General features: G+C 43.4%; 2 protein-coding genes across 3 annotated transcripts; one reads left to right on the top strand and one right to left on the bottom strand.

The window, feature by feature from the left end:
• Nucleotides 1-12106: 12106 nt before the first annotated feature.
• ABCE1 (ATP binding cassette subfamily E member 1) lies at nucleotides 12107-58111 on the bottom strand. Its single transcript, XM_040331579.1, has 18 exons — nucleotides 57936-58111; nucleotides 53126-53279; nucleotides 51397-51482; nucleotides 49398-49495; nucleotides 46873-46990; nucleotides 38766-38903; nucleotides 38577-38646; nucleotides 37958-38054; nucleotides 37788-37877; nucleotides 35856-35977; nucleotides 35321-35542; nucleotides 31075-31134; nucleotides 30151-30209; nucleotides 29398-29508; nucleotides 27613-27755; nucleotides 27408-27530; nucleotides 21829-21940; nucleotides 12107-12533 (listed from the first exon to the last, which is right to left on the bottom strand). The coding sequence occupies exons 2-18, from the start codon at nucleotides 53226-53228 to the stop codon at nucleotides 12486-12488; spliced, it is 1800 nt and encodes a 599-aa protein (XP_040187513.1). The 5' UTR covers nucleotides 53229-53279; nucleotides 57936-58111; the 3' UTR covers nucleotides 12107-12485.
• Nucleotides 58112-58187: 76 nt separating this feature from the next.
• Nucleotides 58188-194223, top strand: ANAPC10 (anaphase promoting complex subunit 10). 2 transcript variants are annotated; one of them, XM_040331597.1, is made up of 7 exons: nucleotides 58188-58328; nucleotides 73287-73336; nucleotides 78198-78309; nucleotides 83022-83145; nucleotides 88909-88999; nucleotides 93357-93477; nucleotides 193382-194223. In XM_040331597.1, the coding sequence occupies exons 4-7, from the start codon at nucleotides 83031-83033 to the stop codon at nucleotides 193610-193612; spliced, it is 558 nt and encodes a 185-aa protein (XP_040187531.1). In that variant the 5' UTR covers nucleotides 58188-58328; nucleotides 73287-73336; nucleotides 78198-78309; nucleotides 83022-83030; the 3' UTR covers nucleotides 193613-194223. The 2 variants fall into 2 exon arrangements, with proteins under 2 accessions (XP_040187531.1, XP_040187524.1); XM_040331590.1 differs by lacking the exon at nucleotides 78198-78309 and having other exon boundaries at nucleotides 58189-58328.
• Nucleotides 194224-218801: the final 24578 nt, after the last annotated feature.

The raw sequence follows: 218801 nt of genomic DNA, 5'->3' as shown, positions 1-218801 counted from the left end.
GTGCATATGGAAAGTATTCACAATGCTTCACTTTTTCCACATTTTGTTATGTTACAGCCTTATTCCAAAATTGATTAAATGTATTACTTTCCTCAAATCAGGTTGGATGGGGAGCCTCGGTGCAAATTTGATTTCTCTCCAGAGATGTTCAAATGGGTTAAAATCTGGGCTCTGACTGGACCACTCAAGGACATTCACAAAGTTGTCCCAAAGCCACTATTTATTATCTTGGCTGTGTGCTTTGGGTCATTTGTAAGTTGGAAGATGAACCTTCACCCCAGTCTGAGATCCAGAGTGTTCTGAAGCAGGATTTCATCAAGTATGTACAATGCTGCATTCATCTATCGCTCGATCTGGACTAGTTTTCCAGTTCCTGCCACTGAAAAACAGCCCCACAACATGATGCTGCCACCACCACGCTTCACTGTAGGGATGGTTTTGGCCAGGTGATGAGCAGTGCCTGGTTTCCTCCAGACATTACACTTGCCATTCATGCTAAAGAGTTAAATCTTTCTTTCATCAGACCAGAGAATTGTTTTCTCATGGTCCAAGAGCCCTTTGGCAAACTCCAGGTAGGCTGTCATGCATCCTTCTTTTTTTTTTTTTCATTCCAATTTAAGTTTATTTTTAATAAAAGTACATACATTTGTACCATAACAGCAGTATACAAGTCAATAATATACAGAAAATAATAAATCAAGTGCATTACTGTTCATATTAGACATTCCTGTCGTAGTAACTGTCCATCTTATCTAGCCATTCCATATGCTCATCACCATAAGGTGAGAGTAAAGCAGTTTGCATAAGCAAAGAAGATAAATTAGGTTTAACTAATTTATAATTAAATAAAAGGATATTTCAATACACTATAGAATTCCTAGGTCTATTGTTGCCACACAATAAATTATATATAAGAAAAAACCCCATGTGTGTGTACTAGACCATATTTCATGGAACGAATAAAGGATAAGATTTCTGGAGAATAACAACCTCTCCGACACCCCTAACGGGAACTGTCTGTGTCCAAGAGGTCGAGCAAACCCTTCAATCCTCCCTCCAATAATTATCACTAAAACCCACCGGTATCTGTAAATATATTCTCAAAACCCTTATCAAACCTAATATCCCCAAATGTTTGGTGGAATCCTTTAATAACCTAAACATAGGCAAATACAAATTTTTTTTTTTTCTTTTCAAAACAAAACACTGAAAATGAGAAATAGTAAGGATTCTATCCTCATAGATAAAACAACGAGATATAATCAAAGAAAAATCAAAGAAAGGAAGAAAAAAAAGGACAGAAGACATAAGGAGGAGTAAAAAAGAAAGTACGAAAAAGATCAGGAAAGGGAAAGAAAAAAGAAGAGATAAAGAGATATGGCAGCCTGCCTGCCAACGAACATCATCGTCCTTAAGATACAGATGTCATCAAAGCCTTCACGGGGTAAAAGATATTCCCATAAATTTCATCCAAGGTTCCCATATTTCATGGAAAAGAGTACATATCCAACATGGAACAGACCCTCTTTTCTTGTTCCATAATCCATGTAACCTTTTGTTTCATATACCGGATGGAAACATTAGTCTTTTTCCATGCAGCTGCGAGTGTGATCCTGGCACCTGTCAATGTATAGGATGAGTTTTCTAGTAACCTTGGAGGTCTGGGGTAACATCCCGTTAAGTAAAGCAATAGTGGGGGATTGATGCAAGTTACAGCCTGTGACTCGTCTTATTATGTTAAACACCTTATTCCAGTATCCCCGTATTTTGGGACATTCCCACCATATATGTATCATAGACACCAATCCCTGGCAACCCCTGAAGCATAGGGGCGAAGTTGACGGATACATGGAAGCCAGTTTAACGGGAACTAAATACCACCTAGTATAAATTTTTACGTTAGCCTCTACAAGGGATATATTCGCATATCCTTTAATGGATCTAGTATAGTTACTACACCAGTCAGATAAATCCCATTTGTTATTAAGTTCCCTTTCCCAGGCCAGCATATGAGGTAGTTTGGTGCAATTATTAGCAAGCGATTGATATATGATTGAAATATTCCCCTTCCTGATCAAACCCTGATCACATTTACTTTCATAAGGTGTCAATAGTCCAGAGATCGAGTCACTATCCCATAGGCTTCGTGCATAGACATATAGTTGAGAAAATCTTAGTTTCTCTGAGACAGAAAGACCTAGTTTGTCAATGAAGTGTTGCTCAGTAAGGGGACCCGAGCGTGAAAAGAAGCGTCCTATACGATACAACCCTTTATCATGCCACCATTTGAATGAATCTATATCAATTTTAGCAACAAAGAGTGGGTCTAGAAAAACACTCGATAAAGGCCTGCCTTTAGAAATTAGAGAGGGATTGTTTTTAAGTGAATCCCATAAAACTAAAGTTTGAGATGGAGTCGGAGATAATATAGAAGGCCTATTCTTGGTAGGACTCCACATTACCTCCTCTATCGTTAGATTCGGGGTCGCCTGCTCTTCTATATCTATCCAGTCAGGGCGTTCATGTTTAAGAAAAATTTCCGATAACTGTGCCAATCTCGCTGATTGATAGTACCACAATAAGTTGGGTACCCCCAGACCACCCTGTTCAGGCAAGTTATAGAGAGTACGAGATGGAAGGCGTGGACCCTTATTGTTCCAAATAAACTTGGTAATTTTGCCTTGAAAAGATTTTAGATGACTTTTTATTATCGGTATGGGTAATGATCTAAAAAGATACAAAAGCCTAGGGAGAAGAGTCATCTTAACCGAGTTAATTCTACCAATCCAACCTATATTCTGAGTACCCCAGTCTTTCAAATCTTTCTCAAGTTTTCTATACATAGGGGGATAATTGGCCAAATATAAATTCTGGATGTTGGGGGTCAAATAGATACCCAGGTATTTGATATAAGAGGTGTCCCATTTGAATCCATAATTTTTCTTCAGTAGAGAAACCGTGGATTCAGATAGAGAAACATTGAGGGCCCTAGACTTGGCCATATTCACAGTTAGACCTGAAACCATAGAGAATTTGTCTAAGAGAGAATATATTTCCGGTAGGGATGTATCTGGAGCGGTCAAAAACAGTAAAAGGTCATCTGCAAATAAGGCACATTTATGCTCCATTTTGGCACATCTTACTCCCCTGATATTTGAGTTTTCACGAATAGCTATAGCCAGGGATTCCATTACTATTGCAAATATCAGGGGAGATAAAGGGCATCCCTGCCTAGTACCCCTATGGATCTCAATAGATTCCGAAAAAATACCCTGAAAGCGTATATTAGCTTTAGGGCAAGAGTAAAGTGCAGACAAGACTCCCAGAAATTTTGTGCCAAACCCCCAACGTTTCATCACTCCGAACATAAATGGCCATGATACTGAGTCAAATGCTTTCTGAAGATCTATAGAAAGAAGCATACCCCTTTGATTAATATCACCAGTCCATCCCGAGTTCAAAATAGAAATCAGATCTACAGCCCTCCTAACCTGATCTGGACCTTGCCTTCCAGCGATGAAGCCTACTTGATCTTTACTAACATACTGGCCAATGAAAGAAGACAACCTATTGGCCATTATCTTAGTGAGTATCTTAAGATCGTTATTAATAAGAGATATTGGTCTATAGTTTTCTACCAGGCTATGATCCTTTTCTGGCTTAGGGATAACCAATATACAAGCCAAGTTGAGTTGCCTGTCTATGGGAACTCCACCGGTCATGTGGTTGAAAAATCTAACCATGTAGGGTGTCAAAATGCTCGAATATGTTTTGTAATACGAACTCAAAAACCCATCAGGGCCCGGGGCTTTATCTAATTTTAGGTTTTTAATCACTAACGATACTTCCTCAGCTGATATGGGAGACTCCATCACCTCTCTATGTATTTCAGTCAATTGAGGCAGATTCAAATTGTCCAGAAAATCATCCATTCCCTCTGAAGAAAAATCATCAGTGGATGCATAAAGCTTAGAATAAAAGTCATGAAAGGCCTCCATTATCTTCCTTGGATTCAGGGTGAAAGAACCATCAATCATCCTTATTTTAGGGAGAGTCCGTGATTGAAATCTAGGTGACAATTTATGAGCTAGCATTGGGCCTATTTTATCTTTAAATTTATAGAATTTAGCACCAGTCCATTTCATGTCTTCCCCTGCTTTAGTTGTAAGTACCAAGTTCAGGGCAGATCTAGCTGCATCAAGTGCCTGAGTAGGAAAGTTAAGAGGATCAGATTTATGTTTTTTACAGAGGTCTAAATAGTTGTTTTCCAGTCTCCTTATGTCCAGGTTCCTTTGTTTCTTGAGGCTAGCGGCCACTTGTATAATTTTGCCCCTGATAGAAGCCTTGTGGGCAGCCCACAAAGTTTCAGGGGATACATCTTCTGTATCATTATGCTCAAAGTATTCTAGAAGAGATCGCTCAATATCCTTCATTAGGACAGGATCCTTCAAAATAGACCTATTTAGTGTCCAATGAGACACTTTAGGAGAAGTGTCCTCTCTCCTCAGTGACAAAAGAACCATCGAGTGATCTGACCAAGGAACATCAACTATATGAGACTTAATGGCTGCCGGGACATGATGGTTAGAGATCAATATATGATCTATACGAGAATAAGAATGGTGAGGGTTAGAATAGTGAGTATAGTCTTTAGTTTTGGGGTTCAACTCCCTCCAGATGTCAGTTAATCTAGACTGATGTAGAATGCGTGCTACTTGCAAACTAATTTTAGTTGGTCTGATGATTCCATTGACAGGTTTGGACTTATCCAATCCTGTGTCAAAAGCTAGGTTAGAGTCCCCACCCATAAGAATGATCCCCTCCATAAATGGTCGGAGGGTATCAAGCATCTGTGAGAAAAACTTTTTCTGACCTCTGTTAGGTGCATAATAAGAAATAAATGTGTACAGTCTTCCATCAAGGGTACCTTTTAACAAAAGAAACCTACCTTCCGGGTCTCCAAATTCTTTAATCAGGTTAAAATTACAATACCTAGAAAACAAAATGGCCACACCCTTAGTTTTGTTTTCTGCTTTAGCTAGGTAAAATAATGGAAAGTGGGCATGCAAAAAGGAGGGGTTGTATCGTTTAGGAAAGTGGGTTTCTTGAAGGAAAACCACATCTACACGGAGAGACTTGTATACTTGAAAGGCTTTGCGCCTCTTAATAGGAGAATTCAACCCCTGAGTGTTGTGAGTAACAACACTAAGGGGTTTAGAAACATCATTCGATCCAGCCATAAGTCTCGTCAATATCTATGGACAGGCAGGACCGTATTGATATCATCAGTAGTCCCGTAAATACGAACAATGGCAGGCAGGCTGAAGAGATGAAGAGAATATGAAGAAGAAAGAAAAAGAAATGGAAAGAAGAGATAAAAAGAGAAAAATAAAAAAACATATTGCACAACAAACTATTAGATCGTGCAAGGTCAATTCGTGACCCAGAATGGGGGAAGAGAATGATTCTCCTTCCCTCATTCAAACAAGAAATTTTAGCATAGTCCCAGAAAAGGACTATATTCTTACCCATTGGGTCGACAAAGTGTCGACACAAGAGGTAAGTTGAGGTTCAATACCTCACCGTTGTCAGTTGTCGACAGATCAAAAATGACATCTTAAAACAATTTCAAGAAAAAAGGCATTTGAATCAGAGGATGACCAAAAAAAAAGGAGAAAAATCTAAAGAAAAATGGCATTCAACTAGGTATGCAATCCCGGATTCTTTTTTTTTTTTTTAAAAAGCATCCGGGATAAAATTCATCTGATTCAAAGAATAAGAGATACGTCCTGGGTAAGTCTATTCAATATTCAGGGGACTTGGTCACCTCCAATTTTCCTGTATTTGACCTTGTTCCATGGATTCTGAGTCGGACTAGTAGGTGTGGTCCTCTTGGCAGATGGAAGTTGAGGTAGAGTAGTGTCCATGGCAGGTTCAAGAGATATAATTTTCAGATCAAACAGAAGTCGTTCACCCTCTTGGAAACTATGTATTACATGGTTTCTACCATTATAATTGAATTTTAAGGCGAAGGGGAAAGCCCATTTATACTTGATGTCCTTGTTGATGAGGGCAGACAATAACGGTTTCATCACCCTTCTTCTCTGAATGGTATATGGTGAAATGTCAGAAAATATTTGTATTTTAGTACCTTGGTATTGAAGATTCTCCTGTTGTCTGGACCGTTTCATAATGTCCTCCTTGGTGGAGAAATAATGAGGCTTGACCACCACATCCCTGGGCAAACCATCTCTTCTTAGTGGACCTAATGATCTATGAGCCCTATCAATTTCCAATTTTATATCAGGCATAGATGGAAGGAGGATTCTCATAATGTCTCGTATTGCTGAATGAACGTCCATAATGGACTCAGGAAGACCCCTAACCCTGAAGTTCTCTCTTCTTGACCGGTTTTCCAAATCATCAATCTTAGCCTGAGCAGCCTCCAGTTGTTCTTGCAGGAAATGGATATGGTCATCATGTTGTTCAGTTTTTGAAACGTTAGTGTCCAATTTATGTTCCACAGAATCAATCCTGTTGCCAAGACATTGGAAGTCTGCCCTAATATCTTTAGTAATTTTCTCGGCCGTATGAGCTAAACCCCTTTCCAGCATTTCAGAGATCCTATTATAGAGATCAGCAACATTGAAAGAAACTTCCGGGGCATTTTCAGCGTTAGCAGTCACTTGTATAGGGTCATGTGAGGGAGGCACCATAAGAATCTCGTGATCAGCCATTGCAGGTATTATTTCCTCCCTTACTACGGATGAAAATAAAGCTGTAGTTGTAGTAGAACCTAAGGGAGGAGGTGATGAGGGCATCACATGAGACGAGAATTGTTCAGTAAACTTAGGATCCACCACAGACACCTGAGGGCATGTATGAGGAGGGGTGCCCATATCAAAAAGACACTCTTTGATAATTGAGTTCTTATTTTTTTTTTTGCACCGTTTCCCCTTCATATATAAGAAGTGCTATAATGAATACGTATCAGCAGGAGTTAAGTCGCACTATATTTTAGAATCTACAGTTCACTCCTATATCAGCTCCTATAGGTGTAACAGTCCTATAACCTTCATCATTCAGTGGGTGTTAATTATGTGATCAGTCCAAACCCAGTTTTGAGCCTTTACAGTAAGTATTGTAAAAAGACCAGCATCATAAAAATGCCTCAAATTACGTATCATGCAGGTGTCATATTAGCGGATAGGTTTGAAGCTTTCGTCGACTAACATCGGACGGTGTGTAGGAACACCTCAGTAAGTTTCCATTGCAAGGATAATCATAGGATAATCCTACAATGTATAACACAGACCCTGGGCACCGTATGCAGTTGGTAACCAACCTCTGACTACTGTGATTAGACTATTATTGCAGTCAGGTAGCCAGTGTACAAAGAATTACCTCAGTTCAGAGAAGAAATAAATATAATAAGAACTCCAAATAGTGTGAATTAATTAGAAAAAAGCCAAATCCGAATCCATGCAGTCTATATCACATTAGAACTATTCCTGTGACAATATATTCTTAGGCCACAAGATGGCGACGTTTCCCCTCACAGTCTGAATATGAGGTACGTCAGAGGGCCTCAGGCTTATCAGCCGTGTGTCTCCACCAGTCTCCTGACAGACATTCGTCCTGGGTCCCCGCCGTCGATCGATGCGGTACAGATGGGAGTGGACTGGCAGATTAACTTGTCTGCTGTCCCCGCTGTACTCGACCGCGTCGTCGTCTGCGGCAATTGAGTCCGTGGATCAAGGAGGGAGCATAGGCCTCAGGAGCGAGGGATCCGGTGCGGGGGTACAATGAATGCCTTGTGTCTACCGGGTAACGTATCCCCCTCACCGCGATTGCTACCTGCGAGGGAGAAGACACAATGAATGTGTCGGTATCCGCTTAGTTTGCCACACTTGAGCGCGCCTGAGGAGAGGGCTTCGTAGGCCCCAAAATGGCGACGAGATCTCTCCAACAGAGCTCCGTCACGGAGCACCGCACACCTCCGGGGGACCTTTTGAAGGTACAATAATGGTACCAGAATGTACAGGGGGATATCCTGAATAGGGATGGATGGTTTAGGAGCGTTAATCTCCGATCCTAGGTACCGGGTGGCTCTTGATAAAAGTCGGCTAGACGGAGCCTTCTCAGAAAGCCTCCATTGTCCTCCGCGTCAGGCCACGCTCCCGGCTGTCATGCATCCTTTACAGCGGAGTGGCTTCCGTCTGGCAACTCTACCATACAGGCCCGATTGTTCTTCTGGCAGGTTCTCCTCTCTCCACAGAGAAATACTGGAGCTTTGTCAGAGCGATGTCCGCGCTGGGATGGTCTGCAGCGTGCGCTTCACCTCACAGGGGTCTGCGTGTTGCCTCTAGAGGCGACACCTATCTGTGGGGTGTCCCAGCTGGTTTCTCAGCCCTGCGAGGTGAAGCGCACGCTGCAGACCATCCCAGCGCGAACATCACTCTCTATTTTTGATCGTTTCCACGATCCCTTTCTGATCAACAAGCCTAAAGCCTCAGTGCCGGGATGTGGGCACTATTCAAGTAAGCCTCCACTCGGCATTGTGTTTGTTTTTAATGTTTTAAATAAACGTTATGCTATGGCGGTATCACTCTGCTTTTATATCCATATGATGCTATAACCAGCTGACCCACAGGAACTTCAGGTGTCCACTCTTTGTCCATGGTGACAACAAGCTTTAATTGACCTTTTTAGCAAAATAGGTCAACTACATGCAGTAAGGAGCCATCCTTTATGCACTATTGGGTGATATAGATCGGTGAAGGTGGAATCCTGCTTATCTTACCTTAACACATGTACAGTGATAAACAAGGAACAAATGGACACATGTTATTTAGTCTATCCAATTAATGGACTTTTTGTGCGTTTTTCTCTGTGTCCAATATATTTTTTGTGCAACCATTGCATGGACGAGATCCTAATGCTTTTGCACTTTTTCTATTGGCATTCACTGCACATGCACTTTATTGCCGTTTAGTTCATTCAGTACATGGACTGTTTCCTTTGTGTGTAATATATATATAATCTTTTTCTGTGTACTCATCTCACGGATGAGATCATAATATTTTAGTATTTTTTACATTTGCACTTATTGCACATGATTGTATACTGTTGTTGTGTTTTTTTGGATTTTTCACTTTTTGTTTATTAGCGCCCCCTATCCACCTTTTCCCACATTTTACATTCATATTTGAATTTTTTGGGGAGCAGCTTTCCTACATTTTTCTTTATAATTTGGCGCGAGATCCTTACCCCATTGCCGGGGTTATGGTTGAAAATATCAGCCATAACCTTGGTATTGTTTTTTACAGCCAGTGGTTGGCTTTCTCATGAAAGCGTTCCGAGTGGCTTCTGCTTTCAGAAGTGGCGGGAGGGGATGTCCCGTCCTGTCCCCCCCCCCCTTCAATGGTCTTGCCCGAGAAACAATCCAATGGAGTGGCCAGCTATTCCCAGAGGCGATGAAAGAGTAGATCCCCTTTGACTGCCTTAAAGGACCGGAGTGACGCCATGACCTCCAGTCCGGAAGTTAACTATTTGTAATCATTTTTTTTTAAAGCAAAAGATCAAATATGTTGCTTTTAAAAGGTAAAGGAGAGATACGAGGTCTTATTGACCCCAGATCTCTCCATAAAGAGGACCTGTCCTAAAGTGATACGCATGCTCAGAATCACGTCGAATTTACTCCCTAAGCTACGACGTGAACGTAACCTACGCCCAGCCCCATTCACGTACGACTTACGTAAAATATGACGGCTGTTCGACATCCATACCTTTGCATGGGATGCGCCTCCTTATATGTGAAACAATTTTACGTCGGACGTACGCCTTATGTAAACGGCGTAAATTCCTGCGACTGGCATAAGTACGTTTGTGAATCGGCGTATTTCGCTCATTTACATATTCAACATGTAAATCAATGGAATCGCCCCTTGCGGCCAGCGTAAATATGCGCCAGCGTAGGAAACTTAAGTCGGTTGGATGGAGCCACATTTCAGGCGTATCTTCTATGAAGAATCAGGCACATAGATAGACTGCGCATCTGTGCACTTACGCTGCGTATCTCTAGATGCGTAAGTGTCTGTGAATCCAGCCCAAGGTGTTTAAAGTGTTGCTTAAGTACCAAAGTTTGTCATCATTCCACGAGTGTGAGCAATTTTAAAAGCATGACATGTTAGGTATCTATTTACCTGCCATAACATCTTTCACACTATACCCAAAAATTGCGGTTGTTATATTGTGTTTTGTTTTAATTCATGGAAGTGAATTTTTTACAAAAATAAAAATGTGTTTGCAAATCCACTGTGCAAATAGCATTTGGTGTAAAAAAACTTTTCTACATTTACATTGTACAGATTTTAAAGGGTGCCTTGGTTGAAAAAAAACTGCTTTAAGGACTGGGTACCCTTTTCATGTTTAGGGTCCACTCCCTTGGACCTATACAGCATCCTGCAGGAAATGCCTTTGTGGCCAGAATTTCCACTCTGCAGGGTCCAGTGCCTGGAGGCCACATTACAGGCAGGATTTTGAATATTCGAGGCTCGGGTACCATTTATCCAAGCATAAAAGCCTGTGTCAAATGGATCCGATTGGTCAATCACGATTCATTTTTTAAACCGTTTGTTGGAATAGAGACCTGGAGCTCAGAGAGCTCAACACACCATGCCATCCACCTTGCAGACATTGGTAAAAAACGGATGTGCTTCCTGTATGGGAGCGGTTATATAAGGGATCACGACCTTATCTACCAGTGTCCATTCACCTAATGAAGTATAACACAGCAGGTAAAGAATATTAGCCCGACTGTGTCCCGTGATGTACGAAAAAGAAAGTGAAGCGCTATGAATACTTTCCGGATGAACTGTATACCAGACTTACCAAGGCAAGACCAGTACCCTTATGACCTAGCAGTTTACACTTGGTGCCATGGAAGTTGAGACGCAGAAACTTTCAACATGAGGTGGTCTCTACACTAATGAGGGCCTTAGAAATCCACCAAAAAAAAAAAATTACCATAAAAAGTCTAGACAAAAATACATATACTTTGTCGAAAAACAATTGAAATCCCATGTCCCTGACTCCAGCTCAGATATTAGTTTCTTCAGACTGGCCTACAGAAAAGGTTCATGTTCAGTACCTTGGAAGATTCAACTGCTGGCAATGTTTGCTGTTAGAAATGGGCAGTGACCCCCTTTCAAAGTGCAATTCATTAAAGCTTGCATCAAAATCAAGCTGCCAAAGAAACCCTCCTTCCCCCAAATGGGACCCTCTTGGTGGAGGTTATGAGGGAGCGTACGTGTATCAGAAACAACCTCACTTTGGTTACCAATACCAAAACCTGGTGGCCAGAACATTAGTGAAAAGAGTATTTAAGATGCAAATGTTCAGCCCCCCCCCCCCCCCATGACCTTATCTAGCCTTTTTCGCCCAGATTCAGTGGTCTTGAAACTGGTGCTATCTTTTAAATCAAGACATTGTACTTCCTTAATTTCCAACCTCCTCTGGAGATGTTGAAAGGCGGCCAAATGCTCATAGAATATCAAAATGGCCAAGACTCCCTTCTGGAAAACTGTTTGTAGATCAACATGGGGCATGAAAGGGTCATCTGCTATCAACACACTGGCTACATTTCCAGACACCCTTTCCTAGCGTGGCATCCCTCCTCCCTAAAGCTCTGTACACACGGGCCAAATGGCAGTTCAATAAATGCCACTTGACCGGCTTGTCCTACGAGCATACCGGAAAACCAGAACCAACGTGCTGCCGATCAACGCTGACCGGAGTGTTCTGGCAGGGACGGCCTCATCCCCTTTTCAGAACAGCTCCACAGGATAGATTGGTGCATCAATGTTGGATCGCAAGTACAGCGACTCCGACCAGAGCCATCTTTTTTTTGCTCAACCCACTGGTTTGAACAGAAAAATACTCGGTGTGTTCCAGGCTTAAAAATCCAAGTGTGTGATAAAGAGTGATTCTAGCATATTTAACCCTGAAAAGCTCAGTTCTTAAAAAACACTACTAGCAGTGTTTTCAAGTTCCTCAAAATTGTGAACTGAATCCATGTGGTTCAGGAGAAAAAAAAGCAAAGAACTTCATTTAGGTGGATGTTTATTTCTGAAAACCTCTGCAGAGGTTTGGGACTCTTTTTTAAAACAAGATTGTATTGTTAACAGCATTTTATAAACCATACTTTAGAAATACAGCTCACAAAGCTCTAAAATTAGGGAAAACAAAATGACTTAAGTTAGATATCACGTTATGAAACCATAACAAACTGTACTGTTTTGCAGAAACAATGGATAAAAAAAAGTTTCATTCCTTTACAGCCAGTTGTCTGGGGTGCTTACTCTTATCCTTACTGTAATAATACAGCATACAATGAAGCATTTCTGGGGATGTTTTGTAAAATTACAACAGCAGTTTGTCCCCTCCTGCTATAATTTGAGGGTAAAGAAGCTTTCCAAACTGGTTTAGTCATCCAAGAAAAAGTAGTTTCCACTCTTCTTCTGATCCACATCCTAAGAGGAGGAAATAAAAATAAACAGTATATAAAAGATGTGCAAAGCACTAATGGAGCAGAGGAGCAAATAAAAAAAAAATAGCAACTGCATTTGTAAAGCAAGAATAGAGGCAAACAGCCAAATACGCAGTTAAATTTTACAGTTTAGTACCATGTTAACATTGATGTCAGCTTGTAAACAAAGTTTTTTTAACTACCTAAAAACCTTTATCCATAAATGCTCCACCAACAAATAATCCTTCAGTCTCAAAGACGAGCAGGAAATTCAAAAGCAATACCCTGTTTCCCCAACTCCCGTCAGAATCCAACTCTTAATCTTTGATGCAGCAGTTTGTGTTTACTTCCTCTTTTGAATGCATAGAAATGCATTGTACCTTCCCCTTGCAGGAGTTTTTACACCGAGGCGGAGAAGCTATCAGAGCGAACTTGGAGTCCCAGGTCCCAATCGTTAGTACGATCGGCTCCCAGCACAAAAAGGGAGATATGAGGCTCCATAGGAAAAAGCCTACTTCCGTGAGGCCGCATCTGTGTGCGGTTGGCAGGAAGGGGTTTTAAATACCTTTGAGAAATACAGATTTCATTGGATTGTAAAAAAATTAAACTATTAGCAACAAGGTTAAAATCATGCATTGGCAAGAGGATAAAAATAGAGACTGTCATTACTGATCTACTAACACTTGTTCTTGGTCACCGACTCAAAGTACTGCAGAAAGAGCCAGCATGGCAGCCACATTTCCTTTATAAGCGCTAAGGCTTTCTTTAGCCTTGTATAAACACACACGGCTCTTGAAGACTGTGCACTATCGTATGATCGCTTTGAAAGTGGAATTTTTTGTCCAATTTTCTGAACGTGTGCAATAGGGCTTTAGCAATGAGACTCCGATGCAGGCAGAAATAGGGAGATTAAGCTGCTTATTTGTTGCAACACCAAAGAACCAGCAGATGATGCAGCATTCCAGACTAACTGCAATTATAAATTTGGGCAAGTCTATTCTATGATTATAACTAAAACCAATTACTGTAAAAAGAAATGACTCATATCTTCTTACAACCTTAAAAAGTGTATCTGTGCTTAGAATGTAAAATCATGGGCAAGCAGCAAACCAAGATGGCTGCATGGTAATCTCGCTCCTCGCCGCCTGGACTTCCCTCACTCCCCCACTATCCAAAGCTCATGGACACCCCATGGGGCGTAGAAATATGACCGATGCGGCCAACAAGGAGACAACATTTCACATCTGGTGGTCATGCCGGGTCATTGGACCGTTTACCCTCTTCAATGTACTGCTTCACAAAACTAGCACTGCTCGATCCTGGGTCTCTTCTACCAACAGAAGACAGACGCTCATTTATTGCCGCTAAACAATAATAGCCAGGGCCTGGGAAAAAAACGGCAGTCTCTTTTGCAAAGGTAAAGAGCATCATAACGACTCTCGATTAATGAAAAGAGGAGTAGTGTCCTCCAGGACTCCCACACCATATTTCTTAAGGCGTGGGCCTCGTGTTAGATCCCTACTCTGCATCGTCCAGCTTGGGCCTGTTTAATTGACCCCACCCATCAGCCTGGGGGAACTTTCTCCTCCTGTTTCTTGAACGTCTCCTTCTATTGCGCTTTCCATCTCTGCCCCCCCCCCCCCTTTTTTATCTCATTGAATGATCAGTCTTCATACATTCGTGTGGATTGTTCCACACCCCAGCCCCTTAGGCTCTGGCACTGTGTTGACCCCCCCCTCCCCCCCCCTGCCCTTAGCCGGAGGGTGCCTGTTGATCGTCAGTCAACTAAAGAAAAACATACCCCATATGTGTAGTTAAACATGTTTTGTCTCAAGCCTACTGCTGTTACCCCCTGCGTGGGAACGTTGCATCTGTATTCCTTTTTATATTCAAATAAAAATATTGTACCAGAAAATATAAAATCATGAATTCATTCCTACACTTTTATTTATAGCCTACTTAGAACGTGAAAGATTTTGAAGTTTGAAAATGTACTTTAACCACTTGCCGACCGCGCACCGCCGAAATACGTCCACAAGGTGGCTCTCCTAGGTGAGAGCACGTAATATGACGTCCTGCCGATTAGCAGCCACTAGGGGCGCACGCGCGCCGCCGGAGGCGCACGCCCCCCGCTCCCGTGCGTGTGCCCGGCGGGCGCGATCGCCGCCGGGCACACGCGATCGCTCGGTACAGAGCGGGGAACGGGAGCTGTGTGTGTAAACACACAGCTCTCGTTCCTGTCAGCAGGGGAAATGCCGATTTTCTGTTCATACAATGTATAAACCGAGGATCAGTGTTTCCCCTAGTGAGGCCACCCCCCCCCCCCCCCCCACAGTAAGAACACACCCAGGCATACTTAACCCCTTCCCCGCCCCCTAGTGTTAACCCCTTCACTGCCAGTGGCATTTTTATAGTAATCCAATGCATTTTTATAGCACTGATCGCTATAAAAATGCCAATGGTCCCAAAAATGTGTCAAAAATGTCCGAAGTGTCCGCCATAATGTCGCAATACCGGAAAAAAAAAAAAAAAAAAAAAAAAAAAAAAAAAATCGCTGATCGCCGCCATTACTAGTAAAAAAAAATATTAATAAAAATGCCATAAAAATACCCCCTATTTTGTAAACGCTATAACTTTTGCGCAAACCAATCAATAAACGCTTATTGCGATTTTTTTTTACGAAAAATATGTAGAAGAATACGTATCGGCCTAAACTGAGGAAAAAAAATGTTTTTTTATATATTTTTGGGGGATATTTATTACAGCAAAAAGTAAAAAAAAAGGATTTTTGTACTCACCGTAAAATCCATTTCTCTGAGTTCATAGACGGACACAGCATCCTTTGACCTTAGGGTTATGCTTCTTCCTACCAGGAGATTTAGGCAGAATTCTACAGCACTTAAGGTGTTAAAAACTTTCCTTCATGCCGCTCCTCCCAGGGGGCGTGGCTCCCCCAGGCATAACCCCCACTCTGCTTCAGCAGCCTCAGTTCGTAACAAGCAGTACAAACAAAGGAGGGGTGGGTGCTGTGTCCGTCTATGAACTCAGAGAAATGGATTTTACGGTGAGTACAAAAATCCTTTTTTCTCTTTCGTTCATAGACGGACACAGCATCCTTTGACCTTAGGGACGTCCCCAAGCAGTGTCAAAAAAATTCGAGGGGTGGGAAAATAACACAGCAAAAACAGGTTACACCCCAAACAAAACCGGAGTTACTCAACGGAGGAACTCCAACCTTAAACTGCCGCCTGTAACACCCTGCGGCCGAAGGAGGCATCAGAAGATGCACTCACATCCACCTTATAAAACTTTGAAAAAGTGTGGAACGACGACCAGGTCGCTGCCTTACACACCTGTAACACAGAGGCTTGGTGTCGGAAGCCCAGGAGGCCCCGATCGCCCTGGTCGAATGCGCCATGACCCGAAAGGGAGGCGCCCGCCCCTTCAGGGCGTAGGCCTGAAGCACAACCTGTCGGATCCACCTGGAAATGGTGGCCGACGAGACTGCCAGGCCCATACTGGGACCGGACACAGACACGAACAGCGAGTCCGACTTCCGGAACGGAGCTGTCGCCGACAAGTAAACTCGAAGGGCCCGAACCACATCCAGAGAATGTAAAGAGGCTTCCTTCGGGTTCTTCGGCTGAGGACATAATGATGGAACAACAATGTCCTCGTTAATGTGAAAAGGCCGAACGACCTTCGGAAGAAAAGAGGGCTGCGGGCGCAGCACCGCCTTATCCTGATGGATGACCAAGTAGGGGGCCTTGCAAGACAAGGCCGCCAGTTCAGACACTCGTCTGATAGAGGTAATAGCTACCAGAAAGATCACCTTCTGCGACAAAGTCAGCAAGGGGATCTCCCGAATGTCCTCAAAGGGGGCACGCTGAAGCGCCGAGAGGACCAAGTTCAAGTCCCAAGAAGGTAGCGGAGGGCGCCCCGGGGGGGCCACATGCCGGACCCCCTGCACAAACGTGCGAACCAAAGAGTGCGCTGCCACGGGACGCTGAAAATAAACAGCCAGAGCAGAGATCTGGCTCTTGATCGTACTCAAGGCAAGAGCCTGGTCCACTCCCCGCTGTAGGAACAGCAGGATCCGGGACACCACGTAAGTACGGGGGTGCCACTTCATCTCCTCACACATAGAGATGTATGCTTTCCATGTACGATGGTAAATTTTTCGAGAAGTGGACTTCCGTGCACGCATCATGGTAGAGATTACCGGGCCCGACAGGCTCCGGTCCTTCAGTACCTGGTTCTCAACAGCCACGCCGTTAAAGCCAGTGACCGTAAAGCAGGATGGAAGATCGGGCCCTGAGACAGGAGATCTTCCCTCAGAGGCAGGCGCCAGGGGGCGTCTGCCACCAGACGTACCAGGTCCGCGTACCAAGAGCGACGCGGCCAATCTGGGGCGATCAGGATCGTTGGAATCCCTTCGGCTTCCACCCTGCGCAGCAGGCGGGGTAGGAGCCTTAGAGGAGGGAAGGCGTAAATCAGGTGATATTGACCCCAGGGAGCCACCAACGCGTCTGACGCGTCTGCCCACGGGTCCCTTGACCTGGCCACAAACCGTGGCACCTTCCGATTGAGACGGGACGCCAGAAGGTCTACGTCTGGAGTGCCCCATTTTTGGCACAGGATCTGAAACACCTCCGGGTGGAGAGACCACTCCCCTTGATCCAGAGTCGTGCGACTCAGGAAGTCGGCTTGCCAATTCAGAACTCCCGGAATGTATACCGCCGACAGGGCCGGAACGGACCTTTCGGCCCACCGAAGTATGTGAGCGACCTCCGTCGCCGCGGCCGAGCTCCTTGTGCCGCCCTGATGATCGACGTACGCCACGGCCGTGGCGTTGTCGGACTGGATCCTGACAGGACGGCCCTGTAGCTCCAGCGACCACCTGACAAGGCACAGCTTGATTGCTCGGAGCTCCAGGATATTGATCGGCAGGCGGGACTCCTCCCGAGTCCAGCGCCCCTGGGCTGACTGGGTGCCCCAGACGCCCCCCCAGCCGAAGAGGCTGGCATCCGTCGTGACCACTGTCCAGCGGCACGGAAGAAAAGACTTCCCGGACCGAAGCACCGGAGACGTCAGCCACCATGCCAGGGAAGATTTGGCCAGATGGCTCAACCGAATCTGGCGATCCAGAGAAGATGGGACCCTGTCCCATCGTGACAGAATCTCCTTCTGTAGTACCCTGGTGTGGAATTGGGCATACAGAACCGCCTCGAATGAGGCCACCATCAGACCCAGAACCCGCATGCAGAAGCGAAGAGATGACCACTTCTGGGTCAACAACTGTCTCACTGCAGATTGCAGGGTCAGCAGGTTTTGCGATGGGAGGAACACTTTTTGTCTCCCCCGAATCCAAAACCAGCCCCAGGTGTTCCAGCCTCTGGGACGGAACCAACACTGATTTTCTGAGATTCAGAAAACCAGCCGAACTCCTGCAGAGTCCGACACGTGATGGACACGTCCTCCTCTAACTCTGAGCCTGAAGAAGCTCTCAGGAGAAGGTCGTCCAGGTATCCCACGATAGCGATCCCTCGCTGCCGTAGCAAGGCCAGGATCGGGGCGAGCACCTTGGTGAACACCCGTGGTGCCGACGCCAGCCCGAACGGGAGGGCCACGAATTGATAGTGGTCCTCCCCGATCGCAAAACGCAGATACCTTTGGTGGCTTGTGCAAACGGGGACATGCAGGTATGCGTCCATGATGTCTAAGGACGCCATGAAGTCCCCCTGGTGGAGGGACGCTATGATAGAACGGACCGACTCCACCCTGAATCGCTGCACCTTGACAAAGGAGTTGAGGGCCTTTAGGTCCAGGATAGGGCGAACCCCTCCCTTCTTGGGGACCACGAACAGATTGGAGTAGAACCCCCGAAACCGTTCCAGCGAGGGGACCGGCACAACCACCCCCCTGTCCAGAAGATCCTGGACAGCCCCGGACAGGGCTAGCCGACGATCCGGAGGAAGCTGGAGGTTGGATGGAAAAAATCTGTTTGGGGGACAAGAAAGGAACTCTATCTTGTACCCCGAGGCGACCACCTCGCAAACCCAACGGTCGGATAGAAGAGAATTCCACCGATCCACGAAGTCGTGAAGCCGTCCCCCCACCCGAGACCCGGGCGGGGGCAGACCTTCATGCGGAAGCAGGCTTGTCCGCAGGCTTGTTCGGTTTTTTGAACCAGGGGCGCTTACGCCCGGCAGCAAGGGCTTTTGCACCTTGCGGACCTTTTCCAGCCGCACGAAAAAACCGCTTAGGGGGTAGTAAAAGTAGGACCTTGCTTGCGGCGAGGTTCCCTACCCTTCCCCGACTGAGGGAGCAAGGTGCTCTTACCTCCAGTGGCATCCTTAATGATGTCATCCAGGGATGCCCCCAAAAGCCGTCCGCCCTTAAAAGGCAAATCTATCAAGGCCTTTTTTGAGGACTGGTCAGCCGACCAGCACTTCAGCCATATAAGGCGGCGCAGAACCACTGCGTAGACAGAAGCCCTGGAAAGCAAAGGAATCTAATCCATATCCGCCTCGCAGAGAAAACTTCTGACCCTGAATCAACTGTTCAGCCAGGTCCCTAGAGGACTCGGAAGCACCCTAGACCTCCAGATCCTGCAGCAGGAGCTTCGCCCTTTCAGTTAGCGTCTGAGCAACCAGGGCGCCGGCCAGAGCCGGCCTTACCGCCGAACCCACCACCGAGAACAGGGAGCGGGCCACGGCCTCCACTCTCCTATCAGCGGGGTCCTTGAAAGCAGGAGCCCCCTCCACAGGCAACATAGTAGCCTTACTCAGTCTGGACACAGGAGGGTCCACCGACGGAGGAGTGACCCACTTTTTTTTTTTTTTTTTTTTTTTTTTTTTTTTAAAAGTCCTCCTCCAGGGGGTAACGGGTAGCAAAGCTTTTAGGAATAGTAAAAGCCTTTTGCGGTGTATCCCATTCCTTATACAACAAATTGTCCAAATAAGGAACACAAGGGAATACCTTAGCGGTACGCGGTGGTTTGCGGAATCCAAAAGGGACTGACACCGCTGGTGTCTCCGCCACATCCTCTAAATGAAGAGTCTCACGTACCGCAGTTATAAGAGCTCCAACAAATTCCTTGTCAGCAGACTCCGCAGCAGAGTCATCCTCGCTGTCCATGTGGGTTAAGCCCGCATCCTCTGACATGACAGAACCAGAAGCATCAGATTCTGCGTCAGAGATATCCCCAGAAACAGCCTCCGGGGGGGGCGCTTTTTTACCCCCCAACCGAGCACTGGCTGCTCCAAACCTGGTGAGAAAAAGACTCCAGGACAGCCGACACCGACTCAACAGATGTGGCAGGGGAAGGGGCGCTTAAGGGTTAATTCCGGCATTGTGAGGAATGAGGGGCCTGATTCAGGCTCCATATTGCAGCTGCCGTGTCACCCCCACTGCCAATGGCAGGAAAAAAGTCCCCCACAGGTCACCTCCCGGCCGCTAGAGCACAGTATGGGGCCCCCTGAGACTCACCACCCTCTGGTACAGCGCGGTCTGTGAAGGCAAGTGTGTGCTGAGGAGAAGCTGCAGCGCTGCGTCTGTCCCCTCAGATGATTCGCGGTCTTTTTTCCCCGCCGAAACGGCCACTAGAGGCCGAACTAGTGCTGAAAACGGCGCCGGCCACAAGAAAATGGCCGCCGAATAATACAAGCGCGGCTCCGGCAAAATGGCCGCCGTTGCGCAGTTTTAAAAAGACAGTGTACCCAAAAATGACAGTACACCAAAACAGCACACAGCACACACAAAAATGCCCAGAATGTCCACCACAGTCCCCTGCAGTGACACAGAACAGCCCCAGCCATACCACGAGTGAAAAAAATGAGCCCCAGAGAAAAAAACCCCCTGCACAGCCGTCACCCAAAGGGGGAAGGAGGGAGAGGAATAAGGGAGAGAGGAAAGCAGGGAAAAACCCTCAGTCGACCTCCCAAGGGAAAACATTCCAGCCAGACCACTTACCTGAGTAAGGGGCCACTACTTACCTGTCCTGCGACTACCCGGCTGGAGGTATCCCAGACAGAACCAACGTCCGCGAACGGCATGGTTGTCAGCCAGACACACTGTGACAAGGCCATAGAGACCGGTCATATGTGTGCCCTAGAACCGAAGTTCCCCGGCCGCCCCTGGAGCTATGGGGCCTGTCGTGGACGTCCCAAAGCGGAGCTGAGGGCCGGCACACGCTCGAAGGCCGAACCTGGGGGGACTACAAGGGTCGAGGACCCAGCCTGTCACCCAGTCGGCTGTTGATAGAAGAATCGCAGGATTCAAAAATAAAATAAAAAAGCGAGGAAAAACTCGCAAAAAGCAAAAAAAAATTTGCAAGAAAAAACTCCAGAGTCCAGGACTCCAGAGAGAGCCTGACTCTCCTGACGGTTAGGCAGAAACAAACTGAGGCTGCTGAAGCAGAGTGGGGGTTATGCCTGGGGGAGCCACGCCCCCTGGGAGGAGCGGCATGAAGGAAAGTTTTTAACACCTTAAGTGCTGTAGAATTCTGCCTAAATCTCCTGGTAGGAAGAAGCATAACCCTAAGGTCAAAGGATGCTGTGTCCGTCTATGAACGAAAGAGAAATATTCATTTTTTTCAAAATTGTCGTTCTATTTTTGTTTATAGCGCAAAAAATTAAAAACGCAGAGGTGATCAAATACCACCAAAAGAAAGCTCTATTTGTGGGAAAAAAAGGACGCCAATTTTGTTTGGGAGCCACGTCGCACGACCGCGCAATTGTCTGTTAAAGCGACGCAGTCCCGAATCGCAAAAAGTACTCTGGTCTTTGGGCAGCAATATGGTCCGGGGGGTAAGTGGTTAAGAGTCCCACACATTTACTTCCTTGAATGCAGCAGCACATTCACTATGCCTTATGAAAATACACTGCTGTGTCGCCCATTTCACAGGGCATGCTGTCTGAACTCAACTACACGTCTGGACATTCTGAAATGGAGTTTCAGAAGGCACAGCGAGTACAGGAAACACAAAAGACTTTGCTACCTGCAAAACAAGCAGCACTCATAACATGAAAGATTTTCCAAGCAAGCTTATATTGGATTGTCAAAAGAACTTATCTTATTACAATTATGATGTTATAGAATCAAAGTGTACAGCCCAGGCCAAATGTTTTGAGAATGATATAAATATAACAACATTTTCACAAAGTCTGCTGCTTCAGTGTTTTTGTCATACGTTACTATGATAAACTGAAGTACAATTACAAGCAGGCTTTTATTGAAAATTCCATTAAGTTTATGCATTCCTAAACACTATTTTGCAGGCTGCTCTGCATACGCACCTTAATTGAATTCATTTTGTTTATTCTTGGTCTGTAGTTGTTGGGGTCTCTCCTAAATGTGATTTCCAGCTGAGACAAAAATTTGTTCATTCCAGCAAGAAGTGTCTGAGGGCTGCAAAAGAAAAGCAACTTATTTAGCAAGTATTTACAGTAAATATCAGGTGAAGGGAAAGAAATCCAGTGCCAGAAAACTATTGTTGCAACATTTCCATACACACAAGGTAACCTGCCCAATGCTACGTTAATGACCGTTATATTGTCTATATTAGGCGCTTCAACAAATGGAATACTTCACAGCAGTCCAAGATTCCCTTTCGCCCTCTGTGATTAGCAGAGACAACAATATGGCTAGCTCCACAAACCTGTAAAGGCCAAGCCTTCCATCATACAGTGCACCCGGAAAGGATTCACAGTGCTTCACTTTTTCCACATTATGTTATATTACAGCCTTATTCCAAAATGGATTAAATGCATAATTTTCCTCAAAATTCAACAAACAATACTCAATGACGTAAAAAAAAACTTGTTTGCAAATTTATAAAAAATAATAAAATAAATTCACATATACATAAGTATTCACAGCTTTTGCAATGACCCTGAAAACGGAGCTCAGGTGCATCCCGTTTTCATTGATCAGCCTTGAGATGTTTCTACAGCTTGATTGGAGTCCACCTTTGGTAAAGTCAGTTGATTGACTTTCCAAATCATGTCCACAAATATCTATATAAGGTCCCACAGTTAACTGTGTATATCAGAGCACAAACCAAGCTGTGAAGGACAAGGAATTGTCTGTAGACCTCCGAGACAGGATTGTATCAAGGCACAGATCTGTGGAAGGGTACAGAAAAATTTCTGCAGCATTGAAGGTCCCAATGCACACAGTGGCCTCCATCTGTAAATGGAAGTTTGGAACCATCAGCACTCTTCCTAGAGCGTGCCGCCTGGCAAAACAGAGATCAGGGGAGAAGGGCCTTAGTCAGGGAGGTGACCAATAACACCATGGTCACTCTGGCAGAGCTCCAGCATTTTTCTGTGGAGAGAGGAGAGCCTCGCAGAACCACCATCTCTGCAGCACTCCACCAATCAGGCCAGTATGGTAGAGTGGCCAGACGGAAGCCACTACTCGGTAAAAGGCACATGACAGCCCATCTGGAGTTTGCCAAAAGGTTCATCTTCCAACAGGACAACGACCCCAAGCACACAACCAAGATAACAAAATAGTGGCTAAGGGACAACTGTAAAATGTCAGAGTAGCCCAGCGAGAGCCTAGACTTGAACCCAATTGAACATCCCTGGATAGAGCTGAAAATGGCTGTGCACTGACACTCCCCATCCAACCTGATGGAGCTCGAGAGGTCCTGCAAAGAATAGGAGAAACTGGCCAAAAATAGATGTGCCAAACCATATTAAAAAAGACTTGAGGCTGCAATTGGTGCCAAACGTGCTTCAACAAAGCACTTATGTACCTGTGAATTTTTTATTTTTTTTTTAAATTTGCAAAGATTTCAAAACAAACTTCTTTCACATTGTCATTATGGGGTATTGTGTGTAGAATTTTGAAAAAAAATAATGAATTTAATTTGGAATAAGGCTGTAACATAACAAAATGGACAAAGTAAAAGCGGAGTTCCAGGCTTTTTTTTGTTTAATAAAAGTCAGCTACAAAAAGTGTAGCTCTTGACTTAGACACTCACCTGTCCCACAGTCCAGCAATGCGGCCTCACTCCTCTCTCCGCAGCGCCTCCTTTGAAACTGTGGGCACTCGGCCATGACAGGAAGTCCCACTAAAAACTAGTCACCCACTCCCCAAAAAAAAAAAAAATTAACTTGCCAAATGTGGCATATAAGGGGGCGAGTAGTACTTAAAGTGAAAGTTCCACCACTTTCAGGATGCACTGTACAATGCAACCATCTTGTCAGTAACCAGCTAGGATTTAGGATAAATCTTCGCTGGATGCATTTTAATGCAAGGTTTTAAAATGTGAAATTGTCTTTACGTACACTTTATTCTCAATACATAACTTATGAAAATTCTCTAAGGGCCAGTTCACGCCAGACGCTGTTACATTCAGTTCCGTGTGCTTTTTTCTGCACTAAATATGTATGCACAGTGTTTTCTATGGCTCTAGTTCACGTTTTCGGTCAGTTTCTGGACCGGAAACTGACTGCATGTGTGAACTACAGTCAACTAGAGCCATTGGAATACATGGAAAACACTGTGCATGCATTTTTAGTGCTGAAAAAAATAGGATTTTATGCTCATCGTAAAATCTCTCTCTTTCGTTCATGGATGGACACAGTCTTAATCTTGACATAGTGGGAAATGGCCTATTCTTTAGGAGTGACTAGGCAGAAAGTGTTAACTTCAAAGCTAAACCGCCCCGCCCAGGGTGCGGTCCCACTGACTATATCCTACAAAGACAAATCTCCTGCGCTCCGGTATTTTTGGAAGATGTTTAAGAGATGGTAAAATTCAATTAAAAAGCATCTTCCAGAGTCTTGCAGCCCTCCTCAGAATCGTGGGAATTCATGAGACTAAAAAAGAAAAAATAGAACGGAGGGCGCACCGACCTAGTGCGATACTGATAAATTAATTTTATTAAAATTGTTAAAACAAAATCATTATACTCACAAATGGAGTTTTAAAAACAGGCCTTGAAAGACAATACAGCAGAAGTCCAACACCATCAGCAGAACACGATACTCGCTTTGATCTATGACCGTGGTTAGGGCTGACGCGTTTCGGGGGCGTACCCCTTTCTTCAGAGCTTGGTGGTCTGCAGTGTTCCCTCACCGTGGGACTTGTGACAATTTATACATACAGACATAAGTGTGTGGGCATGTGCTGAAGGGCCCCCCCCCTTCCCACAACGTAGGAGGTACACATCCGGGACCCCACACACACCCCTCAGCCAAGCCCATACCTCCAGGATTGTTACCCAGCCATCAATACAAATAAAAGCTAATCAAAAAAAAAAATATATATATATATATATATATATATATATATATATATATATATATATATATATATATAAAAAAAAAAAAAAGGTGGCGTCACTGATTAGAAGGTTCATCCTCCCACCACTAGATGGCAATTGTCCAATTTCCAACTCTCCCATATGGGAGCGCGCCATCTAGGAATGGATGTGACATTCCAGCCCTTTGGTTTTGAAGGCTGGAACGCACGGACGTCACGTATGCGCCGCATCGATTACATCATGCGCATTGTGGGACTCTGCGTGCGATTCGGCTGGAGCGCACCTGGCTCCTTCTATGGTGGGCGTGTGTTCCAGCAGCCACTTCAGGCCACCTCGTCAATCGGGAATGTAGGCACACTACTGTGTGTGTTATACACATAAGTATATACATAATTCTCTACTGAAAAACGTGAATGCAAAACACCACTAATGACAGGATGAGACCCCTCACTGTACAGTCTGTTTCCACCCTGCAAATCTGGACACATGTATATACATATGCCTGGAATCAGTGACTTGTGGCATCTTCCTACATATAAGGCCAGCCACTGTATGTTGAAGCCATTCATCCTTACTAAATGGCAATATTTATACATTTATATATATATATATATATATATATATATATATATATATATATATATATATATATATATATATATATATATATATATATATATATATATATATATATATATATATATATATATATAAATTTTTTGATTAGCTTTTATTTGTATTGATGGCTGGGTACAATCCTGGAGGTATGGGCTTGGCTGAGGGGTGTGTGTGGGGGTGGGGTCCCGGATGCGTACCTCCTACATTGTGGGAGGGGTGTCCCTTCAGCACATGCCCACACACTTATGTCTGTATGTTTAAATTGTCACAAGTCCCACGGTGAGGGAACACTGCAGACCACCAAGCTCTGATGGTGTTGGACTTCTGCCGTATTGTCTTTCAAGGCCTGTTTTTAAAACTCCATTTGTGAGTATAATGATTTGTTTTAACAATTTTAATAAAACTCGTTTATCAGTATCACACTAGGTCGGTGCGCCCTCCGTTCTCTTTTTTCTTTTAGTCCCACTGACTATATCCTCTCAGCCTGCACCAAGCAGTTCAGTTCGTAGCAAGCAGTACAAAACTTAAAAAAAAAAAAAAAAAGAGGGGTGGGTGCTGTGTCCATCCATGAACTCAGAAAGATTTTACAGTGAGAATAAAATCCTATTTTCTGTCGTTCTTGGATGGACACAGCCTTAATCTTGACATAGTGGGACGTCCCAATGCATTGTCAAAATAAGGGGTGGGAAGCATAAAATTAAACTTCACCCCAAAACAAAACAGAGCTCCTCAACTGAGGAGTTGTAACTCTAAACAGCCGCCTGCAAAACTTTGCGGCTGAAGATGCACTTACATCAACTTGTAAAAGTTTAGTGAAAGTGTGGCCGGGCGACCAGGTCGCCGCCTTACACACCTGGGAAACAGACACTAGATGCCAGAAAACCCAAGGGGCACCATTGCCCTAGTCGAATGCATCGCGATAGAGAGGCGCCCGACCCTTTAAGGCGCAAGCCTGATCAGGATCTGTCGGGTCCACCACGAAATGGTGGCAGAAGAGACCGCTGGGCCCTTTTTGGGACCAGCCACCGAAACAGTGAGTCTGAACTCCGGAACGGCGCAGTAACAGACAAGTATATGGGCTGGTACGCTCCTTTCTGCCCACCTTAGGCTGTGAGCGACTTCTGACGCTGCAGCCGAGCTTCTTGTTCCGCCTTGATGGTTGACATATGCCACCGCCATGGCGCTGTCCGACTGGATGCCCTTGTACCCGCTGGAGCGGTCCGATACAAGCCCTGGGAGCGTATATAGCTCACCGACCACCCGTAGAGCGATGGGCATGTCGTGGACGACCCAGCACGTAGCTATGGTCGGCACACGTTCGATTACCGAAACAGGGAAGAATACAAGGATCTAGGATCCAGCCTGTCGCCCAGTCGGCAGTTGATTGAAGATCGCAGGAAAAAAAAACTTCAATGAATAAAAAAGATCAAAAAATGAATCCAAGCCTGGGCCTGAAGGGAGCCATGTCTTCTCCTAGACTAGGCAGAAAAAAACTGAACTGCTTGGTGCAGGCTGAGAGGATATAGTCAGTGGGACCGCACCCTGGGCGGGGCGGTTCAGCTTTGAAGTTAACACTTTCTGCCTAGTCACTCCTAAAGATAGGCTATTTCCCACCATGTCAAGATTAAGGCCGTGTCCATCCATGAACGAAAGAGAAAATGTACAGAACTGTTTGGTGTGAACTGGCCCTTAAGGATATGAAACTACAGGAAAAGCAGTAATAACTGAGAAGGCACTTCCAAGATTATAGAAATCAGAACATGGGGTGCTAAAGGGCAAAACGCAAGAGAAAAGAAATGAGGGGAAAAATAAAGAGGTTTGATTTTATAGGGCTTTAAATAAAGTAAATTCGGTCTTTCACTTAGGCTTGAATTGGGCAGTTTGAAACTTCACCAGCATACCATTGGGTACAGGTTCTTTGTAATTTTACCTGGTGTTTGGTTCATTTGTACAATTTTCATAGATGTATAAAAAGGCTACCTGTTTGCAACTGTATCCCGAGATGGGATGCCATCAAAGACGATAACACGGTCAGCAAGATAAGTGGCCATAATAAAATCGTGCTCCACAATAAATGCGGTCTTTTTGGCATGAAGAATGAATCTAAAATGAGACAAGCCATTAGTTTAAAGTTTTAAGAACATATTTCCTCAATACATGAAGATGTAAAAGAAAACAAAAATACCGTTTGATGACTCTGGCGGCCATGAGACGTTGTTCAGAATCCAAATATGCTGAAGGCTCATCAATTAGGTACACATCGGCAGGTTTACCCAAACACAGTGCCAAAGCCACACGTTGCAACTCACCTCCAGACAACGTCTGCACCTGTTAGACAAAAATCACACAAAACTCAAAAGAATGTTCACCATTTGGAGTATAAACTATATCAAACATACATTAATCCCTCCTTGACTGAAGGTTATTTAACCACTTGCCGACCAGCCACCTTCATACTGTGGCAGTTTGGTACGATGCCACTAATCGCCGTAGGTGTACGTCGGCACCTTTAAAGGTGATCGCGGACATAAGAGCCAGAACGGGGATGAGTGTGTATGTAAACACACACATCCCCGTTCTGACAGGAGAGATCTGCTGTTCATACTAATCAGGAACAGCGATCTGTCTCCTCCTCCAGTCAGTCCCACCCCCCCCAAGTTAGAAATACATCAGGGAACACATTTAACCCCTTCCCTACCAGTGACATTTACACAGTAATCAGTGCATTTTAATAGCACTGATCGCTGTATAAATGTCAATGATGCCAAAAGTGTCCAATCTGTCAGCCGCAATCCCGCTAAAAATCGTTTATTTTTTTTCATTAAATGCATGTAGAAGAATATACACCTCGGCCTAAACGGATGAAGAAATTTTTTACTTTTTTGGGGAATATTTATTATAGCAAAAAGCATAAAATATTGTTTGTCATAATTGGCACACTTTTTTGTTTAATAAAAAAAATAAAAAAAACCAAATGATCAAATACCACCAAAAGAAAGCTCTATTGGTGTGAAAAAACGTATGTATTATATTTGGGTACAGCATTGCACGACTGCGCAATTGTCAGTTAAAGCGATGAAGTGCCGTATCGCAAAAAAATGGCCTGGTCATTAAGGGGGAAAATATTCCGGTCTAAGTGGTTAAGCTTAGATACCCAAACCAAATTTTGAGGTTCTATCCACCTCTGGCCGTTAGATAAATAGGAACCTCGCCAATTGCTTTGCAATAGTTGGGGCCCCTTTTACACTGGTAAAAGGCCATATCGCATTTTTGATGCGCTTTCAATGCATTGTTGGCACATTTTCTGGATTTCCAGCATACCCCTTTGAATCTTGGACACGAGACTTAAAACTAGGGATGCACTATCACTTTTTTTTTTTTTTTTTTTAGCAACGAGTATAGATTTTTTATTTTAAGTACTCGCCGATACCAATTACTGATCCCCAATTCCAGCATTTAGAGAGATCAAGGTGAGGGAGGGGGGGGGGGGTCTCCATCCATCAGTGTGCTGTCTAATATTACCATCTGGATAAGACCAAGCGATGAAGAAACACAGCACTCCCAACACTCCATGTTGGCCGCACAACATCCTATGTCCTCCTCCTCTAATCCCATTGACAACTGAGCCAGAAGGTATTTGTTTTAGGTATCTGTGCATTTTCACTAGAACCGATACTTGTATAAATGCCTAGTATTGGTACCGATACCAGTACCGGTGCAACCTTACTAAAAATGCACGACGGGTGAATGATCCGTTTGCCATTAATTTTAATAAAAAGGTGAGTTTTTGGTGCACTTTTTAAACATGCACCAAAATTGAAGCATGCAGAAAACGCACCGCATCCATAGCTCATTGGTGTAAAGCGTTCATTGTTTTTATCCACGTCATAAAAAAAAGAAAAATCTATACATTACAGTTTTACTCTGTGTAAGGCAATTTGTTTTAATTTTAAGGATGAAAGTAGAATACCTCTTGATCGATAATATTTTCAATTTGCATCGGTTTCATCACATCGGTTACAAACTGAGGATGGGTGTAGGCATCTCTAATCTTCTCATGTAGCAGTTGGCGGACACTTCCCTGTTTGTAACAAAAGATTAGTATAAGAACATGCAATGACCAATTTGTTCTTTCTATTCTACTTTTGGTTTTATTTTTTGTAAAGGTTAGTAACCCATACAAACAAACTGGGGTTTACTGTAATCATAATAGGAAAAAGACCAATATTAAAGCATCGCTATATTTTGCACAGTCTATGCCTACGCTTCCACCTTAAAGTGGACCTCAAGCTATTATGTGACCAGCGGCAAATTCAAACCAAATTGGATAAGAGAAGTTTCTCTGCTTCTAAATGGGAGGTATACAGGCCAGTTCAGTAAACTTTGTGCCAATTTCTGATCTAAGCCAGAGGCGTAGACAATTTGTCCCAGAGATACCTAGAATAAAAGAAATGACTGCCTTTTTATCCAGCATGCATTGGTGGAGTACGACAGGCAAAGCTCCAGTGGCTGGATATGAGTGGAGAATGGTTCCGCTTGGAGCTCCCATAAGGCCAGATGAAACAGCATTACTAGGGTAAGGTTACCATTTTGACTTTATTATATACAATTTTACAATCTATCGTACTAGGCTATTGGAAGTTTATGAATGCATCACAACATAATACACTACAGGAAACGTATTGCCCATATACAAAATGCCCCATTTTAGGTTTCAACGTACTGTAGACTTAGGACTGATTTTCTGTGGTTTGTAGCTCACATTAAGGAATGGTACATCACCTGTAATTAAAATACATGAAAGCACATTCAATTCTTCTAATCCTACAAACCATTTTTACATCAATATAAACTACAGCCAGTATTGCGTAGCATTCTCTTGCCCTAATGCTCACAAGTAAACTTAAAGTGTTACTAAACCCACAACAGTAAAAATCAGTCTGTATATGCAGTAAAGCATGCTTGTTATACTCACTGTGAAACCCAAGGGGTTAATCCCCCTCATTGTGTAAAAAGGCTGTTTGATTCTGTCTTTTCTGATCCTCCCCCTTTTACTGTCCCCAACCCATCTGCCGATAGTGCAGAGCTTTAGGGGCACGCTGCACATGCGCAATTTTGTGTGTATTGCTAGAGGGTTTTTTTGTTTTTTGGAAGGGTGCATGCGATCAGCACAGGGCGATCAGATGTAGTGAATGCAAGGTCCTGGGTTCAGTAACAATTTAATTGGTGCTTTTACCTTTATAACCAATAAACCAGTACAAAGCATTATGGGCTCTACAATACAATGTATAAATTAAATATTTCAGACAAAGCTTCTCTTTTGCACTCTTCTCATCCAAGGTAATGAGGGGGGGGCTAAATTACAGATAACATTTGCAATTTTTTATATTTACTTGTAAAAAGAGAAACTTTGACAATCATCTTCTCTTGTGCATATGGAAAAATACCGGCAAAGCATGCAACATGTACGGCCCTGAACTCTAAATAGGGCAGGAGTACTTTATGGCAGCAAGACCAGGAGCTCTCTGCTCGGTTACCAATCTAAGCTGCGAGGCAGGGGATGGAGCATACCTATACATGCCAAGAGTTTTTTCCCCCCCAGAGTACTTTAAATACAGTATTAAAGCAAAGGAAACATTGATATTACCTCCTTCCTCTGGTTTCAGCCTACCAGCAAGCATTCGAATAAATGTAGTTTTGCCAGTTCCTGTTTAGAAAAAAAAAAAAAAAAAAGACACCGTTACTATTCAAGAGTCCGCCAAATGGGGAAAAAATAAAATTGTGTCATATGCGCTTGTGCCAAACTTTGTATGTACTGTTTTGTACGTTTACTAGTACATTTTTAAAGTGTGAGGAGTTAAAAAAACAAAGTCGTACTTGCACCTTAAAAACCATCAGGCTTTCCTACCTTACTTTATTCTCTCCATCCTAAAAGGATCTGTAATATTTTGTCAATAAGACTTACCTTCACTACTATACCAGACACAAAAGGAGAGGACAGGAAATCCTGCTTACGGCTTCACGCCGGGAACTCTACTGCGCATTCGCGAGGCTCCGCTCCTCTCTCCTACTGGCCTGACGGCAGGGGAAGGAGGCGGGAGCCCCAGCGATGACGTCAAAGGCCGTGGCTCAGACTCCCAGTAGTAGCATCAGGATACCTGTGAAAGACAGGTATCCGCTCCCCTCCGCAAAAGGTGGCACATGTGGCACCGGGGTTTGGGAGCAGGCAGATGAGCGTAAGCTCCACTTTTGGGTGGAACTCCGCTTTAAGCCGTAGGAAGGATAGGATTCAAGCCACTGAGTAAAGCTAGCCATCTGTGGATCAAAATTCAGCCAGTTCAGCAGGAACTGGCTGATTTTTAATCCACATATGACAGTTTCCATCAATGAGAAGTTGATTCATCAACTGACTTTTCATGAATGGACATGTTGGTATATTTTTGCTTAATCAACACATGCAGCCAATCCACTGCAGTCCTGTTCAGTGTATTCTAAGAGTCCCGGCGTCAGAATACGCACACCACACCACAGGGAGGATTTTTCTATCCACCTTAAAATGTGTAGGTTGGGGAAATCTGTTCCGTTTTTTTATTTCAGTAGGCTGGCTACATCTGACCGCTCCTCAAAATCATCAGCAAACAGTACCTGCGCTACCACTCATGCTGACGACATGCAGCTTTACTTTCGAATCACCAACAAAAAAGACCAATATCATGAACTAGGAAAATGCCTCACTCTGACAGATAATTGGATGACTGAAAGCTCCCTCAAACTCAACGGATCCAAAATGGAACTACTCATCCTTCACGCAAATCGGAAATCTAATTCTAGGGCCAGTTGGACACCACCCACCATCCTCGGACAAACCATCACGCCAAGCAACAAAGTCAAAAGTCTTGGAGTCATCTTAGACATGACTATGAATGCACAAATAGGATCAGTCGTCAGCAGTTCTCATCATCTTCTCCGCATGCTACGTAGACTCATCCCGGAAGAGGACACAGCAGTAGTGGTTGGAACCATCATCGACTCACGACTCGACTACGCAAACTCCCTCTACTTAGGACTACCGAAATACCAGATTTCACATCTACAAGTCGTCCAGAACACGGCAGCCAGACTGGTAACAGGTAAAAAACCGTGGGAATCTATCTCTCCGGTCTTGAGGTCCCTCCACTGGCTGCCCATACAGGACCGGGTGACTTTCAAGACGCTCTGCCTCACCCACAAATGTACACAAGGAAACACTCCTCAATACCTTAAGCGAGAAAATAAAACCTTACGTCACCAAGCGTGTGCTCCGGTCAACCAACCAAAATCTTCTCCAAATCCCGCTACAAATCTAAGGGAGAACGTAGATTTGCAGTTCAAGGACTCCGGCTTTGGAATGCTCTACCCACGACCATCCGCTTGGAAGAAAACCATCGGGCTTTTAGGAAAAAACTAAAGACCCACCTCTAATGGATCAGGACAACACTGGATGCAAAGCGCCTTGAGGCGATTAAGTTTGCATTTTTTGCGCTATACAAGTTACTCACTCACTCAATAAAACTGAGACATGAGTCCCCAAGACTCACAGCAAGTGAAGCCTTCAGTGTGCAAATATAAACCATGTGGGTAGACTTTCTAGCTTTAAATATGGTGTCACTTTGTCAAATCCAGTGACTGAAAAGCATGACGACAAAAAAGTAATTGGGACAGAAGATCCAGATGATACGGTAAAGCACACAAAGCATCCGCTAGGAGTCATAGTGGCACAGTACCACACATTCATCAAGGTGGAATCCAGAGCATCACCGGAATGCTATTTCATCTGGAACCTGGGCTGATAAGGAAAAAGTTGGTGTATTGATCCCAGAGCCACCATTGCTTCCACCACAGGATCAAAGTATATAACGAAAAACCTGTCTAGCTAGCTGGAGGCCAGGACATCAACATTAGGTGCTCCCCACATGTGTCATAGGTCTTGGAACACTCCTTGGTGTATAAATTACTCCCCTGCATTGGGGGGCACGAACTGAAAAGTGCAGGAGACCCACAGCAAAGTATAGGGAAGCCTATTGCACTGTAAAAAATGACATAAAGGTTGGCCTCCGTGATATACATAGAACCCAGAACGTCTCCCTCCCTGGTAAAGAGAGGCAATGACAAACCTAGTAGATTCCATGAGGAATTTCTAAACCCAAATGAAGACATTGTTTAAGATCCAAGATAGGGCTGATGCCCCCCTTCGCTCTAAGAACTGTATAGGTTGGAGTAAAACCCTGCAACCATTCTGCAACAGGAACTGGGGCAATGGCATATTAATCCTGAAGACCCGAGTGGGCTTAATGGACATCTATATGTGCAGAGACAAAGGACAATTGGGGATAAACCAAACAGGGGGCAATCTCCCGCATCCTAGCAGTCAAAGTGGTGGCACAGCTTTACGTAAAGGAAGGTTTGTCTGAGGGTCTGGCAGACCTTGAGACCCAAGCTTAGGGAATCTGGACATGAATGCTGTGGTAGTGGTGTAATAAAAAAAGGCACATTTTTAATTGCTGTAGACAGATTAACCTTCCCAGTCTCCTATGCTTCTTCTGTGAGGATTGGTTGCTCATGGCACCAGTAGTATCCTTGATAATGGTATTACAGCATTTGTACCTTTTACTGTGGAAACCAGCTCTGGCCCAATTAAGGTAAGAAATGATCGTAAATAATTTTTTTTTTTTTTGACAAAGCAGTGTTGTGATCACTATTGCATCAATCACTAGCTAAAAAAAAATCTAATTCAACAGCTTAGTCACTACAAGTATACAGTACATACGATATTGCACACATCAGCACATACCCCATGAACATATACATTTGTGTTAAAGCCTATCAAATAGGAAGCCCAAATCTACTCGGTGTTGAAATACGCACCATTGCCGTTGGTTGCCAGAAGTATTAAGCAGAACTCCAGGCAAAGATCTTTTATTAAAACGTAAATTAAAAAAAAGTGTAAAAAGGTTACCTCCCGAGAAGGGTATTACCCTTGCAAGATCAATGTCCTATCTTTAGTTTTAACACTTCTATTCATGCTGGGTAGTAGAACTCTCGCTATACTTCTGGCCTGTTGCAGCTTTGAAAGCCGACAAGGAAGTGACAGGAATTGTGCAACTGCTTATCTCCCCTTGGCCATTCACCGAATTCCCTGTTTTCTTTAAGGAATTTGAAAGATAAAAGGTATTTTTGGTGAACAGTCAATGGGAGGGGGTGGCTAATCAACACTATCGCATCTTTATAAAGGAGCCACAGTCAACGTACAGTAAAACACTATCCAGAATGAATGAAAGTGTAAAATAAGGAAAATGCAGCAATCTTGCATGTGGAATACATCTCATGAGATGGGGGGGGGGGGGGGGAATATTTAAACATGGGACCAGGTTGCAAAAAAAAAATAAGAAAATAAAACACACACACACACACACAGTGAGATAACTGCATAATAATGCACTAATATTTGTATATAGGCAGTCCCCAAGTTACAAACATCCCACTCAATGCTGGTCCCGGAAGCCACTGGGCGGCCATGTTGCTGCTCACCGCATGCTGCCACCTGCTGTGGCAGCATGTTACAGTAGGTGGCAGCATGGCACAGTACTTATTTCCAGCGAACCAGTTGTCAGCAATCCCACATCACTGCATGGCTAACCCTTCCCTATGCTATCCAAAACTGCAATATTTTTTTGGTTGCAGCTCCACCAAAAAAAAAAAAAAAAAAAAAAAAAATTAAGTACCTGTTTCAACTTACAAATTCAAAACCTACAGAACTTATCTTGTTCGTAACACGGGGACTGCCTGCACACTTAGCAACCTGGCTTTGTTTGCTAAATCAGGTGTAGAAAGTCAAAATCTGCACAGGTTCCTACCATTCTCTCCCAGCATGACCATGATTTCAGAGTCCGTGAACTCTCCAGACACAATCCTCAGTTGGAAATCCCCCATCTGCTTTCTCATTGACGGGTACTTATACATGCACATCTTTTTTATTTCTTCTTCGTTGGCAGTTTCTGCCACCTTAAAAACCAGTGAGGTGTCCCTAAATCTTAAGTTTTCGGTAGGAACATAACCATCCAGAAAAATGTTGATACCTAAAAAAAAATAAATAAATAAATAAATAAATAAATACATAAACCCATATGGGCATTACAAATGAACAAGAACATTATTTATTGCATACTCCATTACAGTGTTTCTCAATTCCAGTCCTCAAGGCGCCCCAACTGGTCATGTTTTCAGGATTTCCCTCAGATAAAACAGCTGTGGTAATTACCAAGGCATTGAAACTGATCAAATCACCTGTGCAAGATACCGGAAAGCCTGAAAACATGACCCGTCGGGGAGCTTTGAGGACTGGAGTTGAGAAACACTGCTCTATTACAATGTTAGCAAAGTACGACTTACCTTCTCTGACGCTGAAAGGCATAGTGACTACGCCATAAGCACTTGGAACACCGTATAAGCAGCAAATGAAGTCAGAAAGATAGTCCAAAACACTGAGATCGTGCTCTACAACAATGATGTAACTGAGAAAAAAAATAAAAGTTTTAAGCCCGATATACACATTTTAGAAATTAAACAGAAGCTGCTATATTAAGGATGTGAAGCAGATATAATGTAGTTAAGGAATTCTAGGTATGGATATTTTCTATATAGTTAAATTTGCCCAGCTTGGACCAATGTAACTATGTATTATACACTACCTGGCAGAAGCACCTAGTGGCTGGAAATCACTGCAGTAGACACCACTACAGTGATTTCCAACTGCTTCGGGGTCTCATGCACCGAGTGGCTGCACCTGCTGCATTTTAAAAGACTTGCATTTTGTAATTTTCTGATTGAATGCCAAGAAGGACTCCCTGCCTCTCCACCTCATTGAGAGAACGCTTTGCATTCAATGGTGCCAAATGGCAGAAGGCCTGTGATATATATGCAGCAGGGCAGCCGCTCAGCACAGGACCCAAAAGAAAGGAGTTCACTGGAGTAACGGCATCTACTTCATTTCCAGCTTCCAGGAGCATCAGCCAGGTAAAGTATATGCATAGTTACAGTGGCCTGAGCTGGACCAATGCAACCATAAACATATCCATACCTGGAAGTGATAATAAAAGTATTTTTTATTTATTTACACCTACAGGTAAGCCTATAAGAAGGGTTACCTGTAGGTACACTAAATATTTCCTAAACGTGTACTGCACTCTCAGTGGATGGTGTGCCGTGCAGAGAGTCATGTCGTGGAGGTGACTCCCCCACCCATGCACGGGAGTGACGTAATCAGAGCTTGGCCAGTCAAGGGCCGCATCCCGTAAACTTGTAAGGAAGACTGGGTGAAAATGAAAGCCCTTTCAATGGTGACAGCGTGCCGCTGGAGGGCTTTGTTTCAAGGCAAGTCATTTATAATGTACTAGTATGCGATGCACATTATGACATTTGCAGGGAGATTTTTAAGTAGTTTAACACCATAAATAAACTAGCTTCTGATGTCCCATGTGCGACTCTAAAAGGTCCCAACTACTAAGCAGTCAGCAGAGCATATACATGCAGTGAATAAATACAACTGCTCCCAGGTACACAGGTATTCGACATGCAACCTTTTCAACATTTGTGTTTTCCAGTTGTGTCACCTCCAATTAGGCTACTAATGAAAAAACTGCAAAGCCAGTTAAACTTGTACTATGACGGGACCAGACAAATCTAAACCAGAATTAGAAGCCTGCACTACACAACCTGTATATTACTATGTAGTCAAAGAGGTGTGCTGTGCATGTCCATCATTTATAGAGAATGATACTTGCACAGCACAACCCCCAGGAGCCTCCAGGGAGCTGTATCAAGAGAATACAAGTTCTGTATATGCTGAAAGCAGAGCTTAGCCCCGTTGTCATGCTGTACCTTGTAGGTATTCTTAGTACAGCCTCCAGGTCCCAGGACATGTTTGTGCTTATACCCCGAGGGACTCTACCTTCTGAACACACCTGCTATCTGGGTCTACTGCCCTGTCTCCTAACCATGCCTTCTCCAGCCTACCCACCCGAGAACCGTCAAAACATCCGGCAGCTGCAGGCTGAGAAGGGAAGGTGGGGCCAGAGCGGTCAGCAGTAAGTGCCAGGGAAGGGATATGCATGGGTATACGATTGCTAAAAATGCTAATGCTTAACTGTCAGAATAATTCAAAAGGATCCATATCCAAAACAAGTATGAAGAGGTGTTGTGACTTTTTAATCTGCATGCTTGTTCTGAGGGACTCGAAGCAGAAACCTCAGATTGAGAATAACCATGTCACACAGTGGGAGTCCTGAATAGGTTTTAATTTAGTAGACCACTTGTTTTGCTTACCGGTCAGGGTTAATCAGAGATCTGATGGTAATGGCAGCTTTAAGACGTTGCTTTACATCCAAGTAACTGGATGGTTCATCAAACATGAAGCTGCAATGGGACAGAAGCACAAATTCAGTTAAGTATACACAGACTACAACTAATTTACCAATGAAAACAAATGTTCTTACATGTCAGCTTTTTGAATACAGACAACAGCACACGCAAACCGCTGAAGCTCCCCTCCAGAAAGGTCTTCCACATTTCTGTCCCTCAAATGAGTCAGATCTGAAATGTCATTGTCATAATTAATATTTAAAAAGCAAATATGGAAAAAAGCAACAAAGTAAAACACAAAAATGGCATGGTGCATCTTTTGTACCGAAGAACGGTGACAAGCTCATGGAAGACCATGGCTAAGGACACCCAAAGAGCTAAAACATTCTGCTACAACTTAAACACTAAGGGGCTCATTTGTCAAGGGAGGGCAGATTTTTCCATCTTCTCCATTATACTCCACAGGGCTTGGGCACCCTGCATTTTATGGCACATAAAAAAAGCCAGTGTGGAGCCAGCAATGTCACACAACATTCTCTCTGCTTAGCAGAGCTCTAACTGTAGGAGAGCCAGTCATACGACAGGTCACTTGACTGTTCTGGCGGTTTTGTCTCTCCCATTTATTCAACAATGCTATGCGCCAGCTTTAAATTCCTGAGGCGTGTGGGAAAACTAAGCTCACTTTGTGTTTATATTTTTGTAATGTAGCAGTATGGCAGGGAACACTGTTGTGTAGTGATAGAGAGTACTTACCCAGCAGTTCACAAACCCTAGTTTGGGTTTTTGTTTCATCTTTTCGATTTAAAATGGTCCCCACAGGGCCCTGAGATAACAAAAATAGTTTAATACATTGGATCTTATTGTATAGGCAAGTCTACGCCTTCTGAGGCAAAGACATGCAAGCCTATAGATTTCACGACTACCACAAAATACTGCACACACCTTTGCGGCTTTTGGAATTTGGTCCACGTACTGAGGCTTGATGATGGCCTTCAAATCATCCTCCAAAATTTTGGTGAAATAGTTTTGCAATTCTGAACCCCTGAAATAAGTCAGTATTTCTTGCCAATCTGGGGGATCCTTTTTGAGAGAAAAATAAAAATAAAAAAATAGTATAAACATGTATCAGATTATACCAAATATTTACAGAAGCAATAAATATGTCTGACCATTTACTTACTCCAGAGTTTTCCTTCTTTTAACAAACCATAAAGTCAGACAGACTGGAAAACCATTGGGGTAAATGAGAGGCACCCCAACATAGGTAACCAGGTTTAAAAGGTATACCTCAACCCAGGAGTGATAAAAGGGGGACACCAGGAAAAAACCAAAGCGTGCAAATGAGCAAAACCATCCACAACACCCCAAAATGTCACTGGGGTCCTAGAGTAGCACTGCAAGAATCTTCTTACCCATCCCTACCCAGCGAAGTATCCATATTCACAGAGGGCTGAGTTCTCCCTCCCCAACAGGCAGTACCCACTGCTGTATTCCAGTGTGTTCTCCCTGCTTACAATCCACAGCAGGGCAAAGCCTTCTGTCTTCTTGCGAGTATTAATTTGGCTTTTTGGTTTCTTTTAACCCTTTCTCTGCCAAAGCCATTTTTTGCACACGTTTAAAAAATAATTTAAGGCCTGAAGATTGCACAAACCCCACAAATATTATATATTTTCTGAATGCAGACATCCTGAAGAATTAAATAGTGGCAATTGCAATTTTTTGTGCTACAAGATATTACCGGAAAGGTCTAGGAAACGCCAAATTTTTGTAAATAAAACACCAATGTGAATTGTAGGGCAAACAAATGCAATAAATTACCCAAACTTTTTGGTAAAGTACAAAAAAAGACAAGGTTGCGCTGAGTAGATACCCAACATGCCAAACCTTAAAGGGGTTGTAAAGGAATTTTTTTTTTCATAATAAGCATCCTTTACCTGCAGACATTCCTCTTTTCACTTCCTCATTGTTTGTTTTTGCTCAGAAGTTGCTCTATTTCTTCTCTGTTCTGTTCACTTCCTGCTTGTCCGATTGTTACTCACCACCGTGATGGGAGGATTTACTGCGGTGGTGAGTAACGTGCTCACCCCCTCCTGGGAACTACATCTGTGCGGCAGGACGCTCTACATGTTAGAGACTTCAAGGAGGTGTGAATTACTGGGCGTGCCGCAATGCATACTGGGAAATGTAGTTCTTACATGAACAAACGATGCAAACCAGGAAGTGAATAAGAGAACAGAAACTAGAACGCCGGAGGTGATATAGATGAAGGAATTTAATAGGTATTTACTCGTTTTTTAACAGAATTATTACACTATTCTGTGTCTACAGTAGGTGAACCCGATTTTGTGTCAATCTCGCTCTCTTTCTCGGCGAGATTGAGCACCTACGAGCCCCATCGCGGGAGCCAGCGCCGAGCTGGCTTGCCGCGATGGAGACAGAGCCGTCATAGAAGCGACGGGAGATCCGACTTGGATTCCCGCCAATTCTACACGTGTGCGGCGTTTGTTATGAATCCTGAGGGGGAAGTCCCCGCCGGATTTTAAATAAAAATCCGGCATGGGTCCCCCCCTCAGGAGCATACCGGGCCCTTAGGTCTGTTATGGGTTGTAAGGAGAGCCCCCCTACGCCGAAAAAAACGGCGTAGGGGGTCCCCCTACAATCCATACCAGACCCGTATCCAAAGCACGCTACCCGGCCAGCCAGGAAGGGAGTGGGGACGAGCGAGCGCCCCCCCCCCCCCCCCTGAGCCGTACCAGGCTGCATGCCCTCAACATGGGGGGGTTGGGTGCTCTGGGGCAGGGGGGCGCACTGCGGCCCCCCCACCTCAGAGCACCCTGTCCCCATGTTGATGAGGACAGGGCCCCTTCCCGACAACCCTGGCCGTTGGTTGTCGGGGTATGCGGGCGGGAGGCTTATCGGAATCTGGGAGCCCCCTTTAATAAGGGGGCCCCCAGATACCGGCCCCCCACCCTAAGTGAATGAGTATGGGGTACATCGTACCCCTACCCATTCACCTGCAAGAAAAGTGGTAAAAACACAAATAAACCACACAGGGTATTAAAATATTTTATTTTTCTGCTCCGGAGGCCTCCCCTGTCTTCTTTATTAGCTCTTTTACCAGGGGAGGCTTCTTCTTTGACGTCTTCGGGTGGGTGGGGGCCGCCGTCTGGTTCTCTTCCACCGCCGGGGGGGGGTCGCTTTTAAAAAAGCCCCCACCCCCCGGCGGGTTTCCTCCGGCGTCTTCGGCGGGGCTCTTCTTCTTCCGCTATCCCGACGGGTCTTCTCAACTCTCCGGGGGTCTCCTTCTGTCTTCGCCGCTCTCCGCTCTTGACTCGTCGCACCCCGGTTCTTCGTCTCGCTGTCCGGTGTCTTCTTCCGTGCTTTACGTCTTCTCCTTCCGTGCTGTGATGAGTTCTTCTTCCGCGCTGTGACGTCATGTTCTTCACTTCTCTCCTTCTCCCGATGTTGCCACGCCGGTCCTCCTCGCTGAAATGACGGATGCGCGCCTTGCATCGGACCTATATAGGCCTCACAGTCCCATCATGCTCTGTACCTACCCATGTGATACCTACCACGTGGGTAGGTATCACATGGGTAGGTACAGAGCATGATGGGACTGTGAGGCCTATATAGGTCCGATGCAAGGCGCGCATCCGTCATTTCAGCGAGGAGGACCGGCGTGGCAACATCGGGAGAAGGAGAGAAGTGAAGAACATGACGTCACAGCGCGGAAGAAGAACTCATCACAGCACGGAAGGAGAAGACGTAAAGCACGGAAGAAGACACCGGACAGCGAGACGAAGAACCGGGGTGCGACGAGTCAAGAGCGGAGAGCGGCGAAGACAGAAGGAGACCCCCGGAGAGTTGAGAAGACCCGTCGGGATAGCGGAAGAAGAAGAGCCCCGCCGAAGACGCCGGAGGAAACCCGCCGGGGGGTGGGGGCTTTTTTAAAAGCGCCCCCCCCCCGGCGGTGGAAGAGAACCAGACGGCGGCCCCCACCCACCCGAAGACGTCAAAGAAGAAGCCTCCCCTGGTAAAAGAGCTAATAAAGAAGACAGGGGAGGCCTCCGGAGCAGAAAAATAAAATATTTTAATACCCTGTGTGGTTTATTTGTGTTTTTACCACTTTTCTTGCAGGTGAATGGGTAGGGGTACGATGTACCCCATACTCATTCACTTAGGGTGGGGGGCCGGTATCTGGGGGCCCCCTTATTAAAGGGGGCTCCCAGATTCCGATAAGCCTCCCGCCCGCATACCCCGACAACCAACGGCCAGGGTTGTCGGGAAGGGGCCCTGTCCTCATCAACATGGGGACAGGGTGCTCTGAGGTGGGGGGGCCGCAGTGCGCCCCCCTGCCCCAGAGCACCCAACCCCCCCATGTTGAGGGCATGCAGCCTGGTACGGCTCAGGAGGGGGGGGGGCGCTCGCTCGTCCCCACTCCCTTCCTGGCTGGCCGGGTAGCGTGCTTTGGATACGGGTCTGGTATGGATTGTAGGGGGACCCCCTACGCCGTTTTTTTCGGTGTAGGGGGGCTCTCCTTACAACCCATAACAGACCTAAGGGCCCGGTATGCTCCTGAGGGGGGGACCCATGCCGGATTTTTATTTAAAATCCGGCGGGGACTTCCCCCTCAGGATTCATAACAAACGCCGCACACGTGTAGAATTGGCGGGAATCCAAGTCGGATCTCCCGTCGCTTCTATGACGCGCTTGCTGGGATGTGCTGTCACTATTCCAGTGAGTGCGAGGTGTCGGGGAGATCTCGGCACCCTGTCGCCGAGTATCAGCGCGACGCTGTCGTGCTAAAAGCACAATATCACAAACACCTACTGTACCTTGCAGACATTAATTTTAGGCAAATTTTTTTTTTCCTTTAGTGACCCTTTAAATTTTTGTGTGCCAGTGAAATGGCGTCAATCTTCAGTACCCTATATTTTCTATAGGCAACGCTTCAAAGGCCCCCTATAGGTATTAGTTTAGTAACACTAAACTGAGGAGGTCTTGAGTTAGAATTTCTCTCATTCCGACATGTGCAGTATCACAATCACCGTTTTCATGCGTAGGCGCCCCGACGCAAGTGTTTACGTTCCTACGTTCAGAACTCTGAATAAACGACACGGCCACCCTAGATGTTTAACCCCTTCCCAGCCAGTGTCATTAGTACAGTTGCAGTGTATATTTTTAGAATTGATCACTCTTAGTGTCACTGGTAACAACAAAAAGTGTCAAAAGCGCCAGTCTCAGATTGTGCACCGCAATATCGCAGTCCCTCCCTAAGTCACTGATCGCCTCAATTACTAGTAACAATTTAAAAATCAAATCTTTACAGTGAGGGAAACAATATTTGATCCCCTCATGATTTTCTATGTTTGCCCACTAACAAAGAAATGATCAGTCTATGATTTTAAACAGTGAGAGACAGAAAAAAAAAAAAAAAAAAAATCAAGGAAAAAAACGCATTTCAAAAAGTTATAAATTGATTTGCATTTAACAAATGAAATAAGTATTTGATCCCCCCCATCAGCAAGATTTCTGGCTCCCAGGTGTATTTCTATACAAACAACGAGCCGAGATTAGGAGCACAATAATCTCAGCTTATTACCTGTATAAAGACACCTAGGTGTACACAGAAGCAATCGGATTCCAATCTCTTCACCATGGCTAAAACCAAAGAGCTGCCCAAGGATGTTAGGGACAAGATTGTAGACCTTCAAGACCATCGACAAGCAGCTTTGTGAGAGGGTGATAACAGTTGGTGTGATTATTCGCAAATGGAAGAAACACAAAATAGCTGTAGATCTCCCTCGGTCTGGGGCTCCATGCAAGATCTCACCTTGTGGAGTTCCAATGATCAAGAGAACGGTGATTGGCCCAGAACTACACGGGAGAATCTTGTCGATCTCAAGGCAGCTAGGACCATAGTCACCAAGAAAATAATTGGTAAAACACTAGGCAACGCTGAACTGAAATCCTGCACCGCCCATAAGGTCCCCGTGCTCAAGAAAGCACATGCACAGGCCCGTCTGAAGTTTGCTAATGAACATCTGAATGAATCAGAGGATAACTGGGTGAAAGTGTTGTGTTCGGATGAGACCAAAAATCGATCACTTTGGCATCAACTCAACTTGCCGTGTTTGGAGGAGGAGTGCTGCAGATTACCCCAAGAACATTATGGGGGGGGGGGGGGGGTTTCTGCTAAGGGGACAGGACAACTTCACCAAAAAGGACTATGGATGGGGCCGTGTACCATCAAATCTTGGGTGATTGAAAATGGGTCATGGAAGGGTATACCAGCTTGACCATGACTCAAAACAAACGGCCAAGGCAACAAAAGGAGTGGCTCAAGAAGCATATTAAAAAGGTCCTGGAGTGGCCTAGCCAGTCTCCAGACCTTAATCCCATAGAAAATATGAGGAAGCTGAAGGTTCGAGCTATCAAACGTCAGTCTCGAAACCTTAATTATTTGGAGAGGATCTGCAAAGCGGAGTGGGACAAAATACTTCCCGAGATGTGTGCAAACCTGGTGGCCCACTACAAGAAACATCTGACCTCCGATTTCCAACAATGGTTTTGCCACCAAGTCATGTTTTGCGAAGGGGTCAAACACTTATTTCACTCATTAAAATGCAAATCAATTTAAAACTTTTTTAAAATGTGTTTTTTTCTGGATTTTTTGGTTGTTATTCTGTCTCTCACTTTTAAAATAAACCAACCATTTCTTTGTCAGTGGGCAAACGTACAAAACCAGCAGGGGATCAAATACCAGTTTGTTTTGGTAAAATATAAAAAGATGAGGTTGCACCGAGTAAATACCCAACATGTCAAACATTAAGTTTGCGTGCAGCCGTGAAACAGCGACAAACTATAGTATCCTATATTTTCTATAGGCAATGCTTCAAAAGCCAGTCTAGTGTTAGAGGTGGTCTGATGCTTGAATTATTGCTCTCATTCTGGAGTGTGTAGCGATATATAACAAGTGTATCGTAGTCAACATCTTCAGGCACAAGTGTCCCGACGTCTGTACGCACATATGCTTGGGTGTAACGTAAATTTTTTACAATAAAAAAAATAAAAAAACCTGTGATGATCTTCTGCATTGCATTACATTCAGTGGAGCACAGAGATCACACTGCATTACATTACTTTCACTGTCAACCAAAATCAAACTACATGCACGCTTTCAGGTCAGGAACAAGAAGGGGAGGAGAGCGGACACGTTTCTGCTTTCCTCTCTCCGCTCTACCCAGCGTCGCCAATTATGCCGGTCCAAGGCCCACAGATGGGCAAGCAAAGCCCAGCATAATAGCAGTGGCACTTTACGGGGATGTGCGCGCTTCCATCCAAAAAAATAAACCCTTGCCCGCAGACGATAGGAATTGTGCATTCCCGAGTGCACCTTTAATTGTGAACTTGCCACTGAATAACAAATTCCTTTTCTAAAAGGCAAAAGTTCTGACATTTCCAATTGGGGCATAAGACTGTACAGAGGAATGAGGAATGGAATGAGTCGTAGCTGATGTAGCGGAAAGGTCTTTGCAGCTGCAGGATCTCTAAGAGACACAGGGTCTCTGATGGAGATGACCCCTATAACAATATTGATCCCAGATTTCAGGCATCAGGGATACTGAACTCTCATGAAATAACTAGGGGAGTATGAGCGGAGGTCACCGGAAAAGTGTTTTAGTGAAGACATGTTACTTACATGCAGTGGTAATGCAACTAGGCATGGGGCAGGACCTAAGGTCACTTCACCTAGCAGATGACGTCCGCTCAGTGCATAGACCTTAACCATTTTTGCAGTAAAGTCAATGTTGGCGGAAAATTTGAAAACGTGCTCAGTGCAAAACCGTGAGGTAGCACCCGATTCTTCTGCCCAAACCGCATTTACTCACACACTTAAAAAAAAATAAAGTTTTAGGCCTGAAGTTTGACCTCTATAACATCATATATTTTCTGAAAGCCATCCTAGAGCAGGGATATGCAATTAGCGGACCTCCAGTTGTTGCTAAACTACAAGTCACATCATGCCTCTGCCTGTAGGTGTCACGCTTGTGGCTGTCAAAGTCTTTCTATGCCTCTTGTGACCTGTAGTTCTGCAACAGCTGGAGGTCCGCCAACAGCATATCCCTGCCCTAGAGAATAAAATAGCGGTAGTTCCAAGGCCTTTGAGAAAACACACTGGGCGCTACATGTCAGGCGGGCGGTGACATTGCCTAGGGTGGAGGTAGGATGCCATCTAGCCAAGTTTTTTTTGTGTATAGTGGAAAAGACCTTCTACCCTTTCATTAGCAAGGTTGACCTCCTGTTAGTGGGGTCCATCAAACCAGGTGAGAGGAGCTTTGGTGGTGGGCACATTAGTGCTACATTCATTGGGGGTTAAAGTGTGCATTTATTATGCACAGGCAAGAAATTTGTTGCACTATCTGAAGATTTTTGACATTCAGATTGGATGGTGTATGGGACCGCTTTTACAATTTTGGACAATTTGAAAAAAAAATTCTTTGGGATATAGATTCCAAGAACTATATCTGCTCTATTACACCGACTCAAATTGTTTATTTTCTTTCTGAAGTTGTTGTACTGCACATTTTTTCCCACAGTTTACATTTTTAGGATACATATTGCTTTTGTTTCGATAATTTAGGGAGAGGATTTCATTACAGAGCTCTACTTATTCTAGGTGTACTGGTAAAGTAATACTTCAGCGACAGGGTCACACTTGAGCAAGGCCATAGCTTCACGACCTGTAAAACGCAGATTTACACAGGACACTCTGGTCTGGAAAGCACCACAATGCAAAGCCTAGTGCCCAAAGACCTCATTTCAGAGTAGCCCTGTGAATCCAAATCCAGAGGGGTCTGCCAGCAAAAAATGGTCAGACTTTCTTTAGCAGAGCCAACCTCTTAGGACACTAGCAAAACTGAGGCATGCTGGGTAGGCAACAGATGACATGTTACATTTTAAAAATTAAACAGCCAACAAGATTTTAACCATTCACTTTTCTCTCCTAATACACAAAATCAGACAGACAATCCTGAAGAGCACTTACATCAAACCTCCCAAGATTAGGTTTTTGCTTTCCAGCCAAAATTTTCAAAGCTGTGGATTTCCCAATACCATTAGTGCCAACCAATCCAAGCACCTCACCAGGTCGGGGAGTAGGCAACCTATATAAAAAAATTAAATACATTTTTTTTTTTTTTAACCGATCTGTGTAGATGAAATAAGTTAACAGAATACAAATCAATATTGGCACTCCACACACACTCTGAAAAGGCACAATCTATAACAGCCCTCAAAATTTCCACTCGCCTACTAGCATTTGGCGAGTGGATTTAAGCTGGGGGCGAGTGATGACAGGGCTGCATGACCAATCTCCCTCCAATCTGTGCCTACACTTAGAGTCCCGATGAGATTGGCGGCCGAAGAGGAAAGGTGCATGCTCGGGAAAAGTAGTCTGGTGAGCCGCGCACAGGCAGAGCAGTACACAGGTGCTCTCCTTACAATTCTCATTAAGCCATGGGACATAACAGTATGACCTCTCTGAGCCTGCCCCCCTCCCCTGGGCCCCGAACAATGTAGCTGGAGAGCAGAAAGTAATGAGTGAGGTGGAGGATTGCAAAAATTACCACTCCGGTGCAGCGCTCACTGAAAGTTGCCCTGACATGAGAGCGGCAGCCTTCTAGTTTGTGCAGTTTACTTCTCCTTGTGCTCTATGTAAGTTTAGCCTGAGCACTGTCAACAGACTGGTCTCAATGTGTGCTGTGCGGTGTCAATGTGCGCTGTGCTATGGTGTCAATGGCTGTGCAGTTGTGTGGATCTCAGCGCTGGATTGTACTCCCTCCTGCTGTGCTGCAGCTCCTCTCCTCTCTGCCAGCCTGAATAAAAGGGGGAAGTGGGGACATGCAACCGTGGAGCCGCACACACAGGCTCCTGATGATGAGATGAATGGGAGAGAGAGAGAGAGAGAGAGAGAGAGAGAGAGAGAGAGAGAGAGAGAGAGAGAGAGAGAGAGAGAGAGAGAGAGAGAGAGAGAGAGAGAGAGAGAGAGAGGTTGGATGGGAGTTGCAGAGGAGACAGCAAGAGAATGGGGAAGAGACCCGGTTCTAGTGCCTTGTCCCTCTGGTCTGCCCCCAGTGCCCTGTCCCTCTGGTCTGACCCCAGTGCCCTGTCGCTCTGGTCTGACCCCAGTGCCCTGTCGCTCTGGTCTGACCCCAGTGCCCTGTCGCTCTGGTCTGACCCCAGTGCCCTGTCCCATTTTGTTAAAGTTGTTGTTGGTAATATTTAATTTTGTAACTTGATTCTGCATAAAACATTGTCATTCCATGAGATAATCTACGAGGGCGTGTTTACGGGTGCAATTAGGAGCAGGGCAGTGTATGAATTAGGTGGGGCAACTGGTGGCGAGTAACTCTTGAGGCCTGGCTAGTAGCTCAGGACTTGAAATTTTGAGCCCTGATCTATAAGCTTGTAACCAGTACAATCTTTGTATGGGCATTCAAATCATTTAGATGAAACAGCTTTAGCCTATAGAAGTAGAGGCTCAAACATCCTAGCCCAGGTATTAGTATCTTACTCGGTCACTAACCAAGTATTTGGATGACGTTATTAGGAGATGCGAGAATGTATACAATGGAATATAAAAATTCTACCAGGTTTACAAAAATACCTTGCACTAAAAGACCTGCAATGGCAGAGAGCCCTCAGCCAAGTAGGGATGAATACAAAGAAGTAAATACATTTGTGAGTATCTGAGATTTCCTAACACACAACGCATATGTAATCTGCAGGACACTGATTGGCTGTCAGCATTACGATTGCCCTCAAAAGGGCCGGTTGTATCTGTAATATTAGATGTCCAGGGCATCCCCTCCCCTTTACATTGGATGTCAAGAGCCACCCCACCATCAGAAGTTGAGTACCCCACTCTCCCTTACATCAAAATGCACCCCCCTTTCCTTATGCTGCTACTGGGAAGACGCTGGATGCATTGCTTGAAAACAGAAAGTAAGGGTCTAGAGTAGGACCAGAGGAGGGCTGGAGCTTTCCTGCAGCTGCAGGAGAGGTGCGAGGGCCACATGAAATGGCCTGGAGGACCAGATTTGGCCTGCGGGCCTTGTGTTTGCCACCTATGCCTTACATGTTCAAATCGATTTTTGCCACAACAGGCATTCCATATTTATATATCTACAAATCCATTTCTTTCAAATAAAAAGATGTGGAAACAAATGGACATGTTAGACAACCGCATTAAAGCTCTAGAGATCAAATGATCATAAGCAGAAAAATAAGCAGAAAAAAAAGCAATGTTTGTTGCATACAGCTTGTCCTGGGGGCACCTCTGCATGCTCACTCCCCAGCCACTGCTCTATGCGTCCATATAACACAGAGCCGCGGCTCGACCCCTCATTGGCTCAGGGGTGGAAACCTTTTAAATCCTGTGTTGATTGTGCTTTTGACATTCGTTTGAGACACTTCTGAGATCACTCAAAATAAGTTGTGCATTAGAGCTGGTTTTTAATCCCCAATAGAGTCATATAGGAAGAATATAGGAAGAAGCAAACAAAGGCTTACCTGTGAAGCTTAAAGGCATTGGCACAATATCGGTGAGTGGTTTCCTTTTCCAGGTTACTTGGCAGGTTAACAATGGACAAAGCTACAAAGGGACATTTCTGTAAACAAAAACAGAACAATAAACAGAAATTCACATGAAGCAGGAGTCAGCACATGCTTCTTGTTTAACCATCCATGCAGTTCAGTGCCACCTAAAGCGGATACTTAAAAGCTAAAAAAAACACAAAAAATAAATAAAAGGAATATATTGTAGCTTACCAAGCCTTACATGTGGTGGCTGCATTTATTTTCTTTTTAGGGCTGAATGTTTTGTCAATTCTCCTATACGTCTTTGCTCCTGGCAGCAGCTCTTTGGCAGAAAAATGCCTGCCGGTTTTAAATGTGTGCAACATGTTCAGGTGCGTCAAGTCATTACGCTCAAGCACTAAACGCGCCTAACGTCAATAAGCATTTAGACGCAATCAATCTGTTCCTCTGCCAAAACGCCGTTGCTCCTGGGCGCATTGGCTGTGGGCTTTGATGGCTTCTCCAAATGCCTGTGTCTGCATGGGACACATGGGCTAAACTGCAGGGGCATTTATAATTTTTTTATATATATTTATTTATTTATTATATACGCGAGTATAAGCCGACCCGACTATAAGCAGAGGCACCTAATTTTACCCCAAAAAAAAAAAAAGGGGGAAACGTATTGACTCTATTATAAGCCTAGGGTGTCCATCTGCATGCCTCACTGTGCCCATGACTAGACTGACGTTTAACATGAGTCTATGGAAGGGGTGCCTGGCTTTGAAAAAAATCGGTGCTCTTATTATAGGCTTACCTATTGGTACTGTAAATATCTCCTAAATCTGCACAATTTCGGAGATATTTACTGTACAGTTTTTTAAAGCGGGGGTTCACCCAAAAAACATTTTTTAACATTACATTCAGCCGAGTTGTCAGAATGACAATAGGCTGTTTTTTTTTTTAATTTTATCCCCATACATACCGTATTTTCACCGACGCTTCCGGGTATGTCTTCTGCGGGAGTGGCCGTTCCTAATTGATTGACAGGCTTCCGACCCTCGCATACAGCGCGTCACGGGTTGCCGAAAGAAGCCGGACTGCGAGTCGGCTCTATACGGCGCCTGCGCACCGACGTTCGGCTTCTTTCGGCAACTCGTGACGCGCAGTATGAACCACCGCTTTAAAGTCGCCAGCGCATGTACTCTCAAGGAACAGCCACTCGGGCCATTCTTACAGAGTCCTGTGGCATAAGCTCACACATGCATGAGAGGGAGCGACACCATCGCAACTCCGGCCACTTACACAGCTAGAGTCCATGTGAAGATGGAAGCCCTCTCAATGGTCAGGGCGCTGGAGGGCTTTATTTTAAAGTAAGTTTCACATAATGCATACTAGCACATTATGGCTTTACCTTGCAGGGTTAGAAAATAAAAGAATAAAAGGAAAGGGGGGGGGGGGGGGGTGTCAAAAAATAAAATAAAAAAGAAGGGGACACACACACACACAGGTTTACTACCATTTAAAAATGGTCAGTGTGCATGAGGCCTTAAGCTTTTCCTTTATTTCACCTTGTGGTCTGCATTCTGGGTGAAGTAGTAAAATCACACACACCTTTGTACAACAGCGTTGTCATTCTGGAGACAGGCAGATTTAGATGGATATGACTAACAAATTGAAGCAAAAACACTAGCTAACACTTTATAAGTAGGTACAGTTTTTTACTTTTGGAATTTATAACTACACCCCTGTAATGCAGCCACCATATCGAATGATTGGTAAGGTGCAATTATATACATTTTTGTTTTTAGGTTTAATACCGTTTCAATGGTGTCAGCTACCTACTGATGATTGTAGAAGCAAAAGTCACAAACTAAGATTCACTTTAAACTAATTTACTATGAAAATGAACAGATTTTTTTTGATAATATAAAACAAACAAACACACACACACACACACTTAATAATGGGATCCTTGCCACATTAAAGTTACCTTGATACAGATACCACATCCGATGCAGAGGGTTTCTGAAAGCCATACAATCTTGCTCTGTGCAGTGACCTCAATGCACAGTTTTCCTAAGAAAAAGAAACAAACCAATCATTTTTACAAGAACTTTTAAAAGAAAATGTAGGAATAAAAATATTGAAGCAACGACTAACAAAATGAGTGGCAAGAAATATTTTGAAGGCATATCACAAAAGATTGGGAAAACAAATCTAAAAGGTGTACTACATATAGTAAATGAACAATTCAAAGCTTAAATGGGAGCATGGTTCTAGTTCTCAAAAGGAGCTACCATATTAGAATATGGGATGAACTGTAGGATATTGTTATGGGAGGAACTGGATAGGATATTGGGGGATGCACTTTAAGTGGTATCAGAGGTAAACCAGTGGGGGATAGACTGGGGAGAGGGAACAGTGGAGGAAATAAACTGGTGAGAGTGTATAGAGAGGTGGTTTTGGGGGTAGACAAAAAGGGAGAGGTAAGGGTAGTTGGGAGCAAGAAAGGTAAAAGGAGGGGGGAGTGCAGTTAAAGTAAGCCTCGCTTAACACTAAAATCCCTGCATCTATAGACATTCACGATCGAACACTAACCTACCTAGCCCTGTAAAAGAAGAAATCAGTATACATACCTTTCTTGAAGCCGATCTGATCTCCAGCGGCAGAAGCTCTGCAGTCTCTGGAGAGGAGACGGATCTGTGTCTCTTGTACATAGAGACACAGATCGGTCACCCCCCCAGTCACCCCCCCCTCCACCTACAGTTAGAACACTAAGCAGGGATACATTTAACCCCTTCCTCACCCCCTAGTGTTAACCCCTTCAATGCCAGTCACATTTATACTGTAATTAGTGCATATTTATAGCACTGATCGCAGTATAAATGTGAATGGCGCCAAAAATGTGTCCGATGTGTCCGCCATAACGTCGCAGTCCATTAAAAATCGCAGATCGCCGCCATTTCTAGTAAAAAAAATAATAAAAAAAAAATAATTCTGTCCCCTATTTTGTAAGCGCTATAACTTTTGCGCAAACCAGTCGCTTATTGCGATTTTTTTTTTTTTTTTTTACCAAAAATATGTAGAAGAATACGTATCGGCCTAAACTGAGAAAAAAAAATGTTATTTTTTTTTTAAATTGGGATATTTATTATAGCAAGAAGTAAAAAATATTGTATTTTTTTCAAAATTGTCTCACTTTTTTGTTTATAGCGCAAAAAATAAAAACCGCACAGGCGATCAAATACCACCAAAAGAAAGCTCTACTTGTGGGGAAAAAAGGACGTCAATTTTGTTTGGGAGCCACGTCGCACGACCGCGCAATTGTTAGTTAAAGCGATGCAGTGCCGAAAGCTGAAATTTCACCTGGGCAGGAGGGGGGTATATGTGCCCAGTAAGCAAGTGGTTAAAATCGCATCTTTTTTTAAATGGAGAAAAGCTAGCCACAGAATGTGTAAAAATGTCAGCCCATTGCCATTTCTTAAGAGACTTCCAATGAACTGACGCTACACATATCTGGTAAACACTTTCTGTCCCTGCTAGTAGTTAAAAAAAAAAAAAAAAAAGAAAGATCTGAGCAGCAAGTGCTTGAAAAAGTGCCTGCAAAATGTCCCAAGTATCCCCAGATGGTCCGATCCCTACCAAAGTATTAGAAGGGGGACAGGATAAGACCGCTTAGGACCACCGCTATATACGGATTAAAGTTTCTATTCACTTACCCATTCGTACAACAGGACAGCTTTTCTTGCACTCTTGACGACACTTCTTTGGCTTGCATTTGTCATGATTAACAATAGCAATTCTTGTTAACTTGTCAGCCATCTTGAGGGTGTAGTATTGCCAAAGAGATTTCCAACAAGTTTGAAACCAGACCTAAGAAAAAGGGGGAAAAAAATCATTACAGGGCAGCCATTCTCAAACTGAGGTTGCACAGTACCAGAAACTACCGCTAGCAAATTCTGTAACCTTGCTTAAAGAGAAACTCCAGTGTCCCCCCCAAAAAAGAAAAGTTAGCAGCTACAAATATCAGTGATGTCCTCACCCAATCAGCTTTGGGTGCAGGCACCGACATCTCAGGTAAGGGAAACCGGCAGTGAAGCCTTCTGGCTTGACGTCCAGTTTTCTGCCGCTATGCACTTTGTGAATGGCCATTGCCAAAAGTGGCAGTAAGGGGGGGCGAACCGTAGCCTCAGTTTCACCTGCTTCAAGGTTCAATGTTGTGCATCAGAGATGATATTCTGTATACCTTGGTTGCAATGGGGGGAGTATTTCAATTACTGTTGCCTTTCTATCATCTAGAACCAGTCAACCCATTCTCCTCTGACATCAACAAGGCATTTTTGTCCACACAACCACCGCTCACTGGAAATTTTCTCTTTTTCGGACCATTCTCTGTAAACCCTAGAGATGGTTGTGCATGAAAATCCCAGTAGATCAGCAGTTTTTGAAATACTCAGACAAACCTGTCTGGCACCAACAACCAAAGTACATTCAAAGTCACTTATATCCCCTTTCTTCCAAATTCTGATGGTTTAAACCAGGGCTGTGGAGTCGGTAGATAAATGTTCCGACTCCTCAGTTTTATGTACTTCCGACTCCTCTGTATTAATATGCGAATGTATTTTATACATTCCTTGAGGGAAAGAAACGCAACCTACCACAGGACTACTGGCTGGGAAGCCAACAGTCTACTGTATTGCACAGTTTAAGCAAAAGACAAACACAATGAAAACAAAGTTTTATTAATTTTTTTTTACTAAAGCGGGGGTTCACCCGTACATAAAACATTTTCCCCATAGCTGGATGCTCGTTTTGTCTAGGGGAATCGGCTAGTTGTTTTAAAATATGAGCTGTACTTACCGTTTACGAGATGCATCTTCTCTGCCGCTTCCGGGTATGGGCTGCGGGACTGGGCGTTCCTATTTTGATTGACAGTCTTCCGAGAGGCTTCCGACGGTCGCATCCATCGCGTCACGATTTTCCGAAAGAAGCCGAACGTCGGTGCGCAGGATAGAGCCGCACCGACGTTCGGCTTCTTTCGGCTACTAGTGACGCGATGTATGCGACCATCGGAAGCCTCTCGGAAGACTGTCAATCAAGAAGGAACGCCCGCTCCCGAAGACCCATACCCGGAAGCGACGGAAGAAGATGCATCTCGAAAACGGTAAGTACAGCTCATATTTTAAAACTAGCCGATTCCCCTAGACAAAAACGAGCATCCATCGAAGGGGAAAAATTGTTTTATGGGTGAACTCCCGCTTTAATCAATCAAGTGGCTGGATAGTAGCAGCAGGCATAAACATCAGGAACAGGATCTTTACCAGTTCAAAAATACAAACCACATTATTTGGTTGTTTTAGAACAAAAACAAAACATAGGGCAGTGGGAGGATCCAGGAAGGGGCATTTATTCTAAAACATGATTTTCCTAGGAGAATCCCATAGTCATGTTTAAAGTTTAAGCTAACAATCTGAGTTTACAAGTTTTTATAGCCTTAGCTAAATGACAGCAGTTTTTCCAATGGTTTACAGCTTCAGTCTTGAACTACTGGCCCTCCATTCCCTTCACTTATACAAGTGTCTCACTCTCTAGTCCTGCAAAAAACATATTTATTTAATCCCTTATCAGTGAGAGGCTAGGTTACACATGGACGCTGCGTTCCCTGTAAAAGCAGAACACAACACTATGGAAAGTATAAGTATTGCCGCTCCTAATTGTGCGTTGCGTGCCATATAGTGAAGCACATGAAAAGCATGCTTCTTCACGGTCACTTAACGTGTTCGTTTTGCGGTTACGTGAGGCACTGCATGCATTGGTCTTTATTCTTACAGTAGAGAAGTAATTAATTATAACTTTTTGTGAATTGGGACATTTAAACTTGCTTTTTTTTTTTTTATTCCAATCTAAATTTAGTAGGAGTCGGTGCATTGTTTTCCGACTCCAGGTACCCAAAAATTTCCCTCGACTCCGACTCCACAGCCCTGGTTTAAACTTCAGCAAGTCATCTTCACTATGTCTAGATGCCTAAATGCATGGAATTGCTGCCATGTGATTGACTAATTAGCAATTTGTGTTACCAAGCAATTAAACAGGTGTACCTAATAAAGAGGCTGGTGAGTGTATACATCCATGAGGTTACATACAGGTTGCACTAACATGCTAGTACTTCTCAATAATAAAAAAACAAAAATGTCATTATGCCCACCAAACTGGGCAACATTATTTAATATGCTAGGGTTTGCAAACCCAGCACAGAGGCACAAGCAGAGCTCAGCAACTGTTACACAAAGGCTGGAAAGATAAGAATAGGAGAGCAAGTTTTGCAGAGTGCAGCTATCTCACTAGTCAAGGGACAGCTGGACAGTTCCCTCCGCAGATGTGTCCTGCTGACATTAGAACTCGGCATTTCTGCAATGTTATCAGATACTGTATAAAGACGTCATCTAAGACAGTAACAGAAAAAAAAACACCACATACCAAACTAAATAAAACCTACTAGCCATTGGCTCCTGCTGATATCAGTCAAATTCAGTAAGGGGGAGCGGAGGGAGGGGACCCCAGAAAAAGTATCAAGAGATCGCTCTGCAGAGCAAGAAAGAGACTTTTTTCATTTTATGGGGGCGGTGCATGTTACCAAAGTAGCATGCACCGCCTTCACTAGGCAAAAGGAGTTTTTATGAGCCAATTAATGGACAGCTGCACCCCAATACTTCATTACAAAAATGGTAAAAGTTTCCTCCCATATAAACTATTGGTAGCTGGCTATCACGATCCTTATTACTGGTTAGATAGTGGAGTGTTCAGTTGTTGCCTTGTATATTGGCAACATTAGAGATGCAGGCAGATTGTGGGTAGTAAATATACTGTACTTTCCTGACCCTGGCTTCCTTACTGCAGGGGAGACCACCAACTAAGTACCCCAAACCTTGTGAGAAGAGGATCCATCAGTGTTACCCTGGCATATGTAACCCAAAGCCATATATAAAAAAATATATATATATGAACACCTTTTAACAGGATCACAAGCAGTGGTCAGAATTTCTATTGAAGGGAAAGACGGCACATACATGGGGGGAAGAGGTACAAGGAGGAGATTTTAGGCTGCATAGCACAGGGCTCGACAAATCCCGGGCGCCAGGTCGCCATGGCGACTAGAAATGGGGTCCTGGCGACTTGGCTTGGAAGGGGGGGCAAAAAAATTTTTTTTTTTTTTGTGAGCTGGTGCCATCTGGTGGTGAGCCGTTGGTATTACAAGTTATTACCACCAGATGTGGAAGCTGGCGCCATCTGGTGGTGGCCGTTGGTATTACAAGTTAAACAGCAATTCTAATGTCATTTTTCACTATTTTCACTGCCATCTTCTTCCCTCTAATTGGAACCCCCAAACATTATATATATTTTTTATCCTAACACCCTGGAGAATAAAATATTCCAAATAGCAGAAGTTCAATTTTTGGGTGGAACTCCACATTAAGGCATATATACAAAATACTTCTGTTAATCATGTATAAAAATGACATCTTTTTATGTTTTTTGTCAATTAGGCTTCACAACACTGCATAATTCCAGCATGCCAAGGTGTTTTCAGAGAGTGGGCATAGAGGAGGGTTAAAGGGGTTGTAAAGGTTTCTGTTTTTTCACTTTCATGCATCCTATGCATGAAGGTGAAAAACCACCCGGCATTCACTGGCCCCACCGTTTTACTTACCTGAGTCCGCTCGGCTCCTCCCTGGCGTCCTCTTCTCCACGGAGTCTTGGTTTTGGATAGATTGACAGCTGCGGGAGCCAATCGCTGCACTGCTATCAAATACAATGATGCCGAGTGTATGAAACTGCGGGCGAGAGCCCCAGGCACCTGCGGGGAGGGGGACCGGGGGGGGGGTTGAAGAGCCCCAGAACCCACTGTTGAATCACTCTCCCACCTGGAAGACTGGTGAGCAAACAGTCACAGCAAAAACAATGCATATGGTGTTCAGCCTGCTGTGCTGCAGTACTGGACACCCATTGAGCTGAGTAAATTACAGCACATCTGTCTAATTTACAGGGGTCTTCAAACTATGGCCCTCCAGTTGTTCAGGAACTACAATTCCCATCATGCCTAGTCATGTGTACGAATGTCAGAATTTTACAATGCCTCATGGGATATGTAGTCCCGCAACACCTGGAGGGCCGTAGTTTGAAGCTCCCTGGACCCTAATAAGACCACCATATACATTCAGCCCTAGCAGTCTGTCATGTAGGAGGAGTACAGACGGTCCAGTACTCCCACCCATGTACATTCAGCCCTAGCAGTCTGTCATGGAGGAGAACAGACGGTCCAGTACTCCCACCCATGCACCTTGCTATGAAGCACTAAAGACAGCTCAGTACTATCGGTTCCCTAATCATTGCCAGTAAAACGACTTTCAGGGCCCACTGCTCGCAGCCTATAGGGGGAAACTAGACGGGTCAGAACAGCCGGTGACTCACTCCCCAGCCTTGGCCTCCCACACTCAGGCCAGATGGCAGGCCGAACAGGTGGTCACTTACCGGTGATAGGACGGGGAGGGGAGTTGCTGCCCCTAAGGCTGTTGTCGGGAGAGAGGCGGCCTGCCGGAAGATATCTTCTTTCCCCCGTCTCTCGGTGGTTTCTCTCGCTCTCCTCCCCAGGCAGCAACGTGCAAAGCACACGAAAAGAAACCGGCCAAGATGGCCGCCACTGACGCTTTCTCCCACACCACTGGCGTACAGCGCCGCGTTTCACCGTGGAACGCAGGCCTTCTCGGCGCACATGAATGAGTCAGGGAGATGACGTCATCAGGAGGTGTCTAGCTCGTAGAGACTGCTGGCGGTTATGCAGGGAACCATTTGAAGTGGAATTGGTGGTGTCGGGGGGTGAAGGCGCACTGTGAGCAGACTGCATATGATCTCCGCCCAGTACAGGTTCGCCATGGAGGGGAGAGCTTCTGTCATCCTGCGCTTCATTCACAATGTTGACGGTTTGCTATGAGTACCTGTCATTGTTATGATGGGACCTCCAGGCTTGCCCTTTTATGTCCCAATGGGGTTTATTAACTAGAGATGGAGAGCGAAAAGTCAGGCTCACTTCTGCATAGTAACCAATCAGCTTCTAACCTCAGCTTGTTCAATTAAGCTTTGGCAATAAAAGCTGGAAGCTGATTGGTTTCTATGCAGAAGTGAGCCTGATTTTGCACTCGCCGTCTTTAGTAACGAAAGCCTGAAGGTAGAATTTATCTTTTCATTATTAGCATTTGCATGTTTTCTTTATTGTTCATGGTTGGCAAAAACTTTATATTTTAGTTTTGTTTTTCTGTGTCCTGTCCTGTTGGGAAGATTTCTTGTCACTTCCTGTTGCAGAGATGCAACAGGAAGTGAGAGAGGAAATCTCCACAAATTGAATGGCATTTTCCTCTGTTGTCACCAGAAAAGGTGTCCACACTGGAGGGTTATCCTCACCGCTTCTGGAGACGATTATAATATTTTACATTTTCTCTCCCTTTCTGTTCTTGTGACAATCCAATACCTGGATACATTTGAAGTGTTGGTCTACCTACAGGAGGCATAACACCACACCACTCGATCTGAAACAAAAACAAAGTTTACTCTATGCATACACTTTAAAGTGTAAATAAATGCTCATGTATGATTTTTATATTTGGTAAGGCTTACCTATAGGTAAAGTAAATATAACGTGCACTGTTTAGGAGATATTTACTTGTGAAGCTGCCAGTGACATCACCAGTGCATGTTGATAAAAACGGTTACATGTGTCAGAGCACGCCACAGGATAAGCCCAGGAACCCTATGAGAAGAGGGAGAATGGTTAGTGTGAAGAACAGGGGGACCCCATTGAGATTAAGGCCCCTTTCACACGGGGCTGTGTACGGACTGCGCTTCTTAAGCGGGGATCACTCTGCCGATCCCCGCTGAGCTGGCGTATGACAGGTACGTCTCTGCTCACTGTCCAGGGAAGGACCTGTCAGATCTCTGCTCTCCTCTATGGGGGATCGGATGAAAACAGTTCCGCCTCTCCGTTTTCATCCGATCCGCCAGCCGGATGGAAAATAAGGTCTACATCCCTTTTGGACTCAGCGGATCGGATGTCAGTGGACATGTCACTGCTGACATTCGTCACTCCATGGACCTGCATGGAGCGTCTGTTCAGGTCCGTCTAAAATAAAAACTGACAGGCGGTAGAGCTGCACGATTCTGGCCAAAATGAGAATCACAATTTTTTTTTGCTTAGAATAAAGATGACGATTCTCGCGCATAAAATCTTTTACATTTATACAAAAAAAAATCGGGCTAACTGTACTGGTTAGTTTTTTTTTTAATTCATTAAAGTATTTTTTTCCCAAAAAAGTGCATTTGAAAGACCGCTGCGCAAATACAGTGTGACATAAAAGTGTGTAACAACCGCCATTTTATTCTCTAGGGTCTCTACTAATATATAATTGTGTGTGTGTAATATATATATATATATATATATATATTTGGGGGTTCCAAGTAGTTTTCTAGCAAAAAAATTTAACTTGAAAAGAGCTGTCAGAAAAAGGTTTGTAGCTGGATTCACAGAGAGTTAGGCCGGCGTATCAGTAGATACGCCAGCCTAAGTCGGAATCTACGCTGACGCAAATTTAAGCGTATTCTGGAAACCAGATACGCTTAAATTAGGCTCAGACGTATCCTAAAGTGTACTTTTTAGGCTGACCGCTAGGTGGCGCTTCCATTGCGGTCGGCCTAGAATATGTAAATGAGTAGATACGCCGATTCACGAACGTACGCTTGCCCGACACAGTAAAGATACGCCGTTTACGTAATGCACTTTCAGGCCTAAAGTTATTCCATCAAATAGCTGGAATAGTAATGTTAAGTATGGCCGTTGTTCCCGCGTCGAAATTTGAAAATTTTACGTCGTTTGCGTAAGTCGTCCGTGAATAGGGCTGGACGTAATTTACGTCCACGTGGAAACCAATACGAACGTGCGGCATACTTTGCCGCAATGCACACTGGGATATGTACACGGACGGTGCATGCGCCTTTCGTAACATACGTCAATCACCCCCCATTAACATAAAACACGCCCCCTCAGCCGAATTTGAATTAAGCGCGCTTACGCCCGCCCGATTTACGCTACGCCGCCGTAACTTAGCAGGCAAGTACTTTGTGAATCATGTACTTGTCTTGCTAACTTATGGCGGCGTAGTGTAAACACGATACACTACGCCGCTTAAAGGTTAAGGCGGTCTTTCTCAATCCACCTATTGGTGTTTAAGTGTTTAAACGTTCCTAATTTACATACAGAAGTCTATTCCTTTTGATGTAAAAGTCAAATTGATACAATGTTTAGACTTAACATTCCACTGATAGAATGTTTTCAAAACTTGGCAGACTGCCCAGACTTTGACTTTTGGCTGAGAGCAGAGAGGAAATTCTTTGCATACCAAAGATCGTGAAACCCTGTGTCAACATCGCAACGGGAAAAAGATTGCGATAACGATTCTTGACGATTAATTGTGCAGCTCTAAGGCTCCATTCACACCTAGGCAGACAAATTCGCGGCGCTTTGTCGCCGCAAAACGCGGTGCAAATAGCGGCGTTTTGTACCGCGATTTGCGGCGACAAAACGCCGGTATTGTCCGCCTAGATGTGCCCCAGATTGACCCCCTCTATGGAGATGCTTCCCATCTCCTAGCCGAACGCCAAAAGCCGCCTGAAAAAAAGGTCCGGGACCTTTTTTCAGGCGTCCGGCGTTCAGCGTGGAGATGTGAACCATCTCCATAGAGGGACATGTGTTTTCATCCCTCTGGTGGCAGCGGCGTAGCACTACAGGCGTAAAAACGCCTAGGTGTGAATGGGGGCTAACAGGCGGATCTGAACGGCCCACCCGTGTAAAAGGGGCCTTAACTGACAAATGGTCAGTTTTTCATCCGTTTTTGCATTGATAGTGGATGTAAAAAAAAAAACCTGATGAAAAACAGGACAGTAATAACACATACGGACCGTTCATTTCATCCGTTTTTCATCAGGTTTTTTTTTTTTTTACATCCACTACCAATGCAAAAAAGGCTGAAAAACTGACCATTTGTCCGTTTACACCCGTTTTTCGTCCGATTCGTTCTTTTGACGGTTGAAAAATAGGGCTTTCATCCGTTCAAAAAAAAAAAAACGAATGTTGACGGAAGCGGATGAAAATAAAAATGTTTTCAACTTCATCATTAAAACGACGTTGCCTACACATGATAGTGGGGGAAAAAAATGCTCTAGCAAAGCGCGGTGACGTACAATGGCACTATGAAGGTGAAGTTCCATGCGGATGACGCCACCCTTGGTGCTGATTTCATGTTGGTAAAAGCGTGATGAATGTTACATCTCCATTACGAACAGTAGTTTTACCAGGACGAGCGCTCCCGTCTCATAACTTGCTACTAAGCATGCGCGTGTTTTTCACATCATTAAAGCCCACACACTTAAATTTTTTACAACCCTGAAGAACTACATAGTTTAAAACGTCGTGAAAAAATAGAGCATGTTCGTTTTTTTATGTTTTTATATCGTTTTTCAGAACCCAAAAAATGCTCTGAAGCCCACACACGATCGTTTTAACCACTTAAGGACCGCCGCCTGTAGATATACGTCCACAGAATGGCACGGCTGGGCAGATGGACGTACCGGCACGTCCTGTACATCTACCCAGCCGTGGGTCGCGGGCGCGCGCCCGCGACCCGGTCTGAAGCTCCGGGACCGCGGGACCAGCGGACCTGATCGCCGCTGGGGTCCCGCAATCAGTCCCTGGAACTGAAGAACGGGGAGAGCCGCGCGTAAACACGGCTTCCCCGTGCTTCACTGTGGCGGCTGCATCGATCGTGTCATCCCCTTTATAGGGAGACACAATCGATGACATCATTCCTACAGCCACACCCCCCTACAGTTGTAAACACACACACTAGGACTAGGTGAAACATAACCCCTTCAGTGCCCCCTGTGGTTAACTCCCAAACTGCAACTGTCATTTCCACAATAAAGAATGCATTATAAATGCATTTTTTGCTGTGAAAATGACAATGGTCCCAAAAATGTGTCAAAATTGTGCGAAGTGTCCGCCATAATACAAAAACATATCTGGGGGGCACACCCTAAAATGCTATACATCTAAGATGGTGCTGCTATAAGACCAAAGACAGTACAAAACAGATTATAGCGCACACATGTGTCCGCCATAATGTCGCAGTCACGCCATTGGTAGTAACAAAAAAAAACTATCCCCTATTTTGTAAACGCTATAAATTTTGCGCAAACCAACTGATAAACGCTTATTGCGTTTTTTTTATACCAAAAATATGTAGAAGAATACGTATCGGCCTAAACTGAGGGAATTTTTTTTTTTTTTTTTATATTTTTGGGGGATATTTATTATAGCAAAAAGTAAAAAATATAGCATTTTTTTTCAAAATTGTCGCTCTATTTTTGTTTATAGCACAAAAAATAAAAAACGCAGAGGTGATCAAATACCACCAAAAGAAAGCTCTATTTGTGGGAAAAAAAGTACGCCAATTTTGTTTGGGAGCCACATCGCACGACCACGCAATTGTCAGTTAAATTGACGCAGTCCCGAATCGCAAAAAGGGGCCTGGTCCTTTACCTGCATTTTGGTCCGGGGCTTAAGTTGTTAAATGACATTTTTAAAAAACTTCGTTTTTTTACAACCTGAAAAATTATCGTGTGTACGCGGCATTAGGAGTGTGAGAATCCAGGGTGCCTGGAGACCCTATATTGAGAGGCCAAGGAATGGACCTGTGTAGCATGGGTGCTGCATTTGTTCCAGTTGAGTGAGCCAAGAGGGGTCAGGTGAGACAAGTCTAACAGACCAAAGTAAAGAGAGCAGTGGTGCTGCTGACAAGAGAGTCAGGTGGCTTGGCATTTTCAGTTGACTGTTTGCTGTGTGAAGCTAAAATCCCTGTGTGGGCAACTTTATGAGAGTTTTTTTTTGTAAAGTATTTGTTAACCGAAAAAACAGATCCTGTTTCCTTTAAAGCATGTTATACTGCACAGTGCTTGTGCAGTGTCATTTGCCCCCCCGTATCACCTGTAATACCTGTCTGATCCTGCCAGTTTGTACCTTCCCCCTGTACGCTGACTCTGATATATATCAGGGCTGCTGAGCACTGACATCTGAGTCAGTACGTGCCTCCATCAGCCACAGCCCCGGTGTCTGTCTCCTGTGTCCTCTGAGTGCTTGCTTGTGTCAACGCCCGCCCGCCCGCCCGCCCGCCCATGCTCCTGCTGCTCTCATAGTTAACATTAAAAGCCCCCATCCCCTCTGTATTATAATATAACAAGTTCCCCTGTGTCTATGTTATGTAATAAATATGCTAACCTGTACTGATAACACAGCGTTTTCCTGCGATCATGTGACTCCTCAGCTCTGTCTCTCCTCCCTGGCTGACGCCAGCCACAGTGCTTGGCCCTGCCCACTGGAACTGTCAACCTAAGCGTGGGAAGACGCTGTGTTATTGGTACACATAAGCATATTTCTTATTTAACACAGACACAGGGGAACCTATTGTTGTAATACAGAGGGGATAGGAGCATTTTATAGAAGTGACTTAAAGAGGAAGTAAACCCTTGTACTTTAACCACTTGCCTACTGGGCACTTTCACCCTCTTCCTGCCCAAGCCATTTTTCAGCTTTCAGCGCTGTCACATTTTAAATGATAATTGTGCGGTCATGCAACACTGTACCCAAATGAAATTTTTATATTTTTTTCCCCCACAAATAGAGCTTTCTATTGTTGGTATTTGATCACCTTTGCGGTTTTTATTTATTGCGCTATAAACAAAAGAGGGACAAGTTTGAAAAACACAATTTTTTACTTTTTGCTATAATAAATATAATTTTTTTTTTTTATTCAGATTTATTTTCAATTTAGGCCGATACGTATTCTTTTACATATTTTTGGTAAGAAAAATCGCAATAAGCGTTTATTGATTGGTTTGCGCAAAAGTCATAGGGTCTACAATATAGGTGATAGATTTATAGCTATTTTATTTATTTATTTATTTTTTTTACTAGTAATGGCGTTGATCGTGACTTTTTTCCCTGTTCGTCTTTCAGGACAGGTACTGTAGAGAGACACAGGCTCCTCCCCTCACAGGAAACACCGCCTTCCAATTAGGAATTTAAGCCTCATCCTCCCTCAGCTCCTCAGTTTATGGTGTTTCCTCCGGAGGGGAGACACCGCTTGGGGCCAAGGGCCAGACAGCTGGGGAAGCTGAGGCCAATATTCCTGAGAGGGGGGACCTGTTCTCCCTGGGCTCAGGGCTATTTTTTTAAAGCATGGCGTCCTGGCTGGCTGGGGAAGTCACTTACCCAGGACATCGCCGTGTAGCGTCCCGCGGACATTCCTGGGGTGGATTCGACCGCGGAGGTCTATTTTCCGATCGCACAGGGGTGGCGCTGCAGGCGGGGTGCACGCTCCCTGTGAGAATTCACAGTCGGCCAAGAAGCTGGGCCGGACCGGATGACGAGTGACGTCAGTTCCGGGGGGGGCGGGCACTTCCGCCGGATACGCGTCACTGGTCCCAGACGCTGCAGTGTGAAAAGGCCTGACGCTGGGCTGGTGCGGCCTCTCTCTTCTCAGCCGTAGGGTCGGCACCAGCCACTCTAAGGTAAGGAGAACCCTGGGGTGGTGTTCCCTTATCATTTTGCACAGCTTCACTGGTGATTTTTTTGTTTTCTTCTCCTGGTGGTCGGGGAGCTTGTTTGTGTAGTGTGTCTGGAACCCTGGTGGTGGTTGGTCCTAGAACACTCCTGGTGGTTACCTGTGTCAAGCGCTGGGCTCTCTCTCAATCTAGCCTCCACTTTCTTCTGTGTTTTTCAGAAATCCACAGAAAAATCAGCCCACAGCAAGAAGAAATGCCCTTCCTGCAGATCTTCCCTTAGTGAGAGTTGGAACAAAGCACTTTGCAGGAGATGTATTGAGGGGCTGGTTAAGGAAAGGGAGGCAGAGCAGGCATCTGAATTAGCAGCTTCTATGAAAGAGCTTTCTGGCACCTTTCAATCGTTTAAAGATATTTTTGCTAATTTTCAATTGCCCCAAAGCAGCCCTTCTGTAGCGCAACAGGTAATTCCACCCAATCCTGAGGTTCTTCCCTCTGGGAGTAGAGAGAAACCTGCGGATATCAGAGAGGATGCTGAGGAGGAGCAAGACAGTGCCGCTTCTAGCTCCCAAGAGGAGTCAGATGGTGAGGGGACAGAGGCAGGGCCCTCAAAGGTCTCTCGCTACAAGCTTTCCCTTGAAGAGGTGGAAGAATTATTGAAAACTATCCACACTACTTTAGGGATAGTTGAGGAGAAAAAGACACTGTCACTCCATGACCAGATGTACAGTGGTCTGGGAGAACAAAGGAAAAAGGTTTTTCCAGTCCATGAAGTCCTGGTCAATGCCATCAAAAAAGAGTGGCAGGACCCAGAAAGGAAACCTTTCTTCTCAAACTCTTTGAAGAGAAGGTTTCCTTTTTCTGAAGAGGAGGCTTTAGTATGGAACAAATCCCCCAAACTAGATGCTGCCTTTTTGCAGGTATCCCGACATACGGACTTGGCGTTTGAGGACATGGGGGTCCTTTCAGACCCCATGGACAGGCGGATGGACTCGCTATTAAAAAAGTCCTGGGATGCTTCCCAGGGGAACCTTAAGCCAGCTATGGCAGCAACAGTGGTGGCCCGTAATCTAGAGCATAGGCTCTTACAGATCAGGGCACATATTGAGGCCGGAACGCCTAAAGAGACTATACTATCCTCTTTTCCAACTTTACTGAGTGGCGTGCGGTATTTAGCGGACGCCTCAGCAGAGTCAATCTGCATGTCCGCCAGGTCTGCAGCTCTATCTAATTCTGCAAGAAGAGCTCTCTGGCTCAAGACATGGCAGGGGGATAGCGCCTCAAAGGTTAAATTGTGCGGGATCCCCCTTACAGGAGATTTATTATTTGGGCCAGGCTTGGAGGCTGTCTTAGATCGTACAGCCGACAAGAAGAAGGCTTTCCCCTTAAAGAAAAAATTTGGGGACAGGCAAAGAAAAAATTCTGGACCCAAAAGAAGGTGGAAGTCCCAAAACCTGAGAGAAAGAAAAAGTTTTGGGGACCAAAGGGGAAAGGCCGTGCCGGGGCGCTTTTTCGTGCTCCTGAACAGCCCCAAAAACCTCAATGACGGAGTCAAGGTGGGAGGAAGGTTGGGGGCCTTTCTCCCACAGTGGGAGATGATCACCAGCAACCAATTTGTGCTGGGGATCATAAGGAGAGGGTACAGACTAGAGTTCTCAAGTCCCCCCCCCCCATCCAGACTCTTAGTCACCAATTTGCCGCAGTGCAAGGAAAAATCTGTGGCTCTGCTCTCCTCTCTTCAGGAGTTGGAGGATCAGGAGGTGGTAGTTCGGGTTCCATCGGAGGAGATAGGAAAGGGCTTCTACTCCCACATATTTGTGGTCCGCAAGCCTTCAGGGAAATTCAGGCTTATACTGAATTTAAAACCTCTAAACGCCTCGGTCACGTACAAACGGTTTCGGATGGATTCTATCTATTCCGTGAGGACGCTCCTCCTTCCGAACTGCTTCATGGCATCCATAGATCTAAAGGATGCCTACCTACACATCCCAATAGCAGAATGCCATCAGAGATTTCTCAGACTGGCCGTGAGGTCCAGAGAAGGGACGTTTCACCTACAGTTCAAAGCACTCCCCTTCGGGCTCTCCTCTTCCCCCCGCATATTCACCAAAGTGATGGTGAAGGTACTAGCCTTTCTACGTCTCAAGGGCATCCTGGTGGTGGCATACCTGGACGATCTGCTATTTTTTGCAGACTCCCCGACACGGTTGTCCCAGGACCTCCAGGTAGCAAAGGAGATTCTGGAAAACTTAGGTTGGCTACTCAATCTGGAAAAATCCAGCCTGACGCCCTCCCAAAGAGTCACTTTTCTGGGATATGTACTGGACTCAACCAGACAGATGACTTTTCTCCCAACAGAAAAAGTTCAGAAGGTGGACAATGTAATATCACTTCCGAGAAGCGGCCAGCTTCCGATAAGGAAGGTCATGTCAGCTCTGGGGTTATTAACATCTTCTCTTCCTGCAGTGCAGTGGGCAGGTCTGCATTACCGACCCCTGCAACTGTTCATACTGAACATTTGGGATCACAAACCGGACTCCTTGGATTCCCTGATATCCATACCGGTTCACATCAAGAGGTCCCTTTGGTGGAGGAAGGGGGCGAACCTTTTACAGGGCCTGGATTGGATCTCCCCGATCTCCAGAACAGTGACAACAGATGCCAGTGGCTCCGGTTGGGGAGCACACCTGGACTCCCTTCTGACACAGGGTCGCTGGGCAAAAGAGGACTCGCAAAAATCTTCGAATTGGAGAGAACTAAAAGCGATAGTTAGCCCTCAAAGCCTTTCAGAAGGAGCTGCAGGGACAGCATGTTCGAGTCGGGACAGACAACTCCTCCGCAGTAGCTTATGTCAACAAGCAGGGGGGCACCAGGAGCAAGTCCTTATGGGATCTGACAAAGTCTATTCTCATATGGGCAGAGGCCAATGTCTTGTCCCTCTCGGCCATACATCTGAAGGGAGAATTAAATCAGGTCGCAGACTTCCTCAGCAGGAAGAAACTGAGGGAGGGCGATTGGGTTCTGAATCAAGAAGTCTTCAGAGCGATCACTCAAAGATGGGGTCTCCCGGAGGTGGATTTATTCGCCTCAAGAGAAAATGCCAAGACTCGGCTCTTTTTTTTCCCTAAACAGGTGGGATGGAGCTCTGGCGGTGGACGCTCTGGCCCAAACCTGGCAGTTCTCCAGGTGTTATGCTTTCCCCCCTCCGGTTCTAATACCAGCAGTCCTGAGGAAACTGCAGGGGGAGAACACAACACTGATTCTCATCGCACCTCATTGGCCCAGGAGACCATGGTTCTCTATCCTGAAAGGTTTATCGATAGAACCTCCTTGGATTCTACCAATCCGGGAGGATCTCCTTTTACAGGGTCCAATCTGCTGCCCGCAGGTAGAGAGGTGGAATCTGGCAGCTTGGCTTCTGAGGAAGAGCTGCTGAGGGGCAAAGGGTTTTCAGAACGCCTGGTTGAAACACTCTTAAGCTGTAGAAAGAAGGAGACACAAGCCATTTACCAAAAAGTGTGGAAACGGTTTAACATCTGGTGCGCAGAAAGCTCCTTCAGTGTCAACAGCTCTGTGGCTGTTTTAGAATTTCTACAAGCTGGGGCTGATAAAGGGCTGGCAACTAGCACACTGAAGGGTCAAGTGTCAGCACTAAGTGTATTTTTTGAAAAACAACTAGCATTTGACCCCTGGGTCTCTAGATTTTTTAAGGCTTTGAGTAGACGGAGACCTGTAAAAACCTCCAACTTCCCAGTTTGGGATCTCTCATTGGTTCTTCAGGCCTTTACAGTGGAACCATTTGAGCCTTTAGACAATTGTAGTTTAAAAGTGATCACTCTCAAAACAGTATTTTTAGTAGCGATCACTACTGCTAGGAGAGTGAGCGAACTCGAGGCCCTATCTATTAGGGCCCCCTTTTTTCAAGTTTTTCCGGATCGCATCATTTTTAAGACGGATCCGGCTTTTCTACCAAAGGTAGCTTCTAATTTTCACAGGAGTCAAGAAATAACATTGCCTTCTTTTTGTTCAAATCCTGTGAGCGAACAGGAACACAAGTTTCACAACCTAGATGTTAGGAGGTGTGTCCTACAATACTTGGATTACACGAGTCAGTTCAGGAAAGCTGATTCACTGTTTGTTTTATTTTCTGGGTCCAGGAAAGGGTCCAGGGCTTCTAGACGCACGATAGCCAGGTGGTTAAGGGCAGCCATTGTTCTAGCTTATTCTTCTAGGGGAGTAGAGCCTCCACAGGGTATCAAGGCTCATTCCACCAGGGCAGTAGCAACTTCCCAAGCAGAGTGTGCTGGTGCTTCCCCGGAGCAGATCTGCAAGGCTGCAACATGGTCTAGTTTTTCAACGTTTGTAAAACATTACAGACTGGACCTACTTTCAACCAAAGACCAGGCTTTTGGACGCAAAGTACTGCAAGCAGTTGTCCCACCCTAGGGTAAGGTGCTCGCTTATCCTCTCTACAGTACCTGTCCTGAAAGACGAACAGGGAAAAATGGGGTTACTTACCGGTAACATCCCTTTTCCAGGAGTCTTTCAGGACAGCACTGGTACCCACCCTCTTTGTTGTAGGGGATATTATGAAAACTCATCAGACGAGGCCGTCAGGTAAGATGAAATATTATACTTTTATGACGTGTTCTTGTGTCTCCCCAGCTGGCCGGAGGTACTCTGGAAAAAACTGAGGAGCTGAGGGAGGATGAGGCTTAAATTCCTAATTGGAAGGCGGTGTTTCCTGTGAGGGGAGGAGCCTGTGTCTCTCTACAGTACCTGTCCTGAAAGACTCCTGGAAAAGGGATGTTACCGGTAAGTAACCCCGTTTTTTATCATGACTGCGATATTGCGGCGGACACATCGGACACTTTTGACACATTTTTGGGACCATTCACATTTATACAGCGATCCTTGCTATAAAAATGCATTGATTACTGTATAAATGTGACTGGCAGGGAAGGGTTTAACACTAGGGGGCGAGGAAGCGGTTAATGTATTCCCTAATGAGTGATTCTTACTATGGGGGTAGGGGAGTGACTGGGGGAGGTGACCGATGGTTGTCCCTATGTACAAGGGACACGCCATCGGTCCCCTCTCCCTGACAGGACGTGGATCGGTGTGTTTACACCCACCGATCCACAGTCTTGCGCAGTTACTGGGCATGTGCATCGGGTCCCCAGTGATGCGGCGGGCGCGTGCCCCCTAGTGGCTTAAAAGGGTGCAACGTCATATGACGTTCCACCCAGAACAATGGCGTCTGCCTCCCGCCGTCATTTGACGGCGGGCGGTAGATAAGTGGTTAAAAAAATTAAAATACCCTGCAAGATAGTCATCATAATGAGCTAGTATGCACAGCATACTAGCTCATTATGATCGACTTACCTGAGAACGAAGCCCCCGAACTTCTCCGTTCCCTCCAACGCCGCTGCCATGTCTCCGGCGATCTACTTCCTGTAATCGCCGCTCCGGCGCTGTGATTGGCCGGAGCGGCGATGATGTCAATCCCGTGCATGCGCGCGGGAGCCGTCAAACACGGCATTGCCGAGTTTAGTTTGGCTATTGTTAGTGCGCCTGTGTGCCGTTGTCTACTGCGCATGCGCCATAGACAGTGGTCCTGTCATTCGGCGAATATCTCCTAAACCATGCAGGTTTAGGAGATATTGTTAACGCCTACAGGTAAGCCTTAATCTAGGCTTACCTGTAGGTGTAACTTGCAGAAGTGGGTTTACAACCACTTTAACAACCACTTTTTAATAAAAGTGGGCTGGTAAGACTTTAAAAACCCATGAGTTCAGATTGACACCACTCAAAAAAATGTATCTACAACATAACCTAGAACCATCTCCAGGGTCCATGCTATGGTAAAATTCTTTCAATGTAGGTTAGAGCTGCATGACTCTGGCTAAAATGAGAATCACAATTTTTTTGCTTAGAAGGTAGATCACGATTCTTGCGTTGTAACATCATCTATCACATTAAAACAACAACAAAAATTGGGCTAACTTTACTGTTTCCTTTTTTTTTTTTTATTATTATTATTCATTGAAGTGTGTTTTTCCCCCAAAAAATTGCATTTGAAAGACCGCTGGACAAATACAGTTTGACATAAAATATTGTAGCAATTGCCATTTTATTCCCTAGGGTCTCTGCTAAAATATATATAATGTTTGGGGGTTCCAAGTAATTTTCTATCAAAAAATATTGATTTTAACTTAAGAAACATGTGTCAGAAAAAGATTTAGATTTTAAGTGGTTAAACTTCCTGCATTTACACACAGACGTTTGATCTAAGAAGTAAGCGATAGTTAAGTTTCATGTTGTTAAAAACTTGGCAGACTGCCCTGATTTTTTTTCTTTACACACAAACAGAAGTTTATCCCTTTTTGATCTAAGGCCCCTTTCACACGGGGGCGGCGTTTTACTGCCAAATTCGCAGCGCTATTCAGTTAAAAATCACTGCAGAGGCGCTTTGCCGGCGGTATAGCCATGGTGTTCCATTGATTTCTTTTTTAAATAACAATTTTTTTTATTTTGTAAAAGTTCAATACAAACGTGTAAAAGGGTACAACAATAAGTGCTCGTGCCTGTCCAGGGTTAGACCAGCATAGGAAAGGGGAGGGACAAACTCCCTCCGTCGCCGGTCCTTCCACCAATAGCAGAAATATCTCAAAGGAGTCAAGTGGTATAGGACCGTGCCATAGTAGCATCACCATTATTTGTACACTTAGTAACATCTATAGTAGTTGAGAATCAAAGAAAAAGAGGACAGAAAAAGGAAAAAAAAAGAAGGGGGGGGGGAAAGAGGGCAGACTAGAGTAGGGATAGCAAGGTACCTCGGTGTTCTGGCCGTCGGCTCATGGCGGGTCCTCCCGGGAATGCCACCTCTCCCAGACAAGGTCGTGGTCATCCAACTTGTCCCGGATCCTGGCTGTCATTTTTTCCATGAGTTCTACATCCTTAACCCTGGCATAAAGGGCCTCCTGGGATGGGGGTAGTGGCTTCTTCCAGTGGAGGGCTAATAGGCACCTTGCAGCGATAAGAATATGCCTAAGTAGCTTCTTATAGGGTTTGGCTATTTGTGGTTGAGAAAGGCCCAGAAGAAATCGTTTCGGGGAGAGGGGTATGGGCACCTCAAAGAGGCGGGACAGGAGCTCCCGTGTTAAAGTCCAAAACGGGACAATCAGGGGGGCAGGTCCAGTATATGTGGAATAAAGTGCCCCGGGCTTGGTGGCAACGCCAGCAGCGGTCAGATGTAGAGGGATAAACCTTGTGGAGTACGTCTGGAGTCAGGTACCAAAAGAAAAGCACTTTGTATGCATTTTCCCTGTAAAGGGTACACAATAGAATTTTGGCCGCCTGCCTCCAGACCGCCCCCCACGCCTCCTCCGGGATCACCTCTCCTAGCTCCCTCTCCCAGCGGAGCATGTAAGCGTGTTTACCCTGTATAGAGTACTCGTTCAGGATTCGGTATATGTCCGATATTAAGCCCCTACGTGCTGTGCCCTCGACCATAATAAAGGCTCGAGTTCCATTGATTTCAATGGGCAGGAGCGGTATACACACCGCTCAATTCACTGCTCCAAAGATGCGGCTAGCAGGATTTTTTTTTTACCGTCCTGCTAGCGCACCACTCCAGTGTGAAAACCCTCGGGCTTTCACACTGGAGACACAGCAGTGGCTGTTTCAGGTCGGTTTGCAGGGTCTATTTTTAGCGCAATAGCGCCTGCAAAACGACCCAGTGTGAAAGGGGTTTAATAAGGAGGCATTAGTTACAATGTTTCCTGTTAAAAACTTGGCAGACTGCCCGGATATTTTCTTTTTTTGACAGTGAACAGATAAGTCTCTCCACTTATATGAAAGAATCGGCAAACTCTGCATTGGAGATCGTCAGGGGGGTTGAATCGAGATCACCATTTTTTAACGATTAATTGTGCAGCTCTAATGTAGGTCCCAAAATGAAACCATTCTTTAGCACTCCAGGGAAGCTTTTATGGGGATTGGATGACTTAATTCCAGGTACTAATTTAGCAAATATGTGACAAATGTACATGGCGCATTGCATATTTTGCATTCAAATCAATCCCTACCTTCAAAAAATTTACAATCTAAGAATATTTTTCTATTATTCTTAAAAAAAAAAAAAAAAAAAAAGAGTTTAAAATAAGATACTATAGTTTTGTGCCTTCTTTATAACACTGTTTATTTCTTTTCCATCAGCTTGTCCATCTCGTACTGTATTACGCAGTCACTTAAAGAAGCAGAGCCAGGTTTGTAGACTTCACGTTTGTTTATTCTGCTTATATTTTCTGTTTGTATGTCAAGACGTTTTCCTCTTTTGGACACTTGTTCTTAGCCAGTCCCTCTTTTAGGCTGCTTTCACATTGGGCAGCAGAGGTGCGGTGACGGTATAGCCGCGCTATTTTTAGCGCCGCTATACCGTCTTATTTACCGCTATTTTTGGGCGCTAGCGGTGAGGTTTTAACCCCCGCTAGCGGCCTGAAAAAGGGTTAATACCAGAGGCGCATTGCGGGCGGTATTACGCGGTTTCCCATTGATTTCAATGGGAAGGCATGGTATAGGAGCGGTAAACACCCCGCTCCTATACCGCTCCAAAGATGCGGCTAGCAGGACTTTTGGAGCGCTCCTGCTACCGCACCGCTTCAGTGTGAAATCCTTCAGGCTTTCACATTGAAGCCTGCAGGGCAAGATTTATTCATGCGGTATAGCTGCACTATTTTTAGCGATGTACCGCATGAATAACGCCTCAATGTGAAAGGGGCCTTAATCTTTACATTTGGGAACTAATTTTGTCTAAGACAAAGTAACAGAGCTTTGCTTACTGGACTGCCGCGTTGACCATTCACTTGTAATATCAAGGGGACAAGGGGGCATCTCACTACCCACACGGGGATGTCTGGATCAGTGAAAAACTGTTCTAAAGTCCTTTTAAAACAAGAAATAAGTCCCAGATGAAGTGCTCCTTTGCATGTGTTAAAGCTTTCTTGGTAGCGCATGCAATTGCATGTGTGGCGCTTGTTGTTTCGGCCTATGAATGAGCCCTCAACACAGTTCAATGCATCAAATAATGCACCTACACTATTAATACACCTCCATTTGTGAAACAATGCAGCTACGCTTTTTTTTTGGGCAACATGACCCATTACACAGAGCATTTACAGAACATCTGTGGTGGTGACTTTTTTTTTTTTCTACTATATATGTTTGTTGAGATTCCATTTTATTTATATATTTTGTAATTCTTTATTTAAATCGACAAATTACTGTGTATTAAAACAATTTAAACAATCGCAGTCCTTAACCTCCCTTTCGGTTTCCCAGAGTGTGGCTGGGGGTTAAATTTCAGTACAATTAGCGGTAACCCCGAGCCACACTCGGGATTGTATTGCAGGATACTATTGCAGTATATTCACCTTGTCCCCAGGATCCTGCAATGTCCCCCTGCTGTGTCCTCTGCCCGATGCCTCTGTGTGCCAGGCTCCATTCCCTGCAAGCGTTGCAGCGCACGGGGGAGGAGCCTGGCGGCAAATTCAAAAAGTACTAAATTCATAACACATACAGTACACTGTAATCTTACAGATTACATTACTGTATGAATCATTTCACCTCCCTTTTGTCCCTAAGGCTTTGTTTAGTGCCCTGCGTGCACTTTTATATTTTGTATATACTGTTCTTTCTGCCTGGAAACTTGAGATTGTCCATGGCAAGTTTCCCTTTACATCAAAAGTGGTTTTAAAGCAGCTAGAAAACAGCGATGGTAAATTAGAACACTTGCAGAATTGAGCGATAGTGAATCGTGGGGAAATTCATTTTATTATTACCGTATTTTTCCGAATGACTTTTCGCCGCTAACCATCCACTCATTCCACTGTTCTCGAATGCGATTCTTAACCACTTAAGCCCCGGACCAATATGTTGCTAAATGCCCAAAGGCGTTTTTACAATTCGGCTCTGCGTCGCTTTAACAGACAATTGCGCGCTCGTGCAACGTGGCTCCCAAACAAAATTGGCGTCCTTTTTTTCCCACAAATAGAGCTTTCTTTTGGTGGTATTTGATCACCTCTGCGGTTTTTATTTTTTGCGCTATAAACAAAAATAGAGCGACAATTTTGAAAAAAATTCAATATTTTTAACTTTTTGCTGTAATAAATATCCCCCAAAAACATATATAATTTTTTTTCCCTCAGTTTAGGCCGATGCGTTTTCTTTTTACCAAAAATAGGTAGAAGAATACGTAATAAGCGTTTATCGATTGGTTTGCGCAAAATTTATAGCGTTTACAAAATAGGGGATATTTTTATTGCATTTTTATAAAAAAAAATTTGTTACTACTAATGGCGGCGATCAGCGATTTTTTTTTCGTGACTGCGACATTATGGCGGACACTTCGGACAATTTTGACACATTTTTGGGACCATTGTCATTTTCACAGCAAAAAATGCATTTAAATTGCATTCTTTATTGTGAAAATGACAGTTGCAGTTTGGGAGTTAACCACAGGGGGCGCTGAACGTGTTAGGCTTCACCTAGTGTGTGTTTACAACAGTAGGGGGGTGTGGCTGTAGGTCTGACGTCATCGATTGTGTCTCCCCTATAAAGGGGATGACACGATCGATGCGCCGCCACAGTGAAGCACGGGGAAGCCGTGTTTACATTCGGCTCTCCCCGTTCTTCAGCTCCAGGGAGCTATCGCGACGGAGTGGCTATAAACGACTAGCTGCGCCGTCGTCCCGGATCGCTCCCCGAGGGAATCCGCACGCAGCAGGGGGGGGCCCCGATCGGACCCCCCACCCGCTAGAAGGCAAGGACGTATATATACGCCCTTCTGCCTGTCCGTGCCATTTTGCGGACGTAAATAGTCGTGCGGCGGGCGTTAAGTGGTTAAATGGCTTGTTTAGGCACACATCCAGTGGCTGTACCAGCGATGTCAATCCTCCAGGAATAGCCGCTGCATCTGTGTTCATTCTTGTCAGCCTTTCCTTTGTGCTGGGAGTTAAATGAGCCCTGAACATATCCCACACCAGTAGGCTACGTTCTTTACAAAGTCCACCTGGTCGTCTACTCCAAACATTTTCAAGCCATAGCTTTAACCCTTCTTCATCCATCCAGCCTTTTTCATTCACATGTACAAAAACTCCAACAGGGAACTTGATTTTTGGCATTGTTTTTCTTTTGAAGATAATCATGGGTCTTAGTTTGGCACCATCAGCTGTACATGCTAGTACCACTGTAAAACTGGACTTCTCATGTCCTGTTTTAATTAACACGGTTTTTGCACCTTTTGAATTTACTGTTTTATTTCCAACCATATAAAAATTCATTGGAGTTTCATCCATATTTCCGATCTGACTTAACGCATAGCCGTGTTTCTTGCGCTGTTTTATTACATAGCGATGGAAATTATTTACTTTGCTGTCGAGATCTGCAGGTAATTTTTGTGCAATTTTGGTCTTTTGCCTCAGTACCAGATCATGCCTTTCCAAGAACCTAGTACACCAGGATACAGTGGCCTTAAATCCTTTGCTGTGATCTGGGTGAGATTTGGCCCACTGAAGTGCAGAAATCCGTATGTTGTTTCGGGTCACTACAGCACCCGACATCCATAACGGAGCACCAGGCGGGCATTAACATGATTTTAACGGCGTCTTCATGCAGTAACGAGCACCGCGGCATCTTCTCTTCTATCCGGCGGCCTCCATAACAGGTACCGAGCACCCGGCAGGCGTCACATCAACATTGCGGCCTCTGCACCCGGCGTATAAGACCCTATTTTGGCAGAATGATTTGGGTGTAGAAAGTCGTCTTATACGCCGGAAAATACGGTATTATATTATTATTTTTTTATAATTATTGTATTTTTATTTATGATTTAGTGTTTCAAACTTTATCATATCCGGGATATTTACTAGACTCTTGTTTGGGCAGATTTAAGTGTGTCATAAATTGAATTGCAGGCCTACAATTTAAAATGCAGAATTTCTATGCAAAACAAAGGTACCTCTTTGAGTCGTAAAAATCTGACATAATCATACCGCCAGGGAAGTTAATACACAAAAATGCCCAGCTATCTAAATATTCAATAGATTTCTAATGTATTCAATAGGATTGTCCATTAATGCATCATTATGAAATAAAACAGTAATACAAACATTTACACAAAAAAAAGAAAAAAAGATTCAAGTTCAATACCATAGAATCCTTTACAGATGAAAACTGCCGTATTCGATTATATTCTGTAGTGTGTTGTGGGTTGGTGGGGGCCTCATCTCTAATTCCTCTTAGGTCTCTTAAACCCTTAAAGGGGTTGTAAAGGTACATTTTTTTTTCTTTCCTAAATAGCTTCCTTTACCTTAGTGCTTGTTCACTTACCTCATCCTTCGATTTTGCTTTTAAATGTCCTTACTTCTTCTGAGAAATCCTCACTTCCTGTTCTATCTGTAACTCCACACAGTAATGCAAGGCTTTCTCCCTGGTGTGGAGTGTTGTGCTCGCCCCCTCCCTTGGACTACAGGAGAGTCAGAACGCCCACTAACACACAGCTCCTTTCTCTATCTGCAACATAGAGAGCGTCCTGACCCTCCTGTAGTTCAAAGGAGGGGGCGAGCACGACACTCCACACCAGGGAGAAAGCCTCCCATTACTGTGTGGAGTTACAGACCGAAGAACAGGAAGTGAGGATTTCTCAGAAGAAATAAGGACATTTAAAAGCAAAATGGAAGGATGAGGTAAGTGAAGGAGGGCTGCACTAAGGTAAAGGAAGCTATTTAGGGAAAATAAATTGTTGCTTTACAACCCCTTTAAATTATGGTGATGTAGATTTAACGTTGATTTTAACCATTCACTACTCTATCCACAACAAAGAAAAGGTTTTAGCTTTAGATGTACTTTCTTTTCCATTGAGTTACACTGGACATATTAAACCTTCAGGTTGCAATGTCGCATTGAGGAAGATTGGAAACAGCTAAACAATGAAACTGTAGGCCAGCCCAGGACAAACCTTCCTACTACCAGCATGCCTCAGGTTTTTGCTAGTGTCCCAGGAGGATAAATATATTTTATACAGCTCTGATGTGTTAAAGACTAACCTAATTTTTCCAAATCATATTCCAGGGCACCATAGGAGAGTGGCTCTGCCCACCTAAAAAAGAAAACGTGTCAGCCACAATTATAAAAGCCAGAGAAGACCAGCCTGCACAGTTTATTGTTTCCTCAGGGTCTACAGGTATCACCAGAAGATTAGATTCTGATATTTTTATATTTTTTTTAGACCTTCATGCCAGGCTGCAGGGGCCTTCTTGGCTATTCAATCCCATGCCATGCAAGAACAGTGGGCGTAGCAGGTTGGTAATGGGGTTTGAGTGGCTAAGAATATTCTGGAGGGTCCTCTCCCTAAAAACTTTCTCCTAGGAGTCTTTGTTAGCTGTAGAAGGAGCATCTATACCTTTCCATTGATAGTTATGCTCAAACGTTTGCATACCTTGGCAGAAATCGTGAAATTTAGGCATTGCTATTGAAAATCTGACTGATCATGCCAAAAAATATTGTTTAGTTAAGGATAGTGATCATATGAAGCCATTTATTATCACATAGTTGTTTGGCTTCTTTCCAAATCATAATGAAATCACCCAAATGGCCCTGATAAAAAGTTTACATAGCCTGGAATTTTTGGCCTTGGTACAGACACGCAGGGTTACACACATACACATTACAATGTCAATTAAAGGTTTGCCACATCTGTGGCTTTTTAAATTGCAATTAGTGTCTGTGTTTAAATAGTCAATAAGTTTGTTAGCTCTCACATGGGTGCATTGATTAGGCTAGATACAGACTGCACTTCCAAGTGCATTTTGCACTTGTAGTTTGCACTTGTTGTGCAAAGTGGATTTGCCTTTCGTAAATAACCCCCAATGACTCTAAGCACAATGCCAAGTTTAGCCTCCAGTGGTTACAGCAGAAAAGGGTGAAGGTTCTGCCATTAATATCATTAATTCACTCTGGGGAGATCTCAGACATGTGGTTTATGCAAGACGACCACAGACTTGGCATGATCTGGAGGCATTTTTCAAGATGAATGGGCAGCTATACCACCTGCAAGAATTTGGGGTCTCATAGACTACTATTATAAAAGACTGCTCGCTCTTGCCCCCCCCCCCCATTTTTATTCTTATTTTTCTTGTCCTTTTTTTTATTTGCGGCCTTGGTTCTTTTTTGTCTTGTGTGTCATTTTTTCTTTTGATTTTATTGTTTCCTTTTTGGAGACTCTGGTTGCAATGTTGTCACCTACTAAGAGGCCATTTTGGCCGCTCACAATTTTTGTTTCGGGTTCTTGTCATAATTGTTCCTGTTATGTTATACGTTGGTGGGAGTCCTGCTGTGGGCGATAGCCATTGGGCTGACTCTCTACCACTACGTATTTATGACTGTACCCTGATTGTGACACCTCATAATGTTCATGTATAACATGTTAAAATTCTAATAAACAAACATATTTTCAACTCTAAAAGACTGCTCGCTGTCAATAATGCTAAAGAGGGCAATGCACAGGATTAAAGACTAAGGGTATGCAGACTTTTGAACAGGGGTCATTTCATTTGTTTACTTGTCATGTTTTGTTTTATGATTGTACCATTTTATTATGACATACAGTTAAAAATTATTTCCCATTCGAAATAAAATAAATGTTTTGCCTGCTCACTCATATTTTCCTTTATATAATAAAATGACGGGCGCAAGGTGGCTCTCTCATTCTGGGACAACATCAAATGGCATATGATTATAAGTGCCCTGATTATCGGCGATGCCAATCGGTGCCACCTATCGGTGTCCATCAGTGCACATCAGTGAAGGGGAAAAATTACTTATTTACAACATTTTCTAACAGAAAGTAAGAAAAACTTAAATATATATATATATATATATATATATATATATATATATATATATATATATATATATATATATATATATATTTTTTTAGCAAAAAAATTTAAAAATCCACTGGTGATTAAATTCCATCAAAAGAACGCTCTATCTGTCTCAATTTTTTTTATAAACATTTCATTTGGGTACAGTGTTGCACAATTGTCATTCAAAGTGCGACAGCGCTGAAAGCTTGACTGCAATATTGCGGCAGACAAATCGCACATTAATGCAGCATGCACATGGTCGGAATTTCCGCCAACAAATTTTCGATGTGAGCTTGTTGTCGGAAAATCGGACCATGTGTATGCTCCATCGGAAAATTTGCTATCGGACTTTCCGACAACAAATGTTTGAGAGCCGGTTCTCAATTTTTCCGACAACAAAAGTTCTTGTCGGAAATTCCGATCGTCTGTATGCAATTCCGACGCACAAAAATCAAAATCAATTTGACGCATGCTTGGAATCATTGAACTTCATTTTTCTCGGCTCGTCGTAGTGTTGCACGTGACCGCGTTCTTGGCGATCAGAATTTCCAACAACATTTGTGTGACCGTGTGTATGCAAGACAAGTTTGAGCCAACATTCCGTCTGAAAAATATCCACGGTTTTGTTGTCGGAATGTCCGATTGTGTGTACGCGACATAAAGAGTTTGGGATCACCAGAAGGGTTCTCTGAATACCTTGGTGAAAGTTCCCACCAAAGTAAACAGATCACTTTAGTGGTGAAATCAAGCCAATCTTTCCGCGGGCCTTCTATGGTCTTTTCCAGTCGAGAAGAAACTGATCACAGATGCCCTCTCCTGGGAGGAGCTCACCTGGAAGGGAAATGGCCTAAAGTGATTGTAAAGTCTCGTTTTTTATTTATTTTTAAATAACAAACATATCATACTTGCCTCCACTGTGCAGCTTGTTTTGCACAGAATGGCCCCGCTTCAGAAAACCTCCTAGGAGAAGCCCTTTTGTGGGGGGGGGGGGGGTTTACCTTGCGGGCGCGCTCCTGAGTCCAGCATTTGTGCCCATTGACACGAATGCCGGACTCGGCCCCAGCGCCAGCGTTATTGGATTTGATTGATAGCAGCGCAGCTGCTGCTGCCAATCTATCCGAGCCAGTACCCCGTGAAGAGAGGGACAGCGCGTCCCTGCTGAGGGAAAACACGGGGGTCAGGTAAGTAAAAAGGGGGGGCTAGCGGGCCAGTCACTGACAGGTGTTTTTCACCATAATGCATAGGATGCAACCCCTTTTAGGTGGCGTTACGCGTGGGTTATCTCGCGGTTATCTGCTTTTCTCCTTATGAGCGGCCGATATCCTGTGTAAGATCGGGGAGTCCAGAAGGGGAAGTTTTGCTAGAAGTGACAGCTGCACATCAGAGGACTGTGGGTCTCATACCTGCCTCCATATTAGCATATGTACTGAACTGTGTTTTTTCCCATGAACTATTTTTGCTGGTTCTATTAGAACTTTTTCACATTATAGTTTTCTAGTAGTTTTTTTGGCTTATTATCCTTTGCACATATACCTCCCTTATTTGAGGTGTAGGGGGTCCTTTTTTATGTATATGGTTATATATATAATATATGTATGCAATTTTACTTGATTATTAGCGCAACACAATATTTTATCATTTATTCACTTTGGTTTTGTGCACCTCACGTGTCTGCAGCTTATCTTTAGTAATTTATGGTTTGGTTTTTACATGGTTTAAGTAATAGCGCTGTAGTACCATTTTACATATGTTCATATATGTTGACATCTCATTCAACCTTCATTCATGCCTCAATGGCAGAGGCAATAACTTTTTTTTTTTTATTATTTATCCCAGAACTTGCTAACCTATTTGTGTGATTTAGAGGAGTCAATTCCCTAGCCCAGTCCCCTATTTCCTGCAAGTGTCTGATTACTGTCTTTGGTCGCTGCTCCTCTCCTCCCTACATAATCTGCTATGTGGTATCACTTGAGGGACATCTCTTAAAGCCTCATACACACATACGGGATTCCCGGCTGTAAAAAGTCCGCCAGGAAACCTGAGGGGAAAACCGAGAACCTGCTTGGTAACTTTTTCCCCATACACGCGACCGGGTTTCCAGACAGGAAAACTGCCATGAGAGCTTTGGTTGGGAATCCCGGCCGTGTGTATGCTCCATCGCAGTGTTTACCATAGGAAAACTGCCGGGTTAAAAACTGACGGAAAATCCCGTCGGGGTAAAAAGAGAGCTGGTTCTCCTTTTTTTTTTTTTTGGTAGTTTTCCTGTCGGGAAAACTGCGATGAAGCATACACACAGCCGGTTTTCCCGCCCAAAAGCTCTTATGGCAGTTTTCCAGATGGGAAAACCGGTCGTACACAGGATCAAAATATTAGACGAATGGTCGTCTGTGTTGTTTTTTTTTGCATGCTAGTCGCATATCGAAAATGAAGGGGTTACTCAACGTATGAAAACTCTTGTATGACAGAATACAACTTTGGCAGTGCATGTAATGTATTTTTTCGTTTACAAGCATGTGTAGCCTTGTTCTTCTTCAGGTTTGTTTTTTTTGGAAGAAAATTGTACTGATTAAATGAAAATCATACCATCTGGTATCATGCGAGAATTTTTTTTTTTTTGTGTGTTATGTCCCTTTGGATAAGTTTGGACAAACTTTCGGCTCCCGAAAGCTGTGTACTAACGATCAGCTTATCGTACGATCGCTTGGCAATTGGTATTTTTCTTCCGATTTTCTGACTGTGTGCTTTTTAGGGTTTAGTCTGCTGGGGCTTCTTACTCCACATCAAGATATAGCAGCTCCCAGCACCAGTATCAAATTTTTGGAAGCTTACACAAGGGGGGCTTTTACAGTTAAATAACATGCCTAAAATATATTGAATGCATCCCTAAAATATATTGAATCTTTTGGTAAGAATGTTGTTGAAATGAATAGTCTGACAACAGGGTATTTTGAAGAATAGGTTATCGGTAAATTCCCTGATTTTTTTTTTTCTTTATATCAATGGTAAGATTTGTTTTTTTGTTCCACAGTAGTTGGAAATGACAACGCCGAACAAAACCCCACCAGGCGCTGACCCTAATCAGTTAAAAAGGACTGGTACTGTTCGAGAAATTGGCTCTCAAGCGGTTTGGTCTTTGTCTTCTTGTAAACCAGGTACAATATTATTACTTAATTGTACTAATGAAGATGTGAAAATTTGAAAATAAATTGTAAAAATCCTTGGTTTTATGAGACATCCCCTGAGTTTGAGTCCACGCATATCTAATATACAGTATCTGTTTTGTGTAAATGGGAGGTGGTTGAATCCTATTCTGTTTTGGTGTGATCATTAGACACTCTGCCACTAGTTACCAGGTCAAAAAATTCTAAATTTTCCTATGGATTGTACATGTGTTTCAAATACAGAAAATGCAGAGATAGAAGAAGTCGTTGGGGGGGATCAAGCCTTTGAGCATTGATACATAACCCAAATATGATTTGGGTTTATCCAACAATTGGAAAGGCTAGAAACTAAAAGGTTGGGCTATAAAGGCACACGGTACAAATAATATGAAAAACTAGAACAATTTATTGGTGTAGAAATATCATAAAAGCAGTTATAGACATAAAATCACAAAATAAATTAAATTAATAACTGGTTCAACACAGGTTATCACAATGGTTATATGATTCTAACATGAAGAGCTTAATAATAAAGCAAAATCATAAAATTGGCTATATCATAAGTGACCAGGTGGTGATCCAGAGGGACAGGAGGGCTTGCTCAACATGTTGCGCGCTTATGAATAGCGCTTCCTCAGGAGCATAGATATTTCAATGAGAGGTAAACCGCGTTGGTACTGGCGTCGCCCAATAACCAGGGAGATATCACATGCTACACGCTGAATTTGGCTTCAAGGACTTGGATGCCATTACCTGCAACCTTCTCCATGTATATGGACTGAGGATTTTCAGGCTGGCTACTGTTGAGTTAGATTTACTCATCTGCTCACCATTGTCCGGCCCTTTCTACCCAGAGTACAGCTTATTACTTGAATATACCCCTGGAACAGGTTTTCTTCTGTTGCTTACCAGCAACTGACTGCCTTACCATCTTATGCAACCTTGCTTTCGTTTTATGATACTATCCCCCTAACTGGTTGAATCAGTATTCTTTTGAATCACAACCAACGATAGGCTAATTAAAAGACCGACCGTTGCCAATCCCCAACGCGGTTTACCTTTAATTGAAATATCTATGCTCCTGAGGAAGCGCTATTCTTAAGCGCGCAACATGTTGAGCAAGCCCTCCTGTTCCTCTGGATCACCACCTGGTCACTTATGATATATATAGCCAATTTTATGATTATGCTTTATTATTAAGCTCTTCATGTTAGAATCATATAACTATTGTGATAACCTCTGTGGAACCAGTTATTAATTTAATTTATTTTGTGATTTTATGTCTATAACTGCTTTTATGATATTTCTACACCAATAAATTGTTCTAGTTTTTCATATTATTTGTACCGTGTGCCTTTTAAAGCCCAACCTATTCGTTTCTAGCCAAATTCAACATTATCGGGGCGGTGGCACACTCAATGTTGGTGCATCCGTAATATCACCCTGCGACTGATGCACTTTAAAATTAGGCCTTCATGCTTTCCAACAATTGGAAAGCATGAAGCATGGAAATATGACCTTTTTTCTGCATTAATTCTGTGTGTTAGGCTGTCCTATGCTGCATTTCCCTGCATTCAGGAGGGTGCGTTGCTTTTGAGTACAGGGCCAGTGTGAAGATGCCAACTGCTCTAGAAGACTACAGGGAGTGTGGTCATGATGGCCTGGGTACATAATAGGAAGTTGGATTACACTTTATGTATCCAACCCGAAATTAGGATGATGGGAATGGATTCTAAAGGTGTGTCTGCTAAACACAGCAAGGAGGAGATAGTAAGTATTGCAATTAAAGATAATATTTTGCTAGTGTTAGTAGCAGCTGAGGGTGTAGCTATTCTTCTTGATAAATAGAGTAAATCTGTTATCAGCATGAGTCACTTCTGAGAAGTTTTCTTGACACCAAGAGAAAAAAGGAGATGGGAGGGATCTCTAGCAGATTGCAAGCCCTAGCTCTTTTCCTATGTTCTATGTTAAGTGGGGTGTGTCCCTACCCTTCAATCATCTCTCATTGCCCCCCTCACGGAGTTCTCAGTGTGTCATTTCTGCACTTTTTTTAATTTATTCTGACAGCTCAGACAAGCTTTATCAATTTTTGGTCCTTGATTGAATGTAGAGAAAAAAATACTGCATATAAACAAGTACAACTTATGTAGGAGGAGTTGTCTCATATCTGTGTCAGCTGAAGCTAGTCAATTCAGTGGGTATATGTAATGGTTTACAACCACTTACATAGCAGCATTGTATTTTGTATTGCATTTACAGTCTGCAAAGCCACTTCCACTATGGTAAACTGCTTTTTGACAATAAAATGGGGATACATTTAGAAATAACCAAAATGTATGTATTTTAGATGAGATGCCCCTTTTTGTTTCTGTGTAGTACTCTGAACCTTTATACAGAAAGGTGAAATTAACCACTTCGTTACCGGGCCTATTTTGGCACTGTTCTCCTTTATGTAAAAATCACAATTTTTTTGCTAGAAAATTAATCAGAACCCCCAAACATTATATATTTTTTTTTAGCAGACACCCTAGGGAATAAAATGGCGGTCATTGCAACTTTTTTTCTCGCACGGTATTTGCGCAATAATTTTTCAAACGCCTTTTTTTAGGGAAAAAAACAGTTTCATGAATTAAAAAATAATAAAACAGTAAAGTTAGCCCAATTTTTTTGTATAATGTGAAAGACGATGTTGCGCCGAGTAAATAGATACCTAACATGTCACGCTTTAAAATTGCGCACACTCATGGAATGGCGCCAAACTTCGGTACTTAAAAATCTCCATAGGCGACGCTTTAAATTTTTTTACAGGTTACTATTTTTGAGTTACAGAGTAGCTCTAGTGATAGAATTGTTGCACACGCTCTAACGCACGCGATGATACCTCACATGTGGGGTTTGAACAGTGTTTACATATGTGGGCGGGACTTGCATGCACGTTCGCTTCTGCACGCGAGCGACCGGGACAGGGGCGTTTTAAATTTTTTTTTTTTTTTACTTCATTTTTTTATTTTTACACTTTTTTTGACTTTTTTTTTTTTTTTTGATCACTTTTATTCCTATTACAAGGAATGTACACATCCCTTGTAATAGGAATCACTGTGACAGGTCCTCTTTATGGAGAGATGTGGGGTCAATAAGACCCCACATCTCTCTTACAGGCTTACAAGCATGAAATCGGTGAAAAACATTTCACCGATTACATGCCGACAGCCCGGCCCTCCGACGGTCATAGAGATGACTGTGACCGTCTGGTCACCAGTCATCTCTATGGTTCAGCAACGCGCGCGGGCCGATTCGCTCTCCGGGCCCCCGATGGCACGGGAGAGCCCGGAGAAGCACCGGATGGCGGCGGGAGGGGTGGGACGTCCCCTCCCGCTGCCTAGAAGAACGATCGAGCGGCGGAACCGCCGCTTTGATCGTTCTTCTGGTGCACAGAATCGCCGGCTGAAGACAGAGATATCTGAATGATGCCTGCAGCTGCAGGCATCATTCAGATATCACCACTCAAACTCCAGGACGTCCCAGGACGTCCTACGGGTCTGAAGTGGTTAAATAGACTAGACAAATAAATACTCAAAACAAACCCATTAAGACTCCTTTTCACACTGGGGTGGTGCGGACGTTGGCGTTAAAGCGCAGCTAGTTTTAGTGGCACTTTTCGGCTGCTAGCGGGGTGCTTTTAACCCCTGCTAGCAGCCCGAAGAAAGGGTTAATAGTGCTCGCATTGGAACCCTTGCCGAATCGCTTTTCAGGTGCTTCGGCAGCGCTGCCCATTTCAATGGGCAGGGGCGGTTTAGCAGCAGTGCACACATCGCCCCAAAGATGCTGCTAGCAGGACCCGTCCTGCAACCGCACCGCCCCAGTGAGAGGCGCTTTTCAGGCACTTTACAGGTGCTATTTTCTTTAGTGCTAAAATGCCTGAAAAGCACCCCAGTGTGAAAGGGTTCTTAAGGAGAATGACAGAACAAGCTTGTTTCGTTGTACTTCTCCTGTGGATCAGAAACCCATGGTCGGCTCATGTCACAGAGGCGGTCCAGGCTCGGGCAAGATCGTGACAATGAATTTTGGATCCTCCCATATGCCTGGACCTGCACCCAGCTCAGCCTCTTGGTGAGCCACTGAGAGCCTGAGCCGGACGCTCCCGCTCTCTCCTCCTTCATAGCCCAGTGAGTGAGGGCGGGGGGGGGGGGGAGCAGAGAACGTTGACTGACCGTCACCATCTCTTTGCTCCGGGAGCTCTGAGAACTGAGCGATCAGCGTTGTTTAAATGCTTGGTTCTCAGTGTTGGAGCCCGGAAAGATGCAACGACGGACCAATGCTGCATCTACCTAGGTAAGTATAATTCTTGAAAAACCGCTGGCATCCGCCGATCCTCGGACAGAGGCTCGAAACAGAGCTCTGCCTATGTAAACAAGACTGAGTTACATTCTGATGGGAGGAAGGGATGGATTCTGTGTTCAGGAACTAAAATCCATCTCTTTCCCTAGTAAAAGTGGCAAACATAGTAAACACATATTTGCGTGTGTGAGTTATGTGGCGTACACACGATCGGACATTCCGACATCAAAACCGTGTTGTTTGGTTTTTTTTTTTTTGTTTTTTTTTTTCGACAGATCGTTCGCTACACACGGTCACACAAATGTTGGAAATTCCGAACGTCAAGAACGCGGTCACGTACAACACTACGACGAGCCGAGAATTTCCAACAAGAACGGAAAAATTGACAAACCAGCTCTCAAACATTTGTTGTCAGAAATTCCGACAGCAAATGTCCGATAGGGCATACACACGGTCGGATTATCCGACAACAAGCTCACATCGAACATTTGTTGGCGGAAATTCCGACCATGTGTACGCTGCATTAGTGTCCGATTCGTCTGCCGCAATATTGCAGTCCCACTATAAGTTGCTAATTGCCGCCATTACTAGTATAGTAAAAAAAAATTGCAGTATGTATCACATAGTTTTGCAGATGCTATAACATTTGCGTAAACCAGTATACGCTAATTTGGAAACCTAGATATTTTTTATTTATTTTTTATTATTTAAACTTTTTTTATTGATTATGCTTTATAGCAGAATAAAAAAAAATGTCTGTCTTTTTTCTTGTTTATAGCACACAAATATAGATTTATTTTGGTGGGAAATAAATTACATACATTTTATTGTACAGTGGGTACAGTGTTGCAAGACTGCACAATTGTAAGTTAAAGTAACGCAGTGCCATATTGCAAAAAGTGGCCTGGTCATGAAGGGGGATTAATTAAAGCGGAGTTCCAGACATTTCTGCGTTTATTAAAAGTCAGCAGCTACAAAAAGTTTAATAAACACACACTCCCCTATTCCACGGTCCAGCAATGCGGTCGCCCGAAGACTCGCTTCTCACCTTTTCTCTGCGGCGCCGGCATTGCAAGTGTGGGTGCACACTGCGCAAGTTTGAGTCACACTGCGTGTCCTGAATGGCCGGACAATCTTCTGGGTCCTGTGATGTGTCCCAGGAGATTACAAGGGGAGGGGAGTGGAAGTGGGAGCTGGGTACCTGTCAAAACTAGGTACCCGCCCAAGCCCCCTGGCCCCGAAAAAATGACATGCCAAATGTGACATGTCAGGAGTGCTTAAAGCAGAAGTTCCACTTTTAGGTAGAACTCCGATTTAAAGCGGTTAATGTCTCTTTGCGCTTGCTCTTTTGGAGGAAGATAATCCTACCCTGAATTGTATTTTTTACATTGCACTTTTTTTTTTTTATTCCCCAAGGGTTTGGAGTCGACCAGTTACGAGACGACAATTTGGAAACTTACTGGCAATCTGATGGATCGCAACCTCACTTAGTGAATATACAGTTTCGGTAAATTATTTTAATTTTATTTTAATAGGAATGATTTAAACCCTTTACAAGTTTTTTTGCTCTCTGTGTCCCATTGGGGAGAATTTCCTTCACTGTATATCTTCAGACACAACAGGACATGAGGGGAGAGCTACAAAGTAATGGAAAATCCTCTCTTAAAGCGGCGTTCCACCCAAAAGTGGAACTTCCGCTTAAACCACTCCTCGCCCACTTACATGCCACATTTGGCATGTAATTTTCTTTTTGGGGGGGGGGGGTGGGTCGGGGCTTCGTTATGAGTGGGAGTTCTTGTCCCACTTCCTCCTTCTGCCCAGGGACCGATTAGACGACTCGTCATATCACCTTAGGCGGCCTCTCCCTGTAGGCGCAGCTCACGCATGCGCAGTAAGTGCCTATGAAAACGGTGTTCAAACCACATATGTGAGGTATCGTTGCGATTGGAAGACCTCCTCTGTAACTCAAAACACGCAACCTGTAGACATTTTTTAAAAGCCGCCTATGGAGGAAATTAATTTTTATAATGTTCACCTGTCCCACCCAATTGAAGGCTATCTTAGTCCAGAAGGCTATATCCCGCCTAACTGTGGCCAACAGCAAGGGATAATGGCAGATACTGTGTCAAAGCTGTCGGTATGCTGAATACCCAGATAATTCGAAGAGGATTTGGCCCAGGTAAAAGGGAAAGCTGGCGGCTTGCTAGGGGAGAAGGCAATTGGTTGGGCAAGATCTCTGATTTTGGGAAATTAATTGTTATTTTATTCGTTTTTGCATCAGGTTAGGCAATGAAAAGAGGGGATCCATAAGGTGAAAGCATATCTGCATAAGCGGACAGCTTATGCTCAGTGTTGTCCACCTTCATTCTTTTAATATCTGTGTTCACCCTCACAGTGCGTAAAAGAGGTTCAAGAACCAAATAAAAAAGAGGCTAAACGGGGCACCCCTGCCTTGCGCCATTCCCGATAGGGAACCTGGGGGAAAAAAAGGCTGTTGGGGGCTGAGTACAAGGCCATGATCCATGCTAACATGTTTGGACCTACCTTAGGGCGTTCCTGGAGACCCTGGGGTTGGGATCAATCTACACATTTGAATGCTTTTTCCATGTCTGTCCATATGATCAGGTATGGTATGGGGTCCTGACATCTACGAGCCCAATGAATACGTTGAATAGCCCTGAGGGAATTATTCCTTGCCTACGGCCCACAATAAATCCTGTTTGGTCCAGATGGATAATATGGGGCATAAGATGTTTCCAGCGATTTGCCAGAATTTTTGCCAGGATTTTTATATCCGCAGTACGCAACAAAATGGGACTGTAGTTTTATGGTAAAGTAGGGTCTTTACCGTCCTTCGGGAGAACTGTGGTATGTGCCAGTAAGGCCCCCAAAGATATCTGGCTGCCATTCGATATAGAATTAAAACGGCTTCTGAAAATTATTTTAAGGCTTCCTCTGGGTTAAAAAGATTTAGACAGGCTGCGCTCTACATAGTTTTAAAAGTAGGACCCCCATTGGAATTAGGTCGTTACACAGGTCTTTTGGTCTTGGCATGGACAGAGAAAATGGTTTGCCTTAAGGCCTGTTTCACATTGCGACTTCACCGCAATTTTGCCGCGATTCGCGCCTGCGATTTTTACAAGACAGTCATACGACTGTGGATCTGACTTTGCCCCCACAACTTCAAGTACGACTTCAATGAGCAGGGACGCGACTTTGATCCCCCAATAATTAGGGGGAATTCCACGCCAATTTTTAAATTTTTTTTTGAAAAAAACAAACCGGCATGGGTCCCCCCTTCATGAGCATACCGGACCCATAGGTCTGGCATGGATTTTAAGGGGAACCCCCATGCCGAACAAACTGCGTGGGGTCCCCCCCAAAATCCAGGCCCTTATCCGAGCACCAGCCCGTCGAGAAAGGGGTGGGGACGAGTGAGCACCCCCCCTGAGCCGTACCAGGCAGCATGCCCTCAACATGGGGGGGGGGTGCACCTTGCCCCCATGTTGATGAGGACAAGGGCCCCTTCCTGACAACCTTGGCTGCTGGTTGTCGGAATCTGGGAGCCCCCTTTAATGAGGAGGCCCCCAGATCGTACATACATCGTACCCCTACCCATTCACCTGGAGGAATTAAAAAAAAAAAACACACTACACAGGTTTTAAAAGTAATTTATTAGGCAGCTCCAGGGGCCTTCTTCCGACTTCGGGGGTCTCTTCTGCTCTCCGGTGCCTTCTGCTGGGCTTTTCGGCTATCTTCTTGCAGCTCTTTTACTAGCGGTGGGGGGGGCCTGGTCTTCTGTGCTGTTAATTTTGATGTCAAATTTCAATTTCGTTTTAGTCATCTTTTGACTAAAATGCCATTTTAGTTGACTAAAATAGTGTTAATTTGTTCCACAATATTTTCGTCTATGAAATTACCACTGCACACTTTTTTTTAAGTTTAGTAAGGAGTGGAGCGGGATTAGAAGGCCTGTCAGTTTTAATTGCTGTATGTCCCCTCATTTAGTAGATTCACCATATTTGTCCTGTTTACCATTATCATTGAAAGGTGAAAGTAAAAGAAAATCCAAAATTGTGGGTTATACCCAGAAAAGTAATGGATGGGAAATCTTCTAATAGGGACACCAGTTCTGTTGACCTGGGGGGTCCCCAATGAATTCCTTTAATTTGCAGGGATTTTCTTCTCACTTCCTGTTTTTCTATGGGACAGGAAGTGAAGGCCAATCTCCGCAATGGGATACATATGGCAAAAAAATAATAAAAAATTAAGTTTTTGCCTATAGTTATTTTTTAAGGTAAAATGTTCTTAGCCTTTAGTACTACTTTAGGAAAAGTAACCTTAAGACCAAACCTCTAGACCAGGTGTAGGCAACCTCGGCCCTCCAGGTGTGGTGAAACTACAAGTCCCATGAGACATTGCAAGACTCTGACAATCACAGGTATGACTCCTAGAGGCAGAGTCATGATGGTATTTGTAGTTTAAAAACGGAGTTGCAGAGGTTGCCTACCGCTGATCTAGACGTTGTAATGGGTAGTTATACTAGTTAGAAACCTAAACGTTAAAATTTCACAGTAGTTAATCAAATAAATTTATTTTCCAAAAGTTAGTTTCTAAAGTGGACCTGTTTTATTTAAAGGATAAGTTCCCCTTTGGGAACATGTTGCATGTTCCCACCGCTCCTGCGGTTTTGTCTCCCTGTGACAGCTGTGCGGGGAGAAGTTCTCCATACTAGCTGTCACTTTGTGAAAACAGCGCAGCTACGCAGGCCTCCGCTGACACAGCTTTCTGTGTACAAATGAAGTACAAGTCCTGACATGCTTTGTGGTTGTCGGCTTGTAGTTTTTAATGAAGCACCGTACTGTGATGCCTCGTACACACGAACAGTTTTCCCTTCGGGAAAACTGCTGTGACAGCTTTTGGCGGGGAAAACTGTCCGTGTGTCTGTTCCATGGCAGTTCTCCCGACAGGAAAACCGCTGGGAATCCCGGCGGGAAAAATTAGAACATGTTCTCTTTTTTTCCTGCCGCGATTCCCGGCGGTCTTTTTCCCGGCAATTTTTCTATGGGAAGCACTGCGGTGGAGCATACACACGGCCGGGTTTCCCGGCCAAAGCTCTCATGCTAGTTTTCCTGCCAGGAAAACCAGCCGTGTGGAGGGGGAAAAAGCTGCAGAGACGGTTCTCAGGTTTCCCGGCGGTAAAAAGTCCGCCATGAAACCCGATCGTGTGTACGGGGCATAAGTCTTCCTGTCAGTGTAAAAAGTGCCTGGTCATAGGGCATTACGGGGCAGACAGCTCACACTGACAGTCTGCAGGAGACCTGCATGGCATCGGCAATCTGCTGTTCACTGGTGCAATGCTTTCCCTTTTACCTTCAAAATAGTTTTGCCTTTTTATTATTCATTATTATTAGTAAACTTATCCTATGTGTATTGGAATCATACTCGCTTCTGTTCTTTAAGGGCTAGCCAGTAAACATCTTTATTGTGAAAAGGATCCAATGGTATTATTATTATTGTTATTAAGGATTTATAGAGCCAACAGTTTGCATGGCGCTTTACATAATGGAATAACTGTATCTCATTCACCAATGGGCTGCATTACGTGCATTTTCAATTGACAAAATAGGGTTGAATCTTAAATTACTGTTTTGATCCGTGGTCTGCAAAATGCTACACTTGAGGCTTCCTGTGGTTTATTGTTTGGTGAATCTTGTTTATGTATGTAAGTGTGTGCCAAGCCTTTTCAAATTATTTCAGGCATAAAGCTTACATTGCCTAACTTTTAAAAGTGCAGCAAAAACATTTTGATGAGCTTTCATTGTGGTTCTCTTGCTGTGTGTTTTTGTTTTTCTGGCTTATAGAAGAAAGACTACCGTGAAAGCTTTATGCATTTACGCTGATTACAAGTCCGACGAAAGCTACACACCAAGTAAAATCTCGGTCAGAGTGGGAAACAACTTCCACAACCTTCAAGAGATTCGGGTAGGTTGATTTTGTATGTTTTTATTTTACCGAACAAAGTCCAATTGGTTTCAGTATTTAGCACTGTAAGTTATGGGTTGTTAAGTTTGTAAACGCTATTTCCAAGTTGACATCATGCGGTTTGGATCTTTTCCTGATTGTGTAACTATTTTCAGTGCATCCAGTTCTCTGAATCACTTGTTTCCTTGTTTTAAAGGAAAACTGTGCTGAAAGAAATACAAAGACTGCCTTTGCTGACCCAGTTGCCTGGCTTTCTCTGGCTTCGATTTGTTTTCATCACTCAGAATAATAATGCAGCCAATGACATTCAAACTCTTGTTTCAAAACATCGATCAGCCTGAAGCCAGGCAACTAGTTTGCACAGAATGAAAGGTGAGCTGTGGCAGCATTTTTGTCATTCATTTTAAAAAAACAAGTAAAAAAAAAATGTATACACTTGGGGCCCTTTCACACGGGCGGACAAACGGCCCGTTTTTTACAAGTCCGTTACCGTCCGCAAAGATCCGCTTTTTCAGACGGAAGAAAACCCTATTTTTCTTCCGTCTGGCGGAACGGATCGGATGAATACGGACACACGGTCCGTATTCATCCGATTCCCCATAGGGGAGAGCAGAGGAAAGACAGGGCAGTCTCTGCACAGTGTGCGAGGACCGCCCTGTCCGCCGACAGATCAGCGGGGATTTACGGATGATCCTCGCTGAGCAGACGGACACACACGGGGCGGATCAATACGGATCCGCTCCGTCTGAAAGAGCCCTTAGGCCCAGATTCTCGTAGAATCGCCTATCTTTAGGCGGGCGTAGCGCATCTAAGATACACTACGCCGCCGTAACTTAGAGCGGCATGTCCCGTATTCTCAAAGATCTTGCGCTTTAAGTTACGCCGGCATAGTGTAACTGGTCCGGCGTAAGCCCGCCTAATTCAAATGTGGAAGTGGTGGGCGTGTTTTATGGAAATTAATCGTTTCCCCACGTAAATTACGCTTTTTTCGAACGGCGCATATGCGCGCATGCTCAGTATCACATCGAATTTTCAAAATAAATGGCGCCCGCTCAATGCCTAGTCGACGTGAACGTAACTTGCGTCAAGCCCCATTCACGGACGACTTGCGCAAACGACGTAAAACGTGAAAAATTTGACGCTGTTCCGATGTCCATACCTAACATTGGTACGCCTCATCTACACCTCATAGAGCAGGGGTAACTTTACGCCCAAAAAATCCTAACGTAAACGACGTAAAAAAAAAGCGCCGGCCGCACGTACGTTTTGAGAATCGGCGTATCTAGCTCATTACCATATTCAACGCGTAAATCGATGGAAGCACCACCTAGCGGCCAGCGTAAATATTCAACTTAGATACGACGGCGTAAGAGACTTACGCCGGTCGGATCTAAGACAAATGTATGCGTAACCGATTCTAAGAATCGGGCGCATAGATACGACGCCTCAAACTCAGAGTTACGACGGCGTATCTCCTACGAGAATCTGGGCCTTAAAGTGGATGTAAACCCTCACATATACCCAATGAAGTGAACAGCCTCAGGTGGTACACAAAGAGGAAACAAATCTCCCTACATACATTTTACATGTATATCTGCTGTCTTACGCTTTATATACTGTTTAGAAAGTGCAGATTGTGTTAGAATTTTCTCTTCCTGTTTTGCCAGGGTGAGGGGAGTCTTGTCATACACTGTGAGACAGCTGATTGGAGGAAAGGCACACACCCCCTCTCCTCATAGGCAGAGACTTGCATAGCTGTGCTGTGAATTGACCAGCTGTCTGCTAAACCCTGACACAAATTTCAGACTGGTTTTATCACATGTCGGAGAACTTGTCAGAAGTTATCATGCTGATAACAGAAGAACAGAGCAGGAGAAAACCACGGGACTTAGGGCTTTGGAGAGAGATAAGAAAACACTGTGGATATGTGCCCAGCACAAATTTTATGAATCGGTTTACATCCACTTTAAAGCGGTTCTCCACCCTAAAGTGGAGTCCCGCTGATCGGAACCCTCCCCCCCTCCGGTGTCACATTTGACACCTTTCAGGGGGGAGGGGGGGTGCAGATACCGGTCTAAAGACAGGTATTTGCACCCACTTCCGGCCCGGCATTCACGGGCAAAAGACGGGCATTCCGTCACATCCCGTCGCCCCCCCGTTGTGTGCTGGGAACACTCGGCTCCCAGTACACAGCGGGAGCCAATCGGCGGGCGCGACTCGCGCATGTGCCGTAGGGAACCGGGCAGTGAAGCCGCAGCGCTTCACTTCCTGGTTCCCTCAGCGTGGATGGCGGGGGGAGCAGCAGAGAGACGAGCGATCGCTCGTCCTCTGCTGCGATCGGCGCTGGACTCCAGGACAGGTAAGTGTCCTAATGTTAAAAGTCAGCAGCTGCAGTATTTGTAGCTGCTGGCTTTTAATATTTTTTTCCCATGGCACATCCGCTTTAACCTATTCCTCTGTCCTCCTAGCCACTACATCACTACTGTGTCACAGTGATGCAGCATGGGACGCAGTCATTTGATACATGCCAACTTAACAGATACAGAAAATTCACTGGCCAGTGTGGTTCTGATAGACAACAAAGATCAAAAGTGTGGACAGCAGAACAGATTATGACTTCTATTTTTTTTTTTTTTCGGATCTTGTTTTGAAGTGAGCTTAGTGTGAAATGATTTTGAATTGTTTTCTCATTATTTACAAATTACCGTATATCTTTGTCCAGTATTACAAGTCATTTTGTGGTCTAGCTCAGTGGTCATCAACCCTGTCCTCAGGGTCCTCTAACAGTCCAGGTTTGCAAGATGACTGAAATACTTCACAGGTTATATAATTTGCTGCTCAGTGATTGCAGTATTCTAGTCTGCATCTCCCCAAGGTAATACATAAAACCTGGCCTGTTAGTGGGCCCTGAGGGCAGGGTTGATGACCACTGGGCTAGCTAATTACTAGGTGACCTCCGCTTTAACCCACCTTCACATCGGGCTGATTTGACATGTGAAATTGCATGTCAAATCGCCCCCTGTTGCTGGTGGGTCACCTTTACAGATTTTCAGGTGAACTTACACGTTTTAAGTTTTAATTTTGGGATCAGTGATGTCATTAAAGTGAACCTGTCTAGCCTAAACATCTCTCGGGTAATAAAATTGCTGGAGTGAATGCACCAAGACTTGTCTTCATGACTAATCACTGTGGGGTTGATTTACTAAAACTGAAGAGCACAAAATCTGGTGCAGCTCTGCATAGAAATCAGCTTCCATTTTTTTTGTCAAAGCTTAATTGAAGAAGCTGAAGTTAGAAGCTGATTGGCTACCATGTATAGCGGCACCAGATTCTGAGTGCACCAGCTTTAGTAAATCTCCCCCTTGTGTCTCTGTGGAGACACTTCGATCCTAGGCACAGGCTAATTATTGCTAGTACTTGATTTCTGAGAATTTGATTTACCGTATTTATCGGCGTATAACACGCACCCTAACTTTAAGAGGGAAGTTTCAGAAAAAAAATATCTACAGCCCCCTGCGTATAACACGCAGGCACAGTTTTCCCTCTATTTTCAGGGTACAAAAGTGAGTGTTATACGCCAATAAATACAGTATTTAACAAGTTTCCTATCCCTGTGATTTAGCAAATGTTTTTCTTTCAGAATGTTCATTCAATTTGCTAATGGTTAGTGGGGTCGATGTTTGTTTTTGACCAAAATAACAAAAAAATTTAAAGTATCAGAATGGAAACTTTTATTTTCCAGTGAATAAAATTATAACCGTGAACGTGGTTTTTGTTTGGGGGGGGGGGAATCATAAGAAAAATCCTTCGTATTGTAATGAAACCTGTTGCTTACATCTGGGATTACATTAAAATTACAGATCTGAATAAAGTCTTAAAGATTTATGAATGACATCTGTTGATGGGGGGGGCGAATGTTTTGTCAGCAAAAGCGTTATTCAATTTTTGATTTGGGTTTAATATATTGCAGTTTACCAGTCATTAGATGTGTTTTTTTTTTTGTTCCCCTTGGTTTTCACCTGATGAACTGGCCAGTAACCTACCTCTTGTACGAGGGTGCTCCTGCTCTCACACAAATTGAAGCCAAACTCCAGCACACACTTTATAATCAGCTACAGAATGATTTTACAGGAATAAAAGCTGATTATCGTAAGCACCCCATCATTGTTAAACAGTTTGTCTCATCCCTATTAACTGATACATCGGGAAGAGAACTTCTTTTTAAAAAACAACAGACTTAATGGCCACATCACCAGATGAAAATAGAAGAAAGAAAGACAAAAAAAGAAAACTAATGCAGCTCTCACTTCTAATGCCCTGTACACACGATCGGTTCGTCTGATGTAAACGGTCCGACGGACCGGTTTCATCGGACGAACCGATCGTATGTGGGCCCCATCGTTTTTTTTCCCATCGGTGAAAAAAAAATAGAACCTGTTTAAAAATTTCTGATGGTTAGAAAATCGATAGAAAAAAACGATCGTCTGTGGGGAAATTCATCGGTCAAAAATCCATGCATGCTCGGAAGCATTGAACTTCATTTTTCTCTGCACGTCGTTGTGTTTTACGTCACCGCGTTGGACACGATCGGATGGTGTGTAGGCAAGACTGATGAAAGTCAGCTTCATCGGATATCTGATGAAAAAATCCTCCGGTCCGTTTTCATCGAATGAACCGATCGTGTGTACGTGGCATTAGAATTGGTAAGCTGCAATATAATAAATGTTTGCTTTTGGGTTAAATACTTCAAATTCTACTAATATATGCCTAACTTTGGGCAATGGTTTATCATTTTAAAGAACTGTACCTTTTTAATAAAAAAAAAAAAAGAACTTTAAGCCAAATATTCCTAACCTTCTTATATGTATCTACATTAAGCCCACCACTCCTGTCTCTTACTTATCTCTGTCGCACAGCTGCATCCTGCTCCACTCTTTGCAACTCAGATTAAAATCCTCTGCAGTCGATCTGAGCTAATCCAGTGAACTCCTGCACTTTCTTCTCTATTCTCCTCACTATTCTATTCTTCCTTTTCTTGCGTCTCCCTTTTTTTTGTGTGTGTTTTATTATTTTACTGACCAGTAATGAAATATTATTCTATTTAACAAATTTTAACAGCTCTGGTCCAAGCTAATACTCTATCTGGTAGTATTATTTGAGCCCTGGTTCACACTGGGCTGCGGGAGTGAAGCCGTGCGAGTTCACCTGAACTCGCACGGCTTCACTCCCGCTGGCAGTCCCGATTTCGGCCGCGATTTAAGGGACATCTGTGCAGGTTTCTGCACAGATGTCTATGTAAATCGCGGCCCGAAATCGCAAAAACTAGTACAGGAACTACTTTTTGAAATCGATGCGGCGTCGCACCGATTAGGACGGTGTCATTGCCGGCAAATGCCGCCGATTTGAGATGCGATTTCACATGTGAAATCGCATCTCAAATCAAAGCAAATCGTACCCAGTGTGAACCTGGGCTCAATCGTAGTTAATTATTCTTAGTTATATTAACTAATTTACTTTTCATTTCTGTAATGGTCAAATCACCTACCTAACAGTAGCTACTTAGTGGACCTTAAAATTCTACCATTTATGTTAAACATGGTTTGCTTACTGTTGTATTATTTATTACAACTGCTTGTATTTACTTCTTGATCCAATCAATAAAATATTTTGACAAGAAAATCCTCGGCAGTACAACTAGAAAATGTTCTATTTTCTGGAGATGGCCCCATACAAGTCTGTTAGGGCTTACTGAGAGGGCAAGTGACTGTGATACCCTTTGGCAACATATACAGTAAAACCTTGGTTTGAGAGTAACTTTTTTTGAGAGCGTTTTGCAAGGCAAGCAAAATGTTTTAATAAATTTTGCCTTGATATACAAGCGATGTCTTGATATAAGAGTAGCGTCATGTCACAACTGAGTATAAAAAAGAAGAGAGGAGCCTCTAAGTGTAACAATATGGTTACATTTAATGAAGGTACAACATTTAGCAACTTATTGCTACACTTAGAGGCGCCTCTCTTCTCTTTTATACCTTGTAAAAAAAAATGCTTTGATATACAAGTGCTTTGGATTACAAGCATGTTTCTGGAACAAATTATGCTCGCAAACCAAGGTTTTACTGTATGTTGGTTATTAAGCTAGAACCAAAACAGCAATTACTTTTTATAGTTGCGTGGAATTAATCTTTGGGTGGCATTCACACATTTTAGTTTGCCTCCCTCTTAAACCTCCCTGAACTTAACTGTTTTATGGACTTATTGCTGGCTGAAACATGTTTAATTATTAGTTGTTCATCACCATTGCTACAGAATGGAACTTGATAGTGGGTAGCGGAGGAGTGCAATTTATCTGCTACATTAACATTCATTGAAACGCACCTAAACATTGGACCTTAAAAAAAGTAATGCTATGTACCATGTACTAGCACTCCACAGTCCAAGGTACATAGGATAGCACTGAATTGGCTAGGCATACCCTGCCACATACAAACATATGCTGATTACCCACTTCAGCCCCGGAGGATTTGGCTGCCCAATGACCGGGTCACCTTTTGCGATTCGGCGCTGTGTCACTTTGACAATTGCACGGTCGTGCGACATGGCTCACAAACAAAATTGACATCCCTTTTTTTCCCCCACAAATAGAGCTTTCTTTTGGTGGTAATTGATCACCTCTGCGGTTTTTATTTTTTGTGCTATAATCAAAAATAGAGCAACAATTTTGAAAAAAAAGCTATATTTAGTGGGAATGCTCAATGGCATTCCCAGTATTGTTATTCGTTTTTTATTAGTGGGAATGCTCAATAGCATTCCCAGTATTGTTATTCGTTTTTTATTATTCTTATTAGTAGGAATTCTCTATAGCATTCCCAGTATTGTTATTAGTTTTTTTTATTATTATGATTAATTACAATTTTATTCCGTACGTTTTTTGGCTCTGCGTAACTTCTGCATACAGCTATTAAGACCATTCAACTTTTAAAATGTTCAGCTCTTTCAGCTAATGATGGGACTTCAACTTTTTTTCTACTATTTATACCTTTTAAAATATTAAGCTTTTAGACACTTTTTTTTTAACATTGAAGTCAATGAGAGCATGCTTCAAATTCTTAAAACATTCTTCCGCTACCAAAAGTTTCAGTTCCATCATACTTTCACCTACAGACACCAAACATTAAAATGTTCACAAAATATTTAGCTATCCGGCTATTTTCAGGTTGATATCTTTTATAGTTTTTGTGAAAAAGCTGTTTAAGTTTAGTGATTTTTTTTTCAGGAAATGTTATTGATTAAACAGGGTGTCTATGGAGCTGGTTAGAGTGGATGATGTCCTTGCTACTTGCTATAAACGATCTTTATAGAGAAGGAACAAATTGTCTTAGGCCCACAAGATCTACTTGTCATTTATACATCAAAACTTAGGTATTTTTGTCTAGTTTCAGGCAATGTGCTCAGTTTTGTGATACGCCTTTTACTTTTGGCTGGTTGAGCTTCCAAATGACAAGAGTACTACAATTTCTTCCATTGACTGTCATGTAAAAAAAAAAAAAAGATTTCCCAGCGAAACGCACAGAGAACTTGTTTTTTAAATCGCTGACATGCCCACATTCTTAAGTTTATCAACATAAATTTCATACCGATACGTTCACAAAGGCTGTGTGTCTTTAATGGTGAAGTCGCTGTTTCGATAGCATGTACTGTTGTGGATTTATTAAGGCTTGTTTGAAGGGTTCTCAAAATCATTAGGTGTGGGGATTAAAGGGGTTGTAAAAGTAATTTTTTTTCCTAAATAGCTTCCAGTAATGCAAGGCTTGCTCCCTGGTGTGGAGAAAGCCCCTTGAGGGGGCGAGCAGGCAAGTCAGGACACTTTGCAGATAGAGGAAAGGAGCTGTGTGTTAGTGGGCGTCCTGACACTCCTGCTCGCCACCTCCCCCCTCAAGAGGCTTTCTCCACACCAGGGAGAAAGCCTTGCATTACTGTGTGTAGTTACAGACAGAAGAACAGGAAGTGAGGATTTCTAAGAAGAAATAAGGACATTTAAAAGCAAAATCGAAGGATGAGGTAAGTGAAAGTGGGCTGCACTAAGGTAAAGGAAGCTATTTAGGGAAAAATTGTTTTACCTTTACAACCCCTTTAATGATCAAAGAGAGGCTTTAGAAGTCCTGAAGGAACACTGCTTGTATGTCCTAAAGATAGTGTAGTGGTTATGGTGAATGGCTTTGGTGTGGGCTTAGCTATTCAGCATTCCCACGCATTTTCTGCAGGAAATGCATTTTCTAGTTTGTATTACTTTTTGCTATAATATATATATATATATATATATATATATATATATATATATGTGTATATATATATATATATATATATATATCTCACAATTTGCGCCAAAATTGATTGGTTTGCGCAAAAGTTTTAGCGTCAACAAAATAGGAGATCGTTTCTATGGCATTTTTATTATTATTTTTTTTATTAGTAATGGCGGCGATCTGCGATTTTATTTTTTTATTTTTTTTATTATGGCTGACGCTTTTGACGATATTTTGGGACCATTGTCATTTATAGAGTGATCAGTGCTATAAAAATGCACTGATTACTGTGTAAATGACACTGGCAAGTAAGGGGTTAAACACTAGGGGGCGAGGAAGGGGTTAAGTGTGTCCTAGAGAGTGAATCTAACTGTGGGGGCTAGGCTTACTGTGACACGACACTGGTCATCTGCTCCCTCTCATCGGGAGCAGCGATCAGTGTCCTGTCACTAGGCAGAACAGGGAGATGCCTTCTTTACACAGGCATCCCCCCGGTTCTACAGCTCCATGACACGATCGCGGGACACCGGTGTACACCCACACGGCAGCAAATTTAAAGGGACGTACCTGTACTCCCATTTGCCTGTCTGTGCCATTCTGCCAACGTAAATGTTCATGCGCCGGTCGGCAAGTGGTTAAGGCAGGCCATACATAGTTCAAATCACGGTTCTGCTGAACCAGCTGAGATTCAAACCATTAATGGGCAGGCTGAATGTACCAAGTTAATCAATCAACTTGGGTGAAACCAGCCTGCCATATTCTCTTGCGATTATCGCTGGCGGCTGTTACAGCCACTAGCAATAATCGCTGTCTTCTCCTGGAGGGGACAGCTTACCCTGCCGAGAGAAGACAATTGCCGATTCCCTAGTTAATACTGTGTTTATGTGTGAATCGTGCAAATTTCTTTCCTGCAACCCATGGTGGCCAGCAAAAAATATAACTGGATATTAACATTTATAAGCAATAACACCTAGAATAGTTGATCCAGGGAATATCCAATTGCCTTCTGGGGGATAAGGAAGGATTTTTTTTCTCTGATCGAGCAATTTGGACCATACTTTGTTGGGGGCTTTTTTGGTTTTCTCTGGAACAACTGTGGGTGAAAGATTATGTATATGGAGGTTTTTTTTTTGCTATTGGTTGAACTAGACAGACTTTCTTCAACCTGACTAACTATGACACAGTTTCTTTCATTGGCACTGTCCCCTTCCAGGACGGAACAGTTGAATCCTATGTGTAAATGTTAACTTTTAGGCTGCATTCACACGTCAGCGTTTTGAATCACAGGCAGATATGCCGAGATTCTGCCCGTGATCGGTATGCGCCGATGTGTGAATGACAAATTGCGGGACTCATTTTTGAGATGCTATTCATTTGAATGACGCCTAAAATCACGTTGTCGCACTGCAATCGTGGCAAACCGCATCGCGTGAAGCATGTTGTCCAAAAGTAGTTCCGCAATTTTAGGTGTCATTCAAATGTGAGTCCCGCTATTTGTCATTCACACATCGGCGCTTTAAAATCGCAGGCAGAATCGTGGCAAATTTGCCTGCGATTCAAAGCGCTGTCGTGTGAATGCAACCATAACGGCATAGTCCCTGAGTCTTACTATAGGTAGAGTGTTTCTACTGCTATTTGACTTTCAGATGACTAAAAATTCAGTTTATTTTAAAATTCGCTTGGACCTACCACATGCAGGAAAAGATTTTATTATGTAATCATAGGTCAGAACAGCCAGAGGATAATACATGCTTCTTTTCTTTCCAGCGTGATTGTTGACACACAAACTAGAAGATAAACAGCAAGTGTGGTTGGGCAGTTTGAGAAGTGTTTTTCATTCTTTAATTGGATCCATCAGAAAATATTTTGCTGCTAAGACATTTTTGTACTTTGTAGGGTTCAATAGCCATGTAATATCTGATATACATTTATGATTTGGCACCAGAATCACTTTTCTGCAGATATCAAGGATCCCCTTTCTCCTGTCTTTCTAACAAATGTAACCACTACATCACCATAACAACACTGTACTACTCTGAGGGGGTGAACATGGATTTTTTTGGGCTAACGCTTTGATCGCTGTTAGGGCTCATTTACACTTGCTTCAGCTATAACAGCTAGTTTACACTTGCTTCAAAACAAGGCTTCGGACAGGCTTTTTTAAAGCACTCTGAACGCTAGTCAAACCCTGTCACTAAATAAAATGGTTAGCTTACAGTCCTGTTTACACCGTACTTTTGTTTTGCTTTGCTTCGCCTTCGCTTCAAACATTATACCCCATGTAGCTTAGTGGTGCATTAAAGCATCTTCAAAGCCTCCATAGAAGTCTATGGCAAGGCTTGCTTGAAGCCCCACCGAAGGCTCATGGAAGCCCCACCGAAGGCTCATGGAAGCCTCACCACACAGGTTCATGGAAGCCCCGCCGAAGGCTCATGGAAGCCCCACCACAGGTTCATGGAAGCCTCACCAAGGCTCATCAAAGCTCCACCAAAGCCACATGCAAGGTCCACAAAGCCTTAAGGAAGCATCAAGCTAAAGTAAGGTGTAAACAGGACTGTAAGCTAACCATTTATTTAGTGACAGGGGCTTTGACTGGCATTCAGAGAGCTTTAACAAAGCGTGTCTGAAGCCTTGTTTTGACGCAAGTGTAAACTAGCCCTAACAGTGATGCTCACTGTAACAGCAATGTTATAAAAATGTCATGAATGAGTTACAGCCTTTATGTTTTTTTCATGTTGTGTGGGCAAGGTAATTGGTGATATGTAGAAGTTTTTAATACATCTAAGGCCCCTTTCTCATGGGGTGGACTCTGCTTTCTCAGCAGTGAATCTGATGGCTGCTCTGTGTACGCTTATGCAGAACAGATACAGTCCGATGTCATCTATGGGGTGGTCGGATGTAAACAAACTACCCATATGTTTACACCCGATGGCAATCCGATCCACCAGATGTTTTTGGTGGTCAGGATCGAATTGGATGTTGGCGGGTGTCAATGGACACATGTCCGTAGACACCCACTGCTCAGTAGAGGTCAATGGATGGTTCCACCTATTTGAATGGAGCCTTAAAGGGATTACGGTACTTCCAAGACTATACCTTTTTGTTTACTTTGCTGTTCAAAAGAACAGAAGCATCTTGAAACGTTTTCCAGGATCAGTATCTACTTCCTGAGAGTCTGTCTCAGAGATATTGCAACCTTAATTGGTTGAGTTCACAAACATCTGACACACATTGGTCCCATACTGCAGTTTTCCATCTTGCAACTTGTTGTAAAGTTAGGCAGGCCATAGAGGCAAATTTGCGCAATTCCCCCTTAAATACAGACAGTGCTTACAGGGGACACCTTTCTGCTGAGTCATTGTCATTCTCCCGGCGGAGAAGGGCGAAGGAAGCTGTCCCCACCAGCCACTAGCCATAATTGCAAGTAAATCCTGCAGGCTGGTTGCACCCAAGTTGATCGATCAACTTGGTATATTCAGCCTGCCCATACACTGTTTGAATCTTGAACCATCTTTGGCCGGCCTTAGAGTGTTGCAGTCTGATTACTTAAAGTGGAGTTCCAGTCCTTTCTGTGTCTCTAAATGTCAGCAACTACAAAAAGTGTAGCTGCTGACTTTTAATAAACAGACACTTACCTGTTCCATGGTCCAGCGATGTGGTTGCCTGAAGCCACGGTTCTCTCCCCCAGCCTCTCACCGGCGCCGGCAGCGCTAGTGTGGGCACCCGGCTGTGACGGCTTGCGGCTTCACAGCCAGGTGCGCATGCGCGAGTCGTACTGCACATCCTGAATGGCCAGGCACTTTTCTGGGACCTGTGATGTTTCCCAGAAGATTGCAGGGAGGGAGGGGGAGAGGAGAACATTTTGCTTGAGCCTCCTAGGCGGCCCGACTGGAAGTGGGAGCTGGGTACCTGTCAAATCTAGCCCCCCCCCCCCCAAAAAAGCTATGCCAAATGTGGCATGTCGGGGGGTCAGGAGTCCTATAAAGTAGAACGTCCACTTTTGGGTGGAACTCTACTTTACGTAGTGGAGACTGAGGAAATGCTTCCTCCACCTGCGGCAAACTGATTACATCAATGTGGACTTGGCAAAGTATCCTAAATAGAGCATTAGGGCTTATTTTTAATGAAAATGGGTAACTTTTCTATATATACTTTTGCGCTTTACTTAAGCACGTGACAAGAGAATTCATGCAGACTTGTAAAGTCAATGAATGGTACTCTTTAAGCCCCAGAATGCAATGTTTCAGTAGCTGCAAAGTGTGGATGTACTACTTGTATTTTTATAATGAGAAAACAGATTAAAGGATACATGTATGTAGATGAAGAACCAGAAAGTAACTCCAAAATCCCAATTATCAATTTATTATATTCGCAGAGAGCAAATGGTAGGGAATTCGAATGCAAAACACAACCGCTAGGCAAGCAATATCGGCGAAATTCATTTTGTATTTATGTTATTATAATTCCTGAAAATGACTTTGGGGCTAAATTTGACACCATAGTAATGGCTTTATCGGTCATTTATTTTTATCTGTTCTGTCCTGATTTGCTCCCACTTCATTTCTGTTTTTAATAACTCCTATTTAAAACGAACTTGGATCCTAATGTTCATTTCTGTATGCTTTTGCAGGAAGGTGTTAAATGCAAATATCAAGTGTAATAGTATTTTTATTGGTCTGAGATGACCTCCAAGTTTAAAAATGTCAATATGTCTCCAGCTATCCAAACATTGTTGTGCTTGCCATTGCCCCCTTCTGCGTTTAAAAAAAAAAGTGTGACAGGTACATTAAGCTGGGACTTATGCATTGCAATTACAAACATTGAAAGGTTGCGACCACATAGCATGGATGAGATGCGTTCCCATTTTTGTACTAAAAAGAACTTGTTGCAGTGCTGGTAGCATTTCAGTTTACTCATGTCTCGCAGCGCACAACCGAAATAGCTTTTTGGTGATATTTCTAGCCCACAGGGGATTTGCTTTATATGCATTTTCCTTTTAAGATGTAGACTCTTCCTGAGTAGGCTGAATATGAAAATAAATGGTAAAATGGAAGCTGGGTACACACAGCTGTGTGCCTGTCCGTGTGAGTGATGTCTGGCTGAAAACTATTTGTAGCTAGAGAGTCTGCATGTATGTTTAGGTTGCTGATAATAACATTTTTATAGTGCTGCTTTTCCCAGCAGGGTGCAAGTTTTTATACAGTTCTGCAATTAGGGATTGAAGCTTTAAAATACCAGACACAATTGACTTTATTTAAAGGGCAATTTCAAGTGATGTTGAAGGTTCGGTGTTTAAAAACAAAGCAAAAAATGAAATAAACGCATCCTACGTACCTGCTATGATCCTCTTTTTCTCGTGTCCCCCGTTGGTGCTCCTCCCCCTTGACCAGTGCCCCCAATAGCAAGCCACTTGCTATGGGGGCACTGTTGCATGCTCGCTCCTCAGCCACAAAGACAAAAAGAGCCATGGCTCTGCCACACCCCCGCTCTCTCCCCATAAGCTCCCTGGCTGCGATTGACTGTCTCGACAAATGAGGAGAGAGACCTGGGACAGCCGAGGCTCCTATGCACATCGCTGGATTGAGAGGGGCTCAGGTGAGTATAAGGCCTCGTACACACGACCGAACATGTCTGCTAAAAACTGGTCCGCTGACCAGTTTCAGCAGACATGTTCGGTCGTGTGTATGGCCGACCGGACAAATGTCCGGCGGATCGGACAGGTTTCCAGCGGACAAATGTTTCTTGGCATGCTAAGAAACATGTCCGCTGGAAGCCTGTCCGTCGGACATGTTCGGTCGTCTGTACGACTTACTGGACATGTCCGCTGGGCCGCCATCCCTCGCATGCGGCAAAGTGATTCGACGCATGCATGGAAGCATTGACCTTCCAGGGTCGCGCACGTCGCCGCGTCATCGTCGCGACACGTCACCGCATTTGTTTTCCGCTGGGATTTTAGTCTGATGGTGCGTACAGCCATCAGACCAAAATCCGGCAGCGGACATGTCCGATGAAAACGGTCCGCGGACCGTTTTCATCGGACAGATCCGCTGGTGTGTAACAAGGCCTTAGGGGTGCTGAGGGGGGAGCAGCATGAATGAATGAAGGTAGAAAAAACCTCAGGTTTTACAACTACTTTCAGGCTAATTTCAAATTCGGGTGGGGCAAGGGCCAGTAATATGTACAATTTTTTTGGTCTTTCATTCCAAACAACCTCCTTATTATTATAGATAAAGGGGTTGTAAAGGTTCGTGTTTTTTCACCTTAATGCATCCTATGTATTAAGGTGAAAAAACACCTGGCTGTCACGGGCCCCCCGTTTTACTTACCTGAGCCAGTTCACCTGCTCTGCGCGTCCACGGCGTCATCTTCTCTATGGAGTCTTGACGCTGATTGGATAGATTGATAGCAGCACAGCCATTGGCTCCCGCTGCTGTCAATCAAATCCAATGACGCTATGGACGCCAACTGTATGACACGGGAGCGTGCCCACAAGGTAACCCCCTTGGGAGAGAGCTTCCCAGAGGGGGTTCCCTATTGCGAGGAGGAGCCGCGAGAGCTGCCGTGAACAGAAGGATCAGAGCCACTCTGTGCAAAACGAGAAGAAATAGAACGGCGTCCTCTAAGTGCAGCATATTTAAAACATCTTTAATAAAAAAGGGATTAAAAACACTCACATTTTGAGTAGAGATAATCAGACATGTCATGGATTAAATGTTTCATCTGCATTAGTCCTGGTGGAAAGTGTACATCACGGGCTGATGGTTGAGATCTGAGTCATGTAGCAGTCCTGTCTGCACTGAATGTGTACAGTGCTGGCCGGCGGCTGGGACGGGGATCGGGGAGGCTCCGTGATATGATGTTGTCGTCACTTCCGGGATTGAGGCTGGCGTGTGGCGCTTCGCGATCGGGACATGCGTGTCCCTTCTTTAGGCTTGATCCCTTTTTTAGTAAAGATGTTTTAAATATGCCGCACTTAGAGGGCGCCGTTCTCTTTCTTCTTGTTTTTTCTCAGAGCCTCTTCTAGCTTTTTGGACTGGCAGCCATTTACTAACTACGCAACTTTCCTGTATACCTCCTTGCATGGACTATATACCATATATGGACTCATATTAATCTTAACCCCTTCCCTGCCCATCCACTTTCCATTTATATATTTTATTGTTCTTTTTAGACAGCTATATCCAGAGTGCGCCATATCAACCCACTGTTTTTTGTTTTACTCTGTGCAAAACGAACTGCACAGTGGAGGCAAGTATGACATGTTTGTTATTTAAAAAAAAAAAAACGTTACAACCACTTTAAGTGGCATATTTATTAACCAGTAAATGTGATATTCGGCACACATTCTCAGTTTAAGGGGGAGTGGATGAACAGGATCTCCCCAAGGCTTTTTGTGAATAGACCAGGTGAGTGGAAAGGGAGGGTGTATAACAGGATCCTTTACTGTCACATCTGCAGCTCCTCATCCCGGCACCACTGGGAATACAGCACTGTGGGATCCAGCATGAATGAAACCGATTTCTAAAGGGAACTGCAGACATCCAGAACTCGAATACTCTTTGCTAGAGGTAACTTAAAGGAGAAGTACAGCCAAAGCTTATTTTGCTGTACTTTTCCTGTGGATCACATGAGTGCAGCGCATTCTGCACTGCTGTGACCCGTTTTATCAGACAGCGGGCTGAAGCCTGCTGTCAGCTAACATCACAGAGCCGTTGCAGGCTGTGGAAGGAGCGTGACAATATGGTCAGGATCCACCCACAACCCTGGAGTGGCACCTGGCTCAACCTCCCAGCGGAGCCTGGGTCAGCCGCTCCTGCCCCCTCCACAACTCAGAGCTCAAGTGAGCATTCAGGGGGGGGGGGGGTCAGAGCAGCAGCTCATGGAGCTTTCGGAACCGGGCGATCATCAGTGTTTTGTCGCTCGATTCTCAGTCTTGGAGCCGGCAGGGGACAGATGTAGCACCTCAGGCCAATGCTGCATCTACCTGAGTGTGATTCTTAAAAAAAAAAAAAATCCCATCTTAAGCAGTATTTATCCAAATGCAAACATTTTATTATATTGCAGCTTACCAAATCTTAGATGCAATAGCTGCAATCATTTTTCTTTTTGCTTTCTTTCTGCTATTTTCATCTGGTGATCCAGCTAGTATGTCTGTTTTTCAAAAGAACAAACTCTCTTCCAGATTTATTCGTTTACAGCAGCCTTTCTCAACACGAGGAACCCTTGAATTAACATTCCAGTCTCAGGCAACCCCTGCTAAAAATGACTAAATCTACAATTCACGGTACATTAGTGTGATGGTGAGTGGGAAGAATGCGCCTTACACTTCTAGTTATTGGGAAGAATAACCCCCTTCCGGATCGCTAAAAAGATCAATGGTGTGAGCGGGAACTTATCCGAGGGGCAGAAGTTGCTCATTGCTCAGGAAACGGGGATGAGACAAGCCTTTTGAACACTCAGGGATACTTGTAATGATCAACAATGATTTATGTAAGCCTTTTCCTATGGGGAAAAAAACTGTTTGCTGTAACTGTTTATAAAGTGTGACCTGGAGTTTGGCTTCAAATGATTGGTGTATTTAAATCTGCTAGTGCATCTAACACTCGCCTCCCACCAGATTAACAATGCTGCTGTTTGCTGTGCTCCTTCATCCAGAGTGGAGGAACACAGGCGGTGTGTTCCTGGCCAAATCACCAGGTGAAAACAGAAGGAAAAAAATCAGCCCCCCACCACCAAAAACGCATGCAGCCACCACATTGGTAAGCTGCTATATATTCTATATTTGGTTCTGGGTTTAATGCTGCTGTATTTCACTTGAGGCCTTACCAAAATAAACGTTTTCCCTTTGCACAGTGTCACTTGTGAAGAATTAAACACAAAGGCGTAACTGGAGCCTTTAGGGCCAGAGTGCAAGAAATCATAAGCAGCTCCCCCACAATGGAAAAACGCCAGGGCCTGATGGCAAGTGTGACCTTTGTGACCCTGGTAGTTACACCGCTGGTATCAACTATTTATTTGTTATTTTACTTTTATTTTTATTACATTTTTGACAATTTTATTTATTTATTTTTACACTTATTTATTTTATTGAGGGGGCTTTGGTGAGATATCAGGGGTCTAAAATAGACCTCTGATGTTTCACCTTTGAGACAGAGAAAGAAGCCGGAGGACACCGCCCTCAATCTCCATCGATGCAGTCTCGGCTGCACATAATGAATGGACAGGAATAGCTCTGTACAGAGGCTTCCCATTAATTTTAAGCATTGTAAACAGTTTATTACGCCTCAGTTATGAATGAATGGATCACTGACTCTATTCATTAGGCAAGGAAAGGGCTGGTTAATACACCTTTACCGCCCCTTGCCCATTCTCCATCTTGACACATCCCCTGCAGTAGCTGGCGGGAAAGGGGAGGGGAAATCCGGCAGCTCTCGGAGGGATGAGAGGTGCAGGGGAGTACACATGGACCTGGGGGCAGGAGGAGGTAGATAGGAGGGGTGGCAGGATGGCGCATAGAGGAGCTAATCGTCTCAATTTTCTTCTTGCAGCTTCTGAAAGGCTGCAGGAGAAAAATTGAGGGGATTTGGTTGCTTTATATGCCACCCCCACCGCCCCTTCTCCATATGCTGCAATTGCAACCCCTGTACATGCACCCCTGTCCCCTCCATTCTGGAACAAATCCTCAGTCAGGGGTCTCAGACACTGCAATTGCCCCCTCTAAGGCAGGCGACAACTCTTGATTGTAAGAGTATATGTTGTATGAGGGGGTTTACAACCACTTTAAATCTCTACACAATTTGTCAGGTCTTGACCTCCCATACCAGACAAAGCTAGCCATTTAAGTGAGTATAGGCAGCTTGACTGAATGACTGAGCCCCCAAAGAATGTTGGTGTTCTTCAAGCTCTTATAAAAAAAATTTGCATGCACTTCATGAGAGATTATTTTACGTTTTACAGACATGAGTGATTTATAAGCTGCACCTTACTTCCTTTTTTTTTTTTTGTGAAGACATTTTGTCTTGAGGTATAATTAAATGAGACAAATAGAAAGTGATTATATTGTCAATTTATTTTCTTTAAAATTCCTTTTACATTAATTAGGCACTCCACTTAAAGTTTAATGCTACTACTGTTTTATGTTTAGCAATGTGGGGCAAAGTTGATGACCTGCATTTTTGAAGTGCATTATCTATATATTCCTTAGGGCTGAAACAACTAATCGGCGTAATTGATTATGAAAATAGTTGTCAACTATTTTCATAATCGATTAGTTGGTCCTCTGATTAGTTGGCCTGCAAACAGATTGCATTTTGTGTTTACATATCGGGAAATAAAGTGCAGCACACATACAGCTCAGTACATCATCCATATATGTCAGTAAGTGCCTGCGAACTTGTGAATGTGCATATGTAAGGAGCAATGCCTCATGGGACATGTAGTCCTGGGCAGGAGAAGAAAGTGATTCTAAAGGCAGACGTTCTCTTACCATGCTATGGGGGCACTCTGTTATACCATACTTTGTGGCTTGCTATGGGGGCACTCTGAAGGCAGGAGGAGACAGAAGCGCCAGTAGGGGGGCCCAAGAAGAGGAGAATCGGGACTGCTCTGAAAAACCATTACATAGAGCAGGTAAGTATAAGTCCTGTTTCACACGGGCGGCTGTTCTGCCGCTGTTAAAAGCATGTTCTGTTATTTTGAAATTCCAAGACTCCAGGCATAGCGATCATTTGCAGTTGTATATTGCGATTAGCAGCGTTTACGTGCGGCTGCGGTGAAACATTTGTGCCATTTCTGATGTGCTTCCTGTTATTTTTCTTTCCTTGTTGCCATCTGCAGGAGAAATAGTACACTTCGATTACCTGCGGTTATGTACAGATGGCTGAGCTAAATCTGTCTTGGATGCAGTCAAATACATTGGCCCAGATCCAGAGAGAGAGTACGCCGGCGTATCTACTGATACGCCGGCGTACTTTCAAATTACCTGCGTCGTATCTTTAGTTTGAATCCTCAAACCAAGATACGACGGCATCTGGGTTCGATCAGACAGGTGTACGGCTTCGTACGCCTTTGGATCGTAGATGCAATACTTCGGCGTCCGCTGGGTGGAGTTTGCGTCGTTTTCCGCGTCGGGTATGCAAATTAGCTTTTTCCGACGATCCACGAACGTACGCGCGGCCGTCGCATTCTCTTACGTCGTCTCTAGCCGGCTTTTTCCGGCGTATAGTTGAAGCTGGTATTTTGCGGCGTATCGTTAGATTTGCCATGTTAAGTATGGCCGTCGTTCCCACGTCGAAATTTGAATTTTTTCTTTTTTTTGCGTAAGTCGTCCGTGAATCGGGATGGACAGAAGTCACGTCCAAGTTCAAAAAATGACGTCGTTGCGACGTCATTTCGCGCAATGCACGGCGGGAAATTTCGAAACGGAGCATGCGCAGTTCATTCGGCGCGGAGACGCGCTTCATTTAAATGAATCACGCCCCCTAATCGCCGATTTGAATTCCGCCACCAGAAATGCACTACGCGGCCGTAACTTACGGCGCAAAATCTTTGAGGATTTCAAAGAACGCCAGGTGAGGTACGGCGGCGTAGCGTATCTCTGATACGCTGCACCTATCCATTTCTATGTGGATCTGGCCCATTTTTTTCTAACCATACAAAACCCCTATGTAATATAACCATTGCTATATGCTGTGTGTGCATGGGGCCATAGGAAAGCATTGTCTAAGTTTAGGTGCGGTGAATAACGTCATCTATTTGCCCGTGTGAAAGGGGCCTAATGTTTGTAAACATTGGATTTTTTATCTTAAATAACAATCACTTTAAGGGCTCTGTGCAGGAAAGATCAGCATCTGAAACCAGAGAAGCAGGAGGCTGATAGACTGGAGGTAAAATAAGGTATTACAATTACATTTAAAGGAAAAGTTTAATGCGTATTATATTTAAAATGATTATTTAAAAGAAAGCTATATTGGTGGGGAAAAAAGGACATCAATTTGATTTGGGGTACAGCGTTGCATGACTGCACAATTGTCAGTTAAAGTAACGCAGTGCTGTATCACAAAAAATGGCCTGATCATGAAAAGGGGAGGGGGGGGTAAATCTTCCAGAGGTCAAGTGGTTAAATTGTAATGCATCATTTTAAGCATTTCTCTTGAATTTCAAAAGTCATTGCATTCTCCTGAAGTAAAAATCGAATAACATGTAATTATTTATGGTTAAGGTTTGAGCATGCACTACAGACACAGATTTAGGGTCTATTGCACACTGAAGCTCACAAATGTCCGTTATTGGGAGTTTGGGCATTTTTTTTTTTTTTAATAGCCCATAAACTCCCCACTATATTATCCTATGTTTTTGGACGTTTATCAGCTATCAGCAGTGGAGTTTATGGGCTGTTGTCTGAACGCCAAAAAAAATTGCATTCATGAGCTTTTTTTCTGACCACAAAAAACTCTTAAAAACGTTAAATGTCGATAAACGATCAAAAATGTGGCTCACCAGCTTTTTTTTTTATGTTTTTTGATCCATTGAAAAAGAGAATGCATTTCTAAAAAACAAAAAAAAAAAGCTAATAAACTCTCTTGCAAAAACGTTAAACATTGAAAGACTCACTGCAAAGCTACTGGCATTTTTATAACGTTATTTTAACGTCCAGTGTGCATATGGAGCCTATATATATATATATATATATATATATATATATATATATATATATATATATATATATATATATATAGCTCAAAATTTCAAGTCTTGAGCCACTAGCCAGGCCTCAAGGGTTACCCGCCACTAGTTGCCCCACCCAACCGCTACCCCGCCCCTAATTCTCCCGCTAATCACGCCCTCCTAAATTATCTTGTAAAATGTTTTATACAGAATTAAGTTGCAAAAATAAATATTAACAACAACTTTATCAGTTCCCCTTAGCGCAGCCTCACCTGTGCCCACCATTGCAGCCTTACCGCAAAATGCAAGTGGAAAATTTGAGGTGTGTGTATGTATGTATGTATGTATGTATATGTGTGTGTATGTATATATATATATATATATATATATATATATATATATATATATATATATATATATATATATAAAAAAGCCTGCATCTCTCAGCCAATACAGCTTGCCGATTATAGTCAGAGGACTGGATCTTTAACAGACAGGTGGAGCTCTGAAGGAAAGCATAGGTTCTGGTGGGGACAGGAGATTTTAGTCACCTAAAATGTACTGGGGATTATAGTCGACTAAAATACAATAAAAAAAAATCAGATAACTAAAATACGAGTAAAACAAACTAAAATGGCACTAAAAACTAAAACGCAATAAAAAATAAAAATAACCCAGGCTTGTGCTAAGTTTGTAAAGAATGCCGCATTGCAGGGCGATTGTCTTTCATGCTAGTTTTTGAAAGAATACCATGCTGACTTTAGCCATTACTTGACTTCTTTCATTTGCTGTGTAAATTTGGGAACATCTTGTGTCCTTTTTTCGATTTGTGTTTTTAACATCTTTTGACCACTTTTGGTTTACAAATGGGCTATTTGTGAAACCTCAAGAACTGGCTGACTATAATGTAAAGGCCCAATAATTGGTTGGATTTCATATTCTTTTAGAAGCTCAAAAATCTTCCTCCCTTTTTCTACCAGTCTAGATGTATATGTGGTGATTGGCACATTTTACTTGGACCCTTATGACAAATCAACATGTTGTTTATTCCCTCTTGAGTTGAAACGTGTCGTGGTTTCTTTGTCTAGTACAAACAACAGTTGTAAATGTTATCTGACTACCAAATTTGTGGTCTGTTTTTACCAAGTATTGTATCGTTTGATATATTCTTGTTTTTACTTTTCTTTATTGTACATTACGGTGCACAGAGTGAGGTTATTATTCCTTACTGGGTTATACTCCATCTCCAGGTGAATGGACACTGGTAGACCAAAGGTCTTTATACAGAAAGTGATCCCCTATATAATCCCTCCCATACAGGAAGTACTTCAGTTTTTAACCAGTGTCTGCAAGGTGGATGGGCACGTTTGTTAGAGCTCCAGGTCTGGAGTCCCAGCACGGTTCTTAAATGAACCAAGGGATTGAACGATTTGATCCATTTGAAACGGACTTGTATGCTTAGATAAATGGTACCCAAGCCTTGCAAAGAAGACACAAGGATCCAGCTAGGTTTTTTCCTGTAATGTGCCCTCTGGGCGCTGGACCCTGCGTAGTGGAATCCTGGACACCACAGAGCTAAGGCATTCCTGCAGGATTCTGTACAGGTCCAAGGGAGTGGACTCTAAAACATGAAAGGGGTACCCAGTCCTTGAAGGTCCCCCAAGTGACAGAACCCACCGTGATGGGTGAAGATTGGGCTCTTAGTTTCTAAGGTTGCAAAATCCCCCCTTATTATTGTGAGGTGCCCCATGTGTGTAACAAACTGTCAATCTAGCTAAGGCTGGGCACCTATGTAGTGGTGACCGCAGGAGGGAGTTTTAGGCTCACTGTTGGTGTTTTGGTTAAGAAGTACCTTTCTTGTTGTCTTGGCTGCTTTCTTGTGGATGGTCTGCGCACGAAAACTAGTTGGTCCACGAAAACTAGTTGTGTGCACGAGACCACGCAGAGCGTCCTGGCGCACAGCCATCTTATTTAAGCTGGGAGTGGCTTAAATGCAACGCTTTTAGGGGACAGCTGTGGGACACGGCAGGCTCTGAAAACCTTTAGCTTTTAGCAGTTCATTCCTCTTTACCCGGGTCACGTGAGTCAACAGGTGTTGGTTGGCAAGCTAAAGTGCTTATCAGGATTGTTGCATAGGGGCTTTGTGAGCCCTTTTAAAGGATCTATGTTCTGGGGTAAAATACCAAACCCAGATACTTCCTTTTTGTGGGTTGCAAGGTCTTCAAAAAGGGGGAGAAGGGCTAACACTATAGGGAAGAGAACACCTATGTCGTCAGTAGCTCCTGTGGTGCCTAGTCGAAAACCCTAGTGTTGTATCCCCTAAGACCAGAGGCTTCCGGGCAATCTTGGCCACTGCGCCTGTCTGGTATTGTGCCTACAGTCAACGCTCCTGCTTCACCCTTTATCACCAGGGATGAACTGTCCCCAGCCCTAGCCGGGTTAGAGCACAGGATTGCTGGCATGATTGCCTCCATCCCACAGCGTGCGAAAAGCGTGACAGATCCCCCCCTCCCATGAGCCTCCCAATTTGGTACAGGAATAGGTTGAGGAAGGGGGAAGAGCTAGATGCTAAGGACTTAGGAGATGTCCTGGCAGATGAGTCTGCTTCTGAGAAACATGGACCAGAAGATGTTTAGTTGGTATTGGCCTCTAAATCACTGAAGCTTTTGATCCAGACTCTTACTGAGATGGTTCGTTCTGCCTTTATGTTAACCTCCTGCAGAGGTTTGTGAGCTTCCATTGTCTTCTTTGGGGTCCCTGAAGCCTCTTCAGGCTGCACATGCTTTCCCCTTGCACCCTCTGTTGGAACAGGTGGTGTATGCTGATTGGGAACATCATGACAGGATTTTTGTTCCTCCTAATGGGTTTTTCCTTTTATATCCCATGGAGGAAAAGATTGTTAAGAAATGGACCATGCCAGCTGCATATTTGGCACTCTCTCCCTAAACAAGAACTTAACTTGTCTAGTGGATAGCGCACAGGGCTTGAAAGACCCTGTTGACAAGAAACTGGAGTCATTATTAAAGGCTTCACACATATGTGAGTGGGTCACCTCAACAGTGTACCACGGTTACAATCTGGAGGTTTTTAAGATCCACGATTCCTCCAAACGTATTATTTCAAGCACTAGAGCAGTTAGTGCATCAGGGAATGATCATATAGGTTCCGCTATTCCAAAAAAGGCACAGGGATTTATTCAAACCTGTTCACGGTTTTAAAACCAAATGGGGACATAAGATCCCTTAACCAGTAATCCAATCCTTCAGGGTGGGGTCAGTTTGCTCGGTAGTAGCCTCGCTCCAGATGGGAGACTTCTTAGCCTCCATCGATATCAAGGACACATATTTACACGTACCTATCTTTCAGCCTCATCAGAGGTTCCTGTGATTTGCAGTAGAGGAACATAATTCCCAGTTTGTGGCACTGCCCTTTGGGCATGCCACAACACCTCGGGTGTTTACAAGGGATCCTAGCACCTGAACTGGGTCTTTTAAGGGCCCAGAGTATGTTGGTGCTCGGATACTTGGACGACCCCCTGCTCAGAGGTCACTCACTACAGGCCCTGGAACACAGTGTAGCCTGCACAGTGCGGTGTTTAGAAAACCTTGGCTGGGTCATAAATACCGAAAGGTCAGCCTTGACCAGCTCAGAGTCTCGCCTATCTAGGTCTGATCCAGTGTACGGTCCAGGCAAAGGTATTTCTGCCAACTGTAAAGATCTGTGCCCTGAACGATCAGGTGTGTCAGGTAAAGGGCACCAGGCAACCCTCCATTCGGCTCTGTATGGATTGTCTGAGAAGGATGGTGTCCTCCTTTTGAGGCAGTTCCCTATGCTCAATTTCATTCCAGGCCTATACAACAAGACATCTTGTCAGCTTGGAACAGGCGAGCACAAGCCCTGGATTACCCTTATGTCCCTATCTCCCCGGGCTCGCTTAAGCCTAAGCTGGCGTTCGCAGGATTGGAACTTGCAATGGGGAGGATCCTTCCTCCTGTTGTCTTGGAGAGTGCTGACCACAGATGCCAGTCTCTGACTGTGGAGTGACCTTCGAGTGGCTCACGGCTCAGGTGGGCAGAGCAGAGCCTACCCATCAACATCCTGGAGTTGCGGGCAGTAACTCTGGCCCTATGGTCCTGGACGGTGGAACTTCAGGTCTGCTCCATCAGGGTTCAGTCCGACAATACGACGGTGCCACTGCAGTGGCCTATATCAACCACCAGGGTGGTTCCAGGTGCCGTTCAAATTAGGAGGAGGTGAATCACATATTAACCTTGGCAGAGGGACATGTGCTGGTTCTGTTGGTGTTCCACATCACGGGAGTAGAGAACTGGAAGGCAGATTATCTCAGTTGCCAGCAGATCTGCCTGGTGGAATGGTCCCTACACCCGAACGTGTTTCGGGAAATTTGCCAGCGTTGGGGATGGCCAGAGGTCGATCTATTTGCATCCAGGTTCAACAACCAAGTTACAGCAATTTGTGTCCCGAACAAGGTATCCCCTGGCAATCAGAGTAGATGCTCTAGTAGTTTAGTAGTTTTATGGAACCAGTTCTCCCTGGTTTAGGCTTTCCCTCAGAGCCCTCTCCTTCCACATTTGTTGTGCAGGATTAGGAGAGAGGGGGTTCCAGTCATACTGGTGGCACCAGCCTGGCCCAGAAGGCCCTGGTTCCCAGAGATCGTGAGAGTGGCAATAGACCTGCCCTGGACACTTCTGCGCTGCCCCAATCTACTGTTTCAAGGTCCTATTGTCCACCTCAATTTACAGTCTCTATAAATTTAATGGCACGGCTATTGAAGCCAGGGTGTTAACCACTTAAGCCCCGGACCTTTAGGCAGCTAAATGCCCAGGCCAGGTTTTGCGATTCGGCACTGCGTCGCTTTAACAATCGATCGTGCGACGTGGCTCCCAAACAAATTTGGCTTCCTTTTTTCCCCACAAATAGAGCTTTCTTTTGGTGGTATTTGATCACCTCTGCGGTTTTTATTTTTTGCGCTATAAACAAAAATAGAGCGACAATTTTGAAAAAATTCTATATTTTTTACTTTTTGCTATAATAAATATCCCCCAAAAACATATATAAAAATGTTTTTTTTTTCCTCAGTTTAGGCCGATACGTATTCTTCTACCTATTTTTGGTAAAAAAAATCGCAATAGGCGTTTATCGATTGGTTTGCGCAAAATTTATAGCGTTTACAAAATAGGGGATAGTTTTATTGCATTTTTATAATTTTTTTTTTTTTACTACTAATGGTGGCGATCAGCGATTTTTTTTTCGTGACTGCGACATTATGGCGGACAATTTTGACACATTTTTGGGACCATTGTCATTTTCACAGCAAAAAATGCATTTAAATTGCATTGTTTATTGTGAAAATGACAGTTGCAGTTTGGGAGTTAACCACAGGTGGCGCTGTAGAATTTAGTGTTCACTTAGTGTGTGTTTACAACTGTAGGGGGTGTGGCTGTAGGACTGACGTCATCGATCGAGTCTCCCTATATAAGGGATTACTCGATCGATGCAGCGCCATAGTGAAGCACGGGGAAGCCGTGTTTACATACGGCTCTCCCCGTTCTTCAGCTCCGGGGAGCGATCGCGACGGAGCGGCTGTAAACGAATAGCCGCGCCGTCGTCTCGGATCGCTCCCCGCGGGAATCCGACCGCCGCATGTAGCGGGGGGGGTCCAGATCGGACCCCCCACCCGCTAAAAGGCAAGGACGTACATGTACGCCCATTTGCCTGTACGTGCCATTCTGTGGACGTACATATACATGCGGCGGTCGGGAAGTGGTTAAAGGATCGTGGCATCTCGGGACCGGTGTTGTCTACCCTAGTGAATGCCAGAAAAACAGTCACTAGAAAGATCTATTATAGAATCTGGAAAGCCTATATTGCTTATAGTGAAGCCAGAAAATTGTATCCCCGGAAATACGTGATTGAGAGAATTCTCTCTCTTTTCTACAGTCGGCTGTGTAAATCAGATTGCTTTGAGTACAATCAGGAGTCAGTATTCTTCAAAAAAGCCCTTAGCCTCCGAATTCACTGATCTCAACCTTTATGCAGGGGGGTAACTAATTTGCTTCCCACCATTAGGTCACCTATGTGTCCTTGAGACTCATGCCGCGTACACACGATCATTTTTCAGCATGAAAAAAACGTTGTTTTTCAAAAACGTCATTTTAAAATGATCGTGTGTGGGCTTCACATAATTTTTCAGGTTCTGAAAAACGACAAAAATCAAAATCAAACATGCTGCATTTTTTAACGTCGTTTTTCGGGTTGTAAAAAATGATCGTGTGTGGGCAAGTTATGAGACGGGAGCGCTCGTTCTGGTAAAACTACCGTTCATAATAGAGTAAGCACATTCATCATGCTGTAACAGACAAAAAAGCGTAAATCGTCTTTTACTAACGCGGAATCAGCTAAAGCAGCCCAAAGGCAAATGGAACTTCCCCTTTAAAGTGCCGTTGTACGTGTTGTACGCCACCGCACTTTGCTAGATCATTTTTTTAAAAACGATGGTGTGTAGGCAACGTCGTTTTAATGATGAAGTTGGGAAAATGTCGTTTTTTAGACATGCTGAAAAACTGTTTTCTTTCATGCTGAAAAATGATTGTGTGTACGCGGCATTAAACCTGGTACTGTCTATGTTGCAGAAACAACCATTTGAGCCTATCAAGGAAATTCCATTAGCCTTGCTGTCACACAAGCTAGCCTTTCTGATGGCCATCACTTTGGCTAGAAGGGTGTCAGAATTAGCGGCCCTTCGTACAGGGAACCATACTCGATCCTTCACCACGACAGGGTCGTGTTATGACCTGTGCCATCCTTCTTGCCTAAGGTGGTGTTGGCCTTTCATTTGAAGCAGGACATTGTTTTGCCTTCTTTTTTTCTCTCAGCCTCGTTTAGTGGAAGAGAAACAACCACACTCCTTGGATGTAGTGTGAGCAGTCAGTGTTTATTTGTCTAGATCAGTGGTTCTCAACCTGGGGGTCGGGACACCCTTGGGGGTCAAATGATGATTTGCCAGGGGTCACCAAATCCTGGGCTATTCCTGAAGCCCGCACCACTCTCCCAGCCTTCTTGCGGCTGCTCAGCAGGGCTGTCTCTGGAGCCGGTGGCCACCCAGCTGGGCTGTTCCCGGAGCACACGATCGGCCTCTTCGCAGCCGCCCATTAAGTTCACGGCATGGCTGGGGGGCAGAGACTAGAGGTCTGCTGACTGGTGAGGATTGCGAGGTGGGCTGGAGGAGACCCTATCTCCTGATTTCAGCATAGGTGTCACTGCTACAAGACACCACAAAGTCGGAGACACACTGGGTAACACTACCTGTGATTATAGTTGCCATTAAAAGTCCCCACTCCACAGTTCTCAGATCAGCAGATGACCTTGATCAAGAGCACCAAAGTTGGCTGATCAAAACTCCCCCCCAGCATTGCCACTCCACCGAGTAAGAGAAGGAATTAAAATAGAGAATACGTGGAAGGGAGAGGAAAAAGTGAGAGAATAAGAGAAAAAACAAAGACGGCTAGAGAGAGGGATGGGGGAAAAAAAACAAGAAATTAGGACAGCGAGCGTTAAAAGGGAAAAAGAGGAGAACAACGAGAAAGAGTTGTACATCCTAAAATGTACCATATGAGGTTTTAATACTGTACGAGTGGAGGGGACTCAGGGAGCACTAAATTTCCGCGGGTTAGGGGCGCAAATTACTTGTCTTGCCTTGGGTGCCGATAACCCACGCTACGAAAATAATGTTACTGTTAGGGGTCCCCACAACTTGGGAAATTTTATCAAGGGGTCACGGCACTAAAAGGTTGAGAACCACTGGTCTAGATCTTTTTTGTTTTACCAGAAGGACCCAAGTAGGGGCAGGCAGCTTCCAAGGCTTTCGTTAACCATAGGCTCCATCAGTTGGTCATTCAGGCCTACGGTCTGAAACGTTTGGCTTCTCCCTTCAGGTTGAGAGCTCATTCTACCAGGGGTGTAGGAACCTCCTGGGCTTTTCCCCATCTGGTATCTATCTATGACTCAGATTTGTAAGGCTGCTACCTGGTCTTCAGTGCATAAGTTCCCAAAATGTTATCAAGTGGATAACCAGCTTTTCTCCTGTTTTTGTTAACCGCTTCCCGCCCACCCAACGTCATATGACTTTATCGACTTTGAGCGATGATATCTGAATGATGCCTGGAGCTACAGGCATCATTCAGATATCTTCTTTTAAAGCCGGCGATTTCCTGCACCATAAGAACAATCATATTGGCTGTTCAGTCAGCCGCTTGATCATTCTTATAGGTGCTTCTTCTCTCCCCTGCCGTCAGCGAACCGTCAAAGGAACTGACTAACCGCAGATGTTGACCATAGAGATTTCCGGCTGGCCAAATGGTCCCTGGAGTCTCTATGATCCTTTTGGAGGCCCGGCGCGATGACTTCTCGCACGGCGTCTGCATTTAAAAAAAATGCTGCCACCTCGGCTGGAACGCCAGGATCTTTTTTTTTTTTTTTTTTTTCCTTTTTTGGTATTTCAGGCTTCCCAGCCTAGAGGTGAGATCTGGGAACTTATTGACCCCAGATCTTACTGTAAAGAGGACCTGTCACACACTATTCCTATTACCAGGGATGTTTACATTCCCAGTAATAGAAATAAAAAGTGATAAAAAAAAGAAGTAAAAAGAAAGCATTAAACTAGAAAAGTAAAATTAACAATAATAAATATATATGTTTTAAAGCGCCCCTGCCCCCGCGTGCTCGCTCGCAGAAGCAAGTCGTGCCCATATATGTAAACAAGGTTCAAACCACACATGTGAGGTATCGCCATGAATGTTCGAGCAAAAGCAATAATTCTAGCACTAGACCTCCTCTGTAACTCAAAATATGTATCATGTAAAAAATGTTTTAAAGCATCGCCTATGGAGATTTTTAAGTACCGAAGTTTGGCGACATTCCACGAGCATGTGCAATTTTGAAGCGTGACATGTTACGTATGTTTACTCGGTGTAACATCATCTTTTGAATTATGCAAAAAAATTGGGCTAACTTTTTTACGGTTGTGTTTTTTTTTTTTTTTTAACACGTTTGAAAAATTGCTGTGCAAGATAAAAGGTTGCAACGACCACCATTTTATTCTCTGTGGTCTCTGCTAAAAAAAAAACATATATATATAATATTCAGGGGTTCCAAGTAATTTTCAGAAATAAGATGATTTTTACAAGAAGGGTGAGAATTGGCCTGGTAGGCAAGTGGTTAAAGATGCATGCACAGTCTATTCTCTGGCATTACGATACCCAGGCAGGTTCATCAACACAAATGCTAGGTTTTGCTGCATCTCAGTGGAGCAATAGTGTCCAATACAGGTTTTCTAACCTAAGTTCCAGGGATGTTTTATTATCTTATGGGATAGACTTTCCATCAAACTGGGGCATGTCTTCATGACGCACTGGGCTCATAGAGCAGTGTTGGAAAAAAACAGTGCCCTCTGCATCATTGAGGACCACCCACTGCTGGAAGAAAAGGACCCGGGGTGCCATGTGACCACACTAAATGCAGCTCAAAAAAAGGTGTATATTTAAAAAAATGTTGTGTAAGGGGGGATGTGGTAGGATCCCCAACCTGAAGTTGGGCTTTAATGCCGCGTACACACGATCATTTTTCGGCTTGTAAAAAACAACGTTTTCAGCATCTAGAAAAAACATATTTTTTTCCAACTTCATCATTAAAACAACGTTGCCCACGCACGATCGTTACACGTACGACGGCACTATAAAGGGGAAGTTCCATGTGGATGACGTCACCCTTGGGGCTGCTTTAGCTGATTCTGTGTTGGTAAAAGACGATTCACGCTTTTCTGTCTGTTGCAGCGTGATAAATGTGCTTACTCCATTATGAATGGTAGTTTTACCAGAACGAGCGCTCCTGTCTCATAACTTGCTTCTGAGCATGCGTGGGTTTTTCACAACGTTTTAGCCCACACACGATCATTTTTTACAACCCGAAAAACGACATTGTTTAACCACTTAAGCCCCGGATCAAAATGCAGCTAAAGGACCAGGCTAGGTTTTGCGATTCGGCACTGCATCGCTTTAACAGACAATTGTGCGACGTGGCTCAGAAACAAAATTGGCGTCCTTTTTTTCCCACAAATAGAGCTTTCTTTTGGTGGTATTTGATCACCTCTGCGGTTTTTATTTTTTGCGCTATAAACAAAAATAGAGCGACATGTTTGAAAAAAATTCAATATTTTTTTACTTTTTGCTATAATAAATATTCCCCAAAAATATATATAAAAACTTTTTTTTTTCCCTCAGTTTAGGCCGATACGTATTCTTCTACCTATTTTTGGTAAAAGAAAAAAAGGCAATAAGCGTTTATCGGTTGGTTTGCGCAAAATTTATAGCGTTTACAAAATAGGGGATAGTTTTTATTGCATTTTTATATATTTTTTTTTTTTTTTTTACTACTAATGGCGGTGATCAGCAATTATTTTTTTTTCGTGATTGCGACATTATGGCGGACACTTCTGACAATTTTGACACATTTTTGGGACCATTGTAATTTTCACAGCAAAAAATGCATTGTTTACTGTGGAAATGAAAGTTGCAGTTTGGGAGTTAACCACAGGGGGGCGCTGAATGGGTTATGTGTCACCTAATGTGTGTTTACAACTGTAGGGGGGTGTGGCTGTAGGTGTGACGTCATCGATTGTGGATCCCTATAAAAGAGATCACACGATCGATGACACCGCCACAATTTACACACAGCTCTCCCCGTTCTTCAGCTCCGGGGACCAATCGCAGGACTCCAGCAAGGTCCCGCGGTCACGGAGCTTCGGACCGAGTCGCGGGAGCGCGCCCGCGACCCACGGCTGTGCTTAAAGATCAACATATACGTTGATGTGCCCAGCCATGCCATTCTGCCGACGTATATGTGCAGGAGGCGGTCCTTAAGTGGTTAAAACGTCGTTAAAAAATGCAGCATGTTCGATTTTTTTTTTTTGGTGGTCTTCCAGAAGCTGAAAAATGATGTCAAGCCCACACACCATCAATTTAAATGACATTTATAAAAAACTTTGTTTTTTACAAGCCGAAAAATGATCGTGTGTACGTGGCATTAGAGTTGGCTTAAAGGATATCAATGTTACTTTGTGAGCAGTCATTATGAGTTTTATAAAAGGAGCAGTAAAGTAGAATCACCATGGTGCTCTCCTAGGCAGCAGGCAGGAGTGTCTTTATATAATATTCAAGAGGACATTTTATAAACCCATCAAGTAAATATAAGTGCAGAAAATTTGTTTTTTATATGAGTATAATCAATAAAATGTACTTGTATTAGCCGTTAACAAGCCATAACATATTGCAATAAATCCAGAGATATTTGTCGTTTCAGAAAAATACCAAGATTTAATTTGTTTAATTATAAGCGTGTTTTTGATCCTGCAGTGATTTTGTGGGAACATGCACACATACAACATCTTGGATATCCACTAGATGTCAGAGTTGCATTAATCTGAAGGCTGTGTGCTGTGCGCTTTCAAGTTGAATCTTATTTTTTGTGTTGCGAATACTTACATACATGAGTTATTGATGTCTGCCAACAAAAAGATAATTGATAGCTAAATATTGTTAATTCATCTCAATATTTTGGTTGTACAGAATAATCAAAGTGTTTGTAAATAAGCTGAAAAGGGTTCCACTAAAGTTTTCTGGCCAATAAATACAAACAGGGGAATTTATCAAAAGCAGTCAAAATCTGGACCTGCTGTCTATGGCAACCAATTCGCTCCAACCTTTCATTTCCAAGGCCTAACTTAACAGGCTGAAGATGGAAGCCGATTGGCTGCCATACACAACTGCTCCAAATTCTGTCTTCTCCAGTTATAATAAATTCCTTTCATGATACATGTTGACATGAGGCAAAAAAGCCCCCCTAAGGCCAGGTTCACATATGTGCGGCTGTGGTTCTCAGCTTAGGGTCCGGTGCGTCCATGTTTACTGGTTCAGGTGCGAATCTGGTCCAAATTTTTGCTTGAATTCGCACCTGACCCAAACCCAAAGATTTTGGAATGCAGAATGTGCGCCCCCCTCCCCCCAGAGCTGTGTTAACTGTCTCTTTTGCAAGCCGGGCACACTCGACTGACATGCAAATTGGATGTGGAAAAAAAACCTGCATCCAATTCACACATATGTGAACCCAGCCTTAGTATTAGTAATTTTTCTTTTATATGCCCTTCACAACAAATGGTCATTTTGAGTGATTTGGTCAGCATTGGCTCCTGGCCTGGCTAGTAACATGCTGCTTGAGTTTTTGATTATACAGTTTTGTGTCTCTTAGAAATCCTAAACTATTTATTTCTTAATACAGCTAGTATAACTACCCTTACTTTTTTTTTTTTTTCATATTCGCTCTCTAAAATCCCCGGACATTTAGACTGGTAGAGGTTTTGGGCCTGTATCTATAGGTCTAAGTATAGAGACGCAAAACCTACTTGAAGCGGGTCAAATGGATGAGTAGGAAGCTCAATGTGGTTGAAATACACCTGTCATTGAATTCCCAAACATCAGATTTTTGCCATTAATACAGACCCTTACACTGGGGGTAAAGTCATGGCCCAGTAGGTGTGGTGATGCTTTTCCATTGTTCAGTGACCAAGCTGTATTATTTAACTGCAGTAGAGTATAGTGAGGGCATGGATGTAACAAAGATTTCTGTAGGAATGTCTGGATCACAAAGCTTTATGAACAGAAATTCAAATCCTTTGGCCGATAAAATAGTTCACTTTTCTTTATTTATCCATTCACCAAGACTAGAGTTTAGTTTTAAAGAGTGAGTGAGTGAGAAACTTGTAAAGCGCAACACATGCAAACTGAATCGCCTCTGGGCGCTGTATCCATTTCATGGGTAAGGAACCCCTTGACCTCAGAAGAGATGGATTTTAATCTTTCTCCTGAAGGCCAAGTGGTCCGACTCCAGTCGGATGGTGGTTGGTAGTGCATTCCACAGGCGAGGTCCCTGGGCTGCAAGGAGAAAGTAGTATTTTTTTTTTTTAAGCAGTATTCAGTTCCTGATGAGACAAAGTACATGTACTACTTTGTCCCATACTCCTAGATGCTCGGTATCGCTAGCTGTGATGTCAGACAAAGCACTGTCCCCCTTGGCACACTTCCACCCCACACCGCAGCTAGCAAGGAGTAGGCTGCTTTACTAACGAGCGCCTGTCTTTGGCTCCCAGCACTTGCCCAAGGCAAACACTAGCACCAAAAATGCGGAGGTAAAGCATGTCAGCAAGTGTTGGGAACCTGAGGCAGGTGCTCGCTAGCAAAGCAGTCATCTCCTTGCTAACTGTGCTGTCGGAAGGCCATACGTCAATGGTGGGTGCCCTGTCCAATATCACAGACAACATTACAGAGCCCCTAGGCAAATAGGGAAAAGTAATGCAGGTACTTTGTCCAATTAGGAACAGAGTAGCGTAAAAAAAAAACCTACTTCTTTAAGTTGAATTTCTGTTTTCTAAATATTCAAAGATTATCTAGAAAAGCATAAGAAACATAATGGTTTAACAGTGTGGTTATTGTAAAGTACATAAAGAATGAAGTTATTCATCTATGTCATGTGGTTTTTCACATTTGGTTTGGAATGTGCTACCTGTGGTGTACCAGTCTTGAATATACTCTATAGTCGGGAGATGCATTTTAGTAATATCACTTATGAGGCTTGATGGCTTGACTGGCCCTTTCTAGGTTGAATGTCTGGTGTTATTTTATTACATCTCTGGCATTCACCAAATCTAGGTTACAGGCATGCACTGTCCTTTCTGCAACCACCAATTTTAACGGACTCAACTTTGTAAAGGTATTTCTTTCTTTGAGTTGGTTTCATTTCCAGTAAAAAGGAGTTGTTGGTTTCCTCCACATAGAACTAATTTCTTATTCAAATAACCCTGTAACTTCAGTAGACCTGAGAAGTATCTGTTTTTCAGGACTCCGCACAGCTTATCTGTTTTCAGACCTCTTTAATTTAGCTTTTCCTCCAGGATACTAGTAGAGTGTTTAATATTACATATGCTGCCACACAGTGACGCTTCCTAACCTGTAGAATCGATCTGTACGTCTCTTGTTTATACAGTCTCCATTGTGATTCTTCATCATATTTATAGAACTTCACACCTATTAAAGGGGTTGTAAAGGAACCATTTTTATTCTCCTAAAAAGCTTCCCTTACCTTAGTGCAGTCCTCCTTCACTTACCTCATCCTTCGATTTTGCTTTTAAATGTCTTTATTTCTTCTGAGAAATCCTCACTTCCAATTCTTCTGTATGTAACTACACACCGTAATGCAAGGCTTTCTTCCTGTTGTGGAGAAAGCCTCTTGAGGGGGCGAGCAGGAGTGTAAGGACGCCCACTAACACACAGCTCCTTACTCTATTTGCCTGCTCGCCCCCTCCCGCCTTACGAGGCTTTCTCCACACCAGGGAAAAAGCCTTGCATTACAGTGTGTAGTTACAGACAGAAGAACAGGAAGTGAGCATTTCTCAGAAGAAATAAGGACATTTAAAAGCAAAATCGAAGGAGGTAAGCGAAGGAGGACTGCCCTAAGGTAAAGGAACCTATTTAGGGGAAAAAAATTCCTTTACAACCCCTTTAATGAACAGGCTAAATATATGGCTCTTATTTTTTAAATTTAGGACAATAAAAGCAAAAGTAGAGCTTTTGGCCACTAACGTTGGGCAATTGGTTTCTTTGTTTTGTACATTTGTTTCCAGAGAGTAAAAGATGTAACTTTATAGTCACTGTAAACAGCAATTCCACATTTGTGCCCCAATTTTTTCTTTTCTCTTTTTATTTTTTATTAATGGCCCTATACAGTATATGTGTGTCTTTGAGTCATTGCCTTTTAACTGTACAGTTTTGTTTACATATACAGTCAGGTCCATAAATATTGGGACATCGATACAATTCTAATCTTTTTGGATCTATACACCACCACAATGGATTTTAAATTAAACAAACAAAATGTGGTTTAACTGCAGACTGCCAGCTTTAATTTGAGGGTATTTAAATCCAAATCAGGTGAACAGTGTAGGAATTACAACAGTTTGTATATGTACCTTTTTTTTATAAATTCTTTATTTTATCTTAATTTTCCTTTTTTTTCCAAATTAAATGGTACATACTGTATTGATACATTTCCAAACAAATAAACAGATAATCCATTTCTAAATTCCATACATTGGTACACATAATATAACCAACCTCTTCACTGCTTCGGAATTTCTAAGTTTTACTGTACACTTAACCATTTCCTATACAAAAGTAATCCCACCCTTCCCCCCTCCCATCCCCCCCTCTCGAGGAGGATAGTGAGAAAAAAAAAAAAAGGAAAGACCCCTCCCTGGGCCACTCCCGCGTCCACGTCCCCCTCCCCCCATACTTCTCATAATTCCCCTTCTCTGTAATTTACATATGGACTCCATATCTGTCTATATGTTTCCTCTTGTTCTCTAATGCCCATGGTGAGCTTTTCCATTTGTTGAATTTCCGAGATTCTATTTAACCATTGCTGTTTATTTGGTGTGGTAGTACTTTTCCACAAGATTGGGATGCAGGCCCTTGCTGCAACCAGTAGATGTCTTATCAGGGAGCCTTTGAACCTGGCCATGGAGACTGGTATGTCCAACAGTAAATAAGTGGCCGGGCTACTACCCAGATCCACCTCCACGATATCTCTCACAGTGTCCATGACCATTTTCCAAAAGTCCACTATCTTCTCACAGGACCAGAAAAGATGTAGCATGGTACCTTTTTCCTTACCGCAACGCCAACATCTGTCTGAGACTTCCGGAAATATCCGGTTCAAGACTACAGGGGTTTTATACCACCTAGTTAAAATTTTGTAGCCCCCTTCCTGGTATCTGGTAGCTAGGGAGGCTTTATGTGTAAAATTATATATTTTTGTTATCTGCTTTTCCGAAAAAAACATCTCTAACTCCTTTTCCCAGGCTCGTATAAACGTCAGTTCCCGCGGTGTTGTTTCCTCCACCCAGAGGCCATACATCAGCGAGAGACCGTGTCTCAACTCCTCTCCCTTAAGGCACAGTTCCTCATATCCTGAGAGGTCTCTTATTGGTCTCCCTTTTGGGTTCAAAGCTCTAGTGGCCATTTTTAATTGATTTTGTCTCATTTGGTCAAGTTCCTCTCTTATTACCTCATCTCTTTCCTCGCTTCTGATCCTTGGGTTTTCTCCCTCAAAATGTATTACCCTGCTCCATCCTGCTCTTTTTACCCTCTTAAAATGTGGGTCTGATATCCCAATTTGGAATTTCGGATTACCAATAACCGGAGTGAGTGGACTTGGGGCAATCGAAAGTTTTGTTTTCCTGAATAGTTTTTTCACGACGCTCAGGGTTGCCCCTATGGTTGGATGTTTCTTAACTACCCCTGGTATATCCACTTCTTGTATCCATGCCAATCCCTCTAAGGGGATATCTGTACTTTTCTGCTCTATAAGTAACCAAGGCTTATGCTTCTCCTGCGTGCACCATTCCGCCACTCTTGACATGTGTGTTGCTATATAGTAACCTACTGGGTCTGGGAACCCCACTCCCCCTTTCTCCTTGGGTAAAGTTAGTATTTCCCTCCGAATTCTCGCCGCTTTCCCCGACCAGATGAACTTCGCAAACTTGGATTTCATATCCCTTAGATAACTCGGCGGGATTTTTACCGGTAAGGTTTGAAATAAATAGAGCAATCTTGGTAACACGTTCATTTTTAGGATGCTGATTCTCTCAAACCATGAGTACGTCTCTTTTTCCCATCTAATAAAGTCAGATTTAATTCGCCTTAACGGAATAAAGTTCAATTCGAGGATTCTATTTAAATTTTTGGGGATTTTTGTCCCTAAGTAGAGTATGTGAGAGTCCGTCCAATTAAAGGAAAAATTTGCTGTCAAGAGGTCCTTAATTTGTTTGTTTATTTCTAGCCCCATTGCCTCTGACTTGTTATAATTTACCTTAAAGTTAGATAGGTCACCATATGCCCTTATCTCTCTCATCAAGGGGGGAAGTGATAGTTCGGGAGCCGCTATTGAGAACAACAGATCGTCCGCAAAAGCAGCTACTTTATGTTCCGTTCCTTTAATCTGAAATCCTCTTATATCTGCGTTCGCTCTAATTGTCCTCAGTAGCGGCTCCAATGTCAAAACGAAAATAATCGGGGAGAGTGGGCATCCTTGCCTTGTCCCATTCCCAATTGGAAATGGGTCCGATAGTACCTCATTCACCTTCACCCTTGCCGACGGACATGAGTAAAGGCTAGCAATCCACTTCTGCATGCCCGCACCCAGTCCTATATGTTCTAATGTAGCTTTCAAAAAGCCCCAGTCCACCCTATCGAAGGCTTTTTCCGCGTCAGTAGAAATAAGTGCTAGTGGTTTATGGTAGATTTGGGCCAGATAAATGGTATTTAACACCCTTTGTGTGTTTTCCCTACCTTCCCTTCCCGGTACAAAACCTACTTGGTCTGGGTGTATAAGTGTAGGGATATTAGGAACCAATTTGTTTGCAATTATCTTTGAAAATATTTTTAAGTCTATGTTTAGCAACTATATAGGTAGATAACTCGCGCAGACTGTGGGATCTTTCCCTTCCTTGGGGATAACGGCAATATGGGCTCCTAATGTTTCTCTTCTCATCTGATGGCCTTCTTTCAGTGAATTAAAGGCCTCTAGAAATTTTGGTATTAATTTGTCTTGAAAAGTTTTATAATATGTTAACGTGTAGCCATCTGGCCCTGGTGATTTGCCTGGTTTCATCTCACTTATTACCTCTTGACATTCCTTCACTGTGATCGGACACTCCATACTTTCTATTATTTCCTTTGGTATTTTAGGCATTTCTGACTTTATTAGATAATCTTTTATTCTCTCTTCTCTAATCTGTCTTTTCTCTACATCGAGTTGATTATCTATTTGATATAAACCATTATAGTATTCTTTGAAAGCCTTTGCTATTAAATGTGAGGGGCTTACTAACTTATCACCTTGTATTTTTATTTTCTCTATGTGTTTCCTTAATCTCGATTCCCTAAGTGCATTAGCAAGCATCTTGCTGGGTTTGTTGCCGAATTCGTAGTAAGTTCTTCTGCATCTGTTCAATTGTGCCTTAGCCCTATCCATCAATAGTAAATTTAGTTTTTCTCGCAACGCTACCAATTTCTCCTCATTGCTTGAATTTTGCACTCTCTTGTGTTCGTTTTCTGTTATTTTAATCTCTCTCAATAAAGTGTCCACCTTAGCCCCTAGTTTTCTCTTCCTGTGGGCCCCCATAGATATTAATATTCCCCTCAGATAGCACTTGTGCGCTTCCCACCTGCAGAGTGGGGAAGTCTCATCCGCACTGTTCCTTTCAAAAAATGTGTCTATTTCCTGCCCTATCAGCTCTTCATATTCTGGATCTTTAATTAAGGTTTCATTAACCCTCCAGTTCCATTCCCTGAATCCTAATACTCCCCAGTCAATAGTACAGTTAATTGGGGCATGGTCTGAGATTGTAATGGATCCGATTGAAGTATCCCTTAAATTCGTCAATACCGCTCGGTCTAGGAAAATATAATCAATTCGAGTATAAGTTTTGTGTTTATTGGAATAGAAGCTATAGTCTCTATCTTGGGGGTGTTGAATCCTCCAACTGTCTACTAGTTGCATATCGTACAGTATGTTTCTTGCTTGTCTTAGTTTAGATTTAGATATGCCATAGGATCCCTTGGAGGAGTCTATACTTGGATCTAATAACATGTTCATATCTCCTCCTAGAATTAAGACCCCCTCTTTGTTTTCATTTATTAATTCTGCAAATTTACTCAGAGCTGCCACCGGGTTTTCATTGGGGAGATAGATGTTTACCTTCTGGTCATCAATTGTCCCTTTTATCAGTATAAACCTGCCTTCTTCATCCGTGACCACTGTCGATTCTTTCCAACTTAAATTTTTTGCTAAAAGAATAGCTACCCCATTTGCTTTTGAGGATTGGGATGCCCCCATGTACATCACTGGGAATTTCTGATTCCTCCATTTTGGAATCTTATCCTGTCTAAAATGGGTTTCCTGCAAAAACACGATTTGAGTTTTTAATCTCCCTAATTCTATCATCACTTTAGTTCTTTTCTCGGGGATATTTAGGCCTTTGACGTTGTATGATTTTATGTTTAATCTATGCATTTCCGAGGTCCCTCCTATTCCCTTTGTATTACTTCGCTATCCCCTTCTCTAGGTTCCTCTAACCTTCACTCTCAAAATAGTGAATTTGCTGGACAAGGGAGGTGACCTGCGGGAGCGCGGGAGCGACCCAGGGAGGGGCCCAAAAAAAAAAAAAAAAAATAATCCCTACTCCCCCCCTATGACTCGAACTCGAGACTCCGTCCAACTGTCCGAGTTCAAAAAAAAAAAAAAAAACGGGGGTGATCCAACCGACCCCCCCCCCGCCCAATGCGTCTCCGACTTCCCTCCTATACGGAGGAGAGACGCTTTGGGGAAAGTGTGAAAGCACAGCGGAAAGTCTCCCGCGGTTCTCATTTCCCGTGCCCCTCTTCTTTATTTTACAGGTCCGTTAACCCCCACCTCCTCTGCCCTTGTTACCTCTCACTCCAAGGCCTTGGAGCACCGGGCTGGTGAATCATATTATACACTTTTTACGCATATTTCCCCCCTTATGCTGGGCTTTTCCCCTGAGTGATCTCTTATTCCCTTTTTTTTTTTCCCTTCCTTTCCCCTTGCCCCCCTTTCTTTCCCCATTTTTCTCCTTTTTTTCCCTTCTTCCCCCTTTTCCTTCCCCTCTCTTCTCCTCCTCTCTCTTCCCTTCCCCTCCTGCAGGTGTTTTCAATATTGACTTATATACTTATATGCTCACCCGGAATAAACACATGCATTGAGATAATAATAATAAATAAAAAAAAAAAAAAAAAAAAAAAAGGGGGGAAAAACACAACACAAAAGATACAAATTCATAAATTAACATCTATGGAGTGAGCTGTATTGAACTTCACCCATTTAAGCCTTGCTAGTTCTGTGTCTCTTGTACGCTTAACTCTTACGTATACTACCCCTCTTCCCCCCAATTCATTTATTCACTCTTCCCTTTCATCTCTCCCCATTCCCTCCTTCTTCCTTCACCCCCTCTCGTCCCTTATCTACTTCCCATGGATCCCCCTCCGATTGGGGGTGGCCCCCACCATCCCTCCCAACCCCCCTTACTTCTCGTTACCCTCCTCCCGCCCCTAACCTATTTCCCACCCCCCCCCCCACCCTCCATCAACGCCCAAAAACCCCTCCCATCCCCGTCATCATACACCCCCCCCCCCAAAAAGGGGAAGAAAAAAATATTTAATGCTATATTAAACCACGCAACAAAACTATTACATCACCTCTACAATGTAACCTCTAGAGTCCCCTCCCCCCCTTAAAAAAAAAAAAAGCAACCCCCACGTGTTATCTTCTTGTGTTCGTACTTGTGTTGGTGGCTCCCAATCCCCCCTCCCCTCCCCCCCCAAAAAAAAAAAAAAAAAAAAAAAGAAGGGTAAAAAAAAAACCCTTCGCAACGTGATAATTCCTACGTGATCATCCCAATTGTGTCTTTATCCTGTGCTCCCCCCCCCCCCACCCAACTCCCACCCCCTTGGACTTGGGGACCTCCCCAAAGAGATAGGGAAACAGGGCCAGTGCTAATTATATCTGTGGGGGTTCAGTATTTCCTAACAGCCAATTATAGGGATCAATAAAGGACAAAGAAAGGACTGGGAAGTAACATGACTCCCTCAAAAGGGAGTAGACCCCAGTACCAGAAAAAAAAGAAAAAAAAAAAAAAAAAGGGGCAACCACCGTGGGACATATTACTGACAATTAGCATATGAAAGACCTCCATATCCCTATACCGCTTATATACATAGTATACTTAGTACATGGTAGATGGTCCATAATTAATTCACCGGTTTGTTACTCTTGTTGTTAGGGTCTAGTATCTAGTTCGTCATTAGCCCAACCTTAAGTCCCTTTAATGAACGGGAGTCAAGGCATAGAACCCTAAAAAAAAAAAAAAAAAAAAAAAAAAAAAAAGGAGTCCAGGCGAATACCTTCCTTTAACGTTCTCCTTATTAATTTCATCCTTTTGACACAGGGAGAAGAATTGCGCCCCAAAAATACAAAAATAGAAAATACCACTCTAGGGAGAGGGGGCGAGGGGAAAAAAAAAAAGAGAAGTTTCTATTCCTTTTTTTCCTAGATGTGTCTTTTCCTCTGTGAGATCCTCATAAATGCCGCTTGTCATCCCCAAAATGCCCATATGCGTTAAAAAGCCCTTGATGCCCACAGGATCACATTCTTCAAAAGTCTCCGGGCAATGCCAGCCAGTTAGGCACCTCTATTGGGCCCACCCCCAAAAATTGAAAAAGTTTAGGGAGCTGGGATGGTTCACTCAGGTAGTAGCTTGTTGCCTCTTTCTTGATTATTAGCGCTAAGGGAAATCCCCAACGATAGGTGGCGCCATTTGCTCTAATATAGTCTAATAAAGGTTTTAGTAGTCTTCTTCTACTCTTGGTTTGGGGACAGAGGTCCGAGAATATGTGAATCTCCCCCTCTTCAAATATCCCGACTGTACCTTCTTTCCACGCTACCCTGAGGATTTCCTCTTTTGTCCTGTAGAAGTGGACCCTACATAGCACATCTCGGGGGGTCGCCTGGTCTTGGTACCTCCCTGTAGGGACTCTATGAACACGATCTAGTTCCAGTAATGTTTCTGGGGGTTTCTTCAAGATTTTATTCAGAATGGAGGTTACCACTTCTCTCAGCTCCAGCCCTGCCAGTTTGTCTGGTATTCCCTTTATGCGCAAGTTATTCCTCCTGCTCCTATTGTCCGTTTCTTCCGCTTGTAGCTGTAGCCTAATTAGTTGATAATGTTGGGATTGCACTCTTCCCTCCAGATTACTCAGCCTAACCTCCATCAAGTCTTGTTGCTCCTCACATCTCTCGACCTTTTGCCCCATCTCTGTTACACTTGAGCGCACTTTATCAATCTCCCCCTTCATTGCAGCCGTTAGCTTGGCTACCATTTGTTCGATATCTTCCTTAGTGGGGAGAGCCTGGATTAGCCTACTAATTTGCCTATTATATGGGGGGGGGTCCATCTCCTCCTTCCCTGTATGTTGGCGAGGCTGTAATAGGGGTACAGAGCCCCCGATTCCCCCAGCATCTGAACATGGATTGGCACGGGTTAAATCCTTGAGTCCCTGTTCCATATTGTGCGGTGTTGCCCTTGTTAATGGGTCTAGTGCTCTCACTGAGTGCTGGGGCTGTGCTATTGCCGGGAGCGTGGGTAACTGCGCTTTCGTGTCGATATAAAGTGATTCTACTGGTGTTGAGTCTGGCTGAATGTCTGCCTGAGATGCCACAATGTCTCTCACCTGTCTTCCTGTAGAATCCGACACCAGCGCTCCCCCCTCCGATCTCTCCTTTGATGCTGCTCTCTGTAGGACCTCTGATGTGACGGGGCTTTCCACAGCAACGACAGCTGGCTCTGGCACTGACAGGACGGCTGCTGCTGCAGATACGAAGCTCTCTGTCAGTGAGCTCCGTCTGCTTACCCCGTGATCCTCACGCTCCGATTGGGTATCTCCCCTCGCTGTCATGTACCGCGTGATGTACGAGTGTCCTCGCTGAGCAGGGGATCCCCGGCTGAACTTCCCTCCGCTTCGGCCACGTCGCGACATCAGCAGTGGGATATGCGCAGCTTGTACTCTCCCCTATAGCGCGGGCTGGGGATGGTGGGGGTATCGACCGCTGTGGCTGCTCTCCTGGCTAGGTGCACGGGGAACCGCTGGACTCTCCTAGCACGAACGCTAGCCCGCCATGCCTCCGACTCCTCCCCCGGAAACGGAAGTCTGCGTGAAATTTGAATTTCACGTCGTTTGCGTGTCCATGCTACCGAAATGTACCTTTTTAATGTAACCTATAAACTCAATTGAACAACAAGGTGAATTATTTTAGGTGGAGGGAAGTAAAAATAAAATAATATGGTTGCCTAAGGCCCCTTTCACACCTGAAAAACAGACATGCATATATCCCCATGGGATAGCGCGTGTCAGCGGACGAACATCCAATCTCATTGGTCTCCCCTATGCTTTGTTTCTGCAGACAGAGGAAAATTACCTTTTTTCCATTTGTCATCGGATGAACACGGACAGAACACGAACAGACCGTCCGCGTTCATCCGATCCCGCCATAGAGAAGAGCGGAGATCTCATCTGCCGGCTCAGTGGGGATCAAAAGAGCGATCCCCACTGAGCAAGTGGATGTATAAGAAACGGATCCTCGCGGGATCCGTGCGTGTGAAAGGGCCCTAAGTGTGCACACCCTTAAACGAATACTTTTGTTGAAGCACCTTTTGATTTTTATTACAGCACTCAGTCTTTTTGGGTATGAGTCTATCGGCATGGCACATCTAGACTTGGCAATATTTGCCCACTCTTCTTTGCAAAAACACTCAATCTGTCAGATTGCAAAGGCATCTCCTGTGCACAGACCTCTTCCAATCACCCCACACATCGGATTCAGGTCTGGGCTCTTTCAGGGCTATTCCAAAACTTTAATCTTCTTCTGGTGAATCCATTCCTTTGTTAATTTGAATGTATGCTTTGGGTCGTTGTCATGCTGAAAGATGCATTTTCTCTTTATGTTCAGCTTTCTAGCAGAAGCCTGAAGGTTTTGAGTCAGTATTGAATGGTATTTGGAACTGTTCATAATTCCCAATACCTTGACTAAGGCCCCTGACCCAGCTGAAGAAAAACTGCCCCAAAGCATGATGCTGCCACCACCATGCTTTTGGTGATGTGCAGTGTTGTTTTTGCACCAAACTGATTGTAAAATCATGCAATAATATATATATTAACCACTTAAGCCCCGGACCTTTAGGCAGCTAAATGCCCAGGCCAGGTTTTGCGCTTCGGCACTGCGTCGCTTTAACAGACAATTGTGCGGTCGTGCGACGTGGCTCCCAAACAAAATTGGCGTCCTTTTTTCCCCACAAATAGAGCTTTCTTTTGGTGGTATTTGATCACCTCTGCGGTTTTTATTTTTTGCGCTATAAACAAAAATAGAGCGACAATTTTGAAAAAAAAATCTATATTTTAAACTTTTTGCTATAATAAATATCCCCCAAAAACATATATATAAAAAAAAAAATTCTCAGTTTAGGCCGATACGTATTCTTCCTATTTTTGGTCAAAAAAATCGCAATAGGCGTTTATCGATTGGTTTGCGCAAAATTTATAGCGTTTACAAAATAGGAGATAGTTTTATTGCATCTTTATTAATTTTTTTTTTTACTACTAATGGCGGCGATCAGCGATTTTTTTCGTGACCTGCGACATTATGGCGGACACTTCGGACAATTTTGACACATTTTTGGGACCTTTTGTCATTTTCACAGCAAAAAATGCATTTAAATTGCATTGTTTATTGTGAAAATGACAGTTGCAGTTTGGGAGTTAACCACAGGGGGCGCTGTAGGAGTTAGTGTTCATTTAGTGTGTGTTTACAACTGTAGGGGGGGTGTGGCTGTAGGACTGACGTCATCGATCGAGTCTCCCTATATAAGGGATCACTCGATCGATGCAGCGCCATAGTGAAGCACGGGGAAGCCGTGTTTACATACGGCTCTCCCCGTTCTTCAGCTCCGGGGAGCGATCGCAACGAAGCGGCTATAAACAAATGGCCACGCCGTCGTCCCGGATTGCTCCCCGTGGGAATCCGACCGCCGCATGTAGCGGGGGGGGGGGTCCCGATCGGACCCCCCACCCGCTATTCTGTGGACGTACATATACATGCGGCGGCCGGGAAGTGGTTAATAATCTATATTATTATTGTGACCTATACTATACAACTATTGCATCTGTATTAATGTGTATGAGTCCCTTGTTTGCTAATATCCTCTAATCAAAGCGAGTTATGCTTAAGGCTATAATGCTAGTTATAAAGACAGACGCATTTGAGTAAAACGGTTACATTTATTTCCTTCAAAGTAGGAATAATACATTCTAACAACAAATATTTATACCGCCTAAATAACAATAATGGTGATAATATTGAAAGATACTCAACACTTCCTTTTCGGCTCTGATCCTCATTTGGCTATGCTCAGACAGATGTTCATAGAGAAGAGCTAGGCCTTGACCACATGTCTTAGGCCCAACATGGCCACCAGGCTTCCATGAGGCCTGGTCCATGTGGCTTCAGCATAGGCCTTCAGAAACAGAGCCACAACCTCACTGCAAGCTTGCTCCCAAGAGAATAGACTGAGCTCTGTCTTTCAACCTTTTTACAAAACCTCACTCATTACTCATTCAAACTCCCTCCCATTTGCCTTTGGACCAATCATTGTTCATAGGGCAGTCTTCCTTCAGCTGGCTTGTAGGATATTGTCTTACCCATCTGAGCCAGGCCCCCCTGCTGTGCAGACTTTGCCTGAGGCCAAAATCCTTTGTGCCTTTAAAGAAACCATGGGATCAAGTGTCATTTCGTTGTAAAACCAGATCTGTGGAACTTTTTGGCCCATACTATTTTGATTTTCTCCAACACTGATCTTTTGGAATTATGGACAAAAAGTTGGACCTTGGTTTCATCAGACCATAACATATTCTCCCACATGCTTTTGAGAGACTTCGGGTGTGTTTTTGCAAAATGTAGCCAGACTTGGATATTTCTCTTCGTAAAAAAAAAAAGGTTTTGACACTCTACCCCACAGGTGTCAAACACAAGGCCCGCGGGCCAAATCCGGCCCTCCAGGCCATTTTATGTGGCCCTCACATTTCTCCTGCAGCTGCAGGAGAGCTCCAGAGCTCCAGCCCTCCTCGGACCCTGTACTTTCTGCTTTCAAGCAATGCATCTATCGTCTTCCCAGCAGCAGCATAAGGTAAGGGGGGGGTGCACTGTGATGTAAGGAAGGGTGGGGGACTCCACTTCTGATGAAGGCGTGGCTCTTGACATCAAATGTAAGGGGAGGGGATGTGCTGGACATCTAATCTTACAGATACAACTGGCCCTTTTGAGGGCAATCATAATGCTGATGCAGCCCCAGATGAAATTGAGTTTGACACACCTGCTCTACCCCATAGCCCAGAGATATGAAGAATATGGGAGATTGTTGTCACATGTACCCCACAGCCAGTACTGGCCAAGATATTCCTGCAGCTCCTTTAATGTTACTGTAGGCCTCTTGGCAGCCCCCCTGACCAGTTTCCTTCTCGTCTTTCTCTTTCGTTCATAGACGGACACAGCCTTCATTGACCTTAGGGTTATGCTTCTTCCTACCAGGAGATTTAGGCAGAATTCTACAGCACTTAAGGTGTTAAAAACTTTCCTTCATGCTGCTCCTCCCAGGGGGCGTGGCTCCCCCAGGCATAACCCACACCCTGCTTTAGCAGCCTCAGTTTGTTTTCTGCCTAACGACAGGAGGTCAAGGCTATCTCTGGAGTTCCTGGACTCTGGAGGTTTTTTCTGGCGATTTTTCTCGTTTTTTTTTTATTATTTTGTTCCTGCATTTTTGAATCCTGCGATTCTTCTATCAACAGCCGACTGGGTGACAGGCTGGGTCCTCGACTCTTGTAGTCCCCCCATGTTCGGCCTTCGAGCGTGTGCCGGCCCTCAGCTCAGCTTTGGGACGTCCACGACAGGCCCCATTGCTCCAGGGGCGGCCGGGGAACTTTGGTTCTAGGGCACACATATGACCGGTCTCTATGGCTTTGTCACAGTGTGTCTGGCCGACAGCCATGCCGTTTACGGACGTTGGTTCTGTCTGGGATACCTCCAGCCGGGTAGTCGCAGGACAGGTAAGTAGTGGCCCCTTACTCAGGTAAGTGGTCTGGCTGGTGGTTTCCCTGGGGAGGTCGCCCTGCTTTCCTCTCTCCCCTTCCTCTCCCTCCTTCCCCTGACTGGGTAGTGGCTGTGAAGGGGGGCCTCCTGGGTTTTCTTTGTTACCACCGGGGCCCGTGTGTTGTTAGGGGGACTGTGTTGTTACTCTGGGGGGTGCTGCTGTGTGCTGCTGTGTTCTATGAGGTAATTTTTACCTCAGACAGCGGCCGTCTTGGAAATCTCCTTGGTAACGCTGTGATTCTTTTCTGAGGTAACAGACAAAGCAGTCAGTGCTGCTGTGTTCTATGAGGTAATTTTTACCTCAGACAGCGGCCGTCTTGGAAATCTCCTTGGTAACGCTGTGATTCTTTTCTGAGGTAACAAAGCAGTCAGTGCTGCTGTGTTCTATGAGGTAATTTTTACCTCAGACAGCGGCCGTCTTGGAAATCTCCTTGGTAACGATGTGATTCTTCCCTGAGATGACTCGGCACAGCCTCTGGTCAGTTTTAGTGCTGTTACAGTTTTAGTGCTGTGAATCTTCCATGAGGTGAATACACATCACAGTCAGCACATCAGAGCACACCTGAGGTTTTTCAGCTCCCTCTGCAGCTGGGTGGGGTGGTGAATACCGGGGGCCCCCATGCTCTGCAATAGCAGCAAGGAGGTGACCAGTGGGGTTTTTTTGTCCTGCCTTGCAGGGTGGGTGACTCAGCGCTGACACTATGGAACTCAAGCTATGCCTGAGTTAACCCTTAATGCCCCTCCCCCTGCCACATCTGTTATGTTGGCTGTCCTGGGTTTCTTGCCAGGTTTGAAGCAGCTAGTGGCCGGATGGGGGGTAAAAAAGCGCCCCCTCCCTGAAGCCTGCTTCTGGGGATGACACAGAATCGCAGTTTTTTTCTGGTTCTGTTATGTCAGAGGCTGCGGGTTTTAACCCTTATGGATAGTGAGGATGACTCTGCTGCAGTCAGTTGCTGGCAAGAATTTGTTGGAGCTCTTGTTTCTGCGGTGCGTGAGGCTCTAAAAATTGAGGATGTGGCGGAGACACCTCCGTGTCAGTACCAGCAGACTACCACGCATCGCTGAAGTGTTTCCTTGTGTTCCTTATTTGGACTATATGTTATACAAGGAATGGGATGCACCGCAAAAAGTTTGTCAAAAAACTTTGCAACCCGTTACCCCCTTGAGGGGGGCTTTAAAAAAAAAAAAAAAAAAAAAAGTAGGTCTCTCCTCCGCCAGTGGACCCCCCTGTGTCCAGACTGCGCAAGGCCACCACATTGCCTGTGGAAGGGGTTCCTGCATTTCAGGATCCCGCTGATAGGAGAGTGGAGGCCGTGGCCCGCTCCCTATTCACGGTGGTGGGTTCGGCGGTGAGGCCGGCTCTGGCCGGGGCCCTGGCAGGCCCCGACTAAAAGGGCGAAGCTCCTGCTGCAGGAGCTGGAAGAAGGACCTCTAAGGTGGCCTTGGTGATCACCGTTAAGGGTGAACGGTCCTTTTGGGTCTTCCCTGACTGGCATCATTGAGGATGCCACAGGTGGTAAGCGCATGCTGTTCCCACGGTTTGGGAAGGGCTAGGGACCTCGCCCTGTGCAAGGACCCTCCTTGCCTACCTCCGAGCGTTTTTTCGCTCGCCCTGTGCGGTGGGGGTAGGTCTACATGGTGCTTGAATCCCCGCTGCGGGGTAGCAGCGCACCGGATACCGCATGCCTAACAAGTCTGCGGACATACCTGCTTCCGCCTGAAGGTCTGCTCCCGCCCGTGTCTCGGGTGGGAGACTGGCTTCGCATTGCGAAGTGTTTTCCTTGGGGTACAAGATTGAGTTTCTCTCTTGTCTGCCAAACAGGTTTTTTCCCTCCGGCTTCTGGCCTCCTCCGGTTCGCCGGTTGACTCCGTCAGGGGCTGTCCAGGATCTTCTGGTCAGGGGAGTGATTGTGCCAGTTCCCTCGTTGGAACGGTCTCGGGGTTTTACTCCATTCTGTTTGTGTCCCCATGGAGGATGGGGCCCGGTCGATCCTGGGCCTCAAGTCCCTCGTTTTGTTTTGTCAGGTTTTTCTGGCATCCTTGGATGTCATGAACGTGTACCTGCATATCCTCAAACCACCAGAGATTCTGTGCTTTGCGGTCGGGGGGGACCATTTTCAATGGTGTCCTTCCCATTCGGCGGGTTTTCGCCAAGGTGCTCGTACCGATACTGGCCCGGCTGTGACAGCGGGGGTTTGTTATCATGGGATGTCTGGACGACATTCTCCTACGAGCTTCTGCATTGGTGGAGCCGTGTCTATCACGTGTCAGGCTCTCCGAGTGTTCGGCTGGTTTCTGGATTGTCCTGAAATCAGGGTTGATTCCGTCTCAGGGATACCTGAGACTGGTCCTGGATTCCTCCGGGGCGGGAGTGTTTTTCTCCTAGCGGAAAAACTTCAGACTCTGCTATCTGCTGTGCAGCAGTTGCCGACCCAGAAGCGGTCATCTCTGCGATTCTGCAGGAAGGTTCTGAGTCAGTTGGTAGCCTCTTTCGAGGCGGTTCCGTATGCCCAATTCCACGCCAGGGTACTACGGAGGGAACTGCTGTCACGATGGGACTAGCTTCCGTCATCTCTGGATTACCAGATTCAGTTGAGTCATCTGATCATGTCTCCCCTGGTGTGGTGGCTGGCGTTTCCGGTGCTTCGGGCCGGAAAGTCATTTTTCTGCAGGCCACTGGACAGTGGTCACGACGGATGCCAGCCTCTCCGGTTGGGGAGGGGCGCTTGGGGCACCCAGTCAGCCCAGGGGCACTGGACTCAACGTTCTGGAGCTCCGAGCAATCAAGCTTTGCCTTACCAGGTGGTCCCTGGATCTACAGGGCCGACCGGTCAGGATCCTGTCCGATAACACCACGTCCGTGGCGTAGGTTGATCATCAGGGAGGCACACGGAGTTCTGTTGCAGCGACGGGGGTCGCGCGCATCCTTTCGGTGGGCCGAAGGGTCCGTTCCGGCTCTATCGGCCGGGTACATTCCGGGAATACGGAATTGGCTAGCCGACTACCTAAGTCGCACTGCACTGGGCCAAGGAGAGTGGTCTCTCCACCCGCAGGTGTTTCGGGGTCTGTGCCGAAAGTGGGGCACTCCGGACGTGGACCTTCTAGCGTCCCGTCTCTATATCGGTAGGTGCCACGGTTCGTGGCCAGGTTTAAGGACCCGTGGGCGGACGCGTCAGGCGCGTTGGTGGCTCCTTGGGGTCGCTGTCGCCTACTTTACACCTTCCCTCCTCGGAAGCTTCTTCCTCGCCTGCTGCGCAGAGTAGAAGCTGTAGGGATTCTATCGGTCCTGATTGCCCCAGATTGGCCGCGTCGCTTCTGGTACGCGGATCAGGTGCGTCTGCTGGCAGACGCCCCCTAGCGTCTTCCCCTGGGAATTGATTTTCTGTTACAGGGTCCAATCTTCCACCCTGTTTCACAGCCACCGGCCTTAGCGGCGTGGCTGTTGAGAGCCAGGGGCTTAAGGACCGAGGCCTATTGGGCTCGGTGGTCTCTACCGTGCTGCCTGCACGGAGGTCTACCTCACGTAGGTTTTTTCCTCATACATGGAAGGCCTACTTCTCTGTGTGTGGGGAGATGAACTGGCACTCTCGTACATGCGTTGTGTACAGGATTCTGCTGTCTTTGCAGCAGGGAGTGGTTCAGGCTCTCGCCTTACGTACGGTTAGGAGCCAGATTTCTGCTCTGGCTGTTTTTTACTTGCAGCGACCCTTGGCATAGCACTCCTGGGTGCGTGCGTTGGGTCAGGGGGTCTGGCAGGTGGCCCCTCCGGTGCGCCCTCCATTACCCCCATGGGACTTGAATTTAGTCCTTTCAGTGCTTCGGGATGCTCCCTTTGAGGACATTCGGGAGGTTTTTTGTTTTATTGTCACAAAAGGTGATTTTATTTCTGGTAGCAATTACCTCGATCAGACGGGTGTCTGTCTGTTCTGGTGGCCTTGTCTTGCAAGGCTCCCTGCTTGGTCATCCGTAAGGATGAGGTGGTGCTGCGGCCGCAGCCGTTTTTCTCCCTAAGGTCGTTTCGGCTTTTCACTTGGATGTGGACATTGTTCTTCCATCCTTGTGTCCTCAGCCGAAGAACCCGAAGGAGGCCACTTTACATTCTTTGGATGTGGTTCGGGCCCTTCGAGTTTACTTGTCGGCGACAGCTCCGTTCCGGATGTCGGACTCGCTGTTCGTGTCTGTGTCCGGTCCCAGTAAGGGCCTGGCAGTCTCGTCGGCCACCATTTCCAGGTGGATCCGACGGATTGTGCTTCAGGCCTATGCCCTGAAGGGCGGGCGCCCCCCTTTCGGGTCATGGCGCATTCGACCAGGGCGATCGGGGCCTCTTGGGCTTTCCGACACCAAGCCTCTGTGTTACTGGTGTGTAAGGCTGCGACCTGGTCGTCGGTCCACGCTTTTTCAAAGTTTTATATGGTGGATGTGAGTGCATCTTCGGATGCCTCCATTGGCCGCAGGGTGTTACAGGCGGCAGTTTAAGGTTGGAGTTCCTCCGTTGAGTAACTCCGGTTTTTGTTTGGGGTGTAACCTGTTTTTGCTGTGTTATTTTTCCCACCCCTCGAATTTTTTTGACACTGCTTGGGGACGTCCCTAAGGTCAATGAAGGCTGTGTCCGTCTATGAACGAAAGAGAAAAAAGGATTTTTGTACTCACCCTAAAATCCATTTCTCTGAGTTCATAGACGGACACAGCACCCACCCCTCCTTTGTTTGTACTGCTTGTTACGAACTGAGGCTGCTAAAGCAGGGTGTGGGTTATGCCTGGGGGAGCCACGCCCCCTGGGAGGAGCAGCATGAAGGAAAGTTTTTAACACCTTAAGTGCTGTAGAATTCTGCCTAAATCTCCTGGTAGGAAGAAGCATAACCCTAAGGTCAATGAAGGCTGTGTCCGTCTATGAACTCAGAGAAATGGATTTTACGGTGAGTACAAAAATCCTTTTTTTCATCAATTTTGGAGGGACGTCCAGTTCTTGGTAATGTCACTGTTGTGCCATATTTTCTCCACCTGATGATGACTGTCTTCGCTGTGTTCCATGGTATATCTAATGCCTTGTACCCTTCACCTGACTGATACATTTTAACAATGAGATCCCTCTGATGCTTTGGAAGTCCTCTGCAGACCATACATTTTGCTGTAGGATGCCACTAACAAAATGTCAGGAAAGACCTAGTAGAACAGCTGAACTTTATTTGGGGTTAATCAGAAGCACTTTAAATGATGGCAGGTGACTGACTCCTATTTAACATGAGTTTGAATGTGATTGCTTAATTCTGAACACAGCTACATCCCCATTTATAAAGTTATAAGAGGGCGTGCACACTTATGCAACCTCTTTTTTTTATTTATTTTTTTACTTTTGCATAATACTTGAATAACTTGGCAGAAGTTTTTGGCGAAACAGGTCATATTTATGACCAACTTCATTAGATAATTCAAGTGGAGGTTCACCCTGAAACAATTATATAACATTACATCCAGCATACTAACGACATGTACAGTATGCTGGTATTTTTTTTTTTCGCCGTACATACCGTTTTATTGTTATTTTCCCCCTGGCTTCCGGGTTCTGATTCCCGTGGGACTGGGCGTTTCTATTGAGAGGTTAGATGATTGACGTCTGGTGAAAAACTTCCCAAGGCGCGTCACCAGTTTTCCGTAAATAGCCGACCTGCGAGTCGGCTCTATTCGGCGCTATACGGCGCCTGCGCTCGCCGTGTAGAGCTGACTGCGCAGGCGCCATATAGAGCCGACTCGCAGGTCGGCTATTTATGGGAAAAATGGTGACGCGCCTTATGCGCCATGGGAAGTTTTTCACCAGACGTCAATCATCTAACCTCTCAATAGGAACGCCCAGTCCCGCGGGAATCAGAACCCGGAAGCCGGGGGGGAAATAACAATAAAACAGTATGTACGGCAAAAAAAAAAAAAATACCAGCATACTGTACATGTCGTTAGTATGCTGGATGTAATGGTATATAATTGTTTTAGGGTGAACCTCCACTTTCAGTTTAAGCAAAATTTCTTGTTTTTAACCAATTCATTTTTAAACCAATTGTTTTTCAAACCGACTTATTTCCTTCAAATCTCCTTTACATTCCTGAAGGAGCCGTTATTCAGATGATTTGCTTGCCCTATAAACTCTGCGTTCAAGTTCCTGCCTAGACTTCACATTTTTCCTTAGTTTTGGATAAAGTGGCGAAGAATTAGAACCCCTGTCAGATTTTATTTCTAAACGGGGCTTTTTTTTATTATTTTAGTTATTTCCCCTCACTTCCTGTTTTGGGGCTGTTTTACCAAACGTGAAGTGAGTGAAAATCTGCAACAGGAAAACCTAAAGAAAAATAACACCAGAGGAAGCCCACCCAAGTGTAGCATTAGAAAGACTTTAATGATAATAAGACCATAAAGGTAGCAAAATATGGTGCTTGTCATAGGCACATCCCAGGACAGATCTCATATGGATAGTTGGCAGGTCATTCTATTTCAGAAAACAGCCTCACCACCACTTGTCAGGTAGAAGAAACAAGGAAGAGGCCTCAAAACCAGGGAGCACGGGGCTGGACATATTTTGCTACCATTGTGAGTTATTTGCTGTCTTTTTATCATTAAAGTCTTTCTAATGCTACACTTACAGTAGGTGAGTGCCCTCAGGTGTTCTTTTCTTATCATTATAGAGACTCAGAGGTGCTGTCACAAGTGTATCAAGATTGTTGTTTGTTAAAGTGGAGGTTCACCCTATAAAACATTTCTAACACTGCATCCAGCCCAGTTGTGCATATAAAATGACACTGACCTTTTTTTTTTTTTTTTCGTAGATAGCGTTTAGCCGTGGAATTCACCGCGGCTTCCGGGTAGGGAATCCCGCGGGGGTGGGCTTTCCTATCGACATGCCAATTGATTGACATGCTCGGCTCTATTCGGTGCCTGCGCACCGGTGCCGAATAGAGCCGAGCCGACCCGAGCTTCCTTCGGGAAGTCGTGACACGATGTGTGCGCCGTCGTTTAGCATGTCAATCAATTGGCATGTCGATAGGAACGCCCACTCCCGCGGGATTCCCTACCCGGAAGCCGCGGTGAATTCCACGGCTAAACGCTATCTACGAAAAAAAAAAAAAAGGTCAGTGTTATTTTATATGCACAACTGGGCTGGATGCAGTGTTAGACATTTTTTATAGGGTAAACCTCCACTTTAAAATGGAGTATTTCTCCTTACATTAACTTTTTGGAGGTGTTTATGCCCCCATAGTTTTCACCCTTGGGCCATTACTCGGCCACACTAAACAAATCTCTTGCAACATTTTTCTTACATTTTTTCTAAAAAACAGAAAACTATAAAAAGCTTATAGTGTTCTAGCCTTCCCCCATAATATAAATAAAAATGAGATATTAAAAGCATTCTTCTAAAATAAATGTGTTGCCCTTGAAGAGTATCCTCACTTTCCATCTGGAGAAAGAATTATGCTCATGACAAAGAGTGTCCTGTATATTATTTCAAGAAGCAAACACAAAAGGGCGCACCAGGTTAGTGCATTATCCCACAAGTTCACTCTCATAAAACGTACTCGCAAACGCTCGTCAAGCTACTCGTCTGTAGCTAAATAGTCCTGGACATAGTACTCGCCAGGATTCAGCAACACCACCTTCAGAGCCAAACCTTATAAATGTCCTCAACTGAGTGTGGATAGTTAGATATATAGATCTATCTATCTCTCTCTATCTATATATCTTCTCTTGCAGGGCATGAGGATTCCAAGCTCCACCTCTGGGATGGAAACAAGCCAATAGGAGGTCTAGGGGAAAAGTGGCAGTATTTGACTGTCTTAGCAAGAACTGCATGTTTCAGGTCTCCCCAAAGTGGCTCAATGATGTTGAGGTCAGGAGATTGTGATTTTCACTGCAGAACCTTGACTTTTTCTTCTGCCACTGAAGGGTCAACCTGACCTGTAGGCTTTGGATCATTGTCATGTTGGACAGGCTAAGTGCATCCCATATGCAGCTTCCAAGTTGATAAATTAACATTTTTCTCCATAATGTTATGATAATTTGCTTCATTTATCTTGCCAAACATGTTGCCCATATTCCCTGTTTTGCTGCAGCTCACATCCCAACAAAACAGCAGAGATCAACTTCTACACTTCATAATAGGGATGGTATGCTTCTCTTCATAGTTCATTGGTTTGGCTGAAATTTTTCCAACCGTCTCCTTCAATAACAGTCAATCAAAGGATCTACCTTTGTTAGGTAGAAGGGTGCCTGTAGGGCCAGCTACAGTTCCAGTTTTGTCAGGTTCAGCAGGAATTAAGCGCAATTCAATCTGTTTTTTGCCATCTTTACTCTCATTTAGTATCTAATTATTAATTAGTAGAATATAATTAGTAATCTATTTCAGGTACTCAAAGCCACAGCAGCAATCGTTAACATAGGAGCCTTGTCTGAGTGCATCCTCTTCTATTTGGGAGCAAAACTCACCTGTATTTAATTAGACCCTTCCACTAGACCAGGGGTCTCCAAACTGCGGCCCGAGGGCCAGATGTGGCCCTTTGCTAGCCTTTATCCAGCCCTAGGGGCACTATTCCTCACACTGATATGAGGCAATATTTCTCCAACTGACACCAACAATGGGGCACTATATCTTCCACCAATACCAATGATGGGATACTATTCTACTTCCTATTGACCACCAGCCCTGGGGCCATATTTATTTTCACTGATGCTGGGCCATTGACATCTGCTGGCCACAATACGGCCCTCCTAAAGTCTGAAAGACAATAAACTGGCCCTTTGTTTGATAAGCTTGGAGACCCCTGCACTAGACCTATTCCTTGATATAGTTTTACTTTCTTCATCAGCTCATCCCCCACAGCTATTACCTTTTGTATCATCCTAGATTGTAAGCTCTAGCGAGCAGGGTCCTCTGATTCCTCTTGTACCAAATTGTAATGTCTACCTTAATTTTGTTAAGCGCTTTGCAAACTGTTGACACTATATAAATCCTGTATAATAATATTGGCTACTTTTCTCTTCCAACACTGACTTTTCCAGTGTCACTTGCTACATTTACATTGGGACAGTTGGTGCTACTGTCATACCATGAATTTGACATCTGTAATTGCCAGATAGATCAGGCGTCTTCAAACTTTCTTAACAAAGGTCCAGATTACTGTCCCTCAGACTTTAGGGAGGCTGGAATGTGGAAAACGGGAGTTAAAAATGTCTAGGTGTCAGTGGGATTAAACAATTCCTTAACCTTGGTGGTCAGAGAGAGTGAGAAAATGACATGGCACCTGTGGTCAATAGAAGAAGGAATTGTGCCCCATCATTGATGTTAGTAGGAGGAATCGTGCCTCATTTTTGGGGTCGGTGGGAAGGAATGGTGCCTCATCATTTGTAGGTAGTGTCCTTGGGAGGAATAGTGCCCCCCCCATTATTGGTGTCGGTGGGAGGAATAGTGCCCCCAATGTTGGTGTCAGTGGGAGGAATAGTTCCCCCCATTGTTGTGGTCAGTGGGAGGAATAGTGCCCCCATTGTTGGGGTCAGTGGGAGGAATAGTTCCCCCATTGTTGTGGTCAGTGGGAGGAATAGTGCCCCCATTATTGGTGTCAGTGGGAGGAATAGTGCCCCCAATGTTGGTGTCAGTGGGAGGAATAGTGCCCCCATTGTTGGTGTCAGTGGGAGGAATAGTTCCCCCATTGTTGGGGTCAGTGGAAGAAATAGTGCCCCCATTGTTGAGGTCAGTGAGAGGAATAGTGCCCCCATTGTTGGTGTCAGTGGGAGTAATAGTGCCCCATCATTGGCGTCAGTGGGGAAGAATAGTGGCTCATGGGCCGCAGTTTGGGGACCACTGCTATAGATCAATGATTTATATGGCGATGTAAGAAACTGCAATTATGTATGGTGTGGAATTGGGCCATATAACCTAGGACTCATGTGTTTGAGACCTCCTTGAATTGTTTGGCTGATTATTCTGTACAATGAATGAATAACAAGAGGTTGTCTGGTATAGAAATTATAAATTTGGCTTACTTGATTTGTTGGAGGCGTGTTTGGCCGCATAGGTTTATTTGTGATATTGCAATTACTGTTTTTTCCGGCAAGTTCTGCAGAAAACAAATACTTCTTGTGGTGTAAGCCTTGGATGTCATTTTCTCGGCTAATGCTAAATTCAGCATACATGAACTGTGGTTTAAACCTGGTAGGAATTAATTTACAGTTTGCCTATTTGGAAAGTGAGAGTAACGGAATTATCCATTTATGTAGTATGAAAATCTCCTTAGATGTATAATGAAAACATCATGCGGCTTCACCGACAATCCAAACAGCGTTTTGGTGTTTAGCTTCTATTTATGGAATTCTTTCTTGCCCCCTGGTTCATGTTTATGGTGATGTGTCACTAGGCTGACCATGTGTCTGATGAATGCGTAGAATAAATGTCTTCACAACAGTTTACATTTTCTAATCATTTTGTTAGTGTAAATAAGAATGTGCTGCTTACAGCTAAAATATTTTTTTGCCAGCCACGTGCAGCTGCAGCAGTAAGAGCCGGTTCACACTGGGGCGACTTGGAATCCGACTTGAAGTCGCCTCAAGTCGTCCCAAGTCGCGCTGTCAAGAAAAACAATGCAAGTGAATGGGAGCGGTGTTAATACACACGCTCCGACTTCAAAAGAAGTTCCTGTACGACTTCAATCCGACTTGTAGGCGATTTGTACCCATTGATTTCAATGGAAGTCGCCTCCAAGTCTGATCCAAGTCTGATCACTGTCTTAACTGATGCGACTTTCCAGGAAGATAACATACATTTCTCAGGCAAACCTCTCCCTCCCCCTCCCTCCCCTAGAGCTGATTGTTGTTTGATTGGCCACTGGAAAGTCTCCTGTCCTGGAGACGACTTCAAGTCGTGTTGTAAATCGCCCAGATCGCCCTGTGGTTCATGCTCAAGTCGTGTCGGAGTCGCCTCTGGAAGTCGTGTCGCCCTAGTGTGAACCGACTCTAAAAGTATCGGTATGTTTTATTTAGAAAAAATAAATAAAAATGTGGTATGTGTATGTATCTAAAATATATGTATGTGGGGGAAATAAAATATATGGAATCCTTTCAGACTTCTGCGTGTTGCTGTGGAATTTTCTTGCTGCAGCTTTTGTTTGTTTCCAGCAAGTGCAACAAGGAAGCATGAGCCTCCTTACCCAGCTGAACTGCAGTGATACAACCTGCTACAGCTAAATTATTGCTGTGTTGCCCATCCTTCAGTTGGGCTGTTTCTGGACTTCTGAGAGCTGATAAATACTGTGACCTGCACTGTAAAATTTCGAAAATGGGTCTTTTGGGGGGTGTTTAGTATACATTCTGTGTACAGAACATCTCCAGGTAGCCATATTGCATTGCTTTTTCCGGCGTATAAGACGACTTTTTAGATGCAAAAAAATACATCCAAAGTCGGGGGTCGTCTTATACGCCAGTGACAGTCTCTGTGCTGCGAGTGTCCATGATTTAAAAGCCGCTCCTTCTTCTCAGTGTGTCCTGTGATAGGCGGAACACAAATCTTCCCAGCAGCGCCTCTGTTCTGTGTTCCTCCTATCACAGATGTCTTCTGTGTTCCGCCTATCACGGACGTCCTCTCGTCCGAGGATGAGAAGACATCTGTGATAGGAGGAACACAGAACAGAGGCGCTGCTGGGAAGATTTGTGTTCCGCCTATCACAGGACACGCTGAGAAGAAGGCGCGGCTTTCAAATCATGGACGCTCGCATCACGGAGACTGTCACCGGCCTGGAAACAAATCGGCAAAACGTGAGTGATGGCACTGTTGGCACAGTGGGGGCAAGTGATGGCACAGTGGGGGCAAGTAATGTAATGGCACAGTGAGGCATGTAATGTAATGTAATGGCACAGTGAGATTTAAAAAAAGCCTGTTTCTGTCAGCGGTTCCGGCTACCCCTCAGCTTCCCGAAAGACTATTGGGAGGGGGGTAGTCTTATATGGCGAGTATATCCCAAAACCAAAATTTTTCCTGGAAAATTAGGGGGTCGTCTTATACGCCCAGTTGTCTTATACGTCGGCAAATACGGTAAGTCTGTTGTTTTTTCACCATACTTTAAAGGGGAACTAAACCTGATTTTTATTTATTTTTTAACTACAACAAAGCTATTTTTATTGCAGAAAAGACCTGCTATATCTTGTTTGTAATAACACACAATTACCTGCTTTCTCCCAGTCTTCTAATTAATGCAGATAGCTTGTGGGTGATGGCGTTAAAACTTTGCCGATAGTGGAGAACCCTTTTAATAATTAAGAACTAATCTTTGAATTTTATTTATCTCTTCTTTAGTGGACTCCAGATTTCTTTTTGAAAGTCATATGGGGTTTGTCTGCGGTAGATCTTGTATGATGCCTTTATTCCTGTATATATAATTTTTTTTAGTTCTTTCTCGTCTGAAATTTCTTGGCTGATAAGCTGTATGGTGTAATGCGGGTGGAGTACAGTGTGTGCTGACAGATAAATACATTGCCTTAGCTCCAAACTGTACATTTTACAAGTGATCTGCCTTAGAAACCATATAAAGTGTATACATTATTTATATGTTTCTACAGGAACATTTCATACCACTAATTTAGATCAACAGTGTATTAAAAAATCTGTAACATAAATTTTTTTATTTTTTTCCCCCTGCACCCAAGTAACGGTGTACTCCCAAATTTGTAACCCGTCATCGACTACGTGTCCATAAGTGATTAATGCTGCTGCACTTTTTATTTTATTTTATTTTTTTACTTAATTTTTTTCTTGAAGTATATCATAGACAGAAGATGAAAAAAAAATTACAATAAGGTAGCAATGCACAATGGATACCAATAGCCAAAAGAGGTTTCCATGAGGCTGGGTGTGTTCCAAAAGGATGGGTTAACCACGCTAAATATACATAGCCAGTGTAGGACAACAATATTGCAACATTCTCATGGCTAGAAAATGATCGACCTGTAATGGCCTTTTACTATAAATAGCAGACAAAATTCAAGAGGTACCGCTACCTTCGTAACGCTGCTGCACAATTTTACTGGGGAACAAACCGTGCCGTCACCCTTTTGCACAAAGTCAAAAAATCAAGGACTCTACTAGCAGTATTAATGGGCTTTTACAAATAAATTGCTGTACATACTCTTTTTGCTTTTGCCCATAAGTCCTCTTTAGGCCTTGTACACACGACCGAACATGTCCGCTGAAACTGGTCCGTCGGACCAGTTTCCGCAGACATGTCCGACCGTGTGTAGGGCCTACCGGACAGTTTCCCGGCCTAGCGGACATGTTTCCAGCGGACAAAAGTTTCTTAGCATGCTAAGAAACTTGTCTGCTGGAAGCCTGTCCTTCGGACATGTCCGATGGTTAGTACGACTCATCGGACATGTCCCCTGGCCCGAAATCCCGCGCATGCGTCAAATTAATTTGACGCATGCTTGGAAGCATTGACCTTCCGTGTCAGAGTCGGTTTCATGTCCTCTCTTTAGTATTAATCCTCCCTCTCCTGCTCTTTTGTCAACCACTTTGTGCATGGTATATGTAATGTAGCTGTCAATCGGATGAGAAGGGAGAGCACAAGGCAGAACTGCGAGGAGCAGTGGTGTGTATCCACTCTTGTGTAAAAGTAAAGTATAGAGAACTTGTGACCTCTGATCTGTGTAGCAGGCCAAGAACTCATAGAGAATCCTAGGTTCCACCACTATGCCTGTGTGGCAGCTGGGAGATCTGTTGAGAAAGCCACACGTAACACAGTTTTGCAAGTTTGCATGCATAATTTTAAGTTGCATTTTTAACATGTTTGTGGTTGGTGTCTTCCTACCCAGGTGACAAGGTCTGCCATCACACGGTGATAAACCACAATAAAAGATGCCGTGACTATTCAAAAAAATAAAAATAAAATGACGGGCTAAAGTGGATGTAAACCCGAATCACAATTGTACAGTATACGATTTCCTATGATCTGTGCCCAGTCTTGCCATACAGAGTTAATCCAGCTCTGAGCAATCCTCTTTTATGGTTCAGTGAAATAAAACAGACTTGCAGAGAAAAACCTTAATCCGTTCTGCCCCCTTGCTGTGAGTGACAGGTTATTTACATATCTCATGCACAGGCCTGGAAACAGGCATTTTTTAATTCCCACCCCCACTCCTTTTCCGAAGGTTTCTTTTCTGGAATTTGACTGGATGTTAGTGATCATAGCAGAATTTAGTGTAAGAAATGCACGTGAAAAAATGCATGTTGACGAAGGGGAGTGTAGAGGTGGGCGGGGAGTCTACTGACATTATGACTCCACACACCGAGCTCCAGACAACAGATCCACCCACAGAATCTGCAGTTTTTCAGTTCTTATAACACAGAGGGTTTGACAGGTAAGGATACATGCAGGAGGCATCTATATCCTTATACAGGGTGGGCCATTTATATGGATACACCTTAATAAGATGGGAATGGTTGGTGATATTAACTTCCTGTTTGTGGCACATTAGTATATGTAAGGGGGGAAACTTTTCAAGATGGGTGGTGACCATGGCGGCCATTTTGAAGTCGGCCATTTTGAATCCAACTTTTGTTTTTGGTGTATCCATATAAATGGCCCACTCTGTAGATCAGCACTATGGCAGTAGTTTAGAAAGGATGAGAGTGGGTTTACATCCACTTTAAATTCTAATCATATCTCTGTGTTGTTTTTGTAATGAAAGTACATACGTTTGACAACTGGGTATATTTAGTGCCTGTAAGAACTCTTCACTCTTAAACCATATTTTACTTTTTGCTACACGTGTTGCAGTTTTCTTATGTACAATAAATTCTGTTGTATGGGATTTCATCAGATTTTCAAAATTGTCTGGTCTTTTGGTTTTCAGCTCCACCATTTAATATGAGACACAGAATAAAAGTTTCTGTCACGTGGCAAGGATCAGGTGTTTTCCATTTCGAAAATCCCATGTGTTTTCCATTCTGAAGAGCTCATGTGTTTGGGTTAGTTTTGTATAAAAAGTTTAACATGATTTTGAGGGCTTCCAGGCTTCTGAACTCATTGTGAATACTCCTTGTTTCTAAAATGTCACAGCTCTGAAGCTTCTGATAAGACTAACAGGCTTTTTCAATAAACCGTGGAAGAATCGAAATGCTAAGCACCGTAAGCCATAGCAAATAATTACAGTTCATGAATGCTCAAGTCAGACCAGTACAAGAAGAATTCCGACTGGATGATATAGGTTTGGCACTTTGTACTTTGCTCTTTTAATTTTTCCAATAAGGACCCATCAACCATTTACATATTTGTCATTTACATTATCAATCAAAAGATTCCTTTGTGTAGCAACATAAATAGATTCACATTTCCTAGAGCCCTCTGGTTTTACCAGGACCAGTGGCTAATATGTTGACGCAGCCTTGCTACATGCATTAGTTTTTGTTTCTCACACTTTTTTCTTGTTTATTTTGACTTGGTAATCCTGCTATTAACACACTTCCTGTCCTAAGTATATCTTCTTCTTGGAAGATTTATCATCACACTTGGAAGGTGAAGCGAGGCTATTAGTGTTCATCCCACACTTCAGTGGCTAGTTTCGTCATTCCTTCAACGGAGTGTTGAGCATGTTTGCCTTGAGTTTGCCATTAGGGTTTCTGTTCTTGCAATCTTTTTTCAATGTCCTTGGCCACGCACGTCCTTGATTCCTACCTTCATGAAAGGGGTTTGACATGTGGCAGACCCTGTGCATTGTCTATTGCCACTGAGGGACCTGAACCTGATTCTTTCAGTCCTTCAGAAACCTCCCTTTTGTGAATATTCGGTATATTCCCTCACATATGCTTCCTCAGAAGGGTGTCAGAGACGATAGGCGGTGTCTCCTTAGTTGGTCACACACAAGGGTGAGATGGTTCTTTGTCTGTTTCCCTCCATCCTTCCGAAGGAGGTGTCTGATTTTCACCTGAATCGAGATTGCGATCTTTTTCGCGATTAATTGTGCAGCTCTAGTGGAGCTACAAACCCTATGGTTGAGAAGCAGGAGAAGTTGTGTCCCTCAATGAACTGAGAGAGGAATTTTGTAGTGAGTGACCTAGCAGCGAAACATGTCAGATCCTAAGCAAAAGATAAGCAGTCCCACTGTATGGGGTCTGTTTAGCTCACTGACCGTTCTAACTGCAGTGTCCCTCCATCAGAGATCTGACACTATTAGATCCATCAGGTATTACAACTTCTCTGCCTTCTATAGGGAGGAGTTCCAAACATTGCTACACTGTATGAACATCTATGATTAATACCTCAGAATGCAGAGGCCATAAGCATACTTCTATTCATACTCCTTCCAGAGAAAGAAGAGAAATCCGAATCGACTCAATATTAGGTGTAACTACCCTTTGCCTTCAAAACTGCATCAATTCTTCTAGGTACACTTACACACAGTTTTTGAAGAAACCCGGCAGGTCAGTTGTTCCAAACATCTCGGAGAACTAGCTGTGGATGTAGGCTGCCTCAAATCCTTGTCTCTTCATGTAAATCCCAGACAGACTCAATGTTGTTGAGATCAGGGCTCTGTGGGGGCCAAACTATTACTTCCAGGACTCCTTGTTGTTCTTTATGCTTAAGACGTTTCTTAATGACATTTACTGTATGTTTGTGGTCATTGTCCTGCTTCAGAATTGGGACCAATCGCACACCCCCCTGATGGTATGGCATGATGGATAAGTATATGCCTATATTTCTCAACATTGAGGACACCATTGATCCTGACCAAATCTCCAATATCCATTTTGACCAGGCTTTTATTAAGAAGTGGTCCATTTCCACTATGTATTTAGCTATACCCTGCCTTTTAATATACAGACTTTACCTTTTTGAAGATGCACCATTGTTTAAGGATCCTATTGACAAAGATATGTTGGATCTCTACTAACTATCGACTCTCAGAGAGCGCACACACATGGCAGATGCGGCAGGACATACGGGATACATCCATCTGCATCGGCGCTGCTCCTGTCCAGAATTTATTGTACTTTGGCCAGATGGGAGGCGGTTAAGGGACACAGACCCAATCCCTCTCTGTTTGTGATCTGCTTTTAGTGCTATTTTTCCACAAAACTGAAGCCCAATGGGAGTGGGGAGGGATATACCTAGGCAGCCAATGGTTTCTTTTTTTTTGTCTCTGAATACTGAATCTTGGCCCTACTACGGGCACAAAGAATTAATCACACGCATGTATGCGGTATTGCCGCGATTGTCAGTAGAATTTATTTTGCATGTATTTTGTTGGCGATACATGGTAATGGTTTAAAAAAATACAGCCAATTTTTTTATATATTTATTTTTAACTTTTTGGAGCCAGTTTTCTTTTGATAAAGCCCCCCCCCCCTCATATTCACTGCCACGTTTGGCACATTTCCTTGGGGAAAACCAGGTACCCGCTTTCACTTCTGGGTAAGATCGCCGCAATTGTGAGGCAATCTACGAAATTTTCAGCCCTCCTATTTCCCCTCCCCCGCTGCTTTCTTTAACCACTTCCGGACCGCCTCCTGCACATATACGTTGGCAGAATGGCACGGCTGGGCACAAGCACGTATATATACGTCCTGTACTTGTACCCAGCCGTGGGTCCCCGTCCGAAGCGATCGGTCCCCGGCGCTGAAGAACAGGGAGAGCCGTGTGTAAACACGGCTTCCCCGTGCTTCACTGTGGCGGTGTATCGATCGCGTCATCCCCTTTATAGGGGAGACACGATCGATGATGTCACACCTACAGCCACACCCCCCCTACAGTTGTAAACACTCACAAAGTGAACCCTAACTCCTACAGCGCCCCCTGTGGTTAACTCCCAAACTGCAACTGTAATTTTCACAATAAAGAATGCAATTTAAATGCATTTTTTGCTGTGAAAATGACAATGGTCCCAAAAATGTGTCAAAATTGTCCGAAGTGTCCGCCATAATGTCGCAGTCACGAAAAAAATCGCTGATCGCCGCCATTAGTAGTAAAAAAAATAAAAATGCAATAAAACTATCCCCTATTTTGTAAACGCTATAAATTTTGCGCAAACCAACCGATAAACGATTATTGCGATTTTTTTTTTTTTTTTTACCAAAAGGTAGAAGAATACGTATCGGCCTAAACTGAGGAAAAAAAAAATTATTTATGTTTTTGGGGGATATTTATTATAGCAAAAAGTAAAAAATATTGCATTTTTTTCAAAATTGTCGCTCTATTTTTGTTTATAGCGCAAAAACTAAAAACCGCAGATGTGATCAAATACCACCAAAAGAAAGCTCTATTTGTGGGGAAAAAAGGATGCCAATTTTGTTTGGGAGCCACGTCGCACGACCGCGCAATTGTCTGTTAAAGCGACGCAGTCCCGAACTGTAAAAACACCTTGGGTCTTTAGCCAGCATATTGGTCCGGGGCTTAAGTGGTTAAGACACACAGGTCCCAGAAGACAGCGGGGACCATTCAGAAAGCACAGCGAGACCTGCGCTTGCGCAGTAGGAAACAGGCTATGAAGCCGCAAGGCTTAGATTCCTGTTTCCCTGAGTGAAGATACCTGGAGCCTTAGGGTGCCGACATCGTGGGATCCCTGGATAGGCAAGTGTCCTTATATTAAAAGTCAACAGCTACAGTATTTGTAGCTGCTGACATTTAATTAAAACTTTTTTTACAGACGGAACTCCTCTTTTTTTATACATAAATAATAAAACAAAGATTTACATGAAATGTTCCCACCAAATGAAAGCCATGCATCTGGATACACAAAGTAATTGTATTATGTACAGATATACTAACACATGTCAAAGTTGTAAATTGGGCTTGGGCGTTAAGGTTTATTTTGATCGTCATTAAGGGGTTAAGCTAATTGTTTTTTTCCCTCACGATTTTTCCTTAAAAAAGTGCAAATGTGAAATAAAGAATGAAGCATGTTTTCAAGGCCAGAGTGGACAGAGTTCTGAGTGGTTGAAATGTAACTCCGAGCCTAGTGGCCGCTCAGTAGGAAATGGAAGTGTATAATATACAAGAGTAAGTGAAAGGAAAAGTGAGGTAGCAGATGTCAGACCTCATTGTGTTTCTGCAAGGAGATACTTTTGTTTTCTTGTCCAGAACCAAATAGACAAATCTGAAATACAGACTAAGAAGGCAGATTACTTTACGCTTGTTGAACAAACACCAAACTTATCTGTAGTGAAAATAAACCTTAAATCTGCAGTCGAAACAAAATGGTGCATTTTTACCCAAACTGCAAAATACAATGTGTAATAAGGGATTTTGTGGTTTTACAGCTCAGTGCTTGTCCTCGAAAGCTGTGCTCTCAGCAACGTGGGTGGCAGGTTATGCTACTATATAATGTATTGTAGTTGGCTCTCCACACTTGTCAGGGTTAGCGTTCAGCCATTCGTAAGATTTTCCCATTGTTCTATTATGTGAACCAAGGCTGTTTTAAAAGTGCCCTCGAACCCTTGAAAAGAGTCTAATTAGAAAGTATGATACTGAACCACTTAATATAGCGTTATCTGTTTTGTGCCATTCAAACACTTGTTTATAAGGCAGTAAGAGCATCCCAAATAATATCTCGGTATTCGTGTTATAAATTCTATTCAGCGAGCAGGGATTCGTAAAATGTGTTCTGCATTTTTTTTGTTCCTTTTCCATCTTTAGTTCTGTGTCTTTTGACGTACCTTCTCTATTGGCAGCTCTGACTATTTTAGCAAATAATGCTGTTTCTAGTAGGAGTTGCGAAAGACGAGAAAGGGGAAAAAAAAAAAAAAAAGAGCACTTTGTGTGAGGTCCTTGTAAAATGAACCTCAGGAACTTTGCGTTATTGCTGCTTTTTTTTTCTGTGCTCCTTCTGTCCTTGACATGTTGTGATTAGAAATTACATCTTTTCAGTAGACTAGATGAATGCATTCTATTTTATCATGACCATAATTTACATACATTTTCTTGTACCTCTTATTTCTGAGATTGGCACTGGCAGAAACAAGCAATTATGGTACTTAAATTCCATTGTGCCAGCACCTCCAAGACACAATCCAAAATAAATAAGAAGTTTGCCTGCTGGGCTGTATGCAGTATACTTGTGTGAACATCAGTGCCCGCTGTTCACACATCATTTTTCACAGAAAGTTCCTCTTGGAATAAAGACTAGTTGTTACTAAAGGGCATTGGAACATTTGTTGTTCTGTGTTTAAGGCAGTAGATTTAATTTATTTGCACTTTTCAGAGCGGTTTAGTTTTTTGTGCTTTTGCATTTTTTTAAATGGAGAGCTTTATTAAAGGGTCAGTCTGAATAAAACTGAGATTTAAATTTTCACCGGTGGGTCAAAATAATCCACAGCTATTTTTCGCAAACTTCAGCTGTCAATTCCCAGGTCCGCCTACCTGCCACAATCATTGCAGAGGTAATGTAAAGTTATTTTTCATTTTATGTATAGTGGATATAAAAAGTCAGGTTTCTGTGATGTAAAAAAAAAGAGACCAAGATAAATAATTTCCGAACTTTTTCCACCTTAAGGGCCCTTTCACACGGGGTGGATCAGTAATCCGCCTCCGTGTGTCCGTACAGCTCAGCGGGGATCCTTCGTAAAATCCCCGCTGAGCTGGCAGCTGACAGGGCGGTCCCCACACACTGTGCAGGGACCGCCCTGTCTTTCCTCCGCTCTCCCCTATGGGAAATCGGATGAACACGGACCGTATGTCCGTGTTCATCCGATCCGGCAGACCGAAGAAAAATAGGGGTTTCTTCCGTCCGAAAATGCGGATCTTTGCGGAGGCGGACAAATTACGGGTATCAGCGGATGGTCATCCGCTGACACCCGTAATCACATAGGGACCCATGTATGTCCCGTTTTCATCCGCAACGGATGGATGAAAATGCTGACATACGGTCCGTACGTGTGAAAGGGCCCTTAATGTGACCTATAACTGTACAACTCAACAAACTGTAATCTTTTAGACCCCTTTCACACTGAGGCGCTGCAAAAACGCCCTAAAGCGCCTTTAGCGATATTATCGCGTTTTTAGGGCGCTAGCGGTAAAATTAACGCAACGCTGTTGGCTTTTTAACAGAGTTTTTCAAGCGTTATTGAAGCATGGGCAATTTCAGTCCTGCTGTTGTAGATGCTCTTTTTTTTGCTTGCATGTTTATATTTTTGTGAGCTCATGTCACTTTTCTACAGCTCAGAGCGGATTCTAGGCGCTATTCAGGCGTTTTTACAGCACTTTAAAGTCCGTTCAATGGAGAGGGGTGTTTTTGGAGCGTTTTTTTTTCCAGCGCCCAAAAGCTGCTCCAAAGATGCTGCTTGCAGGACTTTTCTCAACGCCCCGCCAGCGCAACGCCTCAGTGTGAAAGGGTCCATTGAGATGCATGGAGAGCGTTTTACTAGCGCTATTTTTAATGCTAAAATGCTGTAAAAATGCTCCAGTGTAATAGGGGTCTTAGGTGAAGGAAAGTAAAAAAAAAAAAAAAAAAAATACGGTTGCATAAGTGTGCATACCCTTACACTAATACTTTGTTGAAGCACCTTTTGATTTTATTACAGCACTTTGTCTTTTTGGGTATGAGTCTATCAGCATGGCACATCTTGACTTGGTAATATTTGCCCACTCTTCTTTGCAAAAACACTGTAAAATCTGTCAGATTGTGAAGGCATCTCCTGTGCACAGACCTCTTCAGATCACCCAACAGATTTTCAATCGGATTCAGGTCTGGGCTCTGGCTGGGCCATTCCAAAACTTTAAAGTGGATGTAAACCCTCCATACACCCAGTGAAGTGAACAGCTCAGATGATACACAGAGATTAACCAAATCTCCCTACATAGGTTTTATTTGTATATCTGCTGTCTTCACATTTATATACTGTTTAGAAAGTTCAGTTCGTGTTAGGAGATTTTCTCTTCCTGGTTAACACAGAGTGTGATGTCTGGGCATACAGCAAAGATAGCTGGAGGAAAGGCACACACCCCCTCTCATCATAGGCAGAGACTCTCAGAGCTGTTTTGTAATAGGAGCTGCTCTCTGCTAATCTATTTTAGCAACCTCCTTTGACAAAAGATTCAGGCTGCTTTTGTCTAAAAAGTCAATAAATAGGTCAGGAGTTCTCAGGCTGATAACAGAGGAACCGTTCAGAAGAGAGCTATAAGACTTGGCTCATTGAAAAGAGATAACAAAATACTGCAGATATGTGTGCCCAGCTCAAATTTCATGAATCAGATTTACATCCAATTTAATCTTTTTCTGGTGAAGCCATTCCTTTGTTGATTTGGATGTATGCTTTGGGTCCTTGTCATGTTTAAAGATGAAGTCCTGCTTCATGTTCAGCTTTCTAGCAGAAGCCTGAAGGGTTTGTGCCAATATTGACTGGTATTTGGAACTGTTGATAATTCCCTCTACCTTGAATAAGGCCCCTGTTCTAGCTGAAGAAAAACAGCCCCAAAGCATGATGCTGCCACCACCATGCTTCACTGTGGGTATGGTGTTCTTTTGTGCAGTGTTATTTTTGCTCAAAACATATCTTTTGAATTTATGGGCAAAAAGTTCAACCTTGGTTTTCGTCAGACCATAACACTTTTTTTCCCACATGCCTTTGGGAGACTTCAGATGTGTTTTTTGCAAAATTTAGCCAGGCCTGGTTGTTTTTCTTCGTAAGAAAAGGCTTTCATCTTACCACCCTACCTCATAGCCCAGACATATGAAGCACCTCTTGGCAGCCTCCATGGCCAGTTTTCTTCTCGTCTCTTCATACATTTTGTAGAGACGTCTAGTTCTTGGTAATGTCGCTGTTGTGCTATATTTCCTCCACTTGATGATTACTGTCTTCTGTGTTCCATGGTATATCTAATGCCTTGGAATTTTCTCCTGACTGATGCCTATTTACAAAAAGATCGCTCTGATGCTTTGGAAGCTCTCTCTGCGGACCATGACCTCTACTGTAGAATGCGACTAAGAAAATGTCAGGAAAGACCTACTAGAACAGCTGAGTTTAAATGTGATTGCTTAACTCTGGACACATGTACATCCCCAGTTATAAGAGGGTGTGCACACTTATGCATCCACAATATTTGACTTTTTACTATTTTTTTATTTTTTACTGTTTTTATGCAGAATTCAGTTACACAAATATTAACAACTGTAACAATATTAATTAGCATAAAGTATATTTTATTTCATCTGACTGATAAAAAAAAGGATAACACATGATTGGCTACTATAGGCAATGTACACATCATTACTGCCTTGTTAAAGGGGTTGTAAAGGTTTGTTTTTTATTTTTTAAATAGGTTCCTTTAAGCTAGTGCATTGTTGGTTCACTTACCCTTTCCTTCCATTTCCCTTCTAAATCCTCAGTAAGCTTTCCACCATCATCCGAGCGGTGGAAGGTCATTTAGAACAGCTTACTGAACACCTTACTAAGGAGGAACAGGAAGTGAGAAATTCAGACAAAGAAAACAAATAAAATAGACGTTTAGAAGGGAAATCGAAGGAAAAGGTAAGTGAACCAACAATGCACTAGCTTAAAGTAACATATTTAGAAAATAAAAAACAAACCTTTACAACCCCTTTAAGTAAATATTTCAATGCTTTATTAAATATAGCATTAAAAAATTACAAAAACCAATGAATGAAGCTTTCACTGATTTAGGATGCAGAGAGACTTACAGGGGAGTGGGAGCTGCCAAAGTTAGCTTTTCCTATTAATAAGCTGGTGATTGGTTGCTATGCGATCCAAGCAACCAATTACAAGCTTGTTAATAGGAAAAGTAAACTTTGGCGGCTCCCGCCCCTCCCCACCCCCACCTCATCTAGTTGTTTGCCAACTCCCTGCTGTATGCCAGGCCCGAGTGTGAGGAGAATCGGCACCAGTTTGGATCAATTGATTTGTCACTTGATCCCTGTGAATGACATGTACTCGTGTAGCAGTACTTATAATACCCCTGTTGCTACTGGACTTTTGCTTGCCCCATGTCTAATGCTGCTCTTTCACATACCTATTTTGGCAAAGCTTTCTGTGAAGTGGTTGTCGCAGTATATGCTGTGCTCCAGGCTCCCTGTACGCCAAGTCTGTACCATAGGCAGATTTTTCAGTCTATCTATTGTAGCATCCAACATTCCTTAAGGCTCTGTGTGTTCCCCGTCAATTTCAATAGCACCCCAAACGCAGCGTGATTTTTCCCACGCAAATAAAACCTTTCACATCCCTGCGTATGGGGGTGACAATCGCGGTAAAAAAAGTGCAAACAGAATCGTGGGGACGCCCATCGCCCAAGCCCCGGTACTTCCTTTGGGTGACAGGCGTCCTGTGATTCTGTTTGCGCAATAGTCGCCCTGAAGAATCACGGGACGCCTGTTGCCTAAAAGAAGTACATGAGCTTCTTTTGGGCGACGGGCGTCCTGCGATTCTATTTGCCCATTTTTACCACAATTGTCGCCCCCATACGCCAAGATATGAACAGAGCCTAAATGTGGTGGCAGCTGCAATTATTTTTATTTTGTTTTTTTTCCTGTATTCTTACTCGGTGATCCTTCCTGTAACATACTTCCTGTCTTGGGGTGCCTCCACTCTGGAAGGAGCACTGGAGACACCTTTGGACAGAAGTATTGCCAATCTGAGGAGAGGATAGTGTTAGAGCAGTGTTTTTTTTTTTTTTCAACTCCAGTCCTCAAGGTGCCCCAACAGGTCATGTTTTCAGGCTTTTCATTATTTTGCACAGGTGATTTGATCAGTTTGGTATTTACCACAGCTGTTTCATCTGAGGGAAATCCTGAAAACATGGCGTGTTAGGGCGCCTTGAGGACTGGAGCTGAGAAACGCTGCGTTGGAGGCACTAGCAGATTTAAATGGACTTGACTAACATAGTAAAGCTGACATCCTGCTAACACTATTTAAAGTGGTATTGAACCCAAAACCAAAAATATTGCATCTTACCACTCATTAGATGTGGTTCCTGCATTCATATTTTAGCTTTTTTTTTTCTCTGTATTTACCTGGTGGGCTGGCCAGTAACACTCTTCCTGTATTAGTGTCCCCACTCTGGATAAAAGAGCACAGAGAGCACATTTGGAAAGCAGCTTTGTCGGGGGGGGGGGGGGGGGGCAATTGTTTTTTGCTAGTGTTAAATGGTTTGTGTCATATCTGTAACTGATACGTTTTGCTGGAGAGCTTGTGTTTTTGAGAAACAGACTAACTGGCTGGATCACCAGATGAAAATAGACGAAAGAAAGACTAAAAAAGAAAATTAATGCAGCCATCACATGTAAGAAAAAGTAAGCTGCAATATAATGTTTGCTTTTGGGTTTAATAGCAATTTAAACCATTAAAGCAACAGTTTTCTTTTCTTGGGGGTTAGCTTTTTTATAATAATGTAAAAAATGTAACCTTTATTAGCACCCCTATCCCTGTTAGATGGGTTACTTCAACCCTCTTAACTGCCATTTTTACTGCATAGCTTGGTTTGTTAAAGGAAGTAAAAAATTTAATAAAAAAAAAAAAAAAAGCCTAGAGAAAAATGAATTTAACCAACACATACAAGAATTAGTAAGTTGCAATGTAATTCTTGTTTTTGTGTATAAAGTGGTTCTAAAGGCAGACGTCTTTTTTTATTTATTTTTTATGCTTTCAGGTAAAAAATAAATCTGCATGCAGCAATCCTGTAGCTGCTAACTTTTAATATAAGGACACTTGTCTGTTCTGGGATTCCGGGGATATCGATGCCCCAAGCCGATTCGTCCATCGGGTGCAGGCGCCAGCATTGCAAGCATGGGAAACCGGCAGTGAAGCCTTCAGATATAGTTTTTTTTGGGTTTTTTTCTGCTGGCAATTGCCTCTCATGTAAAAACAATCATAGTGGCTGTTTAGCCGCTTGATTGCTTTTACAGGTGGTGAAGGGGTGTCTCGATGCCCTCCGGTGCATCTCCCGACTCACCCATGCGATTGGTGGCCATTTACCATAGAGTTGACTTAAGGACCAGATGATCCCCGGCCATCTTTTTATGACTTTCAGAGGCCAGGAACGACATGACGTCACTTCCAATGCTGGCAGATGTAAACACTGGCGTTTTTTTAGCTGGAAAGACCCAAGATGTTTTTGTTTTTTTTTATCTTAGGCTTTAAAGCCTAGGGGAGAGATCTTGGGACTTATAGACCCCAGATCTCTCTGTAAAGAGGACCTGGCAGGTGTATATAAAAAAAAAAAAAAAAGTTGAAAGCGCCCCCGTCCCCGCGTGCTCACAGGCAGAAGCGAGCACATACGTAGGTCACGTTATGTAAATGGCATTTAAACCACACGTTAAGGTATCCCTGCAAACGTATGTTTAAAGCGTAGCCTATGGCGATTTTTAAAGGAGTTGCAATGGTAGAAGTTTTTTTTCATCTTAATGTATTCTATGCATTGAGATAAAAAAAACTGTGTGTAGCAGCCCCCCCCCCCGCCCCCCTTATTACCTACCCCTTCTCTCTCCAGCGATGTTCACGATCCCCTCAGCCAACCAGGACACTTCTCCTGATTAGCGAAGTCAGAGCAGTGGCGCCATTGGCTCCTGCAGCTGTCAATCAAAGTCAGTCAGCCAATCAGGGGAGAGGGGGGCAGGGCCAGGTTGGCGCTGTCTGAATGAATACACAGAGCTCTGACTCTGCTTGTGTGCCCCCTGTAGCATGCTTCTGGCTGAGGGGCACTCAAAGGAGGGAGGGGCTAGGAGCAGCAGAAGAGGGACTCGAGAAGAGGAGGATCCAAGCTGCTCTGTGCAAAACCAACTTCACAGAGGAGGTAAAATGTTGTTTAAAAAAAAAAACTAGCCTTTACGATCACTTTAACTACCGAAGTTTGGAGCCATTCCACTAGTGTGCGCAATTTTAAAGCGTGAAATGTTAGGCATCTATTTTTCTTGGCGTAACATCGTCTTTAATATTATACAAAAAACTTGGGCTAACTTTAGTGTTTTATTTTTTTATTCATGAAAGTGTTTGTGTTTCTTTTATCTAAATCATGTTTGAAAAATTGCTGTGCAAATACTGTGTGATAAATTGCAACAACCGCCATTTTATTCTCTGCTGAAAAACATATATAATGTTTGGAGGTTCTGAGTAAATTTTTTAGCAAAAATGTATGATTTTTATATATAGGAGATGAATGCCAGAATTGGCTTGGGCTGGAAGTGGTTAAAACTGTAGTAATTGTATAAATAAAATTATAGAACTAAATTTTAAACTTAGATTCTTTTAAACCCTCTATTTCATTTGCTATCCAGTATTAAAGTATTATTGAAATCATTATGAAATATAATATATGCTTTCAGAGTATTAAGTATTAATGGAAAGAGATGGTGTGCCTCTGTGTTTTATAATAGGCGTTTCTGAAACTGTACTTTTATTGGATTTTTAAAAAATGGAACAAATTATGAAATGGCATTTCAAATAAAAACATTTTAAACAATATTTTGGCAAAAAATAAAAGGCTCATAGATACCTTTTCATGATTGTCCATCATGGTCATAGTGACAAAAGCTATGTCATTGGGTAAGTACAGCTATTTTTACTGAACTGGTTGGCTGCCAATCAAAATGGCAATAAAACCACAATATAAATACCTTAGCAACTGAAAAGGTCTAAGTGCCTTTTATTCATTTTAATCTTATTAAGCTATTCAACATTGTGTTGTGCTTCTTGGCAGCCAAGGTGCAGAAGACAGCAAGAGTAGAATGTTGGCATTTACAAGCTAAGGTTTTCTTGTACTCAGTCAAACAGTCAAAATCACAAAAAGTTAGTTTTCTTTTCTAAATACAGTGACTCCAGAAAGTATTTACAGCGCTTCCATTTTTCCTCATTTTGTTATGTTACAACCTTATTCCAAAATGGATTAAATTCATTTTTATTTTTTAGAATTCTTCAAACAATACCCCATAATCAAGCAACAGGGTGTTTTTGTGGGATTATAACAGTGCCCAAAATCAGAAAACCAATACAGTTTATTTGTATAGAATTAAATAAAAGTTCAATGAAAAACAGAGTATTGGTACATATATCATATCATATCATACCACAGGCGTACACATTATAAGGGTGATCCGCGCGTGGTTTCAGATGCATACATGTTTCACCAACTTTGGCTTCTTCAAGGGATTTTTCCAGATCACCACTTTTCGATAGCCTGCTCCAGAGCACTCGATCTCAGACTTGGGCAAAAATTAATCTTCCAACAGGACAACAACCCTAAGCACACAGCCATTAAAACAAAGGAGTGGCCACAGGACAACTCTGTGAATGTCTTTGAGTGGCCCTGCCAGAGCCAAGACTTGAACCAGATTTGAATATTTCTGGAGAGATCTGAAAATGGCTGTGCACCGACGCTCCCCATCCAACCCGATGGAGATTGAGAGGTCCTGCAAAGAAGGATTGGAGAAACTGCCCAAAAATAGGTGTCCCAAGCTTGTAGCGTCATCATTTAAAAGGTCTTTCACTTGGTCATTATGGGGTATTTTTGTCGAATTTTGAAAAAAATCATGAATTTTACCCGTTTTGGAATAAGGCTGTAACTAACATAACAATGTGGAAAAAGTGAAGTGCTGTGAATACTTTCTGGAGTTGCATCTTCACTTTTTTTAAATGTGTTTTTTTATTTTTTTTTTATTTTTTTTTCACAGGGTTTTTTTTTTTTTTTTAGATTGCATACTTTTTAAATCACAAGGTCTTTTGTAAAAGCTAATAATATATAGTGGGTTTTGTGTGTGTGTGTGTGTGTGTGTGTGTGTGTTTTATTATATATATATATATATATATATATATATATATATATATATATATATATATATATATATATATATATATATATATATATATATATATATATATATATATATACACACACACACACACACACACACACACACACACACACACACACACACACACACACACACACACACACACACACACAGTACTGTAAAAAATGAGTTTAGAACATCGGTTTTGAAACTTAACTGTGAAAAGAAGAAAAAAACTGTAATAAATTAGCAATTGAGGACAGTATCTGCTTTTTTTCCAAATTTTATGAGTGAGATGCATTTAGGTTTATTCCGATTTTATAGAGATAAGCTGCAGGCTTTTCCATTGGGGCCTCTAAAGAATAGGCCTCACACATGCAGTTTCATATAGCCCTGCTGGCTGAAAAGAGGATCAGAGCACCACCTGGGCCTGCTCTCTCACTAGTCTTAAAAGGGGATATAGTTCGAATGGGAAGGGAGGTCAGTTATGATTAACTTAAAGGTTTAGTTGCCCTTTAAGAAATTTCCTGTAACTAGGAGCATAATTTCAATATCATACGGCACCAACACATGCCTTTTGTAAATGTGTGACTTTGCTGATTGCGAAAGTCATTGCTGCTCATGTTTAGTAGCAAACTAAACAGACCAATTAACCTTTTAACCACTCCAGGAAATCTGTAGTGAGTTTATAATGGCTGCCAGCGGAGGAGCCAATCAGCGCGTCCGGCGGACTCGATGTGCACCGGCCACCCACGATCGTTTCCAGCAGTGACAGAGCGGGGATTTGCCTGTGTAAACAAGGTAGATCTCCGTTCTGACGGGGGAGATCACACAGATCCTGTCTGATATGTAGGAAGACTGATCTGCGTGTTTCCCCAGTCACACAGTCCCCCATAAAGTTAGAAAACAACACACAGGTTTATTGCCTCCATGCATAGAATGCATGAAGGTAAGAAACCTTGAGCCTTTACAACCTCTTTAAAGCTGAACTTTAGTCACTGATGATAATTCATGTCAAATTATAATTCCATATAGTTAAAGCAGAACTTAATTTCCAAAACTGATATTTTGTTAAAGGATAAGTTTGCCTTTCGAAAAAAATAAATAATAAATGCACATTTTTTTTGTCTGAAAAATGTGCATTTAATATATATTTTCATTATTTGGAGCCTCTAAAACATTGCATCTACTAGATCTCAGACTCCCGCACTCAACAGCGCCCTGGTAGTTGATAAATAACTATGAACTGTCAGCCGCAAAGGCCGCCAGGTGCTTGCAGTTCATTCATTCAGAGCGGGGCCCTGCGCAGCTGCATTCTTTTCAAATTGTGACAGCGGGTGTGGGGAGAACATCCCAAGCCCACTGTCACAATTAGGAGGATAAGGGAGAGGCTGCAGGGACAGACACATGTTAAATGTTCTTAAAAAAGATGGTGTAACTATAGGCCTTCAGTACACCACTCATCGCCAAAAAAGGGACATAATGGTTTAATTGCAGCACCAAAAATTGGGGACCATAATAGGTCTTCCAAAAATAAAAAGTAGGTACAAACAACACAGTTCTTTATAGCTCTAACAGCCAGAAAGAACGATAATACTAGAACAGCTGTTTAAAACAAACAAATAATGGAACAATAATCAAACAACTAAAAAAACTGATGAATCTGTCTCAGTCCGAGTTTATAAACAGCGCTAATGTTGAGTGACAATAATAGATGACCAACTCCACCATAAAAGTTTTTGACAGAAAGAACACGCAGAGTGTTTCAAATTGTGTCCAGAAAGAGGTCCTGAAGTAATATCAGTGTGCACCTTCCACCGAATTCCTTAGATCCACCACAAGTGAACACACTCCCCATAGGGGTTCAGACTCACCAAAACGAATGAACAAACAGGCCTTTCAGCAGAAAGTAATCGTCAAGGTAGAAACACTGCGGACTGCATCAGTCAGGGAGATGATTGGTTATGATGGGCCTTGCTCTGAGGAAACATGCTCTTTTCTCCGTCTGAATGCTCAGGTGGACACAAGGGTTCAGATCTCCTTATTTATTCCACATATCGGCACCCAAAAATATGAACTCGGGAGTTGCTGTACTCCCCGTCCTCATCCCGCTCCCCGCACACACAGATTGCCCTTTTTTGGCTTCTCGTAGAGCGGATTACATAGAGGAACATCACTTCCAGAGCTGGCGCCAGGTCACCCCCAGGGGCGGTGCATGTTCCACCTACAGTTGCCTTAATGGCTTGAAGTGCAGGAATTTTGTGTCATAAATTGAATGGCAACATAAACATAGGAGAACAACATGCTCTGCTTGTGATGGCAGGTAGTGTCGCGAATTAAACCCCCAGCATGTTTTGTTGAACACACCGAGTACAATAATGTTGTTGTTTTTTTTACAAAAGGTTTTTTTTTTTTTTTTTAAATCCTATTTGAAGTGTGCTACGGTTGCTAAAAGTCTACTGATCAATTTTTTTGTTGTACTGGATCAGATAGTCAACTGCAAGATCGTTCCACATTTTATTGATGATTACGAGTCTGTTTCTCTTTATGTTTTGCTAAGTGGTAACTTAGACTGCTGTAGTAGAATTTAAATAAATGACCCATACAGTTCAAACACGACACCAAAAATCTCAAGTAAGTTCTCGTTCACAGCCAAGCTCAGGGGCTTTATGCCAATGGATATTTTATTTAATTATAAACGATAATTCAAGTTCTGTTGCTTGACACTGTAGACATAGGCAACTTCTTTTTACCATGTGGATATCTTCAAAGTGTCTGCATACACAGACATTTCATACTGTATATCGTTGTGTGTGGCACAGGCAATGTAGCCAAGAGGGCAGCTCCCTTAATTATTTGCAATGTTGACATCAGTGATGCCCTATGAATCAGCTGCTGCAAGCGACTGAGAAGTCTATCTCATGGTAAAATTGCTTACCACAGTCTGTAAAGGTGGATGGTTTGCCATATATATATATATATATATATATATATATATATATATATATATATATATGTGTGTGTATAAAAACTAGAGTCCAGTAGTGTATTAATAATTAAAGAAATGCATTTTAAATATCAAATAAATCTGAAATCTATCTTCAGATTCGTTTCTCATAATGGTGTGCCATTTGAGAGATGGAAGGCCAGTAAAATGAGCCAATCAAGGTCTGTAATATATAATTGGAGGTAACCAAGGAGTTGAACATTCATAGCCATATTTTCCCACAGTCCTGTATCAGATAGATGAATGCTTTAAGCCTCGTACACACGACCAGTTTTCCCGTCGGTGAAAACTGCCATGACAGCTTTTGGCCAGGAAAACAGGCTGTGAGTATGCTCCATGGCAGTTTTCCCGACAGGCGTGAAAAATTTGAAAACTGTTCCTTTTTTCCCGCCGGGTGTCCCGGCGGTTTTTAAGAGCATACACACGTCCGGGTTTCCCGACCAAAGCTTTCATGGCAGTTTTCCTGCCAGGAAAACCGGCCGTGTGCAGGGGAAAAAAGCTGCCGAGTCGGCTCTCGGCTTTCCCCTCGCGTTTCCCGGCAGTAAAATGTCAGCCGGGAAACCCGTACGTGTGTACGGGGCATTACACTTTTCATTGCATATATTACGGAGGTTCTTGAATTTTTTACATGCTAGACTGGTAGGATACATATATTATATGTAAAAAAAAAATCTTGGATTTCTGTTTATAATGCTATTGTTTTCGAACGCTATCAAAAGTTTCCTTTCATTTCTCAATAAATATAAGGTGAATGATATATGAAACACAATTGGTTCCTGTGGGCAACCCACATCCTCGTCTTGTACATGTGCACGAGACAGGGGAATTTTGAAAGTTAAATCTTAAAAGCATTTTTTTTGTCTTAATGTATGTTCATCCTTCATCTCTACTTTAGTTAGTTATACATTTTTTTTTCTTTCATGGAGAGCATGTTTACTCCTGCCACCAAGCTTGTCCATCCTGCAGCTCTTTCTTCGCTTTACCTTTCTCTGGCTTGTTCAAGTGAAAATCAAAGCTTGCGATCTAGCGTTAGAAGCTGCCAAAGATGCAGAAGTCATCTCCTTACATGGTGGTCTTAATGTCTCATAACTGTTTTGCTGCTATAAAAGCGCTTTTTTCCTACAATTGACTCTTTCACTAGAATCAATTCTGCTTGTTTTTGTTTGGGTTTTTCCTTAAAGCGTCTCTTGTAGGGGCTATCCTTTTAATTTGCTTGGAACTGTGGAAGTTTCTTTTGGACCAAGCATCATCTCCCTTTTTGGAACTACTGCCTCACTTCTACAAGTTTGTCTTCTTCCTACATAAAAAAGAAGTGGCATAAGGCCAGATTGTAACACTTTACGTGTTGACAGGTACAGTGCTGTGGCTCAGCCGTCATATCTGTTAAAGGACAAGTGACTATAGATTTAAAAGCATGTCTTATTTTTTTTTATTTTTTTTACTTCATGACATTTATTATTGAGGACCTTCCAGACAGGAAAATATGCATGCAGATCTTCTGGCAAATTGCTTTATGTTTCCTTAGCATTTTTTTTTCTGTGATGTATCCACACGAAGACACTTCTTGATCAGCCAAGTCTTTCATGCCCTATTACACTTTTGCCTTATGTTTAGATTTTATTTTTGTATTTAACAAGAGGTGTCTAACCAAAAGCATGGTGTCCTTGTTTTACCAAGTTCTGTGCAAGTAAATAAAGAAATGTTCTTTGCAACAAAAGTCGCTCTTACTTTCTGCCAGTTTACAGCCTGTTTACAAATGTAATCCCTAGCGAAAATAACATGATTCATTAAAATAGGAGTATTTCATTTTATTCTTTATTTTTTTTAGCAGCCACTGGACATTAATAAGTTAGCAATGATTTCTAGAACTGCTTTCTTGAGTTGAATATTTACCACTTTGATGTAAGTGCACATTTTGTGTTTTACAAAAGCATTTTTAGGTTGCTTAGACAGGTGTTTTGTCATTTTAAAACCTGATATCTTTTTAACCACTCATTGATTAATGCATTATGAATGTATTTATGATCATTTTTGGTTAACCGCTTCTGCTGTAGAGCAACTTTTTCATTTTTTACACTTAAAAATATGCATTTTTGGCCATAACATTATTTAAAACTCCCAGAAAATTATATATTTTCTAAAATCGGATGCCTTGTAGAATAAACAGATAGTAGTTGCAATTTTTAATTTACACAATATTTATCAAACAAATATTTTCAGGAAATAATATAATAAAATGAACACAATATAATACCCCATTTTTTATTAAAAATATAAGAGCTGTGTGGCGTAAATAGATACCAAACATGCTAAGTCTTAAAATTGCATGTGCCAGTGATCGCATGAAAAACAATGGTACCCATAGACGATGCTTTATTCATAAGTTTAGAGTTAAAGTGGATGTAAACCCCATTCATGAAATTTGACCTATGCACATATATCTGTAGTGTTTACTTATCTCTATCCAAAAGCCCCAAGTCCAATGTCTTTCTTCTGCTCTGTCCTTCTTCTGTTATCGGCATGATAACTTCTGACAAGTTCTTTGACAAAGGAGATAAAAACAGCTGGAAATTTGTGTCAGAGAGGTGCTATAAATATATTAGCAGAGAGATGGTCTATTTACAGCATAGCTCTGCAAGTTTCTTTGTTCCTCTTCCTATGTGGAGGGGGTTGTGTGCCTTTCCTACAATCAGCTGTCACACAGTGTATGCCCAGACTCCCCTCCCACAGCTGAAACGGGAAGACAAATTTCCTACACAATCTGCACTTTCTAAAGAATATAGAAAGCAGAAGACAGCAGATATACATGTAAAACGTATGTAGGGAGATTTGTTTCATCTCTGTGTATCTCTGTGTATCATCTGAGGCTGTTCACTTCACTGGGTATATGTGAGGGTTTACATCCACTTTAACCATGAGCTATGTAGATAGTCTTTGCTTTCACACCGCACTTGAAAAAAGGGCATTGCTACAGTAGAACCTCATTACGTGAATAGTAAGCTGGTAAGTTGTATTGATAGTCTAACCAGTAGCCTAGTTAACTGCTGACTCTCAGAGTCAATGGTGTCATCCTTGTAACTCAAGTTACATCAAAGCCAGACCTAGGCTGGGATTATTTGTGCTTTCGCACGTCACTACCAATAATAGGTGGCATTACACCTGCGTCTGCACCCTATCACTAGGCAGCACTGATGGATTGGTTTGAGCCTACTGTACCCAGTGGTGCGATATAGACATGTCTGTATGTGTGCCACTGCAGTAATTATTATTTATTTTTTTTACAATACTTTATTTCAAAGCACCACACTGTAAGTACAGAAACCACAACTCTGGCAAAACTATAATCAAACCATTCCACAGAAAATTCAAAACTGTATCAACCAGAACCTACAGAAGAGGCAGATATATGCATGAAGAGATGACCCGGAGTACCGGGTGCTAGGAAGTCTCTGTAACCCGTGTGACTTTTTACCTGGAAAGTGCGGTTAGTGTAAAAAAGTTAGTTTGTGGGAAAAAAAACACAAATTGGGTCGCACAAAGACAGAAAATGTTAGGGTATAAAGGATAGCAGTAATCGGAGGAGGAATAAAGAGAGGAAGAAGGGGGAAAAAAGGGGGATGCCAAAGGGAAAAGGACAAAGGGAAATGGAGGGACCAGTCAATCAGCCAGTGTTCCAGGGCCATGCCCATCAGTGAATTAATTTTCATAAAAGGGTTTAAATCGGCAGCTCCTTGCACTCAGAGTAAACAAATTTGTGCCAGTAGAAACACTTTTTAATGCATTTCTCCCGGAGGCCTTTCTCTGTAGTCACCAAGTCTTCAATCTCATTGATTTTAGCTACTTTTGTCACCCAAACGGCAATAGACTGCGTCTGTGTCTGTTTTAAAGAAAAGCAGGATACAGCTCTTTGCTGCTGTAAGCAGGTAGAATAGACCACCCTTAGACCTTACTCGAAAACCCGTAGTGGTGCAGAAGTAAAAATGCATGGTCATTCAGTAACTCATGATTGGTGAACTTTTGGGTTATAAGGTGAACCTCTGCCCAGTATGATTGCAGAAGACAGCAGGAACATAAAATGTGGAAGAGGGAGTCGGAAACCTTTTCACACCTCCAACAAAGGTCTGAGCACTGGGGGAACATCCTATGGATCTTTACCGCTGTAGAATTTTAAACCTGTCTTCCTGATGTTTAGCACATATTAAGGTTTTATAAGAAAACTGCATAATTCTCTCCACCTGCTTTTACATGAGGTTCAGCTTTAAATACCGTTCCCATTTGGCAATATAAGGCGGTGGGGAAATCAGCAAACAGTAAGTTTAAGACACCACATGGCGCAAAGAAGCTCAAATGAGGTAAGAGGCCCTCTAAAGGCGTCTGGGAAGGGTAGGAAGCCTATAAAATCAGCCAATTGCAATTTTTGCTAAAAGGATAAACCCACATACTCCCGGCCATCTATGATTTGCTGTCTAGAAACCCAGGGCCCGTTGACAATGATGTGTCAAGACTGAAACAAGCCGTCAGACCTTAAATCTCAAAATTTAGGGTCATTGTGGCCAGGGCTGAAAGGAGGATTGCAGATTATGGGAGTAGAGAGGGAAGCGGAGCAATAGAGAAGGCTCTAAATGCCTTGGAACAAACACGCCAGGTCTCCCCCACAGTGAGGTGAGCAGGGACTCGTGGGGGCAAGTCCATTTGGCACCAAGGCAATGATGCCAATGAAATCTCAGAAAAGATCTTCTCCACCTGAACCTATTGTTTCAAAGGTCCATGACAGCACCAGTCCAACATTGGTCATATGGCATGCCGTGTGATAGAGGCCATGCACCCCAGCACTTTTGGTAGGCGCAGAATTGACTGCGCAAGTCATGGAGGTTTCTGAGCCCGTAGGAAAGTAACCAGGGCCCGATTAACCACACGCAAAAACGGCCCTGGGTTTATGGATTGGAAGGGCCTGGAATTAATAAAGCGATTGGGGCATTATGTTCCTCTTGACGATATTACACCAACCGAACCAAGAGAACAGGCCACGCTGAGCGGCAGTGAATTTTAGACAACATTGTCTTTTTTACAACTATGGTGGAAGTTTTTGTGGGATGGTTGTTATGCTCATTTTGTGTATAAATGTATTATACAGTATATACAATTTTCATAAAGATCTTGGTTTTTAGCTGTTTAGTCCTTATAGTAACGTCCTGTTCTTTTGGTTTCTTATTCAAATTTTAATAATTTCTTTCCCTCTGACTTTCAATGTGGCGATACCCCATATGTGTGGTGCAATTGTGATTTATATACACTTGCGCACCCATGGTGTGTGTGTTTGCATTTGTGGGTGTGTGCAGGGCAAAAGGGGCTATGTTTAATTTTTGGAAGGTTTTTAATAAATCTTATTACAATTTCTTTTTTTTTTTCTTTTTTAAATTTAACTTTATTGCTATCAAAAGGGGTTAACAAACCCAATAACCTTGGGCAAGTGACAGGTACTATTTATGGAGGTTGTGGTGTAATAGACCAAAGTGTCTCCCTTGCCATCCAAAGCATTTTATCCAAGCATAGATCTGCTCGGTTTCATGCTTTCATTGTTGAATCGGCCAAAAAAAGACGTCTCTGAAACTGGAATTGATTAAATAATTGTTCCTTCTGGATACATTCACTGCAAAGGAGATTGAGGAATGGATGTTCCTCTGTCTCCTCCTGCTTGGCCTCCTGAAGCCTCTGAATGTGGTCCCAGGTTCCTGGTAAGAGCTATATTTAATTTAAGTTTAAGTTTTCCTTTCATTATAACACAAAACCAGAAGATATCTATTAACATCAACCACAAAATAAAAGCCAAATCTGTCCTGGAGAAAAATAAGGTATAATACACCTGGATACATGATGATTTGCAGTTACAATAAAACATGTCAAAGTTGCAAAACTGGTCATGGGCATAAAGGTTTGTTCTGACCTTGAGATCCTTGAGGTTTATTTCTTCTTATCATTATGTATATTTTGTATAGCTTTCAGCGATGTCTCACTTTAAATTACAATTTTGTGCCCTGATTACCTTTAGGCCCCATGTACATTGGACGCTGCTAAACGTACTTTCAGAGGCAGTTGGACACTTTTTTTCAACTGCCCCTAAACTCATTCAGTGTTCTCCTATGTGACCATGTACACAGTCTTGTTTATTGTCATTTTTAGGCAGTTGCGTTTAACAGCGTTTATTTGAAAGCAAAAATGGGTTCAGACGCCGAAGATTTTTTGGCCATTTAAGAAAAAAAATATTGTTTTTTAAAACGCTTCTAAACGCAAGCGCAGCAAAACGCCGCTAAACGTGTCATGTAACCGCGGCAAAACGGACATTTTAAATGTGGGTTACTATTTGTCAAGTTAAATCGTTCAGGAGCAGTTGTAAAAACGGCCCGTGTACATAGAGCCTTACAAATCTTCCCTGTGAGGAGATGCTGCTGATCAGCTCCCCTCACCTCACACTCTCTGTGTGAGGCGAGGGGAGTCGATAAACGTCACTTTCTTGTATACATGTCATTGGAGCCGTGGCTCTTTGCCAAGATCGTTGTCACGCCATGTCCCAGAAACACGGCGCACCCACGATCGGTGCACCCCGCCGATGTCCACGATCCCCTCAGCCATCCAGTACACTCCTCCTGATTGTCTGAGACAGAGCAACGGTGCCTTTGGCTCCCACGGCTGTCAATTAAAGTCAGTCAGCCAATCAGGGGGGAGAGGGGCAGGCCAGGTCAGGGCTTTGTGTCTGAATGAATACATGGAGCTGACTCCACTTGGGTGCCCCCTGTAGCAAGCTGCTGGCTGAGGGGGCACTCAAAGGAGGGAGGGGCTATGAGCAGCGAAGAGGGACCCGAGAAGAAAAGCATCCAGGCTGCTCTGTTCGAAGCCAACTGCACAGAGGAGGTATAACATGTTTGTCATTTAAAAAAAAAGAGCCTTTACAATCATTTTAAAATATGCCTCTAAACGTCCTAATGTGCATGGACACATAGGTTAACATTAGCTGCTTCTAAGCAGAAAAAACCTAAACTCCTCTAGGAGCAATTTTTTTTAAGCCAATGTGCATCGACCCTTAAAGCTGGTTACTTGACTGCTGCCCCAGGTTTCCTGTTTAACAATGGCTTGCTTCTCTCTAATTGAGCCACCCTTGCATGCAGGGACTGGAGTTATGCCTCCCTACACTGTGTACATCGACAGAAGCACACAATTTTGTAGTGTAGGATCAATAAGGTAAACTGTCATCGCAAAAGACTAGTGCATAAAAAATATATAAATAAATATGGACAGAGGATAGATCTAAAAAACAGTCACAGTTCTTTAGTCCATATTCTAATATGTGGTGATAACCAGTCCTTTAAACAAAGGGGGGGGGGATAAGGATGATGAGAGGATGGTAGGCGGCAGCTGTCCTCAGAGAAAGCCAGCTCTGTAAGCGGAACACAGGGGAACAAAACAGGAAGCGCCACCTAAGTGCAATATGTAAGTCACAATTTATTGAGTTTAAAAGGAAATGCACTTACACACATGTATAAAAAAAATGATCTCATCTGTATGTTGTAATCGCGGTGTGGTGCGGTCCGGTCTCGGGTGCATCCAGGCTCACGGGTAGGCAGGAGAGTGTAGTTGTTCATCCTGTGGTAATCGGGAAGCCGGCCAGGACCAGCGTGGAATGCAGACGATGACGTCACCTGAAGCGGAACCAGAGAGAGCACCGGGGGAAGGACCGTATAAGGCAAAGCACATCGTAGTGTAGGATGAAAAGTCACTCCCCTGATCCTCCTATCCCTTCTCAAGCTAACAAACTGACTAGAAACCTCACGGTTAACACTTTCTTGTGAAGACCGGAATTTCAGAGAAGTAGTACGAAGGTAACAGGAGCCAGTAGCATTGAATGCTGTAAACTGCAAGGGCTGTTTACTGGCGAATATTTGTTTGTTCTCAATGTGTTTAATGGGGTTGTAAACCCTAATGTCGCGTACACACGACCGTTTTTTACGTCCTAGAAAAAACAATGACGGCACTATAAAGGGGGAGTTCCATTCAGATGGCGCCACCCTTTGGGCTGCTTTTGCCGATTTCGTGTTAGTTTGGTGAGAGACAATTTGCGCTTTTCAGTCTTCATGCTTTTCAGTCTGTTACAGCGTGACGAATGTGCTATCTCTATTACAAACGCTAGTTTTACCAGAACGAGTGCTCCTGTCTCATAACTTGGTTCTGAGCATGCTCGTTTTTTTCCCGTCGTTAAAGCCTACACACAACAGTTTTTCACGACGTGAAAAATTAGAGCATGTTCTAAATTTTTAATGCCCATTTTTCACGTTGAGAATGCTCTGGGGCCTACACACTATTGTTTTTTAATGACCAATTAAAAAAATTGCATTTTTCTCGTCATGAAAACCGGTCATGTTTGTACGCGGCTTTACATATACCCAGTGAAGTGACTAGCCATAGGTGATACACAGAGATTAAACAAATCCTGCTACATACGTTGTACCTATTTAGCTGCAGTCTTTTCTTCTCTACAGTCTTTCAAAGTACAGAATTTATGCAACTTGGCTGAGCTTTCAACAAGCAGGCGGGGAGCTGAAATTACACTCTGCAGAGCTCAGTGAGGAGGGCTGACTGGAGGGTAAGGGCACATCCCCTTAACACAGCACACAGGAACAGAGCTGAGGCTGTCTGTCACAAGCAGTATGCTGGAGCTCCCTTCCCTGTAACCTCTTTACCTTGTCAGAAGTGATTCACGCAGAACGAATCAGCAGACAGAAAAGACACTTAATGCTCCTGTATTGAGACAAGCACACACTAGAGAAGGGATCACTTAATGGTGGACCACAGTCCGGACCCAGACCGAGTGAAGCCCGGTCTGGGCTTTTTTTCTCTTAGACATATTGGTTTTTAGAATATTAACATGGTTTCATTACTAGTCTCTCTTTTGTCTTTTCCGAGTAAGAAATCCAGTCTCTATTAGTATGGATTGGGACTGTTCTATAAAGTTCTTCATTCAATCCTTTTTCCTAACCACCCATGCAGCCTGGTCTTTTCTGAATACTGTAATTGCTGGCGTATAAGACGACCCCCTAATTTTCCAGCTAAAAATTTGGTTTTGGGATATTCTCGCTGTATAAGACGACCCCCTTCCGACACACCTCATTGTGCTCATTGCATACCTCACTGTGCCCATTGCATACCTCACTGTGCCCATTGCCAACCTCACTGTGCCTATCTCCAGATCTCCATGCCTTATCCCTGTATGCAGAGTCAGACTTCGGGCGTCCATTTTTCAAAAGCCGTGTTCGGTGTTCCGCCTATCATGGAGGTCCTCTTGCCTAAGGCCGAGGACGAGAGGACCTTCGTGATGGGCGGAACACTGAACACAGGCTCTGCTGGGAAACGGAGTGTTCCACCTATCACGGAACAGGACGAGGAGGAGGCGCGGCTTTTGAACAATGGACGCCCCCAATCTGACTGAATGTGCATTACACGTATCGGCGTATAAGACGACCCCGACTTTTGGGGGATATTTTTAAGTACAAAAGGTTGTCTTATACGCCGGAAAATACGGTAATATGTTTCCCTCTTTATTGTTCTTGTGGAATCTTATAATGCCCTAAGACATAACCGCAAGGGGGGTGATATTATTTGGATAACTGCAGTAGTCTTTAAAGCAATGTTTTCTAGAAAATATTACTGTAGACACCAGATGCTGTAACACCCTACTATATTGGATTTAAAACCTTTTTAAAGTGTTTTTTTTTTTTTACTTTAACATTTTAGGTCTGTATTTTACTCAGGTATGAGTGTTGGCTTTTTTTTTTTTTCACCCTGTATTCTTCCTGTTAAATACTAATGCCACTTTTTTGAAGGTAAATACAAATTCATAAAACTATCCAGATTCCCTTTGCTAGTCATTTCCTGGACTCTGAAGAGGTAAAATATTTACATCCCTGCTGTAAAGCAAAATCAAACACCCTGCAGTCTGAAATCCTAGATGGCAAAGCTCATAAACAGGATTATTTTTAGTTTTCTTTTTAGAATGTTTAATAAATCTCGGGCTTGTATTGTTTACTCGTAGAGCTGCCATATTCCCTGGTATGCAATAATGGGCTAAAATGCACATCTTGTTCACGGTGCAGAACCCCTACTTCTTATTTCATCTACAAGCAATTACATTAGGTATGTATATATTTTTATTTTTTTATATAGAAGGGTTGGAACGCCTGGTAGGTTCGTATTTCTGTCTTTGTTCCCACTGGAGCGATTTACCTTCTGTTTTGGCCCTGGTGACCATTTGTCAGAGAAACAGAAAGCGGGGGAAATCTTACATTGGAGACCCCTGTACTGATGACAGCTGTGTAAAAGGGGATATCCCATTGTTTTGGATTATCACCTCCTTATTTTATGCTGTCTTGGACAGGAAATCTCCCCTAATGGGCACAGACAGAAATAAATAAACTTTAAAGTACAATTCCAGGATCCTGCTACCTAATCCTAAAACTGCTCCCACCCCCTTCTAACACCTTTACTAAATAACCTGTAGAAGAAAAAGGTATATACTTATTCTCAAGCTGCTCCAGTCCAGTCACAAGATCCCCCTGGTGTCAGCAAGGATGAGCTACAGGGAGAGGAGAGAGGGCTCTGACAAGGGCTTAAAGTGTTTGTTAACCCCCCAAAAAATACAGATCCTAGTCCCTTAAAGCCGATTAAACAGCACAGTGCTTGTGCTGTGCAATCTGCCCCCTCTAAACTGTAAAACAAACAAAACTCCCTAAATCTGCCACTTCCTGTATGCCCTCTCTGCGCTGACCACGAAAATCAGGGCTGCTGAGCCCTGACCACCGTGGTCAGAGTATGTCCCTGCATCATACGCTGCTGTCCCCTCTGCTCTCCTCGCTCCCCCTCACCCCCTCTTTTCTGCCTGTCAGTTCTCTCTCTGTGTCTGTCTCCACCCCACTCCCCCCCCCTTGCTATTCTTGGGGGTACAATTGTCACTGCCAGCCCCTCTATTAGAGGCTGGCATAGCACACTATGTAAGTTGTTTTAAAAAAAACAAGCGTTCTAAATACAGATTTTGAACTGTCTTCAGGCTGATCATGACTCATGGCTGCGTTACAGCTACGAGACAGAGCTTCTGCGGGAGGAGACTAGCGGCCCCATGATCTCCCTGGCTGACGTCCGAGGGAGATCATGAACCTACCGCAGAAGCCATGCATCGGAGCTGTAAAGCAGCTGCGAGTCATGTAACCAGCCTGAAGACAGCTCAAATATGGTATTTACAAAGCTCGTTTTTAAAAACAACTTGCATAGTGTGTTATGCCAGCCTCTAATAGAGGGGCTGGCAGCATAGTCTTATATATATGGGTTCACAAGCACTTTAAATACCCAAACAGTGACGTCACTCATAGGCTTACTATGGGTCATATATTGTTGGTGTGCCCACCTTTCCCCTGAAGCAGATGCTAGCTGATAGAGGGGAGCCAATCACATGACTAGACTGGTGTGGCCAGAAAATAGGTAGGTATATGCATGTTTCTTCTACAGCAGGCATGTCCAAAGTCCGGCCCGGGGGCCACTTGCGGCCCCTGTTCCAGTTTAATGTGGCCCCTCTGGTAATTTGGATATATACTGTATTTATCAGTGATACCTCGGAGGGGACAGGAAGGGGTGGGGAATGAGTGCTGTCAAATTACATACAGGAGAATCTCCTGTTTACGGCATCTGTAATAGGAAGTCTTGTCTCCTGGGCTGCCATTGGACAACTCCTCTGTCTATCATAGGAGGCGGGACATTGTATTAAAGAGGCTGCTGTGTAAACAGGAGATTCTCCTGTATGTAATCTATTGGCGCTCGTCCCGCCTCCCCTCCGAGGCTGCAGATGGGCATCGATCAGGCTGCATGGCAATGGAGAGGCTGCATTCATGGCAAGGCTGGATTCATGGCAATGGCAAGGCTGCATTGATGGGCAATGACCCTTATTTTGCTTCACAGTTCTTTATTTAAATTTTTTTCCTGAAACTTCCCTCCTAACGTTAAGGTGCGTGTTATACGCCAATAAATACGGTATATCCAAGTAATACACCTGAGGTGATCTCTTCACCACACACAGCCACAAAGGCAAGAGAATTCTTGTTGGGCAGTGTATTAGTGCTCAGGCAAACACACTTCAACCAAATTTGAATGGTTCAAAGAATGTCAGCAAAATGTTCGGCCCTTAGGCCCCATACACACGGGAGGATTTATCCGCGGATACGGTCCAGCGGACCGTTTCCGTGGATAAATCCTCTCGAGGATTTCAGCAGATTTTAATGCGATGGAGTGTACTCACCATCGCATTGAAATCCGCACCGAAATCCTCTGGCGATGACGTGTCGAGCCGACGTGCGCGACGCTGTCATATAAGGAATTCCACGCATGCGTCGAATCATTACGACGCATGCGGGGGATCCCTTCGGACGGATGGATCCGGTGAGTCTATACAGACCAGCGGATCCATCCGTTGGGATGGATTCCAGCAGATGGATTTGTTTGGCATGTCAGCAAATATTCGATCTGCTGGAATCCATCCCAGGGGAGAAATATCCGCGGAAACAGATCCGCTGGAGTGTACACACCATAGGATCTATCCGCTGAAACCCATTTGCTGGGATTTTTCAGCGGATGGATTCTATCGTGTGTACGGGGCCTTACGCACGTTCACTTCATCAAATCTGGCCCTCTTTGAAAAAAGTTTGGCCACCTGTTCTACAGGTTATTTATAAAGGTAGGGAGAGCAGTTTTAAGACTAGTGATTCTAAACCCTTTAATAACAAATATGTTATGCAGTACTTACCTGCTCTGTGCAAGGTTTTGCACTAAGCAGTCCCGATCTTCCCCTTGCTAAGGGGACACTTTTTCAATCCTTGGACACAAGGCGCACAGCTCAGTTACACAGAGCTTTAGCAAACTAACTGCCTTTCAATTAGGGTTTACAGATACTTTTAGCCTAGGTTCACACTGCTGCGAATTCAAAATCGCGGTAAAATGCGCGATTTTACCGCGATTTCGCGGCCGCGATTTCGGCCGCAATTGAATGTAAGTCGCTACACGAAATCGCAAAAAGTAGTACAGGAACTACTTTTTGAAATCACAGATGCGGCGTCGCACTGATTAGGACAGTGCCATTGCCGACAATTGCCGCCGATTTGAGATGCGATTTGACATGTCAAATCGCATCTCAAATCGTTCCAAATCGTACCCAGTGTGAACCAGGGCTAAATGATAGAATGAGCTTCCTTTTTTCATTTAATTTTATAACCAGCAGCGTGATAATTAAATGATGACCATTATCGAACTGATCAATATGCCCTATTCTGTTCAATTCTGTTTTGTTTATAGGTTCTAGAGTAAAGTTAACTGTACAGTTGAAACATTCAAATGTTTTATTTTTTTCTGCTAAACAGTTTTACGAGGACAATTTTAGCCTGCCAAATACATTGGTTCTAAGGGTTCTAAATGTGCTGGTAAATAACATAAAATTGTTTAATCCTAGAACTTTATTGATTGTAAAGAGATCCTGCCAGATTATACATACAGTCCAATGCTGACTTCACAGATTACAATGAAGTGCTTATATATTATTACGCTTGATTGCATTTTTTTTGTAGATGAATAGTATACAGTAGTTTGACAATTAAATTTTCCTTGTCAAAAAAAGGTTTATTGATTGCACAATAAAATGAAAGTACATTGTTACGTATACAAGGATATATATGAATAATCTCTTTTGTTAAACAATAAGTGTCGGTTCACACAGGGGCAGTCCAACTTACAGCACGACTTTGCAAGGCGATTTGGAGGCGACTTCAGTACCACTTCAGTGTGACTTTGAGCAACTTACAACTCGACTTAAAGTTGCCTCCAGGACAGGCGACTTTGGCTGTGGCCAATCACAGATTAATCAGCTCTGTGGGAGGGAGGGGTTTGCCTGGGTAAACTATTTTTTCTTTTCCTGTAAAGTTGCTTCAGTTAACTACTTAAGACCCGGACCAATATGCAGGTTAAGGACCTTGCCCCTTTTTGCGATTCGGCACTGCGTCGCTTTAACTGACAATTGCACGGTTGTGCGACGTGGCTCCCAAACAAAATTGGCATCCTTTTTTTCCCACAAATAGAGCTTTCTTTTGGTGGTTTTTGATCACCTCTGTGTTTTTTATTTTTTGCGCTATAAACAAAAATAGAGCGTCAATTTTGAAAAAAAATCAATATTTTTTACTTTTTGCTATAATAAATATCCCCAAAAAAAAAGATATAAAATATTTTATTTTTTCCTCGGTTTAGGCAGATACATATTCTTCTACCTATTTTTGATAAGAAAAATTGCAATAAGCGTTTAACGATTGGTTTGCGCAAAATTTATAGCATTTACAAAATAGGGGATAGTTTTATGGCATTTTTATTAATAATTTTTTTTTTTTTTACTACTAATGGTGGCGATCAGCGATTTTTGTTCGTGACTGCGACGTTATGGTGAACACATCGGACAATTTTGACACATTTTTGGGACCATTGTCCCTTTTCACAGCAAAAAGTGCTATAAAAATGCATTGATTACTGTGAAAATGACAATTGCAGTTTAGGAGTTAACCACTAGGGAGCACTGTAGGGGTTTTAGTGTGACCTCATGTGTTTCTAACTGTAGGGGGGAGGGGCTGGACGTGTGACGTCTTTCCCTATATCAGGGAACAGACGATCAATGACAGTGCCACTGTGAAGAACGGGGAAGGTGTGTTTACACACACCTCTCCCCGTTCTTCAGCTCCTGTGACCGATCGGGTCTGCAGGTGCAGCGGTCACGGAGCTTCGGACCGGGTCGTGTGCCATTCTGCCGACGTATATGTGCAGGAGGCAGTCCTTAAGTGGTTAAGATGGAGATCCGACTTTGGAGGCAACTTCCATTGAAATCAATGGGTACAAGTTGCCTAGAGGTCGCCTAGAAGTAGTATAGGAACCTTTTCTGAAGTCGGAGCGACTTCAGTAGTGTACATTAAGACGGCTCTCATTCACTATAATGGAATTTCTTATGTCAAGCGACTTGGGGCGACTTGAGGTCTGACAAGTTGGATCCCAAGTTGCTGTAGTGTGAACCGGCACTAAAACAGTAAAAATAATATATGTAGGTAACATAGTATGTTTTTTGTTTGTGTTAGGGCCCTTTCACACGGGGCAGATCAGTAATGATCCACCTCCGTGTGTCCGTAAGCTCAGCGGGGATCGCTCTGTAAAATCCCTGCTGCGCTGGCGGCTGACAGGGCGGTCCCCGCACACTGTGCAGGGACCGCCCTGTCTTTTCTCCGCTCTCCCCTATGGGGGATCTGATGAACACGGACCGTGTGTCCATGTTCATCCAATCCGCAGACGTAAGAAAAAATTGGATTTTCTTCCGCCCGCAAAATCAGATCTTTGCGGAGGCGGGTGATTACGGGTGTATCCGCTGACACCCGCAGTCACATAGGGACCAATGTATGTCCCTTTTTCATCCGCAAACGGATGGATGAAAAAGCGAAAAAACGGTCCGCACGTGTGAAAGGGACCTTAAACGTCATCAAATACAATTTATTCATTTCTCTAGTACTTTATCGTGTCAGTATGAATATTGTAACTATTAATACCTAACAAACGTTATCCTAAAAGACTTTGTATATATGTAAATCTATCATTTATTGTATAGAGTTGATATAGATAAACAAATGTTATACATTAACTTAAAAAGAAAAGAAAAAAAAGTTAAGAGAAAAGGGGGGGGGGCGGGAAATAGTGAGAGAGTAAGTTCACAAGGTCGGTCCAGGTACCAGGGCGTGGTTCAGTATAGTTATTCCATGTATAAATAGAAGTGTGGTTACACGGTTTTGTTAAATAATCAGTTACCATGGCTGAAGGACTGAATCATTCAAATTTGGGGTTAAATGAGTCTTTATCCATGGGTTCCACATTTTCTTGAATTTCGGAATATTTTTACCTTCAATAGCTGACATTTTAACACGGGACATTGCAGAATTCATTCTGTTCTTAGTTTCAGCCAATGCCAGTATTGGCGATTTCAATGCTTTCACCATTGTTTGCTTGGCAGCGGTTGAAAGTTGAACAAAAAGCTTAAATTGGGAGAATGTTGGACAATTTAATTTTCATACAGCGTATAAACATGTTTGTGTGTGTGTGTGTGTGTGTGTATTTTATGTGTATATACACTATATTGCCAAAAGTATTGGGACACCTGCCTTTACACGCACATGAACTTTAATGGCATCCCAGTCTTAGTCCGTAGAATTCAATATTGAGTTGGTCCACTCTTTATATCAGCTTCAACTTTCTGGGAGTAATGTCCACAAAGTTTAGGAGAGTGTCTATGAGAATGTTTGACCATTCTTCCAGAAGCACATTTGTGAGGTCAGGCATTGATGTTGGACGAGAAGGCCTGGCTCGCAGTCTCCACTCTAATTCATCCCAAAGGTGTTCTATCAGGTAAAGGTCAGGACTCTGCAGGCCTGTCATGTTCCTCTACCGCAAACTCGCTCATTTATGTCTTTATGGAACTTGCTTTGTGCACTAGTCCAAATCATTTGGTGGAGGGAAGATTATTGTGTGTGTTTTTTTTTTCAGGGGTTGGGCCTGGCCCTTTAGTGCCAATGAAGGGAACTCATAGGCTACTTTCACACTGAGGTGCTTTACAGGCGTTTCAGCGCTAAAAATAGCGCCTGCAAAGCACCTCTCCTGTCACTCCAGTGTGAAAGCCCAAGTGCTTTCACATTGGAGCGGTGCGCTTGCAGGACGCTCGAAAAAGTCCTGCAAGCAGCATCTTTGGGGTGGTAGAAAGACAGGTGTATACACTGCTCCTCCACCGCCCTTGCTAGGGGTGCAACGGATCAAAAAACTCACGGATCGGATCGATCCTCGGATCAGAGTCACGGATCGGATCATTTTTCGGATTGGCAAAAAAAAAAGACGAATCTTGTTACACCCACCGGAGTTTTAGATTTCACAGTCATTTTCAACACAACACGGAGCTTATGTGCTTAAATACAGTATATGTAAATCTGATGGACTGTTTACATGGTTGCTAATGTAAAAGAACAACTCTGATTTTCACATTTAACTAAATGTGAAAATCAGAGGTGTTCTGTCACATTAGCAAGCATGTAAGGTTTGCTGCTGCTTTTAAAATGTAACATTTAGACAGTCCGTTGGATTTCTAAATCCTGTATTTAAGCATATAAGCTCAGTCTTGTGTTGAAAATAACTGTGAAATCCAAAACTCCGGTAGGTGTAACAAGATTTCCGCCTGCCCCCTTCTCACTAACATTACTCTAGTATCACCGGTGTCCCCCTCCTCTCCCCTCTGGTGTCACTGGTGTCCCTCCTCCTCTCTGGTGTCCCCCCCCTCCTCTCTGGTGTCACTTGTGTCCACCCTCCTCTCTGCTGTCACTGTTGTCCCCCCTCCTCCTCTCTGGTGTCACTGGTGTCCCCCCTCCTCCTCTCTGGTGTCACTGGTGTCCCCCCTCCTCCTCTCTGGTGTCACTGATGTCCCCCCTCCTCCTCTCTGGTGTCACTGGTGTCCCCCCTCCTCCTCTCTGGTGTCACTGGTGTCCCCCCTCCTCCTCTCTGGTGTCACTGGTGTCCTCCCCCCTCCTCTCTGGTGTCCCCCCCCTCTTCTCTCTGGTGTCACTGGGGTCCCCCTCCTCTCCTCTCTGGTGTCACCCTCCTCTCCTCTCTGGTGTCACTGAGGAGAGGAGGGGCACCCCCAGTGACACCAGAGAGGAGAGGAGGGGCACCCCCAGTGACACCAGAGAGGAGAGGAGGGGGACCCCCAGTGACACCGGAGAGGAGGGGGACCCCAATGACACCAGAGAGGAGGGGGACCCCAGTGACACTGGTCCCCCTCCTCTCCTCTCTGGTGTCACAGGTGTCCCCCTCCTCCGCTCAATACAGACAGCCATGCTCCCTGGGTGATGGTTTCTCTCCTACCCGCAGGTGCAGATCTCGGATACTTTCTCCTCATGTCTGCGGTTGTGGTCCCGGGTCTGTAATCAGCGAGCTGAGGCGGTGCAGAGTGTCGCACTGGTTACTAGGCAAGCCGACTGTCTCTACTGGGGTGGAGCAAGATGGCGGCGGCGAAACATCACTTCCTGACGAGACAGCCGCCGCCGAGTGTACCAATGTTGGCCGCCGCTCACAGATCGCGTGGTGTGCCAATCCGAACGGGGTGACCCGTTCGGATCACGGATCGGTGACAATCCGTTGCACCACTATCCCCTGCCCATTGAAATGAATGGGCAGCACTGCCAAAGCGCTTTGGCAGCAGTCCCTACACGAGCGGTATTAACCACTTCTAGGCTAGCGGCCTAAAAGCACCGGTAAAACTGCCACCGCTCTCACCGCCCCAGTGTGAAAGTGGTCTTAAGGCGTCGGCATACCAAGACATTTTGGACAATTTTGTGCTTCCAACTTTGTGAGAAAAGTTTGCGGATGGCCCCTTCCTATTCCAACATGACTGCGCACCAGTGCACAAAGCAAGGTTTGAATGCGCAAGTTTGTTCACAGTCCTGAAACCAAGTGGGTGCATGCACTCGATACTGGACTTAGAATTGGTAAAAGGGATCGGCCAGGAGCAGCAAAGAGGGACAAGAGAAGAGGAGGATTCATGTTACTCTGTGCATAGAGGAGGTAAAAATAACATTTATGTTGTTTTTTTTGTTTTTTTTAAAACACAAACCTTTACAATCACTTTAATATCAGTGGTTTGGCATTTGCAGCTCGCCTGTGATTGTTTTGCTTATGGTGTTTTCTCTGCACATTTTTTGTGGACACCGCGCAAGCAAAAGAATGTGAGGAAAGGGGAGAATAGCTTTTCCTTATGGGATGGTGGTGGTTGGAGTTTCAAGCCCCCCCCCCCATTGATTGATTTTAAAGGTGGGGTTGTGATAGATCAGAAAAGGTAAGCTGATTGGGAATGTTTTGAGGGCTCCTCTAGGATAGGTAATTTAAAGGGGTTGTAAACCCTTGTGGTTTTTCACCTGAATGCATGGTATGCATTCAGGTGAAAAACCTTCCATAGGGCAGCTGCCCCCCAGGGCCCCCTTTTTTACTTACCTGAACCCCATATCTTCCATCGATGGGGACGTGCACAGCAGCTCCAGCTGCTGTCTCGGGTCCTCATTGGATAGATTGATAGCAGCAGAGCCATTGGCTCCCGCTGCTGTCAATCAAGTCCAGTGACACGGGAGCCAGGGCGCGAGGCCGAATCCTGCTGTCTGTGTCAATGGACACAACAGCAGGAGCGCACGAGTGCCCCAATGGAATGCGGGTCTCCGAAGGGGCACTCGATGTGGGGAGGACCAGGGCCACTCTGTGCTAAACTTTTGCACAGAGGAGGCAAGTATAACCTGTTTGTTGTTTTTTTTAAAGAAGCGAACCTTTCAAAACCCTTTAAGGTCACCTAACCCCCCAAAAATTCCCAGGTGTGTCTAGTGTTCTTTGTATGTTTGGAGTTTATGCGGCCTATCATCCCATGTTACATCACTTCTGCTTTCAATGCAAAACATGTTGTCACTTTCACACCTGTTAATCGTGTAGTGTTTCCATATTTTTGTCCAACCCCTGTATTGCTTTCTTTGTTACTTTCACAAATGGGCTTTAACATGGTAGACTGTTTGTTTTAAGGAAGCAGGTCACTGTGTTTTACACATCCTTTTCTCTCTGGAGTGGTTGCTGCCTCTGCCCATACATGTTAATATCAGTACCACTTTGTCCATTAGGAGAGTTCTTCTAAACGCGTGTGCGTATTATATTTTACACCTGATTCACACCTATGCAGGTTGCAATTTGCATATTCCAGGTCCATTTTGCGTTTTTCGAAGCACATTTTTGATCCATTGAAGTCTATGGAACCAAAAAACAGAAAATAATCCCTGGCCCCTTCCATAAAATGCACAGATGTGAACCACATCCATAGGAAACCATGTTAAATGGACTGTAGTGTGTTTCTGCAAAACTGAAAATGCACTAAAAAATGCATAGGTGGGAATCAGGCCTTGTAATGCAGCTATGGTATAGGCATTTAAATAGAAAATCAACCTGGTTGATCCTCTACACCAGAGGCAGGAAACGGATAATTCAGCTGTTTTGACTTTTGCTAGCAATTGCGTTTTTGGACTTTGCGTTTTTGCATATATAACTAAAATATGACATGGATTATATTGCTTTTTGATCCCTCAAATTTTCTTTCTTTTTTTTTTTTTAGCAACTTGAACTGGTTGAGCCCAGTGGCTGGATACACATTCCTCTAACCGATGCTCATAAAAAGCCCATTCGAACCTTTATGATTCAGATAGCAGTGTTGGCAAATCATCAGAATGGGAGAGACACTCACATGCGACAGATTAAAGTCTTCACACCAGTGGAAGAGAGTTCTATTGGAAAGTTCCCCAGATGTACCACTATTGATTTCATGATGCATCGTTTCATCAGGTGATCTAACCACGATTCAATAAAGGGCTAACCCTAACATTGTCACATATAAATGCTTTTATTTTCTTTTATTGCTGTTGTCAAAATGTATAGTTTTATTACCTGACACCAGTCTATAACTTTTTAATTTTCAGTCTGTTTTATTATATTGGGGAACAGTTCATTTGTTTCCTCATTGTTCATGGGTTTAATTATTGCCGTGTTCATATTTTTTAAGCTGACATTTTTACAAACTGTACTACTGCTATGAAAAAAAAAGAAATTGATGTTGCATTCTTTCTGAGATGTGTTCATTGCACTGAAATGTTCTTTATGCCAAAAACATGATAACTTTTACTTTTGCTTTTATTTTGTATATTTCTTTTTGAATAAATTATCTAGTATTTTTTGGGTATCTCTTCACTTTACCATTATATCATCCAAAACCTGCAATTTAATTTATATGTTTTTGAACTGTGTCAGACATCCTTGGCACGATTGAACAATAGAGTTGCTGCAAATCATTGCTTTTATAGACCACTAACAATCCATTTGGTAAGCGAACACTATTGCACTTCACTCTTTATAATTCAATAAAAATAATTCAATAAAAATATTTTTTGACCTGTCTTGGAACTTAAAGTATCTTTGTGTATCTTTACAATATCTAAATTAGATTAGTTATAAAGCTGAGATCCATACAGGAAGCAGTGGTGGAAGACCTGTAACCCGGATTCTGTGGTTTAAGTGTTAATAGGCATGTACGTTTCAGATGACTGTACTATGCCTTTGGTAATTCTAATGGAGAGGATAAGGAAGTGGGAGAGGAAAATGAAAGGCCACCTGTGTTGAGAAACTATGTACTCTTCAGAGCACAACTGATATTTTATCTTCCCAGCAGTGACTAAAAATCTTGTAAAAAGAATGGTATTAAATGGAGCCTTGTGATTTATTTCTAAGAGTTGGACATCCTAATAAAAACCACAAAATATGTATAAAAGATTATAGCTGCTGGAACAAACTGTAACCCTTTCTTTTCATCCTGGGTGTATCCTTAGCGTACACATTTAATAAAACTTTAGTTTCAAACATTTTATTTATCCCAAGTTTTTTATTTTTTTATTATTATTTTTAATTGTTTTATTTATACTGCTTTTTTAACTTATTGTATCAGTTCATAGCCTTTTTTCTCTACCTGTTTTTTATTTGACAGCAAGACTTGTGACATTGCATTAACTCCATCTAGGGATTTACTTGATGAACTGAGAGAGCCAACTTGGCTTGATCACAAAGAACCTCACATTTAAGTCAAAAGGAATTTAAACATATTGGTGCCACATCAACACATTTACAGTTTATTGAGGCACACCCTCACTTTACATTGATTTATTGAATTTAAATGAATTTATAAGCTTATAATAGCAGGGACTCATACTGCTTGAGTTGTGTGGTCATTAGTAACGATATTCAAGGAAATACATAGCTGGCACTATCTTGTATTATAGCTACATAAGAAAAAAAAAATTAAGTGTAACCGAGTCAAAGCAGAGTGGGGAAATAAAAGAAGTACGTGAAAACATTTTTGAAGGTGCAGTATTTAGTGCTGCAATATCCATATGTTATGCTTTACAATTGAATTTAAAGCATATGAAAAAAGAAATCCTTGAAAAAACTAGCTTTCGGGGGACCAATTAAATACACCTTTTTCTTGCTCTTCTGGCTTTACAAAGTGGGGGACGTCTAATAACCTTTGCTGGCATTTGGACAACCAACATTTTAGAAGCTTGGGTATGGGAGGCAGTTACCTGGGGCTGCAAGTAAAAATTCTGCTCCCAGCCCCTCCTCAGTTAATTTACTGTATTTTCAGCCTACCTGCACCAATCATCAGGGAGGAACCAGGGGTCTTGCTGTGGTAAGAGGTAGAAAGGATCCTGTCCTGGGTATAACTGCATCCCTGCATTGTCCACTGTTTACATCCCAGTAGTACGCAGACTACCACAGCAGGCAACACCTGGGGGAAGGGGTCCCTAAACTCGGAGGTGTTCCAGGACCTGTTCCCCCAGGTGGGAGATGCATGGTGTGGCTTCCACTCATGTTCAGCAGTAAACTGGACACATTTGTTTCCAGGTACAGGCATCCTCTGGCAGAAACAGTGAATGATCTGGTGGCTCAGTGGGATCAGTACAGCCTGATCCACACCTCTGTTCCCCTGAAACTCTTTTCTTGTCAATAATCTAAAGTATGGTAGCTGCGCTGTGGGGAAGGGAATGCAAAAGGGGAAGTGAGAGGTGGGAGTGATCGTGGGTGAACTCGGCAGTGAAAAAAATATATCTGATGATACTAAAATAAACAATACAGATGAAGGTGAACAAACACCTATAATCCTGTGATGGTTTAGCAGTGAAAATACATAGTAAAATTGCTACTACATATACAAACACAAAAAGTGGCATAAAGTAAGTGAAAAAATATATATAAAAAAAGGTGCAAAACTATCCAAAAAATCACACAAGCGATAAAGTCCTGTCCATAAATAAAGATCAGATCTAAAAGTCCAATAATTCCTCCATGGAACAGTGTCTAGATGAAACACCTCCACCAAAAAATGCAACGTGCAGGAAAATGAATCTTCAGTGATGACACCTCTGATGTGTTAGCAGCTCACCTCACGGCTGTTTATCCAAAACGGCTAACAGAGATACTGATTGCAGCTGGATTGAGTGGGCTGATAAAAACACCTTCTCCTGACTCCTAAGACGGCTCTCAGCGGCCAGTGTTTGTCATGGAAAAGAGAAGATATATGCAATGCATATATCGTGACACTGTGGGGGTACCTCAAACTGCTAAGAATTGGAGAAAAGGCACTCACATGAATGAAAGGACAGCGGACATAAATCCATGTGACTTCATCAGGGGAAGAAGTCACGTGATGTGACGATACGTAGGGATTGGAGCACCGGGTACAGAGTCTGAAGTTTTAATGCGAGTTCGGCGCTCGTGGATGTTTTACTCTACTTCACTACCTTAATGCAAGTTCCCCCACGATCCCTCCCACCCAGGGCCGGATTCCAGACAAGGCCAACAAGGCCAGGCCTCGGGGCGGCAGTGGGTGCAGGGGCGGCACTGCGGTTGAGAGGAGAGGACACTTTCACTTTCATTTCCGGAGTTCCCCCCTGTCATGTCACGGATGGTGAGAGGAGAGAAAACGGAGGGAAGAGGAGGTGAGATGGCTCTCTATGTAATTTTCGGCAGCACCAAGTCACCCCCTGCTTCTCAATTTTCGGCAGCACCCCCCCCGCCTCTCAATGTCATATTCGGCAGCAAACCCCCCCCTCCTTCTTCGTGTGTTGTCGAAAAAGTCCCCGGATAATGACCCCCCTGTACTGCGCAGGCGGGGGGCGGCATTGAAAGACCCGACCTTGGGGCGGCAAAGGGAGTAAATCCGGGCCTGCTCCCACCCCTCACTTCCCCTTTTCCATTCCCTTCACACAGCGCAGCTACCATACTTTACATTATTATCACCCTTTCTGTTAGGATCAGATTCGCAGGTGCTGCTGCAGTTCTCCCCCCCTAGTCCATCAGACAGCGCCAGCGTTTTCCATTTCTATATTACTCCTTTTCTTGTCAGCTTTGCAAGATTGAGATAGAGGGCATTCCAGTAACCCTGATGGGTCAGGACTGGCCCAGGTAGATGTGGAACTCCAATCTGATCAGTCTCTTAGCTGACCCTTTATGGCTTTTTCCAGTTTGTCTGAATCTTCTTTCCTGACTTTAACGATGTAGCTGTTGAAGCCTATGTTCTGAAGAGCAGAGGCATCTCTGAATCTGGGATATAACCACTATGCCAAAAGCTAGGAAGTCTACTTTCTACATGGTCTAGCATAGTATATGGAAGGCATACTTCACTTTAATCCCAGAAAATTCTCCATGGGACAAATCATGGCTTACAAGGTTATGCTTCTGGTTGCCATCACCTCTGGCAGGCAAGTGTCTGAGCTGGCAGCGTTATACTGTAAAGAACCACTTGCTGGTCTTTTTTCCTTTTGGTAGTTTCGGTCTTTCACCTCAACCAGGACATTATTTTTCTGTCCCCCTGTTCAGCTCCAGTTATTGAGGAGGAGATCTCCCTCTGTTGCCTGGATGTAGTTAGTTCTGTGTGTGCCTACCTCACAGCCACTGCTGCCATTAGAAAGAATGTCCCTCACTTTGTCATTCCTGATGGTCCCCATAAAGAGGAACCTGCTTCTCATTTCACCATTTCTCAGAGGCTTAAACAGGATCATAATTAAAGTTTTTATGGTTTTAAGAAACAGGTTTTGCCATTTTCTGATAAGGGGAACTCTACTGAACCTGTGATTCTTGGGATTTTCATCATCATCATCACTGTTTTCTAGATTTGCCGGCTGCTTTTCACGCATGTCCAAATCCTCCTGTAGGAAACAGTATAACCCAAAAGACTTTGGCTTTCTGCATCTCATTCAATAAACTCTCAAGAAATAGATTTCATGGCAAGCACAAAAATCCTGCATGTACATGCTTTGCTGCCAGCTTAATAGTTTGGCGCAGTGCCATACCGTTCTTTATATTTACAGTCTACAGTCCAGAGATACAGCCGGTCGCTCTGCCCCCACACAGCTCAACGCTCCAATGAGCGAGGAGGAGGCAGAGCAGAGAGCTGTGACTGACGGCTCTCTGCCCTGGGAGCTGTCAGAACCTAGCAATCGGCGATGTTCGATTGCTCAGTTCTCAGTTCAGAGGGCGCCGGAGGACAGATGCAGCATGGGACCCATGGCTTTGTACATGAATGATGTGGCCATGTGGGCGAAGCCCTGCATAGCTGCGCTGTTTTTCAAACAGTGACAGCTCGTACAGGGAATTTCTCCCCATACTGCTGCCACAGGGAGGGGGCAGCAGCTGCAGCATTGGGAATATGTTACATGGTCCACCCTAAAATCTTATCCTTTAACATTTTCTGTACCCACCCCTAATCTTAACCTTGATCTGTATCCCAAACCTACCTTTAAACTCAGCCGATCGCCTTCTAATCATAATTATTATCTTAATTAAAATTACAAAAATGTCTGATATTAACATGTTGCTCTGTCCAACAGGATTGGCTGGCCTAATCTCTAGATTCTTTAACAAAGCTTAGCCAGTTAAATAAATATTTCTGGTGGTGGAGTGTTTTGCACAACCTGACAAAGGGGTTACTATGGCATTGCTCTAGCCTTAATATTCTTTCATCAAAATAGCAGGTCCAGGTATTGGCACACGGTGCTGCGGCAGTGGAATACATGTCTAAATAGGGGGACACCAGTAGCCTTGCCGATGTTAAATATTGAGCATACACCAACTCGGAAGTAGGTAAAGCGGAACCTTACCCATAATTTATAAAAAATAATGTTCTTTAACAAGGAACATACATATCCCATTAATAATTATGCTACCAAAATTAGTGTATGCTCTAAATTGCCTCCAGCATTACTCCTATTTCTTCTTCCTGGAGGCTGCCATTTTGCTGAAGCCCAGAGCCCCAGCAGTGAATCATAAAGTGGAACTAAACCCATCAATTTAATGGTTTCAAAAAACAGTTTCATTCCTGGAATGCTGGGATTGCTAACTCACATTTGCTTGTATCCTCTACCAAACTGTCAAATCATCAAACAGCTGCTGTCATAATTAATCACATTTGCGGCACCATGGCTGTAAAGGATAGGAGGGTTTAATTCCTCTTTAAGACTGTCAGCAGATCAACCACTACAAATTTGGCAGTGTCTAAAAATAGAGAGCAACTGAGCATGTGCCGAGCATGTGTGTTTGAGACATTGTATTACTGGATTTTAAACAATATAGGCACTGACAGTGTGGTGTGCATTTGTATTCAGCCCCCCCCGAGTCTATATTTTTGGAACACCTTTCACTGCAATTACAGCTAAGAGTCTTTTTGGGTATGTGTCTACCAGTTTTGCACATCTAGAGAGTGAAAATTTTACCCATTCTTCTTTGCAAATTAGCTCAAGCTCTGTCATATGGGATGTACAGCGTCTCTGAACAGCAATTTTCAAGTCTTGTCACAGATTTATTTAGGTCTGCACTTTGACTGAGCCACTTTAACACATTAATATGCTTTGATCGAAACCATTCCAATGTCGCTCTGGCTGTATATTTAAAAGTTTCTAAATCCTTGTGTTTGCACTAGTAGCTCCTCTCCGAATCAGGAAACCACCTAAGAGAAGCACTCTCCTTGGGCATACCTGTGCGAATGCGCTCCCGAGTCCAGCTTTTGCGGCCATAGACACAGAGAACCAGACTTGGCCCCGCCCCCACGGCGCCCATGTCTTTGGATTTGATTGACAGCAGTGGGAGCCAATGGCTGTACTGCTATCAATCTATCCAATCAAGAGCCGAGAGGGTGTGCGTGTCTCCGAACGGGCTCAGGTGAGTAAAACGGAGGGGGGGGGCTGCTCAGTGACAGAAGTTTTTGTTAGGATGCATTAAAGTGAAAAAACATTAGGGTTTAACAACCCCTTTAAGGTTGTTTACCTGCTAGAGAGTGACATTTTTGCCCATTTTTGGCAAAATAGCTCAAACTCTGTCAGATTGGATGGAGAGCGTCTATAAACAGCAATTTTCAAGTCTTGCCACAATTCTCAATTGGATTTAGGTCTGCACTTTGACTGGGGCATTCTAACATATGAATATACTTTGATCTAAACCAGGGGTCCTCAAACTACGGCCCGCGGGCCGGATCCGGCCCGCAAGTGTGATTTACCTGGTCCGCGGACTGCCCCTTTAATATCGCAGCAATCCCCCTCCCTTCTGCTACCTTTTTATCACACAAGATGAGAAATACAACAGGTCCAGACAAAAAGCGAGTCTTTTGAGTTAGGCAGCGGGGCGGTTTCAGCAATCAAACCAGCCTTTCACTAGCGAAGTCCCACCCTTTGTCCGGACCTGCCATGTTTTGTGGGGAATCTGTAATGGAGAGGAGTCTGTGATGGGGGATATGTTATGGGGGTCTGTTACTCTGGGCTTTGTGATGGAGAGGAGTTGTTGTTGGGGAGCTTTATGATGGGGAGCATCTGTTATGGGGGCTTTTTGATGGAGAGGAGTTTGTGGGGGGGGTCTGTTATTGGGGGGGCTTTGTGATATAGAGGAGTTTGTATTGGGGGGTCAGTTATTGGGGCTTTGTGATGGAGAGAAGTTTGTGTTGAGGGGGCTTTGTGATGGGGGGGAATCTTTGATGGGGGGGTCTGTGATGAGGGGAGTCTGTGAAATACTAATACGTTTATGTTGATTAAAATTGTTCTTTATTTTAAATATTGTATTGTTTTTTCCTGTTTTTTTGCACAAATAAGATGTGTGCATAGGTTTATATTTGTTTTAACTATAGTCCGGCCCCCCAACAGTCTGAGGGACCGTGAACTGGCCCCCTGTTTAAAAAGTTGAGGACCCCTAATCTAAACCATTCCATTGTAGCTTTGGTTGTATGTTTAGAGTAGTTTTCCTGCTGGAAGGTGAACCTCTGCCCCAGTCTCAATTTTGCAGACTCTAACAGGCTTTCTTCTAAGATTGCCCTGTATTTGGCTCTATCCATCTTCATCAACTCTGACCAGATTTCTTGTCCCTGCTGAAGAAAAGCATCCCCACAACATGATGCTGCCACCACCATGTTTCACGGTGGGGATGGTGTGTTCAGAGTGATGTGCAGTGTTAGTTTTCCGCCACACATAGCATTTTGCTTTTAGGCTAAAAAGTTCAATTTCGGTCTCATCTGACCAAAGCACCTAATAGTTGTCCTGTGGACAGATTCTCCCATCCTCCAGAGTTACCATGGCTGCTTCTCTGATTAATGCTCTCCTTGACCAGCTGGAAAGTTTAGGTGGACTGCCATGTCTTGGTAAGTTTGCAGAACAGCTGTATTTATACTGAGATTCAATTATACACAGGTGGACTCCATTTACTAATTAGGTGACTTGTGAAGGCAATTGGTTTCACTAGATTTTAGTTAGGGGTATCAAAGTAATAGGAGAATACAAATGCACACATTTCAGATATTTGTAAAAAATATTGAAAACCATTTATCTTTTCCCTTCCACTTCACAATTATGTGCCACTTTGTGATGGTCTATCACAGGGGTCTCCAAACATTCTAAACAAAGGGTCGGTTTATTGTCCTTCAGACTCTTGGTGGGCCGAATTTTAGCCAGTGAGAGTAAAAAAATTCCTGGCATCAGTGGGAGTAAACATCTGGTATTAGGGGGAGGAATAGTGCCCCATTGCTGGTATCATAGGGAGGAATAGTGCCCCATTAGTGGTGTCAGTGAGAGAAATGGTGCTCCATTGTCAGTGTCAGATGGCAGAATAGTGTCATATCATTGGGAGGGATAATGCTGCAAGGGCCGGATAAAGGCAAGCAAAGGGCCGCAGTTTGGAGACCACCGGTCTATCAAATAAAATCCCAATAAAATACATTTCCATTTTTGGTTGTTGCATGACACAATGTGGAACATTTCAAGGGGGTATGAATACTTTTTCAAGGCACTGTATTTTAAATGTTTTACATAGCTATACCTGCAAATGGGGCCAACCTGAAGTGATCTAGAAGGACTTAATTTTCTGACTAAAGTTCTATTTTAATGTTGTGTTTTGTTTTGTGACTGCTAGTGCCAGCAGTACAACTACTCCAGCAAGTATTGTGCTGTTTAGTTAATTAATACTTTCCAGTTTCCAAAGAAGTCATTGAGAAATGGAACATCACTGGTATATTCATATTGAACTCATATGTTTTAAAGATGTTAGCTGCCATTGCAAAGTCTGTTCATCTTATATGACTTCTTAATCTTTGGCAGCTGGGCATTGAGCAATGGAGAGGATGATTAAAGCAGCCTTGGCTCTTACACGTGGAAGATAATTACTGACGTACGGAAGTAGTTTGAAGTAAGAAAGACTGTAAAGGTCACTTAGGGAAGGCAAATTACTAGACCTTTTTAAGTGTGAATAACAAAAAACGTAATTCACATATTGAGGGGCGGGATGAATAAAGTAATAAAATAAAAGTAGTAAAATTCTAAAACTAAACCGCTTTTAAAAAGTAATTTAATCTAAGAATTAAGCTTAGCATACCTGGTGTATCCACACACTAACCTACAATTGTTGCCATAGGTAATGAACATGTTGCACCACCCCTGGAGGAGCTGCTGTATGTAATATAATTGGAGATGACGCACCTGGCCCACCCATCACTTGCTGACACGTCTTGGGTTTTTTAACAATTTATTTGAACAGCAACAACCTAAAAAAAGACAATTTGTATATGTCAAAGCGCAAAAACAATATATTTTGTTGCTTGTTTAGCTTTTCTTTGTGCCCCTGGACAAAACGATCAGTTAACCCATACAGTGCCGGTACAGCCCCACTGCATGAGTAGATAAGTTTTGCGTCTTTAAAGAAGAGTTTTTATCAGACAATCAACATCTCCTGCAGGGGCAGCTCTGTTCTTTGTTGAAAAAAAATACTCCACCTTGCATCCATGCATTGGATTTGAATAAAGTCATCATTAAAAACCGTTATCTACTACCCGATTCCTAAAAAGTCAGAAAGACTCCTTTGTTGCCAAAGTATTTAGCAAATTAGACTGTCAGGGAACGTATAACCTTGTCTGTAGTCACCAAGGACAATTTGAGTTGGTGGTCTTGCCTTTTGACCTTTACAATGCTCCCCCACGTTTTAAACTTTTTAATCAATGATGTGCTGTGGGATCTGTTGGACCAGTTTGCTATTGCATTACTTGGATGATATGTTTATCTTTTTTCATAGTCTAGAGGAGCACCGCAACCATGGGTGGATGGGTTGGTTGCTTGCAGAAGATTTTATACCTTAATTCATAGAATGCAGCTGACAAGAAAAGGGGCACCTTTTGTGTGGTCACTCGAGACAGAGGCTGCTTTTTGTAAACGAAAGACTCTTTTCACTTCTACGCCAATATTGGTAAATCTCAATCTTGTAGAGGTGTATGCTTCAGAATCTGCCATAGGTGCTATTCTTTCCCAGCCAATAGGAGAAACAATGATGCTTCATCGAATAAAATAGGATGAATGCGCTAAATCAATCCTTGCTATTGTACAGTACACATCAAGTGTATATATATATATATGTGTGTAAACACTCGGATGTTCAAATGAAACAAAATACAATAACAAAAAAGTCCACAAACATATATAAAGTGCACTTGTGCATCAGTGCAAACACTGAAGTGAAATACACCAGGTAAAAGCAGAAAGAAACGAACCATTCACAGATCCAGCATGTAGACCTGCGAGATGCTCAGCACTTCACCATACCTCCCATCCACAGTCCAATACTGCCACTTGCTGATTCAGAAAGCCAGCTCATAGAGAGGGGAGAGAAAAAAACAACAAAGGAAAATGCTCATAGTGTAGTATGGCCGAGAAAAAACAGAGATTGTGGACTGATTAGAGAAACCACACTCACGAATCCTCTGCACATAGACAGCCTGTAGATACAGCTCAGTGCGGCGCTCTCCTCATGTTGATGTATTTCAGTTGATCGCGTCACTTAGGCTTCTCCCCCACTAGTATCGTCACTGGTCACGTGACTTAGTCTCAATCTTGTAGAGGTGTATGCTTCAGAATCTGCCATAGGTGCTATTCTTTCCCAGTCAATAGGAGAAACAATGCTGCGTCATCCTTGCACTTATTTATCTTGTTTATTGGCCTCAGCTGAAAGGATTTATTACATTGAGAATAAGGAACTGCTGGCAATTAAGGAAGCTTTTTCTGGATGGAAGGTAATCGCGTAGCGGTTCTCACTGATCCTAAAAATTTAGAATTCATGCGTTCTGCCAAGAGATTGCCTTCTAGAAAAGCAGTTTTTGTTTACAGTTTTTGTTGCTATTCTTTTCCAGATTCAGTTTTATTATCTCGTCCTGACCTGGGTCAAGGAAAGGTAAAGTTGATGCTTTATCGTCAATGTCTGGGCCTCTCCAGGAATGCAGCTCTGAATGTACGATCCTGTCTCAAAGGAACACACGTTCTAAGACATTCTTGAATCTTCTCAAAGAGGATTATAATAATGACCCACTTCTTAGTCACAATCCTGAGGACATCAACCTTTATTATAAGAATGGCTTTTGGACTCATTTGCATTGTTTCTAAGTATCTGAATCTTCTTGGGTAGAAGCCCTGAGGTTGGTTCCTGACTAAACTTGCAGAGAATTTTGGGGTTTCTACGAAAGAAGAATTTTTCGCTTTTGGTGGACTGGTTACAAGAAAGATGTTAAAAGATATATGTGGCTTCATGTCTGACCTGTGCGCACAATAAGACATCCATATCATCTCCTTTGGGGTTGCTCCAGCCACTCCCTGTTCCATCAAGACCATTAAAATCAATTTCTATGGACTTTGTGGTTGATCTACGTCCCTCAATAGAAAGATGGCTGATTTTATTCCAGTTAGGGGGGTACCTGCTTCTGAACAGAATTGATGGGTTGGGAATTCTTTAAACTCCATGGTTTTCCCGATGATGTAGTGTCTGAAAATTTAATACAGTTTACTTCAAAATTCTGGAAAAACATTTGCTCAGCTTTAGGTGTTACAATTAATCTGTCCTCTGCTTTTTATCTTCAGTCTAGTGGACTGGGAGGACCAATCAAACACTGGAGCATTATCTTTGATGTTTTGTTAGTTATCTTTAGGATGACTGGGTGGACTATCTTCCTACGGCAGAATTTGCATGTAACAATTCTGAACATAGCTCCACTTCTCAAAGTCCTTTTTTCTTAAACACAGTGATCAATCAGTTATTATTCCTGATCTACCTATTTCAACTCCAATTCCTGCTGTTACCAATAGATTAACTATGTAAAAACAGTGTAGCGCTGGATAGTGAATTAAACCTTTAATGCAATCAATACAAATCAATATAAATTGTTCTTAAGATGATTGCACGTGAATAATTAGTCCATGAATCAATTCATCCGATAGATCCACAGGTGAAAATCCAAGGTGGGAAAGCTTCAGTGAGTTCAAAGTAAAGTTGTGAACATCCAATGCGCAAAAAATGATTCCACTAAGTGCAGCCAGCCCGTCACCTTGAGATAAATTAAAGGCTTACCAGAAAGCCAGTGACCGCCCTTCGCAGGGGGGTCAAAACAGGCTTATAGATGGATGAATCCTGCGGAATCGTTCGGTCTTTCCACACCGATCAGCCCCGATCCACAGCTAGCAGGTCCTTCCAAGGGTGTCCTTCCAGGGTTATCACAGGTGTGTGATTGAATGTGAGAAGCACACACTCAAAGGTGAAATGGAAATTTAGCCGCAATAGAAAGAAAAAATAAAAAAAATCCCATAGTGCAGGCATTTTGAAAATAGGGGGAGGTTTATTTAACAAACAAAAGTTTAAAATACAAACACTCTCTGCCAGTGAGAGGTAAAATAATCCTTGCAAGGAAAAAAGCAGCAGCTCTGTTTGGCGTCAGTCAGCCTGGGGATTTTGTCGTTTTGTCAGACTAACGTCATCAGGGGCACGTGCACGTACACGTGCATGCGCCTAATATACAATCCAAGACACCAATGGAGCGAGTCTATTGGTTCTACAGCGGACCAACCACAGAGCTAGAAAGAAAAATGTACACGTATCGCTGGTCGATGATCAACAGCGCATGTGACATCTTGTGGATAAATGGCAGAATGCTGCCACAATAAAAAGCAGGGAGAGAGGAGTATTCATTAATGAAAAGAACACTTGCCTCTCTCATTTACAACATTAAAACTAAGAGAGTGCCATCTAGTGGGTAAAAAGAATAATGCTTAACATATCAAATATTCAACGTCATATTGGCACAAACCATTTTGAATTATATATTATATAAAATCAGATACAGTTTAACCCAAAAGAATATACAGATCATTACATGGCCTGAAAGGTGATGCTGTGAGTAACTGGAAGTTGTTAATATTAGTCAAAAAAACGACTAATCCTAAGGACAAAAATAGAAAATACATTGGACAAAAAATTACTTATCCCAATTTAAAAGATATTTGTATTCTCTGAAAATACATTTTTATTATATTTTTTTAAAAAGGGTCATTTTTGTTTTGTTTTAAAAAAAGAAAGAAAGAAATAGATTAACTACATTACAGGAGATTCAGGAGAAACTCCAATGGCTTCAGTAGTGACTCCAATGGCTTCAGCCTCTGCTGCCCCTCTAGCTCTATACTACAGTATATTCCTTGACAAAGGGAAATCCCTAATTTGGGGTACATGGTTTGAGGACATTTGTCTATCAAAGGTGTGTTTCCCTCTCACTTTAGAGAGATCGTCCCTGCTTTATATGTCAACAGTTAGTAAGGGAAAATCCTCCTAATAGGTAGCAGGGCCCATTTCATCCAAAAATTTAAGTTAGACATTTTGGTTTGAGATCTGCTTCAGATATGGTTTAAAATAACAAAATTGCAAAATGTTAGCTTCTGTTGCATCTTTTTTCCATTTCCTTCTTGTAATTTCCCGTTGTTAGTATGCGTCGACTTGATTCTGAGCATGCATGGTTTTTAGTCCGTCAGAAATGCATCCAGACGAACTGAAATTCCGAACATGTTCTCTATCTAATTCCTGACCGGTAAAAGTCAGATGGGGCATACACACGGACAGAATATCCGATAAAAAACTTCCGTCTGACTTTTTCCGTCGGAAATTCCATTCATGTGTACAAGGCAGAGTTCCTAGGACCTTTCTGATGTACCCGTTATTTTCACTTGTTCATTACAGAGACTGGAAGAATCCTGGCAAGTTGTTTGTTTCTCCCAAGCAGCTACCAGTACTGTACCCATTTGAGTACTACAGGGAATGGGAGAGAGTGCTCTGAAAATGACTGGAATGCCTGAGTGGTGAAGTCACCCATAGGCTTACGATGGGACAGCCATTGCTGGAACTCCCTCCTCTCCCCTAAAGCCTCTGATAGCTGACAGAGAAGAGCTAATCATATGACAAGACTGGAGCAGCTTGAGAATAAGTAAATATATTGATCTTTCATCAACAGGGTAGTTAGTATAGGTGTTAAAAGGGGTGGGGGTGTAGAAACAGTGTTAAGATTTATTAGTATAAGCATAGATCTCCATTTTAAACATCTTTTGTGGAGAATGCATCTGTTTTCAAAGACCCCACTGGCAGGCCCTGCACTGGCTGCAACCTTGGTTTTCCAAACTCTAGCTGGTTGGACTAAGGCCTTTAGAAGGGATCAAGTGCTATTCAATATGATCCTTTAATTATTGAGTGTCTAAAGCTCATGTCAAATAGCCCTGAGTTACTGCATGGACAGGATGTTAGAGGTCTCCCATCTATTTTCCTGTATGAGTCTCTGGTCAGTGAACATGAGGAGGATTCTTTGGCTCAAGTATTGAATTGTAGAACTTGCATAAAGAGAGCTCCTTCTCCAAGTGCGTTTGAGGGACAGCATCTCTTTGGAGCTGCCCTGGACACCATTATCTAGGATGTCACTAGGGGCAAGTGTACTTACAAAAGACTAATTTCTCCTCGGAGGTTAAGAAGAATTCCTTTTCTTACAATCAGACCTCAACCTTCAGAACCAAGCCCAAGCCTGGTACCCAGTCTTTTTGCATACCTTGCACTTCTAAGTCCATTTGGAAATGTTTTCTGCAGCATAAAGAGGTGCCCCCATTTTTCAAATTTGGAGGAACATCTGATAGCCTTTACAGACTTTTGGATAGCTAGCATTCTCATAGGTTCAGCACATACCTTTTGACAGTGGACACCTATTTGGGGAATCCCTTGATAAATGAGCCTGGAAGGTGGTGACAATGTATACCAACTTTACAAGCTTGGAAGGTAGTTTACAACGCTGTAACTTCCATGAGACCTTCCTCAGAGGAGTCAAGACTCTAAGAGCCCTCAAATTAACTTTACAAACCTGAACCCCCTTCTACAAGGTCATCCAGTCAGTCTCTGCACCCAAAGGTTTTCTAGAATATCTGTCAAAAGTCTGGGAAACGGCTATGGACATCCTGTCCTCCGGGTTTAAAGACAAACTAAACTATTTGTAGCCAGGACCACGGATTCTCTAGCCTTCACAATAGATGCCCTGGTGATTCCTTGAATTCTATTCAAGCTGACATATATCTTTTTTAGCGATAAAGTTTCTCCCTCGACTGCTATGCAAGGTAGAAATGGTTCTGTTAATTTCATTGCACCACATGGGCCCAGAAAGACTTGGTATACAAACATACTTAGACTCCTGACAGATGAGATGACATCACTAAAGCCCTGTACACACGATCGGATATCTGATGGAATCTAATCCGATGGATTTTTTCGTCGGATATCTGATAAAGCTGACTTTCATCAGTCTTGCCTACACACCATCAGTCTAAAATCCGACGGTGACAAACAAAACAAATACAAGCCGAAAAAAATGAAGTTCAATGCTTCCGAGCATGCGTCGACTTGATTCTGAGCATGCGTGGACTTTTCTCTGATGGAGTTCCACACAGACAATCAGATTTTTCTATCAGTTTTTTATCTATAGGAAAAATTTAAAACATGTTCTATTTTTTTTCACCACCTGTTTTCATCGGACAAACCGATCGTGTGTACACAGCTTAAGGGAGCTGGGGAGGAGGTGGAATTCTATGGGTAGAGCTAAAAAGGGATGAAGGGGAAAATAATACTGGGAGTATGCTATAGGCTCCCTAACCTGAGGGAGAAGGGGGAGACAGATTTCCTATCACAAGTTGGATTAGCAGCAAGGATTGGAAGTGTTATCATAATTGGAGGGTTTTAATTATCTGGACATATACTGGGCAGAGGGAACCACACATTCGTCTAAGGCTCGTCAGTTCCTAAATGTCTTGCAGGACAATTTCATGATTCAGATGGTAGACGCACCAACTAGAAATAAAGCGTTACTGGATCTATTGAAGACCAACAATACAGACCTGATCACAGATGTGGAAATACAGGGCAATTTAGGAAACAGCGATCACAGGTCAATTGGCTTCAGTATAAATCACACAAATATGAAACATAAGGGGAATACAAAGACACTGAATTTCAAAAAAGCCAACTTCCCTAAACTAAGAACCTTGCTAGAAGGCATGAATTGGGATAAAATCTTAGGAACAAAGAACATGGAGGAGAGATGGGTTTGCTTTAAGAGCATATTAAATAAGGGCATTAGCCAATGCCTCCCATTGGGTAATACATTTAAAACGCGGTACTGCACACAGCTTTGGCCTGAATTCTGCTTGTTTTGCGAGACAACACTCGCAAACCGAGTTAGAATTTTTTTAAATACAGTGCTCGTATTGCGAAACACTCGTTAACCGTGTTACTCGCAATCTGAGGTACCACTGTATATATATTTTTTAGTAGACACCCTAGAAAATAAAATGGTGGTTGTTGCAATACTTTATGTCACACTGTATTTGTGCAGCGGTCTTTCAAATGCAATTTTTGGGGAAAAAATTACTTTAATAAATGAAAAAAAAAACAGTAAAGTTAGCCCAATTTTTTTTTGAATAATGTGAAAGATTTTACACCACGAGAATCGTGAAAGAATTGTGACCTTTATTATAAGCAATAACTTCTCCGCAGGATGTGGAAACCTTGCAAAAAGATCTGTACAAAATAATGGGGTGGGCAACTACATGGCAAATGAGGTTTATTGTAGAAAAATTTAAAAAAATGCATTTGGGTGACAAAAATCTAGGATGGAAAAGGACCTGGGGGTCCTAGTAGATGATAGGCTCAGCAATGGCATGCAATGAATGCCAAGCTGCTGCTAACAAAGCAAACAGAATATTGGCATGCTTTTCAAGACTCTGGTCTGGCGGCACCTAGAGTATGCTGTCCAGTTCTAGGCACCAGTCCTCAGGAAGGATGTACTGGAAATGGAGCGAGTGCAAAAAAGGGCAACAAAGCTAATAAAGGGTCTGGTGGATATTAGTTATGAGGAAAGGTTGCGAGCACTGAACGTATTCTCTCTTGAGAAGAGACACTTGAGAGGGAATATGATTTCAATTTACAAATACCGTACTGGTGACCCCACAATAGGGATAAAACTTTTTTTGTGGAGTTTAACAAGGCACGTGGCCACTCATTAAAATTAGAAGAAAAGAGGTAGAGGGTTCTTTACTGTAAGAGCGGCAAATATGTGGAATTCCCTTCCACAGCCAGTGGTATCAGCAGGGAGCATCGATAGTTTCAAAAAACTATTAGATAAGCACCTGAACAACCACAACATACAGTGATATACAATGTAATACTGACATATAATCACACACATAGGCTGGACTTTACTGACTTGTGTCTTTTTTCAACCTTACCTACTATGTAAGTATGTAACTATGAGCCTGTGCCTATTCCATACAGACCATACATACCGACACAAGGCTAAATAAGAAAATCCACCTCCCACAAAGCCTACCATCATACATGGATGGCTTTCTTTGCCATGATAGACAGCTGAGTCCCAGGGTATACTCTGTTGTTCGTATTCTGGCCTGATTACTCTTAAGGGACACGTTTCTGCCTTATCTATTTTCTTCCAGATAACATTCCTTTCACAATCAATAATGAAGACTTTTCTTTAGGGAGTTCCTTATATAAATCCAGCAGCTCAATTTCCTCTCACATTAGTATCTCTGGTGCTCTAGGTACTCTGTATGGGCTAGTTCACACCAAAAGCCAGGCTAAACACACACCCACTGGTGTACACTGGGAAGAACAGTGCCAGTGCACTAATCTTGGCACATTGGGTTATATGCAGGCTACCTTTAGGTGAGAGGATACTGGAAAACAACTTGCTAGGACTGCTCCTAATGCACACTCGTGTAATTTTTACACTTCATGAGACCCCAGGTTTTATGCACGCAAAAATAAGTAAGCACAGAAGACAGGGTAGGGGGCTGGGTTCTGTAATGTATTTCAAGATAAGGATGTTACAGGATGTTGACTTTTGTAACCAATACAATAAAATAAGGGGTGGGTAAAACCAAAGCAAACTGAACCACCAGGAGGACCACAAAGAACATGGGTTAAGGAACTTGAAAAAGTTCAGAGGACCATCGGAAGATTAAATAAGCCAAGGCCTGAACATATGCCTGGTAATGCGCTGACGAAGTCCAACCAGGACGTAACGCCGATTATGGGAGGAGGAGCTTATGCACAGACGTCACCCGCTGCCATCTCTCTGCTGGATTGTCATATTCAGCTTCCCTGCTTGTTCGATACTTTTGTTTTATCCCTGTGCTGCCATCAGCACTTACGTTTTTATTTGTCCCCCTCCTTTTATTCAAATAAACATACGGAGGCCATTTAGATTGTTTCTTTTATTTTCTTTGGTCATACACTCCAATGCGATTTCACCCAGCAACTTATAGTGGCGATCACGGACACTGCAGGCCAGCCCTGGTTTTGCTGCTCACCTGTTTGGAGACACTCCTGCTGCATGGATCATTTCGTATTATCCCTTGTTGGATACATGCTCACATGACCTTCTCCCACAGAGAGGTCCATCTTTTCTGGTAAGCACATTGTGTGTGTGGTGGAGGATTCTGTTGTCACGCTCAGTAGCAGAGGATTTAAACTCACCTTCTTCACGAGGGACTTTATCATTACCTTGGTCTTACTATTGGGACTTTTTCATATATACATTTTGTGATTTGCATATTACTGTTTCATTTATTAGTTCATTTTGCGCTGCACATACTCATTGCTTTTGTATATGCCTGGTAAAACGTGTGTGTGTGTGGGTCAACAGAGGACCAGGTGAAGACGTTGCAAATCTCGGATACAGATATTCAAAGCTGGAAAACCCAAGAGACACCAACAGATCTGGTGGAATGAGCTATGATAGAAAAAGGGGTACCCATTCCTTAAAGGATAACTCCACTTTTGTTGAGAAAAAAACATTCCCTCCTGGGTGTTCCTATTGGAAATAGCTCCACCAAAAATTACTGTATTTATCGGCGTATAACATGCACAGGCGTATACTACGCACCCTAACTTTAAGGCCCCATACACACGATAGAATTTATCCGCGAATAAGGTCCAGCGGACCGTTTCCGCGGATAAATCCTTTCGAGGATTTCGGCGGATTTTCATGCGATGGAGTGTACACACCATCGCATTGAAATCCGCGCCGAAATCCTCTGGCGATGACATGTCGCGCCGTCGCCGCGATTATGACGCGGCGACTCGCGACGCTGTCATATAAGGAATTCCACGCATGCGTCGAATCATTACGACGCATGCGGGGGATCCCTTCGGACGGATGGATCCGGTGAGTCTGTACAGACCAGCGGATCTATCCGTTGGGATGGACTCCAGCAGATGGATATGTTCTGCATGTCAGCAAATATTCGATCTGCTGGAATCCATCCCAGGGGAGATATATCCGCGGAAACAGATCCGCTGGCGTGTACACACCATAGGATCTATCCGCTGAAACCCATTTGCTGGGATTTTTCTGCGGATGGATTCTATGGTGTGTACGGGGCCTAAGAGGGAAATTTCAGGAAAAAACTTTCCACAGCCCCCTGCGTATAACACGCAGGCACAGTTTATCCTCTATTTTCAGGGTAAAAAAGTGAGTGTTATACGCCAATAAATACAGTAAATTTTTGTTGCAGGGGATGCCTGAAATCTGACTTGTATCTTAGGTAGACTTCTGGGAAAATTGGTGAGCCAATCACACAAGCAGGAAATTATATTTCTGGGGAGTGGTCAGTACACATTCTGTGTACAGAACAACTCCATGGAGCCATATTGCATTGCATTTATAGAAAATTTACAGTGGCTGCAGAGTGAAAATGAAAGGTAATTTTTAATAACATTCAATTACAATGTGAGTTGTATCGCAATTGTACACACTATATTATTTTTTCTTTATTTGCTATTTTTTTCCCACATGAAAGTGGAATTGCCCTTTAAGGGCGTAGGCCCTGGAAATAAGTAAGATACTCAGTTTTACGAACAGAAGTCTTTGATACAAGGTTTTACTGACATCCCTGACAACATCCAGGGAATGTAGGAAATGTTCCTTGGCAAGTTTTGAATCAGGACAGAGGGAAGGGAGGTGTAAAGAAGAGACTGCCTAGGGGAGAAAAGAAGACCCTAGTCTCAAGACCACCTTATATCTGTAACAGACAAGAAATGGCTCTTTGCAATAAAGGACTGCCGGCTCAGAAATACATCCAACAGACATAATGGCCGACCAAATGTCTCACAGTAAATGCTTAAAGTAGTTAATGTGAGACAAAACCCTCTAGTTTTCCTATCTGATGAGCATGGCACTATCTCAGCCTTTATTTAGATCTGTAGTTTCCATGTTGCTGTACACATCACCAGCCATGATATAAGGCATTTTGACTTGAAAGTCTGGTTGAGAGCTCCCATAAGTACACTGGCAACTGTGATAGTTATCATCAGAGATATGCCTTGAATGTAGCATACACTGCAATAAAATGAAAACACTGCAGAAAACAGATATAATAAAAATGAAAATACTGCAGAAAACAGACATAATAAAAATGAAAATACTGCAGAAAACAGACATAATATAAATGAAATTACTGCAGAAAACAGACATAATAAAAGTGAAAATACTGCAGAAAACAGATATAATAAAAATGAAAATACTGTAGAAAACAGACACAAAAATGAAAACACTGCAGAAAAAAGCAATAATATGTTTGTATAAGGATTTAATTTCATTTTTTGAGCATTTCTAATATGTGCTTTCTTTTGGGAAACAGTTAATTTGGTAGGTTTAGTTCCAATTTAATTATTTTAAACCTCAAAAGCTTTAAGAAGTTTTAAAACAGAAAGCTATCTATCCTTTAATGCTGCAAATTTGCACTCTTTCTCATCAATTTGTTTAAGATATTTCTATCAGATCTGGTATATTGCTAAAATTGTTTCTTTGTTAAGATAAAAAAAAGCGATGAGGAGCAGCCCTGTAGTTGCTATGTAAATGCTTCAGTGAGAAAACCTTTTGCTTGATAAAGGAGCATAATAGAGGGAAAGGATACAAGCTCCAAAATATCATCTTCCCTTTTAATGCTTAAGATTATTGTAGCCATATTATTGTCCTTGCAACAGCATAGTTGAGTACTGTCTGTGATACTTTTTTTTTTTGCAATAACAGATACATTTTCAGAATACTCCAAAAGCTTGTTCTGAAACTTTTACTGGTATTGCAAATGAAAAAAAGTAGCATGGATGGTACATGTCTTTTTGAAACAAAGGGTGAAAAATACCCTTTCTACTCCACCCCTATACCTTATCTATATATTTTAAATTTAGGAATATCATCCTAAAATTCTCAATTATCTTATTAACCATCTCTAATCATGTGACAGACCAGATCCTGGTTATTCTTTCTATGGTTTGGGAGAGTCCAGTGTGCAATGCCCGCAAGACTGGTGGATGCTGCACCTTAGCTGCTGGAATAGTCCATCACTGGCTCCCTGAAGCCTTCAGGAGTGACAAGAAGAAATCCAAAGATTAAATTATATCTTGAATTTTATAAAAGTGATAAAAAAAATCACTGCATATTATGTGAAAGAACCACTTATACCAAACCACTTCAATACTTGACACTTTAACCCCCTTCCTGCCCAGGCCAATTTTCAGCGATCAGTGCTGTCACACTTTGAATGGCAATTGCATGTACCCGAACAAAATATTAATATTTTTATAGGCAGATAGAGCTTTTTTTCTGGTGGTATTTAATCACCACTGAGTTTTTATTTTTTGCTAAACAAATATAAAAAAGGGCGAAAATTTAGAACACATTTTTTAAGTCTCTGTTAATTTTTTTTGTAAATATGTAATTTCTCTTCTTCACAGATGTGCGCTGATGATGATGCTGCACTGACGAGCACTGATAGGCTGCACTTATGGTCATTGATGAGGCTGTACTGATGTGGTGGCACTGATGAGGAGACACTGATATGCAACACTGATGGGCAATGATAGGCAGCACTGATATGCAGTACTGATAGTTGGCACTGATGGGTAGCCTTTATGGGCACTGATAGGGGGCATTGATGAGGAGGCACAGACAGGCATCACTGATAGACACTGATTGGCATCACTGATGGGCACTGATTGGCACCACTGGTGAGCACTAATTGGCATCACAGGTGGGTATCGCCTGTGGGCATTGGCAGGCATCGCTTATGGGACTGCACTGATAATCAATGCACTGTCAGGAGAGCCGCTTATCTTCTCTCTTTTACTCATACGCTGTCAGCGCGAGTAGATGAATGTCGATAACCAGCACTTTCTATTTACACTGGGATCAGCTGTGATTGGACACAGATGATCATGTAGTAAAGAGCCTACATCATAGGCTCTTTACCATTTTTTCTCAGACACACTGCACCACCGATCGGCCCCCCAGGGCGTGCACGAGCAGCTTGTTCTGAAGGACGTCATATGATGTCCAGTCAGAACTATGAAACTCCTGCTCGGCCATAATTTTGTTACAAGCTGGGCAGGAAGGTGTTAAGAATCACCCATGCTATCTGAGACCTGTACAGAAATCCTGATAATACATTTACAGTATGCAGCTTTGCTGTGTAGCTTATTGCTCCTTATAGGCTCTTATTGAGGGTGACAAATAACAAAAATAATATTCTATAGGATCACTGTGCATAAAGTAAATTGTAAATTTAACAATAAAGCTTGCCAATGTACTCATTTCTTCTACTTATTTACCTGTATATTTTTTTTTGGCTTTTTCACACTAGCCATTTTTAACTATGGGCCAGATCCACAAATGAATTACGCTGGCGTATCTATTGATACGCCGCGTAATTTCAAAGTTCCCGCGTCGTATCTTTGTTTTGTATCCACAAAACAAGATACGACGGAATGCGGGCTCGATCCGACTGGCGTACGTCTTAGTACGCCGTCGGATCGTAGGTGCATTTTTCCGCTGGCCGCTAGGTGGCGTTTCTGTCGAATTCCGCGTTGAGTATGCAAATTAGGTAGTTACGGTGATCCACGAACGTACGTCCGGCCGGCGCATTTTTTTACGTAGTTTCCGTAAGGCTTTTTTCGGCGTATTGTTACTCCTGATATATTAGGTGTACTCAATGTTAAGTATGGCCGTCGTTCCCGCGTCTAATTTTGAATTGTTTACGTAGTTTGCGTAAGTCGTTCGCGAATACGGCTTTGCGTATAATGACGTCACCGTCGTAAGCATTGGCTTGTTCCGGGTTAATTTCGAGCATGCGCACTGGGATACCCCCACGGACGGCGCATGCGCAGTTGAAAAAAAAGTAATTTACGTTGGGTCAAGACGTATTTGCATAAAACACGCCCCCATCACATCCATTTGAATTGCGCGCCCTTACGCCGCCAAAGTTACACTACGCTCCCGTAACTTACAGCGCTAAATCTTTGAGGATACAAAAAAAAAGCTGTAAATTACGGCGGCGTAGTGTATCAGAGATACGCTACGCCGGACGGATAGAAGCGCCGCGCTTCGTGGATCTGGCCCTATGTATTTTAGACATACTGGACCTTTAATGTGAAAGTTGTATAAGGTTTAAAATATTAAGATAACTTTAATTCATTGTGAAATTGCAATTACAATGATGTCATAAAGCAATTTTTTACAGTGTTTCCAGTGAGTAAAAAGACATTGAAAATGACCAGGAGCGGAAACAAAATATAATAGGAATCTTCCTGGAAAGAGGAAAATCATAGGCAACAAGCTAATGATTGCTCTGAGAAAATAAGGTGGAGTTACAGAAATGTGTATAATTAAGCGTTACACTGAACATAAAAGAAAAAGGTTGGTAACCTTGAACAGCCTTGAGGGCATGCAAGAAAGTGCGTAATACTCGGCTATACGTAGCACAAATTTAATCACAAAATTCTAGTTAGGATTCTTGTTTAAAGAATATGAATATGAAATTTTTGCAATACAGTTAGATCATGAACTGTAAAATCTCCATAGGTGACATTAATATATTGTATTGACAGTCGTTATATAGTTAATTAGTTTACATACAGTATGTCATGACAGCCTGAGACTAATTAAATTGCTTTGTATAAATTATAACCTGTTTGTCATGGATTTCTGCACTTTGAGACACTAGGTGGTTGGACACTGGGGAAATTCAAAAACACAGTCCCAACAAGTGCCTATACCCTGCATATACCAGACAAGCTCAGTTCAGCTTAGTATCCTTAGGAGGTAGCTCATCTCTTTGCTGGATCAACATACTGTATGTCTTTTCATTATATTCACTACTGCATCCAGTTGCTTAGTTTCATACCACACCCCAGGTTCAGTGCAATAGCTGTACTGCTTCTCTATGTCAAAACAGATGCCCAGTTATGGATAGTCATCACTACCACCCTCATCTGGCTATTGGCATACCAGACTTCCAGATGCAGAAATTCACTGCATGGCTAACCTGTCCTTTATGTGTCATACCAAACCTGCAGATGTGGATATTTATTACAATGGCTATTTGCTGATCCAGTGTAATAGGCAACCACAAGATTCAGATATTTATTGAGAATTTATCCCATTGCTGATGAGTAGGCTGTATACAGAAGGATCGGTTGTATGGCAAACCACATATCTGCAGTGGAAAATGTATAGCCAGACTTTACAGTGTCCCATCACAATTCAAAGGTTCCCTAGTTCATTATCAAAACAAGGGACCCCCAAGCAGATGCAGCCACTGCTACTTTAGCTTTTCTTTCACACCACTCAGAGCCAAGAAGAGCATTATATTCAGTCATAACTCCTGTGGTCATGGATGCTTGGTGGCCTTCCACTTATCAGACCTTTTATCACAGAAACCAATATTCCATCCTGCTTCACAATCACTAACTTTAACAGCATTGGCTATTTAAGCCTAGGTTTTTAGGGAACAAGGTCTACTGGAAGCAGTTTTCCCTGCCATGCTCCAAGATTGTAACCCCGCCTTTTTTCTAGCTGTTTCACTGCACTTTAAAGGCTCTCTTCACATGCGGGAGGCTCTACCTTCTCAAAGCTTGAATTCTCTGTTTCCTGCCGTTTGGCATGGATTGGTATCTAGAAGTATCATCTCAGCTTTGGCAATATTTATTTAGTGACTCTTGGCTTTTCATTCTGTATCCATCATTCATCTTCCATAAGGTGGTTTTCCTTATTGTCATCATTTCAG

This window comes from Rana temporaria, chromosome 1 (assembly GCF_905171775.1).
Source record: "Rana temporaria chromosome 1, aRanTem1.1, whole genome shotgun sequence".
Classification (NCBI taxonomy): domain Eukaryota; kingdom Metazoa; phylum Chordata; class Amphibia; order Anura; family Ranidae; genus Rana; species Rana temporaria.
Note: the sequence above shows the minus strand (reverse complement) of the source record. Positions and strands in the feature narration are given on the sequence as shown.

What these genes read in the sequence shown, in the direction of transcription:
- ABCE1 (XM_040331579.1), bottom strand. Translation starts at nt 53,228, where the DNA reads ATGGCTGACAAGTTAACAAGAATTGCTATTGTTAATCATGACAAATGC. An exon ending in TAGGGTTTGTGAACTGCTGG is followed by an intron (nt 38,055 to 38,576) that starts GTAAGTACTCTC and finishes ATGACATTTCAG; the next exon opens with ATCTGACTCATTTGAGGGAC. An exon ending in GGTCATGCTGGGAGAGAATG is followed by an intron (nt 31,135 to 35,320) that starts GTAGGAACCTGT and finishes TTTTCTAAACAG; the next exon opens with GAACTGGCAAAACTACATTT.
- ANAPC10 (XM_040331597.1), top strand. Translation starts at nt 83,031, where the DNA reads ATGACAACGCCGAACAAAACCCCACCAGGCGCTGACCCTAATCAGTTA. An exon ending in TTTGTCTTCTTGTAAACCAG is followed by an intron (nt 83,146 to 88,908) that starts GTACAATATTAT and finishes TTATTCCCCAAG; the next exon opens with GGTTTGGAGTCGACCAGTTA. An exon ending in ACAACCTTCAAGAGATTCGG is followed by an intron (nt 93,478 to 193,381) that starts GTAGGTTGATTT and finishes TTTTTTTTTTAG; the next exon opens with CAACTTGAACTGGTTGAGCC.